Raw genomic sequence first — 269706 nt, forward strand, 5'->3', positions numbered from 1 at the left:
GTGAAGTATATGTTCAAATCTTGCTCATTTTTTATTTATTTTCTTACAGTTGAATTTTGAGAGTGCTTTATGTATTCTGAACACAAGCTCCTTGTCAGATACATGATCTGTGAATATTTTCTCCCATTTTGTAGTTTATTTCATTCTCTTAACAGTGTCTGTCAGAGAGCAAAGGTTTTAATTTTGACAAAGCCCTATTTATCAATTTTTTCCTTCTACAGATGGCATTTTGGGTACCACAAAAGATGCATTCTAATAGCAGGGTGTACAATTCACAATGATGATAAGAAAGTTATCTATGTACCAATTTGCAAAGCATTAATGTTTTTAGAGCTATACTTATACAAAATAGAAGAAGGAACAGACAAAAGCATATGAGCAATAGAAAACTAATTCATTTCTCTAAGCCCAGGAAAAATCAAATGGATCAAAAAAGAAATAAATGTAGAAAGGGTCTGACAGAATCAAAAGAGCCTAAATAACATGATAGGCCAAGTCCAGTTGATTTATATAATGAATACTGCATCCTGAAAACAGAGAATAGATCTCTTTAGCAGCTGCCAACAGAATATCCACAAACATTACCATGCATTAGAGCAAAGAATGGAGAAGGAGATGGCAATCCACTCCAGTACTATTGCCTGGAAAATCCCATGGACAAAGGAGCCTGGTGGGCTACAGTCCATGGGGTCGCAAAGAGTCGGACACGACTGAGCGACTTCACTCACTCACTCAGAGCAAAGAAAGAGAACACATTCCTCTCTAAACCAAAAGAACTAGGCAGTATTGCATCAGTGGTCAGGGAGGGGTCGGAGAGTTGGGGCCTGGGGCTGTGCTGGACTGTGGGTCCTGTGAGCTGCTCAGAAAACGCTAACCTTCTCTGACCACAGCCGAGGTCTGGGGATCCCATGCCCTCAGGCCCTGGCCTGGCAGAGGAGGGCAGTATCCTGCTGTCATCTCCTGCTGTCTGGAGAGTTCTCTGGGTGCGGGAGTTGGGTGGAGGTGTGAGGTCCCTGGAAACTGCAGACAGCAAGCATTACCTGCCCTTCTCCCCCAGAGTTCATCCTGCCCTGGCTCTCGCCCCTCAGAATGCTGGGGCAATACCCTCGCAGCTCTCACCCTGACCCCATGGTCTTATGGAGTCTCCAGGTCTCTGGAGGAGGAGCTAGGCTTACCCATCAGAACCAATGGAAACTGACCTAGCCAGAGTCACCCACCTCCTTGAGCCAGCCCTGCGCTCTTAACGTCTGCGGGAACAGACAACAAACCCAACAGACTCCCAGCCCCTGCTCCCACCCGCTCCTTGAGGAAAAATGGGTCCTCCAATCTCGATGTTCCCTTTGAGGATGGTCATGGACCCAGAGAGCCAGCCATGGACCCCTTCCTTCCCCAGTGGGAGAAACCAGCACTCTGAGGCCCCTAAACATATCCTCTGATATCCTTGCTCCTCAACTGAGTGAAGAGACCACAGCATTAGAAAGAAAAAGACATACAGCAGTTTCTTTGAAAATGCTATATTAAACTACAATGCTATATTATGATCAATTGGGTGAACTGGAGACTTGCAGACATCCTGTCCCCAGGTGAGGTCTTCCTGCAAAGGAGGCTGGGCTTCTGGCTTCACAGGTTACAGCAGAGATGGGGGTGAGCCAGGGAGAGGAAGGGGGAGGGGAGGTGGGGGAGGGGTAGGAAGTGGGGGCACTACAGGAGAGGAGGGAGAGTTAGGGGAATGGGGAGGAGAGGCTGAGGGAGCTTTCCCACCTCAGGGCCCCTCTTCCCCTCATCTTCAGGGACCTGGGAACCTACTGGCCACCCCCACCCACCGGGATCCAGGGCCCTTAGGGGTGACAGGAAGGATGGGGACTCAGAATGGGGGACCTGGTCTAGGGAACCCCAGTTGGGGGTCCTAAGATGCAGAGGGCATCTGTACCTACTTAGGGAGGGAGGGTGGGGAGATGGGAGGATTTAGGAGGGGGGCATGCAGATGTGGGGGGCAGGGGGATTGAGGGTTGAGGGTAAAAAGATGAGGAAGGGGAAAGAATGGAAACAGGGAGACACAGGGCGGGAGTGTGGGGGAGGAGGGACTTAAGAAGAAGTGGGTTCAGAGGGGAGAGGGTTAAGAAGTGGTGGAGGGGCGCAGCAGGGAGTTAGGGAAGGAGAGGGGAGGAGGCTGGGACAGGCTGCAGGCTGCTTACAGGTACGGGGGAGGGGGGCGGGGGGGGGGGCGGGGGGGGTGGGGAGGACCTGGCTGGCAGTAGGGATGCACACAGGAAAAGGAGAGGCAGAGGCCTGAGCCTCGGGGAAGGACATGGGGACTGGGGATGTGAGTGAAGCCATATGAGCAGGAAGGCTGACACAGGAAGGTGCATCAGGACAGAGGTCGGACCCAAGACATCTGGTTTCACTATAACCAACAGGAGGTATCAGGAGCAGCGGGCCACTTGCATTTTACAGGTGACAAAACCGAAGTTCAGAGAAGTTACTGACTTGCCCAGTGTCCCACAGTGGAAGAACGTGGATTTGAACTGGGTCTCCAGGTGCGTTTCACCCAAGATGGGGGAAGGATGAGGGTAGGCGGAGGTCCGTTATGCCCCAGGAAACCAGGAGACTGAGCCACACGAGCCCGCACCCATCTCTCCAAAAGCAGTGCAGATGGTTCTCTCTGCTGTCCGGGCAGGTGGAGAGGGCAGTGGGGCTCACGGTGAGGACGAGACCACCTCAGGTCTGTGAATATGCACCTGCCACAGAATTCACAAGACGGGGAGTGAGAACACGGAACCACACTGCAGGGGCCTGGCTAGGAGGTCACTGCCTCCTGTCCCAGCCAGCCCCCTGCCCTGGGAGGGAGGCCAGCGAGAGCTGGACTGTGACAGCTCCTTACCATCGATCCATCCCTGACCCCGCACCCTGGCATTGGTGTCCACAGTGTCCAAGGCCACAGAGAAATTTTTATCTTTAACTGAGAAAGAAAAGAGAACAGGGAAGAAGAGGAAGAGGTGGAGAGTAAAAGGGGGAGGGAAGGAAAGTGAGGAAGGCAGGGCCTCAGGGTGTTCCTGGGCCCCTGGGCCTGCCCTGCAGGGAGGGCCTGTGGAGGACCTGGGTCTTAGAGTGGGGCATGGAAGCAGCGAAGCAAACTCTAGGGCAGGAGCTAGACGCCTGTCTTGGACAAGAAAAGTCCTCTGGTCTGCCCAGACCGAAAATGGTTCCCAGGGAAGCACCCTCCAGCCCCGACCTTCTCCAGGAGACAAGACTCACCTCTTCTGTCCTGCTGGAAGGCAAAGTTAGAAAAAGCCAGTTTTGCACTCTCATCCCAGGTCTCGAACAACTTCCTATCGTCCCTGGACCTGCCAGAAGGCCACCGTGTTGTCAGAGCAGGGTAACCTGGTCCGGGAAGCCTTTCCCCTCACCCATCCACCCCCAGCTCACTCACCTGCCTCGGCCTTGCCTATCCCTCCTCGGGAGCGCACGACGAACACGTTCAGCGCCACTACCAGCAGCAGCAGAAGCAGGGCCCCGGCTCCCGCCAGGCCCCCGGCCAGCGCCTTCCAGGAGATGGCCACCTCGCAGCGCGGGCCCAAGAACCAGTGCGTGTCCGTGGAGAAGCAGCTGGAGGAGGGGGTTCCAGGTCAACACCCTCTCCACCTCCCGAGCCAGGACAATTAGTACCCATAGACAACCCAGGTCCTGGCAGGTGGGCGGGGCTCCACCAGGAGATGAGTGGGCGGGACCGGAGGGGCCTGATGATTGTCCCAGTGGGCTGTGGGCGGGGCCTCACCGGCAAGAAGGACCACTCCTCTGCAGAACGCATTGGCCCTGATGGCAGTCAATGGCGCCTTCCACACCCGCTGTGCATTTGGTGACACAGCGGAGCTGGTTCTTCTCCAGGAAAGGGAAGTAGAAATCCTCAAAACCTTCGGCAGCAGCGCGGCGACAGATGGCTGGGGGGTAGGTAGGGGATTGCAGACGTAAAGACCTCAACCATTCTACTCTGGGGACTGGCTATGGTAATTCTCAAAATGGATAGAGGACTCCATTTCCGCAGGTGGCATGTCAGCGGGTAGACCGTGGAATTAGATGAGTGCAGGGAGGCTCCTCACCCTCTCCTCACCTTTTCTGGTGATCCTTCCCCACATGGAAGCTACTAACATGGACCTGAGAGGCAGCCCTGCCAGGTCGGTACCACTTGCCTCCCCAAAAAGTCTGCCCTCCTCCCTGGGAATTTCAATGGACAGATGTCCCTTGTGGGAGGGGTCCCGGCCACCTGGGGCCACTCAGCCCTTTGCCCCACCTCTCACCTTCAGGAGACAGCTCTGTCCTGGTGTTGTTGTTCACCTTGATGGAGTCAGGCTTGAAACACAGGACTGGGGGGCCACAGGCACGGGTGGAATCGGGGGAGGCACAGGAAGGGACAGAGAGCGCTCTGTCAGTACGGGGGAGGTTTGGATGGGCCATGAAGGAAGGCTCCTTGGGCCTCCCTCATGTCCCCTGAATAGCCAGGGGTCCTCAGCCACCCGGGAGACCTTGAGCAGCTCTCTCTCCCGCAGCTCCTAGGCTCTGACAACCCTTCCTTAGGCTCACCCTTGACCCGGCTTTCTGTGGACCTGTCTCTCTTCTCCTGTCTTGCCTGAGGTACCACAGGGCTGACACCTGCCCCCTCCCCCTGTAGGCCCCTGTGTGTATTGGAGCAGGCTGGGATGGTGGCTGTGACCCTGACCCCTCCCTCCAGCCCCAGGCCCCCAGCCTCTGTTCACCCTGGTCATTCTGGCAGCTGTTCCCATCCTGGCTGACATTCTGGAGCTCCTCCTTCAAGGCCACCTTCACTTTCTCATACTCCTCCTCCAGCTGGAGGCTGAAGGGTAACTCCAGCAGGACTAGATATTCCACCACGATGCTGCCATTCCTGGGGGCGGGGGTGGGGTGCAGAGAGCCTTAAAAGGTGCCCAGGCCCAAGCCACCATACAACTGTAGAAGGGCATTTCCAGACCAGCCACAGCTATGCGAGTGTTGGCAGGAAGGGGCAGAGGCAATGAGATGGGATTCCAGACTGATTATGTCCAGAAGGGGCTACTAGCTTCTGCCTTGGGCAGCCTGGGTAGGCAGAACAAGGAATGATTGACATTCTCTTTGTGTTCCCTCAAGCCGTAATCAAACCAGGCCCTTCTGGGCTCTCTGCCTCCCTCTTGCTGACCCGTCCACTAGACCAGTTGCCAACCAGAGAGACCAGCCATGGTCCCGACACCAGGCACCGGGCCTCAGGCACCACCTCCCCATAGATCCCAATCATTCTGTATCCAGCTGCTTCAGGGAGAGGGGAGACATCCCTCCTACAGAGGAATGAATCCTGAAAGTGATCCCCAAACACCCTTCATGGAGTAGTTTTTTTGCTTCCTCCGTCCATCCCTCTGTTTAAGACATTGAATGATTCCGAAAGCAAGGGATGGCTTCTTTGGCCCTTCTTTGTGCTCCCCACCCACCACCACACACACTTGACACTGCCTCCACAGCCCCAGAAAGGGGTCCTACCTCAGAGAAAGGATCTGCACCTCCTTGAATCCCTGTACGTTTTGGTAAATCTTCTTTATCTGAAATACAAAGGATCCCGGCTCACATCTGAACCTCCAACCAGAGGACACCCCCGGGCCCAAGCTCCACTCCAAGGTCATTTGAGTTTTGAATTCCCCCCTACTTCCTCCTCACCTGATCCCGGAATGTGTTCACGAAATCCCTGTAGACCTTAGAACTGTTGTCCTTGAGGTCCGCGGAAAACTCCTGGTTGACAGACACCTCCATGCCCACTTCACTGTCCACCATATCTGTACACAACATGCCCTGCTCTGGTCACTTCAATGTCTGTTCCTCTCTGATGTCACCACCACCACCTTAACCCAGAAGCTGCTCCCACTGCCCCTCTCCATGTTCCCTGAGGAATGACTGAATAGCAGAAGGGAGAAGGTAGGATTTCTGGGATGTGTTGTCCTGAGATGTGAGAAATACTGGAAGTTGGGATGTCCCACAGTCAGTTCTGTAGTCTCTCTCTAGTCTGCCCCAGTGGGAAGAAGAATAGTGGCCCCAAAGATGTCTATGTATAATCCCCAGAACCTGGGAATATGTTATGCTACATGACAAGGAGGAGCTAAAGTGGCAGAAGGAATTAAGGGTACTAATCAGCTGGCTTTAATATGGGAAAATTAACGTGGAATATCTGATTGAGCCTAGTGTAATCACAAGAATCCTTAGCAGGAGAAGAGGGACTCAGAAGAAATGAGAACCACTCAGAGGATGTTAAGTATGGAAAAAAGGAACAGACATGCAATGTGGCTGGCATCAAAGATGTAGCCAGGGGGCCTTGAGGAAGAAATGTAGGAGGCTGGAGAATGTGGAAAGGGCAAAGAAATGGATTCTCCCCTAGGGCTACCAGAAAGAACCCAGCCCTAGCCAATACCTTGATTTTAGCCCTGCAAGACTCAGGTTGGACTTCTAATCTACAAAATTCTACAGTAATAAATTTGCATGGTTCATCTGCTGAGTTTGTGGTAATTTGATACAACAGAAATTAGCAACACAGACTGGGAGGAAGTCCTAGGAAAGAGAGTGGCCCCAGTGACCTCCTGGAGGTAAGAGGGGAGGATAGGTATGGTATGGGGTAGAAGAGAGCATGAGGGAGAAAACAGGGATAAAGAGATCTGGCAAAAGGGTTGGTCTCATTAAAGTGACACCTCCCAAGAGAAAGTGCAAAAAGCAACTCACCCAGATATATCTCTCTGGCAGCCAACTCGCAGTGGGAGCCATAGAAAGTTCGGGGACAGAAGCAGTGGCCTTGCGTCCAGGTGCCACCATTGTCACAAATGCCTGGGTAGCGAGTGAAAAGGGAAGTTCAGGCCAGGACTGACCATGGTCATGGAATTCAGTAGGGGAATGAGAAGGGCTAAGAAAGAGGCAAGAGATCCAACCTGGGCTGCTGATAAACCTAGACTGTGTGGCCATCTGAGTCGTGGTCAAAGTTGTCCTGCGAGATGTATGCGTAGAGAGAGTCCTGGTGTGCAATGGTATCCGTGGAACTCTGGTGATCGGTAGGCTTTGAGGTGTCAACTTGCGTATAGTCATCACGGAAGATGAAGATCTCCTTCTACGTTTCACGATGCGTGGGAAGGTAATGAAGCCAGGCACAGGCCGAGTATTTACAAAGTTGGAGTTGATCCAGGTCCCACTATTAGGCCTTCGTGTGCTCGGGAAAACCGTGTTGATGGGAATTCTTCCAATGTTGATAGAACTGGGAGCAGCAGTCTTGTTGGAGGGGTTAGTGTCCAGCATGGGAGGAGAAGCGCCCAGTTTATCAGGGAACAGAGTTGTCGTGGTTGTGGGATTGGGAGAGGTGACCATCTCAGTAGTAGAGGTGAAAACTGATAACGGGACAGTGCGCATCGAGGTAACTTCAGCATTTGGACCCACTTCGATACATGGTGTCGTGGGAGAGGCAGACACTATTGTAACTGATATGGACTCTGGACACGGGCTGGGGGAAGACAGAGTCAGCATGGCGGTCATCTGGGTAGGAGATGTCATTAGGGAAGTCATGGTGGAAGAAGTTTTTGTCGTTTCAGTCGATGAAAAGGTGGGAAAAGCAGTGACAGAGGAAGGGCCTGTGTTTTCTGCACTGGACATATGAGAGGAGGTAGAAAAAGAACTACTTGTCTTAGAGACCTCTGAACTTGGGATAGTGGAAGACGACATTATTGCAGGTATTGAAGACGAGATGATGGTACCGAAAGGGGTACTTATTGCATTAGTAGAAGTAATCAGTATAGGGAAAGCTGAAGAGGGAGAGACGCCTGAAGTACTGAGAGCTGTTATGGAGGCGGGTGCTGTTGCCATCTGTGTGGTCCCAGTCTTGGCAGCTTCTGGGGTTGAGGGAGTGCGAGAGGATGCTGTGATCAGGGTGGCAGGGGGAGACGTATGCGTGGGAGTGGTGACCTCAGTCCTGGTTGTGGTAAATGTCCCCGTCGGAGATGGAGGGGTGGACGTGGACTGGGCGACAGGGATCATGGGTAGGGTGAACAGAGGGGTGGGGGCTGTGGTTTCAGTGGGTACTGGTTCTCTGGTTGGGAAAGATGGAAATGATACAGGCGAACTGGGTGCTGTCAAGGTACCACTGGTCACTGGCGTAGAGACTGGAGATGTCTGAAAATGGACCGTACTTGTTTGAGTGGCTGAGGATGTGATGGGAGAAATGGAAGTAATATCTGTTGTCAGAGACTCTACAGAAACAGTACTGACAGGAGTAGCTGTGGTTCTCAAAGCAGATGAAGCAAGCAGGGCTGTGTCCCTCGTCTTGGCTGTTTGTGTAGTAGCTGCAGTGGAGGACAGTCCCAAGGCGCTGGACTGATACAGGTATAGATCAGTAGTGATGGGTGCCAAAGTGGTTTCAGCCATTTCCTGCATTGAACTAGACATGCTAATTGCATCTAAGCTGATGCTCTCTGCCTGAGTGGGCCAGGCAAGGCTGCTAGGCATGAGAGAAGGACCTAAAGATGGACGTGGAATGCTGGTAGAGAGGAAGGGAGTTGCTGTACTTTGGATGTTAGGGGACAAAGATGTCTCACTAGGACTAGTGGCCCAGGGTGACATGATATTAGAGGTTGGTCCTGTATTATGGGTAGTGGGGAAAGATGGGATATTACCTGTGGTGGGGGGGGACGTGCCAGACAGGGAAAGTGTGAAGCTGAGGTCGGTCATGGAGGTGGAGGAACCAGCAGAATCCATGAATGTGGACTGGGTGGTGGATGGGAACAGGGTAGACACCTCTGCACTGTCAGAGGATGCAGGCACATTAATGGATGTCTGCACAATACTGGAGCTAGGGGTCATGTCGGTGGGCAGAGGGCTGGTGTTCGGGGTGGAGGCGGAGGCGGGCTCTGTGCTGGGGGCAGGTGGAGGGGAGCGAGGCACCCCCGTGGACGAGGTCGGGCTGTTGGTGGCCACGGGAGTGGAGGTGGTGGACGCGGGAGCATAGAGTGTGCTGCTGGGCGTGGCGGAGGATGTGACGGACGGCGGAGAGGGCACCTCCGTGGCGACAGGCTGGCTAGAGGCGTGACTGGGAGGAGTCGCCGTGGTGGTGGGGTGCGGGGGCGGCCCACTGGTGCTCGGGGCAGGTGGGCTGGCCGCCTCGGCCGGAGTGGTACTGGCCCTGGTACTGCCGGAGGCCGGGGAGGAGGCGCCTAGCGATGTGGCGGGGATGGTGCCGGAGCCGAAGGGAGTCGCCGTGCTGCGGGGAGTGGTGAAGATGGAGGTGGCGGCCGGCGTGCTGGCCGAGGTTGCCTGGACAGGGAAGGTGCTGTGTGTGCGGTGGGTGGTGGGGCCGGAGGAGATGATGCCGGTGGTGGGGGTGGCGGCGGCCGCGGGCGTGGCCGTGGCCGTGGGGGTGGGGGTGGGTGTGTCTGAGGGGCTGGCCAGAGCGCGTGTGGAGCCGAGGTCCACGGCGGAGGTGGCGGTGGTGGATGGAGCCGCGGGCCCGGTGGATGTGGCCTCGCTGGTGGCGGGCGTGGAGCTGGGGGCTCGCGTCCTGACCGAGGAGGGAGGGAGAGTCGTGGATGTGTGCAGCGGGGGCGGAGGCCGGGAGGGGTGAGGTGAAGGCGGAAGTGAGGGTGCTCCCGCTGGAGTAGATGGTGGACGAGGTGAGGACCGGAGCGCTGGGCGGTGCTGTGGGCATGGGTGTGGTCACCCGGAGGGTGCTAGCCGCCCCGGTGGTGTGTGCCGCGGCGGCAGAGGGCAGAGTGGCCGTGAGGGAGGTGGCCGGGGCTGCGGTGTCCCTGGGAGTGGCGACCTGCGTGCTGGACCCGGTGGGCGTGCTGGCGGGAGGCGAGGGGCCGGCAGTGGTGTGGGTGGTGGGGAGTGTGGTCATGTCGGTGGGCAGAGGGCTGGTGTTCGGGGTGGAGGCGGAGGCGGGCTCTGTGCTGGGGGCAGGTGGAGGGGAGCGAGGCACCCCCAGTGGACGAGGTCGGGCTGTTGGTGGCCACGGGAGTGGAGGTGGTGGACGCGGGAGCATAGAGTGTGCTGCTGGGCGTGGCGGAGGATGTGACGGGACGGCGGAGAGGGCACCTCCGTGGGCGACAGGCTGGCTAGAGGCGTGACTGGGAGGAGTCGCCGTGGTGGTGGGGTGCGGGGCGGCCCACTGGTGCTCGGGGCAGGTGGGCTGGCCGCCTCGGCCGGAGTGGTACTGGCCCTGGTACTGCCGGAGGCCGGGGAGGAGGCGCCTAGCGATGTGGCGGGGATGGTGCCGGAGCCGAAGGGAGTCGCCGTGCTGCGGGGAGTGGTGAAGATGGAGGTGGCGGCCGGCGTGCTGGCCGAGGTTGCCTGGACAGGGAAGGTGCTGTGTGTGCGGTGGGTGGTGGGGCCGGAGGAGATGATACCGGTGGTGGGGTGGCGGCGGCCGCGGGGGCGTGGCCGTGGCCGTGGCCGTGGCCGTGGGGGTGGGGGTGGGTGTGTCTGAGGGGCTGGCCAGAGCGCGTGTGGAGCCGAGGTCCACGGCGGAGGTGGCGGTGGTGGATGGAGCCGCTGGCCCGGTGGATGTGGCCTCGCTGGTGGCGGCGTGGAGCTGGGGGCTCGCGTCCTGACCGAGGAGGGAGGGAGAGTCGTGGATGTGTGCAGCGGGGCGGAGGCCGGGAGGGGTGAGGTGAAGGCGGAAGTGAGGGTGCTCCGCTGGGAGTAGATGGTGGACGAGGTGAGGACCGGAGCGCTGGGCGGTGCTGTGGGCATGGGTGTGGTCACCCGGAGGGTGCTAGCCGCCCCGGTGGTGTGTGCCGCGGCGGCAGAGGGCAGAGTGGCCGTGAGGGAGGTGGCCGGGGCTGCGGTGTCCCTGGGAGTGGGCGACCTGCGTGCTGGACCCAGTGGGCGTGCTGGCGGGAGGCGAGGGGCCGGCAGTGGTGTGGGTGGTGGGAGTGTGGTCATGTCGGTGGGCAGAGGGCTGGTGTTCGGGGTGGAGGCGGAGGCGGGCTCTGTGCTGGGGGCAGGTGGAGGGGAGCGAGGCACCCCCGTGGACGAGGTCGGGCTGTTGGTGGCCACGGGAGTGGAGGTGGTGGACGCGGGAGCATAGAGTGTGCTGCTGGGCGTGGCGGAGGATGTGACGGACGGCGGAGAGGGCACCTCCGTGGCGACAGGCTGGCTAGAGGCGTGACTGGGAGGAGTCGCCGTGGTGGTGGGTGCGGGGGCGGCCACTGGTGCTCGGGGCAGGTGGGCTGGCCGCCTCGGCCGGAGTGGTACTGGCCCTGGTACTGCCGGAGGCCGGGGAGGAGGCGCCTAGCGATGTGGCGGGGATGGTGCCGGAGCCGAAGGGAGTCGCCGTGCTGCGGGGAGTGGTGAAGATGGAGGTGGCGGCCGGCGTGCTGGCCGAGGTTGCCTGGACAGGGAAGGTGCTGTGTGTGCGGTGGGTGGTGGGGCCGGAGGAGATGATGCCGGTGGTGGGGGTGGCGGCGGCCGCGGGCGTGGCCGTGGCCGTGGGGGTGGGGGTGGGTGTGTCTGAGGGGCTGGCCAGAGCGCGTGTGGAGCCGAGGTCCACGGCGGAGGTGGCGGTGGTGGATGGAGCCGCGGGCCCGGTGGATGTGGCCTCGCTGGTGGCGGGCGTGGAGCTGGGGCTCGCGTCCTGACCGAGGAGGGAGGGAGAGTCGTGGATGTGTGCAGCGGGGCGGAGGCCGGGAGGGGTGAGGTGAAGGCGGAAGTGAGGGTGCTCCCGCTGGAGTAGATGGTGGACGAGGTGAGGACCGGAGCGCTGGGCGGTGCTGTGGGCATGGGTGTGGTCACCCGGAGGGTGCTAGCCGCCCCGGTGGTGTGTGCCGCGGCGGCAGAGGGCAGAGTGGCCGTGAGGGAGGTGGCCGGGGCTGCGGTGTCCCTGGGAGTGGCGACCTGCGTGCTGGACCCGGTGGGCGTGCTGGCGGGAGGCGAGGGGCCGGCAGTGGTGTGGGTGGTGGGGAGTGTGGTCATGTCGGTGGGCAGAGGGCTGGTGTTCGGGGTGGAGGCGGAGGCGGGCTCTGTGCTGGGGGCAGGTGGAGGGGAGCGAGGCACCCCCGTGGACGAGGTCGGGCTGTTGGTGGCCACGGGAGTGGAGGTGGTGGACGCGGGAGCATAGAGTGTGCTGCTGGGCGTGGCGGAGGATGTGACGGACGGCGGAGAGGGCACCTCCGTGGCGACAGGCTGGCTAGAGGCGTGACTGGGAGGAGTCGCCGTGGTGGTGGGGTGCGGGGGCGGCCCACTGGTGCTCGGGGCAGGTGGGCTGGCCGCCTCGGCCGGAGTGGTACTGGCCCTGGTACTGCCGGAGGCCGGGGAGGAGGCGCCTAGCGATGTGGCGGGGATGGTGCCGGAGCCGAAGGGAGTCGCCGTGCTGCGGGGAGTGGTGAAGATGGAGGTGGCGGCCGGCGTGCTGGCCGAGGTTGCCTGGACAGGGAAGGTGCTGTGTGTGCGGTGGGTGGTGGGGCCGGAGGAGATGATGCCGGTGGTGGGGTGGCGGCGGCCGCGGGCGTGGCCGTGGCCGTGGGTGGGGGTGGGTGTGTCTGAGGGGCTGGCCAGAGCGCGTGTGGAGCCGAGGTCCACGGCGGAGGTGGCGGTGGTGGATGGAGCCGCGGGCCCGGTGGATGTGGCCTCGCTGGTGGCGGGCGTGGAGCTGGGGGCTCGCGTCCTGACCGAGGAGGGAGGGAGAGTCGTGGATGTGTGCAGCGGGCGGAGGCCGGGAGGGGTGAGGTGAAGGCGGAAGTGAGGGTGCTCCCGCTGGAGTAGATGGTGGACGAGGTGAGGACCGGAGCGCTGGGCGGTGCTGTGGCATGGGTGTGGTCACCCGGAGGGTGCTAGCCGCCCCGGTGGTGTGTGCCGCGGCGGCAGAGGGCAGAGTGGCCGTGAGGGAGGTGGCCGGGGCTGCGGTGTCCCTGGAGTGGCGACCTGCGTGCTGGACCCGGTGGGCGTGCTGGCGGGAGGCGAGGGGCCGGCAGTGGTGTGGGTGGTGGGGAGTGTGGTCATGTCGGTGGGCAGAGGGCTGGTGTTCGGGGTGGAGCGGAGGCGGGCTCTGTGCTGGGGGCAGGTGGAGGGAGCGAGGCACCCCCGTGGACGAGGTCGGGCTGTTGGTGGCCACGGGAGTGGAGGTGGTGGACGCGGGAGCATAGAGTGTGCTGCTGGGCGTGGCGGAGGATGTGACGGACGGCGGAGAGGGCACCTCCGTGGCGACAGGCTGGCTAGAGGCGTGACTGGGAGGAGTCGCCGTGGTGGTGGGGTGCGGGGAAGGGCGTGCTGGCCGAGGTTGCCTGGACAGGGAAGGTGCTGTGTGTGGCGGTGGGTGGTGGGCGCGGAGGAGATGATGCCGGTGGTGGGGGTGGCGGCGGCCGCGGGCGTGGCCGTGGCCGTGGCCGTGGGTGGGGTGGGAGGTGGGTGTGTCTGAGGGCTGGCCAGAGCGCGTGTGAGAGCCGAGGTCCACGGCGGAGGTTGGCGGTGGTGGATGGACGCGCGGGCCCGGTGGATGTGGCCTCGCTGGTGGCGGGCGTGGAGCTGGGGCTCGCGTCCTGACGAGGAGGGAGGGAGAGTCGTGGATGTGTGGGCAGCGGGGCGGAGGCCGGGAGGGGTGAGGTGAAGGCGGAAGTGAGGGTGCTCCGGCTGGAGTAGATGGTGGACCAGAGGTGAGGACGCGGAGCGGCTGGGGTGCTGTGGGCATGGGTGTGGTCATGTCGTGGGGGCAGAGGGCTGGTGTTCGGGGTGGAGGCGGAGGCGGGCTCTGTGCTGGGGGCAGGTGGAGGGGAGCGAGGCACCCCCGTGACGAGGTCGGCTGTTGGTGGCCACGGGAGTGGAGGTGGTGGACGCGGGAGCATAGAGTGTGCTGCTGGGCGTGGCGGAGGATGTGACGGACGGCGGAGAGGGCACCTCCGTGGCGACAGGCTGGCTAGAGGCGTGACTGGGGAGGAGTCGCGTGGTGGTGGGGTGCGGGGCGGCCCACTGGTGCTCGGGCAGTGGGCTGGCCGCCCCGGCCGGAGTGGTACTGGCCCTGGTACTGCCGGAGGCCGGGAGGAGGCGCCTAGCGATGTGGCGGGGATGGTGCCGGACCGAAGGGAGTCGCCGTGCTGCGGGGAGTGGTGAAGATGGAGGTGGCGGCCGCGTGCTGGCCGAGGTTGCCTGGACAGGGAAGGTGCTGTGTGTGCGGTGGGTGGTGGGCCGGAGGAGATGATGCCGGTGGTGGGGGGGGCGGCGGCCGCCGGGCGGCGTGGCCGTGGCCGTGGGTGGGGTGGGGTGGGTGTGTCTGAGGGGCTGGCCAGAGCGGCGTTGTGAGCGAGGTCCACGGCGGAGGTGCGGTGGTGGATGGAGCCGCGGGCCCGGTGGATGTGGCCTCGCTGGTGGCGGGCGTGGAGCTGGGGGCTCGCGTCCTGACCGAGGAGGAGGGAGAGTCGTGGATGTGTGCAGCGGGGCGGAGGCCGGGAGGGGTGAGGTGAAGGCGGAAGTGAGGGTGCTCCCGCTGGAGTAGATGGTGGACGAGGTGAGGACGGAGCGCTGGGCGGTGCTGTGGGCATGGGTGTGGTCACCCGGAGGGTGCTAGCCGCCCCGGTGGTGTGTGCCGCGGCGGCAGAGGGCAGAGTGGCCGTGAGGGAGGTGGCCGGGGCTGCGGTGTCCCTGGGAGTGGCGACCTGCGTGCTGGACCCGGTGGGCGTGCTGGCGGGAGGCGAGGGCCGGCAGTGGTGTGGTGGTGGGGAGTGTGGTCATGTCGGTGGCAGAGGGCTGGTGTTCGGGGTGGAGGCGGAGGCGGGCTCTGTGCTGGGGGCAGGTGGAGGGGAGCGAGGCACCCCCGTGGACGAGGTCGGGCTGTTGGTGGCCACGGGAGTGGAGGTGGTGGACGCGGGAGCATAGAGTGTGCTGCTGGGCGTGGCGGAGGATGTGACGGACGGCGGAGAGGGCACCTCCGTGGCGACAGGCTGGCTAGAGGCGTGACTGGGAGGAGTCGCCGTGGTGGTGGGGTGCGGGGCGGCCCACTGGTGCTCGGGGCAGGTGGGCTGGCCGCCTCGGCCGGAGTGGTACTGGCCCTGGTACTGCCGGAGGCCGGGGAGGAGGCGCCTAGCGATGTGGCGGGGATGGTGCCGGAGCCGAAGGGAGTCGCCGTGCTGCGGGGAGTGGTGAAGATGGAGGTGGCGGCCGGCGTGCTGGCCGAGGTTGCCTGGACAGGGAAGGTGCTGTGTGTGCGGTGGGTGGTGGGGGCCGGAGGAGATGATGCCGGTGGTGGGGTGGCGGCGGCCGCGTGGCCGTGGCCGTGGCCGTGGGGGTGGGGTGGGTGTGTCTGAGGGGCTGGCCAGAGCGCGTGTGGAGCCGAGGTCCACGGCGGAGGTGGCGGTGGTGGATGGAGCCGCGGGCCCGGTGGATGTGGCCTCGCTGGTGGCGGGCGTGGAGCTGGGGGCTCGCGTCCTGACCGAGGAGGGAGGGAGAGTCGTGGATGTGTGCAGCGGGGCGGAGGCCGGGAGGGGTGAGGTGAAGGCGGAAGTGAGGGTGCTCCCGCTGGAGTAGATGGTGGACGAGGTGAGGACCGGAGCGCTGGGCGGTGCTGTGGGCATGGGTGTGGTCACCCGGAGGGTGCTAGCCGCCCCGGTGGTGTGTGCCGCGGCGGCAGAGGGCAGAGTGGCCGTGAGGGAGGTGGCCGGGGCTGCGGTGTCCCTGGGAGTGGCGACCTGCGTGCTGGACCCGGTGGGCGTGCTGGCGGGAGGCGAGGGGCCGGCAGTGGTGTGGGTGGTGGGAGTGTGGTCATGTCGGTGGGCAGAGGGCTGGTGTTCGGGGTGGAGGCGGAGGCGGGCTCTGTGCTGGGGGCAGGTGGAGGGGAGCGAGGCACCCCCGTGGACGAGGTCGGGCTGTTGGTGGCCACGGGAGTGGAGGTGGTGGACGCGGGAGCATAGAGTGTGCTGCTGGGCGTGGCGGAGGATGTGACGGACGGCGGAGAGGGCACCTCCGTGGCGACAGGCTGGCTAGAGGCGTGACTGGGAGGAGTCGCCGTGGTGGTGGGGTGCGGGGGCGGCCCACTGGTGCTCGGGGCAGGTGGGCTGGCCGCCTCGGCCGGAGTGGTACTGGCCCTGGTACTGCCGGAGGCCGGGGAGGAGTAGCGATGTGGCGGGGATGGTGCCGGAGCCGAAGGGAGTCGCCGTGCTGCGGGGAGTGGTGAAGATGGAGGTGGCGGCCGGCGTGCTGGCCGAGGTTGCCTGGACAGGGAAGGTGCTGTGTGTGCGGTGGGTGGTGGGGCCGGAGGAGATGATGCCGGTGGTGGGGGTGGCGCGGCCGGCGGCCGTGGCCGTGGCCGTGGCCGTGGGGGTGGGGGTGGTGTGTCTGAGGGGCTGGCCAGAGCGCGTGTGGAGCCGAGGTCCACGGCGGAGGTGGCGGTGGTGGATGGAGCCGCGGGCCGGTGGATGTGGCCTCGCTGGTGGCGGGCGTGGAGCTGGGGGCTCGCGTCCTGACCGAGGAGGGAGGGAGAGTCGTGGATGTGTGCAGCGGGGCGGAGGCCGGAGGGGTGAGGTGAAGGCGGAAGTGAGGAGTGCTCCGCTGGAGTAGATGGTGGACGAGTGAGGACGCGGAGCGCTGGGCGGTGCTGTGGGCATGGGTGTGGTCACCCGAGGGTGCTAGCCGCACCCGGTGGTGTGTGCCGCGGCGGCAGAGGGCGAGTGGCCGTGAGGGAGGTGCCGGGCTGCGGTGTCCTGGGAGTGGCGACCTGCGTGCTGGACCCGGTGGGCGTGCTGGCGGGAGGCGAGGGGCCGGCAGTGGTGTGGGTGGTGGGGAGTGTGGTCATGTCGGTGGGCAGAGGGCTGGTGTTCGGGTGGAGGCGGAGGCGGGCTCTGTGCTGGGGCAGGTGGAGGGGAGCGAGGCACCCCGTGGACGAGGTCGGGCTGTTGGTGGCCACGGGAGTGGAGGTGTGGACGCGGGAGCATAGAGTGTGCTGCTGGGCGTGGCGGAGGATGTGACGGACGGCGGAGAGGGCACCTCCGTGGCGACAGGCTGGCTAGAGGCGTGACTGGGAGGAGTCGCCGTGGTGGTGGGGTGCGGGGGCGCCCACTGGTGCTCGGGGCAGGTGGGCTGGCGCCTCGGCCGGAGTGGTACTGGCCCTGGTACTGCCGGAGGCCGGGAGGAGGCGCCTAGCGATGTGGCGGGGATGGTGCCGGAGCCGAAGGGAGTCGCCGTGCTGCGGGGAGTGGTGAAGATGGAGGTGGCGGCCGGCGTGCTGGCCGAGGTTGCCTGGACAGGGAAGGTGCTGTGTGTGCGGTGGGTGGTGGGGCCGGAGAGATGATGCCGGTGGTGGGGGTGGCGGCGGCCGCGGGGCCGTGGCCGTGGCCGTGGCCCTGGGGTGGGGGTGGTGTGTCTGAGGGCTGGCCAGAGCGCGTGTGGAGCCGAGGTCCACGGCGGAGGTGGCGGTGGTGGATGGAGCGCGGGCCCGGTGGATGTGGCCTCGCTGGTGGCGGCGTGGAGCTGGGGGCTCGCGTCCTGACCGAGGAGGGAGGGAGAGTCGTGGATGTGTGCAGCGGGGCGGAGGCCGGAGGGTGAGGTGAAGGCGGAAGTGAGGGTGCTCCCGCTGGAGTAGATGGTGGACGAGGTGAGGACCGGAGCGCTGGGCGGTGCTGTGGGCATGGGTGTGGTCACCCGAGGGTGCTAGCCGCCCCGGTGGTGTGTGCCGCGGCGGCAGAGGCAGAGTGGCCGTGAGGGAGGTGGCCGGGCTGCGGTGTCCTGGGAGTGGCGACCTGCGTGCTGGACCCGGTGGGCGTGCTGGCGGGAGGCGAGGGGCCGGCAGTGTGTGGGTGGTGGGGAGTGTGGTCATGTCGGTGGGACAGAGGGCTGGTGTTCGGGGTGGAGGCGGAGGCGGGCTCTGTGCTGGGGGCAGGTGGAGGGGAGCGAGGCACCGCCGTGACGAGGTCGGGCTGTTGGTGGCCACGGGAGTGGAGGTGGTGGACGCGGAGCATAGAGTGTGCTGCTGGGCGTGGCGGAGGATGTGACGGACGCGGGAGAGGCACCTCCGTGGCGACAGGCTGGCTAGAAGGCGTGACTGGGAGGAGTCGCCGTGGTGGTGGGGTGCGGGGGCGGCCCACTGGGTGCTCGGGCAGGTGGGCTGGCCGCCTCGGCCGGAGTGGTACTGGCCCTGGTACTGCCGGAGGCCGGGGAGGAGGCGCCTAGCGATGTGGCGGGGATGGTGCCGGAGCCGAAGGGAGTCGCCGTGCTGCGGGGAGTGGTGAAGATGGAGGTGGCGGCCGGCGTGCTGGCCGAGGTTGCCTGGACAGGGAAGGTGCTGTGTGTGCGGTGGGTGTGGGGCCGGAGGAGATGATGCCGGTGGTGGGGGTGGGCGGCGGCCGCGGGCGGGGCCGTGGCCGTGGCCGTGGCCGTGGGGGTGGGGGTGGGTGTGTCTGAGGGGCTGGCCAGAGCGCGTGTGGAGCCGAGGTCCACGGCGGAGGTGGCGGTGGTGGATGGAGCCGCGGGCCCGGTGGATGTGGCCTCGGCTGGTGGCGGGCGTGGAGCTGGGGGCTCGCGTCCTGACCGAGGAGGGAGGGAGAGTCGTGATGTGTGCAGCGGGGCGGAGGCCGGGAGGGGTGAGGTGAAGGCGGAAGTGAGGTGCTCCCGCTGGAGTAGATGGTGGGACGAGGTGAGGACCGGAGCGCTGGGCGGTGCTGTGGGCATGGGTGTGGTCACCCGGAGGGTGCTAGCCGCCCCGGTGGTGTGTGCCGCGGCGGCAGAGGGCAGAGTGGCCGTGAGGGAGGTGGCCGGGGGCTGCGGTGTCCCTGGGAGTGGCGACCTGCGTGCTGGACCGGTGGGCGTGCTGGCGGGAGGCGAGGGGCCGGCAGTGGTGTGGGTGGTGGGGAGTGTGGTCATTGTCGGTGGGCAGAGGGCTGGTGTTCGGGGTGGAGGCGGAGGCGGGCTCTGTGCTGGGGGCAGGTGGAGGGGAGCGAGGCACCCCCGTGGACGAGGTCGGGCTGTTGGTGGCCACGGGAGTGGAGGTGGTGGACGCGGGAGCATAGAGTGTGCTGCTGGGCGTGGCGGAGGATGTGACGGACGGCGGAGAGGGCACCTCCGTGGCGACAGGCTGGCTAGAGGCGTGACTGGGAGGAGTCGCCGTGGTGGTGGGGTGCGGGGGCGGCCCCACTGGTGCTCGGGGCAGGTGGGGCTGGCCGCCTCGGCCGGAGTGGTACTGGCCCTGGTACTGCCGGAGGCCGGGGAGGAGGCGCCTAGCGATGTGGCGGGGATGGTGCCGGAGCCGAAGGGAGTCGCCGTGCTGCGGGGAGTGGTGAAGATGGAGGTGGCGGCCGGCGTGCTGGCCGAGGTTGCCTGGACAGGGAAGGTGCTGTGTGTGCGGTGGGTGGTGGGGGCCGGAGGAGATGATGCCGGTGGTGGGGGTGGCGGCGGCCGCGGGCGTGGCCGGTGGCCGTGGCCGTGGCGGGGGGGTGGGGGTGGGTGTGTCTGAGGGGCTGGCCAGAGCGCGTGTGGAGCCGGAGGTCCACGGCGGAGGTGGCGGTGGTGGATGGAGCCGCGGGCCCGGTGGATGTGGCCTCGCTGGTGGCGGGCGTGGAGCTGGGGGCTCGCGTCCTGACCGAGGAGGGAGGGGAGAGTCGTGGATGTGTGCAGCGGGGCGGAGGCCGGGAGGGGTGAGGTGAAGGCGGAAGTGAGGGTGCTCCGCTGGAGTAGATGGTGGACGAGGTGAGGACCTGGAGCGCTGGGGCGGTGCTGTGGGCATGGGGTGTGGTCACCCGGAGGGGTGCTAGCCGCCCCCGGTGGTGTGTGCCGCGGCGGCAGAGGGCAGAGTGGCCCGTGAGGGAGGTGGCCGGGGCTGCGGTGTCCCCTGGGAAGTGGCGACCCTGCGTGCTGGACCCGGTGGGCGTGCTGGCGGGAGGCGAGGGGCCGGCAGTGGTGTGGGTGGTGGGGAGTGTGGTCATGTCGGTGGGCAGAGGGCTGGTGTTCGGGGTGGAGGCGGAGGCGGGCTCTGTGCTGGGGGCAGGTGGAGGGGAGCGAGGCACCCCCGTGGACGAGGTCGGGCTGTTGGTGGCCACGGGAGTGGAGGTGGTGGACGCGGAGCATAGAGTGTGCTGCTGGGCGTGGCGGAGGATGTGACGGACAGGCGGAGAGGGCACCTCCGTGGCGACAGGCTGGCTAGAGGCGTGACTGGGAGGAGTCGCCGTGGTGGTGGGGTGCGGGGGGCGGCCCACTGGTGCTCGGGGCAGGTGGGCTGGCCGCCTCGGCCGGAGTGGTACTGGGCCCTGGTACTGCCGGAGGCCGGGGAGAGGAGCGCCTAGCGATGTGGCGGGGATGGTGCCGGAGCCGAAGGGGAGTCGCCGTGCTGCGGGGAGTGGTGAAGATGGAGGTGGCGGCCGGCGTGCTGGCCAGAGGTTGCCTGGACCAGGGAAGGTGCTGTGTGTGCGGTGGGGTGGTGGGGCCGGGAGGAGATGATGCCGGGTGGTGGGGGATGGCGGCGGCCGCAGGGCGTGGCCGTGGCCGTGGCCGTGGCGGGTAGGGGGGTGGGGGTGGGTGTGTCTGAGGGGCTGGCCAGAGCGGCGTGTGGAGCCGAGGTCCACGGCGGAGGTGGCGGTGGTGGATGGAGCCGGCGGGCCCGGTGGATGTGGCCTCGCTGGTGGCGGGGCGTGGAGCTGGGGGCTCGCGTCCTGACCGAGGAGGGAGGGAGAGTCGTGGATGTGTTGCAGCGGGAGGCGGAGGCCGGGGAGGGGTGAGGTGAAGGCGGAAGTGAGGGTGCTCCCGCTGGAGTAGATGGTGGACGAGGTGAGGACTGGAGCGCTGGGCGGTGCTGTGGGCATGGGTGTGGTCACCCGGAGGGTGCTAGCCGCCCCGGTGGTGTGTGCCGCGGCGGCAGAGGGCAGAGTGGCCGTGAGGGAGGTGGCCGGGGCTGCGGTGTCCCTGGGAGTGGCGACCTGCGTGCTGGACACGGTGGGCGTGCTGGCGGGAGGCGAGGGGCCGGCAGTGGTGTGGGTGGTGGGGAGTGTGGTCATGTCGGTGGGCAGAGGGCTGGTGTTCGGGGGTGGAGGCGGAGGCGGGCTCTGTGCTGGGGGCAGGTGGAGGGGAGCGAGGCACCCGCCGTGGACGAGGTCGGGCTGTTGGTGGCCACGGGGAGTGGAGGTGGTGGACGCGGGGAGCATAGAGTGTGCTGCTGGCGTGGCGGAGGATGTGACGGACGGCGGAGAGGGCACCTCCGTGGCGACAGGCTGGCTAGAGGCGTGACTGGGAGGAGTCGCCGTGGTGGTGGGGTGCGGGGGCGGCCCACTGGTGCTCGGGGCAGGTGGGGCTGGCCGCCTCGGCCGGAGTGGTACTGGCCCTGGTACTGCCGGAGGCCGGGGAGGAGGCGCCTAGCGATGTGGCGGGGATGGTGCCGGAGCCGAAGGGAGTCGCCGTGCTGCGGGGAGTGGTGAAGATGGAGGTGGCGGCCGGCGTGCTGGCCAAGGTTGCCTGGACCGGGAAGGTGCTGTGTGTGCGGTGGGTGGTGGGGCCGGAGGAGATGATGCCGGTGGTGGGGGTGGCGGCGGCCGCGGGCGGTGGCCGTGGCCGTGGCCGTGGGGGTGGGGTGGGGGTGGGTGTGTCTGAGGGGCTGGCCAGAGCGCGTGTGGAGCCGAGGTCCACGGCGGAGGTGCGGTGGTGGGATGGAGCCGCGGGCCCGGTGGATGTGGCCTCGGTGGTGGCGGGCGTGGAGCTGGGGGCTCGCGTCCTGACCGAGGAGGGAGGGAGAGTCGTGGATGTTTGCAGCGGGGCGGAGGCCGGGAGGGGTGAGGTGAAGGCGGAAGTGAGGGTGCTCCCGCTGGAGTAGATGGTGGACGAGGTGAGGACCGGAGCGCTGGGCGGTGGCTGTGGGCATGGGTGTGGTCACCCGGAGGGTGCTAGCCGCCCCGGTGGTGGTGTGCCGCGGCGGCAGAGGGCAGAGTGGCCGTGAGGGAGGTGGCCGGGGCTGCGGTGTCCCTGGGAGTGGCGACCTGCGTGCTGGACCCGGTGGGCGTGCTGGCGGGAGGCGAGGGCCGGCCAGTGGTGTGGTGGTGGGAGTGTGGTCATGTCGGTGGGCAGAGGGTTGGTGTTCGGCGGTGGAGGCGGAGGCGGGTCAATGGCCTGTGGGGGCAGGTGGAGGGGAGCGAGGCACCCCCGTGGACGAGGTCGGGCTGTTGGTGGCCACGGGAGTGGAGGTGTGGACGCGGGAGCATAGAGTGTGCTGCTGGGCGTGGCGGAGGATGTGACGGACGGCGGAGAGGGCACCTCCGTGGCGACAGGCTGGCTAGAGGCGTGACTGGGAGGAGTCGCCGTGGTGGTGGGGTGCGGGGGCGGCCCACTGGTGCTCGGGGCAGGTGGGCTGGCCGCCTCGGCCGGAGTGGTACTGGCCCTGGTACTGCCGGAGGCCGGGGAGGAGGCGCCTAGCGATGTGGCGGGGATGGTGCCGGAGCCGAAGGGAGTCGCCGTGCTGCGGGGGAGTGGTGAAGATGGAGGTGGCGGCCGGCGTGCTGGCCGAGGTTGCCTGGACAGGGAAGGTGCTGTGTGTGCGGTGGGTGGTGGGGCCGGAGGAGATGATGCGGGTGGGGGTGGCGGCGGCCGCGGGCGTGGCCGTGGCCGTGGCCTTGGGGGTGGGGGTGGGGGTGGGTGTGTCTGAGGGGGCTGGCCAGAGCGCGTGTGGAGCCGAGGTCCACGGCGGAGGTGGCGGTGGTGGATGGAGCCGCGGGCCCGGTGGATGTGGCCTCGCTGGTGGCGGGCGTGGAGCTGGGGGCTCGCGTCCTGACCGAGGAGGGAGGGAGAGTCGTGGATGTGTGCAGCGGGGCGGAGGCCGGGAGGGGTGAGGTGAAGGCGGAAGTGAGGGTGCTCCCGCTGGAGTAGATGGTGGACGAGGTGAGGACCGGAGCGCTGGGCGGTGCTGTGGGCATGGGTGTGGTCACCCGGAGGGTGCTAGCCGCCCCAGTCGTGTGTGAGGCTAACACAGTGGACAGAATCCATGGAGGTGTATGTGTGTAATTCTGCCATTTTCCTGAATGGGGAAAGAATTTGTTGAGTACATAATGTACTTTGTTTTTGTCTTTTTCCAATATCGTGAATTGGTCACTGTCCCTCTTATGTGTCCTGAAGCTAGTCTCTGAACTTTTCCTTTCATTCGTCACTGATATTTTGTTATCTGTTTTTGTGCCTTCTTTTGCTTTGTTGGTGGTCATTGTTTTATTTGTTGTTGTTTTGTGATTTTTTTCCGAAAGAGACCTTTTCATTCTTACTGGATTTCTTGGATTTATAGGCGTAGTTTTTGTCCTGATAGTATGTGCAGTTCTCCATGTCATTGTAGGTCTAATATTATTTGTGTTCATTTTTCCTAATATTTTTTGAATATGGTAGCTGGTGTTGGAAAAATCAGTATTATTTTGCTGTGCTTTCAATAATCTGGATAGCATAATTTTGGAATCATTGTCATTCTTTGTTTTCATTGACTTAGTGCTTTGCCTTGTTTTGGGTTTAGTGGTTGTTGGTAATATGGTATTTTCACCCATACTACCAGAATATAGGATTATTTTTGTGGTTCTCTGTGTCCATCTAGAGTTAGGGAAAACTGAGGTTATTGCAGATATTTCTGTGCTTTGTGTTTTGCAACCAGTTTTAAATATGTTGCCTAGAGTACTCGGTGGTGTGGTCAGCGTGAGTGTGGTTAACGTGTATGTTTTCAAACTCTCACTTGTTTTTGTCGTGGAAGAAGTGGGCATTGTGGCTGTGGTTGAGGTGGCACGCTCTGCAGTGTCTGTGGGAATGGTGATTTCTGTTGCGGATCCAGTGGAATTGCTCTTGTGAGTTGAAAGGACAGCAATGGTGTGGGTATTAGGGAATCTGGTAGTCAGAGTTAAGAAAGGCCTCCTGTCTCTGGTTGAAGTGGAGGCCTGCTCTGTGGTTGAAGCAGATGGAGACTGAGGCTTACTGATGGGTGATGTCAAGGTATTGGTGGTCACTGAAGTAGAAGTAGTTGGATAAATGACTGTATTTGTGAGAGTATGTAATGGTGTGACGACTGGGGCCGCAGAAGTAATCTCTGTCGTTGCAGATTCTGTAGAAACATCAGTGGTAGTAGGAAATGTGGTGTTCCTGGTGGAAGAAGCATGAGATGCTGGGTCCCTTGCCCCGCCTATTTCTGTTGTGGCTCCGGTGGAGGAGGGTGGTCCCTTGCTAGCGGATGTCATGTGTGTATCCGTGCTGGCCGGCACCGGGCGGGATTTGGATGTGGTGAATGTGGCAGGACTGGTTGAGGACATGACTGGAGAAACTGAAGTAACTGAGCCAGTGAGAGTTTCTGTGGGAAGGTCAGTCCTTGGAATGAATGTCGTTTTCACAGAGCCCGTTGTGTTCACAGGAGTTGTGTTTGGTGTACCTATTCCAGTGGTTGCTTCAGTGGCAGTTGATGCAACTGGTGTTGTAGGTGTTGTCAGTAAACCAGCTGAGGCTGGAGCACGCATGGTGGCTGTGGATGTTCTAAATGTACTGAGAGTGTCTGGAAGTGAAGTAGTGCTCATAGCATGGGTGCTGGGTGAGAAGCTTTTGTCTGTTGTTATCAAGGTGTTCCTAGTAGTCAGAGAAGGGGTAGTAGCAGAGGTAGGCACGACTGTTGGGGTAGGAGACGCAGTTGTGTGGACACTTGCAGCGGCTGGGATAGTCCTTTTAGTGGTACCAGTCATAGAGGAGATCAGAGTATCTGGGGTTGTGTTTATAGTTGGGACAAAGGAGGAGGGTGGGGCCGTGGTTGTGGGAGTTTTCCCTGCAATGGTGACTGGGGGGGGACGGGTCATGGCGGAGGTGACTCTCTTGGTCGTTGACACGGGAAAAGTACTGCTGATGGTTGTCCGTGGTGTCTCTGTCCCAGGGGTGATGGTGTGAGAGCTGGGGAAGGACACCTGGGTCTGGCTCACACAGGTGGTGGTGGGGTAAGTGGTGGTGATTATGAGGCTCGTCGGATTGACGCACTCTGTCGAGCCCTTATAGACGATCATGGTAGGGGGGCTGGTTTCAACCTTGAAGACAAACTTGGACGTGGGGCTTGTTGGGGGGTTGGAACTGATGGGTGATTTGAGCACTGTTTCAGACAGGGATTTCGAGTGGGGGGAGGTGCTGACAGTCTTGGGTATGTTTTCCCTCGCATCAGGAATGGGAGAAGTTTGGGGGCTGTTCAGTGGCCACTTTGCTGTGCCTTTGGAGTGTGTGGGATTCCTCAGAGCAGCGCGCCAGAGCTCATTAGAGGTGGATGTGGCCGTGGCTGAAGTTCCTGTATTGGCGGTAGAACAGAGGACCTCAGTGGTGGGTCGGCCTGTCACCTTAACACCACATAGGTTACTCACTTCCCCAGGTTCCAGGTACGTGTCACAGAAGGTAGGAAGTGCCACCAGTTATTCCCCCAGCAGAGCACTTTGGGGCCGGGGTCATTCCAGGTTCTAAAGGCCAACATCTGGGGACTTCCCTGGTGATTCAGTAGCTAAGGCTCTAGGCTCCCAGTGCACGGGAACCAGGTTTGATCCCTGGTTGGGGAACTAGATCCCACGTGCCACAACTTAAACGTTCGCAAGACGCAACTAAAGATCACATGTGGCGCAACTGAAGATCCCATGTGGCGCAACTGAAAGATCACATGTGCCGCAACTAAAGATCGCATGTGGCGCAACTGAACATCCCATGTGCCGCAACTAAAGATCCCATGTGCCGCAACTAAAGATCGCATGTGGCGCAACTGAACATCCCATGTGCCGCAACTAAAGATCCCATGTGCCGCAACTGAAGATCCCATGTGGCGCAACTGAAAGATCACATGTGCCGCAACTAAAGATCGCATGTGGCGCAACTGAACATCCCATGTGCCGCAACTAAAGATCGCATTTGCCGCAACTAAGACCGGATGGAGCCAAATACACAAATATGTTCTAAAATAATAATAAATAAATGAGGGCCAAAACATCTGTCTGCTCCCCAGGGCAGCCTCCCCATGGGAAGTTTCAGTGGAGACACCCTTGATTCCGTGGCCATCTTGTCTGAGTACTGACCTAATGGTCCTGGAATGGTGGTGCTGAGCACGCAGGCTCAGCAAAGGTCCTACCTCCTCCCAGCTCCTCTTCCATTCCTTCCTCCTCACACACCCACGTTCCCCTTACTCTGCTCCCTCCTCCCACCTTCTCCTGCTGCCCAGAGTCCTCGTCCCTTCTGGCTCCGTGCCCCACCCTCTGACCCACCTCTGCCCCTCTCCCTGTGACCCACTGCTGTCTGGGCTGACTCTCTGCTTTGGAGAGAGAGACAGAGAACCCAGCCAAACCTGGGCTGAGGATGGGGACCCATCATGGACTCTGGGAGACAGGGTTTCCAGGGCGAGCGGAAAGTTGCCAAGAGAACACCAAAGGGGAAGATGGAGACTGAAGCTCAGACTTCACTGAGTTTGAGGGGCAAGGAGAGAGGACCACACACAGGCTGAGAGATAGGACAGAAAAGGAAACTTCCAGAAAGAAACACCTCGGCAGGCAGACGTGAGTCCTGGGAGACCTTAATGTGTAGCTGTGAGTGTTAATAACAAACATAGTCATGTTTTTGAGACTTCCCCAGTGGTCCAGTGACTAAGGCTCCACGGTCCCAGTGCAGGGGGTCTGGGTTTGATCCCTGGTCAGGGAACTAGACCCCTCAAGCTGAAACTAAGACACGGCGCAACCAAATAATATTCTTTTTAAAAAGGTACCAAAAAGATGTATTTTCTATTACCTATTCTATCTTGATTAACTAGTCTACAAACATGAGCCCTTCTCTCTACAGATACAGTATCCTCAACCCCATTTTACAGGTTACCACTCTTACCAGAGTGAGGCTCAAAGATCTCATGACGCTGAGGGTGACCGACAGACACAGCGGTTGCGATAAGGAAACACCCAGACCTCCTGCCCTCTCTGGGTTAGTGTCCTCAACTAGACTCAGCACATCTTGGGAGCCATCAGGATCTCCCCCCACCACCCTGCCAAGGACAGCTGTGTCCAGAAACGTGGGCTGGGTCGGGGTGGGAGAGTTAGGGGCAGAGCTGGAGGAGGGGCCACCGTGACCAAAAGTGGAGATGCCCCAGAGAAAGGAGGGGTTCCCAGGGCAGATGCAGGTCCCTCAGGAGGGCTGAATGGATGGAAGTAAAGGGAGGAATGGGGCTTCCCCGGGGACTCAGTGGTAAAGAATCTGCCTGCAATGCAGGAGATGCAGGAGGCGTGGGTTCGATCCCTGCATTGGGAAGATCCCCTGGAGAGGGAAATGGCAACCCACTCCAGTATTCTTGCCTGGGAAATCCCATGGACAGAGAAGCCCGATGGGCTACAGTCCATGGCGTTGCCAAGAGGCAGACAACACTGAAGCGACTGAGCAGGCACGCACAAAGGGAGAGAATCCAGGCTGCAGGAAGCATCAGAGCTGGGGGAGCAGGAGCAACAGGGCGAAGGGGGCTCCGAAAACTGAGTCCAAGTGGGAAGAGCACTCTTCCAGAAAGAGGTTATCCCATCCAGCTGACGCACGCAGACTCCTGCAAACCTGCTCGGTCCCGGGGGAGAGCAGCACCCCTGGGACCCAGCTTCCCTCCCCTCCCCACCTTGGTTCTGGCCGCACAGAGAGCTCTGAGGGACCCCTCCTCAGGCTCCTTAAACCTCAGAGTCCCCCCAAACACACACACACTCTGTTCTGGGACATCAGGATGGTCTCTGCAGCCCTCCCCCACCGCGCCTCCTCACCTGTGGACCCCAGGAAGGCCCTGAGCATCCAGAGGAGACGCAGCACCCTGAACAGCTGCATGGGTCCGGAGGCGCCACAGAGGCTGGGAGCAGGGCCAGCGTCAGCACAGGGGACTGCAGCGGGGAGGCCACACGTGTGCACAGCAGCACCAGATGAAGTTATCTGCCCTGCTGGGCGTGGGGGCTGAACATAGCTTCACTTTTGCAGGGCTCCGCCTTCCCCCTTTCCCCCCTCCTCCCTGGATCTGATGTCGCTGCAGGGAGGGTGGACTACCTAGAAGATAAGACAAGCCCAGGGGGTGTCAGCAGGGAAGAGCTGCTGGTGGCCCAACCCCAGGATGCCTGGCCCACTCAGAGCAGTTCCTAGGACACTTCACTTCCTTACCCTTCCCCTGCCCTCCACCAAGAACTAGCAAAACTGGACAGAGAACTCACTTGGCCAAGACCTTGGACTCTGGCGTCTGGGGCCTCTCCTTAGTTTCACTCCCATTGGTTTAGATGGTAAAGTGTCTGCCTGCAGTGCGGGAGACCTGGGTTCAATCCCTGGGTCAGGAAGATCCCCTGGAAAAGGAAATGGCAACCCACTTGCCTGGAAAATCCCATGGATGGAGGAACCTGGTAGACTACAGTCCATGGGGTCACAGAGTCAGACACGACTGAGTGACTTCACTTTAACTTTTCACTTTCTTTGCTCTCGGGGGAGAGGAACATGTGTTCTTCTTCACTCCTTCTGCCCCTCACTCTTCCCCCTCTCCATCTTGCCCTTAGCATGACTCGGGGCCATGACCCCACTGCTAGAGCCGGGGAACAGTGCAGAATTCATCAGAAGTCATTTTATTATCTGAGGACTTGGTCCAGGTCTCAGAAAAGGAAACACAAATGGCTAGTGGAAACAATCAAATAAAACGACTACTTTTGACCTAGCAGATTAGCAAGTACTAGGAACTTTGATTCTATCCAGTGTTGGGCAAAGTGGGAAGAATAAACACTTTTACCTGGCTGGCAGAAGTATAAGTGGGTTGGGCTGCTTTAAAAAGGCAATTTGGTGGCATCCATTAAAATTTTAAATGCACGTTCAAGGACCCAGTAATTCCAACTTTCCATCTCTGTGTTCAAGAAGCACTTTAAGGAGGCATTCATGAGAGTGTTTATTGCCATCCAGTTTATTGCACTTCCAGTAGAAACTGGAAACAACCCAAATAGCCCTCCATAGGAAACTAGAAGGACTATGGACAAGTCATAACATAGACTACCATGTTCAAATCAAAAATAATGGTACAGTCATGGCAAGGCTCTAAGAATGGTTTATGCAGTGAATCCAGTACACAGTTTTGTTAAAACATACACATATATGTTTCCTATGAATACATACACGTATACACATGCATATGTATAAGTGCATTCAAACTTTGGAAAGAGACTCACTCTAATAACAGAGGTAAGGTTAGCTCAAAGAAGCATAAAGGAACTCATGTTGGGAATGATTGTCAGGCAACTCTGGCCCTATCCGTAGTTTTTACTTTGATAAGCATTGCCTCCTTGACCAGACTCTAGCCTGGCCCTCTGAGTCTCCTTCTCTGCTGAGCCTCAACCTTGAAATATAAAGACTTGGACAGACACTAACAGAGTTTCTAACCACTCAAGGTCCCTAGGATGACCCCAGCCCTCCTTAAAAGTGCCAATCTAAGAAAACTCAAGGCTGTCGGAAGAACTTACTAATTGTTCTAGCCACCAGCTGACGATAGGGCTCCTGTCACCTGGCCTTTGTGAAGGATAGGAGCCTAAATTTGTAAGAATGATAAGAATGCATTGCTCATGCACACGAGCTCAGTCGCTTCAGTCACGTCCAACGCTGTGAGGCTCCTCTGTCCATGGGATTCTCCAAGGCAAGAATACTGGAGTGAGCTGCCATTTCCTACTTCAGGGGATCTTCTCGACCCAGAGATCGAACCCCATTATCCTGTGTCTCCTGCTTTGGCAGGTGGCGTCTTTACCACTGAGCCACCTAGGAAGCCAGGTAGCAAGTCAAGATGAGTTTCACATGGACTACTCACCCCTTTGGGGAATTTTTCACTTTCCCAACACTGCTGAGCCCTCACTTTCTCTCTTGCCTACACCTTCACTCTCCCTTTAAAATATCACGCACACATGCTAAGTCACTTCAGTCACATCCAACTCTTATGACCCTGTGGACTGTAGCCCACCAAGCTCCTCTGTGCATGAGATTCTCCAGGCAAGAATACTGGAATGAGTTGCTATGCCCTCCTCCAGGGGATCTTCCCGACCCAGGGTTCGAACCCATGTCTCATATGTCTCCTGCATTGGCAGGTGTGTTCTTTACCACTAGTGTCACCTGGGAAACCCTTTAAAGTATCACTTCTGTGCAAATCTAAGAGGAATTCAATTTATGCTAGACTCTTTTTCCTATTGAAATAGTGTATTACAGATTAAGATCTGTCCTTACCACTTTAATGTCTGGCTTTGTTTATCTTTGACAACTTGGAGAATATGTTTTTAAAGGTAATTAAAAAGTACTTTAGAGGAACTTTCTGGGAAGGCTGTGGGCTAGGATACATCAGGGCTTCATCTTCCCAGCTAAACAACAACTGCATTAGCAGAATCGGTCTGATTTAACTATTTTGGAATTTTAGAGTCTGTTGAAGGCTTAAAACTTGCAGGGGAAGACCTGGATGGTAAATTGCAAATTTTGGTCAATTTTAGTTCTTAGCACAGTAGCAGCTACCCATTCAACACCGCCAGCCACATGGCAGGCAGCTATGCCTGTGTTCCTGGAGTTGCTCACACACAGCTTGTGGGAGCTAGGGTAGGCAAAAGGGACCATGTACTCCAAATGTCAAGGATCTGTGCTCTGATCCACTGATTGCTACTGACTGCAGGAAAGGAGGTAGATGGCCACAGTCGTTGCATTTCTCCTGCATTCTTATAAGACCTCCCTCTCCACCTGAAATGATTTCTCGGTAATTTAAAGCGCCAACAGACCTCCCCCCTTCATTTTTTTGTCTTTTCGCCTTTTGAGAGTCAGATATTAAAGAGTAGGACATCCAAAACCAACTGCATATATGGGGAAGATTTGAAAGTGGCCATGCATGCCCAGGGGAAGTATTAGAAAAGACCTGACAAGATTTTAATTTGTGTATTATGCTGAGATCCTTGGCACAGAGACAGAGCACAATAGTCAAAAAATAAATGAAAACAATAGAAGAAAACAGCAGGCCCTAGGGAAGGAGGAGAATCTGATTTTCAGAGTTGCCACACTATTAGATTCAAATATTTATTGTTCAACAAGAAACAAAACATTAGCAAACCAAAGTCAATATTGCATTAAAAGGATTACATACCATGATCAAGTGGGATTTATTCCAGGGATGCAAGAATGAATCCATATCTGCAAAACAATCAATATGAGACACCACATTAACAAAGTGAAAGATAAAAATCACGTGACCATCTCATTAGATGCAGAAAAAGCACTTGACAAAATTCAACAACTTAAGATTTTTTTTAAAACCTCTCAATAAAATGGGTCTGAAAGTAACATACCTCAACATAATAAAGGCCTTCTATGACAAGTCCACAGCAAACATCATACTCAGTGGGGAAAAACTGAAAGCTACCTCTTTAAGATCAGGAACAGAACAAGGATGCCCACTCTTGCTGCTGTTATTCAACATAGGATTGGAAATCCTAGGCAAGAAAAAGAAAAGGCTCCATATTGGAAGAGAAGAAGTGAAACTTTCACTAGTTGCAAGTGACATGATTTTATATATAGAAAACCCTAAAGACTCCACCAAAAAACTACTTGAAAACACAAATGAATACAGTAAAGTGCAAGGAATGAAACCAACATACAAAAATATGTTGCACTTCTATATTCTAACAACAAACTAACTGAAAAATTAAGGAAACAATCCCATTTATAATCATAGCAAAAAGAGTAGAATACCTAGGAATACATTTAACTAACTGAGAGGCCTGCACAATGAAAACCGTAAAACACTGCTGAAAGAAATTGAAGAAGACACAGAGGAACAGATATTCTGTGCTCATGCCCCATATAGCCATCCCCAAGTTCCCTTCAGTTGACCCCAGTGTGCCATATGCGTATTCATTTTTTTAAAGGTATTCTGTACTCATGGATTAGAAGAATTCAGATTGTTAAAATGTTCACACTACCTAAAGCAATCTACAGATTCAGTATAACCCCTACCAAAACCCCAGTGATATTTTTCACAGAAATAGAACCAAATGTTCTAAAATTTATATGGAACTACAGAAGACTCCGCCAGTCTGTTCTCTGTATCAGTGAGTTTTGTTTTGGCTTTAGATTCCATGTCTACCTGAGATCATGCAGTGCTTATCATTTTCGGCCTGAGTTATTTCACTCCGCATAACGCCCTCAAGGTCCATCCACGTTGTTGCAAGTGCCAGGATTTCCTTCTTTTTATGGCTAAATAACATCAGATTGTCATAGTAGAATAATACATATATACACATTTCCTTTTCCATTCACCCGTGAATGGACATTTCTCTGTCTTGGCTATTGCAAATCATACTGCAGTGAATATGAAGGTGCAGGTATCTTTTCAAGTTAGTGGGTTATCTTCCTTGAATGAATACTCAAAAGTGGAAATGCTAGATCATATGGTAATTCTACTTTTGATGTTTTCAAGGATCCTCCATACTCTTTTCCATAGTGGTTGTGCCAACTTACATTCCCACCAACAGTGCACAGGGGCTCCCTCTTTTCCACATCCTCTCCAACACTTGTTACCGCTTGTCTTTTGATAACAGCCATTCTAACAGGTGTTAAAGTGATATCTCACTTTAGTGAGATTTTGATTTGCATATCCCTGGTGATCAATGATGCTGAGCACATTTTCTTGTACCTGTTGGCTTTCTGTGTATCTGTAGTATGTTTATGATAAAGGACCGTCGCGGGTAAAATGCTTTTCAGTATATTTGTTTGAAACTTCTGTTTCCATGTGGAGTTTGTTCCTTGTGAAATTTTTCCCATTAATCAATATCCCCCTTCTCTCCTCACCGCTGCTTCTCTCTTCTTCCTTGTTTTATGTAGGCACAGTGATTCCTAAGAAGGGAGTACCTAGCTCACCCTATTCATGTACCCACGATCATAAAGTGGCATTTCAAGTGGCAGCCAGTTCTGCTCTTAACTTTCGTGTTGGCAGTTTTATTTTATCACCACTGCTTTAATGTAGTTCCTATAAATCCATTATATAAGCTTTATGATCTAACGCAAACACTCTAGCCTGAGAAAAAGCAAGCAGGGGGTGGGGGGACGGGGCGGGAGTAAGAGAGCAAGAGTTTGCCCGTTTCCGTTTGCAATAGGACTGGATATCATTTTCATCCTAATGAGGACTCATACCCTAATTAATTTCAGTATGAGATTTATCCTCTTAGGAGGAATGCTCACATTGTTAGAGAAATGAATGCCACCATTTATAGATTTATGAGTTAAAAAAAAAACTCACAGGAAGCTTGTGCAAGTATTTCTCACATGGCAACTGACTTCTGGGGGCTGTGTATAAGGAAGACCTCGTCAGCTTGTGGACTTCTGAAGGTTCACCAAAAGGATTTCAACACAAGGAAATTTAATCTCACCTTTCCCTAGCATTTATTTCTTCTCTTAGTCACCTTCCTAAAGTCTGGTGTATTAGAAAGTTCTGTTAACACTAGCCTACCCGATACAGTCAGTCCAGGAACAACTATAAATATGGAGGGCACTATTGCCCTACTACTTATAATGCCAACGGGCTTCCTTGGTAGCTCAGCTGGTAAAGAATCTGCCTCCAATGCAGGAGACCACGGTTTGCTCCCTGGGTTGGGAAGATCCCCTGGAGAAGGGAATGGCTACCCACTCCATTCTGGCCTGGAGAATTCCATGGAGGGTATATTCTTGCAAAAAGTCAAGACACAACTGAGTGACTTTCACTATAATGCCAACAGAATACTGAACAGTAAACACTCAACTAAAATGTAATTGGAGCTTTGGACCAAAACTGATGAAACTGAAAGACCTGTGTGTGCTGAGTATCCCAGACCATAATCTGTCACTCAGGTTTTACTTCCTATTAGTTACAGTCTTGTTGCTTCGAAGCTCTTGGAGTTTTTTGTTTGTCTTTGTTTTCTGGTTGGAAAAGTTGATTTTGTAAAACTACGCATTTATAAATATAAATTTGCTCTTAATAGTGAAAGTCACTCAGTCATGTCCAACTCTTTGTGACCCCATGGACTATACACTCCATGGAATTTGCTGTTAGGATTTGGTTTTTGTTTGTTTGTTTAAAAAATTAATGCACAAGTCGTCTTCTGGCTTTGATGAACCTCAGTTCTTGCTGAGTTTGGGGTTTGTTTTTTTTTTCAATTCTGATATCTAAACCAACTTCCAACTGAAACCACACTAAGAAACCCCTTTGCTTCCAAGTCTTAGGAATGTTTCAGAAGTTAAAACTGTTTTTTCCATGTCGGTGATCTTAAAAACTATCCTTTTTGTTGTTTAGTCACTAAGTCACGTCTGACTCTTTTGAGACCCCATGGGCTGTAGCCCACCAGGCTCTTCTGTCCATGGGGTCTCCCAGGCAAGAATACTGGAGTGGGTTGCCATTTCTTTCTTCAGAGAATCTCCCCACCCAGCAATCAAACCCCATCTCCTGCACAAGCAGGCAGATTCATTACCACTGAGCCACCAGGAAAACCTTAAAAAAAAAAAACAACTATCTTAGGAGTTTTTATTTTAATGGTTCTATTCTCCAACTGCAGTCTGAAGTAGCTATAGCATCTAGCCTTGGTGAATCGGTTCAAGTGTGCATTTTATTCAGAAGTAAAATTTAAGATAAAATATATACTAAACACATCTAGAAAACTTGGCTTGTGGTACACAATGATGGATTACTCAGTAACTGTTATAGGTAGCTTTTGGGTCACACTTTTCATTTCTGGGTAGTGCTTTTACAATTTGTTCCACTTTTATGACGTGAATGAATGCCATATTTTAAAAAAATATTACCAGGTCCAGGACCATTCTTACACTTTATACTACAGGAAATTTCATTTAATGGGTTTAAAATAAAACGTCGTTGATTGGACTGTTAAAAGAAAACTACTATTCCTCCAGTTTACATGGAACATTCATTCACCAAGATAGACCACACTCTCGGCCATAAAACACACCTGAACATATTTAAAATAGAAATCATACAATGTCTGCTCTCAGACCACAGTGGAATTAAACTGAAAATGACTAATAGAAAGATAACTAGAAAAACAAACCACTTCTAAATAACATGAGTCAAAGAAGAAATCTCAAGAGAAATTTTAAAATATTTTGAACTAAATGAAAATGGAAATACGATTTATCAAAATTTGTGGCACGCAGTGAAAGCAATGCTTTAGAAGGAAATGTATAGCATTGAATGCATGTATTAAAAAAGAAGATCTAAACTTAATCATCTAAGTTTCCACCTTAAGAATTCAGAAAAAGAAGAGCAAGTTAAATCCAAAGCGAGCTGAAGAAAAGAAATAATAATTAGAGCAGAAGTCAATGTAACTGAACACAGGAAATCAAGAGAAAAAAATCAACTAAGCAAAAGCTGGTTCTTTGAAAAGATCAATAAGGATAACTAAAAAAAAAAGAGGGACTTCCCTGGTGGTCCAGTGACTAAGACTTCACATTCCCAATACAGGGGGCCCAGGTTCAATCCCTGGTCAAGAAACTAGATCCCACATGCCACAGCTAAGACCCAGCACAGCCAAATAAATAAATAAAAGTACTTTTAAGAGAAAAAGAGAAAGGGCACAAATTACTAATATCAGAAATGAAAGAGGGGACATCACTACAGATCCCCCAGGCATTAAAAAGATAATAAAGGAATACTAAGAATAACTCTATGCCCACACATTTGATAACAGATGAAACAGATGAAATGGCTGCTGCTGCTGCTAAATCGCTTCAGTCGTGTCCAACTCTGTGCAACCCCATAGACGACAGCCCACCAGGCTCCTCTGTCCCTGGGAGTCTCCAGGCAAGAACACTGGAGTGGGTTGCCATTTCCTTCTCCAATGCATGCATGCATGCTAAGTCACTTCAGTCGCATCCAACTCTGTGAGACCCTATGGACAGCAGCCCTCCAGGCTCCTTTGTCCACAGGATTCTCCAGGCAAGAATACTGGAGTGGGTTGCCATTTCCTTCTCCCTAGATGAAATGGACTGGTTTCCTTTTTGGTTTAAAAACTAAACGCCATACATGCAGGGCAAGGAGACTGAAAGAGTGACCACTGCAGTGCCCAGGTGGGATTGTATATTGTCAAAGGTGTTGGGTTACTCTTGAGATAGAGTGACTTGGTTAGTGCAATAATAGCATGTCCTGTTCTAAACAACACCCAAGGCAACCAAGAGTTTGGGGCCATCCACTAGGGTTCCAATTGGTGAGGAATTGATTAACCAGTGCCTTATGAGCTGGGATGTGGGGGGAAAAAAGATGGCCTCAGACCCTTGCAGGCAAACCCAAATGTCCTTTTGTTACTGAGAGTTATGCATGAGGGGTCAGCTGCTTGCCACTCAAAAGCCAGTAAACAGGCCAGGTTGAGGAAAGTTTCCAGGAAAGGAAAGTTTGCTTTATTTTAGATGCTGGCAACTAGTGGGGGGACGGTGATGGACATCTGCCCAAAGGACGACTCTCCCCACCTCCGACAAGCAGGGGGTGAGAGCTTTTATAGCTGGTTGGGGGCGAGTGGCAGGAGGGGTCCATGCAGAAACAGCAGTCATCTCTAATAGTCACTTTCAAATCAGTGGTCTGACTAGCATCACCTTGGTTGTTTTAGGTATAGTTAATCATCTTTAGTTCCAGGGTGAACCTGTTCGAATTTCTTTGCAGTCAGTTCTCAGAACTGTGGCAGCTCAAGTCCTGGGTACAGTCCAGTCATCATGCAGTTAACTTTTCCACCTCGTATTTTGGTATCTATGATAGCTCACAAGATATGGCTCAGAATATTATCTATAGCCCTTGAGAAACAACTAAGGGTCCTTGACTATGCTTAGTGACTACATTATTATTATTTAGTCACAATAAACTGTGGAAAATTCTGAGAGAGATGGGAATACCAGACCACCTGACCTGCCTCTTGAGAAACCTTGTATGAAGGTCAGGAAGTAACAGAATTGGACATGGAACAACAGACTGGTTCCAAATAGAAAAAGGAGTATGTCAAGGCTGTATATTGTCACCTTGCCTATTTAACTTATATGCAGAGTACATCATGAGAAATGCTGGGCTGGAGGAAGCACAAGCTGGAATCAAGATTGCCAGGAGAAATATCAATAACCTCAGGTATGCAGATGACACCACCCTTATGGCAGAAAGTGAAGAACTAAAGAGCCTCTTGATGAAAGTGAAAGAGGAGAGTGAAAAAGTTGGCTTAAAGCTCAACATTCAGAAAACGAAGATCATGGCATCCGGTCCCATCACTTCATGGCAAATAGATGGGGAAACAATGGAAACAGTGGCTGACTTTATTTTTCTGGGCTCCAAAATAACTGCAGATGGGGATAGCAGCTATGAAATTAAAAGATGCTTACTCCTTGGAAGGAAAGTTATGACCAATTTAGACAGCATATTGAAAAGCAGAGACATTGCTTTGTCAACAAAGGTCCGTCTAGTCAAGGCTATGGTTTTTCCAGTGGTCATGTATGGACGTGAGAGTTGGACTATAAAGAAAGCTGGGCGCCGAAGAATTGATGCTTTTGAACTGTGGTGTTGGAGAAAACTCTTGATTGAGAGTCCCTTGGACTACAAGGAGATCCAACCAGTCCATCCTAAAGGAGGTCAGTCCTGGAAATTCATTGGAAGGACTGATGCTGAAGCTGAAACTCCAATACTTTGGCCATCTGATGCGAAGAGCTGACTCATTTGAAAAGACCCTGATGCTGGGAAAGATTGAGGGCAGGAGGAGAAGGGGAAGACAGAGGATGAGATGGTTGGATGGCATCACTGACTAATGGACATGGGTTTGGGTGGACTCTGGAAGTTGGTGATAGACAGGGAGGCCTGGAGTGCTATGGTTCATGGGGTCTCAAAGAGTCAGACATGACTGAGCAACTGAACTGAACTGAGTCTCCTTAGACTGTTTTCCTTTGTTTCATCATTTTTTACTCCTCTGATTAAACTTATTTTTTGACTCAAGTTTTCCACAGGCAAAAGGCAGGCAGAAGACATGGCAAGGACCACAGAGTCCTGCTCTGTTTCACTTTCCCACCACACACCCTGACTCCAACAACTGCCCACTCACAAATCATCCACCTCTTGGCTTCCCATTGTCCAAGCCATAGGGTTAATCTCTTTAGAATAGCCCAGCTCAAAGAGCTAACAACCAGGGTTCATGCGCCATCACCAGCCAGACCACTCTGAGGTCAGCCCGCTGGTGGCTGTGGTTTAGTCCCTTCTGAGAGCTCCACCTGGAGAAGCACGTGAACACTGCTAGGAGCCGTGACTCTGCGGGAGTGTATGTGGTTTCTGTCCCCTTCCAGAGCTGGGACAAAGATCCTAGGGGACTCCTCCCCTCCTGCTGTCTGTGCCACAATGTCTGAGCCATACCTTCCGGAGTCGCAGACCCATCTAACGCAAATGGCAGCCCTGCCGGAGAGAGACCCTGAGCTATTTCACTAGTATTTTGCCTTCTCAAAAGCAGTTCTCTGCTCTGATCCCCAGGTCCATATGTACCTTTCTTTACCTGGCAGCACAAGGAGGGACAAGACTACCAGCTCCCAGTTGCTATTTTCCTTCAGCTTTGGTTTGATAAACCTGGAGGCAGAATTTACTGATAGAGGTGGCAGAGTCTGACCTTGCAGGATGCCAAAGGATATATTCTTTGTATTGTGTGTTGTGTCGCTCAGTTGTATCTGACTATTTGAGACCCCGTGGGCTGCAGCCTGCCAGGCTCCTCTGTTCATGGTGATTCTCCAGGCAAGAATACTGGAGTGGGTTGCTGCGCCCTCCTCCAGGTGATCTTCCCAACCCTGGGATCGAACCCAGGTCTCCTGCACTGCAGGTGGATTCTTTACCAGCTGAGCCACCATGTTCTTTGTATTAGGAGAAAAGAATAAGACTGTACCCCTGAAGGCTCTGCTGGAGTAGGCGGGGCCTCAGGGATGGTGGGGGTGGAGGGGGCAGGTCTGATCTGTTGTTCAGGTTTTGTTTTTTATTTGGCTGCATCAGGTCTCAGCTGGGGCACACAGATCTTTAGTTGTGGCATGTGGGATCTAGTTTCCTGACCAGTGATCGAACCCAGACCCCCTGCACTGGGAACATGGAGTCTTATCCACTGGACCATCAGGGAAGTTCCTGTTGTTCGAGTTTTAAGACTTCCCACTCAACAATGAGTTGTTGGTCCAGCTGTTCCGGTGGGGTCCCTGCAGCCATGAGGTCAAACCACAGGTGCTTCCAGGTCATTTTCCCCTGACCCTTTAGAGCCCATTAGCATAGCCCCTTTGGCTTTCTGAGCCGCTTCTCCATCTCTTGTCTTTCCCCCAGCCCGCACCCGTTCCTGGGGTTTGTCAGTTTCCCCCAGATCAACAATGCGTGGCCCAACATCATAAATATCGTGAGTCACAACTGGGCTCAGCATGGCTAACCCTTCCCACACCAGGTAGAGGGAGGACAGGAGCATCTTAGCTCTCATTCCTGCAGTGAAGGTGGCCCAATCAGGGCCTTTGAAGACAGGGGCAATGGGCAACTAAGACCCAGTGCAGCCAAATAAATAATAGATGTCCCAGGTGGTCCAGTGGTTAAGACTCCATACTCCCAATGCAGGGGGCCTGGGTTCACTCCCTGGTCAGGCAACCTGACCCCCATATGCTGCAACTGAAGATCATGCATGCTGCAACTAAGACCCAGTACAGACAAATAAAAAATAAATTTTAAAAGGGCGGGGGCACATAGACTTCCTGCCTCATTCCCAACTTCCTATGAATTTGTTGCACCTCCTCTAGAGATTTCTGGGGTCCCACATGCCCAGGAAGGTCCCTGTCATTGAGCAAGCCTCCCTGCCAGATAGAATAATCCAATCTCTAAGGGAGTGAGGACCTTGAACCTCCTGCAGGCTTGTCGGAGGCTAGAGTGTCTGGTGCTGTACTTTTTTTCTGCCTCCACCGGGTCAGGGAAACCATCACCTCTCATATCCCATGGCCACACCAACCATGCCTGCTAACTTTCCCTGGCCTTTAGCTGAAATTTGGCACCTATATCCAAAGCTCAGTGAGTCAGTCAGTTCAGTCGCTCAGTCGCTCAGGCGTGTCCGACTCTTTCCGACCCCATGAGTTGCAGCACGCCAGGCCTCCCTGTCTATCACCAACTCCCGGAGTTCACTCAGACTCACATCCATCGAGTCGGATCCAAATCTCAGTGGGTGTGTATTCTTTTACCACGAACATTTCCTGGATACATGTCATTTAAAACGAATTAACAAGTACTAAACTTATAAAACTACTTAACAGTTCAAAGGAAAATGTTAAAACAGGTAAGAAGGTAAACAATAAAGTCCTACTGTAAGGCACAGGGAACTATATTCAGTATCTTGTAATAGCCTATAATGAAAAAGAATGTGAAAATATATGTGTGTATATATATAAATATATATATATAAGTGAATCACTTTGCTGTACACCAGAACCTACACTGTAAAACCACTCTACTAAAAAAACTAAAAAATTATAAGATAAAAAGATAATAAATAGAAACAAAGGAAGGGCGGGAAGGCAGAAGAAGAAAAGTATCAAGATATTGATATTATTATTGCTCATAGTAGGGAATTAATTCCTAAAGAAACAGAATTAACAGCTATAAGTTATATATTCTATAACACTAACCATTGTTAAATAACTTAATATTCCAAATTATCAGAAGAAACATACACAAAATAAAGCAGAGTCCAAACAATAAAAGTGTTTTTTAAGTTATAAAAAATAGGGGAGAAAATGTAAAAAAAAAAAGCTGTCAATAATAAAAGGAAATGAGTTGAGTTCACCTATATTTCTTTAACACTGGCACACAAAGAAAAATCAAACTCTGCTATATATAAAAGATACATCTCAAAGTGATTCAGAAACTTTTTTGAATATTTTAATTTGATTGGAATACAGTTGATATACAATGTTGTGTTAGTTTCAAGTGTACAGCAAAGTGATTCAGTTACGTAAATACATGTGCTCACTCTTTTGAAATTCTTTTCTCGATTCAGAAACTTTTGATGGCCAAAAGTTTCCTAGGCAAATGCAAATGAGAAAGTGAAGGTCATAATATTATTCTCATTTATTATAATCCTTTTATTCCTTATTTCCTTTCTATAAGTCTTTTTTTCCTTTGGAATATCTGCCAGGGTATCCAAGGCTAAGAGTTTTGGCAATCTGTGTGCCAGCAGTTAGAGCACAATGTTTTGAAAACAACAAAGATCCAGTGTGTGGATTCACAGACACAGCTGCAACACAAAGAAAAAGAGGAAGAGTCTAAGACCAAAGAGTACCCTGGTTACAACTCTTACATTAAAATCACGGTGAGCGGGGTTGCGGGTTCGATCCCTGATGGGGGACTAGGATGCCACATGGCTCATGGCGAAAAAACTCAAAACAAAGACCTCCCTCCAGCACTCTGTGTGTCACAACCTCTTCCCACCCCTAGCTTCTGAAAACTACTAATCTGCCCGCTATTCGTGCAGCTTTGTCTTTGTGAGAAGTCATATAAATGAAGCGTTTGAGTTTGGCTTCTTTCACTCAGCATAATGCCTTTGAGAGTCATCCAAGTTATTGGTATATCAATTTGGGCTTTCCAGGTGGCACCAGTGGTAAAGAATCCACCTGCCAATGCAGGAGATGCAAGAGACACAGGCTCGATCCCTGGGTTGGGAAGATCCCCTGGAGTAGGAAATGGCATCTCTCTCCAGTATTCTTGCCTGGGAAATCCCATGGACAGAGGAGCCTGGCAGGCTACAGTCCCTGGGGTCGCAAAGAGTCAGACATGACTGACTGAGCACAATAGTTCTTTCATTTTATCACGGACTTATTCTGGGGTGTAGCTGTACCACAGTTTATTTAGTCATTCACTGCTGGATGAACGTTTGGATCATTTCCAATGTGTGGCATTTCTATGAGAACAGAAAATTTCACTTTTCGAATGCCAACATTAGGAGAGGGATCGATGGGTCATATGATAAGTCACAGAAGAGGAGACTGGCTCCAAAGCATGCCAACTCCATCACAGGCCAGAGTTCCCATCTAAAACCCGGGGCCTCCTCTTACCAGCTGGTGAAAGGAAGCAAATGCTTAACCTCTCTGTGTGTCAACTTCACTTTCCTGTCTGTTACCTTGTAAGGATTACGCGATGTATCCCTTTGGGATGTTGTGAGCAAGAATTAAATACGATGGTGTTCTGCCAAGTGGTCAGGCCAGTGGCTAGCAAACAAGCCCCCAGTAAATGCTGATGTGGAAGTAATGCTGAGTTTGGGCTACACACCAACCCCACTCTGGTGTCCCCGATGTTGTGGACATTCAACTTGGGACTCCAGCTGTCCAAAGACCACTGGCCATGGGGCTAACTCTGCAGTCAGCCCCAAACAGGCCCTGCTGTCCTCTGCACCACTCCTCGGTCCAGTGCTCAGTGTCGGTGGACCACAGCCAGCTTCATTCAAGAAACCTCTGCTTTGGGCTGACTCTCACTGGCTGGCTGATACCTGCAGGGCAGCCAGGAGTGGCTGGGAACAAATTACAGGAACTCCCTGGGTGTCAGACATAGATGGTACCTCGTTCAACCTCGCCAGCTGTTCCCAAGGAGTCAGCCAAGATGCGTTGCTAACATTTAAACCAAAGCCATCATCAGGGTTGGCTGGAGCCTGTTTGAAACCAGGACCTGAGAAGGCAACAGGTCAGTGCTCCAGGATCCATCAGACGGGTGCTGAGTCACACTCCTAGATTCTGAGTTCCTTCAGGATTCTGACCCAGAGCAGATAAATGATAACCTGGGACTAAATGCATTCACTGTGAATTAAATTACACATTTCACTTCTTTCGGAACCTGTATGTTTCTGGATAGAAATCAGTACCCGAGAAGCGTACTGATGTTTATAATTAATCAATCTGGGGCGCAAGATATGAAACCCCCACTCCACCCTGCCCTCAGCTAGGAAGGGAAGGCGAATAAAGGATGTTTGATGAACTGCATGGGACATACTGTAAACTAGTTAAATATCAGGCTTCCCTGGTGTCTCAGCAGTAAAGAATCCGCCTGCCAACGCAAGAGATGCAGGTTTGATCCCTGGGTCAGGCAGATCCTCTGGAGGAGGAAATGGCAACCCACTCCAGTATTCTTGCCTGGGAAATTCCACGGACAGAGGAGCCTGGCAGCCCACTGTCCATAGGGTGGCAAAGAGTCAGACACAAGTTAGCAACTAAACAAGTTAAATAGTTAACAGAAATGTGAAAATAAAACTAGACTATCCAGAGACTGACTAAAAGTGTGAAATGCTCAAAACTACCAAAAGAGGGAAAAGGCACAAACAGGATGGATGAATGACTCCAACAAGGAATCATGAAATGATGTAACTTGGAGCAAGAATGAATTTTAGGCCAACCTTCAGATAGGGTCACAGGGCAGGGTGGACAGAGGGGAGGAGGGTCTCTTTCTTGCATGGCTTAGGAGCCCACATCTGGGGCTCAACCACCCGGCTTAATGCGGGTTGGGGCAGAGGTCACATCAGGCGCCCTCCAGCCTGAGGTGGGGGCAGTCCTAGAGGGCATCCTTGGCCTGAACCCACGGCACAGCCTCGCTCCGAGCACAAGCACGGGGATGATGGGAGGACCCAAGTGCGAGCTCAGCATCTGGAGCCCCTTGGCCGCCCTCATCCCCAATCCCAGCGTGCTCACCAGCCTCCTCCGGGAGAGGGAGCACGTCACCACGTCCCTCAGCTCATTGCTACCAGCAGCTGTGGCAGCAGCACCCCGGCCCCCACCAGACCCTCACCCAACGCCCAAGAACCAGTACACATCCCTGGAGAAGCAGCCGGGTTTAGCAGAGGTCCCAAGTCACAGAAATTGCAGGGTGGGGATGTACATGAAAGAAGTGGGATGGGCAGGATTCCCTGGAGGTTCAGTGGTTAGGACTTCCTGCTTTCACTGCCCTGGGCTCAGCGTTCAATCCCTGGTTAGGGATCTTATATCCCATAAATCCTGGCGTATGGCCAAAAAAAAGGAGGGGTGAGGATGAGGGTACAGGGTCAGGGACATCATTCCTGAGTTGAAACATTTTAGAAGTGTGTTTCAGTCTTCCACTGACAGAGGTGAAGAAGGCCATTATGGGGTTTGGCAAACCCCAGTACCCCTGGTATCTGCTCCCCCTTCTTCCTTAGTAGCAGGACAGCCATGTTTTAGATGAGTATACAGTCATCCAGAACAAAAACTATATCTCTGAACTTCCTGTATGACCTTAGGATTAAGTTCTGGCCAGTGGGATATAAACCGAAGTGTTGTGTCTGTGATTCCCAAGAAATGTCCTTAAAGGGAAGAGCAATGACCTTTTCTTCGAACCTTCCTCCTTCCTGCTGGCTGAAAGTGTAGATGTGATGGCTGATGCTCCAGCAGCCACATTATACCATGCAGTGGAAGCTACATACTGAAGACAGGTAACAAAATTCTCTGTAAAGGAACCAGGTCCCTGATATCAAGGACAGCCCGCCAACCCTGAATGGCCTGCTTCTGGGTCCCTTTTATCTAAGAGAGAAGTACATTTCGATTACATTCCATTCAAGCCATTATAGTGTGTCTCACATACCTGAACCAAATCCTAACCAATAAGCAGAGGACATGAAAATCCTTTTTGTTGGCAGAAGTGGGGCAAGGATTATAATGGAAGTGGGGGTCCCCTGTGTTAGCAAACATGGGAGACAGAGGCACAAGGGAAGTAGAGTTGGCATCACTGGTGGTAGGAGCCTGACTGATTCGTGAATAAACAGACATGGTGAAGGAAGAAACGGGTCAGCACATCTCTGTAGTGGTGGTCATGCCCGAGAGTGGGATCACAGAGGACACTGGGGAGGCGACCATGTTGGACTACGAGGGACAGGTGTCACAGCTAGACAGGGGAGGTCCCCTTGTTGACAAAGGTTGGGGAGAGGCTCAAGGTGAAAACAGGAATTGTTCCCAGAAGTTCTATCCAATTTAAAGAACAGGCTCAAGTCCTTGTCCATCTAGCTTGGTGGCCAGAGGACTCCCTGTTAGTTCTTATATCCGCTGACTGCCCACAGCATCTCCTACTGACCTACACAGCCTGTTGATCCCAAGGAGGTCAGTCTGGCCCCACTGGGGGGTCACCTCATCCAGCATTTGTCCTCCTGTGGTCCTCTCCTCATGGATCTGCCCTGGCCACTTGTTAAAAATGCCTACTTAAGGACTCCACTTAATACCCGATGGATCAGCTCCTCTAATAGCCCTGTGAGTCTGACATATACTGAGGTCCAATCCACCTTTTGACAAGTTGGGAAACTGAGGCCCAGAGGATTGGGGCCCCTGCAGAGACCTCCCTGCCAGTCAGCAGAACACTAAGAACCCAGTCCAGGGATGCCTCCAATGCCCTGTGGATCTCCCAACACCTGCACCCTTTGGCTCTCTCTGGTGGTCCGCTGCTAATTTTAAAATTCTCTGAGATGGGGACACAACCTGCATAGTCTCCTCCATCCTCACAATCCTATGACAGACTGCAGGCTGAGGATGCCGGGTGGCCCCTCGCACATCTCCCAGAGCAGGGGCCTCTTTCTGCAGCACCTACTGCTGAGGCACAGGGCCTGTGAGCCCCAGGACCCCACGAAGACTTGCAGATTCCTCTGACTGGACTTTCAACTTCCCCCTAGCGCCTGGGGAAGCATAGTAGGGGCTCCAAGAACAGAACACCCTCCTCAGATCCCCCACCTACCCCACTACCGGCCTGCCTGCCTGCCCTTCCTGCCATCTCCCTACTGCAGCTCTGGCCCTGCCCTCCCCACGCCTGGGGTAGGAGGAGAGAGTGATGACATAACGTTGCAACCCCTTGCCGCCCCCGAATCTCAAGCATCTTCAGAGGCAACTTCCGCTTCCCTCTCCTACTGGCTGACCTTCCATATTCCACCCCCTCCCCAAAAAATAAAGTTCTGACTGGCTTCGGAAAGCTCCACAACCTGCCTTGCTCCACAGGTACTGCCCCACAAGTGGGCAAGAGCAAGCAGGCTACTCTGAGAACACGCCCTTCTCTTTTCACTTTCTAAGCTATCACTAGTTCACAACCCCAGGCTATAAGCTGTGCTTCATCTCCCTTATCTCCGTGCTCCAGCCTAGAGAAGTCAAGTGAGGTGCACGCGCGGCACAGACGGTTCGGGAGCTGCACCCCTACTACCCGCAAAGGCCTCCAGTTTCCGAGGCCGGAGAGGCTGCATTCCGCGCCACCTGGCGGCCGCCGCCCGCAAGCAGAACGTGGACCCAGCGCCGGGTCCCGCGCTAGCAAGGGCCGGTGTTTGTTCCCGCGTGATGGGCGGGCAGACTGGGGGCCGCCCAGCTTGGAGAGCCGTGAACGAGCGGCCCCGGGCGGGGCACAGCTCTGGATTCCCGTGGTCCTCGCGAGACCCCGAGACCCCGCGCCCTGCCCCGCCCCCCCGGCCCCTAGCGACGGCTGACGGCGACTTGGGGCGCTGAGGAGAGCTTGGCGGCCAAGTGAGCGTGCGCGCGCGCCCACCCCACGCATCGCCCCGCACCGCCGCGCGCGCGTGCACGCGCACGCTCACCCCGAAGCTCGCCCGCGTCGGCGGGTCTCCCACGCAGTGAGCGGGCTCCCGAGCCGGCGGCCTCAGGAGAGGAAGGGGCTTACGTGCGGCGCGCTCGCGTGAGCACACCGCTGCCCACTTTTTCCACCTCACCTCGGGCGCGGGGACCCCGCCGTGGCTGCACCGTCCCCATGAGTGACTCCCTGTAGGGCGGGACCTGGGGGGGTGGAGGGGGGCGGGTGGTCTGTACGGTCCAGGCCCCTCCGACCCGGCTAGGGGCGCCCGGGCCAGGCCGCTCCCACCTGCCGGCCGCGGCGACCAATGAGAGCCTGGCCTGGTGATGTCATGCCCCGAGCGGACCCTCGTGACGAAAGTCCGAGGTCACCCGTCAGGGAACCGGCGCGATCCCACCCGCGGGGGTTCCGGAAGTTTCCACTGCGGCGGCGGCGGCGGCGGCGGCATGCTGCCTCGCCCCGCAGCCTCTTCGCGTGCCACCACATTGGCCTTCCTGGGCGGGCGTCCCGGGGTCGCCTCTCCCTCCCGCGAGGGGTCTCCTCCCTCTTCAGGGGTCCACTTCCTGTCGCGTTCTGATCTCCTGTTCACAGGCTCATTCCCACAGGTGTCACCTTTCCTGCACTAGTGTTACCCGGCCCCCTGAGAGGGTCGTCAGCCAAGTTTTCGCGTGCTGGTCCTCCCACGCCACCCCTGCGCTGTCGTGGCCAGGGATGCTCATTTAGTCGGCCCCCAGCCCCGACTTGTCCAAGTGTGTGCGTCCGTCCGTCCGTGAGTGTCGGTCTCTGCGTTTGTCTCCGGCTGTCACTGCAGGAGGCCGTCCGCACGTGTCTGTCTCCGCGGGCTTCTTCTGTCCGTCTGCCTGTCCTTGTGGGTGTCTGCTCCGCCGCTGAGGCTCTTTCGGCCGTGTCTGTCAGCGCGGGTCTGTCCGTCTGTCGGCGTCTGTCACTGGAGTCCGTCTGGGCCCCGGGGTCTCCGGGTCTGGGCTCGGAGGGAGGGAGAGGGAGGGGAGGTGGCAGCCGGGGGAGGCAGGGAGGGGCGGGGGCGGAGACAAGGGGCGGGGGCGGGCGGGGGCGCCGAGCGGCCCGGAGGGGGTGTGTGCGGGGGGCCGGAGGCGGCGGCTGTCAGAGCCGGCTCAGCCTGCGCCGGGGAACATCGGCCGCCTCCAGCTCCCGGCGTGGCCCGGCCCGGCCTGGCCCGGCCGCCTCAGGTGAGTCTCCCGCCCCACCCGGGACCCCCACCACCACCACTCCGGGCAGCGGTCCATCCCGCGGCCTGGGTACGGTGAGCTCCCCGAGGGACCCAGGCCCCCAAAACGGGACGCCCCCTGCGCCCCCAGGGCCTGCCCAGCGACGCCCCCCGCCGCCCCACACTCATCCTTAACTCTTCCCTCGCCGCCACCGCATACTCACGGTTGCCCGCGCGGGAGACGGCAGCCCGCAGGGCCCGCCGCCGCCTCTGCTCCCGGATTCCTGTGGGGACCCCCGACCGCCGCTGCCCCTGCTCTCTCCCAAGTCCGGAGCCCCCCGGAAGATGCCCCCAGCTTGGGGGCGGAATCTGAGCTGCGCAGGTTCCTGGAGCGCGGCTGGGTCCTCCGGGATCCCGCGACCCCAGTGCCCCTGCGCAGCGCCAGCCGAAGCCCCCTCCCAGACGCAGGCGTCCCCCTCCCGCGGGGACTCCGTCTCTATTTTGGGGATAGGGGAGGCTTAGCGGAAGCCCCGAGTTATAATTAGCCCCACTCGGGTTTCCTAGTTAATCTCCATCACCACCACCCAGCTCAGGACGGCGGGGGCTGGGTGAGGGGTGACCGGCGGGAGAGGGGGGTAGTTCCGACCCGGGGAATTTTGATCTCTTGGCTGGAGATGCCGGAACCGCAGCAGCTGCTGCCCCAAAATAGCGCCCCTGCCCCTGCAGCCGGGGATCTCCGGAGCTTCGAGAATACAGGCGTCCCGGCTCGCCCTGCAGACCCCTCGGCAATGCCCGCGATCCCCCAGACCCCCGCCCCAAGTTCCCGGCTCCTGGACTCGGGGCGGGGAGCGCCGTCCTTTTCTCGGTCTCTACTGCCCCCCGCCGGCGGCAGCGTGCACCGCAGCATCGGATGGATGGAGGACTTAAGTCCTGGGGGGCCAGGGCTGGCTAGCCTGTTGTCTGAAGCTAGGCGAGAGGGGTGCGCAGTAGACGGGCACCCGCCGGTATCAGTGCGCTGTGTCAGACAGTGGATGAGGCGGGGCTGGGTGGAGCAGGGTATGGAGTATGCAGGATTTGGGCTACCCCAGGGCCTGTGACTCCCACACCGTGAATGCCCAACCCATACCCCTCCAGGGCCCGGCCCTGGCCAACTGCAGGAGAGGCTGCGCCTTCACGCCACCTCAAGTTCCCCCATCGGGCGCCTCCCGTCAGTGAGGGCCCCGCCCCTGTCGGTGGCCTGCGGCCTCTAGTTGTGGTGCCTCCGCTGGGCCCAAGGCGCTCCACTGGGGGAAGGAGGTGAGGGCAGTGGGTTCTGCCTCGCAGGGGAGGGTATTGCTGGGCAGGTCTGTCTCTGTTCCCTGCATTTGTCTGTGTGTGTGTGTGTGTGTGTGTGTGCACGCGTGCGTGTGCCTGATCTCTGTCCCCTCTAGCTTCTTGTATGTCCTTGTCTCTGCCTGTCTTCCTCCCTCCCTCCACTCTCTCCTCCTCTCTGCCAAACTGCCCCACCTCCTCTGCAGCTCAGTGATAACCCCTGGGCAAGAGTGTTACCTAATCATCTCCTCCCTCCTGGCAGCCTTGAGCCTTCAGCCTCTGCCTTTCTTTCTCCCAGCAGACGCCTGCCTGCCCTGGCAGCCATGAGGCCCCCGTGGTGTCCCCTGCACACACCCTCCCTGGCTTCCCCGCTCCTTCTCCTCCTCTTCCTTCTGGGAGGAGGGGCAGAGGCCGAGGGCCCAGAGGACCCAGAGCTCCTGGTGATGGTGCGTGGGGGCCGGCTGCGGGGCCTCCGCCTAATGGCCCCCAGGGGCCCTGTCTCTGCTTTTCTGGGCATCCCCTTCGCAGAGCCACCTGTGGGCCCCCGTCGCTTTCTGCCACCGGAGCCCAAGCGGCCCTGGCCAGGGGTGCTGAATGCCACAGCCTTCCAAAGCGTCTGCTATCAGTATGTGGACACTCTGTACCCTGGCTTTGAGGGCACCGAGATGTGGAACCCCAACCGCGAGCTGAGTGAGGACTGCCTCTACCTCAACGTGTGGACACCGTACCCCCGGCCATCGTCCCCCACCCCTGTCCTCGTCTGGATCTATGGGGGTGGCTTCTACAGCGGGGCCTCCTCCCTGGACGTGTACGATGGCCGCTTCCTGACCCAGGCCGAGGGGACTGTGCTGGTGTCCATGAACTACCGGGTGGGCGCCTTTGGCTTCTTGGCACTGCCAGGGAGCAGGGAGGCCCCAGGCAATGTGGGGCTACTGGATCAGAGGCTGGCACTGCAGTGGGTGCAGGAGAATGTGGCAGCCTTCGGGGGGGACCCAGCGTCAGTGACTCTGTTTGGGGAAAGTGCAGGTGCCGCCTCCGTGGGCATGCACCTGCTGTCCCCACCCAGCCGGGGCCTGTTCCACAGGGCTGTGCTGCAGAGTGGGGCACCCAATGGGCCCTGGGCCACAGTGGGCGTAGGAGAGGCCCGCCGCAGGGCCACACTGCTGGCCCGCCTCGTGGGCTGTCCCCCGGGTGGGGCTGGTGGCAATGACACAGAGCTGGTGGCCTGCCTGCGGGCACGGCCAGCTCAGGACCTGGTGGACCATGAGTGGCGCGTGCTGCCTCAGGAAAGCGTCTTCCGCTTCTCCTTCGTGCCTGTGGTGGACGGAGACTTCCTCAGTGACACACCCGAGGCCCTCATCAATGCTGGAGACTTCCATGGCCTGCAGGTGACTAGTGGCTAGAGTGGGTGGAGCTGGTTCCACTAGGCCTGTTCTCCCACCCGCCCCGCCCCTTGGGGACCCAGGCATGAGGGTGCCTCCAGACCCACTCCCAAAGGCCCAGGCTTCTGGGACCCGTGGCCCCCTCCTCTTCCCTGAGGGCTCCATCCCAGGGTGGTCAGAGGGACAGAGAGGAAAGGAAATGTGGGTATATTTTCTCTTTCTCTCTTTCCCTTCCCCAATCTCGAACTCTCTTCCTCCCTGGTTCCGGATCTATAACTCTTCATGTCTCTGGCTCTTTGTCCATCTGTTTCTGTTTGCCTGTCTGTCTGTGCTTCCCCTCCCCCGCCCATCCCTCCATCCTGTCCCCCTAGGTGCTGGTGGGTGTGGTGAAGGATGAGGGCTCCTATTTTCTGGTTTATGGGGCCCCAGGCTTCAGCAAAGACAACGAGTCTCTCATCAGCCGGGCCCAGTTCCTGGCCGGGGTGCGGGTCGGGGTCCCCCAGGCAAGTGACCTGGCTGCCGAGGCTGTGGTCCTGCATTACACAGACTGGCTGCACCCTGAGGACCCAGCACGCCTGAGGGAGGCTTTGAGTGATGTGGTGGGCGACCACAACGTCGTGTGCCCCGTGGCCCAGCTGGCTGGGCGACTGGCCGCTCAGGGCGCTCGCGTCTATGCCTACATCTTTGAACACCGTGCATCCACGCTCTCCTGGCCCCTCTGGATGGGGGTCCCCCATGGCTACGAGATCGAGTTCATCTTCGGGCTCCCCCTGGAACCCTCGCTCAACTACACCATCGAGGAGAGAACCTTTGCCCAGCGACTGATGAGATACTGGGCCAACTTCGCCCGCACAGGGTCAGCGGTGCTGAGGGAAGGAGGGCCTCTAGGAGCCAGGGATAAACAGACAGAGAGAGGGGGAGATAAGCAGGCACAGAAACAAAAGGCCAAAGAGAGAGGGCAAGTTCACAAAGGAAAGGAGACAAAGAGGGAGAGAAAGAATGACAAAGGAGACCCTGAGAGAAGGGAAGGAGGAAGGCAAGATCCTGATGATACAAGAACAGAGCGGAGGGATAAAGGGGTCACCGTAGCAGATAGGAGCAGGGACTGTAGAGCTGCATCAGCCGGACCAGTGATGACTTTATTAGCTGTCTGAAGAAGGGGACCATAAATATCCCCATCACCTGGGTGTCGGCCAAAGTAATGATGTTCCTAGAGCTATGACTGGGCCTGGTTATAGAGAAAGGGCCCAGTAAATCATAGCAATTTTTTAAATGGGAGAAACAAAGATGGAACAGAAATAATTGAGGGTAAAGAAGAGGAACAATGGGGAGTTCCCTGATGGTCCAGTGGTTAAGACTTCCGGCTTCCACAGCAGAGGGTGTGGAACTACTGCATGCAGAGTGTGGCCAAAAAAACCCACACCAAAGAACAAGAATAGGAACAACAGAAAGAGGGAGGGCAGGAGGAAGGGAAAGACCCCAGAGGACAGAGCACAGTGGAAAAGAGAAAGGATTAATGAGGTGGTGGGAGGGGGGGAAATGGGCTCTCCCGGGAGCCTCGAGGGCAGGGCAGGGGTCAGGAAGCAGGCCGCCCCCTCCTACTCTCCATCTCCATTCCTCAGACCCCAGGGGCTGAGCCTCCCCTTTCCTTCCGCAGAGACCCCAATGACCCCCGGGACCCCAAAGCCCCACAGTGGCCACCGTATACGGCGGGAGCACAGCAGTATGTGAGCCTGAATCTGCGGCCGCTAGAGGTGCGGCGAGGGCTGCGAGCCCAGGCCTGCGCTTTCTGGAATCGCTTCCTGCCCAAACTACTCAGCGCCACCGGTACGCCGGGGCCTGCGGGCAGGGGCTGGGCGGAGCGGGGGCGGGGGCGTAAAGGGGCGTGGAGAAAGAGAGAGAGGGGATTGGGAGCTGGCCGGGTGTAACCCCTCTCTTCTCCCCCCAGCCTCGGAGGCCCCCTGCACCTGCTCAGGCCCCGCCCACGGGGAGGCAGCCCCGAGGCCCAGGCCCGGCCTCCCCCTGCCCCTCCTTCTCCTCCTCTTTCTCCTCCTCTCCCGGCTCCTGCGGCTGTGACCACGGCCTCTCCCCCTCCGGCCTCAGGGCCCACACCCCCTCCTCTAAAGAGTGGTCGGATCGTGGGGAAGGGCCTCATTCAGGGATCTCCGACCCAGCGCCCCCTCCCTCCTCAAACCGAGAAACTGAAACTAGACAGGGAAGGGAGAGAGGAGGGGTGGGGGGAGGGGGGCGGTACACCTACGACCCATCTCAGGGACCCACACACCTTCATTGTTTAAATGGAAATGAAAAAGCCAGTTTTCTTTTTTTATATATAAAATTATTCTCTGGAGCCTGAGCTCGGTGTTGGGGGGTGAGGGAGGCCCTGGGGCTAGATAGCACCCCCTAGTGGAGCTATAAACGCCAACCATTTCTGTCTCTTCTCTTTTCCCCACCAACCCACGGACCTCCTCCTCTGATCCCTTCGGTCCTCCTGTCTTCCGGTCATCTTCCCCTCCCTCCTCCCTACCGCCATCCTTCTCTGGCTCCGCCTCTACCCTCGCCCGCCCTCTGGTCTTGTCTTTCGCATATTCTCCTGATCCTCTTTCCACCACTTCACGTGGTCACCTGCATTCTCCGTGTCCTCTCTGAACTCACGCTACCCCCTCTCCAACCCCCGCATGTCCGTTCCCGTTCTTCCCTATGTCCTCTCCCCACCCACTTGCCGGGCACTCTGGCCGTAGACACGCTGGACGAGGCGGAGCGCCAGTGGAAGGCCGAGTTCCATCGCTGGAGCTCCTACATGGTGCACTGGAAGAACCAGTTTGACCATTACAGCAAGCAGGATCGCTGCTCAGACCTGTGACCCAGGCGGGACCCCCACATCCCCTGCCCTGCCCGCTCTGCCTGGCCCCTCAGCTGTATATACTATTTATTTATGGGCTGGGATATTACACGGAGGATCCCTAGACCCTGCCCACCCACCTCCGACTTTCCCCTGGGGCTCCCGGCCCTCTGCATGCCTCGGGCCGAGCCCCCTCCCCCGCGGTGCCTTCGCCCTCTGGGCTGCCAATAAACTGTTAACAGCCACGGGAGTGTGCGCGACTGGGGAGTCGGGGTCCGGGTAGAATGCTCCAACCTCTGGGGCGGAGTGAATAAAGGGGTGGGTGCTAAAGTCGGAGCGGGGAGAGGAAGCTGGGCGCAGCGTACTGTCTTCCCAGCCGCAGCCTGTAGGGCCCGCCCGCGAGTAGGAGTTCACGCCTGCGCAGTGAGGCTGGCGGTGCGGGCGCGGCGGTGCATTGTGGGAGACCCGAGGACCTGCTTGGTTCCTCACCGCCGCGATCGCGCCATGTGCTGCTACCAGGGGCCGGACGAGCGATCCCGGGGCCCTTGCGCCGGTGCTGCCTGCGATCAGCCCTAGACTCGGGGTGGAGGAGAGCTGGAACCTGGAGTTCGCGCCGCGCTGCCTGGAGGACGCACCTGCCTGGCCCGAAAACCGCCGCTCCCGCCCACCGCCCTGGAGCTGCTGAAAGACGTCCACCTGGGCCTGGCCCTGCCCGGCCGCGGCCCCACCCGCCTGGCCGTCGTCTCGGGCCACTACCTCTACTACCACTACGGCTGCGACGGAGTGGACGACCGAGGCTGGGGATGTGGCTACCGCACTCTGCAGACGCTGTTCTCATGGCCAGAGGGCCGGCCCGTGGCCGTACCCGAACTGGCTGCAATGCAGGCGGCCCTGGAGGACATGGGCGACAAGCCCCCCGGGTTCCGGGGCTCTCAGAGCTGGATCGGCTGTGTAGAAGCCAGCCTCTGCCTGGACCACTTCGGGGGGCCCCAAGGGCGGCTGCGTCATGTTACCCGTGGAGCAGGGCTTCAGGGGGAACTGGAGAGGCTCTACTCCCACTTCGCGGGGGGCGGGGGGCCTGTAATGGTTGGCGGGGATGCAGATGCCCAGTCCAAGGCCTTGCTGGGAGTATGCCTGGGCCCAGGCACCGAAGCCTACGTCCTGGTATTGGACCCTCACTGCTGGGGTGCTCCGAAGAACCCCAGCGAACTACAGGCTGCTGGTTGGGTGGGCTGGCAAGAGGTAAGCACAGCCTTTGACCCCCACTCCTTCTACAACCTGTGCATGACCAGCTGTAACTCCCAAGAGCAGACCTGTGCCCTGGACTGAGGCTAAGTTCCCAGCACTGAGCTGCCTCTAGCCCTGTACACATTCATCCACCCTCATCTCAAAGGCAGAGGCTGCCTAATGTCAGACCCCCAGGAAATTCCAGCAAAGCCTGGGACCTTTGCTGTCAATAAAGTGGGAAGACCCAGCTAACCATGGCCCCAGCAATTTGGGGGGAGAATTCAGGGAGGTCTATATTGTACTCTATATATCTATATATATAGATATAGATATAGATACACACACACGTATATATTCAGCCTGCAATGCAAGAGACCCAGGTTTGATCCCTAGGTCAGGAAAGTCCCCTGGAGAAAAACATGGCAAGCCACTCCAGTATTCTTGCCTGGAGAACTCCGTAGACAGAGGAGCCTGGTGGGCTACAGTCCATGGGGTCACAAAGAATCAGACACAACTGAGCAATGAACACTTCATATATACTAAGCCAAGAGTCACCACGCAAGTGCTTTTACTGGCAGTAGGGCTGAACGTACAAAAACTTCTCAGAGCTGGATAAGACAAGGCAGTCACAAGTACAGATGATGTCAGGAGTGAGGAAAAGTAGGGGAGTCAAAAGAAGTCCACATCATCTGGAGCATCCAGGTCGCGGTATTCCACAATGGCCCGTGGGTCTCCACGGACCATCCTGTGCGGTCAGAAAGAGTTCAGATGGGGTTAGAGTTGAGGGTCTCTGAAAGGGAGTTTGCACAGGGCCAAGAAAACGTAACCATCTTAGCCCATTCTCACCTATTTCGAGGTTTCCCAGGGTAACCTCCCTGGCCTCGGAAGGCATCATAGTTCCCTCGGCCAGCACCATAGGGAGCATGGGGGTATGGGGGTCCTCCTGTGGGGACTGCAGGGCGAACAGCACCAGCTAGGAAAAAGATCAGCACAGAGTTGAAACATTGTGACCTCAACTATACCCTAAGTTTTCTTTCTCCCAGCCCCAGTTCAAGTCCTTCAGCTCCCTCTTACACTTACCTCCATAGCCCAAGATGGGGGGCCTGGGCTGACCATAGGGCATCAGGCCCTGGGGAGTCTGGTGTGGGTAGGGAAGTCCCGGGGTCAGACCTGGGGGGAGTACAACAAGGACAGGGACATGAATTACTGCGGGAGGGGGCAGCGGGAGACAATGTGCTTTTAGTAATATGGCCTGAGAGTGGGGTAGAAACTTAGGTCTCACCGGTTAGAACCAGGAGTCTTTGAACAGTCAAGGGACAGGGAATGGGGCAGACCCTCATGGATCGTATCTTACTCTGGGTAGGGCCTGGTGGCTGAGCCGGCTTGATCTCGGGCAGAGCAGGGCGCTTGGCATCAGTGAGAAAGTTGTTAAAAAAGGCTACCTCCTTCTTCACTTCCTCAATCTTTTCTGCATGCTTATTGAAGATATGTTTACGTACAAACTCGGGGCCCTGGGCAAAGACAAGAGGGGATCAGGACAGACTGAACAGTGTGGGCTCCCTCGCTGCCCAGACCCAAGCTTCAAGGACAGTCCTCCCCTCTCCAATCCCAGTGAACACTTCCTCCCCAGGCTTGAAGAGGCTTCCTGGCTCAACCCTCTCTTCCCACTGTCCTAACTACACAATTGTCATCACAGACCTTGAACTTCTTGCCACTGAGAGGGCATAGCCACTTATCCTTGCCCAGTTCCTGGGTGTTAGAGGTCACAAACTTTTCCACTTCCTGTTCAGGGTCTTTGCGACCCATCTTCTGGGCCTCTTCCTCTGAGAGAGATTCTCGCACACTCAGCAGCGGAGTCAGTTTCTCCTCAAATGTCTTCTGCCACTCTAGGACTATGGTTGGGGTACAGACAGGAGCAGGTTGGAGAAAGGAGCCAGGAGGAGGGGACTGGAGGAGAGGGTGCAGAGCAGTACTACCAGAGCAGAACCAAGGCCAGAGGCAGCTGGGAGCACGAACCAGGATGGGGAGCGGGGACTCACCTTCCCCGTGACTGATGCGGTTGGGTGGCATGGGCCCCCGAACATGGATGATGCCACAACGGTTGGGCATTTCATCCTCGTTGGGGTACTCGCACGTGTTATAATAATCCAGGGAATGCACGATGCGCAAATAGAGAAGGAGTTTGTCCAAAACCTAAAAAAAAGCGAAGCGGTGAGTTATCCCTCTCGCCGCTTTACCGCCCGAGCCAGGCTCTCCCACGCCCCCCCCTCACTGGCACCTTGATCAGCTTCTCATCCCGCTCCACGTTGATCTCCGCGGGGTTCCCTTCCTTCGGAGGTTCCTCAGGAGGGGCCCCCCCACTGCTCCCCAGCAGCTCCTCCTCCTCAGCGCTGACCTCCTCAATCAGGTAGTCAGTGATATTCTTCAAGATCGGGTTCTGCGAGGGCAGACTCTGGAAGGGTGAGAGGGGAGGTCAGAGAGGCAGCCTAGGAATCTTCGCGTGTGAAAAGGCAAAGTGGGGCAGAAAGGAGTTCAGGACTCAGCTGGCCTGTTACCTCGCCCTTATTAGATTTTAACATAATATTCTATATAATACTATATTTATAATAAATGTAACATCACATTTACGTGTCTGTTCTGCCTTAGCTCACAAATAATCACTAACATCAATCTGTTTCATTGAAGCTGAAGGTGCTGCCCAGGAGAAGGGCAAAGACATGGGTGGGTACAAGGGGTCAAAGCTGCAGATCAGGTAAGGCCCACAGCTGACGAGGTGGTAACAAGCTCCCCGAGGAGTCACTGACCGCTGGCAGGCCAGGAGTCCCGGGCTCCGGGGCCCAGAGCTGGGTCCTGTCGTCCAGTGTGTGGACCAGCTTGGCTGCCAGCTTGATGTCATTGCGCACGATCTGCTTGTGCTGGGTGATGCCATTGATGTTGCGGACACGACGAGTGAGGTCTCTGTTCACGCCAGGGCTCAGCTCACACTCCCGGAGCTGGAAGGGACCGAAAGCTCTTCAACACTCACCCGAGAAGAGCCACTAGAAGACGGCCCAACTGACCACGCTAGTGATCAGACCCAGCCCCAAGTACAGGGACCAGGATGTCCTGTTCACTCCAACAGTCTCAGGGCCACACCCAGAGACAACTGCAGGGAGCAGGCAACATGGGTGAAATAAGGACTGGATGGATGAAGCCGTCAATGAACAAAGGAACGAGACTGTGTGGAGCATGCAAGGCACCACTTTCTCTTCCTCAACAGCCCCACTCCCGGCACTCACTCGGATATTCTGCAGGTTCCAACAGATCTCCTTAATGTTCACGCTGCGGTCAAAGGTCACCCAACCACGGCGGAAAAACCTGAAGAAAATACCCACATAATCCTGGGATGGAGGTGATGTTGGCCACTCATCTTCCCTAAACCTTTTCCCCAAGGTGTCCAGGGTCACGCCTCCCGCCTTCCTCACCTCCTCTCTGGCTGGGGCTCCGATAACGCCACACGCATAAAGCCTGGATATCGTTTACAAAGCTGGAAAAGCAGAAACAGAAACCCTACCTAGTGATTGACTTCAACAATTGACTTCTTCCTCCAATCCCTATGTCCTTAGAACCCTGGGGAACTGCTTTTTCATCTACCCTTGGACTAGGAAAAAAACAATACAAGGGCTTAAGAATAGCAGCAGCTAAAAGCAAATTGTGCAGTCAAGGCTGGCCTCTCTGAAGGCCGAGGGCCAAGGGGAAAGGGGCCTCCCTGTTAGAGAAACAGGGGCGTGTGTGCCTCAGAAGCAGCGCCAGGTTCCGTCCCCGTCATCCCCACACAAAGCCTGGGTGTCACCCCTGCCCCCACTCACAGAAATGATCTCAGCCCGGGAGATATTGGGCGCGATGTTGCGCATGAAGAGAGAGCACGTCTTATGCAGGGGCCGGGGCTTGCATTCCAGCCCGGGGGCGTCCTTAGGCTTCTCCCTCTCTTCTTCCTTGGGCTTCTCCTTTTCCTTGAGTGTTTCATCTATGCAGGGAGCAGTGGGAACCGGCGAAAATTTATTGTTGGGTGAGGGGAGGACAGAGAAGTTGTTAAGCCTCCCCCAACCAGTCTCTCCCAAAAGGGCCCCCTCCTTATTAATTTCACCCGCCTCTTGCCTCCACACCAGCCCCCTCACCCTCCCCAGCACCGTCAGTAGGAAGAGACTGAAAATAAAACCTACCAGCCTCTTCCTTCTCCTCCTCGGCCTGGCCACTCTCAGACTCTGACTCCGACTCGGACACACTGCCTTCATCAAAGCTGTCATCGCCACTGTGCTTCCTATTCCGCTTCTTGCTGCTCTGTGAGACCCACAGCAAGGGGGGGGAGTCAGGTACCAGGACCCAGCCTGGGCTGTGACCTTATCCAAGCGAGAACCTACCTTTTTGGCTTCTTTCTCAGAGTCTTCCTTTTTTTCTTCTTTGTCCCCATCACCTTCAGATTTCTTCGTTTTGTCATCACTGGAACTGTCATTTTCAGCCTATAGGTAGAAACAAATCACCAGGAACATCATTCTCTCCTTCAGCCTTTTTCAGAGGGCCCCGCCCACCCTCCAGCAGCTCAGTCCAAGTTTGCCTCTCGCCCACCCAATACCCAACCCCCTAAAGCGGCTCCATTTCCCACCCCCCAGGCTTCAGAGAGCACCAGAAGCCCCAGCACTGAGACCTGTTTGCCATCTTCTTTCTTGTCATCCTTTTCATTGGCCTTGCGCTCTCCATCACCCAGGCCTGGTCCGACCCGGCCTTCCTCTTTCTTGCTGGGCTCCCCAGGCTTTCCTGCCTGCTCCTCCTCCTCCTCCTGCTCCAGGATCCGCAGATCATTCTCTGTGCCTCCTTCCATCTTAATCACAGCTACCAACACAGGGAACAGAGGTCTCAATCCAAGGGTCTTGGCCTTCTGCCTCTGGCTTGCTATCAGTTTTCACCTTCAGCCAGGACCCTGGTCAGCAGATGAGCCCTCCCTCCCAGCCCACACACCTGCATCGAGCATCTTGACAATGGCATCAGCTCTGTCTATGTCCAGCAGCAGATTATCAAACCAGCCACCCTCCATGAGAGACAGGAACACCCTTAGTCGGTTTTGCAGGGCCCCTCGGGCCTCCTGCCGACGCTTCCCCACCTCATCTGGGTGGTACTTAGACCGAAACCTGAGGAGGAAGGGGGGAGGGAAGAGCCAAACAGTCACTGGAGGCCAGAGCCAGGACATGGGGAGGGGCCCGGGAAAGTCAGGGCACAGCCCCCATCCTCTCACACCCACAGAAGGTCATGACAGCGGAGGTCGGGGAAGGGGTGCACCTGAACCACCCACCCCCCGAAAGGAACAGAGGCTATGCTCTGAGAAGACCTGGGGGCGAGCCAGGAACTAAGCTCTAGATTTGCAAAGAGTATGACTACAGGGTGAGTCAGGGCTGGAGGCAGAATGACGCCCGAAGTGTCTGGGAAACACAAATTTTAAGGAATATAGTTTCCCACAGCTTCCCAGACTAACACTAAAGAAACAGCAGGTCCCAAAGAACCTCCCTCTCCTTGCCAACCCAACTAGAATCATTAAAAGGATTGCTCCCACCAGCTCCCTCCATCCCTTGGTGGAAGACAGGAAAACCTGAAATCACCAGAAAGGAAAAGCCACAAAAGGCAGGACACCTTTCTCCCCTCTAGGGAAGATAAGCAGCTGGTGAAGGGACAGGGAAAGACCAAAGGGAGAAACTGAAGTGCCCTTATAACCTCAGGTACTGCCCACAGGGGTCAAGAGAGGACAGGGGTGGAGGGTTAGGTTAGAGCATGAAAAAGAAACACTTAAAATAGGACCCTGGGCAGGAGGGGGCGGGGAGGACAGAAGAAATTAGGATATGCAAAGAAGAAAGGGCAAAGTGTGAGAAACTCCCAGAATAAAAACGAGGAAAACTAAAGACCAAATGAAAACTAGGAAAAAACAAAAACCCAGTGGAAAGAAGTGTTAGACAGGAGCAAGAATGGGGATAGAGAGAGAATGACAGGTTTATGAGCGAGTAAGACAAAGACAGGGGTTAGGAAGAAAGAGGAGGCAGTGACAGAACAGAACCACAAGCCGAGCAGAAGAGGAAGGGAGAGCCGCAGGCGTCACCTCCAGGATCTTTACCTTGGCCGCTTGGTCAAACAGAGCTCAAGATTTAACTAGCCGCGCCCAGGGCCCATGCTGGCTGGTGGGCCACGGCTGGCTCCTGGCTGGGGCGCCCGGCCCGGGTGCCCCACCCCCGCGGGACTCCGCGGTGGGGGCCCTGACTGACTAGCTGCCTGAGCAATCACATTCAGCTAAACCGCTGCATTGTGCACAACGGTGCCCTGCCTGTCTGCCTGGCCCGGGCAGCGCGGTCAGCCCAGGGGGCTCATGTATGGGCTGGGTATGGTGGGGGTGGAGGTGGGTTTGCTCCGAGCTCCGTCGATGAGCGGGTGTAGTTCCCAGTTCTGGCTCTTTTCAAGGAGGAGGAGCAGAAAGAGGATGAGGAGGAGGAGGAGCAGGAAGGGGGGAAAAGATGGTTGATTAAAATTAAAACATCCACAAAAGGAAAAAAATCAAAATTCTTTTTCTGTCAAACGATCCTGAGAGCTTTGCTTTTCTTGTCTGGATTCACTCGTTGCTTTTGGGAGGACGCCACCACCACACAGGGTCCCGGCGATCAGGGATGGCGGTGACCCCGAACGGCAAGGGGGAGGCGGTGCGTCTGCCGCCTCAGAGGAACAGGTGGCTCTGGCCAGCTGCCTGGAGGTGGCTCACTCACCGAGGACGGCGGGGAAGGGAGATGGGGGGGCCGTGGCGGACGTGGAGGTGAGGAGACCCATCAGCCAGGGCTGGCACACTCCCCTCCCCCGCCCCCAGAAGTGCTGGACTGGGGGAGCTGGGGAGAGCACAGGGCTGCAGGCTCCACCGGCGGGGCCAGGGGAAACATGCCAGGGAAAGGACGGCAGGTGAGGAGGGGCACTCACCACTCCTCATCCTTGTGAGCCAGGAAGAAGTCCTGCATCTGCTGCCTCCGGAAGTCCAGCTTGTAGTCGTTGTAGCGCTTGACCGCCTCGGTCTCGTCCACAGCATCATCCAGGGACAGGAGGAACTCCTTGAAGGTCTTCATAACGGGGGGCGGCACGCCCAAGTCGATCTCTGCTATGCTGCCCAGCCTAGGGGGGCGGGGGGACGCACCGGTCAGGAAGTCTTGGATGTGGGGGAAGAGGGTGGGGAAATCGGGGGGCCAAGGCAGCCAGCTGCCCTCTCCCTTTGCCCACCAAGACCATCGCCCGAGGCACCAACGGCTGCCACCACCCACTGGTGCCCTTGCGTGCCCAACCCAATTCTCCTGGCCTCAGCCACCCCAATTCATCCCCAAATGTGGACCCCCTTCTCCCGGCCCCCCGGAAGCGCAGGTCTCACCTGGCCTGGATAGGCAGAACAGGGTGCTGCACGATGTGGACGTCTGGGTGGCCCCAGGGCTGAGGGGGGCCATAAGCTGGGCCCCCACCCCCCCCAGCATAGGGCATCTCATAGCCACTGTGGTATGGGTCAGAGCTGTGCTCATCCCTGAGGGTGGGGGACACAAAAGTCAGACGGAGAAGGCAAGCAGCTCTCCAGAGGACAGAGGATGGGACCGAGGGGGGGAGCACGTGGACTGCGGTCTCTCCCACAAGGGCTTAAAGGGACCAAAAGAGATGACTTGAGGGGAAGTCTGAGCAAAGGAAATGACCAAGAAAGTTCTCAGCGGAAGTGAGGGAGGAGAGCTGAGGCCCGGAGAGAAGACAGAGAGACTGTTGCCATCTCACCAGTCTCGCCGCATGCGCTTCTGCGGGGGGCTGAGCTCGTGCCGGGGAGGGGAGAAACGCTCCCGCCGATTCCGGTCATAGTCACGATATTCGCCCCGACTGCGGCGCTCCCGGCCACGGTCCCACTCTCTGGAAGTAAGAACAAGTGGCAGTAAATACGACGACATAGCTGGGTATCCCAAGATCACACTCCTAGCAGGCTCTTTCTATCCTATCTGAGTTGTTGTTCAGTCGCTAAGTCGTGTCCAACTCTTTGCAAGCTCATGGTCCCACCAGGCTCCTCCGGCCATGGGACTTTCCAGGCAAGAGTACTGGAGTTGGGTGCTCTTAGTTTGCTCAAATTCATGTCCACTGAGTCGGTGATGCCCTCTAACCTTCTCACCCTCTGCTGCCCCTTCTACTTTGGCCTTGAATCTTTCCCAGCATCAGGGTTTTTTCCAATGAGTCGGCTCTTTGCATCAGGTAGCTGAAGTACTGGATCTGAGACACCCAGACTAAAAGCTGGAAACTGTATTCCAAAAGAACCCTCTAAGCGGAAAGACTTGTCTACTTCCATCACTTCAGCCACTACCCACAAATTGATGGCTCGTCAACTCTTCTCCAGCCTGGCCTTTTTTCTGAACTCCAGACCAACGTTACCAACCCCTTCTATTATTGCCACCTCCAATTCAACATGACCAGAATCAAGCCTGTTATTTTCATCGCTATGGGCCCAAACTCGCCGCCCCCCCGCCCCCACGGTTTCCCGCTTTCAGCTGCACCAACAGACTGCCCCGGATCCAGTTATCAAGGGTCACTCCCACCGCTAACTTGTTATCAGCTTATTAATTCTCTGCCTCAAACCCAACAAAGGCTGTCCTTTCCCCTGCCATTCCCATAAACTCAGCCCAGGTCCATGTGCCCTGGTCCTGGCCACTTCTCCTTTTCAGCCTTGGTTTGTATTCCCTACCTCTGGTCTCTCCCCTTCCTCCTCTCCAAGGTCAAAGGGCTCTTTCTCAAACACAAATGCGAACATGTCATGCCTTTGCTTAAATTCAAAACTTTGGTTCCTGGCGACCATTCCAGATTCTCTACCAATCACCAGTGAACCCCATCTCCATCTTAACAAAGGAAAATCCTCTGCTATAACCCAGTAGTTCTCAAACTTTTCAGTCTTGGGACGACCTCCTTACACTCTTAAAAATTAAAGAGCTTTTGCTTATGTGAGTTATATTTATCAACATTTAACTGTATTCAAAATCAGAACAGAAAAAAAAAAAACTATTAACTTTGAAGTCACACAGTAATACAAATTATATATTTGTAGAAGAAATGGCTATTTTCCAAAAAAAAAAATTTAAGTGAAAAAAGTTGCACTGTTTTTTTTTCCCCTTACAAATTTTTTCAAGGTCTGGCTTAATTTTAAAGGAGACAACTACATTCTCACGGTATATGCTTCTCCATTCAACCTGTTAAGATACGTTGTTTGGTTGGAAAATGTGAAGATCTGGCCTCACAGTGTAAGTACTTGAAAAAGGGAGTACTTTAATAACCTTTTGATTACTGGGGATATTGTTTGTTTGGTTTGGCTGTGCCATGCAGCTTTCAAGATCTTAGTTCCCCAACCAGAAATCCAACCTGGGCTCTCGGCAGTGACAGCCCAGAGTCCCCAACCACTAGACTGCCAGGGAATTCACTATTCACTGTTTTTGATACTCCCCAAAATTCGGCAAGAGATAGTATCTTAAAGGCTAGTTGCAATGTTGAATCTGAAACCAAATCAATGAACATTTTGTACTCTGCTACATTAAAGTTCATTGTTCTACTTTGCTCTTTTAATGGACCTTTGCACATCTCATTACACAGTATTAAAATATAATCATTTAGTATCACTACCTATCTCACCACAAGTCTTTAAAGCAATGGGGAGCTGACAAACTGACATTGTAGATAAAAAGTTTTCCAAAATTTAGTTTTCACTAGAAAGTTCCACTTTCTTATCGGCAACAAAACTGCCAATTTCCCCTAAAGTAACAAGTGGTTAGACAGCAGCACCAACTCAATGGATATGAATTTGAGTACACTCTGGGAGACAGTGGGGGACAGAGGAGCCTGGCGTGCTGCAGTCCATGGGGTCACAGAGTCGGACATGACTTAGTGACTGAACAAGAGGAACAGGTTCTCTTAGCTTTTATTCCCAAGAAAATGTCTACCAAAAATCCAAATACGAATGAGCACTGTTTGACAGCCATCCATTCAGGTAAAAAACAAAAACAGCATCTCACAGGTTGAAGAGGAGGGATCAGGGCTGTTAATTCAGCTCACAACTCAACCCCACAGAAGCTTCCCCTCGAGATAACCACTGTACCACAGGCGTGCAGGCTTAGTTGGCCAGTCGTGTCCGGTTCCTTTCAGCCCCATGGACTGTAGCCCGCCAGGCTCCTCTGTCCATGGGATTTTCCAGGCAAGAATCCTGGAGTGGGCTGCCACTTCCTACTCCAGGGGAACTTCCCAACCCAGGGATCGAACCCCGTCCTTGCAGGCGATTCTTTACCACTGTGTCACCTGGGAAGCCCAGGTGATACCATATGCAGAAGTGCTTTATGCATACTTCCTATTCATCACATGTATTAAAAACTATATTAAGAAGTTAAGAATTAATAAAGCTTAAAATTGTTATTGCTTCATCAATGACAGTACATGAAACTTTTTCAAACACTGGTGCCACTGCTTTGATTTGTGCTAGGGCACCAGCACAAATCAAAGCAGTTTTACTTACCGCTAGAGCACCAAATGTCAATACAGTGAAAGCAACAATACTACCTTAGTATTACTAAAAAAAAAGCTGCAAGCTAATAACAAATGCTTGGAGAGGGTGTAGAGAAAGGGGGACCTCCCCACTACACTGCTGGCAGGATGTAAGCTGTCTGCAGCCACTGCAGAAAACAGGATGGAGGTTCCTCAAAAGACTGATAATGCACTTGCCATATGATCTAGCAATCCTGCTTAGTCACCCAGTCATGTTCAGCTCTTTGTGAACCCACAGACTGCAGCCCGCCAGGCTCCTCTGTCCATGGGGATTCTCCAGGCAAGGATACTGGACCGGGTTGCCATGCCCTCCTCCATGGGATCTTCCCAACCCAGATCTCCCACATCGCAAGCAGATTCTTCACCGTCTAAGCCACCAGAGAAGGCCTACTCCTGGGCATCACTCAGACAAAATCGTAAGTCAGAAAGATAAATGCAACCCTATGTTCACAGCAGCACTATTTACAGCAGCCAAGATATGCAAACAATATAAATGACCACCTAAAGAGGGATGGATAAACCGACATGGTGTATGGTATTCTCAAAGGAATACTACTTAGCCATAAAAAGGAATGAAATAATCCCATTGTAGCCACATGGATGGACGTAGAGATTATCATACTAGGTGAAGTAACTCAAAAAGAGAAAGACAAAGACTTTATATTACTTACACGTGGAATCTAAAATATAACACAAATGAACATATCTATGAAACAGAAACAGACTCATAGACATACAGGACAGACTTGTGGTTGCCAAGGGAGGAGAGGAATGGAGTGGGAGTTTGGCATTAACAAGTGCAAGCTATTATATATAGAATTGGTAAGTGACAAGTTTTACTGTACAGCACAGGAAACTATTTAGTACTCTGTGATAAACCTTAGCAAAAAAGTATTAAAAAAAAATTTTTTTTAAGATAAAAAACAGCTGTAGGCTCACAGACCTCTGAGGGATTTTGAGAACCACTACTCTAAAAAAATTAGAACCTATGTTCTTTTCTGTGAACAACATTATGTCCCTAACTCCAAGCTGTACACCCAATCTGTGTCTGAGGAATCCCCACTAATCTTTCCAAAATTTCCTAAGTATCCCCTTCCTGTCAGCCTCCCCTACAACACCTCCACCACTTCTCCCCTCCCTGAGATCTGTTCCCTCAACGTTTCACATCTTCATCATGACCTCTCATAGATAAATATATTCATTTACAGCATACACCCAAGGCCATTTTGCCCCACACTCCAAACCCGACTGTCAATTCCTTAAAGACAATAACTATCCCTTGGCCATCTTCAGAATTCAGAAGAATGCTTTGGTTGTCTTCTTTTATTTTTTTACACCTTTATTTGCTTTAATTATTTGCTGCATTTATTCCCGGGCCATAAGTTTTTGTTTCTTCAGTTTCTTCCGGGATATCTTTTTCTTCTGGGCAGCCTCCTCTTCTGGTTTAGGAACAAGCCGTTCTTTTTCAGTAAGGATCACCTCAGCGTGGCAAGGAGAGCTCATGTACAGGTTGATCCGACCATGAGCTCTGTAAGTCCTGCACGGCATCCTGGGGGCTTTGTTCACCTGGATGTGCTCAATGACCACAGAATCTACATCTAAGCCCGTAAGTTCAACGTTACTCTCTGCATTTTTGAGCATGTGCAGTAAAAATTCAGCACTTTTTTTGGGCCACCAACCCTGGGTCCAGCCTCACTGCTTGGCCTGTGCACACCTACCAACTCCACCGTTACGACGGAATGGCACACATTGCTTCTTTCAAGCGACAGCCTTCAGATACTTGGTGGCTTTTCAGATACGCATACCCTTAACTGCCTGGGCAGTCTCCTAAGTGTTCTTAAATGAACACAAAGATTTGAACCTCTTAATCTGCATGATTTTGTGGGGTTTTCTGGATCAAGTGAATAGCACACCATTTTTAGAAGTCACCCCAGGCTGCTTACTGGAAAAGCGTCTCCTGACTTTCTTAGAAAAATACCAAAGAAAACAAGGTGCCGTAGACAGTTTCCACAATGAAGAGATACGTTAAAAGAAACACTGAACAACTTACTAAATTTCTTTTTCAAGATGACACTAGATGAATAAATGCTACTGCAATAAGCCATCTCCAACTTTTTTTCTGATAACCTATTTCCAAATCAAGTCTGATATCAACTAACTGACTAGATACTTAAGACGTTCCTTAGATAAAAATCTTCCTCAATTCCTTTAAATATCAACTATTTAACAGAAAAAAACCTCAATTCTAATCTACTCCAGAACATCCCAGAAAGCTAATCACTAGCTACATCAAACCTAATCAACTAATCGCATCCATGGATCACTGATAGCATCACCAACTCAATGGACATGAGTTTTAGCAATCTCCAAGAGTTGGTGATGGACAGGGAAGCCTGGTATGCTGCAGTCCATGGGGTCACAAAGAGTCGGGCCCTACTGAGCAACTGAACTGAACTGATCACTGCTCTAAGAACTCTTTCTGATTCTAGGCTACACTATTACAAGAAATTTAATCATATCCTAATAGAGAACTAGTCTGACAACCTCTCCAATCAAGCCAATTCTGTATTACTACTTTTTCTGAGTCAACTTTCTGGGGGTATAATTTACAAACAATTGAATGCACACACAAACACTGCTTTTTCCTACTCAAACTCTTACCTCCGTTGCTCTAATCTTCTGGACATTTCAAAAATTAAGCCATAGAGCAATGAAGTCGAACCACATGAAACAGTGAAGAACGAGCGATTTCATATGGCTCGACCTAATAAAGCTTTAAGAAAACTGCAATGAAACTTGAATGCCAGACAATAAAAGAGGGAGACGAAATGAAGAAAAAATTGTCTTACCGGTCATTCCAATCATCCCCTCGACGTCTTTCATCTCTCTCCCGGGAACGGTCGTAGTCGCTGCGCTCTCGTCTAAACTTGTCCCTGCGCCTTCGATCATACTCGTCATCACTGTCACCCATGGCTCTGGCTGAGGGGGCCTGGAATCCGGAGAGGGATAATCTGGGCGTTCAACAATGACGGCAAGGGCAGAGGACCCCACCCCACCCCACCTTTGCAGCAGCATGCCCGCCTCCCTCCACAAAGGCCAGCCCTCCGCCGACCCCTCCATCATCAGGCCTCGGCCTCTGCAGCTGGAGGCCTCCGACTCTCCAGTCGCCCCCAGGGGCCTCCCCGCCCATTCGCAAGCCCCTCTCCCTGCTTCCCGCCCCAGCCCGGCTCTTCCCGCTCCAGGCCCCTCCCCCCACCTGGAAGCGGTCGCGGCCGTTAGTCTCGCGGTCCAGCCAGCAGGTTCTCTGGGAGATCTGGGCCCGCCCCTTGCCTCGGGCGCGCGACGGGGACGGCGAGGAGGGTAGGAGACTGGGGGCTCTTGGCGACGGGGCCGAACAGACGCGAAGAAACCGGGACAGCCGAGGATGGACTGTCGGCGCGCGCAGCTCGAGCTGCGCCTGCGTCACCCACAGACCAGCGCCCGGAACCACAAACTGCACCCACCAGGGCCTGGTGGAGAACTAACTCCGAGAGGGAAAGGTGGGGAGCACCGGGGGCTGATGGGAAGGGGCGGGCACCCAGAAGTCTCGCGCGCTCTGCGCGACGAGAACTGTGAGGGCGAGAGGAACTACGGGAGCCGGGCGGGACCAAGCCTCGGGAGGGCGGTAAACTCCCCCTCCCCCCTCGGCCGAGAGGGAGCGCTTCCTCCCACCGAGGTCGAAGGTCGCGCTTCCTCGGATGTGTCCGAAGTCTAAACAAGTTGGCATTCAGCCGCTTTCCCCCTATGTTTAACCGCGGAGCCCCCCGGCTTCATCAGGAGTGGTTCTCCCCTCTCCTTGCGCAGGGCAGAGGTTTAGGGACTCTTCCGTTTTCGCGGATACAGCAACCATTTTAGAGCATTTCCCACCATTTTGTGATCCCACCAGAGAACCAGCCGTTATTGGTTGTCAGTATGCGCTACCTGCAAAACCCATTGATCCTGCTCTTCTTCCACAAAGGCACCCGATCTTTAAGTAAAAGTGGCAGACCCCAACCAGCACCCTGATGAGATGGGTTGTAGGTTGTGAGCCTGAGAGCCAAGCAGGATCTGGGCTGCCCCAGATTAAATGCACCACCACCCCAGGGATAACAAAAAAGTCCTTGTTAAGTGAGTTGAGTGTGAAGACTTTAGGAAATGCTGCCTTTCTTGCACATACTGCAGCCTTGTTCCCAGGGCTTGTGGGGGGGTTGGGAGGGGGGAGTGTCTCTACAGAAACTACTTTTAAAAGCGTGTACAATGGAGTTGAAAAAACTGGCCCAGGACTAGGAAGACCCTTCCAATCTTGGTTCTGCCATTTGGGAGCCATGCAACCTGAGGAAGTCACTTCTCAGCTAAAAATGCAGACCAGTCACCACAGCCTGCTTGTGTTGGGTTGATGTGAGAGTATCAGATGAGACAAAAGACTTCAAAGTGTTTTGTAAACTCTGGTGGGGTTGTTATTTCATGACTGGAGGACAAGGAGACAGCATTTGGTGACAAAGTTATAAAGATAGTTGTCAGGGAGGGTGGTGGACGGGAAGGGAGGGCACAGCAGATGCTCCTGGGGAGACTCAGCAGTCGGTGGTGACCGTGGCTGAGAGCTCCTGGATCCTCCAGGCGCTGCAGGTCTTACATAAGATGTGCCCATCCAGTGGGTAGCAGCCCTGACACTCACCCTCAGAGGAGAGCAGCAGCCCACACTCCTGTTTAGAAAGAAGCAACCGCTTTCCGTCAGGCCTGGACCCCTGAGATCCTTCTCCAGCATGCTTTACCACACCCAGCACCCTGGACCCCAACCACCCTTTCCCTCCCCCAACTGTTGCCCAGGCCCCTTACCTCACACTTGTAACAGCCAATGTGAAAACTGCGATCCAGAGCTACGATTCGCACGGTCTCCTCCTGACCTGGCTCAGGCATGATGGCCCCACCACATACTGAGCATCTTGGGGCAAACTTCCTGGGGGCGGAAGGGAACCCAGGAGGCTGTCAAGCCCCAGGGTTGGAGGGGACTAACAATGGATCCCAAAGAAGGCGGGACGAAGCAGAGGATGGGAGAGACCAAAGGTAGGTAGGGTTTGGGATCTTAGGGAAAGAGGCACAGCCAGGGTTGCCAAACAGGAGAGGCTGGTACTGCAATAGGAAGGAGTCATGAGGAAGATGGGAAAGGTCAGCCCAAACATGCTGAGACAGAAGCTGGGGACCCTGCTGACCTGTGGAAGTCCTCGATGCAGTGGATCTGGCTCGTGGCATCCACAGTGAAAGGAATGCCGTCGAGGCCACGGTGGCACACCACACAGGTGAAGCAGCCTGGGTGGTAGGCCTTCCCCATAGCCCGCAGAATCCGGTCCAGGATGGGCTGGGAGCACGTGGAGCACTTCTCCAGGGTGGCCTGGCAGGAAAGAGGGCAGGAAGGTTGGGGACTGTGGAGACCCACAGGAGCCCTTACAGACCAGCCCATCCATCTTATTTCTGTAGCCCCCTGCATGGGATTCAGTGAAAGGTGACCTTGAACAGATCTGAGTACTGACCCCAGCACTGCAGCTTCCTGGACAAGTTATTTAACCACTCTGAGCTTCATTTTCCTTCAGCAGCAGTAGCTGCTTCACTGGGATATTGTGGGAATTTAGCACCTTCCTGTAAATCTAAAATAAATGCCTGGGACTTCACTGGCAGTCCAGTGGTTAAGAATCTGCCCTGCAAGGCAGGGGACATGAGCTCGATCCCTGGTCTGGGAAGATCCCATTCGCCTCAGAACAACTAACCCCGTGCACCACAACTACTGAGCCTACACTCTAGAGCCTGTGGTCTGCAACAAGAGAAGCCACCGCAATGAGAAGCCCGCGCACTGCAGCTAGAGAAAGCCGGCTGGCAGCAATGAAGTCCCAGCGCAGCCAAAGATAAATAAATGCTTCGCACGTATGAGGGAATATCGTCCTTCTTTTCCAGCAGCCAGTGTGGAGCTGCTTACTTCATTCATCCCTTCTTCTCGTTTATCAGTGTCCGTTCCCCTGCTTCAAGCCCTATTCCTCTAGTTTCCAACTCATTCTAATTGCATGGAAGCCCTCCCGGCCCCCAACCGCTCACCACATAGCAGCTCTCACAATAGGCCCTCCTCTCCACGGCGTAGAAATGCTGGCCCCGGAGCTGGGCCCGGCACGTGGAGCACAGAAAGCAGCCTACGTGGAAGACGCGATCCAGGGCCACGACCCCGGCCCCATCCCCGACCACGTCCTCTCCGCAGCCACCACAGCGGCCTGGGGACAGGAAGGGACAGGGTCAACCCCCTCACAGGCCGGGAAGCCAGATCCGCTGTCCATCTGCCTCTGCAGTCCCAGCTCCCTGAGGTCGGGGGTCAGCTCACCAAAGTACTCCCCACTGGGCGGGTGGTTCATGTCGTGCACCAGCTTCTTGGTCAGCCTCTCAAGCTCCTCCTCGGGAGGCTGGCTGAGGGGCACCTGGGAGGTGAGACTCAGGGGTTTGACCCTACCTCTAGCTCCCAGTGCTGTCACTGAGGGTCCCCAGGGTGACTAGACCGTTCTACCCAGAAAGCTTATCACAGAACAAGTCCCAGCCCAGGGGCCGGGGGAGCCCCTCTGGCAGCCAGGGTGTAGATCTAGGCCCCTCCGTCTTTTAGTCCTGACCTGCCCCACATCCACAGGGGATCCAGAGCCCCGACATCCCAGACCTCCAACATTAACACCCCTTCCCCCACACACCACCCAGTCAGCAATCCCAGGGCCCAGGGCGTACCTGGGACCCGTAGCCGCCGCCTCTTGCGCCTGCAGGGCCGGAGACCCCCGGGGCCTCCTCCTTAACCCCCGGCCCTGACTCGCGGTGGCTCCTGTAGCCAGCCCCCCAGACTTCACCTCGGCCTGGGAGAGGAAAGTGGGGGCCCGGGGAGTGCCCGGAGGCCTGAGAGGCCCCTCGCCTGGGAGGGCCGCAGCCTCTCACGGGTTGTGCCACTTTCACTTGCACAGGAAAGGCTGGGCCGGCGGGGGTGCTGGCCGTAGCATAGGAGGCCGGAGTGGGGCCCCCGTAGGGGGACCCTGGGAGCGGCGGGGGAGGAAGCGCCCCTCCATTCGGCCTCAACGGGCCTGAGCCTGAGCGGTAGGCAGGGGGCTCAGGGGGCTCGTAAGCCTGGGGAGAGACGTAGAGCAGGAGTGAGCTGGGCCCATTTCCAGGACACCCATCTGTAGGAACCCCCCTCCCCTGACCCCTTGAGGCACCCAGGCAAGAACCAGCTTTGACAAGGGCCTGGAGTAAGCATCCCTCACATGGGGCTTGTGGGCGGGTAGGGGGGGGGTTGGGAATGGGGGGGATTCAGAGTAGGGAACAGGGGAGGGGCGGGGTCAAGGATCAGAAGGGGCAGGGGCAGGACAGGGGAGTCACCTGCCGGTCAGGTCGCCTCGGGGCGTGACCTCGACCCCCGTCCAACTCAGCCAGCATGCTGGTCAGGGAGTCTATCTCAGCATCCAGAGTTCCCGGGCGCAAGCCCCCCCTGTCTGGGGGGAGGCCCTGGGGAAGGAGCAAAAAGCAGGGAGAAATGCAATCCCACGGTCTCCCCTCCTGCCCCGAATCACCCCATCCCCCAGCGCCTGTGCTCACCTGCGAGTGCTGGGGTGCTCCATGGCACCCCACCCAGGCCAGCCCCCGGTCCTCTGGTCCCCCGGGGGTCTGGTAACACTGCTCGGATGGGAGGGGGCAAAAATTGACCCGGGGGTGGGGCTGGAGCGCTGGGGTGAGGGAAGAGAGAGCCAAGGTGGGGATGAGGAAGGTCAGGGTGACGACACCCGTGGAGGCCACCGTCTTGGGTCCCTCTTCGCCCCTCGCCCTGCACCTGGGGTCCACGAATAGGGCCGGGGGCAGGGAGGGCTGGGAGGGGAAGGGGCAGCAGGGGCCTGCTCAGCGGGGCGTGGACGGCGCAAGGCAGAGCTGAGAGCGCTGGTGGCCCGGGGGCCTCTGGGCCTCACTGGGGCTGCCTTACCTGATCCGTGGGCCGGGGGTGGCCCCGAGGCCCCTCGGGGGAGCGCTCTCCCCTGAGGGGCTCGAGCAGGCTCCGGCTGCTTCGGGGGGAGCCAGGTGGGCCCAGACATGGTCTGGAAAGGGGGACTCCAGACAGCCGGTCGGGCCCCACGGAGCCCCGGGGCTCTGACTTGGATCCCTTCTTCCGTCCCACACCTTGCTTGGGACTCCAGGAAAGAAACTTTTTCTGGCTTTTTTTTTCTCCCCTTCCTCCCTAATTTTGGGGATGGCCACGCCCCCGGTGACATCATCGCATTCCTGGGGGAGGGTCACGTGGCCCCCTAGGCCCTAAACTGCCGGCCCTCCCCGAGTCGGGCCCCCTCCTGCGAGCAGGGAGCGCTTTCCTCGGGAGCCCCGGGAGCCTTGAGTCTTCAGGCTGCCGGCAGCCTGCATCTCCACCAGCACCCCCCCACCCCCAGGCCGGCGCCCCAGATCCCACACGTGGCCCCCTCCCTGCTCGGAGTCTCTCCAACGCCCCTCTGTCCCCATCCCCCATACAGATTTCTCCCTCTTTCCATCCCACGTACCCACCCCCTCCCCTCTGCTTCCAGAAATGCTCAGCCGGTATTTAGTGTTTTGATCTTTTATTCACATTGAGCAGTTAGAAAAATAAAAGAACAAAAACATCATAACGGGGGGGGGGGGGTCTGTTGGGCGAGGTGGGGGGGCGGAGACTGAGGTAGCCTAGAGTCACAAGCGGAGACCCAGCCCCTGTCAAGGCACGGGTGAAGGGAGGGAGGCCCGCAGGGAGGGCTGTGGACTCCTTCCCCAGGAAGGTGGTGGGGACAACTGCCCTGCGTTAGTAACTGCACCCAGGGCCAGGAGACCAGGATGCCCTAATAAGTCCACCAGGGACTGAGTCCCACGTGCGAGGCTGGCACAAGGCAGCCCTTCCCCTTCTCACCCTCCTCTCACGGTGGGCCTCCGGACCTGGATGCTCTCTCTGCTTGGCATGGGCGTCAGAGATCAGTGCAAGTAACAGGAGTGACACCGTGAATGAGCAGCGTGGGGCCCAGATCGCGGCTCAGAATTTCCAGAAGCGCCAGGTAGCGCAGGTAGCGGGCAGAATCAGCAGGCGGCCGCGGCAGGTACAAGAAGGTGAGGGCAGTGGCGGGCCCCACCTCGCCATCCCCTTCCTCAGGCCCACCAGGCCCTCCTCTACCACGCCCCTGCTGGGCCCGAACCAGGGCGTTGGCGCTGCATGCCAGGGCCTCTGCCTCAGCGTCTCCCCGCCTGCCGTTCACAAAGTCCCCTTCCTCCTCCTCCTCCGGCTCCTCGGAGGCAGCCCCCTCGCCCCACACCACCTCCCGCACCTCGGCTCGGATCCTCAACTGGCTCAGCAGTGCCCGCAGCCGCCCCTCGGCCGCCCCCGGGGCCTCCCGAGGCCCCAAGCACAAGAAGATCCGGAGGCGGGCACTGTGCCAGGCAGGCACCATGCCCAAGATGGTCGCCATCTGCAGCAGGAAGAGGCCGCACACGTCCACATAGCCGGGCCCACCCCGTGGCCGCAGCAGGTTGAGGGGCCACACGTCCACGTGGTGCAGCTGGGAGGTGCCCCCAGACCCCCGGCTCAGCCTCTCGGGAGGCAGGGCCCCACAGGCCCGGGCCAGGACCACGTTCTTGTTCATCTTCAGGGCGTCTGCCACGGTGGCCACGTAGTCCTGGGGACTGAGAGCCCGGGGGCTCCCAGGAGCCCGGGGTGGAGGAAACAGGGTGCTCAGGGCCGGGGCCCCAGCTTCCTGGGTGCCATCCACAGGCTCAGAGAAAGCCGGGTCAGTCAGGAAGTGATCCTGGGGTGCAGCATCGTCGTAGAAACCCAGGACCAGCGTGTTGGGCTTCATGCCACCTGGGGGGCAGAGAGGTAGGTGGGAAGGAACCCAGGGGAGTCAGACGGGTGAGCTGAGCTCACAGCGCGCCAACGGGCACCCACTCCCACACTGACGGCACCGTGTGTCAGCCATCAGGCATGACATGTGCACTGTACTTGGCCTCTTAAGGCCACAATATGCACATTTGCATAATGACTTTCCGTGTTCCCAAACACTTTCACATGCGTTTATTTGATTTATCTCCGTGACTAATCTCTCCCACCTAAATAGCAAAGTGCGCCCTAAAGCTCGCTTTAACTAAGGAGCACTTCCGGTCCATGGCAGTAGGATGCATTCATTCTGGGCTTCAAGCCGCACACCTTTTTGTGATGGAAAGTAAGTCTGACTCCACTGGCAGATGGGACCCCTCGATTAACCAAACTCATAGCCTCTACTCCCAGGGAGATAACGCTTAGACCCTGCTAGCGGAGGATGAAAGCTCAGGACGGGGGCCTGCACAATCCGTTTCTAGGACTGCAGAGTCCTAATGATGGCCTGTCCAAAGCACGGTCCCCGGTGAGCTTACCACCTGGACACTGACCGGGGGGTCCCGTCCTGTTGAAAGTACTTCATATTTTTAACTCATCAGATCCCTGAAGCAACGCTATGAGGTAGAGATGATTACTCACCCTCTCTTACAGATAAGGAATGTGAAACCCAGAGCAGTGAAGTAACTAGGCCAAAGGCTCATGGCTGGTAGACACTGGGGCCAGCAAGTGACCGTGATATCTTGGGCACCAGAGCCCATTCTCTTAGCCACTAAGTGGGTGGTGCGCCAACCACAAAGCCCCCAGTCCTTGCTGACAGCTCCTGGGCCTTACCATCTGAACAACAAACCGGGGATGGGATCATTTCCCCTGTGGCAGGGTTGGGTTTACAGGAAGACTCAGACCTCTTCTAAGACCCATTCTCAAGGGACAACTGGTTTACTCAAAATCTACCAGTAAATCAAATTCTCCTTGCTGGGGAACTGACTGCTTAAAGGAAACCTTTCCCTTTCTATGTGAGTTATTTTCAGCGGGATGAATTGCATGAAAGGCGTGGTCTCTAGTCCGGGCTCCCCCACAGAAGATGGGACTGGAGGAGACACTGCGGGGTCTATCTTATACTATCTGATAATGCTTGGTAACACCCCTAGCACTCCTTACCAGGTGGGAACTCCAACCGATCTTGCAAATGAAACTAATCACACCCCATCTTGAGCATTTTCCAGGGTTCTCATTGAAACCAACCAAACAAGCAGGGCAATGTCCAACACCTGAACTTTAGCCAGACTGTAATGGGGCAGGAAGCATGCACTCAGGGAGGGCTCAAACGTTAGTCCTGAGACTGAAAAAGAAGGAGGCGGCTCAGCAGGGGTTTGGAGGAAGGTGGGGTGCTGGGCCAGAGGACACGGTCACAAACCCAGGAACATTCCACTCCATCTGAGAGCATCAGCCACTCCCCTGCCACCCTCGGCACCCTTTATAGTGTCTGAGGGCCTCGTTAGATACATCACTTCCCCCTTCTCTGCTCAGGGCTCAGCTGTGATACTATCTCATCACAAAACCTTGTCCACCACATCAGTGACTGCCATCTTCCTCTTTCTGAACTCCAGTGGTTAGAAAGCATCTGCCCTGGATTTTGATGGAGGCAATGCCCAGCCTCAAATCCTTCTCCCATTGTCCCCAGGAAAACAACACGCTCTTCAGAGCCTGTGCCCCAATCACGGGTCAGAAAGAAACCAAAAAAGCCATGTCCTTCCGTCTCTAGTCCTAAGGCAGCTCCTCGGAGACCTCCTCACACACTGTCTTTTATCTTTGAGAATCAAGTCCTGTCTGCACGAGACGGTGGCTTCCTTTCGGAGTCTGCAACCTGTGGTTTACTCTCGGGGGGCGGGGAGCAGAGTGAGAGGGGCCACAGAAGGGGCCGAGGGCAGCTCACCGAGACCGGAGATCCGGAGCAGGTGCTGAGCCCCCTGGCGCACGGAGGGCGAGAGGGTGAGATCCACAAAGGCCTTCACTTGGGCCCGGTCCACCAGGCTCAGCCATGCCCCGTACTGCGGCTGCACAGGGTCCGAGGGCAGAGAGTCTGCAGAGAAGGCAGGCAAACACATGTGGGCCAGACTCGTGTACTTTCTCCTCAAGTTCAGATCCCACGTGGGCAGAAAAGAAGGGTCTGGGCAGGGACGTGCCTGGTAGGAAGGGCGATCTGGGAAGACTGCAAGAGGTCTCAGGGACACCAAGAACACAAAGAGCATCTGGGAACCAGAGGAAGAGAGAGAGGACTGGGGGGGGCGGTGCGGGTGCAGGGCAACTGACCAAGGTCTCCCAGGGTGACGTGGCCCAGCACATAGAGACCCCCTTTCTTGAGCTGGTTGGCCAATCGCAGCAGAGGCAGGGCACCCCGGGGGTTCCCCACCAGGAGCAGCAGCTGCGGCCGCCAGAACTTCACGTGGTCTTTCCGAACATCCAGCCGGAGCAGGTACTTCCGCACCTGGGGTCAAGGGGAGGCGGGGGGAGGAAGGGTTCTGGCAGATGGCCCTCATCCATCACCCGGGACGGGAATCAACCCGAGGTCTACCTGGAGCAGGGGTGCTCCCAGCCCGCCTCCTCTCCTCCCCAACCCTCCCCATGCTCCCCCCGCCAGCTCCCTGGACCTGGTGGAAAAGCAGGGCCTGGCTGACGTAGCCCCAGCTGCTGGGCCCTCCTCGAGCCGTGAGCAGGGCAGAAAGCAGGCCCATGAGGAGCAAGGAGCCGCCGGCGGCCCCGGGGCTGATGAGGAACATCATGAGCAGGCAGGACGCCACCCCCAGCAAGCAGGTGTGCCAGGAGAAGAGATTGAAGGTGGGGCTGGGGGCCGACAGAGAAGGAAGAGCGCTCAGAGCGCTCGGGCGGCCCGAAATCACATCATCACCTCTGCTCCCGCCCCAAATCTCCCCGCTTGGTCCCAGGCCTTCCCGCCGTCTTCCCGCTGTTACTCCCACCCTTCCTCTGGGGACACAGACAGCTGCTTCTCTCACCGGAAATTGGGAGCAGAGGCCCATTCCAGGCTCAGGCAGGACAAGTCCACGGCAGCGTAGGCCACCAAGTAGAAGACGGTGACCACAGCGGCCAGCGTGTTCAGCTTTCCGGCCAGGAGCACCAGCTGGACGAGGACCGAAAGGCTGGGCGCTCGTTCCCGCCCTCATCAAACGCCAACACATCCTGCCGCCTTGGGCACGTCTCCCCGCATGCATGCCCAACCCTCCCCGGTCCCAGGAGTGTAACCGGAGGGGCTGAGGGTGAGGGCAGCTTGAGGAGGCAGGCTTACCTGCACGAGGCCCCAGGAATACAGCACAGCCCCCCAGGGGTTCCCCCCTCGGGATACCACCTTGGCCGGCGCCAGGATCACTCCTGTGCAAACAGAAGGGCGGCAAGCAGAAAGGTGAGCCGGAGGCCGAGCGGGGCAGAGACAGGCGCAGGAAGGTGTGCTCGGAGCCTCGCGCCAGGCAGGGGAAGCCCACCGAAGAGGTCGTCCTGGGCCAGGGCGTGCAGGATGCGGGAGGCACCAATGAGGGAGCTCATGGAGGCGGAGAGCGACGTGGCATAGATCCCGACCAGCACCAGCGGGGGCCACAGGCTGATGGCTCGGAAGAAGCCGTAGTCCTCTTGCAGCAGCACCCTGCAGGCACGGAGAGGGGCAAAGGCCGGAAATCAAGGCGCGTCCACCCCCAGGGACCTGGTGAGAACGGTGCTCTCGGCACCGGGTGGGTTCAGCACTGGGTGTTCTGGACTGGGCCCCAGCCCTGACCTCAAAGATCATACTGATAGACGGAGTGGGCCTGGGGGTCAGACTGGGCGTTCTACTGGTTGTCATTGGGCTCCTGTGGATTTCATCACAGGGTGGACGTTCCCAACGGTATAGGCACAAGAGGCCACATATTTATAGAGCCACGAACTGACTGGCAAGCCCCACCCCCAGGCCACGTGTCAGCACCAGGCAGGAAGCAAACGCTGGCTTCTGGTGGGCCCTTACCATGGCGCCAGCCCTCCCCATTTCAGGCATCAGCTCCGACTCACTGCCCACTTTCCACGCACCCCAACCATGTGGGCCTCTCCCACCATCACCCCCAGCCAGCGCTTCACTTGGTGAACCAGGTGTGACAACTCCGTTCCCGCACCCCACTCTGCCCCATGCCCAGGCACCTGTCACACGTGAAGCTGGAGAGGAAGAAAAGCAGGATGTAGATGAAGAAAGTATAGGCAACAGCAACGATCGTGCCCAGAGGAATGGCCCGGCTGGGGTCTTTCAGCTCCCCTGGAGGGAAGGGAGCAGAGGGGGAAGGTCCTCCACCAGCCTCCGCATCCCTGAGCCCCCGCAGCACCTTGTAGGGGCACCAGGTGGCAAGGCAGCCCCCTCCCCCGGGGACGCTCACCTGACATGTTGGCCCCAGCCATGATGCCCGTGCAGCCGTTAAAAAGAACAGCAAAGACGCTGGCGAAGGTCATCATGGCCCCCGTGGTGTAGTCCTTGGCGTAGCCAGCTGAGAAGGGATTATTCCCAGGCACCAAAGGGTGTCAGCATCCCTCCTAGGGATCCAGGCATTTTGGCCCCACCTCCCTCCCCTCCTATTCTAAAACACACCCCCTGCCTCCCTGCCACCCTGACCAGCTCGCCAAGACCCCAGCCCTGACCCCTGTCTCTGGCCCGAGCTCAGCTGACTTCATCTCCTCCTTCTCCCGCATGCACCTCTGTTCTTCCCTCAACACCTTCATCCACGCTCTTTCCTAGCTGCCTTTCCTCACCCTCTTATCTGAATTTTCCATCCCCTGGGATTTCCCTGCTGGTCCAGTGGCTAGGACTCCAAGCTCCCAATACAGCGGGCCCGGATTCAATCCTTGGTCAAGGAACTAGATCTCACATCCCACAAGTAAGACCCAGCACAGCAAAACAGACAAAAATGAATTTCCCAGCCCCACTCAGGCCACTTCTAGCTCCACCAGCTTTCCTGACCCCCTTCCCACCCAGCCCATACCCAGATCTCCCTCCTCTGGACTCCTCTGTGATTCTTATCTCCTTGAATCACACCCCATCCTAATATGCAATTTGTTTCCTAAATGTACATCTTATCTCTCTCCGATTAAACAAGTTCCTCTAAGGCAGAGATTGTCTCACGGTCATTCTTGCTGGGCCAAACCCACAGTGGCCAACACATGCCCAACAGATTCTAATCAACCTGCGCTGCTCCAGGTCCAGTCTGTCACCACTGATAATCTCTGACATCTGTTCTCATCCAGAGATTCCAAGCCACCCCCACCACGGGCTCACCCCTCACCCTGAGAACCCCCAGGACCCCTGCACCCAGCTCACCATCCAGATTAGCCTTCAGGGTGCTGCTGTTGAAGCCAGTGAAGTGGCCGACCTGGGGCGGCAGGGAGGAGCCATTGGGGCCAGGCCGAGGGGCCAATGGGATGTCCCTGGGCCCCACAGCCACAAAGCTGACCAGCACGGAGGCCAGGGAACCGGAGACCAGCAGGAATGTGAGGAAGGAGGCCCGGGCGTAGAGGCCGGCCCCCAGGGTACAGACCCCGCCCACCAGGCCCAGCAGCAGGGAACCATAGAGCAGGCTCCAGCCGTAGCCCTGGGGCAGAACCCGGAGGCCACTGGACCCTGAGGCATCTGCAGAGACGAAGGAACAGTTAGATGCCCACGCCTCCAAGGAGGGACCCCAGTCATGACTCAAAGCAGGCAGAGACCCCATCTTTGGCCCACTTGTCCTCAGAAAGGCCATCTTTCCCACTCCCCCACCCAACTGGACTCCCCTGGTGGCTCAGACGTTAACAAATCCACCTGTAATGCAAGAGACCTGGGTTTGATCCCTGGGTCAGGAAGATCCCCTGGAGGAGGGCATGGCAACCCACTCTAGTATTCTTGCCTGGAGAATCCCCATGACAGGGGAGTCTGGTGGGCTACAGTCCACGGGGTCGCAAAGAGTCAGACATGACTGAGAGACTAACACTTCACCCAACTGTACTCCAGCATCCTAGCCCTCCGTGGGCGGTGCCAGCAGTCTTGCTTTGTCAATTTTCAGATTGTCAGCCTGCTGTCCCCCCCAACTAGATGGTGAGCTCCTCGTGGGCTAGCACATTCTCTAGGATGTCTGCATGAGGCTGGGCACACAGCAGGCACTCAAGAAAGTGCGTCTCTCCCAGGAGAGGGCTTCTCCCCGTGCTGTGATCCCCTAATCCCTGACCCTGCAAATCCTCGGGGCCACCCAGACCAGAGTGGGGCGCACAGACCAGCCCCGAAGACGTCAAGTATGGCCTCCACCAGCCCCAGCAGGGAGACGGCGCAGCCACAGACATTAGCCAGGTAGAACATCAGGCCGATGCTGCCGCCAACCTCAGGCCCCAGAGTCCGACTGATCATGACTGAAAGTGGAAGTAGGGGGTGAGTGTTAAGGGAAAAGAAACTGAACCGGAATGGGAGGCAGGGCCCAGGCACAAAGCACCGAGCAGCTGGCCCTCCAGGCCTTGTCTCCCTGAACACACGGAACTGTTCCCACACGTGGTGTGTCCCAGTGCGGCCACTCCCGAGCCACGTGGCTTTGTCCAAGTCACTAGCGCTCTTGAATGTCCTTGCTCATAAGATGAAGACTATTTGACAGGACTGTTAGAGCTAAAATGGCAGCCACGGAGACACCTGGGGGACTCGACGACGGTGGCTCTACCGTGTAAGGCCACGCTGGTGACCTTCTCCATGCCAACCTGTCCACTGGATGTTCATTAGAACTGGCCTGCCCCCCAGGAGATGCAGGGAGGGGCCCTCTCCTCCCCACATAAGACAGAAGAGCCCAGACCCCCGTCTACCCACGGTTGAGGATACAGTAGGCTCCGCCCCCTCGCACAGCTCCGTTGGTGGCGATGGCACAGACGGAGAGCACGGTGAGGGCCAGGATGACGTAGGCAACCAGGAGCATGGCCAAAGCCTGAAGCAGACCAGCATGACCCACCACAAACCCTGGGACAGGAGTGGCAAAGCAGGTCAGACGGCGGCTCACCCCTCCCACCCCTCCCATCCCTCCCACCCGGACCGGTCATCAGTTACCTCAGGGTAGAGCTAAGCCCAAGGCCCCTGGGGGCCCCTCCCCCAAGCCCTTCATTCACCAGCTTCTCCCAGGGCCCTTCCCCAACCTCATTCCAGTCCCACCCTCGAGTAAACCAGCGCCAACTCACCAATCCTCAAGAAAACCACTATACTGAACATGGACAGGACCGTGGGCACCACCACACCCAGGAAGGTGGAGAGTTTCCGGGCCGGTGCCCCTCCAGGACCTCCGGCCCCATTGGCAGGGAAGGAAACCCCCTCCTCCCCCAGGAGCCGGTAGGCCAGCAGAGGAGAGTTCTCACTGGCCATGGTCCAGAGCAGGCAGAGGAAGCTACCAACGGGTTACAAGGCCTGCAAAGAGTTTGCTGAGTGAAAGCAGCTCTGTGGAGACCCCACAAAACACCTCTAATCAAACACCCAGAAACTTCCTCCAAAAGGAAACACACACACACACTCACACTCACGTTCACCAGCAACTCCAAGAGTTAATGGGTGGGGGGGCGGGAGGTGGGGGAGCAGGCTGACTCTGGCCACTGCCCCACCAATGCAGGCTCCAAGCCTCAGGACTGGGTACGAAGGCCCCTCCCAGCTCCTGGGGCCACCCCTTTCCCCCATATCCCTGAGAGGAGGGATGGCAGCAGCTCTGGAAAGGTGCAAAGATCCTCCACCTCCTTAACTAGCAGCACAAGAGGAAGCAAATCCCTCAAAGGGGAAGTGAGTTATGGACAGGAGGCCCTCCTCACCCGTTCCTCCGGGGTCCTGAGCTGCCCCCCAAGATCCTCCATGCAATCACCTCATCCCCGGGCAATAGGAAACTTCTCAATCTTCCAAAGCCCCGCCCTCCATCAACCCTCTTCCCTCAGCCCATCTCAGACAGCCTCCTCTCTCTTTAACCTCACCAGATTCCTCCCACCCACACAAGGCATCCCCCAAACTCTACCGTCCCCGCCACTCCCCGACGACCAAAACAAAAACATCATCGCCTGCCACACAAGGTGGTCCTCCTTCCTGCACCGGTTCCTCCCCACTTTCTCCCCGGGGCGGGTTGGAGCGGGCCGAGATTCGCTTCTCCCCGACCAGGCGCACCCTCACAGCCCGGGTGTGGCAGCGCGCTCACTCACCCACTGGAGGACGCAGTCGCTCGGGGGTGATCCCCGACAGCGGGAGGGGTCTGCTACTGGCTGAGGGGGCGCGGGGGCCGGAAAAGACAGCTGCGGCTACCGGGATGCCAGGCCCGGAGCCTGCCCCCCACCAGCACACACGCGCCCCATTGGTCCCCGAGCCCGGCCCCGCCCCCTGGGCGCGCCCGGGGGAAGCCCCGCCCCACCGGGCTCACGCTGGCAGCGCGGCTCCCCACCCCACGTGCGATCGGAGTGCAGCCAGGGGTAGCCCCTCAGACGCACGTCTCCGGCACGGCGTTGGCCACAGCTCCCACTGCACCCATCACCCTGGTGCAAACGAGCGCCCGCCGCGTGGGCGGGACCCCACTCGGAGCTGGGCGGTGACGCTGCTGAAAGGGGCGTGTCCTGACGGCGAAAGGCCTCCGGCAGGTGGGCGGGGCCACGAAACCTGGCCCAGGTGCGCCGCTAGGAAGGCTGGGCCCTGTCGGCCTACGCCTTAAGGGGTCCGCCTCTTCCAGCCTCCCGGATCCCGGTCCGGTGCACCAGGTTCCAGCCCCAGCCCTCACCCCTGCGGCGCCCTCCCCTAACGCCGGGTCCAGCCCACCGGCTGCTCTCCTCGCTTCCACCACCTGGGGGCGCCATTGGCTGCCGATCCGGGCGAGCCCTGGAGGCGCTGGCCTTGGTTGGTTCAGTCTCCTTCCCCGCCCGCTCTCGTGGTTCCCAGCAAGGTTGCCCCCTCCAGCAATGATTACAGGACTTGTGAACCTTCAGGAGTCAGGATTCCCCTCCTAACTCTTTAAGGCCTTCCCAGGTGGCTCAGCGATATAGAATCCGCCTGCAATGCAGGAGAGGGAGACGCGGATTCAATCCCTGGGACGGGAAGATCCCCTGGAGAAAGAAATGGAAGATTCCCTGTAGATGAAAATGGCAACCCACTCCAGTATTCTTGCTGGGGAAATCCCATGGACAAGAAAAGCCTGGCAGGCTGCAGTCCGTGGGCTTGCAAGAGTCAGACACCACTTAGTGACTAAACCACCACCGCCCACCTTAACTCTTGACAGGTATGGTCAACATTGGCACTGCCTGGTGACATCCCATTCGTCCACTGTAGATAGACCCTCCTGCATAAGGTTGCTGTGCGAGTTCAATAAACTTGAATAGGCACTTGAGAACAATACTGAAATGCTCGATAAACTATCTGCCTACCATACTGTATTAAATATGCATAAGCACTTTGTGAGGTGGATCCTGCTATGATTTCCATTTTTCACAATAGGAAATTGAAGCTTGGAGAACTTCAGTAATAATTTCCTAACTTTCATAGAGGCCTTTGTGGTTACACTGTCATTTGAGCCTCAGGAAATGAACACTGCTTTTCCTGCCACTGGGCTTTGGCTGTAAATTAGCTGTAACGTTTCCCTAAGAGAGGAAGAGATTCAAACCGGTGCAAATGTGGCTTTGCCAGGGGGCGGTCTCCTGAGCAGTAAATGCATTTTCATCAGTCATCCCTGCTACCCACGACACGGAGCTTGACTCCAGGGTCTCTCTCACATCCCTCCTATTACAATTTTTGGTGATTTCAATATCCGCATTGATGAGACCTCCAACACTCTAGGCTGGCACTTGCTTAAACTCCACTTCTGCGTAGATCTCACTCTCCATCCCACCCAATGGTTATGCCTAGACTTTATCATTCCCAATAACTGGATCCTTTCCTCTTTTAGTCCATCACTTCTAGTTATGCCTGTTGAGGAAAAATATTAATCTGACACTTACTAAAACAGTAGGAAAGACTTTATTCAGGGCTACTGCAATAGGTATCAAGACACACGAGGGGAGAAAGAATGTGCTCAACTCGAAACAGAGCAGAGAAACCTGGGGATTTATAGTCAACTAGCAGAATGAGGGGGTCAGTGGATGGAAAATTACTAAGAAGAAGCACCAAGCATAGGGGAATTCTAGCTAAAGAGACTTAACAGGATCCTTGCTGAAGGCAGGCCAGGGTGATCAGTTATGAAGGATGGATGGATTCTCTCTGAACTGGGCTAGACATGCCCAGCAAGGATGAGGGCCAAGGTGGAGGCCAAGTCCAGAAGAGGTTTCAAAGGAACTTGACTGAAGTTTGATGAAGAAGAGGGTCCTTGTTATGCCCTGACCCCAGCAATCCTCAACCTCACTGGACCCCCAATTCATTGATCCTGCCCTCTGCCCAGTGCCCTCCACTTACTTCCCTCGTTACCCAGCTTAAAATTCACAGTCAGTGAAAAGCGCTGCCTTACCCCTCGCTCCCTTTTATAACACCTTCCGGCAAAATCACAGCCCTGGTAAATGCAACTATCCTCCAGTCTCCTTCGCTGGCTCCTCCTCTTCTCTTTCAACTCTGGAGCACCCCTAGGTGTTGGAGAAACAGCCAAGAGGCCCCATTGATCAGAGGCTCCATTGAGCACCAGAAGCTCAGTCCACAGACTTCTTTTAACCACTTACACCCACTCCCTTGGTGATCTCATCTAATCTCCTCTTTTGAAATACCTGCTCTATAGTAGTGCCGAAACGGTGTATCTCCAGCCCAGATCTCTACTCTGAACTTCGGACTGTATGTATTTCCAAGAACATGCTTACACCTGTGACTGGACATCACATGGGCAACTCAAACTTGGCATGTCCAAAATCCAACGCCTGACCACAGCTCACTCTTCTTGTGGTTGTCCCACTTTCCCAGTTGCTCAGGTCAAAAGCCTTGGGGTTACGCTCAAATACTCTCTCACACAACCCACATCCAACCCATAACAGTTTCTTTGGCCGGTAGTTTTCAAATACAACCAGTATCCAACCGCAAATACCACACTAGTCCAGGTCACCATCATCTCTCGTCTGCATTATTGCAACAGCCCCCTAACTGGTGTGCCTGCTTCTGCCCTGGCCCCTACAGTCAATCCTAAAGGAAATCAACCCGGAATATTCATTGGAAGGACTGATGCTGAAGCTGAAGTTTCAGTATTGTGGCCACCTGATGTAAAGAGCTGACTAGTTGGAAAAGACCCTTGTGCTGGGAAAGATTGAAGGCAGCAGAAGGGGGCAACAGATGATGAGATGATTAGATGGCATCATCAACTGAATGGACATGAGTGTGAACAAACTCCAGGAAATAGTGAAGCCTGGAGGGAAGCCTGGCAGTCTGCAGTCCATGGGGTCTGCAGAGTCGGACATGAGTGAGCGGCAGAACAGCTACAGTCTATTATTAACAGATTAGTTATGCTAGTAAAGTAAGTGTCCGTTCAGGACGCTACTCTTTTCAAAACTGTCCCGTGGTTTCCCATTTTCCTCAGAATAAAAGTCAAAGGCTCTGATATCTAAGGTAACCATACCTACCTCTTGATTCACTGACTACAGTCCGACTACCATAGTTTATGCCTGTTGCCTTGGCGTATGTAGTAACAGCAACTCTTTCGCTCAGAAGTCGTCTATATATTACATGGATACCTTACTCACGAAGCCCTACCGGATCTTCATCTCGTCCTCACCTCCCCTGACCCTGCCCCACAATGACTTCTGGGCTGGTCCCAAGGCGCTACGAGCACACACCCAAAGAGTCTCCTTTGTCTTCTGGACTCAAATATTATCTTAGTGAAATCTTCTCTGCCAGTCCGACTTAAACACTGAAGTACGCCTTCTTTCCCATCCCACTTTCCTATTTTCCTCTTCTGTTTTTTTTCCCCTCCATAGCGCTCAACACCAACTAATACGTGTCGTTTACCGGTTTCTCGTGTTCACCGAGAAATGTAAAGCTAAGCTCCACAAAAAGTTAAGCTCCCAATAGGAAGTTAAGCTGCACAAATCAGGAATTTCTCTTTGCTTCGCTGCTCTAATTGCGGTAGTTCTCACAGTCCCGGGTACTCGAGCGGCCTTCAAGCACCATTCACTGACCGCCCGGGGAACCATCTCAAACCTAGGGCTTACTCTTCACGTGATTGCATTGGCCCCGCCCCGCCCGCTCGGACGGGAAGATGGCGGCGCCCAGGGGGCCTCGGAAAGAGGGCAACCAACGAGAGGGCGCCGGCTCGCTAGAGCGTCCGCGCCGCCGCCTAGTCTGCGGTTGCGTCCTGGGAAGGCGCGAATTCGGAGAGTATGCGTTGGTCTTCCTCCCCACCATTTTTAGAGAAAGGAATTAACTGATCCTCAGAAAGTGCTCTATCTGACTTGCCCCTGTCTCCCTATCGCTTGGGGTTCCCGGATCCGAGACGTGTTAGGACGCGGTTGCGGGGTTCAGTATCTAGGCTTTCTCCCCTCCTGTGGTCTCCCTGGTCTACCTGTTAGGACATCTCGGGGTGTCCATCCAGCCTCCAGCTCTAGGGATCCCCGAACACACACCCGGACAGCCCCTCCGAGACAGGACGCCCAATCCCCGCCTCCAGGTGCCCCACTCCGAGTTCAGGCCCTAAATGCTACCTCCAGGGATATCCATCCTCCCTACTCCCGCCGAGAGCTCCGCAAGATTAAGTCTGGTGAATCCCGACCCCCACCCTCCCCCAGGCACCAGGGGCAGATGAGCCCTTAGCCACCGCCCCTCCAATTTCCTGCAAACCCAGCAAACAAAAGGCTCGGGAAGAGAGACAAGGCTGAACAGGGCGCCCTTCCTGCAGGAACAGCTGATGGAGCAAAATGACCCAGGAGGGAGAGAAGGGGAGGGATGAAATTCCAGGGTTCCAGGAGGACCGCAGCAAGAGGCCAGACTCTTGGATCTCGGGGAAGGAGGGAGGGAGTCCCGGAAAGTGGATGTGCAAGGGCCAGGCAGGACACTGCAGTTTGCTGGGCTCTCTCAGATCCCAGCAGCCCTGGTGGGGGTGATGTCAGCCGTAGGGAATGGAGGGGGTGGGGGGAACACTGGATTTCAGGTGAGCTCTCAGGCCCCTGGGCTGGATTGGTGGGGGCTGGGAGAGGCCTGAAGCCCTGCGTCATCTCCTCTGGGGCCCAGCCTACCGCCCCCTGGCCCGACCTGCTACCCTCGGTGAGGGCCCCACCCTGGCCTGGCTTCCTGCTCCTCCCCAGCCACAGAGCTTTCCCTGCCAAGCTCAGGAACCAGCCCCGGGGCTTCTGGTCTCTTCAGAGCTTTGGTAGCCTAGCCCCCAGACACGCAGAGTCCTTATATTCCCTCCTAGAGCCGTTGCCCCTGCCCCCATCCCTGTCATGGACACAATGGTATGGGAAGGGCCCTGTCCAGTGGGTGGGGGGATGCTGGCATGGAGAGGGGGCTTGGCCTCATATCCTGTCAAGCTGCCAAGGGAAGAGAGGAAACAAAAGACTTCCCCCTGCTGAGACAATGAGCCTCCCGTTACCTCTCCGCCCCCCACCCCTCCCTCCCCACCCCTCCCTTTATGCTCTGGCCCCCAGCCCCCTAGTCTCCGTTGTCTCTGCCTCCTTCGCGGTGGGTAGCCTCGGGTAGTCTTGGTCTCTGCGCTGAGCTCTGCGCTTCTCCCGCCTTCCTTCCGATCAGCTCTCACTGATGCTTGCTCCCAGTCCTGGCTGTTTCAGTCCCCTGCCACTCAGTGCTCAGGGCCCCTTCTTCTGTCCCCAGAGCCAAGATTGGGGCCTGGCTGGGCAAGGCTCTGGTGAATATTAGGGGGTAAATTACACCCTCATTAACGGCTACTGGGAAGTAGGGGCTCCAGGAGAAAGCATCCAAGGCCACCAAGAGAGAGGCGTGCCCTCAGCCTGGCCTGGGTGAGAGAGGGAGAGAAAGGGCACAGGTGTCCTCCAGGTCCTGGAGGTGGGGCTGGAAGGCCATCCTGGTGCTGAGTGCAGAGTCTGGCCCACCTGCTGGCTACTAGCTGAGTGCATTGAACAGGTCACTTAACCTTCTGAGCCTGCCTCATTTTTAAAGTGGATATCATAATAACGCCCATCCTGCCCCTCTAACAGGGTTGTTATGTTTTAAATATGATAATGTTTGGGGGAAAAGAAGAGGAAGTAGGTAGTAAAGCTTTCCTTAGTCTCAATCTCTGCAGCCTCCTCCACACCCCTCATTCCCACCTCCAGCAGTTTCCATCACCATCATGTGACAGTAACTCCCAAACCAGTACCTCCAGCCAAAAAGCTCTCTGAGCTGCAGAACCAATGAGCTCAGATCTAGTTGACTTCTGGCCCAGATGCCAGAAGGGATCTGAAACACAACATGCCCAGCATGTCCCCCATCCCTGCCCCTGTGGTCTCCATTCTACTAGCTCCTACCAGGTTGCCCTTGAGAGTCCCTTGGGCAGCAAGGAGATCAAGTCAGTCAATCCTAAAGGAAATCAGTCCTGAATATTCATTGGAAGGAATGATGCTGAAGGTGAAGCTCCAGTACTTTGGCCACCTGATGCAAAGAACTGACTCATTGGAAAAGACCCTGATGCTGGAAAAAGATTGAAGGCAGGGAGAAGGGGATGACAGAGGATGAGACGGTTGGACAGCATCACCGACTTGATGGACATGAATTTGAGCAGGCTCCAGGAGTTAGCAATGGACAGGGCAGCCTGGCGTGCTGCAATCCATAGGGTCACAAAGAGTTGGACACGACTGAGCAACTAAACTGAACTGAAGCCTAGGCTTGCAGCAGGGCTGCATGTGGGTACAATAAATCCCTACTTCATCAGGTCTTCCAGCCCCCAGGGAACATGAAGGATGGAAAGAGATGCAGAAGTAAGCTGCCGAAGTCTGAAACTTGAATCATATTTGATGTCAGTTTCCCTCCTTCTCCCAGCAAGGCTTCAGGTCCTGTCCACTCTAGTTCCCTGACATCTTTTGAATCCTATCCCACTCCAACCCTCACACACACACACACAGACACTCACCCATGTCAGCTCAAGCCCTCACTGTCATTTGAAGTACTGCATGTGGTTTCTCTGCCTTCAGTCTTGATCATTTCAATCTATTCTCCAAAGTTGTACAAGCCAAGCAAGGACTTTCTATACTGATCTGACGATGTCACTTCTTTGCCTAAAACACTTCTGGCTCGGGCTTCCCTGGCTGGCATTCAGGGTGGTTAAGACTCCCCACTTCCACTGCAGGGAGCTTGAGTTAGATCCCTGGTTGGCTAAGTTACTGCCTTGAGGTTCAGCCAAAAAAGAAAAAGAAAGAAAGAAATTACAATATAATAGGATAATAAAAGTTTTTCTTTAAAAAAGAATCCAGCTCCCCAGGTACTCAGGACAAGTGCACCTCTGGAAGGTCCTATAAAGATGGAGACTGGTTTTTGCTCACCTCCAGCTCACCCATTGTCACTGCCCTGGCACCCCACACCAGGCATCGTGAACACTGACAGCTTGAGGACAATCTCACCACATCCATGCTTTTGTACTTGCTGCTCCTTCTGCCTTGAAAACAACCTTTCCCACCAATCTCGTCTAGGACTCATTCAGACAGCGTTGTCTTCTCCAGACAACTCACCTTGAACCTGACAGTTGGTTCCGCGTACTTCCTGCAAGGTACCATAGGACCCTCTGCCTACCACCCTTTGTGCTCAACACATAGCCTCCTGTGTTCTGTTGAGATTTTATGACAGTTGATACCCCTGGATTGTCAAGTCCTAGAAGGCAGAGAATCATGTTGTGTCCCCAGTCCTGTTTCATAGTTCAGTTCAGTCGCTCAGTCGTGTCCAACTCTTTGCGACCCCATGAATCGCAGCACGCCAGGCCTCCCTGTCCATCACCATCTCCCGGAGTTCACTCAGACTCACGTCCATTGAGTCAGTGATGCCATCTAGCCACCTCATCCTCTGTTGTCCCCTTCTCCTCCTGCCCCCAATCCCTCCCAGCATCAGAGTCTTTTCCAATGAGTCAACTCTTTGTATGAGTTGGCCAAAGTACTGGAGTTTGAGCTTTAGCATCATTCCTTCCAAAGAAATCCCAGGGCTGATCTCCTTCAGAATGGACTGGTTGGATCTCCTTGCAGTCCAAGGGACTCTCAAGAGTCTTCTCCAACACCACAGTTCAAAAGCATCGATTCTTTGGCGCTCTGCCTTCTTCACAGTCCAACTCGCACATCCATACATGACCACAGGAAAACCATAGCCTTGACTAGATGGACTTTAGTTGGCAAAGTAACGTCTCTGCTTTTGAATATACTATCTAGGTTGGTCATAACTTTTCTTCCAAGGAGTAAGAGTCCTTTAATTTCATGGCTGCAATTACCATCTGCAGTGATTTTGGAGCCCCAAAAAATAAAGTCTGACACTGTTTCCACTGTTTCCCCATCTATTTCCCATGAAGTGATGGGACCAGATGCCATGATCTTCGTTTTTTGAATGTTGAGCTTTAAGCCAACTTTTTCACTCTCCTCTTTCACTTTCATCAAGAGGCTTTTTAGTTCCTCTTCACTTTCTGCTATAAGGGTGGTGTCATCTGCATATCTGAGGTTATTGATATTTCTCCCGGAAATCTTGATTCTAGCTTGTGCTTCTTCCAGTCCAGTGCTTCTCATGATGTACTCTGCATAAAAGTTAAATAAGCAGGGTGACAATATACACCCTTGACATACTCCTTTCCCTATTTGGAACCAGTCTGTTGTTCCATGTCCAGTTCTAACTGTTGCTCCCTGACCTGCATACAGATTTCTCAAGAGGCAGGTCAGGTGGTCTGGTATTCCCATCTCTTTCAGAATTTTCCACAGTTTATTGTGATCCACACAATCAAAGGCTTTGGCATAGTCAATAAAGCAGAAATAGATGTTTTTCTGGAACTCTCTCGCTTTTCCCATGATCCAGCAGATGTTGGCAATTTGATCTCTGGTTCCTCTGCCTTTTCTAAATCCAGCTTGAACATCAGGAAGTTCACGGTTCACGTATTGCTGAAGCCTGGCTTGGAGAATTTTGAGCATTACTTTACTATCATGTGAGATGAGTGTAATTGTGCGGTAGTTTGAGCATTCTTTGGCATTGCCTTTCTTTGGGATTGGAATGAAAACTGACTTTTCCAGTCCTGTGGCCACTGCTGAGTTTTCCAAATTTGCTGGCATATTGAGTGCAGCACTTTCACAGCATCATCTTTCAGGATTTGAAAGAGCTCAGCTGGAATTCCATCACCTCCACCAGCTTTGTTCATAGTGACGCTTTCTAAGGCCCACTTGACTTCACATTCCAGGATGTCTGGCTCTAGATGAGTGATCACACCATCATAATTATCTGGGTCATGAAGATCTTTTTTGTACAGTTCTGTGTATTCTTGCCACCTCTTCTTACTGTGTCATAGTAATTGTTCTAAAAATAAGCATTGGGTAAATTAGAGATCAGGGTCTTCCCTGGTGGTCTAGTGGTTAGGAATCCACCTTCCAATGCAAGTTTGATCCCGGTTCAGGGAACGAGGATCCTACGTGCCATGCCACGGAGCAACCAAGCCCCCACTGCAGCTCCTAAGCCCGCATGTTCCAGATGCTGTGCAGTGCAACTAGAGAAAGTCCACTCACGGCAAGGAAGGCCCAGGGAAACAAACAAAAAAAGACAAGAAGATAAATAGTCAACAAATATTTATTAGCATCTACTATGAGAGAGGCTTGCATGGGACTTCAAGTGAACACAACATGTAACCTTTTACGAAACTTAGAGCCACATACAAGGAAATACACAGTCACTAATTAATTATATTAATAAAAGCACATGTCTATTACAACTTTGTATATGATGAGTTCAGGAAGGTTTGCGGTGGTCATGTAAGGAGTGGATTCAGATTTTGTGGGCCCTGATGTTTTTACAATTTAGGGGAACCCGCTTTAAGAAAACAAAAATAAAACCATGAATATTAACTAGGTGTAAGTTAAAGTTTACTTAGATTGAGCAATCACAACTAGCTGTAATGTTAAGATGACAGACACCATAAATATCACAAAATCTAGAAAAACAATACAATATTTGTAGTTAATAACTGCCAACACATCACTATAATTCTATCATGTCCTGTCTGTTAGATGTGAACTCTGACCATCTTGTCATATTATGATTTTCTATTATTTTCTATTCTCTCTCTCTTTCTCTAGTATGGCTGATTGAATTTTTTTCTTTCATTATTGAGAATTTATAAAACTCTTATCGAGCTTTACAACTTATTATTGTTACCATCAAAATCCCTATCAAATTCCTTTTGGGTAAGAGGTGTGAGATTTGGGGCCATTTCAAATGTTCTCCTGCTGTGACTAACCTTGAAAACTGTTCAAATGGATGGTACTCATTAACTAGGGTGGTAGGAGGAGCCTGGAAGGTGAGAGATGCCTAAACTTAAAAATTTCTGAGCTCCCAGATAAACTTAACTCTAGACTTTGACAGTCAGGTGGACCTTACAAGGAGGGGCTGGGATATGGGAAAAGCAGAAACAATTTCTACAACTGATGTTGAAAGGGATGGCTTCTTTGTTGTTTGTTTAATACATAATGAAAAGAAAAAAAAAAAAATCCTAACTCCAAGTCCACTCCAAACAACTGTAACCACGTGGCTAGCAGAAAGAAAACCCTACTAGCTGCTGAGGGTGGGGGGTGCCCCACAAAGGTACTACCATTGGCAGTGCATTGATCATGGAAAGGGAACAGGGGCAATAGCCTAACAGCCTCATATCTGGGATGGGAAAACAGCGAAGTACTCTAAGTGCCCTAATAATGAAGAAAGGTGGGCTCGAGACTTGAGGTCTGTGGAGCCAGCGTCAAACCAGGTAGCGCCACGGATGCTCACCTGTGTAATTTAACTCGGTGGATACTGAATTAGCTTACCTCCAAAGTGGTTCTGGGTGGTTGGAAGCTGGAGGAAATGATCTCACACCCACAGAAGAGACCGAGCTTGGTTTTTGAACATTTGAGTGTATCACCTCCATGGACGAGGGAAATAATGGGATTTCCACCAGAGCAAAGATCTTTGAGGTCAAGAGCCCTGTTTTACAAACAAATCTTGCAAAGTAGCAAAGTGATCACTTGGCACACAGTAGATGTTCCATAAAGGTTTCGTTTTATTCACTCTTTGACTGGTAAACACTAGGTGACTCAGTGGTAAAGAATCCCCCTGCCAATGCAGGAGACTTGGTTTATTTCTATCTCTGGGTCAGAAAGATCCCTGGAGAAGGAAATGGCAACCCACTCCAGTATTTTTGCCTAGAGAATCCCATGGACAGAGGACTACAGTCCATGGGGTCGCAAAAGAATTGGACACAACACAGCGACTTAACAACAGGTATTAGGAACTGGATCACACGCTGTGCGATGAGGGCTGAGGACCTGTGATCAAGGATCAACTGTGTATTTTCTTCCCTGTGGCGCTCTGCTCCCTCTCGCTGAGGGAGTCCTGGTGCTCAGGGGTCAGAAATACAGGGTTTGAATCTGTGATGGGCTGTTACATCTCTTCACCCCTTTGACTCATCAGCCCGTCACTCCATCCAGCCTCATTTCTCGAGGCACCTGGGTTTCCTTTCCATTCAAGCCATGCACCCCCCTCACCCACCCCCACCATGATGATGAACTGCCTCCCCCATCAAAGGAGAGGAGTTACGCAACCAAGAGCCTGAGGGGGACTGAAGGCAGGGCCCAGGAGGAGACACAAACAAAATTTTTAGAAGCTGGGAATCAGTGCAGACTGAGAGCAGTCAGAGGGTGTCGGGAGGAGACGGATACCCTGGAGGAGAGGCTGCGTAAGAAGGGAGACGGGGCTTGGATCGCGGAGGGAGGAGGGAATTCCTAGCTCTGACCTGGTCTGCCTGGCTCCAGCCAAGCCGGCTGTTTCCTGCCCTCCATGACCCCCCACCCCGGAGCAGGACCCAGGCAGGGCCACGAGGAAGGGCAGGGGTGTGGGGAGCACCACTTGCAGCAGAAAGATAAGTGCGCTGGGACAAGAGGTCACTACAGGCCTGGCTGTCCTCGCTGTGGGTTAGAGGGGCTTGGCAGCCCCCCAAACATCTAGGACTCCTCTCTCCCTCTTTCTTGGCTCCTGAGCTCCTCAAGACTCTGTCCCCCTTAACTGCCTTCTAGTCTAAGCTCTTTCCTTCCAGCTCTTCCACTGGCCGACTCCTGCAACACTGTCTTGGTCTCCCTAAGACCCACCCCACGGGTGCCCAGACAGAACGGGGCTGGGGGGAGGAGCTGCTTTTCTGGGGCCCCCCTCTAACTGATGAGATGGAGGGGGAATGGCCACGAGAGGAATGGCCCTCCCAGACATGCCGAGGGCCCTCAGGAGCCAGACAGGAAACAGCTTCAGGAAAGACAGCATCAGACCCGGCCCGAGTCCCAGGGGTCAAGGCTGAGGGCGGCGCGGGAGCCCTCCTAAACGCGACGGTGATTGAGTGAGGAGCATGATTTAGGAATCTGGCCCTCCCTCTCTCGGATCCAAGTACCTTTTATTTACCCTTGCTTGCTCCCCATCTCAACCCAGATGACTCGTTCCTCCGCACGTTTTCAGCGATAGGTTGTGCGCACAGTAGGTCCCCAATACTTAATGTTTGTTGAATGACTGTGTGAACGTTCGCTCCACGGTTATCTAAGCTGAGATCGCTGCCTCGGGGCCCGCTGGGCCACCCCTCCGTCCTCAAAAGTTTCCCTCCAAACACGGTCCCCTGCGCCAACTAGGGGGTGGTGGGCGAATCCAGAAGAATCCGAAGTCCGCAGGAAGCATCCGACAGGGCTTCGCGTGAGCGGCCCTCCAAGCTGCTGCGTGCGTTTCCCTGCTCCCTGGTGTCTGCTAGGCTCAGGCCTGCCCGGGACGGGGGCGGTGGCGGTGGGGTGCGGGGGCGGGCATCCCTGGGCCCCGGCCCCGACACGCGCGGTCCGGGTCTGGGCGCACGGCCTCGGTGCAGGTCCGGGCGGTCCCCCGCTCCGCGCCCGCCGCCCCTCCCCCTTCTCCAAACTTTCTCCCAACTTCCCAACCTCCTCCGCTCCGCGCCCCGCTCCGCTTCCCTCATGAATTATTCAGCAGCGCGCGCTCCAATCAGCGCGCCCCGGCCCCCAAGCCAAGCCACGACTGGGGGTGGGGGAGCTCCCCCCGCCCCCCGCGCGCCCCTCCCTCCCGGCCAGGCGCCGCCCGGCCCAGTCCCCAGCCCGGCCCAGCCCCAGCCCGCCTGGCCCGCGCCGCAGTCTCCCTCCCTCCCGCTTCGCTCCCCGCTTGGCTCTCACCCTCCCCGCCGGCGCGGAGCGCACTCGGCCCGGCGGCACGAGCAGCGCCACTCCAGGGAGGGGGGGAGACCGCGAGCGGCCGGGGCGGGACCCCGAGTCCCCGGAGGGACCCCGATTCCAGCCACGTCTAGCTCTGCGCCCGCCCGGGCGGCCGCTGCCAGGACGCCCCCCGCCTTCTCGTCTGCGCGCGCGGCGGGGACGCGGGGCCACACCTGGGCGCCGCCACCCGGTGCCCGGCGCGCCCGCATGGGCCCGCGCTGAGGGCCCCGAGCGAGTCCTGCGCGGGGAGTCGGCATCCACCCGCTCCGGCGGGGGTCCAGACCTGGGGGGGCTAGCGCCCCCCAAACTCGGATCGGATCCAACCAGAGTGAGGCGGCGCCATGAAGCTCCGGGCTCTGCTCTGCTGGGCTTCGCTTGCAGCCGCCCTAGAAGGTGAGTTCTCTTGGGGGCACCCCGGCCCTTCTGGGGCCCCCGAAGAGGGGCCTCGGAGTGGAAGGGCCGACCTCTCTCTCCCCCTAACCCGGCACCCCAGCTCCGAACGCTCCGGACCAATAGTGCTAGCGCGGGAGGGGGGCGGGGAGGAGGCGGCTCAGCGGGGAGTGGAGTTTTCTTTTGTTTGGGAAAGACTTGGAGTCGAGCTCCGTCCCGGGACGTGCCCCGGTCCCGGCTCCCCGAACTCTTAAACTCGCTTCTCCAGACGCCCTTGGCAGCCTTTCGTTTCTCCCGACTCCAACCTGCAGAACTCTCTCCAGAGTTTCTGTCCCTCTTCCCACCTCCGCCAAACAGGAGGAAACATTTCTGGAGGAACAAGAGGGCAGGCAGAACTTTGTGCTAGGCCATAAAATTCCGCCCGCCCCCCATTCCAGAGCGTTCGCACCTTGATCTACAATCCCCCCCACCGCAGTCGGGGGTGGCCGCCTTCTGCACTCGTCTCCAAACCTCCCAGTCTCTCCCCAATCCGCGGCCCCTGGAGCAGGGAGGCTCCCGCCCTGGCTTCCTCAGGCTGCACCCCAGCCCTTTAAATGCAGTGTCGACCCCAGCCCTTGCCCCAGTCCCACCAGAGTCCTTTTCTCTAACCCTAGCCTGCCTCTTGTCTTGTCCCCTGAACTCAGCCTGACTTCTGTCTCATAGGCTGTCTTAAATTTCTACTTTTTCTGCACCGCTGCAAATATTCCTTTATGCGTGAGCCTCTGCCCTCCCCTCAACCTCTAGCAGGGAAGCGAGAGCCCTATAAGCCCTCCTCCCACGGCCCTAATCTCCTTTCAATGAGTTGCCTCCTTCCCCTCCTTCACTGCCTGCAATCAAAGGGGTCTCTGGGGAGTGGGCCATGGGGGGCTGCTGAGAAGAAGGAATCAAAGGCGGTTGGAAACGCATCTCCTCCAGGCTGGGCAATGCTGCTCTGGACTGGGGATCAAAGGCAGGGTGTGGGGGAGAAGGGAGACCTGCTGGGCTCAGGAAGTCCGAGAAAGAACCAGAGGGAGAGGGCGAAGGCGAAACAGGGAGAAAACCCGCCAGGATGACATGTGGTGAGAGAGAGAGAAAGGTGCCAAGGGGAACAGGGAGTAACTTCGAATTCCTGTTACCTAAGTGCTTGCCGAGCCCAAGGCCCGGTGCTACGTGCTTTCAGTTTTCACGGTCCCAACAACCCTGTGGTGGGAAGTATTGTTACCCCCCATTTTACAGGTGAGCAGACTGAGACAGGCGTTCAGGCTTTTATCCAAGGCCCTGTGCCCCAGTGAAGGTGAAAGATGGGAGACAGAAAGCAGAGTGACAGTCAGAGAGATGGAGGTGGCCAGAGAGCGGGGGGAGAGGTGAGAGGCCGCAAGAGAGGGAGGCAGGCAGGACCGCGACAGGATGAGAGAAACGGGAGCCGCTTGGAGCGCCCAGGACGGCCTGAAACAGACAGTGTGTAAATTGGAGACAGGAAAACACTCTCCAGTCTGGAACAATGGAGGGTGGAGACGGCTGCCTCTATCCACCCGCTTCCCAGAACCCCGGCATCCTGTCCCCAGCGTGCCGGGCTGTCTCCTGCCACCCATGGGGACCCGGGCCTCTCCTCGGGCTGGCCGGGCCTCCACCTGACCCCTGGCCCTCAGTGGACATCACCTGGTCTCTGGGAGGAGGCCGCCTCACCCACCTGCTCTCCTGTCTCTCCTGCAGTCCTGGGAGGGGGGACCTGGGCCCAGGTGTGCTGCCGGCTCCTCCCGGCCAGACCTGTAGCCTCCCCCCGCCCCACGTCTCCGAGGGGATTCCCCTCCCCTCCCTCTCCTCCCCTCCGGTGCAGTTCTCCTAATCTCCCCCTTCCGCCAGAGCCCCACCCCTCCCCTCCCCCAGGCCAGAGCCAAGCCAGGTGTGCTCACCGCCCCCCCCCCCCCCCCCCCCCCGCTACCCACACCCCTAAAATCCCCTCCCCTCTGCTTGCCCGTAACCAAATCCAGACGTGAGGCCTCCCCAGACGGAGGCCGAGGGCAGGGAACCCCAGCGTCCTGGCCTCCAGGACGGCCTCCTCCGAGGACAGCTAGGCAATGGGGAGGGGATGGGGGTCAGGGCTGGAGTGTTTGGTCTGAAGGATCAGAGGCGACATCTTTGCATTTGGGCCAGGGACTGCAGAGGCGGAGGGAGACCCTGGTGGGAGGGGTGTCCCCCTACCCCACGTCAAGTCAGGGTCACTTTGGCCCTTTCTGAGCTGTTTGCCCTTTTTTCCCCTTTCAGCAGCTGTGTCTTCCATTCTCTGGGGCACAGCAGTTCACAGAGGCCTGGCCCTGGGAGTCCTGGGGTTCAGCTCCCTGCCTGCCAGCTGTTAGGGGCGGGGCTGGCACTCAGAAAAGAGGCTTGAAACCTGGGGGCAGGTGAGGGTGGTGGGCAGAGGGCAGGGCAGGCTCCCCTCCTCGGCTTGTCTGTCTGTCCCAGCTCCCAGGTCTTCCTTGTGTCTCCCAAGCTCCAACTGACTCTGTATGTGTGTCTGTCTCAGAGACCCTACTGAACACGAAATTGGAAACTGCCGATCTGAAGTGGGTGACGTTCCCTCAGGTGGACGGACAGGTAAGAGCTGGGGCTTGGGAGGAAAACCGATGGGGGTGGGGGGCCACTGTGCAGCTGCTTCCCGCGCCATACGCCCACCCCCACATCTCAGCAGCCAGGGCAGGTGTCGTCTGAGCCCTCACCCCCCAGGGGTCCCCCAGCCTCCCTCCTGGCTTCACGGCAAAGACCCTGGAACTAACCCTCGCCCAGCGGCTCAGCAGCCCCCTTCTCCCCACAGTGGGAGGAGCTGAGCGGCCTGGATGAGGAGCAGCACAGCGTCCGGACCTACGAGGTGTGTGACTTGCACCGGGCACCGGGCCTGGCCCACTGGCTGCGCACCGGCTGGGTGCCCCGCCGCGGGGCTGTCCACGTGTATGCCACGCTGCGCTTCACCATGCTGGAGTGCCTCTCCCTGCCGAGGGCTGGCCGCTCCTGCAAGGAGACCTTCACCGTCTTCTACTTCGAGAGCGACGCGGACACGGCCACGGCCCACACGCCGGCCTGGATGGAGAACCCCTACATCAAGGTACCCAGGCGCCCCAGGGTCAGGGGGGCTGGCCTGGGGGAGGAAAGCAGGAGGCCCCCGGCTTGAGGAGGGAAGCGGGTGATCTGCTAGGTGGAACGGCCAGTCTACTCCACCAGGCAAGTACACCTCGCCCCCCTACCTCTTTTTTGGCTGGGCCAGCACATCTTGTAGGATGTTAGTTCCCCTGCCAGGGACTGAATGCATGCCCTTGTTAGTGAAAGTGTGAAGTGCTAACCAATGGGTCGGTCACCAAGGACTTCCCACCTCGCCCCTTCACAGCCTTTGCACCAGCTGATGCCTCAACCCTGGAGTGCCTTCTCTCTGCCTCTCCCACCCAGCTCCTACTTGTCTTGTGATTCCAGCTCTGGGGTCCCGCCTGCGGTCGCACTCATTACACTTTTAACTTATCATTAACTTTTCATCATTTCCTTCCTTTCTGTTTCCTCGGCGCAGAGTCCAGGGCCTGGCCTAGAACAGGTGTTGATAAGTGTCTGTAGGGTGAGTGAGTGCACAGCAAGGGGAGGCTGGACTCTTCATAGGAGCTTGGCTAATGTTAATGGACAGTGTTGGGGCCTGCAAGAAACTGCACACTGGGAAAGGTAGAGAGAAGGTCCTGGAACAGGGACTGAGCAGGTCACAGAGAGGGTGAGCCTGGGCAAAAGACAGTCCCGCGGGGTCCTTGGAGAGTGGAAGACTGTGGCAGTGAGTCTCTTCCCCCCCGGCAGGTGGACACAGTGGCTGCTGAGCACCTCACCCGGAAGCGCCCAGGGGCCGAGGCCACCGGGAAGGTGAACATCAAGACACTGCGCCTGGGCCCGCTCACCAAGGCTGGCTTCTACCTGGCCTTCCAGGACCAGGGCGCCTGCATGGCCCTGCTCTCGCTGCACCTCTTCTACAAGAAGTGCGCCCAGCAGACCGTGAACCTCACCTACTTCCCAGAGACCGTGCCTCGGGAGCTGGTGGTGCCCGTGGCCGGCAGCTGCGTGGCCGACGCCGTGCCCGCCCCCGGCCCCAGCCCCAGCCTCTACTGCCGGGAAGATGGCCAGTGGGCTGAGCAGCCAGTCATGGGCTGCAGCTGCAATGCGGGGTTCGAGGCCGCCGAGGGGAACACCAAGTGCCGAGGTGAGGGGAGGGGGCCGGTACCCCGATCGGGGACCCACTTCTCAAGATTTCCAGTTTGAACGTTCTTTGCTGTCCTGGGCACTCAGTTCCTGGAGGGTGTGTTTTCCGGGCCCCCAGCACCGTTCTGAGCTCTCCATCACTTCCATGCTCTTGCTTCTGACTCCACGCAATTGCTTTCTGGACCTAACAGGCTCTCTTAGACTAGGGAACCTTGTTGGACTCAGAGGCTTCGTGAACTCTAGTCCTGTTCATTACGGTTTCCTCTAATTGACTGTAACTGGATTCTCACTCACCTTGTTCTCAAGAGCAGAGTTTCTTAGCCTGGGTTTTGTAGATAGGACAAGGGCATCTGTGAACTTTGATGGAATGATTTAAAAAAAGATGGCTTTTCCTTTTTGCTCATCTCTCCCTGAAACTGGTCACTCCTTTCACAGAGTGTCAGTCACAGCCCAGCGGTCAGAGCAAGACCTGAGATTTGGGCCTGGTTCAGATACTGGGGGTTTTCACAGCTCAATGGAGATAATTTGCAAGAAGGGCAAAATGTTGTTTTCCCTGAGACTTCAGAATTCCGCTGGCTGTCAGTCCTGCCACTGTGTCTCATTAATAGAGAAACACACCCTTTGCCATGTTGTAAACTTTTCTTCCTGTTTTTTTTTTTCAAGTATCTTTATTCTTAATGTGTGTGTACGTAGTCACCCAGTTGTGTATGACTCTCTGCGACCCCATGGACTATAGCCCACCAGGCTCTTCTATCCATGGAATTCTCCAGGCCAGAATCGGTTGCCATTCCCTTCTCCACCTGTTTTGATCATTGTATTTTCACTTCCTTGGTTTTATTGGTAATCTGTGTATTTTATGGTGTACCTTTAAAATCATTATTCTGAGCAAGGGTCTTGAGTTTCACCAGGCTGCCACGGGGTGGTGAGGGGTGCACACCAGGGTTCAGACCCTTGATCTGGAGGAAAGTCTTCTCCTCTTACAGGCCACGTTTCTAAGCTCCTCACTCCCTGCTCCCCTCTTTGCACCTCATGCAACTTGATTTTATTTTTTTCACCACACTGTGCGGTATGTGGGACCCTCGTTCCCTGACCAGGGATCGAACCTGCACTCCCCGCAGTGGGAGCTCAGAGTCTTAATCACAGGACCACCAGGGAAGTCCCTCATGCACCTTTAATAACCGCTGAATGTCATCTTCCCCCCGCCCGGATCTCTACCCCCAACCCCACCGCTGAATGTCTTTGATGCAAGTTCTGATGGACGCTTTCTCTCTCTCAGCCTGTGCTCAGGGCACCTTCAAGCCCCTGTCCGGGGAGGGGTCCTGCCAGCCGTGCCCAGCCAACAGCCACTCTAACACCATTGGCTCGTCCATCTGCCAGTGTCGCATCGGGTACTTCCGGGCCGGCACAGACCCCCGAAGTGCGCCCTGTACCAGTAAGTGGCCAGCGACCCCCGGGACGAACCCCTCACCCCAGCACCCGTCCTCCCATGCCTTCCTCCTCTTGACCCTGGCTTGGTGCGCGGCCGACGCAAGATGTCAGTGTGGCTGCCCATCTGTCCCCACTGCCCATGCCCGGCCATTGTCTCAGCCTCTGCCTGACACCCTGGTCTCCCGCAGCCCCACCGTCCGCCCCGAGAAGCGTGGTTCCCCGCCTGAACGGCTCCGCCCTGCGCTTGGAGTGGAGCGCGCCCCTCGAGTCAGGCGGCCGGGAGGACCTCACCTACGCGCTCCGCTGCCGGGAGTGCCGCCCCGGTGGGTCCTGCACGCCCTGTGGGGGAGACCTGACGTTCGACCCCGGCCCCCGGGACCTGGTGGAGCCCTCGGTGGTGATTCGTGGGCTGCGTCCTGACGTCACCTATACTTTCGAGGTCACCGCCTTGAATGGGGTGTCCTCCTTGGCCAGTGGGCCGGTCCCGTTTGAGGCTGTGAATGTCACCACCGACCGCGAGGGTGAGACTGGGGACTGGGGGCAGCCTGTGGTTGGATGGGAGAGGCCAGCGAGGGGGGTAGACAGTCTAAAGGCCTGAGGCAGGGAAAAGGCAGCAGCTGGGGAGTGGAGTTCCCAGGAAATACACTGGGTCAAGGCCTTTGGGGCAGGAGGCAGAAAGAGAGTGTTAAACAGATGCAAAGGCGGGCTCCAGAGTTTAGAGAGAGCCAGGAGAGAATCCCGAAACAGCTGGAGGACCCAGACAAGTGTGGCCGGCAGAGGCAGAGCTGGGGAAGCTAAGGGCCAGACCCCCCCAGCTCCAGGGCCCCAACGCGTCTGTCTCTCGCAGTGCCACCCCCGGTGTCTGACATCCGGGTGACTCGGTCATCACCCAGCAGCTTGAGCCTGGCGTGGGCCGTTCCCCGGGCACCCAGCGGAGCAGTGCTGGACTATGAGGTCAAGTACCACGAGAAGGTGAGAGCCAGGCCCCGCCCTGCGGGGGGGTTGCAGTGAGCAGTGGGACCTGCTCCAGGGGCCGGGACACCTGAATTGCAGGCATCTGCCATATACCAGCTGAATGATCTTGTGTCAACCTCTTGGCCTCTCTGAGCTTCATGTCTTCCTTGTAAAATGCTTAGGAAAAGAATTTCTTGGTGGTCCAGTGGTTAAGACTCCACAATTCCCTGGTCGAGGAACTAAGATCCTGCATGCCAAGCAGGATAGGCCCCTCCCCACCCCCCCCCACCCCCGCCAAAAAAATGCTTTAGATAATGGAACCTACCCCACAGAATGGCTACCGAGACTACATGACGTAATTCATGCAATACAGGCGGCTCAGTGCATACATAGTGAAAGTCGCTCAGTCGTGTCAGACTCTGTGACCCCATGTACTATACATCCATGGAATTCTCCAGGCCAGAATGGGTAGCCTTTCCCTTCTCCAGGGGATCTTCCCAACCCAGGGATACGAACCCGGGTCTCCCGCATTGCAGGCGGATTCTTTACCAACTGCGCCACAAGGGAAGCCCCAGTGTGTACATAACTGAGCACAAAGGTCTCACCTGTCTCACAGCAGGGTGGAGATGCTAGTGATGGAGGCCCAGGGCAGGGGAGGTGGGAAGAGCCATGGAATCTGGGGGCCCTGGTTTATGGCCAGCCCGCCTCTCCTCCGGAACAGGGCGCTGAGGGCCCCAGCAGCGTGCGCTTCCTGAAGACATCGGAGAACCGGGCAGAGCTGCGGGGACTGAAGCGGGGAGCCAGCTACCTGGTCCAGGTTCGGGCACGCTCCGAGGCCGGCTACGGGCCCTTTGGCCAGGAGCACCACAGCCAGACCCAGCTGGACGGTGAGTCTGGGGGGCAGGGTGTGCCTGGGGTTGGCTGTCCCCCACCAGGCAAGGAGGCCTTGGCTCTCAGGACCCCCAAAGTCACTTCCCTCCTGCTTCTCTTTGCACTGTGAGGCATTCTGGCCTGGTGATGGGACATAGAAACCAAATCCAACAGCTGGGTGTGAAGGCCCGCTCAGCGGCTTTCCAGCTATGTGACCTTTAGCAAAAACTTGACCCCTGAGCCCCAGCTCTCTCATCCAACACTTGGAAATAGGAGGCCTCTCTCCCAGGGCTCCAAGGATTAAATGAGGTGACACTTGGTAGTTTTTATATGCTGGCCCAAGGGTTTTTGTCCTAAACCTTTTAATTTTTTTTTACAGTTTTATTGGGATATGATTCATCTACCTTATGACTCACCCATTTAAAATGTATAATTCATTGGCTTGTAACATATTCACAGAGTTGTGCAACCATCCCCGTAATTAATTTTAGAACATTTCAGCACCTCAGAAAGACACATATTACCCCCTTCCATTACCTCTCAGCCCCCGGCAAACACTCATCTACTTTTTTGTGTCTAGATTTGCCCGTTCTGAATCTTTCACACACATGTGGTCATACGACACAGTCTTGTGACTGGCTGCTGCTTCTTTCACGGGGCATAATGTTTTCTAGGTTTAGCCGTGTTGTAGAATATATCGGGACTGTGTTCCTCCTCGTAGCCGAAAAATACTGCGTTGAGTGGCTTTCGCATTTTTCTTTATCCATTCATCTGTTAATGGACATTTAGGTTATTTCCACCTTTTCATTTTTAGCCTTAGGTACTTCCTATTCAAGTGGAGTTTTTTGTGGTCACCAGTATTTACGACAGAACAGAATCAAACCCGCTTAGGCAGAGCAACCTCTTCCCGGCCCTGAGGGCCTCGAGTGGAGCGCACGGGCCCTCAGGGCCTCCCTGACCTCCATTCTTCTCCTCCAGAGAATGAGAGCTGGAGGGAGCAGCTGGCCCTGATCGCGGGCACGGCAGTCGTGGGCGTGGTGCTGGTCTTCGTGGTCATTGTCATCGCGGTTCTCTGCCTTAGGTGAGCGTCCTGGGCACCTGGAGACCCCGAGGAACCCCCCGGGAGCTGGCTGCCCACTCTCTTGCTCCAGGTCGAGGCTCCCTGGACAGGAACCTACCTGCTTTCGCTTGGAATCCTCTGACTCCTGCTTCTCTCTTGCCGTCCATTCCCTCTGGAACTCAATTCCCTCTGGGACATGTGACTCAGTTTACCTCTTCTGTCCCATCCACTCCAGGAAGCAGAGCAATGGGAGAGAAGCTGAGTACTCGGACAAACACAGCCAGTATCTCATCGGGCACGGTGGGTAGGCCCTTCCTGAAGGACTCGGGGCTGGGGCGAGAGCTGTGAGCCTAGGGCATCTGAGTGCGATGGGGGTCACTTCTTAGCTGACGGGCCCTGTGCGCTTCCCCAGGTACTAAAGTCTACATCGACCCCTTCACTTACGAAGACCCTAATGAGGCTGTCAGGGAGTTTGCAAAAGAGATCGATGTCTCCTATGTCAAGATTGAAGAGGTGATTGGCGCAGGTGAGCAGAAAACGCCTGGGTCCCAGGGAGGAGGGTGGAGTTGGTGGTGGGGTGGACCGCAGGGCCAGCCAGAACCCCTGGGAGAGGAGAGCTGACCCGCAGCGTCCTTCCTGAAGGCGAGTTTGGCGAGGTGTGCCGGGGGCGCCTCAAGGCGCCTGGGAAGAAGGAGAGCTGCGTAGCCATCAAGACCCTGAAGGGCGGCTACACGGAGCGGCAGCGGCGGGAGTTCCTGAGTGAGGCCTCCATCATGGGCCAGTTCGAGCACCCCAATATCATCCGCCTGGAGGGTGTGGTCACCAACAGCGTGCCTGTCATGATCCTCACCGAGTTCATGGAGAACGGCGCCCTGGACTCCTTCCTGCGGGTGAGCCCCCCCACAACACCCCAGTCCACCCTGCCCTCCCCCAGCACTCCAGGACAGACGGTGGGCCCCGTGTTGCTGCCCCTCCACCCTTCATCCTCCGCCAGGGAAGGTTGAGTCCTGGGACTGGTCTCCCTGTGGGGCCAGCCAACCCCAGGATCTGGAGGGGCTGTCATCTCTCCTTGTGACAAGTATTTACTGAGCATCTTACGCACCCGCCACTGTCCGGGGCCTCGGGAATTTGAGCCCTGAACTCTGCTCTTGGAGAGCTGCTGATATAATCGGGAGACTGAAAGTTAACAAGTACAAACAAGCTTTTATAGAAAGTAAACAAAAGTTCAGATGTGAAAAACATTAAACAGGCTCATAGAAATGAGAGGAAAGAGCTCATTTTTGCTACTTGAACAAAATTATATGAAGTTGTTTTTTTTTTTTTAACTTCACTAGACATCTTTTTTGGGCGGGGGGGAAGCTTTTTTTTTTTTTTTTGGCTGCACCATGTGGCCTGTGGCACTTCCTTAACCAGGGATCAAACCTGTGCCCCCTGCAGGGGAAGTGCGGAGTCTTAACCACTGGACCACCAGGGACGTCCCCAAAAGGTTTTTCTACAAAGCAAAACAGTGTTGAATTTAACAGAATGACAACAACCCCCTGGTATCACCTAATGCCTATGTGATACTCATATTTCTCCAGTTGTCCCCAACATGTCCCAGCATCCAGTTCAGGATCAAGCATTGCACTGGTGGTTATTGTTTTGAGTCTTTTTACATCCCAAGACAGTCCTTTGTCGTTCTGATACGCTGAAGGGCTGGGCCACTTGTCCATTCGAATGTCTTTTCTAGATTGATTGGATTCTTCCTCGTGGGATCATTTAGCTTGTTTCTCTGTGTTTCCCATAAGGGAAGCTGTATCTAACATTGTGATAAGTTTAGAATTCTACATCTGTGGCCAGCCTCCATCAGGCGGTACGGTGTACTTCCCACGGTACTGCATTAGGAAACACAGGCTGCCCGGCTCCCATCACGACGGATGCTGCGGCAGACGCTGGGGCAGTGTCTTGTGGATGCGGGAGTTTGTTCCATTGTCTGGTTGCAGGAGAGGGAAGGGGGTCTGTCTTAGAAGAGATGGCATCTGGGTAGATGAGAAAGCCAGCCGTGAGAAGATGGGGGCAGGGGGAAGCATACTGAGGACTGAAGAGCCCCCCAGAGTATATGGGATCTGGTGCGTTCGAGAAGCAGAAAGGCTGGTGAAGCTGAACCAGGTCAGCAGAGGAGCAATGGTGGGTCACCTCGTAGTTGGTGGCTGGGTCTCATGGCCTTAGAACTGGGGGTGTGATTAGAAGTCCAAAAGAGGAAGCTTTGGGGAGGATATCAGCAGGAGTGATAGTCATTCGGTCGTGTACGACTCTTTGCAACCCCAAGGACTGTAGCCTGCCATGGAATTTTCCTCTGGCATGAGGAGGCAGAGAAGGACGGCCTCCTCTTCCCATGGAATTTTCCAGGCATGAATACTGGAGTGGGTTGCCTATCCCTTTTCCAGGGGATCTTCCCAATCCAGGGATCGAACCTGGGTCTCCTGCATTGCAGGCAGATTCTTTAGTGCTGAGCCACCAGGGAAGCCTGCCGATGAGGAGACTGGCAGTCACTCAGGCCGTGGGGGCTGCAGTGGGTATAGAGAAGCAGTTGGGTTTGGGGTGTGTTTTGGAGGCATAACCGGCAGAACTTGTTGATGGATCGTAGGCTGTGAACAAGGGAGAGAGAGGAATCGTGGAGACTCTTAGGTCTCTACCCTGAGTGCCTGGAAGTGAGGCCACCAACTGAGATGCAAGGTGTGAAGCAGGTGCAGGCTTGGAGGATGGGTTCAGAATTCAGTTTCTGGACTCAGCGTTGCTGGCCCTGCAGGGCTGCCAAGAATCCCCTGCATGCTAGGTGAACCCAGAGGATGGGCTTAGTTAACCATCCGTGACTGGTGGGCTTACCTGGTGAGAGCAGACTCTATGAAGGTGAAGGTCGGGCTTTAGACCTTGGTTTTTGGTGCTGCGGTTACCGATCACACCCGACTCCTCACCATCCTCTTGAATCCTATATACAGTTGGTCCAAGAGGGCTGAGCGAGAGTGTGTCTGTATCAGCGCCAAGGCACACCTCTCCACCTGGAGACAGGTGTCTTCAGAGCACACTCTGAACTGTCATCGCTCCGTTGCCGTCAAATAAAAAGAACGTGTTAGATCCAAACCATTTATCTAGTATTTCCTGGATGGAATGCACTGTACTAGGTTAAATGGAAGAAAGTATAATCTTTTTTAAATTTTCGTTTTTATTATTTTTTAACACCAAAACATTTTGTATTGGGGTATAGCTGATTAACAGTGTTGTGATAGTTTCAGGTGAACAGCGAAGGGACTCAGCCATACATATACATGTACCCATTCTACCCAAACCACCCTCCCATCCAGGCTGGCACAGAACGTTGAGCAGTTCCCTGTGCTATGCAGTAGGTTCCTGGCTCCTCGGCTGTGCCGGGTCTTAGTAGTGGCAGGCAGGACCTTTGATCTTGGTTGCAGTTTTCAGAATCTTCAGTTGCAGCACGCGAACCCCTAGCTGTGGCTTATAGGATCTTAGTTCCCCGACCAGGGATTGTAATCCAGGCCCTCTGTATTGGGAGTGCAGAGTCTCAGCCATTGGAGCACCGGGGCAGTCCTGTAGATATGGTTTAGAATGTCGGGGAAAGAGGGGCGTCCTAACTGCGACCCCCGCCGTGTCCATCTCCAGCTGAATGACGGCCAGTTCACCGTGATCCAGCTCGTGGGCATGCTTCGGGGCATCGCCTCGGGCATGCGCTACCTCGCAGAGATGAGCTACGTCCACCGAGACCTGGCTGCCCGCAACATCCTGGTCAACAGCAACCTCGTCTGCAAGGTCTCAGACTTTGGCCTCTCCCGATTCCTGGAGGAGAACTCTTCCGACCCCACCTACACGAGCTCTCTGGTGAGGCTGGGGGATGACCATGTGATCTGGGTTCTTAGGGCTGGGTTGGAAAGGCGGGAGACAGAGGGACTGACAGCTCTGGTCCAAGCCAGGATGTAGGAGCAGACCTACATTGTGGCGGACGTGGGGACTGGGGGACCAGCTTAAGGAACTGGCTGCCAAGAGTCTGGGAAAAGTACAGAGTTGGGGAGCTGGCCATTTGGGGCACCGAAAGAAAGGAGGCCTGAGCTGGGGGAGACGCAGAATACCCAAGTGCTGGGAGTCCCTCAGCTCACCTTGTCCTCCGTCTTTAGGGAGGAAAGATTCCCATCCGCTGGACAGCCCCCGAGGCCATTGCCTTCCGGAAGTTCACCTCTGCCAGTGATGCCTGGAGCTACGGGATTGTCATGTGGGAGGTCATGTCATTTGGAGAGCGGCCATACTGGGATATGAGCAATCAGGATGTAAGTATCTCATGGTCCCACCAACCTGCCCTGAAATGTCTTGTCTCTTGGGATGTGGGGCGGTGGGGTGGCAGGGGATGCCTTCTTAGAGAGCTCATCACTATTGGGTCCTTGAGGTGGGGAGAGTGTCATGGTGAGGAGGTGATCTGTGTCTCGAGTTTGATAACAGCTCATCTGGTCACAGACGGAGGCAGAGATGGAGGGCAGGCTTGGGAGATGTCTGGATCATAGCTCAAGAGCTTCTGGGACATTGGGCCACAGCCAGCCTGGGCCCTGGCTGGGAGGGCCAGCCCTAGGTTAGCCCTTCTGGGGGCCTGCAGCACCCATCCTGGCGTCTGTTAAGTCGCCACTTCACTGGGGTCCTTTGGCAGCTTCCTTTTCCCCTTTGACGCCCTTACCCAGTGCTTCTTCCACCCATCATTCCAGGTGATCAACGCCATTGAACAGGACTACCGGTTGCCCCCGCCCCCAGACTGCCCCACCTCCCTGCATCAGCTCATGCTGGACTGTTGGCAGAAAGACCGGAATGCGCGGCCCCGTTTCCCCCAGGTGGTCAGCGCCCTCGACAAGATGATCCGGAACCCTGCCAGCCTCAAAATCGTGGCCCGGGAGAATGGCGGGTGAGGACCCCAGAGAACGGGCCCTCTTTCCTGCACTCTGCCACCCTGAGAACCTCGCTTCTGCCCCCCTCACCTCCACCACCCCAGAAGTATCAGTCGTTTCGGTGGGATGTGGGATGTGCCCTTCCGCCTCTCCAGGCCTGGGGTCTGCGTCCTCACCCTGACACATGCTGGTGCTTAGGGTATCCTCCGCATCCTTGCCCCCCAGGGCCTCGCACCCCCTTCTGGATCAGCGGCAGCCTCACTACTCAGCTTTTGGCTCTGTGGGGGAGTGGCTTCGAGCCATCAAAATGGGAAGATACGAAGAAAGCTTTGCAGCTGCTGGGTTTGGCTCCTTTGAGCTGGTCAGCCAGATCTCCACTGAGTAAGTCATGGTGGGAGCTGGGGACCGGGGGGGCGGTGGTGAGGGCCAAGCGACCAGGAGGGGTGGAATCTGGGTGACCAGAGTCAGGCTCACAGTTTCAGCAGGGGCCTTTGAGGTCAACTTCTGGTGCCCATTCTAGAGCCTCTCCCCCCAGAAACAGTAACAGCTGCAGGGGCTGAGAGCACGGGAATCTTCCAGGTCAGCTGTGCCCGCCTCACTCCCTTGCACCACCTCGGCCTTGGGCCATCTCGCTCCTGCCTCGAAATCTGTATCTATCTTTGTGCATCTATCTACATTCCAGACCCTGCTCTCACATTAACAACGTGTCAACTCTGGATGTTTTCCCACCCATAAAAGGAGAAGGTTGGCCTGGGTTTTGGAAATCCTTTCCAGCTTTAATGTTAAATGGTTTTACAATTCCAGTGCCTTCCAAATACTGCTTTCCCCTAGTTGGCCTCTCCCTGGTCCTTCTTTCCACCTTTCCATTCCTCTCCCAAGGACTCCTCTCACCCTGGGTTGGAATCACAGAAACAGAAGGACTAGAAATCCAGACACAGAGGGTCCAAGAGGCCCTTTCCTTGGGAAGCCAGTCTTGTCCCAGCAGGTCTGGGCCCCTCCTGCCTGACTGGCTTGAGCCTTCCCTTGACACGGGTTCACTGACATGGGTTCTTGTCTTCCACTTCTCACGGGGGCTGGGAGCAGTCTGTTTGTGTCCTTTCTCTCGCCCATTCCTTTCTCCACCCACCCAGCTCCTCCTCCTCCTCTCTATCTTTGTCCTTCTGATTTTTCCTTTTGATTTCTTTGTCCGGAAGACTTTTCCTTTTGACTTACTTTGTCCTCTGAAGCATTCTTTTGCCAACTTCATTTTATGGGCTTTTCTCTCCCTCTCATTCCTCTTCTTCCCTGATTCTCTGCCTTTCCTTCTAGTTTCAACATCCAGGGCGCGGCCCCTCACCCCTTGTTTCTCTATCCCTGCCAGTACCTAGCCTCGCCCCCTACTGCGGCTGCATAGAACTGTGGTGGGCGCTTAATTGGCCCCCACCCCTGGAAACTGCCTGACAACTGTTGACGTCTACCCGCTTCCCCGCTGGCCATTCTGATTGGCTGGCACGCCCGAGGCAGGGACGGGTTTTTGAAGGAGAGATGACCTGGGAGCTTAGTGGTCTCACCTAGCTGTTCCTTCTTCCCCAGGGACCTGCTCCGAATCGGAGTCACTCTGGCAGGACACCAGAAGAAAATCCTGGCCAGTGTCCAGCACATGAAATCCCAGGCCAAGCCTGGAGCCTCAGGCGGGTCGGTAGCACCGGCCCCCCAGTACTGAACTGCATCTGCACGCCTGGCTCCATAGCTCTGGAGCGGCAGGGACTCCAGCGCCCGGGGATCCCTTTCTTCCTGGGGCAGAGTCGGGGCGGGGGGGAACCCAAGAGGCTTCCATCCCCACGCCCCACTGACTGGATTGCACTTTGAACCCATGGGGGCGGGGAGCTGGCAGTTTGGAGAGAGAGGATTTGGGGATTCTGCAGTGTGGAATCATCACTGTCCCCCCGGGGTTGGGGGGACCCCAAACCGAGGGTGCAGGAGCCCTTCCCTCAGGATTGGGTGTGACCGGAGGAAAAGGAGCCCCCAGAGTCTGCCAACATCCCAGGGCTAGTTGGGCATGATCTCCACCGCCTCCCTTGCATCCCCAATTGGGCCCCTCCTCACCTTGAAGGGCCGCGGCCCTGCAGACCAAAGAGAAGGGGGGACTAGCCTGCAAGCTCGGGAGGCGAGAAGGGGCGTCATGGCCCAGTGACGGAATCACTGGACTTGGATGTCCCAACCTTGCTGCTGTCTCTGCCGAACTCAGTTTTCCCTTGTAAATACCCCTCCCCCATCTGCTGCCTTCATATTGAAGGTTTTTGAGTTTTAATCTTTTGTTTTTGGTCTTATTTTTCCTCCCTTTTCTTCCCCCTGGTTTTTGTTTTGTTTTCTGCAGTCCTTGTCATAACTTTTTGTGTTAGAGGGGACCTGTGTCATTATTGCCTCTTCAGCCCAAGTGGAAACAGGGACCCGCCATTGTGTCTTGTTTCCAGAACAGTGCCTTGGTCACGCCACAACCCCCCAACATTTCCCTGCCCCCCAAGTACCCCCAAGCTGTGTCCATGGGGGGTTGCCGGCGGGGGGAAGTGCTGGAAAACAGAGACAGACACCGGTGCTTGGAGGGGTTCTTAAATTATATTTAAAATGATTGTTTTGTATAAATAAAAGAAAATGGGAAGTGTCTTCACTCTGGGGGTGATTAGGAGTGGGGGGGGTGATGGAATAGACTTCTGTAGAGGGGGGCTCTAGTATGGAGGGGCCTTTGAGCCAGGCTGACTGAGGGGCCGGAGGTCTGGAGATAGGGCTGTGGTGGGGGTGGGGGCTGGGTGCTTGGTTCCCAGCCCCAGGGTGTGTTTGAGGTGGTGGGGTGGGGGCGCTGGAGATGAGTCATTGGCAGCTGCTTCTAACGGCTCCAGATGGCTCTGCCAAGAGCCTGGGGCACCTCCGGGGTGGGGCTGCCCTCCTTCCCCCCACCTCCCTGGTTTCCGATCCCTGGCTGAGGGGCTCTATGAGACAGGGGAGGCCTAGAGCTCGGGACCCTGGTCCTACAGCCCCCTGATGCGGGGAGAGGGATCTGTTGGGGTGGAGGCCCTGCCAGATGAGGGAGACAGATGTGGGCCAGATGTTGACAGCTGGGGTTGGTTTAGAGGCAGTGGGGGCAGTGTCTGCATTTGGTTGTGGGGGAGGAGCAGGGGCTGATGTGGACGACACGGACCCCCCACGTATATGTACACACACAAACACACACGCTGGGCTGGGTCTGGAGGACAATTCTCCCTTTCAAGGTGCTGCCCAGGCAGGTTCTCCCAGCCTCTTGGGAAGGGAGGGGAAACCACCTGAATATCTTCCCCCAACTACTCCCTCCTGAGCAGAAAGATGAGGCTGGGGTCAATTCCCTGATGTCTTTCTCACCATCTTCAGTTTCCCAGCCTGCCCGCCCCAGGGGACACCTGCAGGGACAGGCCTGGACCCAGTCCACTTTGTCAAGCTGGTGCAGCCTTGCCATTTTTGCATCTCAGTTGCCCCCTGTTGTGCTGGGGTTGGTGTGTGAGTTGTTCAATCATGTCCAACTCTTTGCTACCCCATGGACTGTAGCCCACCAGATCCCTCTGTCCATGGAATTTTCCAGGGAAGAATACTAGAGTGGGTTGCCATGCCCTTCTCTAGGGCATCTTCCCAACTCAGGGATTGAACCTTGGTCTCCCACATTGCAGGCATATTCTTTACCGTCTGAGCCACCAGGGAAGCTTCGCTGGGGTTGGTACAGGACCCCAAATCCCAGCTTCTGCCCCTCCCAGCCCAGGAAGCCTCCAGGAGTGGTGCTGTCCCCAGTTTCCTGCCTCTACTACTGCCTTTGGGAATCTCTAATGCTCTGGAACCCTCTGTCGCCTTCCTTGATGACATGGCTCCTGTTTGTACCTCTAACAGGATGGGCGGGACTCTGTCCTTCCCAGGACTTAGGGAGGATGCTGGTCCAGGCCACCTCCTACCACTGCCAACCAGACATCCAGGCTAGATAAGGAGACCTTAGGTGGGTCAGAGGTCAGGGGAGCCGGACACAGATGAAGAACAGAGAGTCAAAGGGTCAAAGAGCAGGAAAAGGGAGGTCAGTGCGGGGGACAAGGGGTGGTGCCAGGCATCCAGCTGGGAGTCCTGTGATGCTCAGGTTAAACACAGCCAGCCCGGCTCCAGAGTGCAAGCTGCTCCCTCCAGCTAAGAGGCAGAGTGACCTGGCCGGGGGCACCCCTTCCTTCTGGGAGCCCTTTCTCCAACCAACTTGGGTCTCACTTCCTTGGGTCAGCCACATAAAGGTGGCCCCTGGGCTCATTTGGAGGACAAACAGAGTAAGGATTCCTTTCTAGAACCCAGGGTCTCGCCTGCTTTGGCGTCCCCTTCTCCTTGGTATTTCACATCTGAGCCCAGTGGGCAGCCTTCCTTTTTCTCTTAGAGCCCGCGCAGGACGTCCCAGCCCCCTTCCCCAGGACCTGCCTGGTGGGAGGCACAAGGCGTGGGGCTCAGGGCGGGCATGTCTGCACTTTGGCCCTTGGCTGAGGTGAGCCGGTCACTCCTAGTAGGATGGAGCTCCAAGCTCCTCCCAAGCCGGGCCCCAGCCCCCACCCTCAGTTACCATAGCAACCCCAAGGCCCTTTGGGTCACAGGCCAGTTGACCCTTTGGAAAAAGCCACATTTCCCACCCTGAGCCTCTGCCCAGAGCTTCAGTCTCATCATTAGAAACAGAAAACCTCAGGATCACCTTTCACTTACCAAGTGGGAAGCTCAGAGGCCAAGACCTACAAGAACTAGGATTCCTGGGGTGCCCTCTTTTCTCCTGTACCCCTGAAGCCCCTCATGGGACTTTGTCTAAAGGACAGACAGCCCCTTACCTCCTCAGACCTCGGTTCCCCTCTCTGTGGACACTTCCTGGAGCATCCAGCCTTAGGTCCCCGGCCCCGTGTCTCCCTTCTGTCTCTCCCCACCAAGGTCCACCTCACAGACCCTTCCTCCACCAGAATCATGTGGAAAGTCACATCTCAAAAATAAAGAATTTTATCTCTCTTTCTTCTGTGGACAGCTCAGAACTGAGCAACTCTGAGGGCTTGCTCTGGACTAAAATCTGAGAGAAAACATGGATAAGAGGGAGCCTCAGGCCAGGCGCCAAAGCTGTGGGCCGTGGGGCTGGGGCTCACCCGCACCCGGCGGCTTGCCTCTGGTCTGGCTCTGTGTTTTCTCCCTAGAAACACACCAGTGATGAAGGTCAGCGCCCACTCCCCGTGTCTGCTCCCCTCAGCCGGCCCTCCTCTGCCCCTTTCCAGAAACTCACCTCCTCCCTTTCCTCCTGGAAATGCATCCTCTGGTCACCGCCACTAGCACTATGACCACCATGGGCACCAGCAATGGCAACAGGATGGAGGCAAAGCTGGATGCTTCTGGGGTGCAGGGAACAGAAATAGGGGTGTGGGATAAGAGGTGAGGGGGATACACCCTTCCGGTCCTCAGCTGCCACCCTGGGTGGACTGCATTCCCTGCACGTCTCTGGGTCCTGGCTCTCCCTTCAGGAAGCTGCCACTCCTAGGGCTTTCGAGACCTTGGTGCCGCCCTCCTGCTCCCAGCGGACACGCAGCTCCCACAGACCCTTCAGGAGGATGTTCACCCAGCTGGTCCCCCAGACTCCAGGGTATCAGCTGGGTCAGTGCTTCTCCAAGAGTAGCCCTGGTATCACTCCCATCAGTCACCTAGAAGCTTGTGAAAAAATGCAGGCATCTTGGGGCCCCACCGAGACCTACCCTATCCAAGTCTCTAGGGCTGAGTCCCAGAGACAACCTTGCCCCACCCCGATCTTAGGCACAAGGATACAGTCAGAGAATTGCTGGTGCAGAGGCATGTGGGGATTATAGTTTGGGATAGAGAAAACTAATGAAAGGTACCAGGGAGGCTAAGAGGGACAAAGGAGAGGGGAACAACAGCAGGGTAAGGCATACAGATCACAGAAGTGGGGAGCTCAGGGTCAGAGAGAAGATTCCAGAGTGCTGGGTAGGGCATAGGGACTCTGAGATTCTTTCAGGATACTGATCCTGCTAATCTTTAGGGATCATATCCAAATATTATATTATTACATCTCATGGTAATATAAGACATTGATAATATACTATCTACTATACATCTATGGGCGTCCTTGGTGGCTCAGACGGTAAACAATCTGCCTGCAATGAGGGAGACCCAGGTTCCATCCCTGAGTTGGGAGGATCCCCTGGAGAAGGGAATAGCAACCCACTCCAGTATTCTTGCCTGGAGAATCCCATGGACAGAGGAGTCTGGTGAGCTATAATCCACGGGGTCACAAAGAGTCGGACACAACTGAGCAACTAACACACGCACACGCATACATCTATAACAGATACTGTAGGTTAATATTATATACACGGACTTATTCTGCGGCCATTGTTGGTGGGGAAGGTGAGGAGCTTGTGAGGTACAGGTCTGGGGTGAAGTTCTTGCCTGGCTTTTCAGGGGGAGGTACATCCCGCGGCTCCATGCAACGGTCTCCCCCATAACCAGGTTCGCACTCACAGGTGAAATGGGTTCCCTGCTCCCGGCACCGCCCATCATTCTGACAGGGGTTCTGTAGGCACGGGCTGTCTGTAAGGATGGAAGCGGGTGGGAGGGAGTTCTGGGCAGACACTCAGAGCCAGGGAGAGGGGCCTGGGGGCTGGGACGCCAGGGAAGAAATTCTCCCAGAGAGATTCGCTGGGGTCCGCTGGCCAGGCTTCCAGTCCTGGTTCTATACCCCCGAGATCTGGGGAAACTGCTTATCCTCTTCTGAACTCCATTTTCTTTACCCTATAATGTGGGAATGCTATGCTCACCCCAAGTACTGAGTAAGGACTAAAGGAGATCTTGAGACACTAACGCAGAGCAGAGAGCAGAGGCTCGGGGAAGACAGGGCCTTTGCCTTGTCCCTCCCGAGAGACAGAGAGAGAGAGAGAGAGAGAGAGAGAGATGAAATGGCAGGAGTCCTGATCTTGATGAGATGGGCTCTTCCCAGGACTGGGAGGGCTGGTTTGTTCCAGGTCCAGGGGCTTCCCCCTTCCCCCGCCCCCACAGGGGATGAGGGCAGCTGGAAGCCGAGGGCCTGTCCCGGCTCACCTCGGAAGCAGCCACGAGTGCGGTTCCCCAGGGTGCAGACCTCCCCAGGGCTGCAGCCGAGGGGCTCACATAGCAGGAGCCCCGTGCGCGCGCAGGTGCAGCGCTGGGAGCAGTCGTCATTCACGAAGCTGTCACCCTGCTGGAGAGGGAGAAGGCCCAGGAAGCAGGGGCGCCTGCTTGACCTCCAGTGTTGGGCTGTCCTTTCGCGCCTGCGCTCCCCCGGGGCCTCCCACTAACAGCCCGGACCTGGTAGTAGATGCCGTTGTTGGTGCAGCCACAGTGGGCCAGGGGGAGGCTCTGGGCTCCGCTGTAGATGTAGCCCGGGAGGCTGGCACAGCCCTCCACACAGGGGCCCTTGCAGCCCCGGGGGGCTGCCAGTGTGGCACAGGAGGCCGGGCAGGGTGTCATACAGCTCTGGTAGACAGTATTGGCTGGACATGACAAGGCTGAGGGGACACAGTCATAGTCAGAAGGTGGCAGAGCAGGGGTAGGCACCCCCAGGTATGGAAAAGAAGGTCACCCAACAGAGCACAGAGCTTGCTAAAGGCAGGGAGGACCGGCTTTGTGAGTCTTTTAGTCTGTGACACTAACTCATGAGGAGGATCAAAGGTGGGCCTTGGCAGAACGGAGTGGGAAGGGGTGATGGGGATGAGGGCAGGGAAGGGGTTCAGTCAGGAGGATATTAACAAGGGGGAGAGTCTAGGGCTGGGGGAACCAAGATGGAAAGCCAAGGTGGGGGAAGCTGTGGGGGCTCAGAGCAGAACAAGGGGTGGAAAGAGCCGAAGGGGTCAGGGGCCAGCTGCTGGGGCAGGTCAGGGCCTCACCACAGTGGGTGTGGTCCCGCCAGCTGGCCGGGGTGGCGCCCGCCTCCTGGCAGATGCTGGCATACCCACTGAGGACCTGGCAACGCAGCTCCTCCTGCTCCTTGGGGTCGTGGGTGGCACACAGGTCAGACACACAGTGCCTGGAGGACAGCAGGGACAGGTGGGGGGCTGTCAGAGACGGGGAGGGAGGCCAGGAGACCCAGCCCTGCAGAAGAGGCCCTGGAAGCCCCATCAGAGAGTGGGCCAGCATGCCATGGGGATGTGTGTGCGTGTGTGTGCGTGTGTGTGACAAGGTACTATGCACAGAATTGTGCCCAACAGAGAGCCAGTCAGAGAACAGGCCACAGGAGCTGGATAAAGGGTCTCAGGTCCCCGACTCACTCCAGGAAGGGCTCAGGGGCCACAGTCTGGTGACAGACAGCAAAGGGGCCCTCGGGGTCCACCAGCGCCCCACACGCCTGGGTGCGGCTGATGAGCTGCAGCTCCTCCGGGCGGCATCCCGACACACCAGGAAAGCCTAGCACTGCATCCTCCTTCACTTCCTCCTCCTGTACAGCCCTGGGCAGAGACAGTGAAGATCCAGGTGAGGCCCACCAGGGCTGCCGCGATCGAAGGGACCTGGGAGGGGAGGGCCCAGGGCACAGGCTGGGATCCACAGGGCCGGTGCCCGGCAGTCGGCGGGAGAGGAAAGATGTGATGGGATGAGAAGAATCAGGCCTGTCTGAGCCCTCGGCCTCAGGGCTCCTTCTCTGCTGAGCAAGTGCGGGTGAGCTTGTGTGAACAGATTTTAGGTTGGTGCTCATGCCCACCCTGGCTGGCTGCCCCGACCCCGGGTCAGGGCCTCCCTGCTTTGAACCCCAGCCCTCTCACCTTGAGATGCGGGGGAAGCTTCCTTCGGTCATTTTTACCTCCCAACTATTGCCAAAAGCAAGGAGGTTCTGGGTGACAGCCCCGTTGGGCAGCATAAAATCATTCCTCTTGTTCTGGTCGCAGTTGCCACACAGGCCGAGCACAAGCTTCCGGTAAGTGACGGGCAGGGAGATCACTGCGGGAGGAGGGGGCCCAGGAGTGAGACCCCCCCGCACCACACCTCATCCCTCCCCACCCCTCCTGGGTCGTCTCCCAGAGCTTGAGGCCTTGCTTGCAGGCAGGGGACCCTCTCATGGAGCCCATGGTTTTCCGTGAGGCGGTTTTCCCTCCCCCTTCCCAGGAACGCTCCCTTTGGCCCTCTGGTTCCCACGCTCAGGCACCTGCGTTGTTCTTTCCGTTGAAGCTGACCACCAGCTCAAAGTCTGTGATCACGAACAGGCGATCGCTTCGTAGGGAGACCCGCAGCTGGTCGACGGGCTCATAGGGGGCGGTCACCTTCTGGCCGTTGACCTGGAGGAGGCAGATGGGAGCCGCAGGAAAGCCTGAATCAAGGTGACCCTCAGGCTCCCCTGGTGGCTCAGTGGTAAAGAATCCACCTGCCAATGCAGGAATGCGTGCATACTAAGCCACTTCAGTAGTGTCTGACTCTGTGCGACCCTATGGACTGCAGCCCACCAGGCTCCTCTGTCCATGGGATTCTCCAGGCCGAGAATACTGGAGTGGGTTGCCATGCCCTTCTCCAGGGGATCTTCCCGACCCAGGGATCGAACCCAGGTCTCTTATGTCCACCTGCCCGGGCAGGCAGGTTCTTTACCACAAGCGCCACGTGGGTTCGATTCCTGGTCTGGGAAGATCTCACACAGCGCGGAGCAACTGAGCCCGTGCGCCGCAGCTGCTGAGCCCGAGCTCTAGAGCCCAGGAGCCGCAACTACCATGTTCATGAGTGGCAGCTCCTGAAGCCCGAGCCCCTGGAGGCTGTGCTCTGGAACGAGAGAAGCCACTGCAATGAGACGCCTGAGCACCGCAACGGAGAGCAGCCCCGCTCACCGCAACTAGAGAAAGCCCGTGTGCGAGGACCCAATGCGGCCGAAACCAAAAGAATTAATACAATTATATTTAAAAAGGTGACTCTCTGCTGCGCTGGCCTCCGCTTCTCTGCACATCTCGGGACCTTGTGGTTCCATCATTCTCTGCAACAGGGTACTCCAGGAAGCTTTACTATCCCAAATGCCAAGAGCGTCTCCGAGGTCTGCTCCTGTTGCAGCCCGTTTCTTTACCAAAAAAAATAAACAACTGGCAGGTGGGCATCCCTGGTGCTTCTTCAGACTGCCTGTCGGATCTTCCCTTCTTCCCACTGTCCCACCTCTCCCCAACCTTACCTGAAATCCTCCTGCCCAGCTTGGGCTCCCAAGGAGGTAAGTGCAACACTGATTCTGATTTCTACAACTAGGCAGCCTCTGCCAGGAACCTCCCAAGGAACGGGCAGCCCTGGCTCCACCTGCTCCTGGTGGCCTCTCATGGACTGACCTGCCTCCCCCGACCCACCCTGCCTGGCCCAGCTCTTACAACAAGCTCCAGTTCATGCTGGAGCTGGACCGTGTAGCCGTAGACCATCACGATGATTTCGTGCAGGAAAATGGGGTTGTGAGACGCATACATCTTGTTGCGTCCCTCCACGATGAAGGGCTCCACGCCACTGGGGAGCACATCCACGGTCTTGACCAGATAGTAGGTCATGCGGCCCTGGAAACGGTAGCCGAGGCCATCAAACGTGCGGTAAGTGGGGTCCCCATAAACCGTGCATCGCTCCGACCCTGCCAAGAAGAGCCAGCACTGAGGAGGAATGGCCCTGACCAGTGGAACGGCCCCAGGGCCCCTCACCCGCCTGCCCCCGGTGCCTCCTGTTCCCTGAACTTGATATTTCCACCCTCTCCCTCTCCCAGCTTGAGAGGATCTCCCTTGCCTGGTTCGTTCTTTTCGCCCTAAAGGTAGATCCCAGAGAGAATCTGCAGGCGATTAGCAAGCTGGTAAGAGGTGAGAGCCCACCTCTGTCTATGTCAGCAGCTCCCTCTCCCCAGAGCCCCCAGCCTGGGCTCCCCTCCTCGACTGCACCTCCTGAGGGCCCCCTTACTGTAGGGTTTGCAGATTTCTTTGCCATCCTCGTCGGTCTCACACCGGGAGCTGGCGGGGCAGGCAAAGGCCCGGCACTGAATGGCTCCCGCCTGGCAGGTACACCTCTGGGAGCAACTGCTGGAGAACCAGGCGTTACCCTCCTGCAGATGCCACGGGAAGAACGAGGAGTGAGGAAGGGAGGGCCAGCTCTCTTTCCTCGACGACTTCAGTCTAAGCCCACAGTCTGACGGCTCACTTGGCACAGGCCAGAGGCAGTCCCAGTGCCAAGGCACCCTCTGTCCCTGTAGCGCTCCCTAGAGGCACTGCACTGTCTCAGGAGGTACTGCTGAACCCATCTTCCAGATGAGGAAACTGGGGTCACAGAAGCCCTGTGACTCAAGAGGGGTACCACCAAGATCTTCAAACCAAGGCCACTCTACCATGCCTCAGTCCTCACATCCAAACCACACACCCTCCACCCCAGTCCTGGCAGGAGGCCACCCACCCCAGCCACCAGCCTTCACATCCAGCGCCAGCCGCAGCAGCACAGGCCAGGGGAAGGCGGCATCCTGAAGGTGTGTGGGTGGTCCCCCCCACCCCTACTTCCCATTCCCCACTCACGGGGAGGAATCTGCCCCGGGCGCCCCGGCAGCCACACTGACTCCTGGGCACACACTGCCGCTCCTTGAGCACGTAGCCGGGCTCACAGACGCAGCCCTCCTCGCAGTTGGAGGGACCCCTGGAGCCTTTGCACCGGCCTTCCGGGTTGTCGCAGGTAGGGGGGCAGTGGGGAAAGCAGTTGGTGTAGACGTAGTGGGGGGGGCAGTCCAGAGCTGGAAGGGTGGGGGAGAAACGCGGACTGAGCGTGGGCTCCGTGGTGGGCCTGAGGACAGAATAGAGCAAGATTGCTCCTCCCGTCTTGGCGTGGGAGCCTGTGGTCGGGCAGCAGGTGCAGCGCGACCTCGGTGCATCTGGGCAGCAAGCTCGTGACTGGCCTGTGTACCAGCATGACAGGAGCCCAGGGCAGGGAGGGACTCACTCTGCTGGGGAGCTAAGTAAAACCCTTTGAGCAGAAGTAGTTGCAAACAAATGAAAACGTTCACAGATAGCAAGAGTCCACAACATGAAGATGTCAGTTCTCCCTAAATTAATTTTATTACCGTTATTAGGTCACGTGGGGCCACATTTGGGGTCTTAGTTCCCCAGCTTGGGATCGAACCTGTGCACCCTACAGTCCTAACCACTGGACTGCCCAGGAATTCCCTCCCTAAGATAATTTGTACATTTAATGTGATAGCAATAAAATATACCAACGGGATTTTGGTGTGTTTTTTTTGTTTAAATAGGGAAAGATGACATTAAAGTGGAGATGAGGATATAAACAAACCAAAAAAGCTGGGAAAACTCTAAACCAAAACAAACAAACAAAAAAAACTAAATGTCCCTGCCAGAAATCTAAACACTACTTAAACTCTCAATGATCACAACACTGTGTTGCTAGTAAATGAAGCTAAATGGAGCAGTGGAAGAGGAGAAAAAGCCCAAAGAGGAACTCAAATACACACGGGAATTTAACATAAAATGTGACATCTGAGTCAGTGGAAAAAGAGACTGGTCATTTAATAATACTGGGAAAAAATAAACATGAAGTTGATTGAGTTCTCACCCTACACAGCAGGATACATCCCCACGGATCAAAATATTTACATATACAAAAAAAGAAACCATACAAATGCTAGGGCAAAATGTAGGCAAATTTTTTAACTTCAGAGTAGGGAAGGCATTTGTAACTGGGGCTCAAAATGCAGAAGCCATAAAACAAAGACTGTTATATCTGACCTCGTAAATACATATATATATATATATTTCTGCATGGTAAAAAAATAAAAAGTCAAAGATGAAAAAAAGGACATGGAAAAAATTTTTTGACTCATAGCACTAATGAAGGGCTGGCTACTCTCTGTAGCAAAGGACATCTATAAAATATTTCAATAAAGGGCAACAAACCAGTGGAAAAATGGTGAAAAGGTAGGAAGAAATCACAGGAAGGGAAATCCAAACGGCTCCTGAATGTATGAAAGAATGCACAACCTCACTCATAATAGGAAAAATACAAATTAAGACTCTTTTTATCTTTCACTTATCAGATTGGCAAAAATCCAAAAGCATGATAATACTGTGTGTTGGCGAGGCTGTGGGGAAATGGGCAGTGTTGCTGGTGGGAATGCAAATGCCTCAACCTCTATGGAAGGCCATTTGGCAAGATCTCTCAAAAGCATAAACTCACACAATCCTCGATCCAACAATTCCACTGCTAGGAATTTATCCTACAGATAAGAGACACACACATAGAAAACTGCATCTGCGTAAGGTTATGCATCGCAGCACTGTTTGCAATAGCCAAAGACTGGAAACAACTAGGAAGTCCATCAATAGAAACTAGTTAAATAAACGATGACAAATGAATTATGACATGTCTGCAAAAGAGAGTAAGGATGCTTTTTACATACCTGACGAGGAAGGGCAGCCAAGTGAAAAATAATGAAGTACAAACGACTGTGTCCTCTCTGTTGTTTGTAAGAAAATATGGGAAATAAATTTGCCTTTGTTTGTATGTGCAGATAGAAAAGACTTTTGGAAAAATACTCAGATGCGGATAAGAGCAGGCTAGGGCCTGGGGCCCAGAGTCAGGATGAAAAGAGACTTTTCACTGGGAATCTTCTAATACTTTAAAAAATTTTGAACCATAGGAATGCAGCACAAATGAAAAACACTTTACTGTTTTAAAATTTTTAAAGTTCTGAAATTAAATAGCAGTGCTGGTTGTATAACCTTGTGAAGATACTGAAAATCCATGAGTTGTATACTTTTTTTTTTTTTTTTTTTTTTTTGTGAATTGTGTGGCTCTTAGTTCCCTGAGCAGAGATCGAACCCACACTCCCTGCGGTGGAATCTTAACCCCTGAATCACTAGGGAAATCCCCACATTGTATACTTTTAAAGGGTAGAAGAATATAGTACGTGAATAATAATTTTAAAAAAACTTTTTAAAGGAAAGAGAGAAGAATGCCTTGGAATCTGCCAGGAGAGGAGAATAAAGAACTTTTGGGGTGCAGGAAAGGGTGTGTATAAAGGCAGGGAGGGGTGTGGGAAAGCGAGGCCCACGTGGGGAATAGGATGGTATGTTGCAGGTGATGCCGGTCACAAGTAACAAGGGGGAGCTGGGGGTGGACAGCTCACAGGATCTCAAACATCTCCGAGAGGAGCTCAGACTTGCAGGCACAATGGCTCACAGGTGTAACATGATCACATCTCCTTTGGAACGACAGTGCTGAGAAGCAGCCTGTGCCATCCTGCGACAGGGGACACCGGCTAAGAGCTTACTGTAAATGGTCCACATTAGAGAAAATGAGGCCAGAAATAGGTCAGAAAACACCAAAAAGAAGAATGGAGGAGCTTTCAGGGCTCCACAGGTGGGGCCTTCCCTGGTGGTCCAGTGGCTAAGACTCCACTCTACCAATGCAGGGGAGCTGGGGCTGATCCCTGATTAGAGAACTAGATCCCACGTGTGTGCTTAGTCACTCAGTCGTGTCCGACTCTTTGCGATCCCATGGGTTCTAGCCCACCAGGCTCCTTTGTCCATGGGGATTCTCCAGGCAAGGATACTGGAGTGGGTTGCCATGCCCTCCTCCAGGGGATCTTCTCAACTCAGGAATCGAACCCAGGTCTCCTGCACTGCAGGCGGATTCTTTACCGTCTGAGCCACCAAGGAAGCCCAGATCCCACATGCTGCGGCTAAAGATCCAGCAGGCCGAAACTAAGACCTGGTACAACCAAATAAATAAAAATAAAAATAATTTTTTTAAAGTACCAAACTCATGTTTTTAAAAAGAGAGAGAGACACACAGATGAAAAGGAGGTTTGGGAGCAGTCTGGGGGTGGCCAGAGGGGACACTCACGGCAGAAGCTGCTATTTCTCCAGATGGGAGGCCTGATGCCCTGGGCTTGGCAGGCAGTCGCGAAGGCTTGCAGAGACTGGCAGAGGGTGCTGCTCAGGCCCCCAAATTCACAGAGGCTGTTGGTGCATCTGACCAAGAAGGGATTGAGGATCACGCGGCTGGCACACCTTGCCCAGCCCGGAGTCTGAAAGGCTGCCTGGCATTGCTCCTGGGCTCTCTCCAGGTCAGCTGGCTGGCAGGTCGTTTCTGGCTCCTTCTCCGATTCTTCTTCGGTCTTGTCATCATCTCGGCAACTGGGAAGGGAAAGGGGGTCATCACAGGGACAGCCATGGCCTCATCTATGAAAACAACTTGGCGCTCCCAAACCACCCTCTAGACCCCTCCTGTCTTCACCTGGAAGCTGGCCTGGGCTCTGACCAGCCTTCCACGTGGCCCCCGTCGCCTCCCACATTTTGAAGCCAAGACAGGAAGACCCAGATGCCACCCCCTGTCAAGCGATACGCATTGAGGACCACTTCAGTCTTTCCATCCCAGGTGGGCCATATGGTCTAGAATCCCAACTCGCGTTCCTATGCCAACAAAGGCAGAGAGTCTTTGGGGACAATTACCTTGGGTCAATCTCCTTATCTTGCCAACTGTCCACATACGTGATGTCATCTGGGGCTAGCTCGTCATTAGGCATCAGCAGTTCGTCTTCTTCCTCACCGTTGAAGTTCCCGCACACGCCGCAGGTCTGGGTGGGCAGAGAGGAAAGAGGGATCTTTCGCATCTGGGATGGCAGGGGGCATTTGTGGTTGGCACCCCCTTTCCACTCCGAAGAGAAAGGCATCCCCACCCTGCAGCTTTTTCCCATTCTGGGGAGTGACTCTTCAGTCGGGCACCCCGCTCCCTGCAGGCTGACGCCCCTACGAAGTGACCCAGATGTTTTCTTCACCTTTCCATAATAGGCTTTTGGGATTTCGATCTTCAGGAAACCATTGCCATCAAACTTGACTTCCACCCCAATGCTGATGGTGAGCACCATGTAGCCGTCCCTGGAAAAGACGCTGACTCCCCGGATCTGGGAGGTCGCAGGCAGGGGGACCCATGTGCCATTGATCTAGAGAGGAAGGCAGGACCCGTGAGCAGCAGGAAGGACCAGAGCTCATGTCCTCCCCTCACCACCGCCCCGCTCACCAGCACGTGGTCCTTCTTCAGGGTGACCAGGGTATTGAAGACGTGTACGTAGACCTTGCGGAGGTAGGAAGTGTGAGCTTGGTCTTGCTGCTGCCCATTCTTGCCACTGATCTTGAAGAAAGGCAGGTCCATGGTGGAGTGACACGTTTTCGCCAAGACGTAAGTGCAAGCGCCCTGGACGGCATGGTAACTGCCATCGAAGCTTATGTACCGGGACCTGTCCTGGATCTGGCACACTCCCATCCCTGCAGGACAGAAAGGCGGCTGAGGAGTGGTCCAGCCTCCAGCAAGAACAGGCCTTCTCCCCACCTTCACGGAAAGGATGTGGAGGAGAGGGAGCCTCAGAAGGCAGGGGGACAAAGAAGAGTCAAGACCCGAGGAGGTGGGGCAGGTGCCGCTCGGCCCGGGAGAGACTTTTAATATCCTGAGTTCACAACTGCCGTGGGAGCCGTGAGTGAACCCCGAGGAGCCCCTCCTGGACGGAGGGGTGGTTTTGGTGGCTGAAGGTCCTCCCCCATGCTCGGTGGGCCTCCTACCTGCCCCCCGGCACCGCATCAGCCCATCGCGGGGCCAGCACATCTGGCCAGGCTTGCAGGCGGTTTGGAAGCAGGAGACGTTGTTGTGGATGGAGCAGGTGCAGAGCCGGGAACACGTCTTGTCCGTGTACCATCTCTCCCCAACCTGTGGGGCGCGGACATCAGCGGAGCCGATAGAAACTTGGAAGCTGGAGAGGGACGGAGGCCTCCCCTGCACCACTGCACCCTGGGGCCCCCAAGAGGTCGTCGTTGTTCAGCCTCCCGCCTCCATCACCAGCCTTTCTCAAGCTCCAGGCTTCTGAATTTTGCTTCTCAGCCCCCAGCACTGCCCCTCCCCGACACCTCTTTGCAGGCTCTGAGCCCTCTGGCCCCCAACTCATGGAGGCCCCCTTGCAGTCTGGCTTCTCACCGAGTGGTAGGCACCCCCGGGGCTGGTGCAGCCACACTCGCTGAGGGGCACACAGGTGGTCCCACTCAGGATGTGGCCTCTCTGACACTCGCACCCCTCGGCACAGGGGAGCGAAGACGGGCAGTACGATGGGGTGCTCAGGCTGAGACAGGTGGCCGGGCAGGGGTCAGCGCAGGGGCTGTATCTGCTGCCTGACGGACACTTCAGAGCTAAGAAGAGATTGGCGTGTAGGAAGGAGGAGTCATTTCCAGCTCTCTTGACCTTGGGGCCTGAAGAGCTCCTAAGGGCTTCTCTGGTGGTCCAGTGGCTAAGAATCCGCCTGCCCATGCAGGAGACACGGGTTCGATCCCTGATCCAGGAAGATTCCACGTGCCGCGGAGCAATTAAGCTGGTAAGCCACAACTACTGAGCCTGCGCTCCAGAGCCTGGGAGCCGCAACTACTGAACCCACCCACCGCAACTACTGAAGCCCACGTGCCCTAGAGCCCGTGCTTTGCAATGAGAGAAGCCCCCGCAAGGAGAAGCCCAAGCCCCGAAACTAGAGAAGAACCCGCGCCACCACGAAGACCCAGCGCAGCCAAATTAAATAAATTAATTTAAAAAAATTTTTAATGGATTAAAAAAAAGAATTCCTAAGAAAGAATTCCCTGGCGGTTCAGTGGTTAAGACTCCTCGCTTTCACTGCTGAGGGCACAGGTTCAACCCCTGGTGGGGGAACTAAGATCCTACAAACAACACAGGACAAAAACATTTTTAAAGAGTGCTCCTGGAAGTGTCAGATGAATGGATTAACAAAAAGGGGTCCATCCCTACAATGGAATATGATTCAGCCTTACAAAGAAGGAAATTCTGGAGCCTGCTGCAATGTGGGTGAAACTTGGGGACATTATACTAAGATAAGCTAGTCACAAAAAGATGAATACTGTGTGATTTCACTTAGATGAGGTCTCTAGAGTCCTCGAATGCATAGAGATAGAGAGTAGATGGTGCTTGCCAGGGGCTGGGGGGAGAGGGATGGGGACTTGTGTTTAACGGGGACAGTTTCAGTTTGGGAAGAAGAAAAAGTTCTGGAAACAATGGTGATAATGGTTGCATGACAAGGTGAATGCACTTAATGTTGCTGAACTGGACACTTAAAAATTTGTTACAATGGTAATTTTTGTGTTCTGTATATTTTACTACAATTCAAAAAAAAAAAAGAGTTCCTGGGAAAGAGGAAGAAAGGTCATCACACGGGTGACCTGGGGAAGATGGGAAGGAGACAGCAGCCAAATGAGGTCAGAACTTTTTGGTGCTGGTAAGTTGCTTCAGGTCTGACTCTTTGTGACACTATGGACTGCAGCCTGCCAGGCTGCTCTGTCCGTGGGGATTCTCCAGGCAAGAATACTGGGGTGGGTGGCCATGCCCTTCTCCAGGGGGTCTTCTGACCCAGGTCTCTTAGGTCCCGACCTGTATCTCTTATGCCTCCTGCATCGACAGGCAGGTTCTTTACCACTAGTGCCATTGGTGAGGTGAAAGTCAGATGGGGGCTCCCAGCCGAGGGAGTCGAGGGGAAGATGGTGGCTGGGCTCCAAGAGACTGGAGAGGGGGGACAGAGGGCATCCCACATGGGGGCTGGGGGCTGGCTGCGAAGGGGAGAGCGGAAGAGCAGAACTGAGGGAGAGGGAGAGAGGGCGGGGCTCAGGGGACTCCGCTAGGTCACTCACGGCAGAAGGTGCTGCTCCGCCAGGTGAGGACCTGGCCGGCACGGGCGCACAGGGACGCGTAGGCCTGCAGGGAGCGGCACAGCGTGAACGCGTCGCCCTTGGTCCCACACTGGCCGTACACACAGCTGGTGAAGCTGGCCTGCGGGGCCACCACCTTGTGGCACCTGGAGAAGGGTCCTGGTGGATGAAACGAGGTAGGCGAGAGTGAGCCTCGGGAGGAAGCGGAACCATGAGGCTGCTCTGGGGCAAAGTCTCCATCCACTTCCATCCAAACCCATGATTATTAACAACCTACTGCCTGAGATGCAAAAAACCCCCACAGATCCATCAGCGCCCCCAGGGGACCACTGCCTCCGCATCCACTCCGCTGTCTCTATTTCCTGTCTCACCTCCCTTCCTCAGTGATCAGCCCCCCTCCTCTGTCTCCTGTCCTGGGGGTAAGGGGGAGCAAACAGGGGCCCCTGCGTGGCTTACCCTGGGGATTCACCAAGATATCACAGTTCTTACTCCAGGGGTCAGTTGCATTCTTTTCCAGGCACCTGGGGGGCCTGGCATCTGCAGCAAAGCAGCTAACAGAGGGGGAGGGGAAGGGACAGGAATTTAGGATCAGAGGACACTTCCCAAAAGCCAAAGCAGACGTGGAGAGGGAAGCGGGGAGGGGAACCAGGGTGGGAGAGGAGAACAGAGTGAGGGCCTTGAGTAGTAAGGTCAGCAGATGCAGCAGGAAGGAGAAAGGTTAGATCTCAGGGTGGACTTCCCCAGAGACAGGTCAAGAAGCCCAGGAGAAATCAGCAGGCAGGGGTGTGGGAGGTTGGAACAACCTTCCATCAACTCCAGGAGAGATTGGGGACACCGCCAGGCTGCCTGCCAAGCAGGCAGCTCCCTGCCCCGGTCCAGCTCCCCGCTCTCCCCATTCCCCGCTCACCCAGATTCAGATAACTCATTTAGTTTCCAGGAGGCCCCCAGGCGCACGGAGTTGACAGCAGGTCTTTTATCGGGCTGCAGATTGTCGTCCAGGCTGTTGTTGTTGTAGTTCCCTGGGGGACCAAGCAGTCAGAGAGGCCGCAGGCTCGGTCCCAAGACCAAGAAGCCACCCTCTCTCCAAGAGAAGGCTTTTCTCTTCCTTTATCTTCAGCTTCCCTTCACACCTACCCTCACACACGACGCCCTCAACCGAGTAACAGATCGCCAAGCACCTGTTCACGTGTGGATGAGCAAGATCCCTGAGAGGCTCGGGTTGCCCGTGGCCCACGCTTCGCCTACAAGTGCCCAGGGAGCTCACCACACATCCCACAGAGTCGGCCGGCATAGGAGGAAGGAGCGGTCACTTCCACCAGGTGGTACCCATCATAGCGAACTTGAAGCCCAAAGTCCGTGTAGAGGAGGATAAAGGAGCCACTGGACCTCACGGTCATCCGGCCATGCGCAAACCACAGGGGCAGAGCCACCTGGCGACCGTCCAGCTACAGAGGTAGGGAGGACGAGGTAGGGAAAGGCTCCGGGGACAGGATAACAATGGGGCAGAGACCAGGGAGCAGGCGGGGGGCGGGGGTGATGGAGGGTATGTCTCAGAAACTGGGGTTTCGGTATCTGCCGGACAGGTGTAATTGCAGGCAAGAGGGAAGGGAAGAGATGCCGCATGGGCTGGGGGTGGGGCCGGGGAGGCAGGCGCAGGCACGCACCATGACCTTGAGGCCTTTGAGCATCCAGACTCTGATGCCGAAGGCCTGCACCTGGACGGCTTTGACGTAGGAGGCCTCCAAGTTTCCGCCACGGAACTCGTTGGTGGCGCTCACAAAGAAGTAGTTCTCCAGGGACTTCAACGAGCAAGGCCGGGTCAGGATGTAGGTGCAGGTGCCCATGAAGTGATGCAGGGCTCCATCGAATGTCAGGTAGTGGGGGTCCCCCCAGACAGTGCAGGTGGCCGACCCTGGGCACCAGGAGACGGCGTTCAGGGATGCACTCACCTTGATCTGCCATCCTGGCGAGTCCACGTGGTGATGGTACCCACGGCTCATCAGGATGGTCCGTAAGGCATGGAGAGGTCAAGGTCAGGGACTGCTCCAGCCTCACTGTCTGGGTTCTTAAAGATGTTGTTTTGATTCCGGGCAATCACCTCCCAGCCCCTGGTTATACCCCAGCTCTCTGCTTTAGGACAGGACCATGCCTCCGCTCAAGGTCATTTGGGCAGCCCCCAGGCTCACCTTGAGGGTGGCAGCCATAGGTGCCATCCTGCTGACCGCACAGCTCTTGGGCCTGGCACTGCCATGGCACACAGCGAGTTCTGTTAGTGCCTTCACAGATGCAGAGCCGTCTGCAGCCTGGCTTGAACCACCGCTCCCCTACCTGGAAGGAAAAGAAGCCGTCCCCTGGTCGGGACTTCCCTGATGGTCCAGTGGTTAAGAATCTGCCTTGCAATGCAGGAGAGAGATGCAGGTTCAATCCCAGTTTGGGGAACAGAGATCCCACATGCGGCAAAGCAGCTAAGCCTGCGTGTAGCAGCTACAAAGTCTGCACACACGGGAGTATGGGCACCACAACTAGAGTCAGTATGCCACCATGAATAGACAAACACACGCTTCTTAAAATAGAAGGTCATCTTAGCGCTGCTGTTCAGATCACTGCCTGCTCCTTGGGAAGGCGTTTGTGTCATCCCAAAGCTCCAGGCTCAGCTCCATTCGCTTATTCAGTCACTCCGTTATTTGTCTGTCCACTGTTTCAACAGATAGTTATTATCCGCCTCGTGCCAGGCGTCAGGAATTCAGTAATGAACCAGATGGACGACGCCCCTGCCCTAACGGAACTCACAGTCCAGAGGGGATGGTCAACACGTAAACAAACAGATCCCGTGCCCCAGACCGTTATGTACCCAGAGGTGACCATCAGGGCACCCAGGGTGTTTCCTGCCATTGGCACTTCCTGCAAGAGTTTAGGGGTGCTTCTCAGGGTGCTTCCAGGAGGAGGCAGCATTTCAACAGGACCTCAAAGGAGGAGAAGGTGGCTAACTCAGGTGGTGCCTGGGAGGCCAAGCAGGGGAAAAGGGGCTGCAAAGAAGGTGAAATTGAAAGAGTAAAAGGTGGATAAGGAGTGTTCTGGGGGCCAGCCTGGAACGCGGCTCTGAGTAGGGGAGAGCCCCATGGACATCAGGTGGTGGAGGCTTGGACGGACCTCATCCTCAGGCCTTGCAAAGAAGGAAGAGAGAAGTTTCACAGATCAGGGCTAGCTCCAAGCAGTGCCTCTGAGAAGATGGTTCGGATGGGGTCCAGGTAGCAACTGAGAAATGGACCCTCCATAGGCAAAAGAATGCGGGTGAGATGCAGACATGCCTGAGCCTTCAGGGGATGAGAAACAAGAGAAGTGACTCAGGGAAGTGACGGGCAGGGGAGACAGGAAGGGAGAGAACCGGGGGTCCCAGGTTTTGCTGGGGCCTGGGCTGACTCTGGTGAAAAGTACTGGAATTGAAGAAGGAAAAAGGGGAATTAGACCTAAGCCCTCCTCCTACCCATCTCCCCACCCCCAGTCTCCTGCCCACGCGCTGGTCAGAGACTTCAGAACCCGCACCAGTGCCTTCTGGCTGCAGCACTGAGAACGGCCCAGCCCCGGCGGCTCACCTTGAAGTAGCCGGCTGTGGGGTCGAGGCAGCCACACTCAGACTGGGGGACACACTGGAGCCCGCTGAGGATGAAGCCCGGGTTGCACTCGCAGCCCTCCACGCAGCGGTTCTGGCAGGCCATGCCCGAGAACGTGGAATGGCAGGTGTCAGGGCACAGCTTGGCACACAGGGTGTATCTGCTGTTGGGTGGGCAGGCCAGCGCTGGTGGAGGGGGGGCACAGGTGAGGCAGGGTCGGGAGAAGAGGAAAGAGGTAGTTTCCAGCCTGGAGCTCGGAAGGCCCATGGCCAGAGGCTTCAGCCCGATCTCCAGAAGAGAGGAACTGGGAGAAACCACCAAGGAACTCAGCCTCCACGCCCTGGGCCTGGAGGGGGCCCTGCAGGGAGGTGCCAAGAGGCAGAACCACGGGAGCAGACCCACCAGGAGCCTCAGGAGCTCTGCCCCAGGGGAGCCAGTCAGAACCCATGTGGCCCCAGCGAGGCGCTCAAGCAGGCCCCCCAGAGAGCTGGGCCAGGACTGGGAGCTGTGGGGCGCCCTCCCACACAGCAGTCTGCATTTTACGTGTATATTGCTCCACCTGGTGTGCATTCACACACGTGTGCATTGCTCTCACATCCATACCCTCAGGTCTTGGGAAGGCTTTCTTTTTCTCTTTAAAAAATCTTTTCCCAAAGAACTTTAATTAAGACTTTAACAGAAATAAAAAAGGTCAGCGTGTACTCAGGGCCCAGATCAGATGTAACAAAACCAAGCTAAACCCAGGGTGGAAATGCTGTTGTTGAGTCGTTAAGTCGTGTCTGACTCTTTGTGACCCCATGGACTGTAGCCCACGAGGCTCATCCGTCCATGGGAATCTCCAGGCAAGAATACTGGAGTGGGTTGCCATTCCCTTCTCCAGGGGATCTTCCAGACCCAGGGATCAAATCGGGGTCTCCTGCACTGCAGGCGGACTCTTTACCGTCTGAGCCACCAGGGCAGCCCTAGAGTGAAAATACTGCCTGGAAAATCCACAGCTGGGAGGAAACCCCAGGAAGCCTTCCTGAGTGTGCAGGTGACCGTGTGATTTTCTCAGGGGAGGTTTTCGACTCTGCGGATTTCCTGGTCCTTGTGTAGGGATGAAGGGGTTCCATCAGGTGCCGCCCCCACACCTCCCGGCCTGTGCCACCATTCTCAGAAGCCACCAGCCCTCTGATGTGTGAGTGTGAAGAAAGGGGCCCGGCACCTTCGCACGACTCACGGCAGAACTGGGGTCCCCTCCAGGGCTTCACTGCGTATCCGGCTTCCTGGCAGGTCTCAGTCAAGGCTGACATGTGGGTACACAGTACCTGCTGCAGCCCCTGGAAGTTGCACATGTCAAGCAGGCAGTTGTCGAAGAAGGAGGAGACCCTGAGGTGAGGCAGGCAGGCCCTAGGGAGAGAGGCCAGGTCAGAAGGGATGAGAGGACAGAAACTCGTTCCTCCCGTTTTGATGGGCCCGAGCACGGGCCCTCCTGTTCCTCCCCGCTACGTACTGAAAGGCTCCGTAAGCGACCACGAGCCGTCCGCAGTACTCCGGCCTCGACATTGTGTTCTTCAAGTCAGTATCGCAAGATGGGAGAGATGCCTGGTTCTCCTGGCACCTGGAAGAGACTCACCCCCACAAGCCCTAAGGACCGAGGCTCGCCTCCATCCCCTCCGGGCCCGGGCAGTCTCCCCGCTCTCGACGCCCCCTAGTGGACAACATCTGAACGCCAAGAGGTGGGAAAACGGGGCCCGCCAGCAGGAGGCGGGGCTGCTCAGAGTCGCCTGGGGACCACAGGTGGGGAGGGTGGCGTAAGCGTGGTGGCAGTGAATTTCGTAGGGAACCAGATCCAGGAGAAAGCCAGACGTGGGGGCATACAGAGTGCAGACCAGGAGTGATGCCGGCCAGGGTTCTTGGTTCCTCGAAGGGGCAAAGGAGCAGGAGGGCGGACTTGGGGGCAGGGAGGTCCTCACGTCTGGTCCTCATCCTCCGAGGTCTGCCAGCTGTTACCCAGCTCCTTCTCATCTCGTGCTGGTTTGCCATCCGGCTTCTTGTTGTCGTTGCTACTGTCGCCGTCATAGTTGCCACAGAAACCGCAGAGTTTGCTGGAGTAGGTGCTGTAGGGTTTGTGGAGAGTAAGGGTCTCCATCATCTGAGGGACCACAGAGGGGCAGGGGTCGCGGGAGGCCATGGGCAGAGGTGGGCTGTGGACCAAGAGGTGCAGACAGGGAACCAGGGCTCCACACCAGGCACCAGGTGCACCACGACCTCCAGCTCTCGCCCGTAAGCTGTCTTCACGTCTCCAGTCCTCCCATTCTTCTGCTCACACCCCATCTTCCAGTCATGGCAAACTTCTTGCTGGCCCTAAGACATTCCACTTTTCCCCTTGGAATTACTGTTTACTATTTCTTTTTTTACTTAAAAAAAATTTTTTTTAATTTTTTGCCTGTACCGTGCAGCATACAGGATCTTAGTCCCCCAACCAGGGATCGAACCTGTGCCCCATGCATTGGAAGCACAAAGTCTTAACAGCTGGACCACCAGGGAAGCCTCCAGCATTTCTGTCAAGTCTTTCTTTCCCTTGTTTGGCCATCTGGGGATCTACTCATCCGTGAAGACTGCAGTCAAGAGACCACTGTTTTAAAGGCTCCCACGGCTCATTAGCAACTCCTTCTAGAACATTCCCGAAGCCTTGTGTATATATCCTGCTATTATCCCACGGCCCTGAAAGCATTTCCTCCCCCTCCGCAACCAAAGGGAGGCCTGCTGGTGGAGCTAGGTGTTTCCTACCCATGACTGAGAATGAGCACCCAGGATGGCAGGGGAAGGGGGATGGGAGAGTCCCTGAGAGGGAGGGAGGGGCAGAGTGGGAGGAGTGGCAGCCACCTCGCTGGGTCGCCCCCTCACCTGGGCACACGCACATACAGCTGCTGGTCACCATCCCATCTCACCCGCAGACCGAACGCCGTCTGCAGCTGCACAAACCGCCCGCTTGGAGTCAAGAAGACGCCTCCAGAAGGTATGGCCGGGAGGGTGACTCGCTGACCCCCAACCTGGAAGGTGGGGGAGGGCCGAGGGAGGAGAGGAGGGACAGATCCGGGGATCAAGGAGGAGCCCCCAGCTGACTCCCACAACCCCACGCCGTGCTCGTGACCTCTTCCGCTCCACATGGAACGCTCTGGGGGAGCTGGGCGGATGAGGCCTTACCAGCGTGTGTCTCCCCTTGAGCAGGGTGATGGTGGTCTCTGATAGAGTCACAGAGACCTTGCTCAGGCAGGACACGCCCTCCAGTCCTCGCTCCTCATTCTTCACCGTCACCCTGAAGAACGGCTCTAGGCCGGGAGAGTAGGGGTCAGGGGAGAACGCCAGGGGGCTCGCTCATTCCAGAAATATTTCTGAGCGCCCACAGAGGGGGGCAACCCCACCCGACCCTGTGGGGATAAAGCCAGAGGGGAGACAGGACCCCAGCGGGAGTGGGGCATCGTCCAGAACAGCTTGGGACTGCGTGCCCGAGAAGCCGTCCCCACCCCAGCCGCTGCCCGGCACGCCCTGAGGCCAAGCAGGCCCAGGAAGCAACTGATGCCGAGAGGAGTCTTAACCTGCCTTCTCCCCACGGTCTGGTCCTGAGAAAGTCCTGCTTTGCAGATGGACGTGTCATCCCTCGCTCTGCAGTCGGTCCTCACCCATCTTGCCCCATCATCAGCTCTGGCCCTTCCCCACCGACCCATGCGCTCCCAGGCCCAGCTCTCCCGACCTCAGACTCCAGGGCCAGGCCATGGGGACGGGGAAGGGAGGCAGCTCCAGGGTCCTACCTGTCGAGTTGCCACAGGGTTGGGCCAAGAGGTAGGTGCACTTGCCCCTGAAGTTAAAGTACCTCCCGTCGAAGGTGAAGTAATGAGGGTCTCCATAGACGAAGCAGGTGGCAGTGTCTGCCGAGGGGACATGGGGGATGTGTGAAGCTGGGTTACCAGGCCAGGCGCCATGGCCACCTCACCCACCTAGTGGTCCCAGCTCCCCTGGCCAAGGAAGGGATGGGGACCCCAGTGTCACACCCACGGGGACAGGTGGGAAGAGCATGAGGGGTCTCACCATAGGGGTGGCATCTGTACTGGCCATGCTTCAGTTGGCACACTGTGTGTGTCCCGCACTTGTAGGGCTCGCACTCTATCTGACTGCCGGGCTGGCAGCGGCAACGTTCTGTGCAGTTGGGGCTGAACCACTCTGTCCCTGTCTGAGAGCAAGGGGGCTGGGGTCACAAGGGTACCAGTCCTGGGAAGACTGTTTCATCCCATGGTCTCATCCCCTCCTCCTGCAGACCTCACCTTGTTCAGACTCCTCTCCCCATTGCCTAGCAGAGATTCCTGCTCGCCCCAGGCCCTTTGCACATGCTGTGTTGGAGCCTGTCTCCCTTCCCCCCATCTAAACCATTCCCCATACAACCAGCAGAGTTCAGCGCAAGGGTTGCTATCTTCTCAGGAAGACCTTCCAGACCACCCCGACTAGCTGTGGGTACTTCTCCTTCCCAGGACTTAACACAACCGCACTTTTATATTAATTTTTGTGATTATTTGATAAGCTCCCCTACAAGGGGCTGTGTCTTTCTTTACTCGCCATCTCAGCCCCAACACATACCACAGTGCCTGGCAAAGAGTTCTCATTTAATGAATACTTCCTTCTCCCCCAGAATGTGAACCTGTGCTATTCATGGTGACCCCAATGCCAAGAGGGTTGAAGGTACCCAACTACGTTTATTGAATTTATAAGTGAACATAAATCCATATGTGTTTCCCAGGGCAGAGGGAAGAGACGCCTGGCGCTGATGGTTCTGACATCAGCAGATGGTTATATCCCAGCTACTGCTGAAGCTAATCCCAACACTGACCAGGGACACCTGGGAGACAGGTTAAGAGGGCTGGAGGAGGAAGTCACCCTCAAGGAGACAAGCAGGAACTCTGATGCTCCATGGGAAGAACACCAGAGCTGAGAAGATGTACTATTCAGCAATGAATAGTTGACTGCAGTTTTATCTAATAGGTTGACTATATTTATCATAAGTTGCTAACAATAATAATTAACATTTAAGAAACTGGTCTGTGTCGGGACCTAATTTCATCTTCACAGCAACCATATGAGGTAAAAAATCTTATTGTGCACGTTTTATAGATATGGAAACAGATTTGAAGAGATCAAGAGAGAACCTTGCCCAGGGTCACTCAGCAAGCAAGTGCCGGAGCCAGGTTGCAACTCAGATCAGCCTGACTCTCAGCGGCTCGGTTTAATATAATGGCCAGCAGCCCACGTCTGGCCACTGAGCTCTTCAAATGTAGCTGGTGCAGACTGACATGGCTCTAAGTGTGAAATACACATTGGATTTTGAAGACTTCATTGGGAAAAAAAAGTCATAAACAATCTCATTAATAACTATTAATTACCTTTTGAAATAGGTAGATGATTGGAGTTAATTTAACCTGTTTCCTTGTACCTTTGTTTTTTTTCAAGATTTTTTTTGATGTGGACCATTTTTAAAGTCTTTACTGAATTTGTTACAATATTTCTTTTTTATGTTTTGCTTTGGGTTTTTTTTTGGCCCCAAGGCTTGTGGGATCTTAGCTTCCTGACCAGGGATTGAACAGCATCCTCGTGCATTGGAAGGTGAGGTCTTAACCACTGGATCGTGAGGGAAGTCCCATACTTTTTTTTAAGGTGGCTATCATGACACATAAGTGCCATATGAGGCTTGAATCTGTCCCTTCTGGACAGCACTGGCCGGCGGCCTCCAGAAACTCTGGGGGCACCCGGGGGCAATCAATAAGGAGAGACAAGACTAGTATCACCTCTCCTTTGACAGATCCTATCAGAATCTGCAAATTCCTTGTTTGTTTGTTTTGTTTTGGCTTCATCTCTCAGCTTTTGAGATCTTAGTTCCCCAATGAGGGATTGAACCCAGGGCCCTGTCAGTGAAAGTGCTGAGTTCTAACCACTAGACAACCAGGGAATTCCCTGCAAGTTCCTTTGGAAGAAGGTTCTGGAATGCTTCATTCTGCCCTGAAAATGCCTGAATGTACTCAGTGTCCGGCGCTCTCTGTATACACAGGGACCCCTGACTTTCCTCAGGATGGAGATAAGGGCCCTGCAATGCCTGGCTGGTCTAGGGTCTAGTGCATCATGGCTGCCTGTACAGGATGGAGAAATACAAAAATTTCAAAGCTTCCAGGAGCACCGAGGACAGGGCCTCAGGACGGCAGGATCTTCCTCACAGCCTAGAGTCAGGCTGGGCCAAAGTGACCGCTTAACAAATATTTATTGTGTGAACAGAGTGACCACCAAAAACCACACGCCGTGAGACCTCCCTGGCAGTCCAGTGGTTAAGCCTCTGCGCCTTCACTGCAAGGGTTGAGGGTTCAACCCCTGGCTGGGGAACTATGAATGAAAGACCCCAGCACCAGGTCATCACTGCCCAAGAGCTGACCCCTTGAGAATGTCCTGTGGGTCCAAATTTATGCCATCTGAGGAGCAGGTGGCACCAGACCCCAGGGGTTCGGCTCACAGTCCCCCTCTGGGGAACTGGACAGCCTCAGGTCTCACCTTGTAGTAATTTTCATTGTAGAAGCAATCGCAGGAAGAGGCATTGATGCAGCGGGAGTCGTGGAACAGAAAGCCTGAATTGCAGACACAGCCAGGCTTGCAAAGGAGACCACAGGCGGGCTTGGGGCTCTGGCAGGATGCTGGGCAGGCACAGCGTTCATAGTGGGCATTCGGGGGGCACATGGCTGAGGGGAAACCAGCCTCCATTAAATCTCCAGCTTTTCTCCTGTCTCCCCTCTCCCCGGCAACCCCCCACCTGGCCACCATTCTTCTCAAGGAAGTAGGCCCATGTTACTCAGCCATTCAAAGGAAGGAAGTCCTGACACAAACCACAACCTGGATAAACCACAATCCTGACAACACATGCTGAGAAAAAGAAGCCAGTCACAAAAGACCACCTATGACATGATCCCCAGTGTATGAATTGTCCAGAACAGGCAAATCCATAGAGACAGAAAGCAGGTTTGTGGTGGTCAGGGGCTGAGGGGTTGGGGGACAAGGAACGCCTACTGATGGATATGGGCTTTCTTTTTGAGGTGATGCAAAATGTCCTGAAATGGAAAAGGGAGGGTGGTTGCACAATTTTATGAACACACTAAAACCACCAAGTCATACACCTTAAAGGATGAACTTTGACGGCAGTGAATTATACCTCAGTAAAAGAAGCACTAGTAAGTCCAGGGACTGGTTCCCAACAACCCCCAGCATCACCCCCGCCCGCCCACCCCCACCTTGCCCTCAGCAAGGTGGTCCTCATCTTTCTTTCTAAAGTCGCCACGATTGGCTGCTCTTCCCTCTGAGACTGCACTTTTCCACAGCATGCGTTTCCCCAGCCCTCTCTCCTCACCACTGTCTCTGACTTCCAGCTCTTTGTCCGAGGCTTCACCACATACCGGGAGTAGGTCTCGGGGTTGTAGTGGTGGCCGGGGTCACAGGGGTCATGGAGGTACTTGGCATCGTGAAGACTGTCAGCTGAGTGGGTACAAGAGCTGGGCTGGGCTGGGGTGTCATGGGAGTTGTGGGCCTTTCAGTGGGGACAGTGGGCTTTTCTGTGGGGATGGTGGTCTTTTTGGTGGGGACAGTGGTTTTTTCTGTGGGAATAGTGGTCTTTTTAGTGGGAATGGTAGACTTTTCGGTGGGGACAGTGGTTTTTTCTGTGGGAATGGTGGTCTTTTTGGTGGGGACAGTGGTTTTTTCTGTGGAAATGGTGGTCTTTTCGGTGGGGACAGTGGTTTTTTCTGTGGAGATCGTTGTTTTTTCAGTGGGAATGGTGGTCTTTTCAGTGGGAATGGTGGTCTTTTTGGTGGGGACAGTGGTTTTTTCTGTGGAGATCGTTGTTTTTTCAGTGGGAATGGTGGTCTTTTCAGTGGGAATGGTGTTTTTTTCTGTGGAGATGGTTGTTTTTTCAGTGGGGACAGTGGATTTTTCTGTGGGAATGGTGGTCTTTTCAGTGGGAATGGTGGTTTTTTCTGTGGAGACGGTTGTTTTTTCAGTGGGGACAGTGGTTTTTTCTGTGGGAATGGTGGTCTTTTCAGTGGGAATGGTGGTTTTTTCTGTGGATACGGTTGTTTTTTCAGTGGGGACAGTGGTTTTTTCTGTGGGAATGGTGGTCTTTTCAGTGGGAATGGTGGTTTTTTCTGTGGAGATGGTTGTTTTTTCAGTGGGGACAGTGGATTTTTCTGTGGGAATGGTGGTCTTTTCAGTGGGAATGGTGGTTTTTTCTGTGGGAATGGTCGTCTTTTCAGTGGGAATGGTGGTTTTTTCTGTGGGAATGGTCGTCTTTTCAGTGGGAATGGTGGTTTTTTCTGTGGAGATGGTTGTTTTTTCAGTGGGGACAGTGGATTTTTCTGTGGGAATGGTGGTCTTTTCAGTGGGAATGGTGGTTTTTTCTGTGGAGACAGTTGTTTTTTCAGTGGGGACAGTGGTTTTTTCTGTGCAGATGGTTGTTTTTTCAGTGGAAATGGTGGACTTTTTGGTGTGGACAGTGGTTTTTTCTGTGGGAATGGTGGTCTTTTCAGTGGGGACAGTGGATTTTTCTGTGGGGATGGTTGTTTTTTCTGTGGGAATGGTGGTCCTTTCAGTGGGGACCATGGGTTTTTCTGTAGGGACAGGGGGCCATTCACTAGGGAAAAGGGGCCATTCAGGTAGGAAGGTGGGTTCTTCAGTGAGGATGGTAGGTTTTTCTGTGGGGATAGTGGTCTTATTAGTGGGAATGGTGGTCTTTTCTGTGGGGACAGTGACTTTTTCTGTGGGGATGGTTGTTTTTTCAGTGGGAATGGTGGTCTTTTCGGTGGGGACAGTGGGCTTTTCTGTGGGGATGGTGGGCCCTTCAGGAAGGAAGGTGGGTCCTTCAGGGAGGATGGTGGGCTTTTCTGGGGGAACTGTAGGTCTTTCTGTGGGAACAGTCAGCTTTTCTGAGGGAACCACAGGTTTTTCTGTGGGGACAGGGGATATTTCACTGGAGGTGGTAGATGTTTCTTCAGAGGTCACAGGTTTTTCTGTGTGGGCAGGGGTTTCAGAAGGGCCAGTAGGGGGACCTAGAGGTTTGGGAGGGAGCACTGTAGATGCAGGTCCTGTAAAGAAAAAAATTCCTGGAGTTTAGTCAATGCCACACCACCCCCATCTTGACCCCCATCTAATTGGAGTGGGTAACTTTGTCACACCTCTTCTAGTCCCAACCCAATCTCCACTCACTCAACACTCAACAAAAACTGCCCCTAATATATGTCTGCTCTTGCCCTGGGTTTGGGAAACAAAACAAATGGGATGTCAGCCTTCCCTTCAGGCTCACCACTCACTAGGTAAGGGGTCCAACCACCAAAATCCATGGCACCAAAGTCACATTCATTCAAGCAAGCATTCCAATGAGGCCAGGAAGGTACAGGTGGGCAGGACACAGAAGACAAAGCTTTGTGAGGCCTTGGACACAAAAGTGTTAGTCGCTCAGTTGTGTCTGACTCTTTTCGACCCCGTGGACTGTAGCTCACAAGGCTCCTCCATCCATGGAATTCTTCAGGCAAGAATAGTGCAGTGGGTAGCCTATCCCTTCTCCAAGGGATCTTCCTGACTCAGGGATTGAACCTGGGTCTCCTGCATTGCAGGCGAATTCTTTACCAGCTGAGCCACCAGGACACAAAAGAGGACTTGCATTTTAACACATTATTGAAAGGGTAGCGGCAGTGGGGGGGTTGGGGGGGGCAGTGTTGGTGTTTGCAGAACTGAATGCCTGTGGCCAGCAATTTGTTATGTAAGTGAGTATTGAAACATCTCCAGTCAGTAACGCTCGGGTGACAGAGGCCGCATTCCTAAGCGTCTGATCAATAAGCTGTGAACAGCGTGTGCAGAGAGGCCCGAGTGCTGCTCATGCCAGAGCGTGGCCCCTTTTCCGGGGCCTGGGGTCCTGTCCTACCTCGACAGGTCCCCTGACTGATGAAGATGAAACCCAAAGCAACGACGAAGGCAGCGTGGGAGCCCCTCTCGACCTCAAACATCAGCTGAAGGTCCAAGGGAGAAAAAAGCAAGAGAAAGTTAGAAGTGAAGGCCTGGCAAGGCGGCGACTCTCTGGCAGAGGGTCTGTCTTCCACCAAGATGTCGCCTTATTCTAGCCTCAACAGCGCAACGTGGGCCCTGGCCTTCCCAGGGGCTGGAGAGCCTGGTGGGGAACACAGAGTACCCTCTGCTCCGCCCTTCCTCCAGAGATCCATCCTCACAGTCCTGGGGCGCTCCCGGACCCCAGCCGTTCACCCCCTCTCCAGCCCCATAGCGACGCTCATCCGGTGACTCTCCCTGTCTCTCACCTGCATAGGTTGTTGATGTCCCGAAGGGATGGCCATGGAATCGTTCAGCCAGTCAGGGCCCTGAGACCCAACTCGTTCCCAGAGAGAACTTGGGGGGCTGCCTGCAGGGCTCCCCAGCAGAAGCCTGAGCTTCGTGCCCTTTCCGCGGCCATCCATGTGGTAGGAGAACGCCACACAGATGGCACCTGGGGCGCAGAAGGGCCGGCTCACCAGTTTGTAAGACTGGCCTTCCTGGGAGAACTTGTCAGCCTCAAGGTAGACGAAGTGACTTTCTGGGGATAAGAAGGGAACGGACAAGGTGAGAAGCTGCCACCAGACAAGGCCTGTGCTTTCCTGAGCGGCACCTTGCTTTCCAAATAGGGGTGAGACGCAAACACCCACACTCCCCACGTCGCAGTGGGCGTTTTTGTTGGTTTGTTGTTTTCTTTGGATTCCTGCTGTTTGTAGATTTCTCACTGGAAGAAGGCAGGATCACAAAGAAAGGGAAAACCAAACCAGCAGCCCAGATTCCTGTACTGGCTGCATCAGTAAATGCCTTGACCGAAAATAACAGTGGATTTTGAGGCCTTGGGCTCAATGAGAAATGGGATGCCAGGATTTTTTAGGAGGTTTTCAAGTGAACCCAGAACATAATAATCCTCAACTCATTCTACCTCCGTCGCCTCCAGAGCTCTGGCCCCATGACCGCTTTCCAGTAAACACCCCATGGTTGATTCTCACCACCTACATTTGGTGTCAGTCACACCAGCCGCCCACTAGCTGTGAGCAGATTCAGGAACTCATTGCCTTGAGGGCGCCTCCATCTCCTCACCTCCACTGAGGGAAATTCCGAAGGGACCTGTGCCATGGATGAGCGTATTTGCACTTCCCTGGGTCCAGCGTCCGCCATCCTGTAATACCTGGACCCAGTCACAGAAGGGGTGGTCCTTGTCTTCAAAGTCACACTGAGGAAAGCTCTCTGGGGGATCAGAATGGGAGGTCCGAGAAATCTGCGCCATGCTTTCTGTTCCCCCTCAACCCCTACCCCTGTTCTCCGAGCCCCTCTCACCCCCACAGGGAGCAATGCTGATTGCATCCACAGCCACTGCTGGCTCTGGGATCTTGGCAAACACGCCCACCAAGGTGAACTGAAGAGAGAGGGAGAAGGGGCCGGGAGTGAGAAAACAGCGTAAACGCTCTGTGTGCCTAGTCGCTCAGTCCTGTCCAGCTCTGCAACCCCATAGGCTGTAGCTTGCCAGGCTCATCTGTCTATAGGGATTCCTCAGGCAAGAATACTAGAGTGAGTTGCCATGCTCTCCTCCAGGGGATCTTCCCAACCCAGGGATTGAACCCAGGTCTCCTGCATTGCAGGTGGATTCTTTACTATCTGAACCAACAGGGAAGCCCAAGAATACTGGAGTGGGTAGCCTATCCCTTCTCCAGGGGATCTTCTAAACCCAGGAATCGAACTGGGCTCTCCTGCACGGCAGGCGGATTCTTTACCAGCTGAGCTTCCAGGGAAGCCCTGCCTAAAAGCTCAGCCCCCTCCATCTGGTTTTACTCTATACAGGGACCCAGCCACCCAGCTTCCAGGGCCCAGACTCTCAATCCATGTCAATATTGAGCAAGCCTCCCATGAAAGGAGACCTGACCCCTTACTGCTCTATACCTGAATCTGTCCCTGGCCTGTGTAATTGACAGAGACAGGCTGCCAGTTGGGTCCAGGTTGTCCTGAGAAGATGGTGTGTTTCCGGATGCTGCCTACGATGGAGGGAACCCAAGAAGGATGAGTAGCCGAGGGAATACCTGGAGTAGGTTCTCAGCACATCCTTTTCTCTCACTCTCGTGGTTTTTTAAAATCTGTTTTTCCAGAAGCTCGTGCCTTCCCCACTCCCAAATTCCACCCCTCGGAATCATCTTCCTGGTATCCCAGATTTCCCCAGACCCTGGAGAATGCCCCTCATTTCCTCGTCAACCCAACCCTGGGAAAAGAGCCTCAGGACAGTGTGAATCCCGTGACACTGCCTTTCTCACCCAAGACAGATGCGTAGGCCGTGAAGCCTGCGCCGGGAGACCGGCCACGGAGGACGTAGTGAAAGGAGAGACTCAGGCAGCCAGAGGACTGGATCAGGGGGCTCAGGAGGACAGATTTCTGACTCGCTTTTGCATTCTTGGGGTCCAGGAGCATGTAATAGCCATCTGGGGAGGAAAAGATCAGTAAAGTGGAGAGTGACCCAGGGCTAGGGGCTGCAGGGGCAGGGAGCCTAGCCCTGGGGAGCTTTAACAGCTGCCAAGGATAAGCCAGCACCGAGGTGAGCCTACACCCATCACACGAATGGCTGAAGCCTTGGATTCTTCCAGAAATGCTTGGCAGGTCGAGATGAGGACACAGGAAACGCGGCATCTTGTCAGAAGCAACAGTCAGAGACTCGTCCTTTGGATTCTGATGCTTGAGGTCCCCTCAGAGTCACATCCCCTTCCTTGTCTTGAGCCACTGGATATAAGTGACTCACACAGCATGGTGAGAGTGCGGGTATGATGCTGACTGGCAGGGATGTCCTCACCCAGCCACACCCCCACCAGCCCACCAGCTCAGGCAGCCAATCAGCCTGGACCTCGCTCCGTGATATAACTGGTAGGTAGCCTGGAAGCTGGGCTGCAGGAGGAGGGTGCCACGGAGGGGTGTGGATAAAGGAGGTATGTGTCACAACACCCAAGGACTTCTACCTGGAGAGCACGCTTGGCCCAGGGAGCCCCCGAGAAAGGTGAGCTTTGCAGAGGAGAGAAGAAGGCTGAAATGGAGAGAATGGCAGGAAGCGGGCCTGAGAAAAGAAAGGAGCCAACAGGGAAGGAGGAGGGAAGGGGTAGAAGGGTGAAAGAAAGCAACAAGCGTTGATACTGGGACGTCTGAGAAGTGGAGAAGAAGATGCAGGAGAAGAAGGGAAGAACGACGGGAAAACATAAGGAAGCAAGATGGAAAAAGGAGGAGAGAAAACACAGAAGGGAACCCCCAATAACATTTGCTGAAACTGCTGGGCATAAGGTATAGTGCTAAATGCTGAGGGAGATGTAGAGATGGGCTGGCCCTGCTCTCCACGGTCTTAGTATGCAGGTGAGGTGGGGTTTTCTCCAAGTCTTTCTAGAAGGCAAACCGCAGGCAGCAGAAAAGATCAGATGAGGGGATCAGAGGGAAGGATGGAGAAGAATGGACTCTGCCCTTGCCCTGTCCCTTCAGTGGATTCCAGTACAAAACCAAGCTGGTGATCCTTTTAAATGTAAGTCAGAGCAGGCCACTCCCCTGGTCCTGCAACGGCTCCCGCATCCGTGTAGAACGAAGGCCACAGTCAGTCCTGACAATGGCCTTCAAGGCTCCAAGCGGTCTGAACCTCCGAGGACCCATCTGGGCTCATCTCCATCCCAGGCATGTGGCTCCTTGCTGTGCTTCAACACCCACCCCCTAATCCACTGCCCCGTCAGGGTCTTTGCAAGCCTAGCCCCTTTGCTTAGAATGTTCTTTCCCTCAATAATTTCATGCCCCTCTCCCTCACCTCCTAAAAGTTTGTGCTCAACCTCTGTGAGACTTCCTCTGACCACCCTATTTAAAACTTATATCCCAGCCTACCCTGCTCCCAATCCCCTTATTTGTTCAATTTTTTTCCTCCTGACAGCACTGGTCATCCTATAACTGTATAATTTACTTCTTCATTGTTTCAGGAACTGTCCCCCCATCTCCTCCCACAACCACCCTCTGGTGTGGGACAGTACCTGGCGCAACGTAGGTGCTCAATAAATGTTTGTTGGATGAATGAAGAAGGAAGGGTGACAGGGAAAAGAGGTGAGGAGAGGGTGGAGCTCTGCCGGGTAGAGCTTTGGGGGTAGCAATGGGGGAGAGCTGGCTGGGCGCTTAGAGTTTGCTTTCTGCCCTGTAACTTAAGCTGATGGAGGTTGGAGGTAACTCCATCCCAAGGGAGTTACTGTAGTGTGGTCAGGCAAGCATTGTAAATGCCTGCAGAGATCTCTAAAAGCTCAGAAAGTCAGAGGACAGAAGCGTAGCCATTACTCACCCCCAGGGCTAGAGAAGTCTCCCTCGGGCCCCACGTCCAGCACCCCCGTCGGCCCCTTCTTCTGGACCCACTTGGCCCCAGAGGCCGTCGAGATCCAGCTCCAGCCGCAGAGATCTTTTAGAGTGTCAAAGTTGCATGTCTGCATCAAGCAGACTGAGGGAAAGAAAGGAGGAGGGAGGCAGTTCAGAAAAGTGCGCCTCAGACGCAACATCACGAATCAGCTACACCCCCGTGTGTGCGCGCATGCTCAGTCCCTTCAGTCGTGTCTGACTCTGCGACCCTGTGGACTGTAGCCCGCCAGGCTCCTCTGTCCATGGGATTCTCCAGGCGTGAACACTGGAGTGGGTTGCCATGCCCTCCTCCAGGGGATCTTCCCAACCCAGGGATCGAACCTCCATCTCTGGAATCTCCTGCATTGGCAGGTAGGTTCTTTACCACTAGTGCCACCTGGGAAGTCCAATACTACCATATAAAATAAAAATCAAAAAAAAAAAAAAGAGAGAGAGTGAGAAAAGATTGCCTCAGTCTGGAGTCAGATTCCTGAGTCCCAACCTGGGTCCTGATGTTACCACTGCCGGCTTGCCAGGCAGATTCAGTCCCGCTCCCCAGCAGCTGTGTTCCCGCCACAGGTTACTTAAGTCGTCCAGGCCTCAGTTTCCCCATCAATAAGCTGGTAGCAAGAGCACCGGCCTGTTGTAAGTTACATCACATGCAGGAGCATCTTGCACAGTGTCTGTGTTCAGTAAGTGTTAGTTCCTCGCATGCACCTTCTGGAATATTCTTTCCTTTGAATTTAGTCCCCTCGAATCTCAAACATGAGCTTAGAGAGCCAATTCTGAATGGATCTGGGGTATTAATTACAGCCAGGTCGACCAGACACCCATGTTTGTCAGAGACTGAGGGTTTCCTGGGATGCAGGACTTTTGGTGCTAACACAGGCACAGCCCCAGGCAAACCAGAAAGGCCGGTCACTTTAGGACAGGTGTCGCCCCAGTTATGTGTTTCAGGAGAACCTGTCTTCAGACGTGGCAGCTTCAGGAATCAGGTGTGGGGTGTGGAGGTAGATGGAAGCAAGTCGCCCTAAGTCTGGGAGAAGCCAGGGTCACGGTCCCTGAGCGAGTCCTGCCACCTGGGCACCTGCACAAAGGGTGAGGAGAGAGAGGAGCGGGGTGTGGGCTTACCTCGATTGCAAGAGCCCCGATGGATGGAGATAGCGTCCAGAGCGATGTCCAGATAAGTCGTGCTGCCCCACACGCCTTCGAATGTCAGCTGTGGGAGGGAGGAGGGGGCCACCCGCCCCATGAGCCTCTTTACCTTGGGCTCCCTGTTTCCTGCCTGAATTCAGAAGCTCCCCCACCCCCGTGCCCCCTCCTGGACCCCCTGCCCAACACCCAGATTCCCATGGGGACCCCAGACTCTGCCTGCAGCCTCACCCGGCTGGGCAGGACGAGCCCCAGAGGCACCGTGACGGCGGTGGGGATCCAGGAGGGGCTTTGCGTGTTCACGTGTTTCCACAGCAGGTTGGGGTGCTTGCCCTTGGTGCCCGAGGCCAGCCACAGCTTGAGCTGGGCGCCCCACGACAGCCCAAACATGTAGAAGGCGAAGCGCACGCAGAGGGGGCCCTGCTCCCATATGGCGGGGCTTCGCAGGCGGGCCACCCCGCCCGGGTGGAAGGCGCTGGAGTCCATGTGCAGGTAGTAGCCCTCTGGGGGAGGCAGAGCCCTGAACGGTGAAGCCTTGCCCACCCCCACCCCACCCCCACCAAGGGCTGCCCCCCCCAGCCCCTTCCCAGAGCCCTAGCACCTACTTCCGGCCGGCTCCCTGCACCCAGACCTGCCCGTGTCCACCTTCCAGCTGCCTCCCTAAACCTTCAGCCTCCTCACCTCCACTGGGGTACCCCCCGGGAGGGGCAGTGCCACTGGCGAAGGAGGGCCTGCTTTCTCGAGTCCAGTCTCCATCGTCTTTAGTCACTTGGCTCCAATCACAGAGGGGTCTGGAGTCATCCTCAAAATCACACTGGGTGAGAATGGCTGGGGAGAGGAGAGGGGAGCCTGCGTGCAGAGCCAACCCCGGTGGTGTGTGCAGGGGCGGGCAGGATGTCTAGGTCGGGGGTGGCAAACTGAGGTCCCAGGCAGGCAGGCTTGTCTAGGCAGCCTCCTCCCTTGCTGTTGTTCATTTGAATATGAGCCTTTCAGGCAAGGTTTGTTCTCTGCTCCTCCCTGGATCCCTCCACTCTCCATCCTCTGAGGGCCGCCCTTCACATATTTATTACATGTTCATGTCAACGCAGGGCTGAGGGCACCTGGGGTGGCCGCCCCTGGGAGGGACAGGAGGTCCGAGCAGTCCCAGGTTTCAACTCACAGTTCTCCCGTGAGCTTCGAGCAAGGGGCTTCCAGTCTGGAGGCTTCTCTTTCCTTGGGGTTGATTTGGAAAGACAGAGAAAGAGGGGGGAAAAATGTAGTTCTTTTCATTGCCAAGAACTGCTAAGCCTCCACGACTGTGAGCTTTCTGGAACTTTGTTCCTTTCTTTTTATCCATATCGTATCAACGTGTATGCAGGGAACATACACTTACTTGAGTGTTTTCAAAAAGGTCACTCACAGCCTTCTCACCTTGTCATCTGTCTCCTAAAAAGCACCTCCCCTCCAAGTTCCTCACGTCCCCTCTGGCTCCCTCTGCCCCCTGTGCCCCGGGTGTCGCGCATGGTTCTCTAACATGAGAAGAGCCAGTTTCTCTGTGCAGGGATTCTCACACAGCACCTGAGAGTTTACATCTGAGGCATCTCTTTCTTTCAGGTTGAGGTTTTCCTGTGCTGTTTGTTGCCCAAGTTTCCTCCGCAGAGTAGGGACCATATGGGTCTGGTGTTGCCAGTTGGGTGGTGGGCACGGTCCTGCCCTGACTGAACACACAGACCAGTGACATCTTACAGATTCCACAGAGAAGCCAGTGGCCTTTCCCCAGGTGGCGCGGGCCACGTAGAACAGCTGTTTTAGTAGTTCAAGTCCTGCTTGTTCATATCCCTTCAAACATGGGACTTCCCTGGTGGTTTAGTGGTTAAGAATCTGCCTTCCAATGCAGGGGCCTAGGGTTCGATCCCTGCTTGGGGAACTAGATCCCACATGCCGTGGGGCAACCATGCCTCCGTGGGGAAACTATGCCTGGGTGTGGCAACGACGCCTGCGTGCGGCAACGACGAAGCCCACGTGCCACAGTGCCTGAGCCCGCATGACGCGATGAAAATCCCCAGTGCCACAGCTAGGACCCGGCACAGCCAAACCGATCAATGTTAAAAATATCCTCTCAAACAAGCTCCAGGACACCAAGCCATCCCTCATCTGTTGCTGCTTCCTACTTGCTGTGTCTCTGTCCACTGGCTCTGCCCTGGGTTTTGTTCATTTTCTGAGAACCCACCCTCTCTGTCCTCCCCCGCCACCCCCAGACCTGTCTCCCGAGCTCTGCACCTCCTCCCTGTCCCCTCACACTTCACCTCTGTCCCGCTTCTGCTCAGTGGCTCACACCCCCCAGGTCCAGGCTCAGTGGGCTGCAGGGCCCAGCCTGCTTCTGTTCCGAGCCTCCGAACACCCATCAGGGGGGCCCTCCTTCCTCCCCGGGGCCACACCATTCATTACCAGCCTGCTTGTCCTTTCCAGCTTTGCCCCTCACTTTCTTCCTTAGAGGCACCCCCAATCCCCCCCTGAGCCCAGCTTACCAGGCGGGGGCCGGCATGTGGCCCTGGCCCCAGGCAGCCCCCAGCAGCAGCACCAGAGTCCAGACTGGAGGAGCCATGCGGGACCTCAGAGGCGGCTCTCGGGGAGAGGAGGAAGGCAGAGTGAGGAGCCCAGGCCCCCTTATCGCCCCCTGCCCCTCCTCGCTTGGCGTCCTACTGAGGAAGCCATGGAAACTGCACAGAGGAGACAAGAATGCTCTGGGAAATGAAAACTACGAGAACCGAAACCTAGACCCTTACAGAAGAGTTCAACGCTGAAATCCAGAGAAATAAAGTGAGAAGAAGAGAGAGGGGAAGAAAGGGAGGGAGAAAAGCGAGAGAGAGACTCGGTCCAGGATGACTGCCGTTCAACCGGGAGAGTCCAGAAAGGAAATAACAAAGGAAAAGAAATTACTTAAGAAAAAACACAGAAGAAGATTCCCCAGAACTGACAGATGAGTCTCTTGATTAAAAGGGGTCCATTCCGACAAATGCAAAGAGACCCATGAAAGGTGTCTCATGAAATCTCAGACCGTCAGGGCTGAAGAGAACATTCCCAAACACTTTCAGACAGAAAAAAGCAGGTCACGTACTAAAGATCAGGAATCAGCATGGCACCAGAATTTTCAATAGTAACCATGGACTCTGAGATCCAGTGGAACATTGTCTGCAGAATTCCAACCATTTCAAACCTAAAGTTCTACACAGCTGGCAACAGGGGCGAAGGCAACAGAAAGATGGAGCGAAGCGAGGACTGGAAATGCTTCTTGGCAAAGAATTGAAAAAGACAAGTCACACAGGAAGACCTACAAGGAGCCAGGAAACACTGGAAAAGAGGTTCTGCTTCCATCGTCATAAGGGAAATGTTGATCAAGACTACAATTTTCATGTTGGCAACAGTTCAAAGGATTGAAGCATTGAGTGTTGGTCATGGTGCAGGTAGACACATTGATGCTAAGACTATGTTGGCGAAAGCGTCTTAGAAGGTAATTTGACAATGACTATTCAACTTTCAAATGTGTTTATCTTGGATCCAATATACCTTTCTAGGAGTTTATCTGCAGAAATATGTGTGTATTTTCACAAAGATATACATGCCTTAAAGATGTCAATTGCAGCATCATTTACAATAGGAAGGAAAAATCAAGGTTACCTAAATGTTTGCTGGGCTTGTGCAGGAGACCTAACAATGCAAGAGATGTGGATTCAATCCCCAGATCAGGAAAATCCCCTGGAGGAGGACGTGGCAACCCAGTCCAGTATTCTTGCCTGGAGAATCCCCTGGACAGAGGAGCCTGGCAGGCTATAGTCCACAGGGTTGTGAAGAGTCAGATGTGAATGAAATGACTTAGCATGCACGCAAATGTTTGCCAGATGGATGGTTGGATTGTATTAAGAAATATTATTTATATGAAGGAATATTTTGTGGCTGCACGGCAAAGTGATTCAGTTATACATATATTCTTTTTTATATCTTTTCCATTATGGTTTATCATAAGATATTGAATATAGTTCCCTGTGCTATATGGTAGGATCTTGTTGTTTATCCATCCTATAGATAATACCTTGTATCTGCTAACCCCAAACTCCCACTCCATTCCTCCCCGTTGGCAAACACAGATTTGTTCTCTATGTGAGTCTCTTTCATCTGTTTCTGTTTCATAGATGAGTTTGTCTGTGTCATTTCTTTAGATTCTACGTATAAATGATCGCTTAAGGTATCTGTCTTTCTCTCTCTGACTTTACTTAGTACTATAATCTCTAGGTCCATCCATGTTGCCGCAAATGGCATTATTTCACTTTCTTTATGGCTGAGTAGTATTCCGTTATATACATGTACCTTATCTTTTTAATCCATTCATCTATTGGTGGACATTCAACTGGTTTCCGTGTCTTGGCTATTGTGACTAGTGCTGCTATGAACGTAGGCGTGGGTGTATCTTTTTGAGTTACGGTTTTGTCCAGATATATGCTCAGGAGTCTGATTGCTGGATTATATGGCAACTCTACTTTCAGTTTTTTGAGGAAACTCCGCACTGGTTTCCATAGTGGCTGCCCCAGTTTACATTCCCACCAATAGTGTATGAGGATTCCCTTTTCTCCATGCCTTCTCCAGCAGTTGCTATTTGTGCATTTTTTTTTTTAATGATGGCCATTCTGACCGGAGTGAAGTGTTGTTGTTTTGATTTGCATTTCTCTAATGATTAACGATGCTGAGCATCTTTTCATGCGCTTGTTGGCTGTCTGTAGAATCTCATGTTCTGTTCATTGCAAAATTATTGTCCTCATTTTCCTCATGTGAAAACTGATACTCGAGAGAAATGATGTCAGTTGTCCAGCATTGTACCTACTCAGTGTCCTGCCAAGTCCCATGGTTCCTAGAAGTGTATCCAACAGGGGGTGGAGTCACACCCCAGTCAGAGCAGATCTACCTTCATCAGTTTCATCAACAGGAAGTCTACACGAGAATGCAGATAAGAGGGTGGCTTTGCCACTTTTTAAAAACCCCATTGACTCTCATGGCTGTATCCTGGCTGGAGGGCTGTCCAGAGCTCAACTCTCACGAGCCCAAGTTCCTGTATCGCACCCGCGGTGCTCCTAGTAAACTTCAGTTTCATTCCTTCCGCCACTCCGTACTATCAAATCTGTGTCCAGGGTGCCTGGCCTTGGGCCCTAACACATGACAGGGTTGTCTGGGCTGGCCATCCTCCTAAGCTGTCAGGGAGGGGCTGGTACTGCCCTGCTCCAGGTGTTGGAGAGGGAAGTCCCAACTCCCTTCAGAATTCCAGGGACTCCTTCTGCCTAAATGAGCACACTCAGGGCCCAACCCCAGAAAAGAGATCCTCTGTCCTTTTGCTCCAAAGCTGGGGGTACACAGAATGCCCAGCCCAAACACCGATCTCCCCTTCCTCCAGAGCAGCTTAGGAGAGGACTTCCCTGATGGTCCAGTGATTAAGACTCTGAGCTTCCACTGCAGGGGGCACTGGTCCAGTCCTTGGTTGGGGAAGTTCCTCATGTCTGGCGGTGCAGCCAAGACGAAACAAAACAAAAAACCAGAGCAGGTTAGGAAAACGATCAATAAGAGGGACAGAGCCAGGAAAGGGTTAACCCAGGGACAAGCAGCAGAAGCCCATTGACCCCCAGCCCCTCCAGGTTAGTCAATAAGTCCTCTGAGGGCCGCTCCTGCTGACCTCTCTTTGGCGCCACAGGGCTGGACGGTCACAGCGTCCAACCTGTCTGGGGTTGGGGGTTGGTGCTCAGGCAGGACAGGAAGGGATGGTGGTGTGCGAGGAGCTCTGCTTTTGGGGGAGTCAGAACGGGCAAGGCCCCAGGGCCGTTATCACCTGACAAGCCTGGCTGTGGTAGGAATAGGTGTGGGTGACCTTGGGATGCGGACAAACCAGGGAATAACTCCAGGGAATGCAGCCCCCCCTGGCTTCCCTGTGTGGCTTTGGACCCTTTGTTCACCCACTCTGGTCCTCAGTTTCCTCATCTGTAAGATAGAAAGACCAGCATAGCTGAGGTGTGCAAGAAACCAGAAAAAGAAAATGATTATTTTAAAAAAATCATGGCACTTTCCTGGCGGTCCAGTGGTTAAGGCTCCACGCTCCTAATTCGAGGGGCACAGGTTTGATCCCTGGTTGGGAAACTAAGATCCCACATGCCATGAGGCACAGCCAAAAAACAAAAACATCATTATGAAAAAAACAGAAATTGTGTGTGGTTGGCATAATTTTTGATTTATAGACATTTGGACGTGATTCACACAGGCAGGGAAACCATTAGGCTGTTTTTCTGTTGCCAATAATCTTTCACAGGGTCGAGGTTTTATGATGGAATTTTGGAGGAATGAGCCTTGACCAGCTGGGAATAACATAGTTAACCTTCAGCCTAGATTCTAGTGTCTAAGAGGCCCCGTTTTGCTAACTCAGCTCCAGCAGCAGTCACCTACTGCGGGACGTCAGTGGACTGAGTAGTCCCAGGAGAAACCCAGGTGGCCTGGAGGCCGGGGTCAGGCAGATGCATTCGGTCAGCCTGATGTGCAGGCCAAGAGGCTGCAGTCAAGAGTGGGAGCTGGGGCTGCAGGCATGGGCCCCAGAGCTGGGAGGCTTGGATGGTGGGAAGGGTGGTAGGCACCTTCGACTTTTCCTGGGAGGAAGTGGGCACCAGGGGCAGGGGATGGATTGGGAAAGAGTGGTAACAAGAAGTGCCTGGGATTCACGCCTCACTGACTGAAGCTATTTTCTTCCCTCTGTCCATTCCCTCTTCTCTTCTCCCCATGAGGTTTGCTTCTAGCAGAAGAGGGACCCAGAGTCCGAGAGCCTGGCTCCTGGTCCTGACACTTCCTTTCAGTATCTTATGACCCAAGCCAGACCCATCCATGATCTCTCCGATCTCCGTGTCCTCCAGTCTCTGCCTTCCTCATCAGGTTAGGAGAGCGAAAGCGAGACTGCCAGGGACAGCACTTTGGAAGTGGCAAAGCCCTCTACAAACAGGACGCATCTCCATGAAACAGTTATGTAACCCGCTGACTCAGAACCAGGCTGAGCTGGCGCCTGTCCCACCCCAGAAGTTGGAAGAGTTGCCCAACCACTCATCCGGAGGAACTTGGTTTTAGTTTCCCCTTCTGATGAATGGGGATGATGCCTGCTGTTCTCTTCCATGGAATGATGGTGAGAATCACAGGGGATCTTGTAGGTGTCAGAGATTAATGTGTTGTTAATCATCAAATCATCATCATTATAACAGTGCAGAAGAAAGCGGGTCTTTTTGCCCCAAGGGGACTTTTTGTCCACTCTAGGAGGACACCAGGCTATGAGTAGCACAGACCGAACTTCTGCTTTCCATGTACTTAGTCCAAAGGCTGGCGCACAGTAAGAACTCCATAAATGTGAAACAAATTATGTTTTTAAATTATGTTCTTAACCTACTCGCCCATCACACCTGACTCAGGTCATATACTTCAGGTTCTGTTAGTTAGTCTTTTTTTTTTTAATTTTTAAATTTTATTTTTTGGCCATGCCATGCAGCATGTGGGATCTTAATTTCCTGACCAGGGATGGAACCCGTGCCCCCTAAATTGGGAGCACAGAGTCTTAACCACTGGACCATTAGGGAAGTTCCTTCTTCTTCTTTTTTTTTTAATTGAAAGCAATAAGTAGTCTGAAGCTAAGTGGAGGAATAAGATCAGGAGGAAGAAAGATCCAGATGTTTAGGCAGCACTCAGGCCAGGAGAGGGACAAGACTTTGGGGTTATGAGTCCTAAATCTCAGGTTCAGTTTCCCGCCGTGACTTACTAACTGGATTTCCTGGACTTCAGGATAAGTCTCTTCATTTTTGCCAGCAAGAAAGAGCGATTCCATTCTTCCTGATTCACAGAGGTGGAGTAAGAACCAGATGGCATGTGTGGAAACCATGAGTCGCCCCACCCCAACCCCCCCCTCCACACACACAATGTGCGTCGTCGGAGTCCTCAGGGTCCTATAGTTTGTAGGTTACCCTAGCATTTCCCAAGAGGGCCTGAAGAGGGCACTGTAGCCCAGGAGCCGCTTTGGGCAGAGTGAAAATACTCGGGCTGACTCCTCCCACAGGTGCTTGGCCCCCACCCCACCCCACACCCGCAGATACTTGGCAAATACCCTCCAACCCCTCAACCTGCTCATATTTTTTCCTGCTGCAGATTGCAAAACATTCCCTCCCTTGAGCATATTTGCAGGGGTGCAGGCTAACTTCTTTGTTTTGCCGTATAAGCAGAAAGAGCAATCCCCCTACCCCATGTATGATAATGGTCACGATCACTCCCCATCCAGTTTCATGACAACTTTTGCCATCTGCACACGTCTTTCTCTGCCGTTTGCGGCTGAAACACTATTTCTGGGAAGGAATTTGAAGTTGACTGTCGGGGGAAAGGGTAAAATCAGAAGTAGAAATTCCCTGGCGGTCCGGTGGTTAGGTTAGGACTCCTTGCTTCCAGTGCAGGGGGCATGGGTTCTATCCTTGCTCAGGGAACTAAAGTCCCATATGCCATGTGGACAAAAAAAGAAGAAGAATGAAGTGGGGATCAAGCGTGGAGGTTGAATGAGTGTGTTCCGTGTCCCCATCCCAGAGGAGCTGAGAGGGCTTATGTGACAGGAATAAGGTGCAAGTTGTCTTACTTCTTGGTCTGCACCATGGGAATGACTGCAGTGACATTCTCCCAGGGCCGTGTGAGGAATGCAATGAGGTCGGATAAGTGAACTACCTGCAGCAGCTCTGGGCAGTGACTGACCAATGAGATTGTCGTCCGGGAAACTGGTTCCCGCTGTACCCCCATCTACTGCCCCTTCTGCAAGCTTCAGGTTGGAGCATTAATGGTAACCATCCAGAAAAGTTCTGCTGGACTTAGAGGGAGCTTGTACGCTGGGAAAGCCTGGTGCTGGGATGATAGCATTAGAAGAAGGGGCCACAGAGAAGAGGCAGAAAAGAATAAAGTTCCAGTGGACAGTGTTGGCAGCTGCCAGCAACCCTCAAAAGGGCCCCTCCTCTTGGCACCTGTGTCCTTACTGGCCCCGAAACTCACTAAAGGCTTGCCCTTGGGAATTCCCTGGTGGTGCAGTGGTTAGGACTCCACGCTGTTACTGCCAAGGTCCAGGTTCAATCCCTGGTTAGGGAACGAAGAGCCCACAAGCTGTGCTGTGCAGCCAAAAAAAAAAAGACTTATCCTGGGCCAGTTGGCAGCTACCTACTAAGGACTAGCCTTGAATGGAGCCACCTTATTGACCAGCGTGGGCAGAGCTTGTGGCCTCAGGCCAGTGGGGTCAAGAGGTCAGACAGGCCATGCGAGGCAGCACGTAGCGCCCCACCCCCTCCACCTCTGGCTTCCCGGACCTGCCACCTACTGCCAGGATGGGGACGGACCCGGGGAAGTATGGGGCTCCCGGGAAAATAGGAAAAACCAAGAGCCAGGTTGTGGTTTCAGTTCTTGCCAGTGAGGTTGAAAAATATACAAGACTTGGACCCAAGTGGACACAAGTGATAACCAGGGGCCAGCCCCCGTTCCATCTTCACGGCTCCCACCACCCTCCTTGTCCAGTGGACTCTGCTGTCACGGAGTCCCCACGAGACCCAGAGAATTCATATCTTCCCCCTAAATTCTCGAGCCCATCCTGTCCCTGCTTGGTACGTGTAGAAGGAGGTATCCATCCTCCAGCTGGTCCCAGCACTGCGGCTCGGCAGCATGCCAAGATGAGTCTCAGTGTCTCTGCAGCATGGTGCTGCCCCCAAGTTTACGTTGAATTCTGAATTCCTCCAGCTTTGGGGCCTCAGACTGGCCCTGTGACATCCTTAGATCTGAGTTGAGCTCTGGACAGTTCCTCTAGCCCCTGAGATGTCACTGCTGGCCCTGGAGTGTCCGTGGGACAGGCTGGCACTGAGCTGGTGGCCCGTCGACAGGGGTTGGGAGTGGCGGCGTGGAAGGCATGGCGCAGGCAGTGATGGTGAGCGAGGTGATGGACGTGCCCGGGGTGATAGCACCGGGTCACCTGTCCCCTCTCCTGCAGGCCTCCCCTGTGTACAGCGTCAGCTTTCCCCTCAGGAAATTGGAGTAGATTCGGAAGAGCTTGGACAAAGCATCAACAGTGAATATTCGGAGTGGGGCTGCGGAGGGGGTTGCATCTGGAAGGGGGATGGCTTCTTTCTGCAAAGAGAGGACTGAAGGTTAGTGCAGCACCAGGGCCCCCGGCAGGAGATGGGTTTCCAGGTAGAATGGCTAGGGGGTTTCCTTGGCAGGGCCCTTCTCTCACTTTACAGAAACAGCAACCCCAGGGGCAAGGAAGGGGCCAGACACACCTGGGCTCCCAGCGCCCGAAGCAGGGAGGTGAGACTTCGGAGGCCGCTGACAGCTTTGTCCACGTGCAGCCTCAGGGCCTCGCATGGCTGGGATGCGTTGGCCAATAGGGCCTGGCCCCGCAAGATAGCTTCTGAGAGCAGGGCCAGGCCCTGCCAGACTTCCAGAGCCTGCTGCTGGACCTAAAAGGATCAGAGACCTGGAGTTAGCTAGCCCAAGCCAGCCTCACTCTCCTCCCTCTGAGCATTCACCCTCATCTTTGCTGTTCCATTTCTTCTCTCTCTAGCATTCTCCTGACCATCCTATGAGGTTCCCAAAATGAGACTTCCCAAGAGGAAGGAACCCATGAACTCACCTCCATCCTCTTCCAGGCATAGAAGTTAACCTTGGTGTCTGGGACAGTGATATTCTCATTGAAGCTGCAGCCTTCTGCACAGCCCATCTGAAATGCACAAGCCTGGAGTCAGGGGCCCCAGGGCCTCCGTCCGGCTTAGCCCCTCACCTAGCTTCCACTTAGGCACTGGGGACTACCACTCCTAAGACTTTTACTGGGGACCTTGGCTCCTTGCTTCCACCCCTGAACCAAGCACCAGGTTCCTGGATCTTGAGAGGGGGGTTGACCCTGGTGCCCCACGTGTGAGTTCTGTGGAAGGTCTTGGGGAGAGGACCTCACCGTGGCATTTTCGGCCTCCCTGGCCTCCAGGATGTACCTCTCCAGGACTCGGCTGTCACAGATGAGGCGTTGGGGGGCGCCCAGGACTGGAAGGCCCAGAGGAAACAGCAGAAAAGACAGCAGCAGCAGCAGCAGCGGAGTACAGTCTAGGAAAGAGAGACGGGCTGCGGATGAGGTGCATTCTCGAAGGAGAAGGGCTGCTTTGGACCGGCAGGTTCACCCATCCCGCTGCGCAGCCCCCAGTGAGCCCTCCCCAGCCGGACCTTGGGAGCGCTCAGGCTCTGCCTCCGCGTTCATTCAATCCCGCGGCTGCGTGCGCACCCCACCCCCCAGCTACCGGCATCCACTTCTCCCGGCCAAACTTCAATCCCGGTGTGACAGCGGCGTCCCTTCTCGCAGATCCGGACTGTAGCTCCCAGACCCAGGTGTCTGAGTCTTCCTCGGCACCCACAGAGCCGCGCCTCTTCTCCCTGAACCCCCAGCCCTCCGCCCCGTCTCCGGCTCAGGTTCCGACTCTCCCCGGGGGACTCCTCGAGCCCGACAGACCTGCAGGTGAAGGCTGCCCCACCCCACTTGCCCTTCCGGGGTCCTTGGCAAGTCTCAAGTCCTTGAACCGGGCCACCTCAGGGCCAAGAGCCCCAGCGGTAAATTCCTCCTCAAACAGCGCTGCCCCGGCCGAGAGTACTCACCGCGCGCCCCCATCTCCGTGCCTCGCCTGGCCCCTTAGCGACCTGGGGCTCGGCGGGTGCCTGCGCCGCGGCCCCGCATCCCGGGAAGCTCGACGGGGCAGGGCCGCCCCGCCGGCCGAACGAGGGGGCCGCGGTCCCTGGGCGCCGAGGGGGTCGGGGCAGAGCGCGCAGAGCCCGGGGCCAGGGTCCGGAGGACGGCGCGGCAAGGCGACCGGCGGGGTTGGCCCGGGGACTGTTGGCCCGGGGACTGCGGCGGCGGCCGGGGGTCGGGGCTGTTATCAGCTGTGTGCGTGCGGATGGGGGGTTGGGGGGAGGCTGTGTGCGTGAGGGGTCGCGGGAGGTGGGGACCGGAGGGGTCACAGCCGGGGCAGGACGCCTGGGTCGGGGGCTCGCCGGGGCGGAGCAGATGCAGGCGCGGGTGCGGGGCGCGGGGCTGTCTGCAGTCCGACCCCCGGGTTCCGGGAGGTGCGGCTGGGTGCGCGCCGCGAGACCGGCACAAGGCTGCCCTGGGAGAGCAGTGCCATTCTGCTGGGAGTGCCTGGAGACCCCGACATCCCCCCCCACCCGGCCCCCTTCCAGAGATGGGCCTGTCTGTGTTCTTGCAAGGCAGTCAGGAAGGTGCTGGCTGAGCAAGTCAGTGGCTTCTTACGGTCCCAATTCTTCTAGAAACCGGTGTTGTTCGAGTTGAGGAATTTAATATGGGTGGCGCACAGAGCAAGACATTTGGTGGGGTCTTCTCCTCCCACTCCTCACTTTTGAGGACCCTGAAAACCCAGAAATTGAACTTTTAGGTCAGTGTGCCTGGCAAAATTCTTAAGAATCTGAAATACAACAAACCCCCAGAGGGGTGGCACCTGGGGTCTGCAGCTAAGCCTCTGTGGTTTCTAGGAAGCCCTGGGGCAGGGGGCAAACTCTAGGGAGCAGGAGTCCAAGGCTAGCTTGCCTCTCAAACCTTGGAAAGTGGCCTGAGTGTCTAGGCCTCAGTGCTCTAACCTGTCAAATGGGCCTCCTGAAAGCACCATCCCTGTTCATGTTGCTTTCACAAATGGGAAACCCTGATGAATACTGGTGGTTACTTATATGTTCATTCACTCCCTCCCCAGTCCCATAATATTAGATCTATTTTATTCATACATTTAGTCCCTTCTTTGTGCAAGACTTGGCTTCCCTGGTGGCTCAGAGGTCAAAGCGTCTGCCTGCAGTGCAGGAGACCTGGGTTTGATCCCTGGGTCAGGAAGATCCCCTGGAGAAGGAAATGGCAACCAACTCAAGTATTCTTGCCTGGAGAATCCCATGGACGGAGGAGCCTGGTGGGCTACAGTCCATGGGGTCGCAAAGAGTTGGACACGACTGAGTGACTTCACTTCGCTTTGTGCAAGACAAGTTGACTACAAACTTTTCAGAACAGAAACATGCGTTGAGACTTAACTCCTGCCTCCTGGAGTTTGCAGCTTACAGTAGATATAGGATGGGTACGTGGAGCCATGTGTGAGGACTGGGGTGTGCAGAGCTGAGCTATGAGAGTTTGGAAGAGGGGGAGGTCACCTCTAGCTGGGGAATCAAGGAGGATTTGATGCAGGAGGTGAAAACAAGCTCAGCCTTGAAGGGCAGGCAGGATTTCATTGGGAAAAGATGTGAGGTGGATGGGGGAGGCTGATCTAGCCCTGTGTTGATGGGTCAAGTGTTTTGGGGTGAAGGGTGGGGTGTGGGAGGGAGAGGTGGATATCAGGCTAGGGTGCTGTTTAGGGAGAGGTCAGGTTGTGAAGGGCCTTGAATGCCACTCTGAAGAACTGGGACTTTGGAACGAATGGGAAATATTCATTCGTTCAAGAAATATACATATAAGAGTACCTACTTGGACGTCCCTGGTGGCGTAGTAGATAGGAATCCACCTGCCAGTGCTGGAGACACAGGTCCGATCCCTGGTCCGGGAAGCATGGAGCCACTAAGCCCGTGCACCGCAACTACCGAGCCCACGTGCTACAACTACTACTGAAGCCCTCACGACCTAGAGCCTGTGCTCCACAAGGGAAGCCACTGCAGCGAGAAGCCCACACACCACAACAAAGAGTAGCCCTGGCTCGCTGCAACTAGGAAAAGCCGGGGCAGCAATGAAGACCCAGGGCAGCCAGGAAAAAAAAAAACAACAACTTACTGTTGGCCAGGAACCTGGGGATAGAGCAGTGAATGAAACGGCCAAGACTGCCTGCCCTGGCGGAGCTGACATTCTAGTGGAGAGGTGGATGACAAACACAAAAATGAATAAAAGACAGAGGCTCTCCAGTGGCAAAAAGCTTTGAAGGCCCAGGAATCTTGGAGGAGGTGGCAATTTTGGATGAAGCAGGCAGAATGCCTACTGAGAAGAAGGTGACAAAGCGAGGGAGATAAGGGGTGATCAAAGAGGGTTCAGACAGATGAATGGGAGGGGCAAGAAGGCAGAGGCTTTCAGGTAACAATGAGGCCCCGATGTGCTCCCCTGTCCTCTGCTCACCCACGGCCTGCTCTCGGGGCCTCCCCCAAAACCTGGTGTGCTGGCTGCCAGTCTGCACACCCCACTGTGCCCCTGATCCTGGTTTCCCTGTCAGCACCCAGGCGGCCTCCCAGCCCCACACGGCCCTCAGAGCCCAGCCCTGGGACAAGATCCCAGCTGTGGGACAAACACACGCACACTCACGTCCACACACGTCCGCACATGCGTCCTGTCCTGACTTCCCACACGCCTCAGCCTCTGCTCTCCGGGTCCCCAGACTCCTGCGTCACTGACCTGACCCGACCATGGAGAGGGGGCCGGGGGGGATGGCGGGGAGTAGACACAGCCGGAGGAGAGGGAGGAGAGGAGGAGCCTTTCGGGCTGTGGGACCTGCCTCTCCCCTCACGCCAGCTTGGCAGAGGTTCCCCAGGCCCCTGCCTTCGAGAAAGGTAGATGGGCCCTGGGCAATAGCCCCTAGGTGCTGGGGCCTGCTGGACAAGGGTGACATTGGCTCATCCGCTGGAGCGTTTGGAAAGAGCTGGGATTGCAGCCCGGGAGAGAAGGCAGAGGAGACAAGGGGAGAGATGGAACCTCCATCCAATCCCTAAGCCGTAGTATTCCCACTGAGAGGGCAGAGGCTGATTGGGGGGCCAACTTCAACCCAGCTGCTGATGGATACCATCCAGCAGAGCCCATCATTCCAGCCTGGACAAGCAGGGCACCCTGAGGAGCAGGAAGCTACCTGGGACTCCCCCTCCGATGCCTAGTGCCCCCTGCCAGGGCCCCCTCCATCTGCCTGTTTGTATTTCTCTGGCATGGTGCTGGCCCAGTGCCAGGGTGACTGCAGAAGGTCACCACGCTGTCCCCTTCAGATACCCCCCAACTGGATGGGGGCGGTGGAGACAGGCTGGAGGCATCCTGGCAGCCACTAGAGTAACTTTCCCACTGAGCAAACAGCCTTATTCAGGGTGTTACCTGAGCACGAGCCTGCAGTGGCTCCCGGTTCCTCGGAACTAGGGCCCTCTGTGCTCCGCCACCCACCCAACTTTTCCAGCCTGTTCGCCCACTTCGCTCACCCCCATACCCACATTACAGGAGCTCAGTGATATGATTTGCTGCTTCCTGCCCTTCACTCACTCTCTGCCTTCCACCTGATCACCCTCGTCCTCCCACACTATCGCTCCCTTTCTTCAAGCGTTACCTCCTCTACGAAGCCTTCCCAGATGCCCCAGCAGAAAGCTGTCTCCCTGCTCCGGGCTGCCGTTCTTTATGTACGTCTTTTATGTCTCAGAGCTTCCCTGGTGGTTCAGATGGTAAAGAATCTGCCTACAGTGAGGGAGACCTGAGTTCAACCTCTGGGTTAGGAAGATTGCCTGGAGAAGGGAATGGCAACCCACTCCCGTATTCCTGCCTGAAGAATTCCGTGGAGAGAAGAGCCTGGTGGGCTACAGTCCATGGGGTCGCAAAGAGTCAGACATGACTGAGCGACTAACACTTCTACTTTATGCCTCAAGCCTCCCCTCTTGGGGCCACCATGTACAGCTGTCAAGGCTGAGCACTGCACAGCTCCAGGGGCCGCCATTCATTTGGACTCTGATGAGAATGGTATTCTCTGGAGTCATGCAGCACAGGTGTTCTGTTAATCGGAGGAGAGAGCAAAGGACAAAGTATAGGCAGGTCTTGTTCATCTTGGTGCCAGCGGGCACCTGGCCTGCTGCCTGTTTATGGTCCTCGCTCAAGTGTGGCTTGCATAGTGTGGTCCGTCCACTCCAGATACCTCAACCAGAGGATGGGAGGCCTAGAGGGAAGAAGTGAGCCCCTCGTCTTCTGCATGCTTGCTGGAACCGTGCCTGGACAACCTAGCTCTGGGTTCGCTGGGGCTTGAGAGGCCTTCGTCTACTTCCTGAGCAGGGAGCCCCCGAGGCGAGGCCTGAAAAGGGACAGTCGTGACCACAGGATGGCGGGGGTGGAGACAAGCTGGAGTTGTCCCAGCAGCCGGTTCAGATTGAAACTCCAAGAAGCAAATTTACAGCCCCCCTGAGCTAGCACAGACCCCCAGGAAGCACGAAGTCCCAGCTGCCTGGAGTCGTGTTGGGGCGGAGAAGGGGGGCCTCTGGACCTCTCCGCCCTCCTCCTTTCCAATCAGTATCTTCTCAGCCAGGCTTGGGAGCTCCGCCAGGGGCCCAGACCTTCTGTGCTGGGAAGTGGGGTGGCTCAGACCTCGGAGGGTGTGATGGGGAGGGCTTCTTGGCGCTTGGGGAACTGGGAAGGGAGTGAGGACTCAGAGTAGGGATTCCTGCTGAAGTCTTGTGCGGAGGTCAGCTTGGAGAAAGGAGGCAATCTCTGCTTCCTTGGCCACAAGGTAGCCCCTAGGACCAGATGTCTGGGTTCTGTTCTCAGCAAGCAGCTCTGCTGCTTCAGAAGCCTAACGAGGCTTGTCTGGTAAACAAGGGAGCCCAGATTTGGTGACCTGGTGAGCTCTGCCACTTACCAGCACCCAACCTGAACAGGTGACCTTATGTCTGAGCCTGGGGATGGCAGAAGAAACGATAGTAACCGCTTGCCAGGGCCGTCGTGTGATTGTGTAACGCCCGGCATGAGGTAATCAATACATGCTACCTATTATCACTGCACCCTTGGCTTTACTATCCCTGCTGTTTGTCCTCGCTTTGCAGGACCAGAGACCAGATCGCCAACATACTCTTCAGCCTTCCTCCAGCATCCGCCACCGCTCCTTCTGGGGAGGCAGGCATGGGTTCGTGACACCTTATCCCTGGTGTTGTAGCTGCCTCGCTAAGCCACCCGCTGGCAAATGTCACGGGGTCAGAGGGTGTGGATGGAGGATGGGAGTCTTCTGGGTGGACACATTCACTGCTTTTTGGAGAAAGTTGCCGCCGGAACACAACTGATTGGAGTTGGGGGTGGGTCAAGATGTAGATATCAAGGCAACGCTCACACTCAGTTTATTCAAAGCCTGGAGCCGACCAGGGATTTCTTGTTCCCTTAACATGGGTCTCCTCCCAAGGGAGGCCAGGAGAAGTCCCAAGGACCTTGGACTGAATGAGGCCTTCAGGCCCACCCTGGACAGGCCCCGAAGCATCACCAGGCCACCTTCCTTGGTTACTAGTCTCGACTCTCCCCCAGTGCTTGAGTCCTTGCAGGAGGGCATGCAAAGCACCAAGACCTCCACCTCCAGATGCACCTCCCCAGCTAAGGTTTCTGTGAGGTGTCAGCCGCATCCTAGGATCTCCTGTTCTCAGGTATGCCTGAACATTCCCAAGCTCCTTCACACGCCCTTTACCAGAAGGACGTCCTTTACCCGTGTCCTTCCCATCCTTTACCAGAAAACAGAGCTGCTAAATTGGCTGTAGCAGCTTTCCTGTCCAAACAAAAATAAAACAATTCAAAAGCACCCATAAATGTCATTTAGGAAAATGGAGTCTTAAGTGGTCATTTTCATAGACTTCTCTCTTGGTGGGATAACCTTTGCCTCATTCCCAAATCTGCAGTGGGTCATCTCTTCCCTTCAGAACTACATTTACACACGCCTCTAGTCCATCTTCCCCATAGGCTCCAGGGTTTGTTCTCCCAGCTCCTGACCAAGCACCAGGAACTCACCTGGAAGAGTGCAAGGAACTTCCTAGAAGGATCATCCACCCATCCAGACCAGTTCCTGGGTCTTGAGGGCCCGTCTTCTTTCCCGCTGCCAGTGCCACAAAAGTAAAAGCCAGCAGGACTAAGAACCCAGCCTTGTGGATCAAACACACACAAACCACCTTCCTTCCCCTTTCCCCATCCTCATGAAGAGGACCAAACCATTCCTTAACAAAATGGCTCACACTACCAAGTTTCCACTCTCTTTGGAGCCCTTGCTAATGCCAGGCTCCAAGCACTATGTAAATTAACTGTCTTTCTAAATCTGTTGGTCCTTTTTCCTATTAGTGTTTAGAGGCCCAGGGGTTCGTACCTCTCTGGGCAGACCTGGTGCCTAACACAGATTCCTCACAAGCAGTGAATTCGCAATAATACTAGAGATGAGGAGCGAAGGTCTGCTCCCACCTCCAAGACAAGCATTTCAAATCTGACCTCGGGGGACCTGTTTTTGAAGTAAGAGGTCATTTTGCACTCATTGTGGGCTCCATAGCTGTTGAGCAAAAAGAAGGGAGGGGAACTGCATCTGGACACCCTTTCTGCCCCCATCACCTTCCCGCTTCCCAAGCTGTAATGGAAGACACTGCAGAGAACCCAGAGAGGCAGGGGAGCAGAGGCGGCTGGTGGCCTCCTTGCAGAGCTCCCTGCCCCATCCGCAGGCACTTCCCCCACACCCCCTACCTGCCCCCACAGCCCCTCTTCTTTCGGTGGTAATGTCTAGGGGCTGTTTCTGCCACTGAGGGAAGCCCCACTGGCAAGCAGTGAGAGATTAGGGAGCAGAAACAACAAACAAATAAGCTGGAAGATGTCGCAGCCAAAACAAACCAAACGCAAAAGGGCTGCTGCTACCACCTCTGCTGGGCCTGGGCCAGGAGCAGAGACCAGAGCACATACGTGCAAGGACACACACAGCTCCCTCCAGCTCCCTGCTGGCTCCCCTGTTACTGGGGCCTCCTGGGCAAGGGAGCCTTGCAGTCAAGGCTGATAGGGAAATTGGGAGGGGGGAATTGGGGGGATCTAATAGAATCGTCTCCCTCAAATCTCCCCAATGCTTCCTTTGTAGCTGCCGAGTGACCCTCCAGTCCTACAACACACCCTGCCTGTTAGTGAATGCCCTTTGTACACACTGATGCCTTTGCCTGATGCAGCCTCTCCCCTCTTCTGCCTCGCAAACTCCTCTTCATACTTCAAAACCCAGGTCAAAGGTGAAACCATCTCAGACCTCACCAGGAAGTTAGCCATCTCCTTCTCTGTGCTTCTCTATTGTGGCTATTCTTACCTCTTACATCACACATCTTATTCACTGCACAAAAACTGGTATATCCACCTTCCCAACTAAATGGTGAACTCCTTGAAGGTAGGGGCCATTTTATACCCACCTTTGGATCCCCAGGGCTCAGCCCAGGCCTTGTGGCTTACGGTAGGTACTCGGCCTGTGTTTAGTCATTAGAATGAAGCACCAGTCCTTCTGTGAAGAGTTTGCTTTCCTGCGCGACTGGCAGTCACTTCCACCGCATGAATCCTTCCTCACCAGGAACCCTCAAGCCAGAGGGAGAGGTTTTGCTAAATGACAAGGCTGATTTTCAGAACCCCAAACCAAACTGCCTTCAAGCAAACTAGAACCAAGTTCAGTTACTAACCTTTAAATCAAAGTCTTTCAGGCTCTTGTGACCTCCCCCAACAGTAAAATCGACGTCATAACTAGCACACGTGTCTATATACATATCTATAAAAGTGCCAACAAAATACTACCATGGAAGTTACTTTTTATTTTTAAAAAGGTTTTGCCCTAGTAAATCAAGACCCACATATGGGTCATCAACTGCTCTGATAAACACTGCTTTAGAGGACTCATTTTATAAATAGGAAAAATCAGATCCTCCTACAAATATCCAAGCAAATAAGTGCTTATGACCTGTGTGCCCAGTAAGTCATCCCACTTAGAACAGCCCAGCCACAGGGTGTGAAGGGCTCTGAACCACGGCTGTTTAGAACACTTTGGATCCCCCAGGACCAGGAATCAAATGAAGCAGTGTCAATCCCTCCCACAGCCTAACACAAAGGAGGCCCCATCTTTGTCTTTCTCTCTCCTTAAGCCCTCATCCTTCCTGTGCCCAGGAACTATCAACAGAGAAGCTGATACTTTCCTCACACACTAGACCCCAACTGCTCGCCAGCAGGCAGGAGTATCTACTTTATTCTCTCTGCCGCCTTCTGCAAGGATGAAATATTTTAAAACAAACACTGGGATTGTCAGGCTTCTGCACTGCACTAACATTTGTCTTATGTTGCAGTGTCTGTAGGACAATTTATGCTCTTTCTATGAAAGCAGGAAACACTAGGGTTCCCCTCCTGTATCTAAATCTTTGTCAAGTTTCTTCCTACTCTCCTCTCCAGAATTTACACAGGGGAGAGGCAGTGCAGCAGGGTGGGTGGCCAGGCACCAACATAACTTGAAACTTTTTATTGTACAGGACAATGGCTACAGACCACAAAGAGCCAGGAAGACCCACTGCTTGGGCCCAACAAAAGACAGTATTTGCCCTCTCAATTCAGAGTCCTCTGGGCTGCCAGGGGATGGGCTTTTTCCTACATGGGTCTGGTTGAAGATCCATGACAGTACTCAGGACAAGAAGGGCCACATCTGAGCCCCAGCTGTATGGGGATGGGTGGATAAGGTGGGACAGCTTCATCTCAGTTACTTGGGCGTGACCCTGAAGACACGGATGTGGATGGCAGAGTTGTTGCGGATCCGGGTCAGCGGCTCTCGGGAATCAGTCTCCGGTTCCAGCTCATCGACAAGCTCCACGGTGGAGGTATTGGCAGCCACTTGCAAGGACCCGAAGCTGCCCGCCTGCAGTTGTAGGGCAATGTTGATGGCCCGGTTGATGGCCAGGCCCAAGCCGTGGATGTAGATCTCACTGCATGCGTTCTGACCCCGCGCCCCTCCGTCCAACAGCTTCTGGCAGCGGGCCAGCTGCGCCTTAAAGTCAGTCTTCATGTTGACATAGATGTCATTGGGCCTCCGGGGCAGGCGGTGGGGAAGCCGCTTCCGCAGGGTGTACTCTACCGGGTCCAGCTCAGCCTCGACAGTCCCGCGGGGCTCTCGGTTTTCGGCCATGCTGTGCGCCCTGGCACGGGAAAGGGACGAGATCAGTCAAGGGTGAGGAGCATCCTACGCTTCCTTCCAAATCCTTTGGGTTTCCAGCCCAAAGGGTGCCCCCGGGAGGGGGCGCACTCGACGCCCCTCTTCCCTTCCACTCTCAGTCTCCTCCCGCTCACCTCCAGCTCCCGCAGCTCCCCCACCCTCAGTTCCCGGACCTTCATCACAACGCTCCCCACCTCGGGTCCCTCCACCGCCCCTTTCCCCAGCTCTCCAGAGCCTACTCTCTCCGGTCCCCGTGTTCCCCACGCGCACGCGGCCCGCTCCCCTGCCAGGCCACTCGAGCGTTGCGCCGACTGGCCAGAGGAAGTGGCGCTGCCTGCGACCACCGGGACCCCAGCAGGGAAGAGGGGCGCGCCGCACGGCCCCCGGAACGCTGAAGCCCTGCCGGCGCGAGGCGTCGGAAAAGGGTGCCGAGTGCGCACGCGCGTCCGCCCCCGCGCCGCGGCTGGGCCTGAGGGATCCACGAATCGCCTTCCCGGCCTCCGTTCTCCCCGCCCCTTTCCTGAGAGCTGGCAAAACCGCGCGAGGTGTTTGAATAACGCGAGGCTTCCGGGGCTGACGGGATCTACCACGTGTACGCCTCCCAGGCGGGGCGCGGAGGCGGGAGGTGGGTACCGAGTCCGAGTCCGGGGAGGATCTGGGTAGGGAAAGCTCTGGCTTTTTGCGGCCAGTCCAAGTCCCCGGTTCGCTAGGGGTTGGGGGGTCCCCAAGGGGAGAATAGAGGAGAGGAGGCTATTGTGGGGGCTTGGAGAATTTGGGAGTCAGGGCCTTCCAAAGACGGTAGGGAGAGCGCCGAGTTCCATAGAACGTGATCGGGAAGGTGTCTGCGTCCGTCGCAGTTTTTCGGGTCAGGAGGCGTGGCAGAGTTGGCAGAACCGACTTCCCTCCCAAGGTTCGCGTCGCCCAAAGACCGAGAGCGGGTAAACGAGTACCGAAGCCCGGTCCTTGTGGGAGGACAGCGCTCTGACACCTCTCTGCAGTTAACGGGGAGCCGTCCTCCCATTTCTCTGGCAGGGCTGACTCAAAGGCCAATCCCTTGGGGACCGAGGGCTATGAGCTGTTGTGGTTGAATCGCTATGAACTGCAGCTCGCTAGGCTTCCGTGTCCTTCACTATCTCGGGGAGCCTGCTCAAACTTATGTCCATTGAGTCGGTGATGCCATCCAATCATCTCATCCGCTGTTGGCCCCTTCTCCTGAGCCGTAGGCCTCCCCCTCCCAAGCGTTCACGGCTTCCTTGTGGACCCCCCTGACCCACCCACTCGGACCCCTCAACTGCCCTCCAGCTCGTCAGTCATTGCGAGCACTCGGGAGCTGGGACGTACGCCCCCTGGCGGGAAGGGCAGCGCAGCACTTGGGGGAATTGGCTCCCCAAGACCACTGGGAAGGGGCTCTCGGCCCAGATTGGTTTAGCTTTTGGAGAATTCCATTCGAAAATGAGTTAGACCTGCATTGGAGACCTTAACTACTCTCCTCTGAAGTTTCCTCATCACTCAAATAGGGATGACAATTGCCATCTTGCTACTGAGTTTCAAAACCCAATATAACCAAAACAAAAACAAAAAACCAATATAACCTTATAAACTGTAAACCCGCACGTGTGAATTGGCATTTTTATGTGCCCCCAGACCGCTCTCTTATTGCCTAGGGTGGAGTTTGACCCCATATGACTAAAAGGTTGGAAAGAGGCCAGGCTCTTGCGAACTTAACCTCCCAGCACCATTTAAAGCCTGCGCTTCTCCTTTTAAGCTTCAGATTCTTAGGACTGGTGGCGTTTATTTGGGGGTGAAGAGGAAAGGCTGACTACAACTGTTCTGCCTCAGTAGTGACATCTGAACTGAACGTATTATATATATATAATACGTGTGCCCCTGGGTCTTAGTTGGGGCACATGGCTCTTTAGTTGCAGTATATGGGATCTAGTTACCTGCCTGGGGATGGAACCCAGGCTCCCTGCATTGGGAGTGTGGAGTCTTAGCCACTAGACAAACAGGGAAGTCCCTGAACTGAATTTTGATGGGCAAACAGGAGTTCTTCAGGGAACCAAGGAGTTTTCTGGAATCACTGAATACTATTTTTAAAAGAATGGACTCATAATCCAAGTTTTCACCTCAAGGAACTAGAAAAAGTAAAGCCAAAGGGAGAAGATGGGAGGAAATAAAAAGAGCAAATGTCAATGAAACTGAACACAGAAGTAAACTCAAACTACAAGCTGGTTCTTTGCAAAGATCAATAAAATTCGTAAGCCTCTAGCAAGACTGACACGAAAGAACAAGAGAAAGAAGACTCAACTTATGATTCCCAGAAATGAAAGAGGGAATAGCATTAAAAACCCCTCACATTATAATATACTTAGAGAATAATACTAACAACTCAACAGAGATAAATTCCACAACAGAGATAAAGTGGAGGCATCCCTGGTGGCTCAGACAGTAAATAACCTGCCTGCAATGCAGGAGGCCTGGGTTCAATCCCTGGGTTGGGAAGATCCCCTGGAGAGGGCATGACAACCCACTCCAATATTCTTGCCTGGAGAATCCCCATGGACAGAGGAGCCTGGCAGGGTACAGTCCATGGGGTCGCAGACTCGGACACGACTGAGTGACCAAGCACATACTGGCAATAAGCAATCGGAAGTCAAAATTTAAAATCATTTACAATCATTCCAGAGAGGGGGGAAGAGGATGGAGGAAGGGAGGGGGAGGGAAAATCATTTACGTATAAGTTTAACAAAAACATGTACAAAATGTGTATGCTAAAAAATACAAAATGCTAATCAAAGGAGATCTAAATTGATGGAGAGCTAGACCGTGTCCATCTATTGGAAGACCAAAGTTTCATGGAATTCCTATGAAACCCCAGCCAGAAGTGTTATAGATGTAGATAAGTTCACTGTAAAATTTATATGGAAAGGCAAAGGGAAGCTAAAGCAACTTTGAAAAACGAAAAGTTGGAATCACACTACCCGATTTTAAGACATTGTCTAAACACAGTATCACACAGTGTGGTATCTGCCAAGGGGCAGGCATAAAAGTCAATAAAATGGAGTAGAGAACCCAGAAACAGGTTCACACTAGTACAGCCAGCTGATTTTTGACAAAGGTGCAAAAGCAGCTGAATGGGGAAAGAATGAGTCTTATCAGCAAGTAGTGCTAAAACAATTCAATAATTAGGCAAAGAATTGAAATTGAACCTCAGCCCAGTGCAAAGAAATTAACATAAAATGGATGGTAGATCTAAACATAAAATGTAAAATTATAAAACTATTAGAAGAAATGTAGGAAAAAAAAGTCTTCATGACATATAGTCAGGTAAAAAGTTCTTAGATACAACCCCCAGGGCACAATCCATTAAAGAAAAGAATTAATACATTGTACTTCATCAGAATTAAAAATCTTTTCCTCTGTGAAAGGCCACCCAGCCACAGTCTGGGAGGAAAATACCTGCAAATCACATATCCAACAATGGACTCGTCTCCAGATTAGAGAACTCTCTAAACTCAAGCGTTTGAAAGCAATTAGAAAATGGGCTTGGAGAAGGCAATGGCACCCCACTCCAGTACTCTTGCCTGGAAAATCCCATGGATGGAGGAGCCTGGTAGGCTGCAGTCCATGGGGTCGCTAAGAGTCGCACACGACCGAGCGACTTCCCTTTCACTTTTCACTTTCACGCATTGGAGAAGGAAATGGCACCCCACTCCAGTGTTCTTCCCTGGAGAGTCCCAGGGACGGGGGAACCTGGTGGGCTGCCGTCTATGGGGTCGCACAGAGTCGGACACGACTGAAGTGACTTAGCAGCAGAAAATGGGCTTAAACAGAGGGTTCTTTAGCAAACAGGGCATAAGGATGCCAGATAAGCACAAAAGATGTTCAACATCATTAGCCATGATGGAAATGCAATTAAAACCATGATGAGATGCCCACTCCCCACCTATTGTTTGTTCTGTTGTTTAGCCAATAAGTCCTGTTGGACTCTTTTGTGACCCTACAGACTGTACCCTGCCAGGCTCCTCTGTCTGTGGGATTTCCCAGGCAAGGATAACGGAGTGGGTTGCCATTTTCTTCTCCAGGGAATCTTCCTGCCCCTGGGATCAAACCCAAGTCTCCTGCATTGGCAGGCAGATTCTTTACCACTGAGCCACCAGGGAAGCCCTTACCCCCCTATTAAAATGTCTAAAATAAAAAATTGCGGACTTTCCTTATAATATCAATAACCTCAGATAATGCAGATGACACCACCCTTATGGCAGAAAGCGAAGAGGAACTAAAGAGCCTCTTGATGAAAGTGAAAGAGGAGTGAAAAAGCTGGCTTAAAATTCAGCATTCAAAAAACGAAGATCATGGCATCTGGTCCCATCACTTCATGGCAAACAGATACGGAAACAATGGAAACAGTGACAGACTCTAGCACGTCTGAGAGCCTGTGATCTGCAACGAGAAGCCCCCACAGTGGGAAGCCAAAGCACCACAACTAGAGAGGAGCCCCCACTCTCTGCAACTAGAGAAAGCCCGTACTCAGCAAAGAGGACCCGGTGCAACCCCAAATAAAAATAATACAAAAAATTTTTTTGACAATAGTGAGTGTTTATGAGAATGCAAAGAAATTGGATCTCTCATACACTGTGGAAATCTTCAATGGTCCAGTCACTCTGGAAAATAGTTTGGCAATTTCTTCTAACCCTAAACTCACACTCACCACATGACCCAGCAAGAGCACTCAGGGAAATTTACAAACTTGTACATGAATGTCCACAGCAGTTTTATTTGTAATAGCCCCAGATCTGAAACAATCCATGCGTTTTTAAATGGGTGACTGGTTAAAGTGTGGTACATCCATATGACGGAATACTACTCAGCAATAAAGTTGGAATTAAGGAAACTTGTTAGGGTGCTGGAAGACTAGAAACCTCCTTGAACAATACTGGGCTGAGCAGTTCATGGTTTACTGTGAAAGGCCAACAAGATGAGCGAGACAGTGTGACCGACCACTGCTCAGCAGGGAGCATGTAGAGGGTTCGGTGGACCCTCAAGGAGGCACAGCCAATATAACCTTGGGGGATGCAAGGTTTTCCAAAGGAAGCAAGGTCTAAGGCGAGGCAGGAATATCTAGTAGTGGGGCACAGATCCTGTGTAGTTCCTGGAAGGTCTCAGCTCTAGGAGATGGGGAAGTCGAAGGAACCAGCAGAGGACTCAGAAAGAGAAGCTGGTGAAGCAGGAGGAAAACCAAAGGAGTACGGTGATACGGAAACCAGGTGAAGAAAGCTTTTCCTGGAGGAGGCAGTGACCAGCTGAATCGAGTGCTGATGACAGGCCACACTGGATTCATCAATGTGATCATTTTGCACTGGTGACTTGGCAAGCATTTACACTTGACCAACCAAAGAACTTTGCTTAGGGCAGCAACTGTGAGGCCCATTTTGTCTGATAATTAACAATAAGCACTGTTAATGAGCTATCATTCCATTACTCAGGCTGCCTGTCTTTTCATGATATCTAAAATGTTTTCCAAACTCTGACATACAGATAAATATAAAGGCTTGCAACTTAGGTGGGTGAAGCCAGGTATTAAAATACACTGATTTGACACTAAGATGGTCCTTACCTTTTTGCATTTCATGGAAGGCAAACACTGCAGGGGAATCTGCCATTAGGAAAAAAGGCAGAGAGGTTGGCTGTTCAGTCTTACTTGAGACCTCCCTTTCATCTCAGTTAATCATCTAACTGCATCTGTTTAGTTCAAAGCTTCCAAATTTAAAAAACACAAACCAAGATATTTCACAGCACAGTACCTGAATAAACAAAAATCTTAGGTCCAAGTGATTTCTTCATTCAGAAAATTTTCTTTAATTTTGTACAGAAAATTCACAGTTCAGATTTATGTCATTTCGCGAAGAGGCTGAGTATACAATTCAACTTCCACAGTGTCAGTAGCAGAAGCATTCCCACTCTACAGCTGGGGCGTAATTACTTGGCCAGGATCACAAGATGGTACACAAGGAACCCAGGATGACCGATCATTCATTCACTCCCAATTTTCCACCCTGGAGTCTGGCATGCTCTACCTAGCAAAGTACTCCTCCTCAATCAAAAGCATTTTCATGGGGACTTTCCTGGTGGTCTAGTGGTTAAGACTCTGCACTGCCAATGCAGGGGGCACAGGTTCAATCCCTGGGCAGGGAACTAAGATCTCACATGCTGTGGGGTGAAGCCAAAAGATTAAAAAAATGAAATCATGCCAGCACTCAAAGCCCTAAGCTTTAAGTTCCTCTTCGCTTCTCATCCAACAGGCAATCCACGTCCTCTTCTCCCATCATCCTAGACTGTCACTATTCTAAAGTCAATGCCCACTTTTCTCAAATCTACCCAAATCCTGCCCTTTCTGCCCCACACAAGTCACCACTTTCCCTGACTGCCTCCACTTCACAGGGATCCCCCTTTTCCCCTGTAACATTTCTCTACCATAACTGACAATCTCATGCTTGCTAATCAATAATTAAAACATGCTAAAACCTTACTCAGGGGGTAAGACACAATCTGGAAAAGTGAAGAAACGAAACGGCAACAACAAATGTTTTGGAGTAAGAAGTCACAGCTGCCAGAACTGAGAACCTTTTCCTATGAGAACTTGACCTGAGAGTGGATTCTGCTGATACATTTTCATACAGTATGAACAGTGTGAAAACCCTGGACTCAAAAGGCCCTGCCAGCTAACATCTGTGAAGTGCTTGCCCTATGCCAACCATTGTGTTCCAGCGCTCTACCATACGATCCAGAGACTCAGAGATTAGTAAAGTGCCCAAGGCCACAGTCTGGAATGGATGCAAGCCCTCACCTTTTATAAAAAAAATATATATGTTTATTATTTGGCTGCACCGGATTTGGGTTGCAGCCTGCTGAACCTTTAGTTGTTGCACGTGGAATCTAGTTCCCTGGCCAGGCAGTGACCAAGGCCCCCTGTATTCGGAGCAGGGAGTTGTAGCCACTGGACCACCAGTGAAGTCCCAACAAGTCCTCACTTTAAACAGCTGGATTTTCCAGCCTCTGAGCAAGCAGCCTCACTGACTACACTGAGACAGGAATCCTGATTGCAAGAAAGTCAAGGGAACTGAAAAAAGCAGACATGAAAACTGCAAGTGCATAAAAGCCTGGGGTGTGCTCCGTGCAAGAACAAAGGGCCTTCCTGGTAGCTCCCATCCGCGATCCGTTTTGGCACAAAACAGAGGGCTCAAGTTCCAAGTTTGAATGTACCTTCCCCGGTCCTGAGGATTACACTGTGTTTTGGTAAAGGCTGCTTTAGAAAGCTGGGGAGTAAGGGTATACATTCTGGAGTAACTTCCAAAGCAAACGGTGAAAACACACATAAAACTTTTTCATCCTAAAAAAAGTTCAGGAATCGGAAAAGTCATTCTTGAAAACCTTTTTAAACAAAGACGGTGTCGATCTACTTCTTGTATTTGCACAGTAGTTTCTCTCTTGCCAAAGCCTCTCACACGCACCTATTTTAATTCTTTCAGCACTCTGGAAAGAGAGTGGAGTGGGAGCTGGGGATGAGGCAGAGAAGAGCCTCAATATCCTACTATATAATAGAAACTGAGGCCCGATAGCGTTAAAGCGTTAAATCCTTTGCCCCCGAGGTCTAGGGGGCCACTCAGTGGAGGAGTCAGAAACTCCAGATCTCACCAGCCAGCGCTGCCGCGGACAGTTTCTAAATCATTCGGCTCCTCGTTTACTTCATACACCCCGGGATATCTGATGAACACACCTCCGGGTTGCATGTGGTCTTCTTCAACCCAGGCGGGCTTCCCGGAGGAAGCCGACCGTCCGGAGATCGGCGATGCCGCCAGCGGCGGCCTTCGTCGCGATGGTCGCGCGTCACGTGCCGGGGGCTGCCGGGGAGCACCCCCCGGGACACTCTCACCAGCCCCCCACCCCCGGCCCGCGGCAGGCAGGGTCACGTGAGGAACCGGGCTCCCGGGTCACGTGCCGGGGTGGGGGGGGGTCCGGGGGGCGGCGGGCGTCCGGGCCGTGCCCGCCGGGCAGGCGGGGAGCGCGCCAGGCCGTGCGGGTCTGAGCGGGCCGGAGCCGCGGAGGGGGGCTGTGGCGGCGGCGGCGGCGGCGGCGGCGGGGGCGGCCCCGCGTCCGCGTCACGTGGTGCGAGGCGGGCAGCCATCTTGCTACAAACACAAACAGAGAGGAGCGGCCGCCGCGGGAGCGCCAGCGCCCCCACCCCCGCCGCCGCCACCCCCCGGCCCGCCGCGCGTCGCCAACGCCCCGGGACCGGAGCCTCGCGCCGCCCGCCCGCCGCGGTAAGCGCCCGGCGGCCCCGCGGACCCCCGCCCGCGGCCGGGCCTGGGCCAGGCCCGCCCCCGACGCCGAGGCGGCCGCGCCGAGCCTGCGAGAGCCAGAGCGGGAGCGCGGGCCGCCGGCACGGACCCTCCCCCGTCTCCTCCCGAGGCCGCCGCCCCCGCCGTCCGGTGCGCCCGCCTCCCGAGCCTCCCCGCCGGCCCCTCCTCCCCGCGCGGCCCGGGCCCCCGCGCCGCCCCAAGGGAGGCCGGCTCCCTCCCGGGGGCGGCCGCAGGCGCCCCCGCACCTGGCGCCCCCTCCCTGAAGGGCACGCCGTCCTCCCGGGCCGGCCCGCCTCCTTCCCACCCCCGCGCTCCTAACGGTCGCCCTCCGGCCCCTCGGAACCCCGGTCTGGCCCCCCACGTCCCTCCGCCTGCATCCTCCGCCCGGGGGCCCGGGACCCTAATGCCCGGCGCTCCCGGGAGATTTCTCCCAACGTGCCTCCGGGTTCTTCTCTGCATGAGCTGGGCCCGGCGGGTCTTAAAGTGCAAGTGATCCGTGATTTTGGCTAACGTGGAAGCTTCTTCTCTTAACCACAGTACCTCGGCTGGGTCTGCGCCTACATTTCAGCGAGCGACATTAGTGCTTGGTCACTGGGGTCTCCTTCCTCCCGCTTGCCGGCCGAGTGAAACACCTTAGTCTGTTCTGTGGCCGGGCTGGGCCCTTCGCAGCCCATCTCTCCTGATGCAGCTGCTTCCCAGTCACGGCCCCACACACTTTGACTGTTTTTTATTTTTTCAAGTTAACTTTAAAGAGACCCTCCCCTCGCAGGTCGTACGCAGTCACTACTAGAATTCCCAGTAAGAATCCAGGTCTGGTCCATCACAGCGGCGGGCCTGGCCCGGGGAGATAGACGCTCAGCCAGTAATTGTTAGCCCAGCTCTTTCCTCCATTCACCCCAGTCTCACTCCCCTCTTGCTTCTCATCTCTGCTTTTCCAATAATCAGCCTTCACAGTCTCTCTGCTGCCCCTGGGAGCTGACACTCAGTTGCAGTTTAGCCTCCTGGCTTTGCCCCTGAAACACCTTGGGTACTAACAAACAGACTGGTCCCCTTAGCTTCTCACAGTGTGGGAGTTTGCTCTCTGGTCCTTCATATGTACCGTTTTCTGTGCTGTCCCAAGTCACCCACCCTCACGCCAGCCTCAGTCTTAGTTCCTAGATGGCAGGTCCAGCGTGTCACCAGGCAGGGCTGAAAGAGATCGGGGCTTTGAGTTGCTGCCATGGCAGGGACCTGGAACCTCGAGGGTCCCGTATGGTGGTGACACTCAAGTGAGTTCTGTTCTTTGACTCCTGGCCTGGGTTTCTCAGCCAGTGGATGTGTCAGTATTGTGTGTGATTTGATGGATGAAAGGACTCTGGTTTGTGCTGGTTTCTACATCTGTGATTGGAGTTTGGGATTAAAAAAAAAGCCCCACTTCCAAGCAGAGGAGGTGAGAAGAGGTGGCTCTGGGAATGATTTTTTAAATGCTAATGAGAAAAATGGTTGAAAACTCAGTGTATGCTTGTGAGTTTGGGGTGGTTCCCGCCGAGAGTGTGCCCTTTCTCCAGGCTCGGGTAGGGTGTCAAAGACATCGGGGTCTCCTGTCAGGGCGGCTACAGCATCCCTTCCTTGTTTTCCCTGGCTGGAGCCCAAACCTCAGCAAGTGGGCAGAAGGGATCAAATGAGGTAAAGTGTGAAAGTGCTTTGAAAACTGTTAACTACTAGACTCCTCAGGGCATTGTCCTGACGGCTCAGAGGGCAGAGCTGGGTTAACATACCTGCTGGGAGGAGCACAGGCTTGCACCTCTTAAGCCTCGGAGTTCCCTTCCTACCATGCGTGGAGAATCTTTCCACCCTGAGAAAGGGCGGAGTCACCTCCAACAAGCTTGGGGCTGGGCACTTGCTCAGATGTTGGGGAATTTGGGATTCTGCTTCTGTTAATGGTGGTGCCCTCCTGTGCCAAGGCGGATTGCTCTGGATTGGGGCTAATTTTAGGGGTGATGGAATGAGGAAATAATGTTCTTAACTTGGTGTGTACTGGGACCGCCTAGTCTCTGGATCTTTTCCTTCTCCTGTGATCTCCAAACGCTGAAGAACAGGCTCCCCTCCTGTTCCTCAAGCCTGTTGTGAACACCAGGATCAGTGTCCTCGCCCCTGGACTCCGGTAGGGGGCAGCCTTTTAATGACAATAATTCAGATATCCCAGGGAGGGAGGGTATAGCGAGGGTTGAGGAGAAGGGGTGGGGGGGTTGTGGATTGATGAGGCGCACAGATCCTGAGAGGTCGGGGCTAAGCAGGACACCCTTAGATCAGATAACCAGAGAGGGAGGCTGTCTCCAGTCCCCTGCCTGCTGCCTCCTGCTCTTTGCTTCACTGGAAAGGGATCCAAATGCTGGGCTTTGAAAGTTCGTGATAGAGTTAGGACAATTTTGTTTAATCTGTTCTTTTCTGGAGGATTTCCCTCCTGGCAGGATTTCAGACTTCTCTCGTGGGACAGTGTAATTAGGGGATGATTCCCTCACTCTTCAGAGAGGGGAATGAACTGGAGTAAATTTGGTTTCCTTGTCTTCCATTCTTCCCCCTATACAGACAGTGGGTGTGGTTATCCTCTGCCCGAGGTGTACAGATGGGTTTCTTAATTCTGCCACTGTTGTTAATCTGTGTGTGTGTGTGTGCGTGCGTGCGTGCGTGTGTGTGTGCGTGTGTGTGTCGCTCAGTCGTGTCTACTCTCTGCAAACGCCAGGCTCCTCTCTCCATGAGATTCTCCAGGCAAGAATACTGGATGGGTTGCCATTCCTTTTCCCAGGGGATCTTCCTGACCCAGGGATTGAACCTGGGTCTCCCGCACTGCAGGCGGATTCTTTACTGTCTGAGCCACCAGGGAAGCCCCTGGGTATTGATAATCTGGGTCCAGATGATTCCTTGTTGTGGGGGGAATCCTGTGCATCGTAGGATGTTTAGTAGTGTTGCTGACTGACCTCTGCTCGTGAGATACTGGCCGCATTTCCCAGTCATGCCTACCAGAAACGTCCCTCAAGATGTGCCCTGGGGAGGAGCGTTGCCCCCAGTTGAGAAGCCGTGGAAAGGGTGCGCGCCTGTTGGGCACTAGAAGCCGTGGGGCGCTTGTGTGCTGCTCGCGGTCAGAAGGGGGGCCAGAGAGCCACCGGCTCCTGAGACCCAGACCTCCCCTGGCTGGGCCCGCCCAGCCCCTCGACTTTCCTCACCCTCCGCTCCCCTGCTTCCTCTCACCTCTGCAGTTTCCCTGCTTCTCAGCCCGGAGCCAGCCGCTTTCCCTCAGTTTGCTCCTTAAAACCACGACAGAAGGTGACGTCCCGAAGAGGAAGGCACCTGGCGGCCAGCCGCCTTCGCCACTCCCTGGACGGGTGGGCGGGTGAGTCGTCCCCTTTCTGTCCCCCGCTCCCCCGCGGGCTCTTCGGCCTGTCTGTCTGGGAGATGGGGCTCTTCTGGGGTGGCCTGCAAGAGGCTCAGAACAGCCTCTCCTGAGTTTGTTAGGAAGTGGGCTGTTTTCTTGGAGTGGAGAAGATAGGTATGGGAGAGCTATCCCCAGGTGTCTTCTTTTTCCCTCAGACCTTTTTTAAATGGTGGTCAGATGTAACATACACCATTTTAGTCATTTTTAAGGATACAGTTTTGCAGCATTAATATATTCATGTTGCTGTGCAGCCATCCACCTCATCCCTGGAACTTTTTCCTCTGCCCCATTTCAGCTGAAACTGTCCCTACTAAAAAACAACTCCCACTCCTTGCCTCCCAGCCCTGGCACCACTGTTCTTCTCTGTCCCTCTGAATTTGACTCACCTTGGAATCTCAGGTGAGAGGAATTATCCAGTATTTGTTCATTTGTGATTGCCATGTTTTACTTAGCTAATGTTTTCAAGATTCATCCATTGGGTGAATTCCATGAGCCTTGTAGCATCCACAGACTTAACCGGCCTCCACCATTCTGGGAGGCTGAGTCGAATTGAGTGACGGGAAGAACTTTGCAACAGGCTTGTCTTCTGACAGCCGTGTTCGCCAGGGCGTGCTCCATCTCCGGAAAGGGCCAGCTGAGGCTTAGCAGAGGAGATGCCCGGGCTGGGGGAGGTCAGCCCTGCTCTGGGCGGTGTCTAGCGCTGCATCTCAACCTAGGCTGCTGGGATTCTGGGGTGGGTCCTGTGTCTGGGGTGGACTTTGCTTTGTCTTCTGGCCTGCAGCTGTGATCGAGAGCCGCTTCCCATGACCCCTCTGGTGGAAACCCTTCTTCCCCCTTCCCAGAGCGGTGGAGTCTCGGAGTTGATGGGAACTGTGGAGGTGCTCCGGTTCAGCCCCCGCCCCAGCCAGTGAGGGAGGCCTTGTACACGGTTCCCTGAGACCCCGCCTGCCTGCCCCGTGCTCAGAAACACCAGTGATGAGCCACCTCCTGACAGCCTCTTCTGCTGTTCCTTAGAGGGACGGGCCACTGCCGCTGCCCCCACGCTTCTGTCAGCCCAGTGACTCTGACCTTATTTCCGCTTTATGGTGAGGGAGCCTTCTTCGTAGCTCACGGTAGCGCCGTTCCCTTCTTGGCTCTTTGTACTTACCAGGCTCTTTCTGATCCCAGGGAAAGGACCTTGGTGTTGATCCTTGTTTGGTGAGTGAGTCCTGGGCATGCTGGCCAGACTTGCCTGCATGCAGCCTTTGGTGTGCCCCCCCACCTCTGGCTTGGGAATACCCCCCTGCTCCCCTTATACCAGGTTTCTCCCCCAACTGAGTCTCAGGATTCGGAGCCAAGCACCCAGACCTGAGTCTTTTCAGGGGAGAGGTAATTTTGCTCCCACATAAATTTCTTTCCTTTTTTTTTTTTTTGAATATCTATTTATTTATTTATTTGGCTGCACCAGGTCTTAGTTGGCAGCATGTGGGATCTAGTTCCTTGCCTAGGGATCGAACTCTGGGCCCCTTGCATTGGGAGTGCATTGTCTTAGCCACTGGACCACCAAGGAAGTAACCCCCAGATAAATTTCTAATTCTCTTAACCAGTCTTTTCTTTCTCTAGAACATTTGTGACTCCAGTGGGTTTTTTGCTGGTTTGTGTGTGTTTTATCTTTGTCCTAAACATCATGTGTGAGCTTTCCGGGTGGCTCAGATGGTTAAAAAAAAAAAGTCCACCTGCAATGCAGGAGACCCAGTTTGTATCCCTAGGTCAGGGAGATCCCCTGGAGAAGGGAATGGCAACCCACTCTGGTATTCTTGCCTGGAATCCTGGACAGAATCCCATGGACAGAGGAGCCTGGTGGTCTACAGTCCATGGGGTCGCAAAGAGTCAGCCACGACTGAGCAGCTGACACGAACATCATGTGTACCCAGCCCCCTTTATTGAATGCTGCGGCCCTTGGCGTCCTCTACCGCACCTCCAGCTCCTCCGTCAGGCTCTGCTGAGTCAACTCACTGCCTGGGAGGCCTGCTGAGCAGAGGGCAGAGATGAGGAGGAGCCAGGGCTGTTGCCCCCTGTGCTCCCTAACCAGCAGTTTCCAGGCACCTGTGGGCCTTCCTATTATGTGAGACAGAGGAGGGCTGGAGGCAGGGAGGTCTGTCTGACCGTTCATTTAATCCACTTTCTTCTTTTTGCCCCTCGTTAAGGATCTTTCCCAGATGTGAAGGTCCCTCCCTGGGTTCTGCTCTGCTCAGACCAACATCTGGTTGCCCGGGGATCCTGGTTCACTCCAGCACAGGCTCTTGCCTGGAGAGGGCCCGGCCCCTGCCCTACCCGCTTCCCCGGGCAAGGCTGCCAGGTGAGTCTGGGCCAGGGGGAGGGCATCCCCCTGCGGAAGCTGGCAGGGGCTCTAGCTGCCTGTCTCTTCCCCTCCCCCAGGCCTTCCCCACAGCGTGACTCTTTGGGTAACTCATGGTGTGAGTGGCACGTGGCTGGCTTAGGTGAGTCTTTAGTGAGCCCGTTACTGTGTCCACCTAGGTGGCAGCCTAGTACTCACCCTTTCAGGCTCTGGGTGTGCCATCCCCAATGCCTAGCATCCCCCGCGCCTCCACAGGTGTTTGGAGAGTGAACGCCAGGTACCCGCTTCCCTGCTTCTCCCCACCGACCTCTGGGACACGCCCAGCTCCACAATGGCAGCGGAGACCCTCAACTTTGGGCCTGAGTGGTGAGTCAGGTGTGCTTAGAGGGGCATGGAGAAGAACAGGGCTGCTCAGATTCCCATCTCTCCCCTTTGCGTGTCCCTCCTCCAGGCTGAGGGCTCTTTCCAGTGGTGGCAGTGTGGCCTCCCCACCCCCGTCCCCTGCCATGCCCAAGTACAAGCTGGCCGACTATCGCTACGGGCGCGAGGAGATGCTGGCCCTCTATGTCAAGGAGAGCAAGGTAGGCGCAGGCAGGGGTGCGGGGCCCTGGCTGGTGGAGCGGGCCCAGGAGCACGCGTACCTCCCGCCCGATCCGCAGGTCCCTGACGAGCTGCAGGACAAGGAGTTTGCTGCCTTGCTGCAGGAGGAGCCGCTGCAGCCCCTCGCGCTGGAGCCGCTGACGGAGGAGGAGCAGGTGGGCCCGGCCCGGGCAGCCGCCAGTGCGGGCGGCGGGGCTGGGGCTGGAGAGGTGGGGGTGGAGGCTGGGTAATTCTGGACGGGGCAGGGTGCTCGGGTGCCTGGGTCCTCACTCCCACCCCTGGCTCCCTCCTCAGAGAAACTTCTCCCTGTCAGTGAACAGCGTGGCCGTGCTGAGGCTGATGGGGAAAGGGGCTGGGCCCCCTCTAGGTGGCGCCTCCCGTGGCAGGGGCAGCACACGGAGCCGAGGTAGAGGGGGTGATGGCATGCTCTGGGGCAGGCGTTCTGGAGGACTTGGGGAGGTGATCTGGCAGGTTTCCCACACACCCTTCACTCCTCCAGGCCGTGGCCGCGGTGACAGTTGCTTTTACCAAAGAAGCATTGAAGAAGGTGATGGGGCCTTTGGCCGAAACCCCCGGGAGATCCAGCGTAGCCAGAGTTGGGATGACAGGTGCAGGCTGGGACGGGGTGGCAGAGAGGGCCCCACGGAGGGAGGCTTGGGTCTTTGTCATCAGAGGACTCTGGGAGACCTGCCAGATTAGCCCTGGTCAGAGAGCTCTGTCCACACCCTCTGACCCCTGTGGCCCTGCCCTGTCCTTCCGAGTCTCTGGGCTTGCCCTTGGGCTCCCTTCCAAGCCCTGTCCCCCTCCCATCCCCTGCTTCTCTCGGGGCAGAATGGACAAGGTGAGCTGAGATCCTGCAGATAGGGAGGGACTGGTCCTCTGACCCACACCTTTCCCTCTCACAGAGGCGAGAGGCGGTTTGAGAAATCGGCCAGGAGGGATGGAGGTATGGAGAGGGGTCAGGGTGGTGGCTGGGCCCTGCAGGTTATTGAGAGGGGGCGGGGAGCTGCTTCCTGGGGGAGGTGGTGGGGGCGGGAGGGCCCAGAGCTGGGCTCTTCTTTCCCCGCAAGGCATCTGATAAGCATCTTCCAGGAACTGTGGCTGAGGTCCACTGACTGTGTCTCCCCTCCTCTCCTGCCCCCAAGCACGCTCCGGGTTTGATGAGGGAGGGGCTGGCCCGAGGAAGGAGCATGCCCGCTCAGATAGCGAAAACTGGCGTTCTCTCCGAGAGGAGCAAGAGGAAGAAGAGGAAGGCAGCTGGAGACTCGGGGCAGGACCCCGGCGAGACAGTGACCGCTGGCGCTCCGCCAGCCCTGGTGAGATAGGGGTCAGGTGGGCACTGAGGGGACGGGGGGTCCTGGTGGGCAGCAGAAGGGTGGAGACTCCGGCTTGACTGGGTACTGACTCTTCTTCCCCTACTTTTCCTGCCCAGATGGTGGCCCCCGCTCTGCTGGCTGGCGGGAACATGGGGACCGGCGTCGCAAGTTTGAATTTGATTTGCGAGGGGATCGAGGAGGGTGTGGTGAAGAGGAGGGGCGGGGTGGGGGGGCCAGTTCTCACCTCCGGAGGTGCCGGGGGCCTGACGGCTTCGATGATGACAAGGATGGGCTCCCGGAGTGGTGCCTGGACGATGAGGACGAAGAAATGGGCACCTTCGATGCCTCCGGGGCCTTCCTCCCTCTCAAGGTATCTGCAAGGAGGCGAGGGGAGATTGTGTTAGAGGTTGGTGGGCTCCTGCCTGCCCCAAGGGGGCCCTTTCACGGCACTCTATTCTCTGCCACTCATCTCCCCATCGTATCCCCCACCCGTGCAGAAGGGCCCGAAGGAGCCTATTCCTGAGGAGCAGGAGCTCGACTTCCAGGGCCTGGAGGAAGAGGAGGAAGAACCTTCCGAAGGGCTGGACGAGGAGGGGCCGGAGGCGGGTAAGCCTGTGGGGTGGACGCCTGCGGCCTCAAGCTGAGTCTGCGGAGAAAGGCTGCTGCGGATGGGGCCTGTGGAGGAGCCTGGAAACAGCAGGCTTCTGTCCAAAAGGCCAAGTGTCAGATGAAAATCAAAGCAGAATCAAAACTACCTTTGAAAATCCCTCGAGGAATCTGTCGAACACAGTGTCAAGTCAGTGGTAGTGCGTCCAGAGCCCTGGACGGTGGTGCGGATGTGCGGCCTCACTGTAGGAGCAGAAAGGGGAGTGTGCAGGCTGGGCTCTGTGGCGTCAGTTCACCAAACCTTAGTCGTGTTGACCAGAGTCGTGTGGGTGGACTCGCTACCCAGAGGCTCTTCTGGCCACAATAATACAATCTGTGCTTAACCACTTTTCAGGCCTTCCGGCTTGGTTTTGAGTTCTGGTGATTACCCTTGGTTTTCAGGTGGGAAGGAACTGACCCCACTGCCTCCTCAGGAGGAGAAGTCCAGCTCCCCATCCCCACTGCCCACCTTGGGCCCACTCTGGGGAGCTAACGGGGAAGGCGATGACCTGGTGGAGAAAGACCTGCCTGCAGCTGAAGGTAGCCCGAGGGCAGAGCCACCCTCTCCCTGGAGCCTGGAGCTTGTGGGGAAAGGGCTCCCCATCCCTGTGGGAAGGCGGCTGCAGGGGAGTTGGTCGGGAGGTGGGAGAGATGCAGAGTTAGCACCCACCTTCCTGGAGGGAGAGTGGTGGATGGGCACTGTCTTGCCCCCTTCTCTGACTGCTCTGTCCCACCTTCCCTTCTTTGCTCTTTCTAGGAGATGACATGAGGGGAATGCAGCTAAGTCCTGGGGCGGGCTCACCCCCCGGCCCACCAGACCTGGAAGATGATGAAGGCTTGAAGCACCTGCAGCAGGTGTGGGGCGGGGGGTGGGGGTGGGCTGCAAAGACTCCAGGAACCCTCCCGTGCAGGGGAGAGAGCCTTGGTTCTGTCCTCGATCAGGTTCCTACCTTCTCCCCATCTTGCTCTCCATGTTCAGACCTCATCTCCTGACACCCCCCCCTCAGCCCCAGCCCCCTCTATGTTGATGGAAGTGGCCAGTTGAGACTTCCCTCTTCCCCTGGGCTCCCAGGAGGCGGAGAAGCTCGTGGCCTCCCTGCAGGACAGCTCCCTGGAGGAGGAGCAGTTCACGGCCGCCATCCAGGCCCAGGGCCTGCGCCACTCTGCAGCCGCCACCGCCCTCCCCCTCAGCCACGGTGCAGCCCGGAAGTGGTTCTACAAGGACCCGCAGGGCGAGATCCAAGGTGCACAGGGTTGAGGGTGCAGGTGGGGCTCGGAGACTGCACCATCCTCGTCGAGGGCTTCTCTGGCCCACCTCTGTGACCGCCCTGTGCCCTTCCCTTGGCCTAGGCCCCTTCACGACCCAGGAGATGGCAGAGTGGTTCCAGGCGGGCTACTTCTCCATGGCTCTGCTGGTGAAGCGGGGCTGTGATGAGGGCTTCCAGCCTCTGGGTGAGGTGATCAAGATGTGGGGTCGCGTACCCTTCGCCCCCGGGCCCTCACCTCCCCCGCTGCTGGTGAGTGTACCCACTTTGGCGTGGAACAGGGAAGGGAGGCAGGAGCCCGGCAGAGGGAAGCGGTGGGTGCAGAGCCAGACGGGGGCAAAGCCACGGGGACGCTGTGGCCTCACTCAGGGGAACATGGACCAGGAGCGGCTGAAGAAGCAACAGGAGCTGGCAGCAGCCGCCTTGTACCAGCAGCTGCAGCACCAGCAGTTTCTTCAGCTGGCCGGCAGGTACGGGGGGCCTAGCAGGGCTGGTCAGCAGGGCCCATGCTGACGTGGGCAGGCCCACCTCTCACCTGCTCGCTCCTCAGCAGCCGCCAGCTCCCGCAGTGCATGCTCCGGGAAAAGGCAGCTCTGGGAGACCTGCCGCCACCACAGCAGCAGCAGCTCACCGCGTTCCTGCAGCAGCTCCAAGCTCTCAAACCCCCCAGGTGTGTGGGCCGCCGTCCTCGCTGTGTGCCCGTGGCCAAGCGTGTGTGGCGTGTCTGTACGTGATGGCCCTCGGGTGGTGTGGGTAGAGGGGCAGACAGGAGGTGGCTTCAGGGCGCTGAGCTTTGGTGCTTTCTCCTCAGGGGTGGGGACCAGAACTTGCTCCCGACGATGAACCGGTCCTTGTCGGTGCCAGACTCGGGTCCCCTCTGGGACATACATACCTCAGCCTCACCACAGTCAGGTGTGTGGCCCGCAGCTGCCCTCCTGGCTTGTCCTAGGTCTGGGAGTCCCCTCCACCCCCGACGGCCTCCAGTGGGTTGGGGGGCCGGGGGCTGGAGCTCCCCTTTGCAGCTGCCTTTGCCCCCACAGGTGGTGAGGCCAGTCTTTGGGACATACCAATTAACTCTTCGACTCAGGGTCCAATTCTAGAACAACTCCAGCTGCAACACAAAGTGAGTGGGCCTCGGGCTGGCGTTCTTGGGTGTCAGGGGCCAGGCCACAGCTGGGACGGCCTGGCGTCTGATCTCGACCCTCCAGTTCCAGGAGCGCAGAGAAGTGGAGCTCAGGGCGAAGCGGGAGGAGGAGGAGCGCAAGCGCCGGGAGGAGAAGCGCCGCCAGCAGCAGCAGCAGCAGGAGGAGCAGAAGCGGCGGCAGGAGGAAGAGGAGCTGTTCCGGCGCAAGCAGGTGGGGCCCGGCCTACGCAGGCTCGGGGTGAGGGTCAGGGGGTGGCCCTCACAGCGGCTTCTCTCTCTAGGTGCGGCAGCAGGAGCTGTTGCTGAAGCTGCTGCAGCAGCAACAGGCGGTAGCCACTGTCCCCGTGCCTCCTGCGCCCAGTTCCCCGCCCCCGCTGTGGGCCGGCCTGGCCAAGCAGGGCCTGTCCATGAAGACGCTGCTGGAGCTGCAGCTGGAGGGCGAGCGGCACCTGCACAAGCAGCCCCCGCCTCGGGAGCCATCGCGGGCTCAGGCCCCCAACCACCGCGTGGTGAGCAGGCTTGCGGGCACCTTCTGCTCAGCTCCCAGGGTGACCGGGGGGGCGGGCGGGCTGCGCACTGGTCCCTGTCGGACTCCGGAGGCGCTCTCTGCTGTGAGGCCCTCACCTCACCCTGCCTTTGCCACCTGAACGCACCTCCCCGCTCAGCACCCCTGAGCATGTGCTCTCCTGTGTGGGTCACCCTTGCCTTCCTGCCATCTGCAGCAGGTCGGGGGCCTGGGCTCCGCCCCCCTGAACCAGTGGGTATCTGAGGCCGGGCCACTGTGGGGCGGGCCCGACAAGAGTGGGGGCAGCAGCAGCCTGGGACTCTGGGAAGACACCCTCAAGAGCAGCGGGAGCCTGGCCCGGAGCCTGGGCCTGAAGAACAGCCGCAGCAGCCCCTCTCTCAGGTGGGTGCCGGGCCACGGGAGGATGGGGAGCGGGCCTCCTGAGGGGACACCTCCTGACTCACCCCAACCCGCGCAGTGACTCGTACAGCCACTTGTCTGGTCGGCCTGTGCGCAAAAAGACAGAGGAGGAAGAGAAGCTGCTGAAGCTGCTGCAGGGCATCCCCCGGCCCCAGGATGGCTTCACCCAGTGGTGTGAGCAGATGCTGCACACGCTGAGCACCACGGGCAGCCTGGACGGTATAGGCGTCACACCTACCCCAGGAGGCTGGGCCAGGGGTTCCAGACGTCATCCCGTGGGTCCTGACCCCCATCCTGCCCCGCAGTGCCCATGGCTGTAGCGATCCTCAAGGAGGTGGAATCCCCCTATGACGTCCACGACTATATCCGTTCCTGCCTGGGGGACACGCTGGAAGCCAAAGAATTTGCCAAACAATTCCTGGAGCGGAGGGCCAAGCAGAAGGCCAGCCAGCAGCGGCAGCAGCAGCAGCAGCAGGTGCGGTTTCACAGAGCCCTGGCTGGAGGGGGTGAGGGCGCCCAGAGTCCCCTGACCCCTCTCTTTCCTCTCTGTTGCCTTGCAGGAGGCTTGGCTGAGCAGCGGCTCCCTGCAGACAGCCTTTCAGACCAACCACAGCACCAAGCTCGGCCCCGGGGAGGGCAGCAAGGCCAAGAGACGGGCGCTGATGCTGCACTCAGACCCCAGCATCTTGGGTGAGTGTGGAGCGGGGAGGTGGCTCCTTCCTCAGAACCGGGCAGGAGCCTGGGTGGGCGAGTTCAAACCCAGCTTCCCCTGGCTTCAGGGTACTCCCTGCACGGACCTTCTGGTGAGATCGAGAGCGTGGATGACTACTGACCAGCCCGTCCCACCAGCGCCCGGGGCTGTAGGCCAGGGGCAGCAGCAGCGGCTTGGACCCCTGGGTCCCCAGCCTGCAGGCTCCCCACAGGGAGCATAGGAGGAAGCAGGGGCAGGGTCCCCAGCACTTGTTACAAACCACACGATGCACCTTAACTCACCCACCACGAGGCACTTTACAGATTGAGGGGGGAAGGGTTTTGTTTTTGTTTTTTTGGTTTTAGTTTTAAACGACATTGAAGGAAACATAGGAGAGACAAAAAAAAATGGTTAAAAAGTAGACTCTAAGCACTCCCTTTCCCTTTGTCGGATAGTGGGAGTGATAATGGAAGATCCACAGAGATTTTTTTTTTTTTTTTTTTTAAGAAAAAAGAAAAACAAAAAAAAATGGTTAGGAGACTGAAAGTAAAAACACACTGTTATTTGGGGCAGTGGGGACATGGGCCCCACGGACCTGTCCTGCTTGGCCCCCGAGGCTGCACTTACCCTCCCCGCCCCATAAGGTGGGCCACTGGGGTAACTGGAAGCTGGGGCGCCAGCAGTTTGCACAGCGAGGCCCCCTCAAGCCCCGCCAGCCGGACCCGCTGTGAACGGCCCCCTTGTGCTGTGACTGTGGCAGAGGTGTCTGGGGCCGGGGGGCCTGACCCGAGTAGCCCCTTGGCTTTGCTGCTTCGGGGAAAGTTGCACAAATGCGCGAGGCCGCCTCAGCGCCCCAGGCAGCCACCCTGCGCCGGCTGGCTGGCTGAGTGAATGGGAGAGGGCCTGCGGTGCCAACCTCATCTGGCTGTCATCAGGCTGGCAGAACTTCCACTCTGGCCCTGGTGAGGGGCTTCCCCCGCCGCTGCCATTCGGGGGGCCGGCCTGGGTATGAAGCTGAAAGGCCCAGCTCCCTGCCTTGCCACATGAATGTATTCTCTGGGCCATGAGCCCCTGCTGCGCCCCCTGCCTCAACCCTGAGCAAGGCTGGGGCAGAGCAGTTTCTCCAGGAGCTGGAGAGAGGCACCACTTAACGACTGTTGTTTCTCCTGTGAAGGGGGCAGAGGAGGGGCCAAGGAGGCCACAAGAGTGGGCCGCTGGGGGCTTCGGGCTGCAGCAAGGGGCTGTTAGGAGGGAGCCCCCTACCTGCAGCTGCCTGTGTGGGATGTGGACCACCCAGCTCTGCCCTGACCCCTCTGTTGACCAAATGGGAGAGGAGCGAGTGGCCTCTCCCCTCCCTGCTCCCCTGATGTTTTTAAATGTTGGGTAAGGGTGGGGTGTCAAGAATGGGAGTGTCTGTCTCTCCTGGGTTGGGGTAGGCTGCCCTTCACCAACTTCTTATTCCCAATTACCTACCTAGGTTTGTCTCCATTCGTGGATTTTCTTTAAGTTTGTTTTATCTTTTGAGTTTCTCATCTAACTTCTCCCATGGACCTCATTGCTCAGAGCGCAGTATTAGGGCAAGACTCTGCCACTGCCTCCCCTCCATGAATGTATTTATCCTTCCTGTCCTGGGGAAATGGGGAGTGGCCCCTGTTTTCTTTCTCCATCTATCCCCAGAGAGACGACCTTTTTCTTTCTTTTTTTTTTTTTTTTTTTTTTTTTGCACCAAAGTGGCAACTGGGTCAGTGTTGGGGGATAAAGCTGGCCTCGGGGGTGGAGGGGCCCCCTCCACCTGCTTCTCCCTGGTTTCAACAGTGTTAGCGTCCGTGAAAAGACAATATTGTATTCTCTCTAAAGCAATAAGGGGGTGATGGGCCAGGGGGAAACGTCTTGCTGCTGCTGGCCCCCCAGCTCCCCCTCTCCTCAAGCCAGTGTTGGCGGCATTAGAGGTGGGGGGGAGTACTGTCGTGACTGAATGTAACTGCCCCCGCCCCTGCCGCAGCCAATGCAGGGGAGGGGGGGTGACACTCTTCCCCGTCTCTTCCTTTCCCTCCCCCCCGAGCTAAAGAGACTTTGAATTTAGGGGGCCCTTGAGCCTGGAGAGGCCTTAACCCTGTGAGGAAGTGTAGGGGGAGCCCTCTCCCACCCCCATCCCCTTCTGAGAGTGGTCAATGTTTACAAGCCCCTGAGCCCCCCAGCCCAGGGACTCAGCTCCTTGCTATCCTTCCCCAGCCCGTCTTCTGGGCCCCAGCTGCTCTCCCACCCTTCCTGGGGTTGGGGTGGATGCAGGGGTCATTCTGTATCCCATCGTCTGCCTTGTACCCACAATCTCCCCCACCCCATGTGACCCCTTCTCTTCTACCTGCTTCTGTAAATACCCCCCCCCCAATAAAACTTGGTGTGTGTTCTCCCCGTCTGCCTCTTGAGTTTTTTTTTTTTTCGGGGGAAGGGGACGCTGGGAATGACAGACACAACTCAAAGAGCTGGGAACTGAGCCATGGGTGGGGGGCAGCAGACCAGAAACAGGAGGGCTGTGCCTGTGGGATGCCCGTGACCTTTGACCCAGAGGAGGTGGTCCCGCCTGTGATCCGGCATCCAACTGAGGGAGTGAGGGAGCGCGTTATCCTGACCACTACTTGGGGGGGGTCCCCCCACGCCCCAGGCACTCTGCCACTGGGAACAGAGTCTACAGTGAGGAAGACAACAAGCAAGGGTAGAGACCCGGTACAGAGTTGGAATTGGTTCCTTTATGGAAAAACTGAAAATATAATAAAAATTAAAATAAAACCAGTTTTAAAAAAGCCAGCCCCTGGAGTTTCCACCTCCTGCCTCTGGCCCTCCAGCGGGATGAGGCCCCAACCCCAGGGCAGCAAAAGGATGAGGGCCTTCTGCCCCACTTTCCCCATTCTATCCCCATCTTAATCTCCACCGTGAGGGCCCTAGGAGGAACCAAACCTGGGTAGGGGAGCAGGGACCCAAGGCCCCGTGGCCCGGGGAGGGAGGCTCGGTGTGCACCCAGCCCCAGAGCTCCTGGCCTGTAGTGTGGGCACGGGCAGGGCCCCTCCTAGCCTGGGCCCAGTTGGGGTTGGGGCTGTTAGTTCCAGATCTTGAGGAAGGAGTCCCAGGAGCCTGTGGCCACAGCCATGCCATCGTCAGTGACCCCGAGACAGCTCACACGGTTGTCGTGGCCAGCAAGAACACCTGGGGCGGAAGGGGGCATCAGAACCCCTCCGGCCCGATTCCCCTCTCCCTGCCTGCCACCCTGCTCAGCTCCCGGTCTCACCTGCGCGGTCGCCCTTCATGGCATCCCAGATGTTGCAGTTGAAGTCGTCGTAGCCCGCAAGCAGCAGCCTGCCGCTGCGCGAGAAGGCAACAGAGGTGATGCCGCAGATGATGTTGTCGTGCGAATACATGAGGAGCTCCTGGTCAGCCCGCAAGTCAAAGAGGCGGCATGTGGCGTCATCAGAGCCCGTGGTGAAGGCGTAACCGTTGGGGAAGAACTGCAGGACATGCGACCAGAGTGGGGTGAGGCCGCAGGGAGGGCCAGGAGCCTGGCAGAGAGGGGCTGGCCCAGCTCGCCCAGAACTTACAGCCACGGCGTTGATGTCGGATTCGTGGCCAATGAAGGTCTGTCGGCACATGGAGTCCCGCACGTCCCACAGCTTGATGGAGGCGTCGCAGGCACCTGACACAAAGGTGCGGCCGTCGGGGGCCAGGGACAGGGACATCACATCCCCACTGTGTCCAGCAAAGCCCACCGTCTGCTGGCCAGTCTCAATATCCCACAGGGCACTGGAGAGGTGACGGAAGGAAGGAAAGGGTCAGAGGAGTGAGGATAGATGCCCTCTGCCCTACCCCTCCACCGCGGGAGCCCAGGCCCGAGCCCGCCTCCACGCTGGGAGTGCTGGCAGCCAGTGCCTGCTCCTGCCCCACCCTCGTTCCTCCTTCCTGCCACCAGAACAAGAGGCTGAGGGGTTCGCAAGGTGTGCGCTGCCGCTGCTGGAGCAGGGGGTGACTACCTGCCGCGTGAGCCCTGAGGCGGTGTTTCCCCCCACCCCCAGCCCTGGCAGGAAGTGTGGGTGAGCCCCGCCTGCCAGGCGCTGGCAGGCCCTCACCAGGTGGTGTCCCCAGAGCTGGTGATGATTTGGTTGTCATCCAGGAAGCGGCAGCACGACAGGTACCCTAGGGGTAGAGGCTGGTCAGCGGGGGCTGTCAGGGTGGCCGGTGCAGCCCCTGCCCCCGCCATAGGGCCCAGGCTCACCGGTGTGGCCAGGCAGCTCCCGGCTGACCCTGACGTTGCCCTCACGGGTCTTGAGGCTGTAAATGGAGCAGATGTTGTCCAGTCCCCCGCAGGCCACGAAGTTCCCTGAGGGCGCGTAGGCACAGGTCATGACCCAGGAGGAGCGCAGCGGGATGGCGTGGACCTGGGGGCAAGGGGTAGTGCCCGGGGTGAGAGCCGGCTGGGCGCTGCAGTGCTGCCCCGGCAGCCGCAGGCGCCGCCCCTACCTTGTTGGTGGTGTAGCTGTCCCAGATGATGAGCTTGCCGTCCTGGGAGGCGCTGACCAGCAGCCTGCGGGAGTGAGGCAGGAAAACCAGAAGGGTCAAGGTGGGAAGGCCCCTCTGGAGGCAAGACACCTTCCCCACTCCTATCTGGTGAGAGACAACTTCTGATAGCAGCCCAGAGGTTCCCGCTCGGTTTGGTCCTGTTTCCCAGGCCCCTGGGGGCATCTGGAAGTCAGGTCTTCCCACACTGACTTGCCAACCAAGCATCCTGTTTGCGGCACCCACTGTGCAAGGAGGCCCCTGCCCACCCTGCCTCAGCCCAGGGTGAACACAATGGCTCACAGCACACAGCCTCAACCTCACCCACCTTGAGTCTGTCCCCCAGTGCATGGCATAAATTTTGGCCAGGTGCCCACGGAGGGTCCTCCGTGTCCTCATCTGGATTCTCCCCACTGGGTCCAGCCCAGCTGTGATCTGGAGGTGGAGGCAGAATGGGCTCAGGAAGGTTCCGGCGGCAGAGCTGGCGGAGAAATATGCCTCCCACCCGAGCTCCTTCCCTAAAGCCAAGTCCAGACCTGATTCCTCTCACCTGGGTCAGTGTTGAATCCCCACATGCTTTTCGGGCATCCTATAAGAGATGGTAGAGCCAGTCAAAGGGGCAGAGAAGAAGATGGGGAGGAGAGAGAAAAAAGAACCGAAGACATGGGAGTGGAAAGGATGAGACAGGAAGAGATTAGGGTACTGCCCCCCACCACGCACACCCCGCCTCCCCTGCCTCCCCTGGCCCGGTACACACACAAGCCACCGGGTCCTGCCCGCTCTGCCGCCCGCCAGGCCCTCACCCGGATCTGGTTCCGGAGCTGCTCGGCCTCCTGTCTCAGTTGCTCCAGCTCACTCATGGCGCCGGGCCCGTGGGGCGGGGTTGGGGGCGGCTGGGGGCCGCGGGACGGGGGCTGGGGGAGGCAGCTCCTCGCCGCTGGCCCGAGGCCTGGGGGATGCAGGGCTGACGTCAGGCCCAAGGCCGCCGGGGAAGCGGGGGTAAAGGCGGGGCCGAAGCGCGGCCCGGAAGAGGTAAGCACCGGTGGGAGGGGGAGGGGCGCCAGCAGTGGCCGCGGTTCCCCCGGGCACAGCCAGGGTCTCTGGCCCGGAGAGACGTAGCCGCGACCCGAGCAACAGCTGACTTCCCCAATCTTTCTCCCGCCCCCCGGAAACGGAGCGAGACGTGCAAGAGGAAGCGCAGGGGAAACCCCTCCCTCGGACAGCAGCCCGGGCGGGACACCCGTGGCAGGAACTGGGGGGCTGGCGGAAGGGGGGGTGTCGGGGAGAGTCCCTTCGAAAACAGACCCGGCGTCCGCCCCGGCTGCACAGGCACCGCCCTCCTAGCACCTAATTTTAAAAGGGGCGGTGCCTCGTTAAATTCACCCCCATACGCCGCACACCCTCCACACACACGCACCCTCAGCTTCGACTGGGGGTGGGGGAGCCCACAGGGGAAAGCTGGTCTGTTCGTGGGGTTGCCTAGGCAACCGTCACCCGGACTGAGAGCACCTCATTGGTGAAGTGCCCCCACCCTAGCCCGGTTGCCACGGCAACCACATCCACGGCCGAGACCTGTAGGGTGGGTGACCCCACCCCCGGCCCCATCGCCCCCGCCCGACCCAGCCTCCTGCCCCTCCCCAGAGCCGGCCAAGGTAGCTGTTTACAGGATTTGGGAAAAGCCGATTGGGCACTAATAGGTTCGGGACGGCTCACCCCGGATTATCCCTGGGCCGGCTGCGCCCCATTAGCCGCCCGCCGCGGGTGGAGGCGAGGGTGGCGGGGAAGGCAGCCCCAAGCCGCTGCTCCCTCCAGCGCCGAGGCCGCCCGCCCCAGCGCGCCCGCAGAAAGCCCGTGGGAGCCGCTCTCCAGTAATTATGTCTCCGAAGAGAGGTCCCGGGCCCAGAAGCGCGGAGCTGCTCTCTCCCAGGCGCCGGCGGGCGGGCTTAGCGGGCAGCCCCAGGCGGCCTAGCCCCTGCGCCCTCCGCTCCCGCAGAGCCCTGCCGCGGGATCGGCGCCGGGGCCCCAGAGGCCTGGCTGGCTCCGCTCCAGGGCCCGGAGTCCTGCCCCCCAACTTTGGACACCTGTGTGATCTGCCCATGCACACCGCACTCTGCCGACCCAGGCGTCCCCCCAAACCGCCCCACCTCCCCGGTCCCACTTCCCCCAGGCCCTGGGCGTTCCTCTTCCCCACTGACATTTCCCCTTGGTCGGTTCAGATTTCTACGCCAGCGCCAGAGGACGCCCCTCCAAAGAAAGGAGGGGGGCAGATCTCCCCACCCTACTTCCCCAGCTCCGGACAAAGCCCCTTCCTTCCAGCTGCCGGCAGCCCAGGCCGGGCGGCAACGACAGACGCCCGGGGCAGAAGGAAGCAGCAAGCCAGGAGGAAGCCGCTGGGGGCGGGGGCGACGCTCCCAGCCCTCAATCCCCATCACCTTCCAGGGCCCCCTCAGCGGCCTCGGACTCTGGGCATACAGCACGGGGTCCCAAGAAGAAATGTGGGTGCCACCGCCTCCGCAGGTCTGGCGGGGCGAAGGGGAGGGGACAAGGGAGGGTCCCCGGATCTGGCAGCTGGAAGGCGCGGGCCGGTGCCGCGCTGCGAAACGCAGTGGGCCTGTCCCTCCGGCTCCCACGACCTCCATTTTGCCCAAAAGATAGCTAAGTGTGTGTGTGTGTAGGGGGGCGCCTGGGAGCCAAGCGTGGGGTCAGGACTACTAAAGGGAATGGGGTGCCGAGGTCTCTGGTCCAGGGTAATGGGGCCAGAAAAGACGGGGCAGAATCCAAATCGCGGAGAGACGAAGGGAGGGACAGCCTCGCGGCCTTGTCTGCCTCTCTGAGGATTCTGGAGTTTTGCAAGCCGAACGCCGGAGGGGGTGCGAAATGCGAGGACACGAGGGGTGCTACTTAGGGGCCGGCAGGAGGGTGGTAGTGGTGGGGTAGGGGGCGGGACGAGGCCTAGAGGAAGCCCCGAATTTAGACCCTCAACTTCTCAGGGAGCAAGAGGCAGGTGGGGCTAGGATGGGGTCTGGGGCCAGGCGAAACACTTCCCCCCGATGGTGCAGGGAGCGCGTGCGTTAATTGGGGCGAGGGTCCCCCTGTTCCCCTTCCGGGTTTGGAAGCGACGGGGCCAAAAGAAGGGAGGGGAGGTCTGGAGAGTTACGTCCGCTCCCAAGAGGCCAGACCGGGGAGACAGACGGAAGAGAGGCTCCCCCATGGGAATTTGGGGCTTGCGGGGGGGATGAGGACTCCTTTTATCAGCGGAGGTACCTGTGGCGGTGGGACTCTGCGAAGGGTCGCTAGAGGAGCGCGGGAGGTCCTGTCTTCCTCCGCGGCGGAGGCGGCAGCGGCGACGCGGATGGATTTCCTCAGTCACCCCAACTCAACCGTCCAGCGCTGCTCTCCCCAGAGCGGAGGGATCCCGCCCGCCAGTGACGCGGCCGTCGCCGCCGCGCCCAGGGCCCGGCTGGGCGAGACCAACTGCTCGGTGGGGGTAGGCAGGAAGGGAAAATATCACTTAAGGGGCAAAGATTGACCCTGTCACATCAAAGATAGCTCTCCCCGCTATTTCCAAGCAAAACGGACCAAAATAAATGCTTTGCTTCCCGCAAAGACTCAAGACATCCCCCCTGGGGCTGGCAGAGGTGGTACCGGCAGAGGGGAGGGGAAAACCGCTGGTTGGTCACGTGACCCGCCCTCCCGGATTGGGCGGCTCCAGACTGGGAAGAGGAGCTCGACGCCCCAGTTCTCCGCCTTGGAACGCCCCTGTTTGTGAGGCCACGCCCCTGTGCGGGGGCGGGGTTAGAGAGATTCCGACCAACGCCGGGCAGTGGGTCTCAGAGGTGGTGGAGGAAAGGGCGGCCATTCCAAAGGTAACCGAGCAGGAAGGAGTAGGGGCCGGGTTAGCTCACGGGAGTTCAGGTGTGCTGTGAAAAAAGTCCTGCCCACGCAATTTACCCGCGTTGTCCAGTGGGCTGCATGACACTATAATAACAACTCGTATTTATTGATTTCCATGCTTATTTAATCTTCACGAAAATATTATGAAGTACTGGCACTGTTCCCATTTAAAATAGTGGAAACAGTTTCCTAGGGCTGCAGAGTTGAGACATGAACCAGGGCAGCTTAATCGACTTTATTGTGTGCGATTCTAGCCTCTTGATGAACCCTGCTCTGGACCATCCCTGCAAAAGGCTGAGAATGTAAGTGCCTCAGCTTCCAAATTTACACAATGATACTATTGATAGCCACCTCCTCGGCAGTCACCTTGGTTAGTTATGAGATCCCGACGGATTGGGAAAATGTTCTGGTAAGTTCAAGTCAATGAAGAACTTTCATTGAGTCCTCATGCAGTTTAAAAGTATCAAAACAAACACTTTTCATGTAGCCTCTGTTAAAGGCATTACAGATAGTTTTCAAAGCACTCCTCAGTCCAAGGGATTCTCCAAGCAAGACTACTAGAGTGGGTAGCCAGTCCCTTCTCCAGGGGATCTTCCCAACCCAGGGATGGAACTCGGTCTCCTGCATTGCACACAGATTCTTTACCACCTGAACCATGGGTGAAGGTGAAGTCGCTCAGTCGTGTCCGACTCTTTGCGACCCCGTGGACTCTAACCTACTAGGCTTCTCCGTCCATGGGATTCTCCACGCAAGAATACTGGAGTGGATTGCCATTTCCTTCTCCAGGGGAATCTTCCCGACCCAGGGTCTCCCGCATTGGAGGCAGACGCTTTAACCTCTGAGCCACCAGGGAACCATGGGGAAAGCACGTTAGTTCCTCAACCAGAGATTAAACCTGGGCCCCAGCAGTGAAAGCACGGAGTCCTAACCCACTAGACCACCAGGAAATTCCCATCAAAGCGCCAATTTTTAAAGAAAAAATTTTAAAAAGTCATTCTTCGCACAAATTCCGTTTATGTGCACTCACCAATTCAGTGATATATTAACAGTAGATAATAGATGTCAATTACAATTTGGAAAGGACCTTATAATTTACTTCTTTTTCCTCTTAATCTACATATGGGCAAAGAGACTTCCCTAAAGTCGTTTAGAAAACGAACAGCCTCAGACTAGAACCCAATTTTGTTTATCTCTATAAGGCATCTGACACTGCTTCCTCTCACTTTGGTTTCTGTGCTAATATGCTTCCTTACTTTAACTCAGTCAGCAAATATTTATTGAGTCCCAGTGATGTCTTAGGCCCTGGTGATACACCCTTGAGTTTGTGTGCCCTCCTCTGCCTGCAGGGAGATTAGTGTATACAGAAGAGACAACGTCAGACAGCCATATGCATAGCTGTCAGTACTGGCAGCTTGGAAGTGCCGTTTACTAAGAGCAGAGCAGCTGGGAGGGGATATATTTGGGGAGGAAGATCAAGAGTTTTTGTTTTGTTTTTAACATTTATTTATGTTATTTGGCTGCGTTGTGTCTTGGTTGTGGCACGCAGGCTTCTCTCTAGTTATAGCACATGGGCTTAGTCGCCTGGTGGCTTGTGGGATCTTAGTCCCCCAACCAGAGATCGAACCTGCATCCCCTGCTTTGGAAGGCATATTCTTAATCACTGGATCAGCAGAGAAGTCCCAAGATCAAGAGTTTTAAGTTGGGGTGTGTTAGGTTTGAGGTGCCTAGGAGAGGTGCAAGGCAGAATGCTCAGCAGTGGCAGTCTAAGTAGGTCTGGGGCTCAGCAGGAATCTGGGTTGGAATAGAGCCTTGAGAATGAGTGGCATTTTAGAGCAGATGAAGTCATAAAGAGGTTCAGGGAAAAGACAAGATGGCCTCAGACCAAGCCCTGAGGAACTCCAACATTTAAAGGTCAGGCAGAGGAGAACAAGCTGCCAAAGGAGAAGCCAGCTAAGAAGAAAATCAGGAGAAGATGGAATTCTGGAACACGAAAGAAAACAGTGTTCCAAAAAGGAATGGTACATGTTGTTGAATGCTGCAGAGGGGTGAGATAAGGCTGAACTGGGAAGCGGGCATAGGGTTGACCACTGTGGAGGCTGATGCTGGCTTTGTGTGGAGCTTTTGCACTGGATGCTCTGCTTGCAGCGGGCTGAGGGCAAGTGAGAAATGAGATCCTGGAGATGACCAAGGTGGCCAAAACTTTGAGAGTCTTGGCTGGGAGGGGGTGTAGGAAGGTGCAGCAGCAGTGGGAGAATGTGGAATCAAGATATTTGTGTTTTGATGGGAACCACTATAGCTTGTTTAGATAATGTGAAGGACAATGAGGAGAGAGAGGTGAAGCTACAGACAGATAGGGGATGACCAGTGGATGGCCAGTTTCTGTGAGAAGGCAGAAGCTCTGGAGCACATGTGGAAAATCTGGCCCCGATGTGGGACACTTCGTCCTCCCTCTGACTGTTCTTTCTCAGGCTTCTCCTCAGCCTTTCCCGCCTTTCAGGATCTTCTATAAACACTGACTTTCTGGGATCCCAACTTTAGCCTCTTCTCACTCCAAGTTATTCACTCCAATCACTACTGGGACTTTCATTACCCACTGACTGCTCATCACTCTCAAATCTCTATCTTCTGGTGCAGATTGAACATCTCCACCTGGATGATTTTGGACAGTGGTGGTGCACTGTTGGAGTCAGCTAATGCCAGCTTGGACTAGCTCACAAGAGCCTACTGTGTCCCTCTCTTCCCATCTCCTTATTCAATAAGGTCACGTTGATAGCAGTAACATCATCATGGTGGGAATATTTACACCATGGAAGTCAGCAAAAGCTTAAGATCGAGGTTCCCCTTCCCTGCAGAGTTGGTTGTTAAAACCATGACTACACTCCACTTGTTTATAGATGTCTCACACTCAACATATTCAAAACTAAAGTAATCCTCTTCCACCCCACCCCATCCTGCCCAGCTCTACCCCTCCTCTGAGTCTCCCAGCCCATTTAACAGCACCACCATCCACCCAGGAGCTTCTCACTTCCTCATGCCCCATATCCAAAGGATAGTCAATTAGCTAGACTACAGTCCAAGCTGCTGGAATGAAGAGTCCTCAAAACCCAGTGCCTTAAGCAACAACCCCAAATTAGATCCTTCAGGATTCTGGGACATCTTGGCCCTCCTCAACCTGTGGCTTCCACCTCTGTGTCCAGTGTGGCCCAGGCATTTCCCACTACTGTATCTGAATCTCGTCTCTCAGGAAGAGGGCTGTGGCATGGAAGCACAGGTTCTTTTCTGTTTAAGGACACCACAAACTTCTACTCAGAAGTTGGCCAGATGCAAGGAAGGCTGGGAAATGAAGTCTGTAGACATATACCCAGCTAAAACATTGCTTGTAAAGAAAGAAGGGAGATGGCGATTGACGTAAGCTGGCAGTCAATGTCATCTGTAGATACATCTTATCAATGCTGCTGCTGCTAAGTCGCTTCAGTCGTGTCCGACTCTGTGCGACCCCATAGACGGCAGCCCACCAGGCTCCCCCGTCCCTGGGATTCTCAAGGCAAGAACACTGGAGTGGGTTGCCATTTCCTTCTCCAATGCATGAAAGTGAAAACTGAAAGTGAAGTCACTCAGTTGTGTCCGACTCGTAGCGACCCCATGGACTGCAGCCTACCGGGCTCCTCCGCCCATGGGATTTTCCAGGCAAGAGTACTGGAGTGGGGTGCCATTGCCTTCTCTACTTATCAATGCTGCTTCTCCAGTATTGCTTAAATCTATCCCTTCTACCGTATGCCAACAGCTATTACTTTGGTTCTTGCCTGTTTCCTAGTCTTTTAGGATAGTCCCTCTCTAATCAACCTACCAAATAGCTGCTAGAAGATATCTTTCTACAATGCAAGTTGGATCATATAACTTTGCTGTTCAGAACCAGGCAGGGTCCAGTGGTTAAGAATCTGCGGCCAATGCAAGAAACACAGGTTCAATCCCTGGTCCGGGAACTAAAGATTCCACGTGCCACCAGGCAACTGAGCCTGTGCGCCACAACTACTGAGCCCACATGCCCTAGAGCCTGCACTCCGCAACTGGAGAAGCCTGTGTACTCCAGCTAGAGAAAGCCCATGCACAGCAGTGAAGAAGTCAGTGTGCTGCAACAGAGACCCGGAGCAGCCAAAACTACAGACATAAATAAAAGTTATCTACACACACACACACACAGAAACCATGCAGTAGCTCCCGCTGACTCCCTGAGAAGGGCCAGACTTCTTTGCCAGACACACAGGCTGGGGCTTGTCCTGTCTACTAAGATTGCCTTCCACCCCGACTCCCCTTCCACTTCCTTGTCAACTGGGAAATTTTTCATTTTCTCATTCTTCGTTTCAATATTGCCTTCCTGACTACACCGTTGTTTGTGCCCCACTGCAGTGCTGGCTCCATGCCTGTTGCAGCCTTCACTGGACTGTTTCTTTCTGGGCACTTGCCACCTGCACTAGGGGCTCCCTGGGAAGCCAGGACACTTGATTTGTCTGGCAGAGGACTGGGTGAGAGCTCACTGAGCAATGAAAGGACACTCACAAGATGCCAAATCATATTCAAGGTGTGGGCCTAGGGGTCACGACCCTACTGCCTTTGTTGTCATTAGCAGCTGCTCAGGTTTAGCCAATGTGAGAACCGTTAGATGCCTTTATTGAGCTAATCATTTAATCATCCATCTTCCAAAACAGACATTAAACTCGGTGAGAGTCACATCAAGTTATGTGAGTCATTTTATTCCCAGTGCCTATCAGATACCTGGAGAACATCGAACATCTAAGAAATGAATAGAAGCGTGGCAACATTTCCCCCAGGATCAATACTCTTCACATACCACAGTTCAAATCTTGACTCTGGTCCAGAAGCTAAGACCCTGAGCTCCCAATGCAGGAGACTGGGGTTCGATCCCTGGTCGGGGAACTAGATCCCACATGCCACAACTAAAAGTTCGCGTGCTGCAGCTAGAAAGGAAAAAAAGATCCTGAGTGCCGCAACTATGACCTGGCATAGCCAAATATATATATATAAAATCTCAGCTCTGTCCCTTTACCAGCTGAATGACTTTGGGCCAGTCACTTACCTCTCCATGCCTCTGTTTCCCCTGCAAAATGAGGATGATGATCAGATCATTATGAGGATTAAATTACTCAATATTTGTAAAGCATTTATAACAGGGCCTGGCACATAGCAGATGCTTTGTATTTGCTAAGTAAAAATAGAGTTCAGGGATGAATGTGTCGGTCTTTGGCTATTTTTGTAGTTTCATCTTCCTCTGACACTGGTCTCTGCCACCAGCTCACATCCGGCTCTCCTATTTCTACATATGCCAGAAATGTCCACCTCCCTAGAACTTGGCTCACAGTGTTCTCTGGGTAGAAGACCTTTTCCATCTTGTTCACCAGTGACCCCTGTTTATCCTTCACAGTTCAGCTCAAACTTCACTTTTGGAAGTCTCCCTGGACTCTCGGAGACAGGTAGCCCCTTCCCTCCTTTGAGCCTCCATTTCATCGCATTTTCATGCACATCTGAGATCCCCATTGCACTAAAACTTGAGAGCAGGGATATATTTTATGCAACTTGGTATTCCCATAGCTTGCACAATACCTGACACACTATAGGCATAAAGGATGTTTGTTGAATGAATGGATGGATGAAATACATTAATAAACTTTACCTTAACCACTTGCATCATCCAATAGAATATCATGTCAGATCCTATGACAAATGAAAATTGGCACAGTTGACTGGGAGATAAGTCTAGTCCTGTAGTTCACTGTAGCTTTTGTACCAACCATGAGAGGAAAAGTCACCTTATGAGATAGAGTACAGATTTCTATGAATATGTGGATGATAAAGCCTCAAAAACACCCAGGGATTTTCTTAAGACCCAATGTTTGCTGAATAGCCCTGTATCCCTAGCACTTAGCCAGGAGTGAATCAAGCTAGGAACTTGATCCTAGCATCAGACTGAGTCCTCACCTCCAGCTGTCCCACAGATGGGGACAGTGAAACTTGCAGAGGGATACAGAATCATCTGTCAACCGGCTGATGAGAGATGTGAGTTCTAGTCCTGGCTCTGCCCCAGTGAACTGTGTGACCCAAGATAGAGCCCTTCTTGTATCTGGGAAAATCCCAATAAAATCTAGGCCTTATTTTCATGATCAGTAAAGTTTCCCCTGATTGGGACAGTTTCTGAATCTGTGGTCCAGACTGGGATAAGGAAGGGAATAGTGGCAATTGACAAGATGAATTTAAAGGGGAAGTGAAGCAGCATCATTCAATGACAACCAAAAGGAGAGGTGCAGGCCATGAATAGGATCACTTCTCATCCAGTGTCTTCCTTTAATTCTCACTTCAGCATTTTGAAAGATGAAGAAATGAGGCACTGAGAGAGAGGTTAAGTAAGGGGTTGTTCCAGTTCATCCAGACCACAGTTTATAGAGGCGGATGACTGACCCTAGGCTCACTTTGGACTATTTCATTTTCCCAGCTCCTGAGTCAGCTCTCTCCTACAGCTCACCCCTCCCACCGAAGCCTACAGTAGTGGGAGCCAGGTCCGGACTCAGAACAAACCCTGGGAATGTGAAATGCCACTGTCACCAGTGGATAATGGATGAGCCAGTTCAAACCATCTGTCCTCTGGCTGAGGAAGGGTGGAGCCCTTACAGAGTGAGTACCTGGTAACCAGAGAACTTCAGGGGCATTCAGTCACCACACAGAATCCTCTTCCTCTGCTGTCGCTGGCCTTAATGCTCCACTCACCCCTAAACAAGTAGGTGGGAGTGCGCCCAACACAAGCATGTATTCATATGCACATATGTACACACATATGCATGTGCACAAGAGCTTCCTTGGTAGCTCTGGTGGTAAAGAATCTGCCTGCAATGCAGGAGACCCAGGTTTAATCCCTGGGTCCGGAAGATCCCCTGGAGAAGGGAATGGCAACCCACTCCAGTATTCTTGCCTGGAGAATCCCATGGACAGAGGAACCTAGAGGGCTACAGTCCACGGAGCCGCAAAGAGTTGGACGTGACTGAGAATGACTAACAACACATACATGTGCTCACATATGCTGACACACTCAAACACAAACATACAGACACACACCTACACACATGCTCACATAAGAGTTTCTCAGCTGAGCCAGGCTGTCAGAACTGCTCCTTCCCCTTCTCTATCAAAACTGCTGTGGAGGTGGCCTCATACTGGAAGCCCAGAAGGACTTAATAGCCTACTAGGGGAAAACGTACTTGCTTGATAAATAACTCCTGAGAAAAACAGATGAAAGAGAGGTGAATGTTAGCTGAGAGCCACGTGTGTACATGTGTGTATGTATGAGGCCAACAGGGACCAGCTAGGAGAAAAGGGGCCATCAGAAAGACAAGGATGGAAAGAAACAGGGAGAAAATGGAGACACACCCCTTCCCATACCTCTCCCTCTCTTCTTCCCTTCCCTTGTCTCCCCGAGGTTTCATTCAGTCCTGGGTAAGGCAGAACCTTGCTCAGGAGCCTGAGAATGGCCACGTCTCCAAGAGTATGGCGCCCTCTCCTAGATCTCATTTTTAAAAGTAAGGGAGCAAGGGCGCCTTCAATCACCCCGCAGGTCTTCGAATGGACAAGGAATCTCTTGTGTAGTCCTGCTCTCTTCCAGCCTGTCCCTTAGAACCAGCCTCCAGCTCTTCGCTCCCCTCAATCCCCTCCCCGCCACCTAAGGTTGAGGTGGCTGGCCCTTTAAAGCAGCGGCCCCCGGCCGGGTTATTGTCTCGCCTCTCAGCCAATCGGCGGCGCCGTTGGGGGCGGGGGACCTGGCCTCCAGATTGGCCGTCCCGCGCCACGCCCCGCCCGGGATCCCGGGAGCTGTCCGGCCGCCTCGGTGCTGATCCTGCCGCCGCCCACGGGCCGCGAGCAGCGCTGAGAGGGCACTATGAGCGGGGGCGTCTACGGCGGAGGTGAGCGAGCCTCGGGCTTCGGGATCTCCAGCCTGGCGCGGCCTCGCTCGAATCCCAGCGCCCCGAACCCATGCAACCCAAGCTCTGGGCACCCTGGGGCCTGTCACGTCTGCGCTCGAGCGGTTCCAGCCCCGGGTTTGGGTCCTGCATCATTCCAACCTTCGACCCTCCTCGGAATGCTTGCGCGTACCCGGCCCAACCTCTCCACCATTCAACCCGTCTCCGCCCGGCCTCTAGCCAGGCAAGGAACAGGGCCACTGGGCAGAAAGGGACTTCGGAGTCTTGATCTCCCACTCCCAGGACCCTGAACTCCTGGCCGAGCTCCCATCTGACCCTTCCGGGTTGAAGGTGGCTCTGCCGGGATCTCCTCTCGGAGCAATCCATGGAGAGAGAGTTTGGGAGATAACCCCTCACAAGTTTGTCTCCCGCACAGATGAGGTGGGGGCGCTGGTCTTTGACATTGGCTCCTTCTCAGTCCGCGCTGGGTACGCTGGGGAGGACTGCCCCAAGGTGAGCCTTCCAGCCCTCTGCCCAAATCCTAGGGCTCCCCTCCAGGCTTCCCAGTCATCCAGGGCTCTCAGTGCCCAGAGAAAAGCTCTGATGAGCGGGAATGTGGGAGTAAACCCAGGGGGTGGGCTGAGGGCCCTGTAAGATATGGCTTTCTCTCCTGTCCATGCCCCACTCCAGGCTGACTTCCCCACCACGGTGGGGCTGCTGGCCGCGGAGGAGGGGGGCGGGCTGGAGTTGGAGGGGGAGAAAGAGAAGAAAGGGAAAATCTTTCACATCGACACCAACGCCCTCCACGTGCCTCGAGATGGAGCAGAAGTCATGTCTCCCCTCAAGAATGGCATGAGTATGGGGCCCCCACTACCGGCTCCTGACACAGACCCAGAACCCACACCCCACAACCCGGGGCACAGGACCCCACATTCACGGAGTATTCCTTGCAGCTGCCCAAGTCCCAGGGATGCCCTCACTACTTCCCAAAGCTGCCTGGTTTCTCACAAGGGTCCACCAGATTCCTGGGAAAGGGGGGATTTCTGCTGGACGTTGTCTCACTTCCCCTCCCCTGGACTTGGCTTCCCTCCTTCCTTTCTGTTTCTGGACCCCTGCCTGCCCACCCTCATCTCTCCACTGATGTCCTGGCCCCAGTTGAGGACTGGGAGTGCTTCCGTGCAATCCTGGATCACACCTACAGCAAGCATGTCAAGTCTGAGCCAAACCTGCACCCAGTGCTCATGTCAGAGGCCCCGGTAAGTGCATAGTCCAGCCCCTAGTCCAGCCCTGGAGTGGGCCATTCACCTCTCCTCAAGCCACTCCTCTCCTCAAGAGGAGTGATTACTTCTCTTTCTTTGCTTTTCAAACTTTCCTTCCAACTCTGTCAGGTTCAACCACTTTCCTTCCTCCCTGGGTTAGTCTCCATGCCTCCTCTTCCACTCTCTCCACTTGCCTTTCTGCCAGTCATCCTTACACGATGCCCCACCCCCCAAGTCCCCGTGTGACCTTTTAACTGAAATTTTTGGTCGATGTTATATACACCTATATAGAATCAATTTTATTTATAAACTGCCATGCATAGCCTCTTCCTTCTATTATCCCTTTTCCAGAGACAATTGCTTTTCTTTTAGCTTTTATTTTGCCATTACCTTTTATATCTCTAAATATCATAAATCACTGTGAATTTTTCTAGCTCTAGGTATTATCTATGGGTTTCCCACTATAGAAAATGAGCACTTAGCTCTCTTTCCTCCCCAACCCACACCATACACATTTTTTTTTCTTATTTGAAGTACTGTTGCAGTTTAGAGTTTTTTTTTTTTAAGATTCAGTATTTATACTCTTATTATCATATATGCTAATCAGGCCTGAGACAGGCAATAAACTATTTATTTTCCTCTCTTGTGCAATTATTTGTTTTCTGTAGCACTGAAAATTTTCTTTGTTTCTGTTTTTCTTCATTTTCTATCTACTTAGTAATGTGACCTGAAATTATTCATCAGTTATCTTTATCTTTCCTCAAGACATTAATTGCTTTAGGTGTTCCATCAGTTTCATCTCCAAGAAATCTCTCCGGGAGCCTACCGACCTGCTCTGCTGTAGACTAGTTAGCTTCTCTGAAGAAGATGTAGCTATAATCCTGACCTCTCCCTTCACCTTCATCTTAAGAAAACACTGCACCTCTCTCCTGTATTACAAGTCCTGTTTCCAGTGGATCATGACTCTTTTCTTGATTTTTTCCCCTTGTTTTCATGGAGCACATCTTCCAGTAATTGCTTTAGAAAGGACATAAGAAGTAACATTTTTGAGACTTTGCATGTCTAACCTTGGATGTATAGTTTAGCTAGGTATAACACTCCAGGTTGGAAATAATTTTTCTTTGGAACTTTTTTATTAAAAAATTATTTACTTGGCTGTGCTAGGTCTTAGTTGTGCCACATGGAATCTTCAGTCTTTGTTGTGACATGCATTTACCAGAGATTGAAACCAGGCCCCCTGCATTGGGAGTGCAGAGTCTTAGCCACTGGACCACCAGGGAAATCCCTTTTTATGGAATCTTGAAGGTACTTCTTCAATTCTTCCAACATCTACTGTTGCCATTAAGAAAGGCAAGGTCATTTACTTCCTGATCCTTTGATGTAAATTATTTTTGTTTCTGACAGTTTATAAAATTTTCACTTTGTCCTCAGTGTTTTACAGTTTCACAGTATTATATTGGTTTATTTTTTTTCATGGCTCTGGACACTCAATGTGTCTCTTTAATTTGGACACTTATGTCTTTCAATTCAATTAAAAATTTAATTACTTATTTGCTGATTTATTTCTTTCAATTTTCTCTGTTCTCTCTTAGGAAATCCTATTATTTGGATTTTATACGTCCTAAACTGGTCTTCTTCTAATGTTTTCATCTTTTATATTTTATGTATCTCTTTCCTCTAATTTCCAAGATATTCCCTCAATTTATTTTTCAACTCTTCTATAAAGCTTTTAATTTCTGCTCCTCTATTTTTATTTTCCAGGAGCTCTTTCCTGTCCCATGAATGTTACTTTTTACTCATCTTTAAAAAATATTTATCTGTTTGGCTGTGTCAGGTCTTAGTTGTAGCACATGTTACAACTTGTGGGATCTTTAGTTGTGGCATGTAGAATCTAGTTCCCTGACCAAGGATTGAACCCAGGTCCCCTGCATTGGGAGTGCAGAGTCTTAGCCACTGGACCATGAGGGAACTCCCTCATTGTGCTTTTGATTTGCATTTCCCTAATGACCAAAAATGTTGAGCATCTTTTTATGTGCCTGTTGACTTTTGTGGGGTTATGGTTTTCTTCTTTTTTAATTCTCCGTTTATTATAATTTTGCTGGGATCTTGGGAGGTGGCTTCCCAGGTGGCAGCAGCGGCAATGCAGGAGACTATATTACCAAGGCAGGAGACTTAACAGTTGCAGGTTCAATCCCTGGGTCAGGAAGATCCCCCTAAAGAAGGAAATGGCAACCCACTCCAGTATTCTTGCCTGGAAAATCCCATGGACAGAAGAGACAATCCATGGGGTCACAAAGAGTCAAACACGACTGTCTGCATAGCCTGGGAGAGAATAAATGTAAACGTTTGTATTCAATCCAACATTTTTACCCAGAAAGATGTTCTTTTCGGCTTTCTTATCTCAGAGGATTAGAGTGGGAAAGAGGGATGTACTGGGGTCTTGGGGGGGGTGCAGGGTTTGCCTGAAGTGTGTATTGCACAATGGAAAGCACTGTGCTAGGAGTCCAGAGACTGTGACTCTAGACCCAGCTCTACCAAGAGCTTTCTGTGTGATCTTGGCCAACTTCCTTCTCTGCGTTTTATTTTCTTCAGTTGGGTTTTAATTGTGATATTTCAAATTCTTTATAGTTTCAACATTCTAAAGACCTATGAGGGTCAAGGGACCTGACCTCTGTCCTCAGTGCAAAACAGGTCTGTGTATGTGGAAGGTGTATACATAGATTAGTGCCTTTCATTTCCTGAAACTTCCCCTCTTGCACTTTCTCCCCAGTGGAACACACGAGCCAAACGGGAGAAGCTGACAGAGCTGATGTTTGAGCAGTACAACATTCCTGCTTTCTTCTTATGCAAGACAGCTGTGCTTACTGCGTATCCTCTGGGTTAAGCTGCTCTGTGAGAATGGAGAATCAGGGTGGAGTTTGTGGTGCACTGAGATGGAGGCTGGGCTTGATTCTATGGAGATAAATATCCTGGATGGGCAGAACCCCCCACCCCCAAGCCCCATTAGTGCAAAGAGCCCTTGGGAGCTGAGTGCTTTGTATCTTGGGGTGGCCAGACCAGTGGTCCTTTCCCATTCCTTGGATCAGGCTGAGCGTGGAGAGTTGGGACAAGTAGACAACGGGGGCTGGGGCTGGAGAGAGAAGGGAAGGGTACATGACACTGAGATGTTCCCTTCCCATTTATTTTTCTAAAAGGATCAGCTTTGCATTGTACCCTGTGCCAGGCACTGGGGCTACATAGACCCTCATTTCAGGGATCCCATGGGACATAGAACTAAGACTAAAAAGAGAGGCTGGATATTCAGAAGAAAGGAATAGAGGAAGAAAGTGTGATTCAGAGAAGAAACAAGTGGCAAACCGTCTCAGCTGCCTTTCTCTAGCAAATGGGTCACAAGCCAGAAGAGGAGATTTGCAGACTGGGATTGGGCTGGACCTGGGAAAGTGGAGAGTAGGCCAGATCAGCTTCCAGCCTCCTTGTTCACTGCTGCTGGCTCTTTGACCTACCCCTCCCATACCAGCTTTGCAAACGGACGCTCCACAGGTCTGGTGCTGGATAGTGGGGCCACCCACACAACGGCCATTCCAGTGCATGATGGCTACGTCCTGCAGCAAGGTGGGGCCTCAATAGGGGTCGGGGGCACCTTGAGGGACCAGGCAGTGACACCCCCTCCTTTCCAGGCATTGTCAAGTCACCCCTGGCAGGGGACTTCATCTCCATGCAGTGCCGAGAGCTCTTCCAGGAAATGGCCATTGACATCATCCCACCTTACATGATCGCAGCCAAGGTGGAGCCTCTGGGATGTCCTGGGCACTAACCCTATGACTGTCAACCCCCCGACCCATCAGATATCAGGGCGGGGAGCACCCAGGCCCCAAGAGGATCCTGGGCCCTCGATTTGCAATTGAGGCATCAGAGATCCAGACAGGCTGAGGGACATGGCCAAGGTCCCCCAGCCAACTGCTAGAAGGATGTGTGTATGAGGGCCAGTGTGGTGGGTTCTGGGCTCCAATAGACCCAGGTTCAAGGTCTGCTTCTGCCACAGAAGGACTGTGTGACCTAGAACATGAGACTAAAGCTCCTAAATCTCAGTTTCCTCCCCTGCAAAGTGGAAAAACTACATGTAGGACTGCCGCAAGTATTAAATGAGACCCTGCATGCAAGGGATCCGCACATGGAACATGGCTCAGTAAAAGGCTGTTTCCTTAAGGTCTGGCTTCCTACTGGATTCTCCAAGCCCTCAATCTGACCAAGGCCTTTTAGATCTCTGTACCCACTGCGTGCACAGTATCCATGGGGTGGGCTCTCCCCATTCTTTCTCCTCTAATAGGGAAGGGGGAGAAACACCTTTTCTGGGCAACAGAACAGAGAACCCGGTGCCCATTAGCTGCAGAGCTGGCAAGTGCTGGGGAGGCAGGTGTGGACAGGGCAGGTTGGGCCAGTGTGGGATGCAAAGGGTGATCGCAGGCTGTGCCCCTACAGGAGCCTGTACGGGAGGGCGCACCCCCAAACTGGAAGAAGAAGGAAAAGTTACCCCAGGTTTCCAAGTCCTGGCATAACTACATGTGCAATGTGAGGCACTGGAGAGGGTTCCCGGAAACCACCCCTCCAGCTCCTAATCCCTCCCTCACCGCCCTTCCCCTCCATGAGCAGAGGGGAGGGACAGAGGCCCTGCAGGTGGGGGGGGGCCCTGCAGGTGTGGGGGGCCCAGCCCTCACCACATCCCTGGGCTCTTAGGAGGTGATCCAGGACTTCCAGGCCTCCGTGCTGCAGGTCTCAGACTCGCCCTACGATGAGCAGTGAGTGGGGCCCACAGCTGGGGTGGCGGGTGGGAAAGGGGCAGGCCTGGGGCTCAGGGGGTCCTCTGGTCCTTCGGGAGCACCCCAAGCAGAATCTCACTCCTTCCTGGGCAGGGTGGCTGCGCAGATGCCCACAGTGCACTACGAGATGCCCAACGGCTACAACACAGACTACGGTGCAGAGCGGCTCCGCATCCCTGAGGGCCTGTTTGATCCCTCCAATGTCAAGGTGGGGCTGGCTGGAGTCCCTGGGTCCCGGGGCTGGGGGGAAGCTAAGGATGACAGGGGTCTGGGGAGAGGGGACAGAGGGCCCAAAGCCCAGTCACCTTTCTCCACAGGGCCTGTCGGGGAACACCATGTTAGGGGTGGGCCACGTGGTGACCACCAGCATCGGCATGTGCGACATTGACATTCGTCCGGTGAGGCCCAAGCCTGCCTCTGGGTGGAGGGGTCCAGGAGAAGCGGGGGCGTGGGGGCCAGGGCAGGGCTGTGCCCTGATCGCTCACTCTTTCTCCCTGCTCTCAGGGCCTCTACGGCAGTGTCATTGTCACCGGTGGGAACACGCTCCTGCAGGGCTTCACTGACAGGCTCAATCGAGAGCTTTCCCAGAAGACTCCACCGGTAGGAGCCCACCCTCGGCCAGGGCGCTGGGCCAGCCCTTCAGCACCAAGTCCTTCCTCCTTCCATAGAGCCAGTATTCTGGCCACCAAAGCGGCTCCTTCCCGCTATGGCCTCGCCACTCCAAGCCCTGTCCCTTCCCACTTCCCAGAACCAGGTGTCTGCTTCCCCTAGCCCTTCTTTCTTCCCAGAGCATGAGGCTGAAGCTCATCGCCAGCAACAGCACCATGGAGCGCAAGTTCAGCCCCTGGATTGGGGGCTCCATCCTGGCCTCACTGGTGAGAGGGGAGGGCCCTGGCCTAGTGCTGAATGTGGGGTAGATCCAGACCGCCCCACCGCCTTGCCTACCACCTCATTCGCTCATTGTTTATGAAAGGGCAGTCAGTGCTCCCAGAAAGGTGAATGTGATCTCAGGACACAAAGCAGGGAGTGGAGGACAGGAAGCTGGACAGGTTGGCTGGGATGAGATTGTGGTGGTCTGTGTGCCAGGGTGAGCCCCTAGAGGTTTGGGGCAAGGGGATCTGATGGCCACAGGCATGACTGGGAAGGTTATGTCCGACATGAGACTTTGGGGATGGGGGTATGAGCTGAATTCAAGGGGACCTTGGCGGGAGGCTCTTTCTATTGTCCTAGAGTCACGGGATGGGTAGCAGTGGGCATAGGGTGGTGAGCAAGCGACAAACCGAAGGCAGCAGTCAGGGTGGTTCTGCGGCAGTAGGTGGGGAATTCAGTCTGGAGCAGCTGCTGGGGCGGGGGCAAGACGTTGAGCAGAGAGGTAAAGATGCAAACTGCATCTGATGAGTGTCAGCCACACAGAGGGGGACAGCAGGGTCATGACAGGACAAGGATGATATCAGCTAGAGGCGGTGCCCCCAAAGGGACAGAAGCAAGGGTCAGAGTGACAGAAGACTGACCCCCCGAAGATAGCTCAGGGTTGCGAAAGTGTCAGTTGCACAGTCGTGGCAAGCCTCCTGCGTGCCTGGACAGACAGCCCGACCTCATCCCTGCCTTCGTGCTTGGGGACAGTCTGGAAGCCAAGACAATCAAACAGAAGGTCACCACAAAGTGTGGGGTGTTCCTTCAAAGGAAGACCTGATCTCATTCAGGCATCAGGAGGGGCCTCTAAGGAACCTTCAAGCTGAGATGGAAGAGTGAGAACTCAGGAGGCAAAGCAGGAGAGCGTGTGTGGCCCCAGGGGAGAGCCAGGCAAGGCCACAGGCAGGGTGTAGGTGCTGTGGGGCCAGAGTTGAGGAAGCTCACCTGGGCTTCCCTGGTGGCACAGATGGCAAAGAATCTGCCTGCAATGCGGGAGACCTAGGTTTGATCCCTGTGTTGGTAAGATCCCCTGGTGGAGAGCATGGCAACCCATTCAAGTATTCTTGTCTGGAGAATCCCCGTGGACAGGGGAGCCTGGAAGGCTACAGTCCATGGAGTCACACAGAGTCGGACATGACTCAGCGACTAAGCACACAAGCTGGGCTACAGAGCAGAGAGTGGGCTGGAGAGGGCTACCGCGGTCTCCACTGTGCCCCGGGGTTGCCAGCAGAGTGGATGTAGGGGAGAGAGGGTTGGGAGCTTATCAGAGGTCTGACTGAGAATGTGAGCACCGTTTGGATACGAGAGGTAAGAAGGAAAGGGGTCAAGGATGAGACCCAGGTAAAGAATCTGCCTGCAGTGCAGGAGACCCGGATTCAGTCCCTGGGTTGGGAAGATCCCCTGGAGAAGGAAATGGCGACCCACTCCAGTATCCTTGCCTGGACAATCTCATGGACAGAGGAGCCTGGTGGGCTGCAGTCCATGGGTTTGCAAAGAGTCGGACATGATTGAGCGACTAACACACTTACTTATTCAAAGTACTATCAGTATGTCAATCAGTATAAAATGTGAGATGTTTCACATCCTCTGGATTTATTTTCAATATCCAGTGCAGATTTGACACCGAGAGCACATTTCATCTTGGATTAGCTGCATTTCAAGTGCTCGATAGCTCCATTTCAAGTGTTCCACGTGGCAAGGGGCCACTGGATTTGGACAGGGCAACTGTAGAAGGCGAGAAAGACCAAAGAAGCAGGTTTGAGGCAGGGCTGGGCGAAGATGGTGACAGCAGTCATGGATATGTTGACTGAGTGAGGTTCCAGGAGACACTGAGGACCAGGAGGCTGTCCGAAAGACAGTTGAGAATTTGGGTCGGGAACTCGGCAGGGAGCTCTGCATTGGAAACTGGAGATGGTGGGAAGGGTGGGGCTTTGGCACAGTAAGCAGAAGTCAAGGGAGAGGTGACATGGTCCAGGAAGGTGTGTCCAGAAACAGGGACACACACACTGACTTTCAGGCAGACGCAAGTGATCATAGAGATGGTACAGTCTAAAGTGCCAGGGCTGGCGGACCCTATTTCAACGGGGGGTGGGGGGTGGGGTGGGGTGCCAAAATAAAGACATCATCCCCACCTTGATGTTAGGTGGTGTCGGAATGGTGAGGAGGGTGGAGGAAAGATTTTTCTTGGGAAGGAGGGAGACTTGGCATGTAAGGCCTGATGGAGTGACAGGGTATCTGGTGGAGAGGGGATATGGAGTGTTGCAGCGCAGGTTCGCTGGCCTGCGGCTGGAAGGTCCACCTCCCAGCTCGAACCGCCCTGGGCTCCGAACTGACAGGTGCTCAGTAAATGCTCAGTGAATGCATCGTTGACTGAACGGTATGAAGCGGGTATCCGCCTTCTGAATACGAAGGAGGGGACAGGGAGATGGGGCAAGTTGGTGGTTGCGGGGGGGGTGGGGGGATGTGGGCTTGGGAGGGGGAAGATTCCGAACCTCCATGGGTGGAGTGTGGGGAACCTGCTCTCCCTCCCTCCTGGCCTCCCTGACCGCCCTCCCGCCCCACCCATCCAGGGCACTTTCCAGCAAATGTGGATCTCCAAGCAGGAATATGAGGAGGGCGGGAAGCAGTGCGTGGAGCGGAAGTGCCCCTGAGGGCGCCCCCTCCCCACCCACAGGCCGGCCCGCAGCGGTGGGGGAGGGAAAGCGAACGGAAGAAGACGGTTTCCCCCACCTCGGCTCTGCAAGCGCAGGATCGACAGCCACCCCCCTAACGCTCCCATCGGCCCCCTTTTGTTCCCCTCCCCACTTGTCCTCTTGATTGTGAAGTTTCTGGGTTAAAGGGAGTAAACATGTTTTAAGAAAAAAAAAAGTTTGGCCTCTTTGGGGGTGGGCAGTTGGAGCAGGAGTCTGGAGGGAGGAGAGGGGAGGGCCACACCTACATCCATTCGGAATTACACGGTGGACACCGGGGCAAAGTCTGCGGGCGAGTGCAGAGCCGCGGGATCCCGGATGCTTCGGGTTGCAGAGGGGCCGCAATCCAGGGAAGATCACCAAGCGACTACCGGTTAGAGACGCTCAATAAGGCCGCAGAGGGAAGCCGAGTTGGGGGAGGTGGCAGCCAGGGCGTGACGGAGCCGGGAGACAGCCCCGGGGGCGGGGCGGGGCGGGGCCGGAGGTGGGCCCCGCGGGCGGGGCCTCTGGCCCGCGGCAAGGCCGCGCTTAAGCTCCCCTGGACCGACAGCTCAGGTGAGCTGGTCAGCGCTGTCTTTTCCCGGGGCGCTAGGTGGTGACAAGTGTGGGGCAGGGACTGGGGCACTGGTTCACCCCAGCAGCAGCTCAGAACTTCCCTCCCAGCTTGGATAGGAACCGAGGTTCCCCGGGAGACCCGGACGCCGCTGGTATTCCAGAACTCGCTGTGCTGGCTTCCTCCGCGGGGCTTGGGGACCTGCGCTCTCGGCCTGGAATTGTAGGTAAAATTTAGCAGTTTGTGTCTGATGTGTGTTCTGAGGCCCCCAGGCCCTAAAATGATGTAAACACGTGTGGTCCAAGTCCTTTGGACACCAAAGAGGCGCGGGTGCCCACGGAGGACCATGAGTTGTCCAACGTCACCCAGCCCTGCCCACGTCTCGGTCAGGACTCTCTCCACCGATGCCCGATGGGGCATCGATCCCCGACTCCAGGCAGGACCCCCATCCTGGAACACTCTCTGGTCCTGCCTGACCATGTGCTCCTCCCCATGCACCCCCCTCCCCAGCAGCTGACAGGAGCCTAGGCCCCCCTTTCAGACAGACAATGGGACAGACCAAACCCCAGGTCACACTTCTGTAGCCCCTTCAGCTGGGGATCCCCTGAGTCCAAACAGAGAGAGCAGCTAATGTGTTCAGGGCGTGGGTATTGGGGAGCCTGTGAGGCCAGTGAGGAAGGGGCAGAGGTGTTCCTGGTAAGGAGCTTAGGAGAGTCCCCTAGGACACTGGGAGGGGAAGGAGCAGGAGGGGGAGGGGTCATCCATATCTCCACCCTCCCTGGCCATCAGCCTCCCTCCCCCAGCCCTGATGGGAACTAAAGGCCAAAGTCTGCCCCAAGGTCAAAAAATTGATTGTTTTGCAAGAAAGGGGCAGGAGTGGAACTGTGGAAGGATTGGCAGGGGAGGGCAGAGCCCCACGTCCATCATTTAGCCTGGGCTGGGGGGCCATGTCTGGAAGGCTGGACTGAAGCCAGAACTGTGCCCCCACTCTGCGAGGGGGGGAGGTGAAGAAGGGCCTGGGCCAGCTGCCTGCTAGGACCGATAAGGGGCCTCTTGGGGCTCCCACAAACGGTTTATCACTGGGGTGGGGGACAGCCTGCAGGGCTCAGGAGGGGGCACGAGCATGGAGCGGCTTGGGGGTCTACTCCGAAGAGCGGTAAGATCGGGCGCGGTTGGGGGACCCTTAGGCCTTCTCTCCAGGTCCTCCAGCCCCTTCCCCAACTCCTCCCGTTCCCATCTCTGACTCTCCCCTCCAGCCTGCCTCTCAGGACCCTCTCCCCTGCCTTGTGCTCATGGCAGCCCAAAGTCACTATGATTGCCAGATTCCTCCCCTTCCCCAATCTCAATCTCATGCACACCACGCCCCCCACAGCAAAGGTTGTCCCCAGGACCCTCTCAGACTATCTACAAGCGTGTGGAGGGCAGCCAGCAGGGACGCCTGGAGGAAGAAGAGGAAGACGGGGAGGAGGGGGCTGAACCGCCGGCCCACTTCTTTCCCATGGAGCTGAGAGGCCCTGAGCCCCTGGGCTCTCGACCAGCTCGGCAAAACCCTGGACTCTGGGCAGCAGCAGGACGAAGAGCAGCCCCCTACCTGGTCCTGACAGCCCTCCTGATCTTCACTGGGGGTGAGAGTCACCCCCACTCCCACTGGAGGGTCTGGGCTTGGGGGGATGTCTGGGGTCCAGGGAAAGGCACAAGGAGAATCTCCATCTTGCCACCCACCAGCCTTCCTCCTGGGCTATGTGGCCTTCCGGGGGTCATGCCAGGCATGCGGGGATGACGTCATGGTGGTCAGCGAGGACGTAAATGATGAGCTGAGCCCAGACTCTCACCAGGGCACGTTGTACTGGAGTGACCTCCAGGCCATGTTCCTGCGGTTCCTGGGGGAGGGGCGTCTGGAAGACACTATCAGGTAAGGATCAGCTTGTCCCGTTCTGGCCCTCAAAAACCATCATCTGCTCATCTCGAGTCCTCCTCACCCAGGACCTTGAGTCATTCCACCTGCCGCCGACCTCCCTGTTCAGTGGTCCTGGGAAGGATGGCAGGCATTGGGGGGTTGGGGGGACTTCCAGAAATGAGACTGGAGAGGGCATATTTAGGAGCCAAGGGAGCTGACTGAATAAGTACAGGTGGGTCCAGCCTCCACCTATGATGTGGGACAGACCCAGGAAAATCTTGAACACCACACTGAGGAGCTTAGGTTTTGACCTGTGGCAGTGGGGAGCTCTGGGGGGCTCAGAGAAATAGGGGTGTAGGGAACCAGAAAAAGAACCAAATGCATTTGTGGGTAGAGACTGTCTCTCAGTCTAGGGGGGATGCCATCCCAGCACGAGCAGGCTGGTGTTCCTCTTGTCCTGCTGAGGTCAACTTTTCGTACTGGGAAGGAGCTGCCGCCTGGTAGGTCCAGGGAAGACGTCAGGAATCATTTTTTTAGTGGATTCTCCTGGGTTTTCCAAGTTGAAGATCATGTAATCTATATTTAGTGAGAGATGGGTAGCTTCTTTTCAAAAGGATTATATCTTTTAGGTCTTTTTCATTTCTTACTGCATTGGAGAAGATATGAATTTAGGTAACGATGATAATACACACCCTTGCCTATTTCCTAACTTTCATGAGAATGTTTTTCTAATACTTTGTCACTGTGTCCATGGCGCACTGGCTTAAGGGCTCTTAGTTCCCTGACTAAGAGGAACTGAGGGGTTGAACCCGGGCCCTCAGCAGTGAAAGCAGAGTCTCAACCACTGGACCACCAGGGAATCCCCTCAGTCAGCTTTTTAAAAGTGAATTAAGGAAGTATCCTATTCCTAGCTTACTGAGACTTTTTTTTTTAATGATCAGAAAAGAGGAACAAGAATCAAACATTTTTTCAAACATTTTTCCAGAATGTATTGCAGTGATCACATGAGTTTTCTTCTCTAATGTTTGTGTAGTCATTTGTATTAATAGATTTTCTTTGTCTTCATGAGATCAACATAAACTTGATCGAGGTGTATCATTATTTGTTGATACATTGCTGAATCCATTTTGCTTGAAGATCTTAAATCTATGGCATCAGCAACATGTATGGACTTTTTTTTTCTTGAGCAACACTTGGTAGTCTGGGTACAGCCTGAGTAAGTGGATGGTTTGACAGGTCGAGGGTGGGGTGTGGCACTGTGGATGCCATCAAAGGGCAGGGAGGCAAGAGGAAGGCAGTGAGAGGGAGCAGGCAATAGGTGATGTATGCCTCTAGGCTGGATGGGGAAGGAGGGAAGCCGGGGAAGAACTGATAGATATGGAGAAATCAGACAGCGTGGAGTACCCGATGGGGCTGAAGAACAGGTATGATGACGCTAAGGGAGTGAGTTTCAAACTGAAAAGCTCCGGTCAAAGAGCGAGATTCTGTGTCCTATTTATCCTGGAGTCTCCAGCACTGACCGCTTTGCCCGGCACTTAGTAGGTGTTCAGTAAATCAGATCAATATTCCAAAGATGGGCTTCTGGGGACAAGACTCAGGATGTGGCCGGGGAAGTGGCTGGCCACATGCCAGAGTCCTCACTGACAGTGGATAAGTGACCAACTGGCTAGAAGATAAGAGCCGTGGTGAGGAGGGACAAGGGATGGGGTTACTGGATGGCACGGGCTTCGAAGGAAGAGAGATTCACCTGTGGAGAAATGGCCAGAAATGTGCGCAGTGGAGCCAGGAGCATGCGTCCTCTCTGGGCTCTGGTGGTGTGAAAGCCTGAGCTGCCTTCTTCAAGTGTCCCACGGGAGATGTAGCTCCCCAGGGGACAGCCAGGTTTCTGCCAAGGCAAAAGGCAGAAGGGGCACTCAGTCTGATGCTGAGGAGGGAGGACTTTGTTTGCCAGGGAAAAAGCACAAGTGGCGCTGGTTTAGAGAGCTCAGGTAGGATGTGGGGGGTGGAGGTGGCCCTGGCACAGGTGAGATGGACGATCAGGGAGCATTCAGGTGATGGCAGGCTGGCTAGCTAAGTGGTGACTGTGGAAGAAGACAGGGGGAGGTCTCCAAGACAAGTGACCCCAGCTTCCACCGGCAACCGTGGTAGAAGGTGTCCCCGCGAGGCCCAGCTGGAGGAGGAGAGGGGTGCAGGCCCCTCACCTCTGCCTGGAGAGGTCTTTGGAAGAAAAGTGTTTTCAAGCCAGGGGCAAAGCGCAGACCAGCGCATGTACATGTCGAGGGGACAGTAGATAGGTTGGTGGTGTGGGTCATTTGGCCTGCCCCAGGGAGAGCCTCAGGGATGGTGGAGAGGACCCCTGACCATCAGAAGCTGAGGCGTAAGCAGCAGGAAGTCCTGGAGACCCTGGGAGTCAAGGCAGGAGAGATTTAAGAGCCCTTCACTACCAGGGCTGGGGCCACCCTACACCTCTGGCATCTTCCCCTGCTCCAGCCTCTCCTCCAGGCACTCAGATGTCCCAGCCCCTGCCTCCTCCCGCACCTCAATCCCCATTCTCCCTGCACAGGCAGACCAGTCTTCGGGAAAGGGTAGCCGGGTCGGCCGGAATGGCAGCCCTGGCTCAGGACATTCGCGCTGAGCTCTTGCGCCAGAGGCTAGACCACGTGTGGATGGACACGCACTACGTGGGGCTGCAGTTCCCAGATCCGTGAGTGCTGGCGGGGGGCGGCGTGGCGGGGTTGGGGGGCGCTGACGGTGGGGCGCTCACCACCGCGACTCCTCAGGGCTCGCCCTAACACCCTGCACTGGGTTGATGCCTCCGGGAAGCACGAGGAGCAGCTGCCACTGGAGGACCCCGACGTCTACTGCCCCTACAGCGCCACGGGTAACGCCACGGTGAGCCTGCCCGGTCCCCAGGATGGGGCGGCCTGTCCTCTCCCTGGACGCGCCTCACGGCCTCCCCATCCTCCTCTCCCCAGGGGAAGCTGGTGTACGCCCACTACGGGCGGCCGGAGGACCTGCAGGACCTGCGGGCTCGGGGTGTGGAGCCGGCGGGGCGCCTCCTGCTGGTGCGCTTGGGAGTGATCAACTTTGCCCAGAAGGTGAGGGTTCCCGGAGGACGGAACCTGGGGCAGTGGAACAGGGAGGGTGCCCGCTGGGGAGCCCGAGCATCGAATGGTGGCAAGTGGGAAGCGTCCAGGAGGCTGTCAGAGGGAGAAAAGGGAGAACCAAATGGGCTGTGAGAAACTCGGTGGGAACAGAATCAGGAGGTTGGGGTGGAGAACAGAAACAGGAGGAAATATGGGGCTTGTGGGTGCCCACAGCTACAGATCAGAGGCCCTGCCATTCCACTTTTATTTGCATTTTCTTCCCTTCTAAATCTGCTTTTTCTGGGAGAAGGGGTCCTTTAGTCACGTGCCTTCCCCAGGTGGCCAGTGCCCAGGACTTTGGGGCCCAAGGAGTGCTCATATATCCGGACCCGGCAGACTTCTCCCAGGGCCCGCACAAGCTCAGCCTGTCCAGTCACCGGGCTGTGTATGGACAAGTGAGTCTTGGGGGAGCTGTAGTGCCTTCCTGGGGTCCCTGGGCTGTAGCGCCCTGCCTACGATGAGGCTGGCATGCTGTTCTGGGAGCTTGGCTCCCAGTTTCAGTTTGGGCACCCCTCTCCCAACAGGTGCACCTGGGGACGGGGGACCCCTATACGCCTGGCTTCCCTTCCTTCAATCAGACCCAGTTCCCTCCAGTCCAATCCTCGGGTCTCCCAAGCATCCCAGCCCAGCCCATCAGTGCGGACATTGCCTCCCTCCTTCTGAGGTGAGGACCATGTGGGAACCAGGAGGGGAGGAGGCAGGGAAGGTAGGCTGCAGCTAACTCATAAGGTGTCTTGGGTGAGCTAGAACAAGACAGCTCTTCTGGGTGGGCACAGCCTGCTGCCAGGGGCCACCCTTTTGTGAGTGGAACTCCAGGTCATATAACACCCTCTGCTGGGCACCCTTGAGCAGGATACAAGCTGCACAACTGTCCAAGGCAGCCCTGGCCCCTCAGCCAGGGCGCAGATGCAGAGAGCTGGAGCCAGAGGGTGGGAGGGAGAGAAGGAGTCAAGAGGGGGGCTTTGCACTCGTCTATAGCCTGGGCCTCTCTGCCATTAATTCCTTCTGTCCCACCCCTTTCCAGGAAGCTTGAAGGCCCTGTGGCCCCCCAGGAATGGCAGGGGCACCTACCAGTCTCCCCTTATCGCCTGGGCCCTGGGCCAGGCCTGCACTTGGGGGTCAACAACCACAGGGCCTCCACGCCCATCAGTAACATCTTTGGCTGCATCGAGGGCCGCTCTGAGCCAGGTGTGCTTGCTTGCCCAGCATCACACACACCCTGCCGGGGAGGGGGGGGAGAGGCTGGCAAGTTGGGCCCGGGCTGGGACTGAGTGGGGGTGGGTGGCAGTGAGACCTCATGGTCAAAGCTGTCTAGAGATAGAACAGGCAGTTCTGCACAGTAGTGAGTTCCCTAGCGCCAGAGGTGAACAAGCCTAAGTTGGATGATGTTAGAGCATGAAAGGGAGGTCAGACTACAACAGATGAGCCTTTCAAACATAACCTGATGTGGATAACAGTGAGGAACCAGAGTTCTTGAGCTGAGGAGTGTGGTACCTAGAAGCGCTGGAGGAGCGGCACATGGAGGCCTGTGATGAGGCTCCAGTGAGGATGCTGGTGGTGGGAGTGTGAGTGGGAAGGGTCAGAGAGAGATTTAAAAGGGGAAGACTCATCAGGAGAAGGCAATGGCACCACACTCCAGTACTCTTGCCAGGCAAATTCCATGGACGGAGGAGCCTGTTCGACTGCAGTCCATGGGGTCGCTGAGGGTCAGACACGGCTGAGCGACTTCACTTTCACTTTTCACTTTCATGCACTGGAGAAGGAAATGGCAACCCACTCCAGTGTTCTTGCCTGGAGAATCCCAGGGACGGGGGAGCATGGTGGGCTGCCATCTATGGGGTCACACAGAGTTGGACACGACTGAAGCGACTTAGCAGCAGCAGGACTCGGTGAGGGACAGATGGACATGCTGATCAGGGAGATAATGGAGTCCAGAATGACCCCAGGCACCTCAATGAAGGAGCAGACCATCCGGGAAGGGCCAAGGGGAGGAGAGGCACTCTTTAGGGACAGCCAGGATTGCAGGCTGGGGCTGTGGAGATGTGAGGGTCCTCAAGAAAGGGACCCTTCCAAGGTTGAAGGAGAAGTCTCTGGGTTCTGCCCACATAACAGGTGGGCCCCAACACCCCTCCCCCAGATCAGTATGTGGTCATCGGGGCCCAGAGAGATGCGTGGGGCCCAGGAGCGGCCAAGTCCGCTGTGGGGACCGCCATACTGCTGGAGCTGGTGCGGACCTTTTCCTCCATGGTGAGCAATGGTAAGGTCAGGACCTCTGGGCTTGGGCCGGGCAGCTGGGGCTGTGGGGCAGAGAGGCAGTTAGGGGCACAGGCTGGAGGGTGGCCACTGAGACCTGGGCTCCAAACCTGGCTTCCTCCATGTCCTGGCTGCTTGGCCACAGCCAAGTCACTTCACCTTCATCTCTTCACTTAAACATGAAAGTACTAATAGTCCTTAGTGAAGACTAACCTGGAGATGACTTATGCAAGCAATCTCCATCACTGATACAGCTGCGTCAGGGCAGACCCAGGTTAGATGGGCTGGGATGGGGGCTTGGTGGGAGAGAAGGAGAGATCCCAGGGGACCAGGACAGAGGAAGACAAAGAGGTGGGGGTCTTTGCTTGGCCCCCTCAGCCAAGCCCATCCTCCCCCTCCCCTCCCACTGCCCACCCCCCTCACTGCCCCAAGGTTTCCAGCCCCGCCGAAGTCTTCTCTTCATCAGCTGGGATGGTGGTGACTTCGGGAGTGTAGGCTCCATGGAGTGGCTGGAGGTAACCTGGGGTCCTGGGCAGGGAGTCGGTGATGGGGAGAGGTGGGGAGGGGACAAGAGGAGGGAATTCACATTCCACACCCCTCACCCACAGGGCTACCTCAGCGTGCTGCACCTTAAAGCCGTGGTCTATGTGAGCCTGGACAACGCAGTGCTGGGTGAGCGGGGAGCAGTGCCACGACCTGGCTCCCATCAGGTGCACCCTGCCTCTGGGTGCCAAGCCTGAGGCCTGGCATCCCTCCCTCTCCACAGGGGATGACAAGTTTCACGCCAAGACCAGCCCCCTTCTCATCAGCCTCATTGAGAACATTCTGAAGCAGGCAAGAGCCGGGCCAGGAGCAGGGGATGAAGGGAAGCTGCTGGCCGCTAGAGCCTGACCAGTGCCCCTCCAACCTTGCCCTCAGGTGGACTCTCCCAACCGCAGTGGGCAGACCCTCTACGAGCAGGTGGTGGTCACCAACCACAGCTGGGAAGCCGAGGTGTAAGTGGGGGCGAGCAGGGAAGAGAGCTGTGTGTGGCGGGGGGGCGGTGGGGAACACGTGGGCCACCCTGAAGCCACACCACACTCCCTCCTGCCCCTCCCCAGGATCCGGCCACTGCCCATGGACAGCAGCGCCTATTCCTTCACGGCCTTTGCGGGGGTTCCTGCCGTCGAGTTCTCCTTCCTGGAGGTGAGACTTCCGGGCCCTGTCCCAGAGCGGTAGCCCCTGGGCCTGCGCGCACAGTGCCCGCGGCCAGCACCCCCTCCCCGCCCTGTCCCGGCAGGACGGCCCGGCATACCCGTTCCTGCACACAAAGGATGACACCTATGAGAACCTGCACAGGGTACTGCGGGGCCGCCTGCCCGCCGTGGCCCAGGCCGTGGCCCAGCTCGCCGGGCAGCTCCTCATCCGGCTCAGCCACGATCACCTGCTGCCCCTCGACTTCGGCCGCTACGGGGACGTGGTCCTCAGGCACATCGGCAGCCTCAACGAGTTCTCTGGGGACCTCAAGGTTCGAGATGCCAACCCGGCTCCAGGTTTCCGGTGGGGTGTGGGGAGCGACGCGCCACATCCCGTGAAAGTGCCACATGTGCCAGGGAGATCTGCCTCATCTTCCCCTTGGTCTAGGGCCCCTCTGCCAACCTGGCCCCTTTACACCCGCCCCAGTCACTAAGCCCCTAGGACCCCGCTGGCACCCGCCCGGCCGCACAAGGCTTCTCTCCCTTCCTTCTGCTCCCAGCATTCTGTCCCCTTATACCTCCAACCCCTGCCAGCCCAGGGCCCCAGCCCCTCCCCCCAGCACCTGGACCCCCACCCCCCCACCCTAGGCCGGGGTCCTGGTCCCCGCTGCCGATCCCAGCCCGTGCCTCTGCCCTCAGGCCCGCGGGCTGACCCTCCAGTGGGTGTACTCGGCGCGGGGGGACTACATCCGGGCGGCCGAAAAGCTGCGGAAGGAGATCTACAGCTCGGAGGAAAGCGACGAGAGGCTGATGCGCATGTACAACGTGCGCATCATGCGGGTGAGGCCCCGCCCAGCCCGTTCGCCGCCATCCGCGCCGCCCCGCCCTCTTCCGGCGGCCCGGGGTCCCACCTCCGGACCTGGCGCCTGCGGCTGCCCTCCTCCCCTCGCTTCGCTTTCACGGGTCTCTGTTGTCCAGGCGCTGCTAATCCTAGACGCTCAGGCCTTTGCTCACAGGCCCGCCAGGCTGGAGCCACCGCTGAGACGGGCCGGCAAAGTGATGAGACACGGCGCGCCAGCCCCTTGGCTACAGTTGCCTGGCTACCGCAATTGCAGAACTAAGACAAACCGCGCCTCCTCCGGTTCCCCACTGCCGACCCACCTCCTCCCCACAAGCATGTCCACGGTGGTCCACAGTCTAAGAGGTGCAGGATTATGGCTCGGGAGGTGCAAAAAGCTTGAGAAATTCAGAGCATAGAGACTCCTCTTCCTTCTGGTGAGATGGATGAGCCCCAGAAAGGCTGCCTGGAGAAGATGTCATGTGAAAGTTATACAAGATTATTATTATTCCCTTGCCAATCCCTCTTGCTTTGAATACTTTGCAACCTGCACCCCATCTCCAGTTGCAACCCCTCCTCTTCCATTTCCTTACCCCAAGAACTCAACTCTGCAACCCTTTGACCTCTAGAATTGAGTGCATAGGGGCTGTGGGGAAAAGGCTCTAGAGCAAAATGCTAAGCAGGCCCATCCTCAGTGAGTGTGGGGTGAACAGGGAACATGCATGCATGCGCGATATGGGGATGCTGTGTCTGGCCTTTGCAAGGTCTTGTTCTTTTTCTCCCCCCCGCCCCTTCCTTTTTCTGTCATACTGTCTTTCTGTTCACAAACCCACCCCTCTTGCTCTTTTGTCCTGGCTCCTTTCTCTTGGATTGGACTTGGTTTATTCTCATTCACAGATCTTGCTCTAACCCCTACTGTGCCAGGCTCTAGAGACACAAAAAGACACCTCCTCCCCCTGAAGTTGCCATGTGCCCCTCAAGAGATAAAGGCCATCTGGACACGATTAGGCCATAAGAAACAATTCACACTCAGAGCTGGAGAGTAAAAGATGTAGGGCTAAAAAAGGCTGGGGGAAAGAGGTAGGGCTTCAGAACCCAAAACAGGGCTGAGCCAGACCCAGAGAACTTCGTGGCTCTAAACAGGGGTTGGTAAACTACAGCCAGCAGGCCAAATTTGGTCTGCCACCTGTTTTTGTAAATGAAGTTTTATTGCAACACAGCCATGCTCACTGGTTTTCCTATTGTGTGTGGTTGCTTGTGTGCTACAGCAGCAAAGTTGAGTAGCTGCAACAGAAACAGTATGGCCTGCAAAGCCTAAAATAGTTACTGTCTGGCTTTTTGCAAGAAGGAAAAAAAGTTTGCTGACCCCTGCTTTAGACTATAATATAGGTCTTGAAGAACAGACAGAACTTGGGTTGGTGCCAAAAGAGGATGTTCCAGGGTGGAGAGACCAAGAATGAGGGCATGGCAGTAAAACAGGTCTGGCTTCCCTTGGGGGCGGGGCGTGGACCAGCAGAGCCAGAACAGAAGCCCTGTGAAGGAGAGGAGGGGAGTGGGTTAGAGATCAACTTTGGGGTTTGGGTTTGAGGGGTCTGGGGCATCAAGGAAATCTAGGAGATTTTTAAGCAGGCAGGTGATGTGAACAAAGTGGAATTTTAGGAAGGTTTTGACCAGATTGTCATGGCTTGAACAAGGAACGAAGTTAGTAGCAGCTGAGCTTTGGGTGGGGGTGGCAAATACCACCTGAAGTGAGACATTTGGAAGGAAAAATGGACAGGCTGGAGGCTTCCTTGGCAGCACAGTGGTTAGGACTCTGTGCTCCCAATGCAAGGGGCACAGGTTTGATCCCTGCTCAGGGACCTAAGATCCCTGGATGCCACCCCTCAAAAAACAACAATAACAAAACCCTAAAACCTTCCTCAAGTGATTCTAATGTGCAGCCAGGGGTGAAAACCACTGTATTATAGGTCATGAGAAGAGCAGGAAGGTGGAGGTCAAAACTTGGACCTGGCCAAAGGTGGGAGGAGAAGGAATCGGAGCCGCTGGCAGAAAGGTGGGAGAACTGGGCTAGGAACGAGGCCGTCTCAGGAAGATTGAACAACATATGAGTCAAGAGGGTGAGGACGCAGGGTCAAGCAGTTCCTAAGGCCCGGCCTGTCCCCTTGGCCTTTTGATTCTGGGCTGTGGACATTCACAGAGGGGTGCAGGAATGACCGGGGTGTGGAGAGGTCAGGACGATAGACGGTTCTTTGAGGCTTTGAGCAGGGAAGTGAATGGGAGAGGAAGGAAGACTGGGAGTCCTGGATGCAGGGCTGGTGGCTCAAGGGAGAAAGGGATACAATCCGAAACACGGTGAGAGGGCGCATCCTACCTGACTACTGGTGACGTCATATGCATGCCTTTCCTGATTGGTTAGCTAAAAGGAGGTGGGCCTTAAAGAGGCTGCTGCTAAGAGGCTGCTCAACAGTATTGACTCAGCGCGCAAGAGGTCCCAAGGTGGGTCTGAAACTACGGTTCGGACTTCGACCTGGTCCCCTTCTCGGCGCAGGTGGAGTTCTACTTCCTGTCCCAGTACGTGTCGCCGGCCGACTCCCCGTTCCGTCACATCTTCCTGGGTCGCGGAGACCACACGCTCCACGCGCTTCTGGACCACGTGCGGCTGCTGCGCGCCGGCGGCGCCGGGGCCACCTCCTCCCAGGTGGCAAGGGGCCTGGGCTTCCAGGAGAGCCGCTTCCGGCGCCAGCTGGCCCTGCTTACCTGGACGCTGCAGGGGGCAGCCAACGCGCTGAGCGGGGACGTCTGGAACATCGATAACAACTTCTGAGGCCCATGGCAGAGTATGGGGCGGGGGTTGGGAACAGGCCCCTGCCCCCTGGCGAGAGCCTTGGCCTCTTGAGCGCTTCCTGGGTGACAGAGATGCCTGTGCACCACCTCCCATTGCTGACTAATTTATTAGTCCTTACCATAACTCTCAGGGGCCCAGCGATGGTGCCAGGGCAGACACCCCACATACCAGACCCAGGGCAGTAGTAGGTGAGCAGTGCCTTCCATAATGGGATGGTCATACTGTCAGCTAATCAGAGAGCAGCATCTGCTCCTTCAATCACAGACCCTTCCTCTTCAGAAGAGGGGGTTTCCCCCAACAGCTAGAGTCCACTATGGAAGGTTTCGTAAGCCCTGGGACCTGGCCATCCTCGGTAGGAAACACTGCTGGGACCCTAGTGTTATGGCCAACAGGAGGCCTATAGTGGGAGGGGCTGGGGTTTGAACCTCAATAAACCACGTGTGGCATCTGTTGTTTATAGCACTTTTATGTGGCTTCCTCACCCGCACCTCACCCTGGGGAAGGGCTGGGCAGAAGGACCCGGAGAGGATGCACGTTGGAATGCTGTCTCCACGGGGAAAAGAGCTCCTAAGGAACTAATAAGAGAGGACATAGGAGGGGTCTCCCAAGATAACCACAGGTTAGGGGACTATAATTTGCAATGGCTGGTACAAAATGAAAGAGCGGAGATTCTTGTTCAAAAAGCAAAAGCAAAGCTTTTTTCTTCTTCTCCACAGCCTCTCAGTCTGTCATGGTGGTTCTTCATTTGTTATTTAATGTCCAGATCACTCAGACAAGGAAATACTCTGGGCAGATCCCCACAGGCACGCAGAGTTCTGCCCCACAATTTGCTACAGACAGCACACGTGCCCTAACCAGAGCCAAACCCAGACCTGTGCTGGCACCCAGTCCCTGCTGGGAATGGAGGGTGACAACTGTGATTGGGTGGGGACAGGTGAGAACCCATCGGAGGTGTTGGGACCCCCAGCATAGGCTCCATTGCCTCATCAGACTGCACTTCCAAAACTTAAGTTCAGAGATAAAATCATTAAAAATGTCAAGATAGAGACTGCAGAGCACTAACTCCCAAGCACGGTGGCCCCTTTGGAGCATAGCCTTGTGAGCCTGCCATGGCCACACAGCCTAGAGTGGCCCAGCCTGGGACCTTTTTCCCCTCCAGGGTCTCCTATGGCCCCTCGTTGAACAGAGGTAGAAGCTGCAGGAGGTCGGGAAATTCCAGGTGCTGCTGGCACCATTTTGGCTTTAATCGTGGGCTCAGGCACCTGTGGCCCTGGTTCTCTCATTTTCTGGCAGCTCCGTAGATCCTAGGGCCTGTCTCTCAGGCTCCTCGTCCTCTCTTGTTCCCAGGATGGTGTGAGAGGTCCTAGCCTGCTTCTCACAGGCTGGGAGGTAAAGGCTTCTTCAGTTACAACTCAGGATGCCCCTAGGTTCCAGGATGAAGCTGCGCCCTCCTTAGCCCCTGAGTCTGACTTTGTGGACTCTCAGGAGCCTAGACCAGGGGTCAGAAGCCTCCTTGACTCCTTGCTTCCCTGACATACCATCCGGAACAAATTTCCCAAAGTTGTCTCTCGGCCCTCTCCACCTTGTCCATTGGCTCCTGTTGGTAGACAGGTAGGTAGGCCTGGTTGAAAAGGTCCACATCCTAATGCCTGGAATCTGTAAATGAACATCGCCTTACATGACAAAAAGGACTTTGCAGGTGTGATGAAGTGAGGATTTTGAGATAGAGAGTGCAAATTCATATGTTGAAACCCTAATCTAGTGCCTCAGAATGTTTTTGAGGGCCTTGAAAGAAGTGATTAAGTTAAAACGAGGCCATCAGAATGGGCCTAATCCAATCTGACTGATGTCATTGAAAGAAGAGGAAACCGGATGCAAGGAGAGACCTGGATGGTGTGCAGAGGGGAAAGGCCATGTGAGGACCCAGGGAGGAGGGAGACATCTGCACGCCAAGGAGAGAGCGTCAGGAAAAACCAAACCTGCTGACACCTTGATCTCAGACACCAGCTCCCAGAACTGTGAAAAAAATGAATTTCTGGTGTTTAAGCCACCCACTCTAGAGTGATATGCTAGAGGTGGGACTGGGGACTTAATCACAAAGGTTCTCTCTCTCTCTTTTTTTTTTTTTAATTTTTTCGGCTGTGTTGGGTCTTCATTGCTATGAGTGCTTTCCCCCAGTTATGGTGAGTGGGGACTGCTCTCTAGTTGCGGGGCCCGGACTTCTCATTGCAGTGGCGTCTCTTGTTGTAGAGCGCAGGCCCTAGGTGCGAGGGCTTCAGAAGTTGCAGCATGGGGGCTCCGTAGCTGTGGTGCACTGGCTCAGTTGCTCCGCAGCATGTGGGAACTTCCTGGACCAGGCATTGAACCCGTGTCTCCTGTGTTGGCAGGCAGACTCTTTACCACTGAGCCACCGAGGAAGCCCATCACTAGGGTTCTTATTAAAGGAGGCAGGAGGATCAGAGATAAAGGAAATGTGACAACAGAAGCAGAGGGTCAGAATCAGAGACTTGAAGATGCTATACTCCTGGCTTTTTTTTTAAGTGACTTAAAAAAATGATCATTTGTTAGAATTTTTTCTCTTGGCTTTAAAGATGGAGGAAGGGGTCACCATTCAAGGAATGCAGATGGCCTCTAGAAGCTAGAAAAGCCAAGGAAACATCCTCCCAGGGGCCTCCAGAGGGAACCAGCTCTGGGGACATCTTGATTTTATCCCCAGAAGATTCATCTTGGAGTTCAGACCCCCAGAACCATATGAGTGCCCTTGGATCTTCCCTGGTGGCTCAGACAGTAAAACGTCTGACTACAATGCGGGAGACCTGGGTTCAATCCCTGGTTCGGGAAGATCTCCTGGAGAAGGAAATGGCAACCCACTCCAGTATTCTTGCCTGGAAAATCCCACATACGGACAAACCTATGGGGTCGCAAAGAGTTGGACATGGCTGAGCGACTTCACTCACTCACTCAAGCCACCAGTTTGTGATAAACTGTTACAACAGCCACTGGAAGCTAATACCCACCCACTCCAATTGCCGCCAACTCAGCGTTTTCTAAGAAATCTGCTTAAAAAAAAAAGTGTTCCAAGCCCCTCCCACCGGATCTCACTTGCAGCAAGGCCTTTCCTCAGCAGCTCATTCAAGTGTGATACCTCAAATGCCTTTTGGGGGTCCTGGGCACAGCCAGGCCAGCGTGAATGGTTTGGTGAGGGGTTTGCTGGGCCGTGGGGAGAGCCCTGCTCACACCCTAGACACAGGCTGCCACCCTCTGCACAGAATCAGACTCACATGTCACTGAACCCTACTCTGGGTGTGGGAAGGCCGAGGCCCCCCGGGGCAGTGGGGCAACTCCCAAGGCCCCCAAAGCAAAGCTGGAGCAGCTGATAACCTTACAGCAGCATAGCAGACAGTCTGTCTGCATGTTATCTTGCTGATTTTTGTTCCCAATCAAGGATCTATCTGCCAGTGTCACTGGCTGTCCTTCCCCTCCTCCCCTTTCACCTTGCATCTGCAGGAGGGCTGGAAACCTGCCTTTCAAGCAGTTTTTTTTCCATTGCCTCCACTTCCCCCACCTGGTTAGGCTGAAGTTTATGTCAGGCAGTGCCACTTCCCCCCATCTTGCCAGGGACCTTTCTTAGCCTCAGGGGCTGAGGTCAAAGAAGAGACAAAATAAAAGCAGAGAAATCTGAGATAAAAAGGCAGAAGAGGATTCTGGGGAAGGGAAGCCTCCCGGCAACCCTGGCAAGAGGCTCTGATGGCTTACGACGGTGGGACCTGAGTTCGACAGCAGGTGGGCATAGGTGGTATTTGTGTCTGTTTCTCTTCACCTTTGGCATTGGAAAAGACCCTGATGCTGGAAAGACTGAGGGCAGGAGGGGAAGGGGGTGACAGAGGATGAGATGGCTGGATGGCATCATCTCATCGATACAACAGACATAAGTTTGAGCAAACTTCGGGAGGTGGTAAAGGACAGGGAAGCCTGGTGTCCTGCCATCCATGGGGTCGCAAAGAGTCGGACACAACAGTGAATGAACAACATGCTGGCTTAGCAACGTGATCCTTTACTTAAGACAGAGTTAAAAGGAATCTTAAGAATCAACTTTCCCAATTCCCTCATTTTACAGGCATAAACTGAAGCTCCAAGAAATTAAATGACTCACTCAAGATCACATGGTTTTTTGGCACAGCACCAGGCCTTGACCTGCTGCTGCTGCTGCTGCTGCTGCTAAGTTGCTTCAGTCGTGTCCCACTCTGTGCAACCCCATAGACGGCAGCCTAACAGGCTCCCCCGTCCCTGGGATTCTCCAGGCAAGAACACTGGAGTGGGTTGCCATTTCCTTCTCCCATGCAGGAAAGTGAAAAGTGAAAGTGCTCAGTCATGTCTGACTCGTAGCGACCCCATGGATTGCAGCCTACCAGGCTTCTCTGTCCATGGGATCTTCCAGGCAAGAGTACTGGAGCAGGTTGCTATTTCCTTCTTCAGGCCTCAACCTAGGTCTTTTAAATCCTCAATGGGCCTCAGGTGGGAGTAGGAGGAACTGGAGGAATGATGTGGGAAGAAAGGGGCATGTTTCTTACATATTTCTCAGTTTAATTTTACAAATTTATTTGATTCAACTTGGAAAAAGATAACAAATCCCTAGGTCTGGGGGGAGATGGGCAGGAAGAAGGAAGCAGGAGTTGAGACGAGGTTATGAACATCACAGTGGCTGTCTCACGTCCACATCCGCATCCATGTCCTGGCCCGGGGAAGCGGTGTGGAAGTGGAGCAGAGCTCAGGTCCGGAGGAACACCATGGTGAGGAGCCCTGGAGAGGGGAGAAAAAAGGCAAGGTCGTGTGTGGAGCCTGCTGGCTCTACATACCCTCTTTCCAGCCCCCACTCTCCTCTCTCTGGGCCTGTATCCACTGGGCTCACCTAAGACGTAGGCTGCCACCAACTTTTGTCCCAGGGAGACGTGAAGGATTTGGGGCAGCTGGCTGCCAAGTTCATCCTGGAGCGGGAGCAGCAGGAAGGCCACAGAGACTGTGCCCATCAGCAAGAAGAGGAGGAAGGAGCTGGTGGCCAGTTGCGGGTGAGGGTCTGGGGAACAAGGCCTGTCAGGAGCTCCAGCCTCCACTCCTGTTCAGCCCAGGGAGGAGGCTGAAGGTGGAAGGTGTACCCACTTTTCATTGGACACTGGAAGCGTCCTCTTCTCCCTGGAGCCCCTGTCCCCACAGCGCAAGAGACCCTCTCCCCTCTGGTCCCTCATCATTTTCCGCTCTTCAGCTCTGCCTTGATTACTGGCTCCCGTGTACTGTGTGTCAGGCAGGGACCTCTGTCTCCCATAAAACACAACATAGTATGTAATTGCTCAACCTGCGTTTCTTATTGAACTGAACTGAGCTGACACAGGATGGGAAGTACTGGAGTCAGAGCTAAACAGAGTTTTTCTCTCTAGGTGGAGGCCAGAAACCAAGGAAACTGCGAAGTCTGCTTCTCCCCTAACCTGATATAAAATCTTAAATTCTAGAAATGTTGCTATCAAAAAGCAAAAGGCTGAACTGGAAGGGAATTCCCTGGCGGTCCACTGGTCAGGATTCTGCGCTCTCACTTCCAGGACCCCTTGTTCCATCCCTGGTCCGGGAATTAAGATTCTGCAAGCCCAGAAGGGGCACCAAAAACCCCACAAAAACCCAGAACAACAACACAACAAAAAACCTCTTCTATTCCAAACGAACTCACCTCTAAGGTCATGCTAGGTCCCCTCCCCCTACAGAACTCAAGAATTCCCATCCCCAAACTCACTCTCTGGGAAGGGCTGGGCCGTGGATGGTGCTGTCCAGGAATGAGGCTCTGGGTGGGGTGTTGGGTCAGACTGTCCCTGAAGCTCAAGGGGGTACGCTGGGGCCCTCAGAACCGAGGTGATGTCCTTGCGCCCCACCACTCGGCCCTCTGTTCCCTCCTCAGAGAGCTCAATGCGGAAGCGATCCTGGACATCATAGTGCCTGGGATGGGGGGCCACGTGGCGAATCACACTGGTCGGGAGAAAAGAGAGAGGCCCATTGAGGGGCAGTGATCCAAGTGAATCCAGGCCCCACCCTCCCAGTAAACTCCCCCTTAGGGATGCAGACAGAGGGTGGGGAAAAACAGGCTGAAGAGCACCAGCTCTGAGACCTAAGTCACAGCAGGGTAAATCAGACAAAGCTGGCAGCGACCACTGGCTTTCGTCAGCCTCCCCACCCTCTCAACTCACATGTCAATGCAGGACTGGGGCTTCACGTATCCTTCCGCGTCAAACACTGTGTATTTGGCAGGTGCTGTGCACAGCACTGGGGGAAAAGGCAGAGAGATCGATGGACTACTGCCTCAGAGAATCCTGCACAAGCCCCGCCCATGGAGTCCCCCCAGCCTTCTACCCTAGGACTGGACTTGACCCTTCCATTCTGCCAAGGCCGGACAGTCAACCGTACTCATCTGACTCCTCCAGTCCACCCAGCTCCCCAGCCTATTGCCGCCAGTCCCCACATCCCGAGTACGAGGCGCCCATCCCCTTCACCTCGGAAGCGAAGCACTGCTCCAGTGGGGTTATAGAGGGTCAGCAGCTGCCGGGGTCCGCTCCGTTGGTCCGCCCTGAATACTAGATCCGGGGGAAAGACGAGGACCGGGACAACAGGTCCCGAGGGAGGAGGGGCGCCCCGGGACCCCCGCCCAGGAGCCCCCGGACCCACCAGCTCCTGGTCCTGGGGCGCCCCACGGCGCATGCAAGCTCTGGGCGGTGGAACATCCGAGGGCAGAGCTCAGGGGACGGGGCCTGGAGTATAAAGCTGAGGGGTGAGAGGGGCGAAGGGAACAGGATGAGACCGTAACGCAGGGCGTGGACTGATTCCGCCGCCGCCGCCTCAGAACCCCTCTAGATAAGGGCCCCCCAGCAGACCAGGCCCAGGTCCCCCAAACCCTTCTCCCCCGGCAGCGCCCCGGGTCCCCTTAAGCCCCGCCCCCAAGCCCTCCCTCGAGGGTCACGCCCACCCGGGAAACCCGGCCCCTCGCGGCTCCCAGCCCGGGCCCTCGTCTTCCGTCTTAGTTCCTGATCTCCATAAGCCCCGCCCCTTCCGGGCGGCCCGGGGCACCCGCCCCCTGCCTCCGAGGGCCGATTCCGCCGGCCGCCGCGGCCTCTTCCTGAGCTGCTCTTTCCGCCTCTTGCTCTCCTGTATCTGGGCCTCCGATCACTTCCTGAGCTCGTCGGGCTTCCGCCTCCGAACGGCCGCTCGCGCTCTGAAGCTCACCTCGGGTCACAGCACCTGCCAATCAACCTGTGGCCGGACCAGGGCTGCCATCTTTCCGGGAGACCGTTTCTGCACTTCCGCCGTACGGTTTCTATCATTGGCCCGGGCGGCCTCGACTCGGCTTTAACTGTTCGCCGATTGGTGCGCCTAAAGCGGTGATTGGCTTGATCCCAGTGACGTAACACTTGACGAGCGTCTCGGGCTAGAACGCTAACCCTGGAATAAGTGGGGCGGCGGGCTAGGGAGAGGGACCCGGGCGACGATGGGAGTCGGGCTTTGTTCCTTCCTCCCCACTTTTGAGGCTGTCCGAATCACTACAATCACATCCCACAAGAGAGCCCTCTTTCTTTTTCCTCTTCAATCCCAGGCTCTCCTAAGAGCTTCTGCAGCAACAAAAGCCGTTTTCTACAGTACTAGTTGAATGTTGCTCCCCGTTGGACTCGGATCTATGCCCACAGCACTTCTCTTGATTCCTTACTGCACGGAGCTCATCTTTGAAATCACTCATATTTGTAGAGGGAATTATGGCTCAGTCCTGCTGCTCACATCATCCCACCGAATCGTCAACTCCACTCTCAGACGAGGAAACAACTACAGCAAGGTGAAGAATGTCACCCCAGGCCACACACTTGGTTAGCAGTGGACCAAAACAAAGTTAATCTTACCTGAAAGTCTTCTGTGTGCACCCTGTCAAATGCAGAATCTCCCTTTGCCTGTCCTCTTACCATGCTTCTGTGTTCTTCATTCATAGCACTCCTATAGCTACTTGACCTCGTTGTTTATTTTAGTTTATCTCTGTTCAGGTAGAATGTGCTCTCTTCACAAGAGCTGGGACTTTGTTTTATTGTATTTTTGGCACCTGAAACAGTGCCTGACATTTGGAATGAACAAATGAGTGAGTGACTAAGATGAACTTCTGAGCTGAGATCTGATTGAAGTTAGGAAGTGGACCACAAGATGTCTGTGGAGGAGAATTCCAGATCTAGGGAACAGTAAGAGCAAAACCTGGAAGCAAATGTGTACTAGAAATGGCCAACGGGCCAGTGTGATGGAAGAGGCTGAAAGAGAGATAATGCTCAGAGATGAGATGAGGTGAGAGAGAGGACACAGAACACCTAGAGCCTAAGAGCCTATAGTAGGACTTCAGATTCTATGCTGAGACTAATGGGAAACTATGGGAGAGTTATTTTAATTTTATTTTTTTGACTGTGCCACGTGGCTTATAGGATCTTAATTCCTTGACCAGGGATTGAACTCGGGCCCTCGGCAGTAAAAGTGCAGAGTCTTAACCACTGGACCGCCAGGGAATTCCCTTAATTTGTTTTTTAAAAACCGCTTTATTGAGATATCTTTGACATATAAAAATTGTATATATTTAAAATGTACAACTGGACATTTTGATATATGTATACATTGTGAAAAGATTGCCACAGTCAAGCTAATTTACATATCCATCATCTCTGCATATTAATAGTTGCCATTTTGTGTGTGTGTGGAGAATATGGGAGAATTTTGGGCAAAGGGGTGACAAGATTCAACTTCTGTTCTTCGTGTAGTAACCCTTGAGTTGAATGAAGGAATGAAAACAAATCCCCCAAGAGCACCAAAACCGTAGAAAGAGAAATGTGACCCCTTCCTCAATCTAGAAACATTTATTTGAATAAGAAAGGGGTCCCCTAGGGCCAGGGTGTGGTGGTTGGCCTGGGCTCAGGCCTGAGACCCCTGCAGCCTAAACAGGCTTGGAGGGGCACTTCCTGCTGAGGTTGGTGAGGATCTGGTGCTGGGTGGGCCGGTGGAGAACCACGAAGCTCTCTGGAGGAAGGATGGGACCTCTGTTCTTGTCCATCTGGCCCATCAGCAGGTAACTGATTCCTAGGGAAGGGGAGGGAGGGATTGAGGATTTGTGTAACTCTCAAGTTTACAGAAATATCGCCTCACCCCAGTCCCTCAGGTTCTGCCACCTCCATTGTTTGCATGAGGCTCAGTGTCCCTCTGCATTTCCACACCTCCATTACCTTTCTTCATGGGGGGGCACTGCTTGCAGGGCACATAAAACTTCAGGAGGGTGTCAGTGGGTGGAGAGGGCAGGTCCAGGCCTCCGGTTTTGTAAACACCAGTGACATTGACAGTTGCTGTGAGACCCTCCCCTGGGCCCCGCACCATGGACTTAATCATTCCTGTCACCACTGTGGGAGAGAGGGGGGAGAGGTGAAACTGGAGGCCAGGGCAGGGCTGGAACCAGAAGTTGGTGGAGAGCTCTGGGAACAGGAGGAGCGGTTATAGGCGCTGGAAGGGTAGAGCTGCGGGACGGGCTTCTTACCCAGGTCGCTGTTACAGAAGTGGCTCTGCAAGGTGCCTGTCCTCCGGCACTGCTTTGGGCAGGTGACACTGGGTGCATCTGGTGGAGGAGGGCGCACCCTTAGTGGAGGGCAACCTACCCAGCAGGGAGGAAGGAGCACTTTCCCCACAAAAGCCTCATTGCTTTGAACTTGTTCAGAGCTCTATCCAGCTTTGGATCCCAGCACAGAGGCAGCACTCGTGGGTGCTGTATGAATGACTGGGTGCAGGAAGGAACTCTGATACAGCTCCCTGAGGCCTGTGTCGCTTCCTCTCCCTTTCCAGACTCACCCGGGCCCACCGGAGTTGCTTCTGCCTTAGGTGCAGCTTTGGGTTTCTCTTCAGGTGGGACTTCAGGCTTGACTTTGGGCCCGGCTCCGGGCTTGGGGCCCGGGCCGACCTCCCCTGGGCCTTCTTCGGTGGCGCCCCGAGGCTGGGTCCTGTAGGAGGCCGAGAAGCCGTCGGCCGTGACGCTGAGGTCCGAGACGAACTGGACGAGGAGCTCGTTCCCTTCGGAGGTGATGGAACTGCGGGCGGCGGGGCATGGGGGAGGCGTCAGGCGGGCAGCGCATCCTACTCCCTGCCCAGGCCGGCGGCCTTTTGACCTCTGCCCCACGGTTGGCTGCATCAGCTTCTCGATTTCGCAAGCTCCACTGGCCTCGTGATCCGCAGACCCCAGGCCTGGCGCCAAGCCTCGGCCTGGGCCGCCACCTGCTCCGCCCACCCGGTTTGGGGCGGACACGCAGGCCGCCCGCGGCTTCAGCTAAGCCCCGCCCCTCCCGCCGGCCGCGGGGAACCCCGGGCTCCCGCACCTGGGGCTGCAGAGACGCCTCGACGCCGTCGCCCACCCAGGTGGCGCCCCCTCACCCCGGGACTGTGTCGCCACAGAACTTCCCCAGCCGCTTGGCGTCGTCGCTCACGGGTCCGTTGAAGACGCTGACCGAGTCGTAGCGGCAGTAGGAGTCGGGCTCCAGGTCAAACTTGCCGAAGGTCAGTGAGATCACCTGGCGGCGGGGAAGAGGCGGAGGCTGCGCAGGGGGACCCCGGGTGGCGGGAGGGTGCGGAGTTCTCACCTCCTTCACCCAGCCGCCGCCTCCGGGAAGCTCGCCCGGGCCTCCTGTCTCATCGCCCGCGGGCCCTGGAACCCACCTCTTAATGCATTCACACCGCGGCTCGGAGGAACACACATATTCACCGCAACCCTCCATCGCCAACCCTCCATCGCCGCAGTCCGCAAGGCCAAGCCCTGGTTCATTCTCAAGGAAAAGACCCAGAATCTACCTCCAGCGTCACCACCACATACACACACGCACAAATCAGTTTATACATCAGTATCGGGTACCTCGGTCTCATAAGGCTCCTCACAGTTGTGATTTTACATTTTTTGTTTGGGTGCGAGCAGGTCTGGGTCTGTTTGTGCTCCCCACCATGGCAAGCTCAGTGCTGGGGACATTGTCGATGTTCAATAAATCTTTGCAGTCTGCATGCTGGAGGGCGCCGCCCGGGTCCCCGAGGGCAACCGGGGCAGGGGGTCAGTACCTGGTCCGGGGGCGCGATGATGTGCCAGGAACAGCTGATGCCAGGGGGGTAATCGGACTCGGGCCAGTTGGGCGTGGTCAGGGTTCCCTGGGCCTTCTCCAGCCGCCCCCCGCAAAATTGGTGCTCTGGGGAGGGGAGAGAGGAGTGGGGGTGGGGGGCGGTGGAGACCCTCGTCAGCTGGAGGAGACCGTGCAGAAAGCTCAGATGTCTGGGTCTCAGGAGGAGGGGGCGAGAGGAGGGAGAGGAAAGAAGAGGGGAAGGTTAGCAGAGATGGGGCTTGGCCGAGCGGGGCTCGGGGAGGTTTTGGACCGCTGGGCGCCCAGGCGGGCGGTGGAAGAGGGGGGAGGAACTAACTGGACCCGCTCCCTTCTTGCCCCTCCCCCTGACCCGAGGCCACATCGCTCCTCTTCCCCTGGGAGATCCCATCTCCCCGGCCCGGCAGAAAAGTCCCCATCACGGCTGGAAGAGTCCCCTTGCTGTGAGGGTGCCCTCAAATTGGGGCACAGCCCCGAGGCCCCTCTGGGGACGTCCCCGTCTTAAAGACTTTAAGGAGACTTCTGCCGCCAGGAGGGGGTGATGGGACCGCAATCGGGAGCCCCCGGGCTGGGTGTAGGGGGCTCCGGGTCGGGGGGAACCTAGTCCCCCAGCCCGGGGGTGCCCCCCGCGCCCGTCAGAGGGAGCCCGATTGCGGACGGGGGCGGGCGTTACTCACCGTCCCAGTAACCCCAGGCCGCCCATTCCACCCGCGGGTCGGTGACCCATTTCCGCCTCGCGCCTGGGGGGGGCCCTGGAAGAGGGGTGGGTGGGAGCGGGAGTGGGGAGAGAAGACGGGGAGGAGGGACTGAAGGGGCAGTTAGTGAGGAAGAAGGGTAAGGGAGATCATGGGGGCCCCAGGCTCTTGGGGTGGAGGTTAAGGCTGGGGTGGGGCCTGCGCCGGGGGCGGGGCCAGGAGAGGGGGCGGCGGAGGTGAGGGGCGTCTCACCAGTGCCGGAGGTGGCCCGCCCGCTGTACCAGAGCAGGAAGCCTCGTCCTCCCGTGCCCTCGTCGGATCTCATCCTCAGGGTCACCTGGTTGCCGGAGGCGACTAAGGGTGCGGGTCGGAAGGTTCCGCAGAAGCGTCCGAGCTGCTGGCCCGAGGTTCCAGACCCGGCAAAGATCTCCAGAGCATCGTACCGGCAGCTGGGGTGCTGCTCCAGGTCAAAGACTCGGAAGGAGAGGGACACAGTCTGGCTCTTAGGGACCTGACGGTGGGGACAGGGGCGGGGTCCTGCAAAGTCAGGCCAAACACCACCAGGCAGAGGGCACCTCTCTTTCCCTCAAGCGTTTCCTACAAAGACTGGGCCTAAAAGGGCCAGTCTGATGGTGCATGACTGCACCAAGACCCAAATGAGGTCTGTGGAGAGACCAGAGGGGGTGGGGATGAAGGTGGGAATGGACAAGGAGGCTCTGCATAAAGGTGTGAGGTCACTTGCCACGTGGTATTGTGGGCACTGACCAGAGGGGAGGGGGCTGGGACTTCCCCAGGGAGAAATGGTGGGACTTGGCGGGGAGGGAATTCCCTTAGCAGTCTGGCCTTTGGCTGCCTGGACCCAGGCCTCAGACACTTGGAGGAGGGAAGAGGGGCCGGAAGGGCCTTCTCACCGTTATTGTCCAGATGCACTCCTTATTGGGAGGGTAGAGGTTGGGGAAACCCTCACTTGCCACGTAACCCGACTCCCCAGTCACATCCCCTCCGCACAGGAACACGGGTCTGGAGAACAGCAGAGAGGTCAGCCGTGAGTGGGGGAGTGCTGGAGAGGCCAGGAGGTAATGAGGATGGCGGTGAGCAGGGAGCCAGGGGAATGGGGGAGGAAGGCCCAAGGGATCCAAGGCGGCCTCGGCCAGCCCGAACAGGACTGCGGTGGGAAACACTCCAGCAGAGGATCAGGGAAAGCGGGGCCAGCCACTTGGCTGTCCCTCCAGCCCCTCAGAGTCCCTACCCCCCACCTCAACAGGAATTCCGGGAATCCTCCCCTCATTCTCTACCCCCCCAACCCTGCCTGGCAGTAGGGACAGGAGCCGCCTAACTACTTCCAGATGTGGACACAGACATGAGGCCATGGGTTGGGGGTGGTTGGGAAGGGGTGGGGGATGAGGCAGCCAGGGCCCTGCGCTCCCAACCTTTGCCCTGCTCCGCTTCCAGCTAACAGCTTGAGTGTCTGACTCTCAAGTCTCCCCCTCGCGCTCCCCTCTTCCCCCCCACCATCTTCAGTTCCCTCCTGGAATCCTGGTGTCCAGCCACCAGGCAAGTTCAAGGTGTTGGTGCTCTCAGGTTCCATGGGGGAGGCCAAGGGTCTAGATCGATGGGGAGAGGACAGAGGGCGGAAGAATGGGGAGCAGTGGTGACCCACAGGAAACACTGGTCTGGCAGCAGGGAAGGAGGACTTGGGGGCCAGAGAAGGGTAGGGAGATGTGGTGGTGGTGGGGGGTGTTAGCGAAAGAAGCCACCAGATCTACAGGCATTACCCCTTCCCCCTCCAGGAATTGGGGATTTGAGACTCACTCAAGCCATCTGGAAGGTGCCAAGAGACCTACCTGGTGTAGTTGGGGGTCTGGCCATGGGTGAAAGGCAGCAGCAGAGCCCAGGCAGTGAGGAGGGGCCCCAAGAGGGAGGCTGTGGCAGCAGGCAGCATGGCCGGGGCGGGGGTGGAGAAAAGTGCTGGGGTCTTCAAGACAGGCAGCGGCTGAGTGCGGCGGCAGGAGCAGCGGCAGCAGCGCGGATAATCAGTGCCAGATGAGGCTGCCTCAGGGCGTGTGGGCGTGGGGACTGGCCAGTGGGGCGGGCGGCGGGGAAGGCGGGACAGGGAGAGAAGAGCCGGGACAGTGGCGAGTCCAGGGGCCTCTCTAGGCCCAGGACATACAAATACTGACCTAGTGGGGCGGGGGTGGAGCAAAGAAGGGCAGAGCGAGCATCAGGCTTCAGCATAATCCAGGCGGTCCAGGAATGTTTTCAGCAACCCTGCTCTGTCCAGAGCCCGAGCATCCTTCCAGCACAGCCTGGAGTCCTTCCTGTGGACCCTCCAGCCAACCCGGGCACCTCCCCATTCCCGCTTCCTCAGCACCCAGAGGAAGTCCTTCTCTGGACTCCCAACCTCTAATCACTCACTTCCTGACCACCCCCTGGCTCCAGCTTATTTTCCACTTCAAATGTTTACTGTCCTCTCCCTCCAGGGGCCAGACCAGGCCACAGAGAAAGAATGTTGCTTACCCATCTTCCTTCCCAAATACTTGGAAGTATGGGTAGGGGGTGGGAGGCATGGTCTGTGGGCAAAGGGAGTGTCTTCCTTATGGAGGAAGGGGAGGATGGAGTAGAAAGTAAGGGAAAGAAAAACGTGTAACCTCAGATCTGGAAGGAAAGCAGGAGGAGAGTGGTTGGGGGGCGGGGGAGGGTGGCTAGCTACACAGGGATGGAGTCAGAAGGAAGCGACTTGCTCAGTCTGGTGGACGGAGGATCCAAGTGGCAGAACCAAGTAGGGGCTGGAGAGGACAGGAAGCTGATGGATGCAGGAACTGACAGCCTGAGCTGCTTCTACTCTGCACCGCACCCCCACCCCCACCCCCAGGTTCCTCTCAGGCTCCAGGGTTCCAAACCAGGCCTCGATTCAGCCTTTTATTCTATTTGTCAATCAAATCTTTCGTCCATGATAGTCAGGTTGGGGGCCCCTCCTGGGCAGCCCCCTGAACATCTTACAAAACCGTTCCCTGCCCACCCTGGCATGTCTAGCAGGCCCCACCCCCCTGCGTCCCCTCCCCACGCGCGTGCGCACACCGTGTTCCTTGCTACCAGTCCACCTCTCCTTAGCCCCTGGCCCAGGGCCACACTCTCCCTCCAGGGGGTGAGACTAGGAGAGGAGGGGGTCAGCTTTCAGCGGGTGGGGGGCCTTGGCCAGCCCCTCCAGCAGCCCTCTGCAGCATATCCAGCGCCTCCCAAAAGAAATCCTTCTGTGCGGCCATCAAGGGCATCCAGCCCACGATCTCCTTCATCTTCTCCATGCGGTCCTGCAGTGTGGGGCAGCTGTGGATCTGGCTGAGGTACTCCTCACAGGCCCAGGCCACCCCGCCAGGGTCCTGGGTTGCTCCAGCCCCCAGGCTGGGCTCAGGGGTCCCCACTGCCTTGCTGGCTGGTAGGTCCCGGTAGGCTGGATGGTGCTCAATGTCGTGGCTGGACAGCATGTAGAGGCACTCTCTGGTGGAGCAGAGAGAGCAGGCACACAAAGGGACCTGGGGGAGAGGAGACAGGGTGTGGCTGGGGTGGGGGAGGCGGGGCGGGGGGCCCAGGATGGGGTTCCCCAGAAGCCCCAGCTGTTGTGTTCCTCCCGCTCAGACCAGCCCAGAGCCAGCAAGTGAGCTGGCTGGCTGAGCCCCAGGGTCGTGTGAGGTCAGAGAGGGCCAGCAGGATCAGCTCAGGGGGAGAGCCAGGAGCCATGGTACACTGCTGGAAAGGGAAGTGGGTGGTGCTGGGAAGTGGGGTCCCTGGGTCCCGGTGGGAGCCCCAGCTCCAGTACCCTGGGCCCGATGGCTCCGGCCCTCCCCTGTTGCCCGCTTGCCGGAGCCTGACCTTGATGTGGAGCTTGACGAAAGAGGCGCTGCCCTTAGGCCAGCCGGGGAGGCGGCCTCCGGCCCCACAGCCACAACCCAGCAGCTCCTTGCTGAAGTCCGAGCCTTGGCTCAGCACCAGGGAGTGGTTGAGGCCGCACCACAGGGCAATGGGGCGCTGGAGATAATGGACCTGAGGGCACAGGGCGGGGTTCCTAAGTGGGGAACGCGGAGGGACTAGGGGTGCAGCTTGAAGAAGGGTGACAGAAGGGCTCAGGGCAGTCTAGGGAAACGAGGGGAGGGAGGAGATGGGCCAGAGAACAGCCGCCCTGTCCCCCGACAGGCAGCATGGCTCCTCGGTTCTCCCGCAGACCCAGTCTGAGCACAGAAGTGCTAGCACAGCTGTTGCTTCCTCCTCTCAGCTCCCTGGAAAACAGGCTTCCTGCCCAAGGCCAGGGCCTGCTGTCTGCATCCTGGTCTCACTCCAGGCCTGCGCCTGTCCGTTCTCTCGTTCTCCCCTTCCAGCCTCGGGGAAGAAAGAGCCTCTCTCTCTGTCCCTGTGCCATTCCAGGGAGGGACTGCCTTCCACGAATTCATATCATTATCTTTCAAAACAGCCACACTGCTCTGGAAAAACACTTCCACCCGACTCTTGCCGCTTCCGACCTCTGTGTTTTAGGCAGCAAGACTGGCTATATAATCAGTCTGAGGTGGACCTCTTCTTGTTCTTTCTACAGCTGGTCTCGCCTGAACCTTCTGTGATCTGACTTCTCTCCTAAGGCACTGGACCTCCCAGCAGGCAAATCCCAAGGCCTCTCCTGCACACGTGCTCCTGAGACTGTGAGCACTTTAATTGTGATGACGTAGATACATAATTTATGGCCATTATAGGAAAGTTTATAGGAAAAATTACAAAATATTGTCAAGAAAAAATTCATTTAAAAATCACTGGAAGAAGCCCCACCGCCTTCTATTAAACTCTTGCTGGGCATTCTTCCTCAGTGTTGCCTTTATAAATATACATACACAAGCTGTATATTTTTAAACAAAAATGGGATTGTGCTGTGTAAACCATTTCTTGATTTCTTTTTTTTTCTCTTAAAAGTATGGGAACTTCCCTGGTGGTCCAGTGGCTAAGACTCTGCGCTGCCAATGCAGGGGGCCAGGTTGGATCCCTGGTCAGGGAACTAGATGCCACATGCTGCAATTAAAGATCCTCCATGCTGCAACGAAGACCAAAGATCCTGTGATTTGCAACTAAGACCTGACGCAGCTATAGATAGATAGATATGCCATATATATCCATGTGTATTTATACACACACATGGCACAACTGGGACTTCCCTGGCGGTCCAGTGGTTAAGATTCTGTGCTTCCACTGCAGGGGGGATGGGTCTAATCCCTGGTCAGGTCAGATCCTGCATAACCTGTGCTGTGTGCGCATGCTCGTTTCTGTCCAGCACTTTTGCGACCCCATGAACTGTAGCCCACCAGGTTCCTCTGTCCATGGGACTTTTCAGGCAAGAATACTGGAGTGGGTTGCCATTTCCTCCTCCAGGGGGTCTTCAACCCAGGGATGGAAACTGCCATTTCCCTCATGTCCTGCACTGTAGGCGGATTCTTTACCACCGAGGCACCTGAGAAGTCCGCATAATGTGTGCAGCACCCCTGCCCAAAAAAGACACAACCATCTTTCCATGTCGGGGACTATATTCCTGCATTATCACTGTCACTATTAATCACCCCCTCCTGGGTGAAACTTTCTGTACCCATGAGATGTGGCGTTTGAGGGTCTGTCTCTGTCTGAGACAAGTTTCAATCCCTCTGCCCACAATGGTGGCTACCATGCAGCTTTGCTCCCCTTATCTCTACTTTCGTCATTTCAACTTTGTTCCAGCTTGGAATCAGCTAGACATTTCTATTTCAGTGTTTTACTCTCATTGCAAAAAAAAAAAAAAAAAAAAGGCTAAATTTACTTTCTCCCCCGAAACCAGCATTCCTCTCCAACTGACGGGTTTCCTTGTGATGCTGTCTATTGCCAGGGCCAACTATGTCCTACCCTGCTGCCCTCATATGTAATTACTTTCCAGAGGCTGTTCATTTTCTTTTAAAACACCTCATATCTCCATTCCTCTGTTCCTGCTCCCACTGTGCCAGTCCTAACCCCTTGTCTCAAGCCCGAGTGTCCCTCAACAGCCTCTGGGGGGCCTCTCTCTGTGCTCTCTGGCCAGGTGACCCAGTCTCAGTCATCCAGGGGGGGTTGTCTTCTCCTGCTCAAGAACCCACCACTGCTCTTTCCCAAGGCAGCACTTCTGTAGGCTTGTGTCCACCTATGGGGCTTCCCTGCTGGCTCAGATGGTAAAGAATCGGCCTGCAGTGCAGGAGACCCAGGTTTGATCCCTGGGTCAGGAAGATCCCCTGGAGAAGGGAATGGCTACTCACTGCAGTATACTTGCCTGGAGAATTCCATGGACAGAAGAGCCTGGCAGGCTACAGTTTACAGGGTCACAGAGTCAGACACGATTGAGCAACTAACACTGCTGCTGCTGCTGCTGCTGCTACTAAGTCGCTTCAGTCGTGTCCGACTCTGTGCGACCCCATAGACGGCAGCCTAACAGGCTCCCCCGTCCCCGGGATTCTCCAGGCAAGAACACTGGAGTGAGTTGCCATTTCCTTCTCCAATGCAGGAAAGTGAAAAGTGAAAGTGAAGTCGCTCAGTCGTGTCTGACTCTTTGTGACCCCATGGACTGCAGCCTACCAGGCTCCTCCGTCCATGGGATTTTCCAGGCAAGAGTACTGGAGTGGGGTGCCATCGACTTCTCCCAGCAACTAACACAATACCAACTTAATACCACCTTGTAGCTACTGAATTCCAAAACACTGCTCTAGTCAGGCCAGTCTTTCCACCTTCCCAGGGATGCGCAAGCTGTGTCCCCACCCCTGCTACACAGGATGCCTTTCCCGGTACCCACCGGAATCCTCTCTAACCCACTGAGATGCTCACATCTTAGCTCCTTGAGTTACTTTAGCCCACCCAGGACTGCTCACGTCACTAAACTACTACTACCCTAACAGCACGAGCCACACAGGGTTCACCTCGTGGCGCCAACCCAGGTGAGACACGCAACAGTAGCACCAGCACTACAAACTGGCTGACTTCCTAGGGATTAGAAAGTGGATTCTGGGACTCCCCTGGTGGTCCCATGTCCAAGACTCTGTGCTCCCAATGCAGGGGGCCTGGGTTTGCTTCCTGGTCAAGGAACTAGATCCCATGTACTGCACTTGAAAGATCCCACACACTGCAACTAAGACCCAGCGCAGCTGAATAAATAAATAAAATACAGTATTTTTAAAGAAGTGGATTCTATGGAAATTAGAGGCGTGGAGAGATCCAGGGGTCAGGGAATTAGGGAAAAGGGAGGGGAGGATGAGTAGCTGGGAGGCAGTCTCACCTGTGTGGGTTCCCCTCTGTCCATTTTGTCCCCTGTTCCCAACTGCCCATATCTGTTATTTCCCTGCATAAAGATTCGGCCAAATTCATCCACCAGGCCAAGGTGATTGTAGCCAAGAGCACAGAATAGGATCTACGAAGCAAGGCAGAAAGGCAAAGTGAGTGTTCAGTCGTCTTTGGAGGAACTCAGCTCCAGAGTCTCCCCGCTGCCGACCTACCCTCCCCAGCTGATCGCTTCCAGTTGTGCCTTCCATGCCACCCCTCTCCCAGGTCCCCTTTCTGTCCCTGATCAATCATTTGCTTCCTGCTCATAGTTCAGATCTTCAGTACCTTGCAGTCTCCTAAGCGCCCCCCTCCCCTGGTCTGCCCCGCCCCTGCCCTCCCGAGGATCCTACCTTGGCAGGCAGTGAGAGTGCAAGCGGCATCTGCTGGTCCAGGGGGTCAAAGGCTTGAAGGGTCCCAAAGAGATCACGATACACCCCTGGGGTATGCACCTCAAAATACACTCCCCCCTGGTCTGGGGGGTCGGGAGCCCTCAGCTCAGCAGCTTTGGGCACCCATGTCCTAGGGATCGGGCCCTACCTGTGATGAAAGGTGCAAGGTCTGGGGAGTCTCACACCCATTAGAAATGCACTAGTTATGTCTGGGAACTTAAACACCTGTTTTGACTAGGATGCCCTATGGATCCCCAAGCTGGAATAAGGATAAGGGAAGGCTCTGTATCTGGAAGGTCTGTCCAAGGTTGGGGTCTGGAGAAGCAGAAGATAGTTGTCTTTCTTACCTGTGATGTAGAGAGTACTGCTCTGGTTGGAAGCCATGCAGGCCACACGCAGGTGAGGAAGGCAACGGGACACCTTTCTCAGGGCCAGCTGAACCGTGTAGGAGCGTGGTTGATCCAGCTGGGTCTCATTCACGACCAAAGAGTAGATCTTTCCTTCCTCTGGGGGAGGGGACAGGGAGGCAGACAACTGTGTGGCGGGAGGGGACCTGCCGGATGCTTCCTGGACCAGGGATTGAACCTGGGCCTGCCACACCCAAAGTGCCGAATCCTAACCACTAGGCCACCAGGGAACTCCCAACCACATTAACTTCTCAAGAGACTCCATAAGCCCTAACAAGACAAAACATTTACTGCCCTAGAGTGAGCTGGATGGAAAAGTGTACAGAAGAAGCAAGGAGTGATGATATGGGGGTGACTTCAAGTTCCCTGGCCTCCAGCTCTCACCACCGAAAATCAACCAGGGGAGTTCTTCAGTGTGAGGGATGAGGAGAGAAAACCTAGCAGGTGGATTTGGTGGAATCTAATTTGATTCCTGGTTGGGAAGAATGATGTCTGGGGATTCAGGGCTTTGCCTAGCATTAAGAAGTCCAGAAGGGCAGGGGCGGTGGGGGGTGGGGGTGGTGTTCCCTGGTGGTCCAGTGGTTAGGACTCTGTGATTCCACTGCAGGGTACCTGGGTTCAACTTCACAAACTGTGAGGCATGGCCAAAAAAAAATGTCCAGAAGGTCTCAGGTCTGGGGGCTTGGGAGTGTGGTCAAATCTAGGGAACACTGAGAAAAAGACGGGGGTAGTTCGGGTATAAAGTACAGTGCCTGGTGGAGGTTGGGACGCTTAGAATTTTAAAAATCAGTGCAGGGACTTCCCTGGTGGTTCAGTGGTTAAGGTTGCACCTTCCAATGCAAGGGGTGTGGGTTCAGTCCTGAGTTTGGGGTATTAAGATCCCACAAGCATGGGGTGTGGCCCCAAAAATAAATAAATAAAGTAGTGGAGTTCCCTGGTGGTCCAGTGGTTAGGACCCAGTGTTTTCACTGCCATGGGCCCAGGTTCATTCCCTGGTTGGGCAACTAAGATCCCATATGCCATAAGTAACTAAGTGTTAGTCGTTCAGTTGTGCCTGACTCTTTGCAAACCCATGGACTGCAGCCCACCAGGCTCCTCTATCCATGAGATTTTCCAGGCAAGGATGCTGCAGTGGGTTGCCATTTCCTTCTCTAGAGAATCTTCCCAACCCAGGGATCGAACCCAGGTCTCCTGCACTGCAGGCAGATTCTTTACCGACTGAGCTACAAGGGAAGCCCCCCGCATGCCATGCAGACTAGCAAAAAAATTTAAAAAATCAGGCGTTCACTAGAACAGTGGTTTCCAAACTATTTTTTGCAGCAGGGCCCTTTATTCGTATGACACGTTACCCAGAATCCTAGACTAGCAGAGAGATAAAAGCAGAGATACGTGGTTTGACACCAGGACGAGGTGCCCCCTCCCCCCACCTCCTGCCATGGGTCCTGAAGACTCTGTAGGAAAACGATATGTAAACCAGTTGCTTTAAGCCTGACCTGTGAGGAGCAGCAGGGCCCGCTGCGTCTCCTGACCAACCAGCACAATCTGCTTGAAGCTCATGGAGTGGTGGAAGGTCATCTTGAAGACCCGCTGCCCGCTGGACTGCAGGTAGACCTCGACGCAGTCACAGGCCCGGCTGCTGGTTGTGCCCACCACTCCCGGCTGCTCCCGAGTGGCCAACACGTAGAGGTATTTGCGGTAAACTGTGTCACACCTCGGGTCTGAGGCAAACTGTAGGAAAAGACAACAGTGGGACAAGAAGAAGGTGTCCAGGATCTAGAACCTTGCAGTGGGATGAGGCTGGGGCAGCTGCATCTGGTGGTAAGGCAATGAGATACTTGGGTGTGGGGCTGGGAAATGCAGACTTGGTTTCAGGTTCCTGGTATAGGAGGGCACTGTCCTGAGGATGCCAGCTCAGGACTGGTGTGGTCCTGAGTTCCCGGAGGAAAGATGGGGTCTCGGCTGCCCAGGTCCTGTTACTCACGTCCTTGGCTCCACGACACAACACAACATAGCGGCAGGCCCGCTTCCACTGGATCTGGCCAAGGGTGGAGGAGACCAGGGCATTTTTGAGGAAGAAGAGGGTCCCCGCGTAGTCAAGAATGAAGACGTGGTCCTTGGTGGGCAGGAAGCGGCGGTAGCCATGGGCTAGCTGGGGAGCTACACTCTTGCTGAGACAGCGGCGGCGGCCCCCAAATGCCTGGAAATACAGGCCCTTTGTGTCTGGAGAAGAGAGAGGGAAATTTAAAGGCTCAGGAAGGCACAAGGGAGATGAATCAGAGTTTGGGCAAACTAGGTTTCTCAATGGATGGGTGTTTAGCTCCTCCCCATTCCCATGCCAGGGGAACGACCTCCTCCAAAAGGCCTGTGCAATGTTCAGAAGATACCTGTAATTATGCCCCATGTCTGAACTAAAATTCTCTGCCTGACCTCAGCCCAGGGCCATACACATGCTGCTAAGTGAGCACTTCTTTGGTCCAAACTTGAATTGAAGTGGAGACATCAAAGGACTTAACAAGAATTCATAGAAAAGTAGAAAGAGGAGTGAAAAGGAATGACTGGGAAAAGCTGGTAGCCCTCCCTTGTCCCTAGCTCTGAATGTGCTATCTGGATCTCCCTTCACTCTGGTATTGGATTGGAGATTAGAGCATATTTCTCAACCTGGGGGTGATTTTTGTCCCTCAACAGACATTGGCTGTCACAGCTGGGGGAGGTGCTATTGGTATCTAGTGGGTAGAGATGAGGGAAATTGCTAAACATGCCACAAATGCAGAGGACAGCCCCCTCACCCGGTTTCAAATAATTATTTGTCCCCAAGTTTTATTAGGGATCAGATTGAGAAATCCTGATTTAGAGGAGAGGAGACTCCAGGTATTGGGAGAGGAGGATGTCTCAAGGTGAAATGTGGAAGTGTTTGAATGTGGTGGGCAACTTGCAGGGATGCTAGAAGGAGTAGGGGCTCTGGGTGACACGTCTATCTGAGAGCAGCTCTAGAGACCTTGATGGAGTGTGTTTCAATCTAATAAGTTTCTTCCAGAGAAAGGGGTCCTGGAAGGTTGGCTGGGAATACTGAAGTCGTCAAACAACTTTATGGAGCAGGAGGGACCCCAGGATAAGGTAGGACAGAGGCAGAGAGAACTAGAGGTCTGGGGGGAAGGTGTACAGTTCAGAATGGCGGCTCTCTTCCAGGGTCGGACCCCGGAACCCTGCTCTCGAAGGCGAGGACTGAGCTGGTGACAGATGCGTCTCCACACGCCCTCGGCATCGCACACTTGGTGGAAGTAGTGGCAGGTCTGGCCGAGAGCGACCACATCTCTGACTGGGAGGAATGAGATGATGTGCTCCACCTAGCGGGGGGCAGGACAGGGAAAGCAGGGGTCAGGGGGCACCCCCTACTCCAGCCGTCCTGCCCCCGGTTCCTTTATTCTTAGCACCACCCCCACCCCCACCCCCACCCCCAAGAACTCACCAGCTCCGGGGGGAACAACTGAACAGAAACAGGGTTTCCTCGTCCCTTCTTCTCTTCACCCCCAGGTTCTGAAGGGCCACATGAAGGGCAGCTCCGCTTTACCTGCCCAAGGAGAAGGGGGCGCACATGACGGTCATGCCTCTCTTTCTCCTTTCTCTTATTAACTGCTATTTGGGGGGGGGCCCATTGCTCTGACTTGCAGCTCTGTGCTGTCAGAGCCTGCCATCTTTTTCCTCTGGGTCTGTGGGTTACCCCTCCCTATCTGCCTCGCTCCTTGCCCAACTCCTCCCCTGACCTCTGGCTGCCACCATGCTGCACCCACCCCTTGCCTCGCCGCCCACCCCCCTCACCCTGAGCCCCTCCTCCCGTCTGCACAGCCCGGTCAATTTTTGTAGCTTCCGGCTCCGGCTTCTCCTCACCATCCTGACTGCCCCCTCCCTGCTCCTGCCCTCATCTCTCCGGGCCCCTTGGCCCCCCGTACTCAGCTCCCTGGCCCCCGTCCCTGCTGCCTTTCCCACACCATGTCCCCTGCCTGGGCTTGGGGGACTTTCTGAGGCCCCTTGGCCTGCTAGGCTCCTCCCCTATGGAGTCTGGGGCAGACAAACCTCTCTCTGTGACCTCACCACCCAGCCACTGTGACCTATTTTTCCCCAAGCTTGCCTGGGATTTTCTCTGTCAGCTCCTTGGTTCTAACTCAGTCCTGGCCACCCAGGGGCTCATGGGATATGCATTGGACAGGAGAAGTAAAGTGTGAGCTACTGGTAGATGAGGCCTTTTCTTTTCAGGGTCTTTTTTCCACTTGATGCCCTTTTAGCAAGAGAAGCACTGGTGAATTCTTCATATTGCAGGTCAGAGCCGCCAGGGGATTTGTAGCTCAAGAATATATATATATATAAACTCAGTTTGACAGGCGAGGGGGAAAGGTGACCCTGTTAATTAGACCATTTATCTCATGATAGCATGCATCAGATGACAGCGGGCACAGCTGAGCACAAACACTACTCTCTTCTCATGAAGAACACATCCAAAAGTAGACTTCTTTCCTGGGACAGAAACATGGTTGCATGCATGAAGGGCAACCTATTAAGGTGGAAGAAAGGAATAGATTTACTCTGAAAGCTTAGGATATCTCCCAGAGTTTAAGCTATTAACTTAGTCTTATGGGGAGAGGGGGATGACATGGATGAGAAGCAGCAGGAGCTGGGGCTGCATCTGTCCATGTGGGGGAAGAAGATCTGCACTGATACATTCAAGGAGTGGCTGGCTGTCCCAGCAATGCTGAAGAATTTAGGCCTGGACAACCAGTCCTCAGCTGCACAGTATTATAGACTCATTCGTTTTCTGTGTTAGTTAGTAGACTGTCAACCATCCAATCCAACTTCCTTACTTAGGGGGGACCAGTAAACACCTAGTTTGAGACACACAGGATGGAATTCTAATAATTCAATAAATGTCTCGGAATGTCAACATCTGAGTTGTGACTTATGGGAGAGATTCTTCAGCTACTTGTGGCTAGGCAACTGTTAACCAATTAAGTGGATTATACTAGGTCCTTATGCCACCTAACAGGATGTTAAGATCTCTCAGCAGACGGAACAAGTATAGGCAGCTTCCTCTTGCATCTGGGTCCTCTTTATCCACTCCGTTTCACCTTGGAAGCCAAAGAAGAGTGCGAACAGAAAAAAAGACGAACGCAAAAGCTGATGCAGGGAGAAGCCTGGCTTCCAGTGCGAGCTGTCAGTAACTTCCCTCTGTTTATTTCCTCGTTTGTAAAACGAAGGACTTCTTCTAGGTGAGGGTGGTCCCTTCTAGACTAATCCCGCAGGTTTGATCATCACAATTTCTGCCCAGCCAGGCACGCTCCTTTGGGCAGCGGGATAGCCCGGGCGTATTTTTGAGGCTTTCCGGGTCTTCCTTAACCCTTCCTCCAGGAGTTGAGCTGGGCATCTCCAGCTCCTAGGAAGCCATTGGTCGGCTCGCACTCCAGATTGTCGGAGGGCCCTCAGCCTTCGCAGCTGGAATGGCATCCACAATCCCTTCTGCGGCAACGACCCCTCCGTACACTGGCCTCAGGCATCACCGTGCCTCCCGCTCCCCCTAGTCCCCACGGTCCTCAAAGCTTTGAGCTCGCTTGTTCACAAGTCCAACTTGCACACAATAACTTCAGCCCTTGCAACCGCTTGCAGCCGGCCGAGCGCGCTGCGCTCGCATTCTTTTATCTCAGTCTCAAAAAGTTCTAGTTCACCCGCCTCCTACTTAGCGAAGGGGGCTGTCTTCTCGCCCATACTATTGGTAGGTAGAGTCGTCCCTCAGAGAAGAGGCCGGGCCAGATTCCCTTGGGAGGATCTAATTGGCCTTCTTGATAATCACTCGCCTGTATCTGGCTTGCGATTGGTTCTCGTTGGACGAGGCTCAGGGTGCTTTTCTCGGCCTCCATCCCGGCAGAGTGGAGCCCCGGGCTTCTCCGCCTCCTGATTGGATCTGATTGGCTCCATCCCCACTCCTGAGATTTGTGATTGGGTGCGGCTGCGCGGGGCGGGCCGGCCTGGAACCTCGGCCGTTGGCGAGAGCTCTAATCTCGTCCCCCTCCCTTCTTCTCGCCTCACTCAGTGCAGGAGTCTTCACCCCTCCCGGCGGGTTCTGATTAGCCACTTCCGACGCGTCTCGGGGTCCCGATTGGCCCGCCGGGTCCCTAAGCCCGCTCCCTCCCCCCGGGAAGCGACTACGGCGGCTCCGAGGAGGGGGAGGGGCAAGGAGGGACGGCCGGTCCCCGTCAGTCAGGCAGCGGGAGCCGCCGGGAGCGGATGGCGGCGGCGGTGGCGGCCCCACTCGCCGCCGGGGGTGAGGAGGCGGCGGCCACGACCTCCGTCCCAGGGTCTCCAGGTCTGCCCGGGAGCCGCAGTGCAGAGCGGGCCCTAGAGGAGGCCGTGGCTACCGGGACCCTGAACCTGTCTAACCGGCGTTTGAAGCACTTCCCCCGGGGCGCGGCTCGCAGCTACGACCTGTCAGACATCACCCAGGCTGGTGAGTGTGCAACCAGGCCCCGAGCCCGGCCGGGACCCTCGTTTGCATAGTCCCGCCCCTCGCTTGTTTCTCCCGGGGTCGGGGCGTCAGGCCCGCCCCATCACCTGGCCTTCCGAGTTCTGGATTCTGTGGATTTGCATAAGTCCGCTACCAGCCCCCTCCCCACTCTAAGAACTACTAGACAATGAGCCCTTGGTGAACACCCTGAGTCCCTGGCCGAGCGTCGTGATAGCCCCCCCACCCGCCCTCTGCTGCTCTTTATTTGCATATCTGCGCACCTGTAGAATGATCCCGCCCCTCACCTAGTTGGCTTATTTGCGTGATCTCTTCAGCTTTAGTTCTGATCATTCCATAAAGCAGCTCCCGAAAGCCCACCCACCCCCCATGACTCTTTTCTCTTTCCTCACTTCGTTTCCAACTCTTTCCTCTTTTCCACCGAGATACGAGCAGCCCCAGGCCCCCGCTTATCATAGATTTGCCCCTGACAACCCCAAGTTTGTGTCCTTCGCTTGGTAGTCCCGCCCCCTGAGGTTGCTGCCTCTCCCCACTCTTCACCCAGCCAGCCTGTGGAAAAGACGCAAATCTCCCACCTCCCCCAACTCTCTTCTGCGCGAGTTCTTCCTCCCATTATCCTAACCCCTTTATCTGAGACTCCTCCTCCTTCTTGCGTGTGTGAGGTCACTGTGGAGCCTGTGATCTCATAGAGACCGTAGAATTCCCATTTCAGTTTCTGCTTTTCCCCAGGGGGGAGGGACTTGAGGCAGTTGCTGAAAGGAAGGAAATCTTAGCTAGAGACGGTCCCCACTGCCCTTCCCACTCCCCCACCCCTAGGATCCCTCTAATCATGCGCCCTCCACCCTGGTGTCTGTTGATGGTAGGGTGTAGGGGACTCCACTGTGACAGGTGAGTCAGGCCTCAGCTGCTCAGAAGGCCAACGATGACCTTGGGCTGGCAGCTGGGGGGGTGGGGATTGGGAGAGGGGCGGAGGATCGCATTCCCAAAGCCCCACCCCAGCGGAGTCCAGGGTGGGACTTGAGGCTGGATGAGAGTGACCCTCTGATGACACTCCCCTGGGACTGCATTCCCCGCCTAGCAGGTGCCTGCTCACTTGCAAACACCCTCGTCTTTCCTCAACTGTCTGGAGAGAACCAGTTGAAACCACTCCGCTTGTCTTGGGTTGCTAGGTAAACTTACTGGCCGGCTCCGCGGTGAGTGAGTTCAGGGAACCCGGGAGCCATTCCCCTCTCAGTCTTACCCAGCCGCCTAACCCCCCAGCTCCAGATTGACCTCAGCAGCTGTGTGACACTCGCCGTCTGTTCCCTTTCCCCTCCCCCTTGCTTGTTTTTTGACAAAGACCAAATGTTATTCTTTACTTCCTTAGGGCTCTGTCTGTGAGAGTGGACTCCTGGGGAAAACTCCCAAGAACTCCGGGGCCCCTCCCAGCTCCCACCCCCTCCCGCCTCCTCCCCCAGCATTCCGGCTCAGGGTGCAGCCCAGCTCAGGGTGCAGCCTGTTCTCCTGGGACAGTCCCAGCTTCCTGTGAATCCCTCTCTGCCCTGCTCTCCAACAGGAGCCCTCAGTCCTTTCAGGGCCTGGGTTCTAGGCCAGGTGGGCCTCTCTCATCCCGGGCTCTCTCCTCTGGCCCCTCTCCCCACTCAGGGTGCCTGTAACTTGGGGTGGGAAAGGGGAAGTGACAGGAAGCCAGTCAGCGTTGCCCTTACGCTGCTCTGCACATCTCCTTGCCCTTCAACCCTGACAGACTGAAGGCTTCCAGCACTGCCACCCCAATCACGTGGAAGCTCTCCTCCTGTTTCCCCAGCTCTTTCTGAACCAGCGTGTTCCTTGCACACACTGTCCCGTGGCCCAGGTCCCTGATGTCCCTTGGACTTGTTCCTGGGGCCCTGATAGCAAGATGAGTCCTGAGGTGGGGGAAGGGATGAGCTCACAAAAGAGAAGTGCAGCTTGTTCTCTCACAGACCACATCCTGTGCCGCCTGGGCCCTGCCTCCTCCAGCCCTGCTCCCTTCCGCTCCGAGCTTTTGCCCCCTGTGCACCTCATCAGAACTTGCTCCCCACCCCTTCTCCCACAGGCCCCTGCAGTGCACACGAGAGAAAGCGGGCAGGTGGAGGGGGCGGGGCGGGCGGATGCATCTGACCCTCCCAGCCTCCTTGGAACTGTCTTCTCCTGTGACAGGTCTTCTTTCTTGCACAGCAGGGCTGGGAGCAGAGGGGGTTCCTGGGGCGTCAGGCTGTCATCCACCCTGGTAAACACAGGGCCCACCAGAGACAGAAGCCGACAGATTGTTTCTGCTTCATTTCCTGTCACAAGACTCACCTCCTTGGGGGATAACCCCAGCTTCCCCTCCCCTCGGCTTTTGCTTGTCCTTCCCTGGAGAGGGCCCTCTAAGAAGCTCACCCAAGCTCCATGGCCTGGGACTTCCCCCAGCAGGCTCTGGGCCTCTCCCAATATGGGCTGAGCAGAGAAAGCAGAAACCCGGCTACAGAGGTCTGAGCAATGAATGCCTCCAGCCTGGCGGGAACCCTGCCCTGGTCTAGCAAGCCACTGGTTGAGATAAAAGGATGACAACAGACTCTCCCCTCCTTTCCGCCCTCTCCACACCTCGCCCTGCAAGACACAGGTCTGGGTAAAAGTGAGAGAGGAAGTAGAGGCAGGCTGCTGGGAGTGGAAGAGGGTAGGAAGAAGCCCAGTCCTTGCCTGGGACTCCAGTTCCCACCTCCGGCTTGGTCCACTTGTCTTTCCCTCAGGTCCTTGGAATCTGTAGCTTCATAGTCCCATGGGCCTGGCTTGCTGATGCCAGGAGCTGGTCTCTAGACTAGGCTCTAATGACCCCTGGTTTTACCCCTAGGTTGAAGACAGGTTGAGGGCGGGAGATGGAGCCCTTTGGAGGGAGGAGCCTTCTTGGTCACCTCCCTCAGGGGTGGTTCATAGTCTTACCTTGGACCTCCCAGCCCATCACCTTGCTAGTTCTTTGGGGCATCAACCTTCTCCTATGACCTTTGCCTTCTACCTCCTCAGGCATCACAGGACAACAGGGACCACAGGAGGTAGAGAATCTAACCACTCTTGTAGAGTAGCCCTGCGTTTGTGTGTCTGAAGACAGTGTTTGTGGCTCGCCCTCCCCCCACCCCCCAGTCTAGGCTTCTCCAGCCCAGTCTTGCCTTTGCCCTTCTGGTCATACCTGGAGTGTGTTCCAGGTTACGAAGTCTTTCTTCTTAAACTCTAGGGAGTCCAGGTTTATAGGTCTGATTCTTTAGGTCAACTAGGGAGATAGAGGGCTGGGCAACTGGCTCCGGGGAAGTTCAGGATCCTCCTGTCCAGGACTGGGCCTTTGCAAGCTCCCCCCTGACACTTGTTTCCCCTAGACCTGTCCCGGAACCGGTTCCCCGAGGTGCCAGAGGCGGCCTGCCAGCTGGTGTCCCTGGAGGGCCTGAGCCTGTATCACAATTGTCTGAGATGCCTGAACCCAGCCTTAGGGAATCTCACCGCTCTCACCTACCTCAACCTCAGGTAGGGAGGCAGGGCCACAGGAGGGTAGGGGGGTGTCCTCCTCAGCCCCAAGTACCAGTGTATGGCACCCTGAGTGACCCTCCCCGTGACCCAGAAAGTAGGGCAACACGGGAGAGTTCTTGCCTGGAGGGAGAACCCACTGCCTTTCTCCCTCCTGCAGCCGAAACCAGCTGTCATCGCTGCCGCCCTACATCTGTCAGCTGCCCCTGCGAGTGCTCATTGTCAGCAACAACAAACTGGGAGCCCTGCCTCCCGACATCAGTGCCCTGGGGAGCCTGCGACAGCTCGTGAGGATGGGGAGCAGGGAGACTGGGGGATGGCCGAACCAGGCGCTAGGGACTTCTGGCAGGAGGGCAGGGAAGGGCGGGATGCGCCCTAGGGGAAAGGACGAGACCAAAGGAAGTAGCCTGGTCCAGGAGGCAGTTTCTGATGCTCCGGGTCTGATGCTCTTTCCCCATGTCTTTCCTTGTCTTTCCTCATTCCAGGACGTGAGCAGCAATGAGCTGCAGTCGCTCCCCACGGAGCTGTGCAGCCTCCCTACCCTGCGGGATCTCAACGTTCGGAGGAACCAGCTCAGTACCCTACCTGATGGTGAGGAAAAGGAAGACTTAGAGGGTGTCAGGGGTGTGTGTGTGTGTCTACCTTGAATAATGCCTGACCTAGAGGGAGTCAGGGTGTGTGTGTGTCTACCTTGAATAATGCCTTAGTCACCCAGGGTGTCAGGGTGTATGTGTGTGTGTCTACCTTGAATAATGCCTCAGTCGCCCAGGGTTGCCAGGGGTGTGTGTGTGTGTATCTACCTTGAATAATGATACCTTAGTCGCCCAGGGTTTTGCCATGTATGAAATGCACTGTAAATTATTTTCCTTGCTCTTGACCAGCACCCCTCTGAAGCCGGCAAGGCAGGGGTTATTAGCTGTACTTGACAGATGTGGGGGAAGGTACAGCAAGGGCAGTAGGTGAGCGCATCAGCAGGCACCCTGTAGAATTTCACGGTCAGAAAGGGCCTTCGAGGTCACCCAGTGTCACACCACTTAGCGCAGATGAAGCTCTCAAAACCTGAGTCCGGTGAGGCCCCGTGCTGCCTCCCCAGAGATTCTGAACCATCGTGCTGGAGCCCAAGCAAGCCCATCTAATGAGCTAATTGTGATGCACCCCGACACTTGATAGCCTCTGCTCCAAAGCAGGCACACCTTCCTTATTCAGTCAGCTTTGTGTGTGTGTGTTTCCTGTGTTTTAGGTGGGGACTAGGTAGATGTGAGTGATGTCACTCAGTTCTGGGGCCAGCTCTGAAGATTTAATGGCTTAATGGGGAGAGACAAGCAGAGGGAGGTGCTAGGACAGGAAACTTAACGCCATAGAAGCTGGTGGGAGCCATGTGGCTCTGCCTGGGACCCTGGGGAAGACCTTGGCCCCGAGGCACAGTGGGAGTTGACCTTTGAAGGAGAGTTCCCCATCCTTCTGCAGCCCAGGCAGATGCACCCCTGTGTGTAGAGCAGGGAGGTCCAGCACAGAATGGTTAGGAAGGCAAGCCAGGACTGCGGCTGTGCTACCTGTTTTTGAAGAGCAGGCAAGGGGAGTCAGGTGGCTACCTGTTTGGGCTCCTCCCACCCTTCTTCTAAGAGGGTAGGGGTACAAATAAGCATTTGATCATTTGATCTGGGGGCCATAAGAGACTCCAGCAAAATGCCCCGGGGAAACAGAGGAAGGAGCAATAAATTCCAGCCTAATGTCTGGAAAGATTGCAGAGAAGTGACACCTAAGCTGAACCTGGAAAGATGCATGGATAGAAAGCTGGGGCTCTCCTAGCTGAGCAGACAGCATATGGGGAGGCCGGAGCCAAGGGGCTGGAGGGCGGTCTGATGTGGTGTGAGGGTGGGAAGCGAGGTGGAGAATGTGGGCAGAGCCAGGTCATGAACTCCTTAACCAGGGAATGCTGCTCAACCAGAGAACAGCGATTTTCATCCGTGCCTCGGCTCATCACTAATCCAGGGGCCCTCTCTGAGAAGTGGAGAAGGGTACCATTCTCCTGCGGGTGGGCCAGGGCTTGACCAGTAGAGCGCCTGGGGGTTGCAGCTCCCTTTTGCCGTGCCTTTGTGCAGGACACCGCCCGCTCACCTGCAGCAGCCCTGGCTGCAAGTCCTGGAAGGCTTTTGAGCAACAAGGTGTCAGTTTGATTTGGGCCCTGTGATGGACACTTGAGAAGGAGGAAGCGGCAGTGGGGTGGAGTGGGCAGGGAGGAGAAGCGGATGGGCAGCAGCTGAAGTCTGAGTGGGCAGAGGAGCAGGGCAGTGGTTCCTGGGGAGCGTCCTCCGCCCACCAGGGCAGAGGGGCTGCCGGAGAGGTGACATGCCAGCTGGGGGCAGAGGAAGTGAGCACAAGGCCCTGCCCCTGAGCATGCTCCTGACTTCTCCCTCACCCACCCCCAGAGCTGGGGGACCTTCCTCTTGTCCGCCTGGATTTCTCCTGTAACCGTGTCTCCCGCATCCCGGTCTCCTTCTGCCGCCTCAGGCACCTGCAGGTCATTCTGTTGGACAGCAACCCCCTGCAGAGCCCACCTGCCCAGGTGAGTGGGGGTAGGGGTGGGAGGGGGCGCAGGGCTGGCCGAGAGTGGGCAGGAGTTGGGGGCGTGGGTCCCTTTGGTACTCAAGCAGGATCCGGGGGTCCCCCTTCCCCTCACTGTGCGTCTCCACACCCAGATCTGCCTGAAGGGGAAACTTCACATCTTCAAGTATTTGTCGACAGAGGCTGGGCGGCGCGGCGGGTCTGCACTGGGAGACCTTGCTCCTTCCCGCCCCCCGAGTTTCAGCCCATGGTAAGTTCCACATGGGAAGGAAGGAAGCCCCAGCCCCAGCGCCAGGGACCCCATGGTTTCCAGAGGGTGGATGAGGGGGTGGCCACCCAGAACGGGGCTGACTGGCTCTCCCTGGCTGGCCCCAGCCCTGCCGAGGACTTGTTTCCAGGACGTCGGTACGATGGCGGGCTGGACTCGGGCTTCCACAGCGTTGACAGTGGCAGCAAGAGGTGGTCTGGAAATGAGGTAAGGGCCTCCTTCCCATGGGACACAGGGGATCTCGGCCTCAGGGAGAACCTCTGAGCTAGGAACCTTCGTCTTCTGCCTCGAAAGCTCAGAGTGATGAGGGTGGCTGGAGCCGTCTTCTTCAGTCCCTCATCCATATACCTCAGGGAAGGGCTGGTTCACCACGGGCCGGACTCTGGAGGGTCGATCTCCCATCTCTGCCTTTCTGCATTTCCAGTCAACGGATGAGTTCTCCGAGTTGTCCTTCCGGATCTCAGAGCTGGCCCGGGAGCCTCGGGGGCCCAGGGAGCAAAGGGAGGATGGCTCTGGTGAGCAGTGGGGTCATGGGCTGCGGGCTGGGGGTGTGGATGAGGCCCTTTGCGCCTCCGTCCGCTCACTGACACGCCCTGCTCTCTAGCTGACGGAGACCCTGAGCAGATCGACTTCATCGACAGCCACATGCCTGGGGAGGATGAGGAGCGTGGTACCAGCGAGGTGAGGGGCTGCCGCATCCCGTGTCCACCTACTGTGAGAGAGCCGGCGGGAGCGAGTCAGGGCAGGCTCGGGACCCCCTCAGCCCCTCTGCTGTCCTGTCTTCAGGAGCCGCGGCCACCGGAGTCGGAGTCGAGCCCTGCGGCGGGAGACGCAGAGAGGGCGCCACGCAGCAGGTACCCGGAGCCTCCGAGGTGGCGCCCCTCCCGCCACACGCGCCTCCGCTCCCCTCGCCAGCAGTGCCTCTGTCCCTCTGCCCTCAGGCGGGAGGAGCCGGCAGGGGAGGAGCGGCGGCGCCCCGACACCTTGCAGCTGTGGCAGGAGCGCGAGCGGCGGCAGCAGCAGAGCGCCTTGTGGGGGGCCCCACGGAAGGACAGGTGAGCGCTGGCCGGGAGCCCCCACGTGCTTCTCTGCCTCTTGGGTGGCGGAGCCCTGCTGGGCACTGCTGACCCAACGTCTCCTTCCTTTTCCAGTTTTCTGAAGCTGGGGGTCAGGGCTGCTGGCGGGGGTCCCGGTGCCTTGTCCACTCAGGCCGCCTACAAGTATGTGTCCGGGACTCCATGTCTCTCAGTCCCCACCCTGCGTACACACCCTTGCCCCGACCACCCCTCTGATTCCCCTTCTGTCTCCTCAGCGGCACGTCCAGGTCCAACACCACTCAGCTGGGAGCGTCAGCCGGGCAGGGAGCCCCCACCCCTGCCCCTGCCTCCACCTCCCAGGAGCCCCCGCTTCCATCTGGACCAGGTGGCAGGGGGACTTTGGGTGGAGGATGGGGGCCTGTGTAGGTGGGGAAGCAGGTTGAGGGCTGGCGGCCTGAGGGAGGGTTAGGACACTGAGGTGGTGTTTCTCTGCCCCGTCCCTGTCCCCTGGCTCCGGCCCCCAGCGACCGCACCTGCTCCCCGGCCGCTCAGCTCCATTCAGAGACCAAACAGCTTCCTCTTCCGTTCTTCCTCTCAGAGCAGCTCAGGTGGGTCTTGCCCCTTCCCCAGTACTAACCCAGTACTAATCCAGCACTAAGCTCCAGGCTGGGGTCATCCCTTGTGGCCTAGAAGTTCTCTGGTCAATTGTCCCTTTGTGTGGAAAATCCCACAAGCACAGAGGCAGGAGATGTGGGTGCCAGACACTGCGACCCGGCTGCAAAGTCCATGATGGGCGGTGGAGACAGCCCCACACCCCCCTTTCCTCCAGGCCCTTCCTCACCAGACACTGTCTTGAGACCTCGGCGATCCCCCCAGCTTTTGGACGAAAAGGAGGTGATGGCTCAGCTGCGCCAGGTATGAGAGGTGGGACTAGTGTGGGTTCCGCGTGGGCCCCTGAGTTTCCTGGCTTCCCTCAGCCTCCTCCTTGCCCAGCCTGGTACTTCTTGTGAAGACTCTGACCTCTCCCCCTCCTTCCCATCACCCAGGTGCTTGAGTGCCAGCTGCAGCGGCCCCTGCCCGATGACCTGGCCGAGGCTCTGGCCAACGGGGTCATCCTCTGTCAGCTGGCCAATCAGCTGCGGCCCCGCTGTGTGCCCTTCATTCATGTGCCCTCGCCTGCTGTGGTCAGTTGGCGCCCAGGGCAGGAAGTAGGGGTTGGGGCAGGAACCCCTGGGGCTTTTCTCTTACTCCCTCTTTCCTTTCTTACCCACCCTCAGCCAAAACTCAGTGCCCTCAAGTCTCGGAAGAACGTGGAGAGTTTCTTAGAAGCCTGTCGAAAAATGGGGGTACCTGAGGTATGGGGGTGTGCTCTCGGGTGCAGGGCTGGTCTCTCCTATAAAGGGTGCAGTGTCCTGGGCTCAGCGGGGCCCTCTGCATGGATGCTCACGGGGGTCTCTGCTCCCCAGAAGGAAGCACAGCCAGCAGCCCGTCCTGCGTGTCCCCCGCATGCCTCCCTTCCCGCACCCTGCATGTTGGCGTGGCTCTGGCCCTGCACGAGAGGGCGGGGGGGAGGATGGCCTTGCTGCTGCTGACGTGTGTCCTTTGTCCTGCCCATCTGTCCTACTCTCCCTTCCCAGGCTGGCCTGTGCTCGCCCTCAGATCTCCTCCAGGGCACCGCCCAGGGGCTGTGGACCACCCTGGAGGTTGTGAAGCGGGTGGGGGGCAGGGCCCCCCCGCCCCCCTGGCCCCCCTCTGGTCTGGGCGGCTTCATCCTCTTCTACGTGGTCCTCATGCTGCTGCTCTGTGTCGTCTACACTCGGCTCCTGGGTTCCTAGGACCTGAAGCCACCCCTCCCCCCACCCTACCCTCTTTCTATTTATAAGACTCCTGTGCAACCCCCTCCCCACCAGTGGTGCCTTCAGCCCCTACCAAAGACACTAGTGAACCCCACCCCTCATACACACTGACTTCAGAGGCCCCACTCTGGTAGCCCCAGACCCTGGGCCCCCAGCCTCTGGTCCCCTCCGGTAGCCCTCCTCCTGCCCCTCCCCCTGCGTGCTGATGGTGCCTTCAAGTCCTCTCCCTGCTTCCCCAGAGGGTGGATCTTAACCTTCCTCCTTGCACCCCCTCACCCCCCGCTGCTATAGGGGGCTAAATTATCTATATTTTGTAGAGAGAACTCTATATTTGTAGGGGATGCAGGGGCCCAAGCTGGGCCCCTGTCTCGTGTATAAATTGTACAGATCGTGGCCACCTGTGTGTTTGTGTGTGTGTGTGCGCGTGTGCGCGCGCGCGTATGCGTGCATCTGCTCCTGCTGTGCTGGGCCCACCCCCAGCCGTGTCCCCTGGGCTCTGTGTGCCAGCCCGTCTACTCCAGCATTTTCCTCTGAAAGTGGCAGGTCTGTCCTCCCCTCTAAGCCTCGGCCCGCTGTGTCATCTCCCTTCTGTTGCCCTCTGGCAGCTTCCTTGCATCTCAGTAGTCCCCAGGCCATGTCCATGGTGCCCTTGACCTTTGCCTGCTACATCCCGTCAGCCCTCTTGGTCCAGGCTCCTTTAGGGTGTCTCCTACCCCACAGCCGAGAGGAGGAGGTGACAAGGGGAACTTAACCCGGGCCCATTCCCCCAGGAGTCCCTGTGCCAGCCCCACCACATCCTGGAAGAGGAGGGGGCCCCAGGAAGGGGCCTCCCCTACGTCGCTGCTGTCATCCATGCACTGCTGGAACGGCCTTAGGGTTGAGGTCGGGGTGCAGGGGCCCAACCCGGCGGGGGCCCCAGGAACCGAAGACAGCGGCATCTGGGCTCTGCTCTCTAGCGAGGACTGGTGAGGGCGGCCTCGGGCCTGGCCCTATGCCTCGGGCACCTCTGCCCAGGAGGTTGGAAGCAGCCCGGCCCCGCAAGGCAAACTGCCGCCTCTGGGTGCGGTCAAGGGTTTGGGATGGAAGACGGGGAGCTGGATGTTGTGTCAAGTGCAATAAAGAGAAGCCGGAAGCCCTCTAGGTCATCCCTCGGGGGGTGGGGTGGGTGTGTGTGTGTGGGTGGGGGTGTGTGTGTGTGGGTGTGTGTGTGTGTGTGTGGGTGTGTGGGGGTGTGTGTGTGTGTGTGTGTGCGCGCGCGCGCGCACAAGAGCAGTGCATGTGGGGAGCGGGTGCCCCCTCCTCACGTCCACATCCGGGTGGCCTCCACGTCCACTTCCGGTGCCGCGGTTCTCTCCCAGGCTTCGCCCTCGCGCGCGGCCCTGCCACCCCGCCGCCTGGGGGCGCTCGCGGGAATCCCGGCGGGTCCGCGCGCCACGTGTCCCGGAAACGTGCTGGGCGCCCGCGTCACGAGGCATCGCGAGGTCCAGCGAGGTGGGCCGCAACCCAAGCTCGCGGGAACGCGCGCGTGGCAGCACAGGTCTCTGAGGGAGGCCGGGCCGGTGGAGGGACCGAGAGGGGCCAGGCGGGCTGCGCGAGCGCCGAGGTGTGGCCTTCCCGACTCGACATGCTGCCCTGGACCCCCCGGCGGTGGGGCGCGGGCGAAGAGCAGGCGCCCAGGGAACGACGCCCCTCAGCGGGCAGCGGCCTCTCCCAGGCCTGGGACTCCAGAGAGAACGCCCTGGGGGAACAAGGAGGAGCCGCCCAGGGCAGGTGAGGGGGTCGGCCGACGGCACTTGGGGGGAACCCGAAAGGGGCCCACAGTGTGCGGAAATCTCAGTTGTCCCTACTCAATAATGGGTATTATCCGTCTCCCCACACCGGGCACCCTGGTCTCTGCCTTGGAGATATTCAGACTTAGCGTGGAGCAGGTGACTTGGGGAGGCTGTGACCGGAGCATCTCAGTGCCCCTCTCCCTGCGCCCCCAGTCCTCAGCCCTGGCCTCGAAGGCTTTCCTGGACTCGGAAAGAGAAGCTGCGGCCTCGGCTGCCCCCAGGCCTGGTTGCCAAGCATTCCCTGGGAACTCCAGGTAGGTACAGGGTCCTGCAGTCTTTACCCCCAAGACCCTTTTACTGATTCCTGAGCCTGTTTTAATCTCTTCAAGTCCCCTACTCTCTCTCTCCCTGCCTTCCCCCTCCCCCCGCAGTTCCTTTCTCCCCTCAGAGGACTTGGGGGGTGACACCATCAAAGATGACCCTGCTAGCGCCCTGGGACCCCAACTATGAGGCTACAGCAGGATGTCGGCTGGTGTGGGTGAGTTGGGGGTGCCTGTGGCACCGATCTCAAGTGGGACAGGGATGCCTTGGGAGGGGCTGAAGCTCTAGGAATCTTTCCTGTCCCTCCCTCTACAGGGACCCAGCTGTGCGTCTGGCGTCTCCTTCTCAGGCCGGACCTTGTCCCATCCCTCATTCTGGCCTCTGTACCAAGCAGCCTCATGCAGGGACCTCAGGCCCAGTCTAGCAGGACATCAGAGTGAAGAGCAAGTGCCCAGGGCTGCAGGTACTGCCCTTGGTCTTCTCAGTCTCCGCAGAGAACCAGTGCGGAGCTTGCCACCCCAGCAGCTTCTCCTCCCCAGGGTTCCCGGTGATGTGCTCTGAAGACATCTTCTTTTTGGACCCTCTGCTGCCCCGTGGGCAGCGTGTTCCCCTGTACTTGTCTGAGGTCCCTCAGCAGGTGAGCGCTCCTCCTGCCTTGGCCTCACCCCAGCCTTCAGGCACAGCTGGCAGGGAGCCACTGCCCCTCCTCTCTCCTCAGGTGATGGGCTCTCTGAAGCTGCTGCTGCCACGCCCGATCATGTCCCCCTGGCTCCTCCCCATTCCATCTTCAGGCTGCTCCACTACCTGGCTCAGTGGGCCAGAGCTGATCGCCCTCACTGGCCTCCTGCAGATGAGCCAGGGGGAACCAAGACCCAGCTCCTCAGGGGCTCCCGGGCTCCCTTCTGGCCCCCCAGCCCCTGCCTCTGATCACCCAGCTGCCAGTGGTGGCCCAGGCTGTTCTCACTGCGGGGAACCATCTCTCCCTGGGACCCCAGACGCCCAAGGTCTATAGCTCCTCCAGGGACAGAATGGGTCCTTTACTTCCCCAGGCAGGTTCTATTGATAATAAAACTGTTGGTTTGCAAACAGGCTCCTCATGGTCAATGGCAGAGTGGGGCGCGGAGGCAGGGATGGGGTCTCTTCCTCTACCACAGCTTTGGCTGCCCCTCTGATTCTTGTTACTCATTCCCCCATAAGGTGGGGAATCTATGGACCTAAGACCTTTCTAGGCTGACCCAGCAGGGAAACTTTAATGAAGAGGGGGAGTGTACAGTATGTTACTCTAGCTAGACTGAATATATTAGAAGCAAAGACTCCCTCAGCTTTGCCAGGCTTGGGAGAAGGAGGACTGCCTGAGCACAGAGCTGGCATTGGGAGAAGCAAACTAGGGAGTAGGGAGTAAGGGGGTGTCATCACTTCGGCTGGGGCAGGAGAGGGCGGTGGGGGCACTAGTGTAAGATACCTGGTGCTCTCATCCCTCTTGCGCTGGGGTCCCAGGACTTTGGCAGACACCCGGCAAACCTGCACACGGGTAGGGGCAGGGCCAGGTCTGTATGTCTTCCGCATCATCAATGTTGTCATCATCAGGGGCGGGGTGGGGGACCGAAGCAGACTTGAGAGTCTGGAGTGATGCTGCAGGAACTCTGTGGGGACACAGGATCAGGGCTTTGGCTCAGAAGGTGTAGATATGTGTAGGATTCTGGTGGTGATGGTGTTTCTTAGGAGAAGAGTTGTAGAATTTTCTCCCTTAAAAGAATCCAACTTCTTGGGGAACCTCCTCCCAAAGACTGGAAGGCGTGGAGTGGGCAGCGGATCCTAGGGGGCAGCTGGGTGCTTCTGCTGGTCACAGGGCCTGGGCACATCTGGACTTTAGAGCCACTCCACCATGGGGAAGGGGCCTTTGGCGTTGAGAAGGGGTAGGGGGGAGGGCATTCTTAACCTTGCACTTTTTTCCCTTCCTACACTCCTATACTGAGTGGTGTCCTGTCCAAGGGAGGCGGGGGTGGGAGTTGGCAGGGAGATGGGGGAGGGGTGTCTCCTCACCCCGGCCTCCGCGAGGTTCTGGAACTCCAGCCGAGCGTAGCTGTGTGGGCGGGACCTGGCCCCGGGTGCGTGGCCTCGCACCTCCAGGGGAGGGACCAGATCCAGGTCCACGTAGTTGAGGCCATGGTCGGGGGGCTCGGGGATGGCAGTGCCCATTCCTATGTAGTCCGCGGCCGCATACTCAATGCATACGTACTCTCCGGCTAACTCTGATGGCGGCTGCAAGCTGGGCTGAGCCCCGGCCCGTCCCCAGCCGCCTCGGAGGCCGAGATGAGCGCCTTGGAGCCCGGGTCCAGGCTCCCCCGCCGCGGAGGAAAGAGGCAAGAAAGGAAAGGACCGTGGTGCACAGCAGCTCATGGTCACGTATTCAGTGCTTCCTCCATCCTGGAGCGGCTGGCGGGGAGCTGCTTTGGTGGAGGCGGGAAGGCCCGGGGGCTCCATCACCACATAGCCGCCGGCTTGGCCGCCCTTCATGGGCTCGTAGTCACTCCCGGCTCCCATTGTTATGTAGCTCCCGCCCCGCTCCAACCTCGCGGGGTTGGAGGCTGCCTCCCCCAGCCTCGCCAGTGTCTCACTCCGGCCATTCCGACGGTTCAGCTCGCTTGTTTGGGCCGCGGAGTCTGGGGTCTCATAAGATTGGGGGACAGAGGGTCTGAATGCTCCCGTTGGGGGCTTTCTTGGCAGTGGCTCAGCCCTGCCAACAGCACCACTGTCCCCGATTCGCTTCATGGCGGCCAGGACGGTCTCGTGAATGCTTTGGGCCACCACGGCGTCGGGCGCCTGTAGCCACAGCTCCCCGGGACCCGTGGATGCCGAGCGGCCGAGCTCCAGGAAGAAGAAAGCGTCTGCGTGGCCGCAGCGGCGCACGCTGAGCAGGGACAGGCGCAGGGCCGGCGGCGGAGATGCCCCGGTGGCCCCGGAGCCTCTGCCCCCTGGCTTCCGCAGCAGGCTCAGTACCCCGGAACCCAGGCACAGGCAGTAGCCACCGCTGCCCAGGCCTCGTGCCCGCCCCAGCCCCTTGGGTCGCAGCGTCACAGGCCAGATGTCCTGAAATGGAGCGAGGATCCAGGCCCCGGGGTCCTCGTGGGAACTGGGACCTGAGGAGACAATGGGCTGGTCACCGGGGCTCCGGGCCGGCAGGTTGGAGACACTGTGCCCGGGGGAATGAAAATCCGAAGGTGTAAACCCTTCAGGTTTGGACTTAACTTCGGAGACCCTTGGGAGGGACAGTCTTCGGATAAACCAAGTCCACAAACCTCCCCCCACCCCCCAGCACCCCCGACCCCAACACACAC

General features: G+C 55.9%; 19 protein-coding genes, 3 long non-coding RNA genes, 1 other non-coding gene and 1 pseudogene across 50 annotated transcripts in view; 11 read left to right on the top strand and 13 right to left on the bottom strand.

Moving 5' to 3' along the window:
- Positions 2697–27759, bottom strand: LOC102171503 (mucin-3B). Its single transcript, XM_018039998.1, is given in 24 exon segments — positions 2697–2738; positions 2907–2959; positions 3256–3344; positions 3427–3606; positions 3776–3938; positions 4296–4361; positions 4752–4900; positions 5524–5582; positions 5698–5813; positions 6748–6849; positions 6951–8910; positions 13810–14087; positions 14646–14767; positions 16621–16724; positions 17469–17523; positions 17525–17631; positions 18920–19324; positions 20214–20299; positions 20627–20910; positions 21623–21810; positions 21940–22065; positions 22719–22912; positions 24638–25228; positions 27699–27759. Coding segments are annotated over 24 exon segments (5580 nt in total).
- On the top strand, positions 47561–53616 carry ACHE (acetylcholinesterase (Cartwright blood group)). 6 transcript variants are annotated; one of them, XM_018040586.1, is made up of 5 exons: positions 47561–47724; positions 49315–50401; positions 50767–51251; positions 52053–52222; positions 53137–53482. In XM_018040586.1, the coding sequence occupies exons 2-5, from the start codon at positions 49337–49339 to the stop codon at positions 53256–53258; spliced, it is 1842 nt and encodes a 613-aa protein (XP_017896075.1). In that variant the 5' UTR covers positions 47561–47724; positions 49315–49336; the 3' UTR covers positions 53259–53482. The 6 variants fall into 6 exon arrangements, with proteins under 6 accessions (XP_017896075.1, XP_017896074.1, XP_017896073.1 ...); XM_018040585.1 differs by having other exon boundaries at positions 47612–47724; positions 52344–53482; XM_018040584.1 differs by having other exon boundaries at positions 47632–47724; positions 52053–52149; positions 53137–53616.
- On the top strand, positions 53681–54748 carry UFSP1 (UFM1 specific peptidase 1 (inactive)). Its single transcript, XM_018040589.1, has one exon. The coding sequence runs from the start codon at positions 54117–54119 to the stop codon at positions 54564–54566; it is 450 nt and encodes a 149-aa protein (XP_017896078.1). The 5' UTR covers positions 53681–54116; the 3' UTR covers positions 54567–54748.
- On the bottom strand, positions 55002–69060 carry SRRT (serrate, RNA effector molecule). 2 transcript variants are annotated; one of them, XM_018040580.1, is made up of 20 exons: positions 68314–69060; positions 67907–68046; positions 62271–62399; positions 61885–62031; positions 61446–61634; positions 59460–59629; positions 59149–59333; positions 58865–58963; positions 58667–58784; positions 58313–58470; positions 57929–57990; positions 57743–57821; positions 57269–57457; positions 56743–56916; positions 56504–56657; positions 56163–56356; positions 55819–55975; positions 55545–55634; positions 55311–55437; positions 55002–55209 (listed from the first exon to the last, which is right to left on the bottom strand). In XM_018040580.1, exons 2-20 carry the CDS (start codon positions 68026–68028, stop codon positions 55134–55136), a joined length of 2619 nt encoding a protein of 872 aa, XP_017896069.1. In that variant the 5' UTR covers positions 68029–68046; positions 68314–69060; the 3' UTR covers positions 55002–55133. The 2 variants fall into 2 exon arrangements, with proteins under 2 accessions (XP_017896069.1, XP_017896068.1); XM_018040579.1 differs by having other exon boundaries at positions 55545–55646; positions 68314–69056.
- On the bottom strand, positions 65969–67170 carry LOC102179439 (annotated as a pseudogene).
- TRIP6 (thyroid hormone receptor interactor 6) lies at positions 69507–73329 on the bottom strand. Its single transcript, XM_018040588.1, has 9 exons — positions 73060–73329; positions 72681–72808; positions 72465–72590; positions 71826–72212; positions 71437–71530; positions 71160–71329; positions 70286–70464; positions 69912–70032; positions 69507–69778 (listed from the first exon to the last, which is right to left on the bottom strand). The coding sequence occupies exons 1-9, from the start codon at positions 73166–73168 to the stop codon at positions 69647–69649; spliced, it is 1446 nt and encodes a 481-aa protein (XP_017896077.1). The 5' UTR covers positions 73169–73329; the 3' UTR covers positions 69507–69646.
- SLC12A9 (solute carrier family 12 member 9) lies at positions 73663–83262 on the bottom strand. Its single transcript, XM_018040923.1, has 14 exons — positions 83155–83262; positions 82162–82384; positions 81812–81946; positions 81226–81357; positions 80297–80605; positions 79362–79469; positions 79132–79243; positions 78450–78607; positions 78257–78339; positions 77967–78091; positions 77604–77796; positions 77266–77440; positions 76889–77035; positions 73663–74943 (listed from the first exon to the last, which is right to left on the bottom strand). The coding sequence occupies exons 2-14, from the start codon at positions 82340–82342 to the stop codon at positions 74057–74059; spliced, it is 2745 nt and encodes a 914-aa protein (XP_017896412.1). The 5' UTR covers positions 82343–82384; positions 83155–83262; the 3' UTR covers positions 73663–74056.
- EPHB4 (EPH receptor B4) lies at positions 96173–112803 on the top strand. The gene is made up of 17 exons (XM_018040853.1): positions 96173–96693; positions 99233–99303; positions 99521–99808; positions 100534–100930; positions 102206–102361; positions 102546–102878; positions 103205–103329; positions 104033–104198; positions 105160–105262; positions 105477–105541; positions 105654–105767; positions 105884–106131; positions 108899–109114; positions 109408–109557; positions 109984–110177; positions 110386–110541; positions 111733–112803. Exons 1-17 carry the CDS (start codon positions 96642–96644, stop codon positions 111860–111862), a joined length of 2964 nt encoding a protein of 987 aa, XP_017896342.1. The 5' UTR covers positions 96173–96641; the 3' UTR covers positions 111863–112803.
- Positions 112189–150677, bottom strand: ZAN (zonadhesin). The gene is given in 48 exon segments (XM_018039999.1): positions 112189–112262; positions 115308–115351; positions 115442–115544; positions 116617–116757; positions 117265–117403; positions 117511–117555; positions 117557–117710; positions 118154–118228; positions 118470–118646; positions 118959–119133; positions 119339–119468; positions 120525–120772; positions 121090–121231; positions 121692–121903; positions 125029–125321; positions 125637–125761; positions 125963–126127; positions 126205–126449; positions 126741–126885; positions 127150–127358; positions 128856–129032; positions 129330–129424; positions 129781–129892; positions 130138–130318; positions 130538–130785; positions 131060–131201; positions 132467–132669; positions 133704–133873; positions 133977–134084; positions 134440–134583; positions 135374–135519; positions 135674–135798; positions 136279–136395; positions 136556–136697; positions 139052–139236; positions 139945–141588; positions 142425–142545; positions 142849–143120; positions 143660–143806; positions 143897–143975; positions 144497–144588; positions 144862–145026; positions 146892–147044; positions 148073–148160; positions 148325–148596; positions 148775–148921; positions 149253–149309; positions 150629–150677. Coding segments are annotated over 48 exon segments (8622 nt in total).
- Positions 157469–159797, bottom strand: EPO (erythropoietin). Its single transcript, XM_005697818.2, has 5 exons — positions 159785–159797; positions 159096–159241; positions 158778–158864; positions 158425–158604; positions 157469–158272 (listed from the first exon to the last, which is right to left on the bottom strand). The coding sequence occupies exons 1-5, from the start codon at positions 159795–159797 to the stop codon at positions 158114–158116; spliced, it is 585 nt and encodes a 194-aa protein (XP_005697875.1). The 3' UTR covers positions 157469–158113.
- POP7 (POP7 homolog, ribonuclease P/MRP subunit) lies at positions 168355–177108 on the bottom strand. Of its 4 annotated transcripts, none has more exons than XM_013974735.2 (2): positions 176831–177108; positions 168355–169036 (listed from the first exon to the last, which is right to left on the bottom strand). In XM_013974735.2, the coding sequence occupies exon 2, from the start codon at positions 169024–169026 to the stop codon at positions 168604–168606; it is 423 nt and encodes a 140-aa protein (XP_013830189.1). In that variant the 5' UTR covers positions 169027–169036; positions 176831–177108; the 3' UTR covers positions 168355–168603. The 4 variants fall into 4 exon arrangements, with proteins under 4 accessions (XP_013830189.1, XP_005697876.2, XP_005697877.1 ...); XM_005697819.3 differs by lacking the exon at positions 176831–177108 and adding an exon at positions 176749–176812; XM_005697820.3 differs by lacking the exon at positions 176831–177108 and adding an exon at positions 169293–169514.
- LOC108633862 (basic proline-rich protein-like) lies at positions 169025–177731 on the top strand. The gene is made up of 4 exons (XM_018040000.1): positions 169025–169068; positions 169194–169478; positions 170293–170390; positions 176863–177731. The coding sequence occupies exons 1-4, from the start codon at positions 169025–169027 to the stop codon at positions 177729–177731; spliced, it is 1296 nt and encodes a 431-aa protein (XP_017895489.1).
- TRNAG-GCC lies at positions 175176–175248 on the top strand. Its single transcript has one exon. It is a non-coding gene; the product is annotated as a tRNA-Gly (tRNA).
- GIGYF1 (GRB10 interacting GYF protein 1) lies at positions 183429–192161 on the top strand. Of its 9 annotated transcripts, XM_018040348.1 has the most exons (24): positions 183429–183529; positions 183615–183744; positions 183823–183918; positions 184058–184169; positions 184263–184371; positions 184669–184709; positions 184909–185079; positions 185196–185449; positions 185577–185685; positions 186127–186264; positions 186482–186579; positions 186797–186968; positions 187075–187241; positions 187359–187459; positions 187543–187659; positions 187801–187901; positions 188030–188112; positions 188198–188344; positions 188415–188642; positions 188856–189040; positions 189117–189277; positions 189364–189533; positions 189619–189748; positions 189838–192161. In XM_018040348.1, the coding sequence occupies exons 1-24, from the start codon at positions 183495–183497 to the stop codon at positions 189888–189890; spliced, it is 3108 nt and encodes a 1035-aa protein (XP_017895837.1). In that variant the 5' UTR covers positions 183429–183494; the 3' UTR covers positions 189891–192161. The 9 variants fall into 9 exon arrangements, with proteins under 9 accessions (XP_017895837.1, XP_017895832.1, XP_017895833.1 ...); XM_018040343.1 differs by having other exon boundaries at positions 183615–183918; positions 187540–187659; XM_018040344.1 differs by having other exon boundaries at positions 183615–183918.
- GNB2 lies at positions 192475–197713 on the bottom strand. Its single transcript, XR_001917241.1, has 10 exons — positions 197556–197713; positions 195095–195240; positions 194842–194880; positions 194620–194726; positions 194256–194319; positions 194011–194173; positions 193865–193931; positions 193340–193541; positions 193033–193249; positions 192475–192950 (listed from the first exon to the last, which is right to left on the bottom strand). It is a non-coding gene; the product is annotated as a G protein subunit beta 2 (long non-coding RNA).
- ACTL6B (actin like 6B) lies at positions 206017–216002 on the top strand. Its single transcript, XM_018040358.1, has 14 exons — positions 206017–206149; positions 206583–206659; positions 206837–207002; positions 207302–207402; positions 210176–210273; positions 210923–211017; positions 211083–211189; positions 211885–211974; positions 212140–212201; positions 212316–212430; positions 212540–212620; positions 212727–212822; positions 213011–213097; positions 215705–216002. The coding sequence occupies exons 1-14, from the start codon at positions 206125–206127 to the stop codon at positions 215783–215785; spliced, it is 1281 nt and encodes a 426-aa protein (XP_017895847.1). The 5' UTR covers positions 206017–206124; the 3' UTR covers positions 215786–216002.
- TFR2 (transferrin receptor 2) lies at positions 216099–228990 on the top strand. Of its 8 annotated transcripts, XM_018040349.1 has the most exons (21): positions 216099–216197; positions 216488–216599; positions 217473–217533; positions 217750–218002; positions 218103–218289; positions 220838–220978; positions 221055–221166; positions 221250–221372; positions 221699–221815; positions 221945–222084; positions 222445–222608; positions 223558–223677; positions 224106–224188; positions 224282–224345; positions 224440–224507; positions 224592–224668; positions 224774–224858; positions 224953–225180; positions 225548–225688; positions 225827–226123; positions 228235–228320. In XM_018040349.1, the coding sequence occupies exons 1-20, from the start codon at positions 216143–216145 to the stop codon at positions 226103–226105; spliced, it is 2610 nt and encodes an 869-aa protein (XP_017895838.1). In that variant the 5' UTR covers positions 216099–216142; the 3' UTR covers positions 226106–226123; positions 228235–228320. The 8 variants fall into 8 exon arrangements, with proteins under 8 accessions (XP_017895838.1, XP_017895841.1, XP_017895839.1 ...); XM_018040352.1 differs by lacking the exon at positions 228235–228320 and having other exon boundaries at positions 216100–216197; positions 225865–226055; XM_018040350.1 differs by lacking the exon at positions 225827–226123 and having other exon boundaries at positions 216101–216197; positions 228235–228990.
- On the bottom strand, positions 233106–235870 carry MOSPD3 (motile sperm domain containing 3). Of its 3 annotated transcripts, none has more exons than XM_018040381.1 (6): positions 235789–235870; positions 235062–235329; positions 234759–234834; positions 234311–234540; positions 233441–233605; positions 233106–233331 (listed from the first exon to the last, which is right to left on the bottom strand). In XM_018040381.1, the coding sequence occupies exons 2-6, from the start codon at positions 235264–235266 to the stop codon at positions 233300–233302; spliced, it is 708 nt and encodes a 235-aa protein (XP_017895870.1). In that variant the 5' UTR covers positions 235267–235329; positions 235789–235870; the 3' UTR covers positions 233106–233299. The 3 variants fall into 3 exon arrangements, with proteins under 3 accessions (XP_017895870.1, XP_017895871.1, XP_005698133.2); XM_018040382.1 differs by lacking the exon at positions 235789–235870 and adding an exon at positions 235532–235769; XM_005698076.3 differs by lacking the exon at positions 235789–235870 and having other exon boundaries at positions 235062–235561.
- Positions 235880–237399, top strand: LOC108633882. The gene is made up of 2 exons (XR_001917243.1): positions 235880–235943; positions 236156–237399. It is a non-coding gene; the product is annotated as an uncharacterized LOC108633882 (long non-coding RNA).
- Positions 237117–242536, bottom strand: PCOLCE (procollagen C-endopeptidase enhancer). Its single transcript, XM_018040379.1, has 9 exons — positions 242239–242536; positions 241306–241414; positions 240647–240905; positions 239665–239789; positions 238993–239129; positions 238417–238652; positions 238109–238186; positions 237804–237974; positions 237117–237660 (listed from the first exon to the last, which is right to left on the bottom strand). The coding sequence occupies exons 1-9, from the start codon at positions 242334–242336 to the stop codon at positions 237518–237520; spliced, it is 1356 nt and encodes a 451-aa protein (XP_017895868.1). The 5' UTR covers positions 242337–242536; the 3' UTR covers positions 237117–237517.
- Positions 247537–254434, bottom strand: FBXO24 (F-box protein 24). Its single transcript, XM_018040001.1, has 7 exons — positions 254372–254434; positions 251998–252255; positions 251692–251875; positions 250513–250751; positions 250025–250259; positions 248472–248630; positions 247537–247823 (listed from the first exon to the last, which is right to left on the bottom strand). Exons 1-7 carry the CDS (start codon positions 254432–254434, stop codon positions 247777–247779), a joined length of 1185 nt encoding a protein of 394 aa, XP_017895490.1. The 3' UTR covers positions 247537–247776.
- On the top strand, positions 254593–265426 carry LRCH4 (leucine rich repeats and calponin homology domain containing 4). 2 transcript variants are annotated; one of them, XM_018040376.1, is made up of 18 exons: positions 254593–255021; positions 258405–258549; positions 258710–258836; positions 259035–259140; positions 260979–261115; positions 261249–261364; positions 261490–261589; positions 261807–261897; positions 261987–262063; positions 262169–262236; positions 262324–262437; positions 262534–262602; positions 262695–262804; positions 262944–263027; positions 263249–263334; positions 263466–263603; positions 263697–263774; positions 264057–265407. In XM_018040376.1, the coding sequence occupies exons 1-18, from the start codon at positions 254802–254804 to the stop codon at positions 264252–264254; spliced, it is 2064 nt and encodes a 687-aa protein (XP_017895865.1). In that variant the 5' UTR covers positions 254593–254801; the 3' UTR covers positions 264255–265407. The 2 variants fall into 2 exon arrangements, with proteins under 2 accessions (XP_017895865.1, XP_017895866.1); XM_018040377.1 differs by having other exon boundaries at positions 254594–255021; positions 265046–265426.
- On the top strand, positions 265471–267458 carry SAP25 (Sin3A associated protein 25). Its single transcript, XM_018040380.1, has 6 exons — positions 265471–266045; positions 266261–266361; positions 266437–266585; positions 266684–266831; positions 266908–267005; positions 267087–267458. Exons 1-6 carry the CDS (start codon positions 265552–265554, stop codon positions 267378–267380), a joined length of 1284 nt encoding a protein of 427 aa, XP_017895869.1. The 5' UTR covers positions 265471–265551; the 3' UTR covers positions 267381–267458.
- Positions 267595–269706, bottom strand: part of LOC106504022 — a 2821-nt gene continuing 709 nt past the window's right edge. Inside the window, exons 2-3 of the long non-coding RNA XR_001917242.1 lie at positions 268412–269508; positions 267595–268011 (exon numbers count right to left, since the gene is read on the bottom strand). This is a non-coding gene — a long non-coding RNA (insulin receptor substrate 1). The remainder of the gene's footprint in view (positions 268012–268411; positions 269509–269706) is intronic.

This window comes from Capra hircus, chromosome 25, assembly GCF_001704415.2.
Source record: "Capra hircus breed San Clemente chromosome 25, ASM170441v1, whole genome shotgun sequence".
Classification (NCBI taxonomy): Eukaryota; Metazoa; Chordata; class Mammalia; order Artiodactyla; family Bovidae; genus Capra; species Capra hircus.

What these genes read in the sequence shown, in the direction of transcription:
- ACHE (XM_018040581.1), top strand. Translation starts at nt 48,814, where the DNA reads ATGCCCAACCCATACCCCTCCAGGGCCCGGCCCTGGCCAACTGCAGGA. An exon ending in GAGACTTCCATGGCCTGCAG is followed by an intron (nt 50,402 to 50,766) that starts GTGACTAGTGGC and finishes CTGTCCCCCTAG; the next exon opens with GTGCTGGTGGGTGTGGTGAA. An exon ending in TGAATCTGCGGCCGCTAGAG is followed by an intron (nt 52,150 to 53,136) that starts GTGCGGCGAGGG and finishes CTCTGGCCGTAG; the next exon opens with ACACGCTGGACGAGGCGGAG.
- UFSP1 (XM_018040589.1), top strand. Translation starts at nt 54,117, where the DNA reads ATGCAGGCGGCCCTGGAGGACATGGGCGACAAGCCCCCCGGGTTCCGG.
- SRRT (XM_018040579.1), bottom strand. Translation starts at nt 68,028, where the DNA reads ATGGGTGACAGTGATGACGAGTATGATCGAAGGCGCAGGGACAAGTTT. An exon ending in CTGAGAAAGAAGCCAAAAAG is followed by an intron (nt 58,785 to 58,864) that starts GTAGGTTCTCGC and finishes TGGGTCTCACAG; the next exon opens with AGCAGCAAGAAGCGGAATAG. An exon ending in CCTGGGAAACCTCGAAATAG is followed by an intron (nt 55,210 to 55,310) that starts GTGAGAATGGGC and finishes CTGACCGCACAG; the next exon opens with GATGGTCCGTGGAGACCCAC.
- TRIP6 (XM_018040588.1), bottom strand. Translation starts at nt 73,168, where the DNA reads ATGTCTGGGCCCACCTGGCTCCCCCCGAAGCAGCCGGAGCCTGCTCGA. An exon ending in ACCCCCGGCCCACGGATCAG is followed by an intron (nt 72,809 to 73,059) that starts GTAAGGCAGCCC and finishes CCCTCACCCCAG; the next exon opens with CGCTCCAGCCCCACCCCCGG. An exon ending in ATTGTGAGAGCTGCTATGTG is followed by an intron (nt 70,465 to 71,159) that starts GTGAGCGGTTGG and finishes CTTTCCTGCCAG; the next exon opens with GCCACCCTGGAGAAGTGCTC.
- SLC12A9 (XM_018040923.1), bottom strand. Translation starts at nt 82,342, where the DNA reads ATGGCCAGTGAGAACTCTCCTCTGCTGGCCTACCGGCTCCTGGGGGAG. An exon ending in ATTCCTGGGGCCTCGTGCAG is followed by an intron (nt 78,092 to 78,256) that starts GTAAGCCTGCCT and finishes GTCCTCGTCCAG; the next exon opens with CTGGTGCTCCTGGCCGGAAA. An exon ending in GCCTCTGCTCCCAATTTCCG is followed by an intron (nt 77,797 to 77,966) that starts GTGAGAGAAGCA and finishes GTCGGCCCCCAG; the next exon opens with CCCCACCTTCAATCTCTTCT.
- EPHB4 (XM_018040853.1), top strand. Translation starts at nt 96,642, where the DNA reads ATGAAGCTCCGGGCTCTGCTCTGCTGGGCTTCGCTTGCAGCCGCCCTA. An exon ending in CCAGTATCTCATCGGGCACG is followed by an intron (nt 105,542 to 105,653) that starts GTGGGTAGGCCC and finishes GCGCTTCCCCAG; the next exon opens with GTACTAAAGTCTACATCGAC. An exon ending in CCCTGGACTCCTTCCTGCGG is followed by an intron (nt 106,132 to 108,898) that starts GTGAGCCCCCCC and finishes GTCCATCTCCAG; the next exon opens with CTGAATGACGGCCAGTTCAC.
- EPO (XM_005697818.2), bottom strand. An exon ending in GGGAGGCCGAAAATGCCACG is followed by an intron (nt 158,865 to 159,095) that starts GTGAGGTCCTCT and finishes TGTGCATTTCAG; the next exon opens with ATGGGCTGTGCAGAAGGCTG. An exon ending in TTCGGGCGCTGGGAGCCCAG is followed by an intron (nt 158,273 to 158,424) that starts GTGTGTCTGGCC and finishes CTCTCTTTGCAG; the next exon opens with AAAGAAGCCATCCCCCTTCC.
- LOC108633862 (XM_018040000.1), top strand. Translation starts at nt 169,025, where the DNA reads ATGCTGTGCGCCCTGGCACGGGAAAGGGACGAGATCAGTCAAGG. An exon ending in AGGGACGAGATCAGTCAAGG is followed by an intron (nt 169,069 to 169,193) that starts GTGAGGAGCATC and finishes GCTCACCTCCAG; the next exon opens with CTCCCGCAGCTCCCCCACCC. An exon ending in GCGCGAGGCGTCGGAAAAGG is followed by an intron (nt 169,479 to 170,292) that starts GTGCCGAGTGCG and finishes CCCCCTCCCAAG; the next exon opens with CGTTCACGGCTTCCTTGTGG.
- POP7 (XM_013974735.2), bottom strand. Translation starts at nt 169,026, where the DNA reads ATGGCCGAAAACCGAGAGCCCCGCGGGACTGTCGAGGCTGAGCTGGAC.
- GIGYF1 (XM_018040338.1), top strand. Translation starts at nt 183,495, where the DNA reads ATGGCAGCGGAGACCCTCAACTTTGGGCCTGAGTG. An exon ending in AGCCAGAGTTGGGATGACAG is followed by an intron (nt 184,372 to 184,668) that starts GTGCAGGCTGGG and finishes TCCCTCTCACAG; the next exon opens with AGGCGAGAGGCGGTTTGAGA. An exon ending in CTCAGCCTCACCACAGTCAG is followed by an intron (nt 187,902 to 188,029) that starts GTGTGTGGCCCG and finishes TTGCCCCCACAG; the next exon opens with GTGGTGAGGCCAGTCTTTGG.
- ACTL6B (XM_018040358.1), top strand. Translation starts at nt 206,125, where the DNA reads ATGAGCGGGGGCGTCTACGGCGGAG. An exon ending in AAGACAGCTGTGCTTACTGC is followed by an intron (nt 210,274 to 210,922) that starts GTATCCTCTGGG and finishes CTCCCATACCAG; the next exon opens with CTTTGCAAACGGACGCTCCA. An exon ending in GCTCCATCCTGGCCTCACTG is followed by an intron (nt 213,098 to 215,704) that starts GTGAGAGGGGAG and finishes CCACCCATCCAG; the next exon opens with GGCACTTTCCAGCAAATGTG.
- TFR2 (XM_018040349.1), top strand. Translation starts at nt 216,143, where the DNA reads ATGCTTCGGGTTGCAGAGGGGCCGCAATCCAGGGAAGATCACCAAGCG. An exon ending in CGAGGGCCGCTCTGAGCCAG is followed by an intron (nt 222,609 to 223,557) that starts GTGTGCTTGCTT and finishes CCCCTCCCCCAG; the next exon opens with ATCAGTATGTGGTCATCGGG. An exon ending in TCGAGTTCTCCTTCCTGGAG is followed by an intron (nt 224,859 to 224,952) that starts GTGAGACTTCCG and finishes CTGTCCCGGCAG; the next exon opens with GACGGCCCGGCATACCCGTT.
- MOSPD3 (XM_018040381.1), bottom strand. Translation starts at nt 235,266, where the DNA reads ATGCGCCGTGGGGCGCCCCAGGACCAGGAGCTGGTGGGTCCGGGGGCT. An exon ending in AGCAGTGCTTCGCTTCCGAG is followed by an intron (nt 234,835 to 235,061) that starts GTGAAGGGGATG and finishes CTTTTCCCCCAG; the next exon opens with TGCTGTGCACAGCACCTGCC. An exon ending in GGCCCAGCCCTTCCCAGAGA is followed by an intron (nt 233,606 to 234,310) that starts GTGAGTTTGGGG and finishes CTTGTTCCCCAG; the next exon opens with ACCCTCACCCGCAACTGGCC.
- PCOLCE (XM_018040379.1), bottom strand. Translation starts at nt 242,336, where the DNA reads ATGCTGCCTGCTGCCACAGCCTCCCTCTTGGGGCCCCTCCTCACTGCC. An exon ending in CAGACCCCCAACTACACCAG is followed by an intron (nt 241,415 to 242,238) that starts GTAGGTCTCTTG and finishes GCTGTTCTCCAG; the next exon opens with ACCCGTGTTCCTGTGCGGAG. An exon ending in GCGGGCCACCTCCGGCACTG is followed by an intron (nt 239,790 to 240,646) that starts GTGAGACGCCCC and finishes TCCCCTCCCCAG; the next exon opens with AGCACCAATTTTGCGGGGGG.
- FBXO24 (XM_018040001.1), bottom strand. Translation starts at nt 254,434, where the DNA reads ATGGAGGCCGAGAAAAGCACCCTGAGCCTCGTCCAACGAGAACCAATC. An exon ending in TGTGTCGTGGAGCCAAGGAC is followed by an intron (nt 250,260 to 250,512) that starts GTGAGTAACAGG and finishes CTTTTCCTACAG; the next exon opens with TTTGCCTCAGACCCGAGGTG. An exon ending in GGCCCTGCTGCTCCTCACAG is followed by an intron (nt 248,631 to 250,024) that starts GTCAGGCTTAAA and finishes CCCCTCCCCCAG; the next exon opens with AGGAAGGAAAGATCTACTCT.
- LRCH4 (XM_018040376.1), top strand. Translation starts at nt 254,802, where the DNA reads ATGGCGGCGGCGGTGGCGGCCCCACTCGCCGCCGGGGGTGAGGAGGCG. An exon ending in GTCAGACATCACCCAGGCTG is followed by an intron (nt 255,022 to 258,404) that starts GTGAGTGTGCAA and finishes TGTTTCCCCTAG; the next exon opens with ACCTGTCCCGGAACCGGTTC. An exon ending in GAAAAATGGGGGTACCTGAG is followed by an intron (nt 263,775 to 264,056) that starts GTATGGGGGTGT and finishes CTCCCTTCCCAG; the next exon opens with GCTGGCCTGTGCTCGCCCTC.
- SAP25 (XM_018040380.1), top strand. Translation starts at nt 265,552, where the DNA reads ATGTGGGGAGCGGGTGCCCCCTCCTCACGTCCACATCCGGGTGGCCTC. An exon ending in GGAGGAGCCGCCCAGGGCAG is followed by an intron (nt 266,046 to 266,260) that starts GTGAGGGGGTCG and finishes CTGCGCCCCCAG; the next exon opens with TCCTCAGCCCTGGCCTCGAA. An exon ending in TGTCTGAGGTCCCTCAGCAG is followed by an intron (nt 267,006 to 267,086) that starts GTGAGCGCTCCT and finishes CTCTCTCCTCAG; the next exon opens with GTGATGGGCTCTCTGAAGCT.